We start from the raw sequence: 288,358 nt of genomic DNA, 5'->3' as shown, positions 1-288,358 counted from the left end.
AACCTGATTCCTAGAATTTTATGGGAAGGAGGTTGGCCAATAGAGCTACTGCACTATAAACACGTGCTGTCCTTCAAGAAAAGGGAAGAACAACACTGAGAGCAGTTCAGAGGCCAGCAGGGCTGCTGCTGCCAGCACAGGTCCAGGCTGAAGGACTGCCACCTTCTGGATAGCAGGAACCGGAGTCTTAATAAGCAGAAGGGAGAAAGTAGACTTGTGATGTCAGAACAAGAAAATTATCGAGTCTGAAGAGATGGTTTAGGTCAAAGAACAGCCAGAGAACCAAGTAGGTAAGCTGGGGGCACAACCTAGCAGCCAGAGAACCCATGAGAGGACAAACGGTAAGGCCTCAGGGTATCTGATCTAAGGGAAGAGTCCTGTATTCTGTTCTTGTCTCTTTCATGCTACATGATAAGAGTGGGTGAGCCTCATGCCAGATACCAGATGTAGCCATAAATATTTTAGAGGCCTACAGGTGACCTATCTTTCTGGCTAAGGTGGAAACAAAGGATTCCCTGTCTCAAGGTCTGGGTAATTAAGGGTTTTTCTTCAAGCCTTTCTATTTCAAAGTGCCGAGTGATATAGTGAAGAAATCAAGAACTCAGGAGTCAGACAGACCTTAATTCAAGCATTGGCCATTTTGCAATGTTGGACAAAGTAAATTCTTCTCTATAGTTCAGTTCATTCTCTTTATTCATTAAAAGCTGTCCATTCAGTCATTCTCAAACAACAGATAGGGAAGGAATGCTACATAGAAGTCCTTATTCTGCAAAATGTTGGGAACCAAGGCTTTACCATAACACATATGAAGACTATACTAATGCTGACAGAGAAATTAAATAAATGATGCCAACATATTTGGTTGAAATCCGGTGCTTCAATAACAGATCAATGCCTAGCCCTTCCTGTGCTTCTTCATGTCCGTCAACTCCATTCTTCGGATTAACTCCACCACCTGAAGAAGTCTGAGCACATCTCTGCTCCTGATAACCTGAGGCTGCAGGTCCAAACGAGCATCCAAAGCAATTTCGACATTACCAGACGCCACCTAGAGGAGGCCTCTCCCCAGCCATCACAAGCAGAGAAGCCCTCCACCCCCACAAGTCTCCCTGATCTCCCAGAAACAGCCTACTCACGTCCTTCCCTGAGCCTTTGCTCAAGTTTTCTCTTCACCTGCCCCCTTTACCTTTCAAAATCCCCCCAGTCCTCCAAGTCTAGCCCTTTATGAATCTATCTGACCTCTCCCGTTCCACAGTCTCACTTTGATTTCTTATGGCTCTTATGGCTATACCCTGCCACATAGCGTCATCTAACTATTTCATGTCCATTTTTCTCTGTAGACAGATTTTTGTAATAAATTATATTGCTTGTTCCTGAGGAAAAAAAAAATACACATCCATACTGTAAGCTTTGCAAGTAGAGAAGCAGACAAAAAGAAAATAAAAACAGTTCTGTCATCCAGAAGTAACTACTATTGATACTATGTTGTATTTTTTTCTGGCCTATATTCTGTGTTTTGAGGGTGCAGTATTCCAACCAATTCTCCAAATAAACTTTAAAAGTTCATTAAATAAACTTTAAATAAAAGTTTAAATAAACTTTAAATAAAACTTTGGTTTCTTTTTTATGCAGTCTTTAGGACCTAGCAGAGTGCTAGACGCCTAGAAAAAAATGCTAGTTACTATCAATATGAATAAAAAATAAGAGGCAAAAATAAGGTGGTAGAAAAAGGCTTTGGAATCAATCATATCTGGTGTCAAACATCAAAGCTTGGGTAAGGTTTGATTAACTTTTCTGAGCCAGAGTCCCTTCATTCATAAAATGAAAGTAACAATTTCTTCCTACTGTTTATTATGAGGTTTTAAAGAATAATAAAGTTATGCAGCTTGCTCTGTAACAGGTGATCAATAAATAGTTATCCTAATAATAGGAATTATTAAAAATAATTATTAATATTTGTAGGAACATTGAGAAAATGAGTGTTATGAGGGCTGGATAATAAAAACAGAAGAATCCTGTAAAAGGGAAACATGATATTCCAACAGCTTCATTGTAGAATTTAACCAAACACACACGCAGAAGCAAAAATATTCCTAACAAGGAGGAGGCATGATGATAACATAGCTGGTAGCACCATTGCATCCCTCTGCAGCAATGTCAGAAGCAGAGAACTAAGAAGTGATATAACAGAAGATCTCAGAACCCCAAACAGCAACTGAAAGAGTTGGAAAACCAAAAGGAAAGAAGAATCCAGAGGAAGGTAGAATAGATACCTTGGAAAAGCAGAGTTTGTCATATCAAACACACTTGACTTGGCAGCCCAGCTCATTAGGGCCATTTTGGGACAGAGTCAAAAGGCACAAGGAGGGAGTAACTTAAGAAAACATAGAGACAGAGAAATTAAGAAACCAGCCCTGGAACAGAAAGTCAATGTGGGCGGGGCTCATACAAGGACTAGGCAGAACTGGGAGAGAGTGGGGCTTGGGTGTAGCATAGTGTGATATCTCAGGAATCCCAGGGGCATGCTACCTGAGAAGAGTGGTGTGCACTGAATTCTAGAAAATCCCAGAGAAAAAACAGGAAAGCTGATAGTAGTGCCATGGGAAAAAGGTGCAGGGAAAGTGCTGTGTCACAGTCTGGGTTTGTGCTCCCCTAGCCTGGGGAATTCAACACAGTGTAATCACAGTGAATTGGTCCTTTAAACACACATTACCCAGGAAGCCCATCTGCTGGAGACAGCTGGGGGCACTCCTCAGCCCAGCCATCCATTGGAGGCTACCCTGGCCATTCATGATGTGAGGCACCCATAGTCTGAGCTTCCCTCCAGGAACCAACTGGCCTGAAAAGGTAATTCTACCTGGACATCCATGGAAGAAACACCTCCCAGGCAGCCAGCATCCAGCTCGGCCCATCCCCCAACATAAGCCCACGATAACCTCAGGTCATAAATACACCCAGGTAACCCCAACACTCCTAGAGCAACTGCTGTAACGCTGTGGACATGCCCACCCAAACTCCACATCACGGGAGCACATGACCAGCCCAGAAACCTGAAGCACCCAGTCACGACACCTTTGGCACTGCCGCTGGACCTGTAGTGCAACCACTGCCATACCCTGAGACCAGCAAAGAGCCCTAGTCACCTTTCTCAGTCCTACATGGAGCCTGGGACACTGCTCCCAGACAGGTGCCTGCACCCTACCCCTGTCCCAGTGCAACAACCTAGGCAGCACCACCTGACCAGTGCCTTACTAGCTGGCCCACCCAGCACTGCTACAACAGCTGTGTCTCATCTCAGTCCAGCACTGCTGACACCCCCACCCAAGCAGACATCACAATCACACACACCCCTCCCCAATGCTGGAAGAGTCCAGCCACAGAGGAGTGAGCTTGAAGTAATGCACCCAAAGTACCTGAGCAAGCTGTCCCTGGACAGGTCTAGCTAGAACAGAAGACCTTGCGGACCCCAGGAAATAAAAAGCAAGAAGAACACCATAGAAGGGTGTAGAACTGAAATGACAGGACCAGTAAATTCAAAGTCAGGGTCTTTGAGATTGCTGAGTCTGAAAAGCAAACAGAAATAAGAATGAAGAAAAATGAACTAAGTCTAAGAGATATGAGGAACTCCATTGAAATGGGAGTTTCAGAGCAAGAAGAGAGAGCTATAAGCTCAGAAAGAATTTTTGAACAAATAATCTTAGAAAATTTCCCAAACATCACAAAAAACAGGAATTTTTCCATTCAAGAAGCACAACAAACTCCATACAGAATGAATCTTACAAGAAACTCATGACAGCATGTCGTAATCAAACTCTTAAGAACCAAAGACAAAGAGAAAATCTTAAGAGCAGCACAAGAGAAATGAAGTATAACATAAAAGGGGACACCAGTAAGGTTAAGGACCAACTTCTCTTCAGAAACTATGCAAGCAAAAAGGCAAAGGGACAACACATTTAAAGTGCTAAAAGAAAAGAACTGTCGGTCAAGAATAATATATCCTACAAATTTATCATTCAGAAACAAGGGCTAATTTGTTTTATGATTCAATAACAAATTAAAAAATTCCTATTCTAAAGAAATACTGAAGGAAGTATTCTAGAAAGAAAAGTAATGACAACAGCCAACTGAACATACAGTAAAATAAATTTAAACTTACATTATAGGGAAAGTGTGGTACAAATTTGCAATTGTTGACAACATCAAAATAAAAAGGGGATGATTCGTACAGATATGGAATTTTTGCAAATTGGGGAAGTTAAGGTGGTTTCAGGATATAAGAGGTTGTTTTATATTTACATTTGAAATGTAAGATGTTAAATGTAATCCCCATGATAACCACAAAGAAAGTAAATAAAATACCAAAACAAAGACTGAGGGAAGCAAAAAGATTCATCAATCACAAAAACAAGAATATAATAAATAGAAGGAAAGAAAAATCTATATTTAAAAAGAACTCAGCACCAAAGGTAAAGAACAAAGAAGCCAATAATCTCTCACACACACAAAGTATAATAAAATGGCTGAATACTCACCTATTGATAATTATAGAGAGTGTAAATGGATCAAACACTCCAGTCAAGAGACAGACAGCTACAAGAAAGAAAACATGAATCATCTACATGTTGTTTACAAGAAACACACCTTAGTCACAAAGATATAAATAGGTTAAAAATTATATGATGGAAAAAAAAAATTCCAAGCAAACAGTAACAAAAAGAGTGCAGGAGTGGCAAAATTAATATCTGACAAAACAGATTTTAAGTCAAAAGCTACTATAAGAGGCAAAGAAGGACAGTATATAATGATAAAAGGACCATTTCACCAAGAAAATATAATTATTATAAATAGCTATGCACCTATTTGTAACTATGCACCTAACATCAGAGCCTCAGAATTTGTGAAGCAAGCTTTAACAGAATTAAAGAGAGAAATATACAGAACTACAATTATAATAGGAAACTTTGATACACCACTTTTGATGATGAATAAAACAACTGGAAAGAAAATCAATAAAGAATCAAGATTTGAATAATGTTTTTGGGTTTATTAATCAATTGGATCTAACAGGCATATATAGAACACTCTACCCAAGAGCAGCACAATATACATTCTTCTCCAATGCAGGTAAATAGACCATATATTAAGACATAGCAAACCTCTACAAGTTTAAAAAAGGTTAAAATTATACAAAGCATCTTATCTGACCACAATAGAATTAAGCTAGAAATCAATAAAAGGAAGAATAAAAAAATAAGTACATGGAAACTAAATAAAATATTAAAAACCAAGCAAGTTTCAGAATCTCTTCTGACATTCATTTTGGTCTTTTCCTATATTTTAATGACCTTTTGTTTTCTTCATGTGTGATGCCCTTGATGTCATCCCACAACCCTTCTGGTCTTTGGTCGTTAGTGTCCAGTGCATCAACTCTATTCTTAAGATGGTCTTTAATTTTAGGTGGGATATATTCAAGATTATACTTTGTCGCTCATGGGCTTGTTTTAATTTTCTTCAGCTTCTTGAACGGGCATATGAACAATTGGTATCTGTGCCACAGTCTGCCCCTGTCCTTGTTCTGACTGATGATGTTGAGCTTCTTCATCTCTTTCCACAGAGGTGGTCGATTTAATACCTGTGTATTGCTCTGGTGAACTCCACGTATATAGTCATCATTTACGTTGTTGAAAAAATGCATTTCTAATGAATAAGTCATTGGTCTTCCAGAATTCTATCATTTGACTACACAAAGACATTCAACTGTGTGAATCATAACAAATTGTGAATAACATTGGGAAGAATCAGAATTCCAAAACACTTAATTTTGCTCATTTGAAACTTGTTCATAGATCAAGAGGCAGTCATTCGGAAAGAACAAGGGGATAATGAGTGGCTTAAAATCATAAAACGTGTACATCACTGTTGTATCCTTTCACCATACTTATTCAATTTGTATGCCGAGCAAATAATCTGAGAAGCCATACTGTATGAAGAAAAATGTAGCATCAGGATTGGAGGAAGGCTCATTAACAACCTGCAATATGCAGATGACATAAACTTGATTGTTGAAAGAGAAGATAACTCGAAGCACTTACTGATGAAAATTAAAGACTACAGGCTTCACTATGCATTACACTTCAAGATAAAGAAAACAAAAATCATCACAACTGGATCAATAAGCAACATCATGATAAAGTCAGGAAACTTTGAAGTTGTCAAGGATTTTATTTTACTTCTATCAACAATCAACACCCATCACAGCCGCAGTCAAGAAATCAAATGATGTACTGCACGGGGAAAATCAGCTGCAAAAAGACTTCTTTAAAGTCTTAAAAAACAAACATGTCATTTTGATAACTAAGGTGCAGGTGACCCAAGCCATGGTCTTTTCACTTGCTGCATATGTATGTGAAAGCCGAACATTAAAAAAGGAGGGCCAAAGAAGAACTGATACATTTGAATTATGGTGTTGGCAAAGAATATGGGCATACCTCACTTCATTGTGCTTCACAGATAGTTTTTTTTTTTTTAACGAATTGAAGTTTTGTGGCAACCATGCATCGAACAATTTTATCAGCACAATTTTTCCAAGAGCATGTGCTCACTTCTTGTCTCTGTGTCACGTTTTGGTAATTCTCACAATATTTCAAATTTTTTCATTGTTTCTGTTATGGTGATCTTTGATGTTACTATTGTAATTGTTTTGGGGTGCCACGAACCACACCCATACAAGAAGACAAACTTGATAAAATGTTGTATGTGTTCTGACTGTTCCACCAACCGGCAGCTCCCCTGCCTCCCTCCTTCTCCTTGGACCTCCCTATTCCCTGAGACACAACAGTATGGAAATTAGGCCAATGGCTTCTAAGTGTTCAAGTGAAAGGGAGAGTCTCACATTTCTCACTTTAAATCAAAAGCTAGAAATGACCAAGCTTAGTGAGGAAGGCATCTCAAAAGCCAAGATAGGCAGAAAGATAGGCCTCTTGTGCCAAACAGCCAAATTGTGAATGCAAAGGAAAACTGCTTGAAGGAAATGGAAAGTGCTACTCCAGTGAACACATGAATGATAAGAAAGCTAAACAGCCTTGTTGCTGATATGGAGAAAGTTTTAGTGGTATGGATAGAAGATCAAACCAGCCACAACATTCCCTTAAGCCAAAGACTGATCCAGAGCAAGCCCTAACGCTCTCCAATTCTATGAAGGCCAAGAGATGTAAGGCAGCTGCAGGAGAAAAGTATGAAGCTAGCAGAGGCTGGTTCATGAGGTTTAAGGAAAGAAGCCATTTCCATAACATAAAAGTGCAAGGCGAAGCCCCAAGTGCTGAGGTAGAAGGTGCAGCAAATTATCGAGAAGATCTAGCTAAGATAATTGATGAAGGTGGCTACACTAAACGACAGGTTTTCAATATAGTGAAACAGCCATATATTGAAGAAGATGCCATCTAGAACTTTCATAGCTAGAGGGGAGAAGTCAGTGCCTAGCTTTGAAACTTTAAAGGACTGGCTGACTGTCTTGTTAGGGGCTAATTCAACTGAATGCAGAAATTATTAAACAATATCATTAATAGACATGCAAGTAAAATTTTACTGAAATCATTCAAAAGTGGCTGCAGCAAGCAGTGTGCTGACGGGTAACTGCCAGAAATTCAAGCCAGATTCAGAGGAGGATGTAGAATCAGGAATACCACTGCTGATGTCAGATGGATCCTGGTTGAAAGCAGAGAATACCGGAAAGATGTTTACTTGTGTTTTATTGACTATGCAAAGGCATTTGTCTGTGTGGATTCTAACAAATTATGGATAACATTGTGAAGAATGGGAATTGCCAAACACTTAATGATGCTCCTGAGGAACCTGAACTTGGACCAAGAGATAGTCATTGAACAGAACAGGGGGATGCTGCATGGTTTAAAGTCAGAAAAGATGTGTGTCAGGATTATATCCTTTTACCAAACTTATTCAATCTGTATGCTGAGCAGATAATTCAAGAAGTTGGACTATATGAAGAACAGAGCATCAGGATTGGAGGAAGACTCATTAACAGCCTGTGATATGCAGATTACACAACCTTGCTTTCTGAAAATGAAGAGGACTTGAAGCACTTACTGATGAAGATCAAAGACTACAGCCTTCAGTATGGATTATACCCCAACACAAAGAAAACAAAAATCCTCACAGCTGGACCAATAACCAACATCATGACAAATGGAGAAAGATCGAAGTCAATGGTTTCATTTTACTTGGATCCACAATCAACACCCATGGAAGCAGCAGTCAAGAAATCAAAAGATGCATTGCATTGTGCAAATCTGCTGCAAAAGACCTCTTTAAAATGTCAAAAAACAAAGACGTCACCTTGAAGACTAAGGTGTGCCTGTCCCAAGCCATAGTGTTTTCAGTGGCCTTATATGCATGTGAAAGCTGGATGATGAACAAAGAAGATTGAAGAAGAATTGACACCTTCGAATTGTGATGTTGGAGAAGAATATTGAATATGCCATGGACTGCAAAAGAATGAACAAATCTGTCTTGGAACAAGGAAGGCCAGAATGCTCCTTAGAAGCAAGGATGGCAAGACTATGTCTCACATACTTTGGACATGTTATCAGGAGGGATCGGTCCCTGGAGAAGGACACCATGCTTGGTAAAGTACAGGGTCAGTGAAAAAGAGGAAGACCCTCAATGAGATGGATTGACACAGTGGCTGCAACACTGGGCTTAAGTATGACAATAATCGTGAGAATGGTGCAGGACCAGGCAGTGTTTCATTCTATTGTGCATAGAGTTACTATGAGTGGGAACCAACTGTTTGGCACTTAACAACAACAACGACAATGGAGCTGGTGGTTTTAAGTTGAAGCCAATGCTCATTTACCATTCTGAAAATCCTAGGGCCCATATGAATTTTGCTAAATCTACTCTGTGCTCTATAAATGGAAAAACAAAGCCTGGATGACAGCACATCTGTTTACAACACGGTTTACTGAATATTTTAAGTCCAGTATTAAAATCTACTGCTCAGAAAAAAAAAAAAAATTCCTTTCAAAATATTACTGCTCATTGATAATGCACCTGGTCACCCAAGAGCTCTGATGGTGACGTACAAGGAGATTCACGTTGTTTTCATACTTGTTAACACAACAACCATTCTGCGGCCAGTGGATCAAGGAGTAATTTCTACTTCCAAGTCTTATATTTTGACGCTCAAGTTTTACTATTTAAGAAAACATTTTGTAAGGCTATAGCTGCCATTCGACGGCACTGGGTTTGGTTTTTGTGTTTTTTGATTTTTAGCTGTCATAGTGATTTCTCTGATGGACCTGAAAACCTTCTGAAAGGGATTCACCATTCTAGGTGCCATTAAAAACATTCATGATTCATAGCAGGAGATAAAAATATCAACATTAACAGGAGTTTGAAAGAAGTTGATGACTTTGAGGGGTTCAAGACTTCAGAACAGCAAGTAACTGCAGATGTGGTGGAAATTAGCAAGAGAATTAGAAGTGGAGTCTGAAGATGTCACTGAATTGCTGCAATCTCATGATACAAATTTAGTTGATGAGCAAAGAAAGTGATTTCTTGAGATGGAATCTACTCCTAGCGAAGATGTTGTGAACATTGTTGAAATGATAACAAAGGATTTAGAATATTACACAAACTCAGTTGATAAGCAGTGGCAGGGTTTGAAAGGACTGATTCTGGTTTTGAAATAAGTTCTACTGTGGGCAAAATGTTATTAAACAGCATTGTATGCTACAGAGAAATCTTTCATGAAAGGAAGAGTAATCAATGTGGCTGACTTTAGTGTTGTCTTATTTAAAGAAATTGCCACAGCCACCCCAGCCTTCAGCAACCACCACTCTGATCAGTCAGCAGCCATAACCATTGAGGCAAGACCCTGCACCAGCAAAAAGACTACGACTTGCTAAAGGCTCGGATGATGATTAGCAATTTTTTAGCAATAAAATGTTTTTAATTACGTATGTACATGTTATTTAGACATAATACTTTTGCACATTTAATAGACTACCAAGTAAGGTAAACATTTATATGTACTAGGAAACCAAAATATTCATGCGACCTGCTTTATTGTGATATTCACTTTATTGAAGTGGTCAAGAACTGAACCCACAATATCTGCAAGTAATGTCTGTATTGAATATACCATGGACTGCCAGAAGAACAAACAAATCTGTCTTGGAAAAGTAAGACCAGAATACTCTTTAGAAGCAAGGATGGTGAGACCTCATCTCACTTACTTTGGACAGGTTATCAGGAGGGACCAGTCTCTGGAGAAGGACATCATGCTTGGTAATGTAAAGTATCAGTAAAAAAGAGAAAGACCTTCAACGAATGGATTAACACAGTGGTTATAACAATGGCCTCAAACATACCTGCTATTGTGAGGATGGCACAGGACTGAGCAATGTTTCATTCTGTTATGCATAGGGTCGCTATGAGCCAGAACCAACATTGTATGGAAAGGAAAGAGACCTCACACCAAGAAATCTTGAAGAAGAACAAAGCAGGGGTTCTCATATTTCCCAACTTCAAAACATACTATACAGCTCCTGTAATCAACATAGCCTGATCCAGTTTCAATGACAGGCACATCAACTAATGGAATAGAATTGAGAACTCAGAAATTAATCCATCTATCTATGGACAACTGATTTTCAAAAAGGGGTTAAAATCTGTTCATTGGGGAAGAAACAGCCTGTTCAACAAATGGTGCTGGCAAAATTGGATATCCACACGCAGAAAAATTAAACGGGGCCCATACCTCACACCAGACACAAAAATTAATTGAAAATAGATCAAGGACCTAAAAGTTAACTGTAAAGTTCTTGGAAGAAAACATAGGGACAAACCTAGGGGACCTCATTTTTTTTTTTTAAATGATTATCAAACACAACCTCAAGCGCAGGAACAGCAGAAGACGAACTAGACCACTGTGACTTCATAAAAATTAAATACTTATGTTCATTAAGAGACTTTATCAAAAGAATAAAAACACAACTTGTTGTTGTTAGGTGCCATTGAGTCAGTTCCGACTGATAGCAACCCTATGTGTAATAGTCTCATAACAGTTTCATCATCCTTGCTTCTAGGGAGTATTTCAGCTGTACTTCTTCCAAGACAGATTTGTATGTTCTTGTGGCAGTCCATGGTATATCCAATACTCTTTGCCAACACCATAATTCAAATGCATCAATTTTTCTTTGGTCTTTCTTATTTATTGTCCAGCTTTCACATGCATATGAGGTGATCAAAAATGCTATGGCTTAGGTTAGGTACACCTTAGTTCTCAAAGTGACATCTTTGCTTTTGAACACTTAAAGAAAGTCTTTTAAAGAAGCCTTTTGCAGCAGCAGGTTTGCCCAGTGCAATACATCGTTTGATGTCTTGACTCTTGCTTCCATGGGCGTTGATTATGAATCCAAGTAAAATGAAATCCTTGTGAACTTGTCTTTTTTCTGTTTATCTGATGTTACTTATTGGTTCAGTTGTGAGGATTTTTGTTTTCTTTATATTGTGGGTATAGTCCATACTAAAGGCTATAGTCTTCGATCTTCATTAGTTAGTGCTTCAGGTCCTCTTCACTTTCAGCAAGGTTGTGCCATTTGCATACAGCTGGTTGTTAATGAGTCTTCCACCAATCCTGATGCTGGGTTCTTCTTCATATAGTCCAGCTTCTAGGAGTATTTGCTCAGCACACCAATTGATAAGTATGGTAAAAGGATAAAATCCTGACGTACACCTGATTTCAAACCAATCAGTGTCCACCTGTTCTGTTTGAACAGCTGCCCCCTGGTCTATGTACAGGTTTCACATGAGCACAGTTCAGGAATTCTCATTCTTCACAATGTTATCCATAATTTGTTATGATCCACACAGTTGAATACCTTTTCATAGTCGATACAACACGGGTAAACATCTTTCTGGTATTCTCTGTTTTCAGCCAAGATCCATCTGACAACAATAATGATATCCCTGGTTTCACATCCTCTTGTGAATCTGGCTTCAATTTCTGGAATTTCCCTGTCAATGCACTGCTGCAACTATTTTTTAATTATCGATAATTTCAGCATTCTGTTGGATCACCTTTCTTTGTAAAAGGCACAAATATGGATCTCTCCCAATTTGTTGGCTGTGTAGCTGTTTTTCAAATTTCTTGCCACAGATGAGTGAGCACTTCCAGCGTTGCATCTGTTTGAAACATTTCAATTGATAGTCCATCAATTCCTGGAATCTTGTGTTTCCCCAATGCCTTCAGTGCAGCTTGGATTTCTTCGGTACCATCAGTACCTGATTATATGCTACCTCCTGAAATGGCTGAATGCAGTCCAACTTTTTTTTTTTTTTTTGGTGCAGTGACTTATTCCTCCCATCTTCTTCTGATGCCTCCTGTGTTATTCAATATTTTCTGCATAGGATCCTTCAATATTGCAACTCAAAGCTTGAATTTTTTTTTTCAGTTCTTTCAGCTCGAGAAATGCCGAGTGTGTTCTTCCCTTTTGGTGTTCTATCTCCAGGTCTTTGCACATGTCATTATAATACTTTGTCTTCTCAAGCTACCCTTTGAAATCTTCCATTCAATTCTCTTACTTCATTTCTTCCTTTCACTTTAGCTACTCAACATTCAAAAGCAAGTTTCAGAGTCTCTTCTGACATCAATGTTGGTCTTTTCCTTTTTTTCCTGTCTTTTTAATGACCTCTTGCTTTCTTCATGGATGATGTCCTTGACGTCATTCCACAACTCATCTGGCTTTCGGTCGTTAGTGTTCAATGCATCAAATCTATTCTTGAGATAGCCTCTAAATTTAGACGGGATATTCTCAAGGTCATACTTTGGCTCTTGTCGGCTTCTAATTTTCTTCAGTTTCAACTTGAAATTGCATATGAGCAATTGATGGTCTGTTCAACACTTGGCCCCTGGCTTTGTTCTGACTGATGATATTGAGCTTTTCCATTGTCTCTTCCCACAGATGTAGTCGATTTGATTCCTGTGTGTTCCATCTGGCGAGGTCCACATATACAGTTGTTGCTTATACTGGTGAAAAAGGTATTTGCAATGAAGAAGACATTGGTCTTACAAAATTCTATAATGGGATCTCCAGCATCGTTTCTATCACCAAGGCCATATTTGCCTACTACCGATCCTTCTTTTTTGTTTCCAACTTTCACATTCTGATCTACAGTAATTATCAATGCATCCTGATTGCACGTTCGATTAATTTCAGACTGCAGAAGTTGGTAAAAATCTTCAATTTTTTCATCGTTGGCCTTAGTGGTTAGTGTGTAAATTCATATAATAGTCGTATTAACTGGTGGTCTTCCTTGTAGCCATATGGGTATTATCCTATCACTGACAGAGTTGTACTTCAGGATAGATCTCGAAATGTTCTTTTTGACAATGATTGTCTGATTCAAAATGGCCAATACCAGTCCATTTCAGCTCACTAATACCTAGGATATCAATGTTTATGCGTTCCATTTCATTTTCCTAGATTCATACTTCGTACATTCCATGTTCTGATTATTAATGGATGTTTGCAGCTGTTTCTTCTCATTTTGAGTTGTGCCACATCAGCAAATGAAGGTCCCTAAAGCTTGACTCCAGCCATGTCATTAAGGTCGACTCTTCTTAGAAGAGGCAGCTCTCCCCCAGTAGTCTTTTGAGTGTCTTTCAACCTGAGGGGCTCATCTTCTGGCACCATATCAAACAATATTCCACAGCTATTCATAAGATTTTCACTGGCTAATTATTTTCAAAATTAGACTGCTGGGTCCTTCTTCCTAGTCTGTCTTAGTCTGGAAGCTCAGTTGAAACCTGTCCACCATGGGTGACCCTACTGGTATTTGAATACCAGTGGCATAGCTTCCAGCATCACAGCAACACACAAGCCCCCACAGTACAACAAACTGACACACATGTGGAGGATACTTCTTAGACATAACCAAATACCTCATAAGATTAGCTTTCTCGGTTTGAAGACTTAGGGTCATAATCTCATAGGACAATTCAGTCAATTGGCATATTATAGTTCATAAAGTTTATGGTCTATAACCTAGTTTGATGAGTAGTGTCTGGGGGGGGTCTCACAAGCTTGTGAGTGGCCATCTAATATACAACTATTGATCTCTATTCATCTGGAGCAAAAGAGAAAAAAGGAAGCCTGAAAATCAGAGAAGGAACCAGACTACAGGACCTACTGTCTTCATACAATACAGCCTTGCCTATTTTGATACCAGAAGAACTGGATGGTGCCCAGCTACCACACTGAACTTTTTGATCAGGGTCACAATAGATGAATCCTGATAGAAAGAGAGAAACTTGCATTACAGAACTTAAAGCTTTCAGAAAATCCAGACTTACTGGACCCATTGAGACTAGAGGAATTCCCAAGAGGATTGCCCTGAGATTCTCTCTAATCCTTGAACCAAAACTATCCCCTGCCATTTTCTATGACCTTTTAACTAAATACCAGGTTAGCTCTAAAAGCAAAGAATGTCACCCTTGAGTACTGTACTCTTTTATAAAATTATTTATGTGAGCACAAATGGACAACAGTTACTCTAAAGCATGGATTAGATGGTTTGGGACAGTAAGACTAATTAACGGGAATAGAACAACTAGAATGTAAATAATAAGAATGTTGATATAATGTGAAGAATGCAACTACCATCACTGAATATTATGTGTAAAAATTGTTGAATAGGAACCTGTTTTGTTTGTATACTTTCACCAAAAATACAATAAAATATTTTTAAAATACCTAACAAAATATATATTTTATTTATTGCCATAAAACATCTCCTGGCTTTTAATTAGGAAGGACGGACATGTTAGCAAACTATACCCCTTAGAGGAAATATTTGTATAAATGTTTACAAAAGAAAACTGCACACATTTAGAATTTTATATTCAAGAGTTTTATATTCTAAAAATACTGGTGAACAAATTCTCATAAGACCAGACTTAATGGTCTGACTGAGACTAGAAGGACCCTGGTGGTCATGGCCCCCAGACCTTCTGTTGGCCCAGGACAGGAACCATTCCCGAAGCCGGCTCTTCAGACATGGATCGAACTGGACAATGTGTTGGAGAGGGATGCTGTTGAAGAGTGAGCTCTTTGATCAGGTGAACGCTTGAGACTATGTTGGCATCTCCTGCCTGGAGGGGAGATGAGAGGGTGGAGGGGGTTAGAAGCTGGTGAAATGGACACAGAAAGAGAGAGTGGAGGGAGAGAGCGGGCTGTCTCACTAGGGGGAGAGTCATTGGGAGTGTGTAGCAAGGTGTATATGGGTTTTTGTGTGAGAGACCGACTTGATTTGTAAACTTTCACTTACAGCACAATAAAAAATATATTAAAAAAAATATTGATGAAGTTGTAGTATGTTCCAGCTTAAGTCCCAGTGAATTTCTAGTCAATTCATTAACTCAAGCATTATAACTTCTTGCCCTCTCCCTGCACTTAGACCCATGCCAGATACAGTGGGTAACTGCAGAAAACACCATCCACATCAACCACAAAACAGATTGAGTTGATCAAGACAAGGTTTCCTGGAGAAAGTGGGACATAAAATTAGTCTTAACAGATAAATCAAATTTTACTACCAGCAATGGCAAAGAGAGGCACTGAAACATAGGCAAGAGGAAATAAACCTAATTCCTGGCACTGAGGAGGGACTGAAAACAGCTGAGGTGAAGAACTGACACCAACCCAACCCTCAGTGGCTGATGACTCTGAAGGCAGTGCTTCTCAACCTGGGCTGCCAGGAGAATTACCTGGGGAGTTTTAAAAATTTCAAATGTCTAGACCATATATCACAGACTTCTGAAAGTGGAACCTCAACACCAGTGTTTTTTAAATCTTCCCAGGTTATTGCATCTCTCCCTGTAGTGAAATGACTTCAGGCCACAGTTGGCTTATAATCACCATCGTCAACCACCAGCATCAGAAAATCTTGGCTGATGCATACTGCTTCTCATGTTGCCCACAAGGACACACACATACTTAGTTAAGCTGCAGTGCCCTAGCACTCCCTGCACTCCAGGGCTTACTACCATCTCTAATGGTCAGCATTGCTGAGCAAAATAGATACTTTCACACCACTGTCACCAGACCCTGTACCATCAACCAGGACAGCGGTGTGGCCAGCAATGTGTGAGTCTTCTATGGGTATACTATACCCATGAGTGTTCAACTCCCTCTATCAGGTATGCTGGAGGTAAACTAACAAATATCCTAACAGGTCTGCTTCAGATCGACAGTTATCAGTTACTTTGAAGTCTATTCTGACTCATGGTGACCCCTTGTGTGTCAGAATAGAACTGTGCTCCACAGAGTTTTCAATGGCTGATTTTTCATAAATAGATCACCAGGCCTTTCTCCCAAGGTGCCTCTGGGTAAACTCAAACCAACAACCTATTGGTTAGCAGCTGAGCACATTATCCTTTTGCACCACCCAGGGACTCTTAAGTCAATAGTATATAATAGTTAAAATGTAACGCCACCTTGGATATTACTGGAAATGATTCCAAGGCCTGCACTCATTTGGTGGACAAATCAATGACCAAAAGAGTTCCCACTAATATCCACCAGCTTCTCTTCAACCCCTAATGGTCTAAGAAACTAGGCCTTCTCTTCCCGTTGCTCCTCTTGGGGGGCTTTTTCTTGGCAACATTCATTGCCTTTCCCCTGCTGTCCACCCTGGAACTTGAGAAGGCCCTTCCTTCAGGATCCCCTGGTGAAGAAGTAGGCCATTATGGTGTAGACTATAGAAAGTGTCTCAGTGAACTCACCCAGGCCCTGCATGTCTCTGGAGAGTGTTGCTCTTCTCAGTCATCTGCCTCTAAAAGGAAGCGGCTACTTCTCCATAGAGAGAGAGGCCTTCCAGGCACACACCAAAGTAAGGCCAAGGCCAAGCCTGACAGGTACACTGGTGAAGACACAAGGAGCCCTTTTAGACTCAGACAGTTATTACTGGCAGAAGGCACAAGGAATGATAGCCCAAGACTCCAGCTCCCCGAATCCTTGTCCCTCATGCCAAAAAGGACAATGCGGAAACAAAAGGGACTGAATGACTCAACTAGAGTTGTGGGAGACGCCTTTGCCGAGGAGCCAGTGGAAACTGCAACTATTTTATAGTCTGCAGCTCTACCCTGAGGGAAGCAGGCAGAGAGAGCTTCATCAGCAGGCAAGGGGAGATGAGGAACTAACTATCCCTTGGCAGTCCACAGGGAAGATTGGGAGCCAGGGGCAGACTGCCACGGAGCAGGAGCTCACGGGCCTCCATCCTCTCAAGCTGTGGAAGGAGCATAGGCACCTTGCCAAGACTCAGATGAGCTGGGGCTCAGGATATGTAAGGTCTCTGGGTATACCATGGCAGAATTGATCCCCTGCAGGCCCACATGCTGTTGTGGTAGGGTGTGAAGGAGTCAGGGTGCCCCAGCCTGCTCCCCAGGAGCAGCGCTTACCTCCTCCAAGGAAGGCATCATGGCTATCTGCCCTATGAAGGAGGAACTGTACAAGAGAAGGAAGGGCTCTGAAGCCCTAAATGTCTGACATGCTGTCCTGGCTCCAGTGTGAGACTTAAAGAGGTGGGAACAGCATGGAGGAGGCTGTCACATTGGCCCAGAGAGATGAGGGGACAAGAACCAGAAAGGGCAGTGGGGGCAGAGAGAGAGGCATTGATTTTGGGATGAAGACAGGCCTATTTGCACTGGGTGGGAGCTGGGTGGCTGGTACATGGGCTCTTCTTCCCAAAAAAGGGAGCAGTGCACACCGTAGAGGAAGATGGACATGAGTGTCCAGGGTTGCGTGAGTCAGCACACCAGGAGAGAGATGGCCAGGCGCCATGGGGAGATTCAGCACAGGGATGTCTAGGGAGACCTGGGAAGGAATTCCGAGATTCAGAGGCTCAGATAAGGAACTGCCCCAGATATCCACAGTGCAGTGAGGTGAGAGTGCAGAGGGGAAGAAACAGACAAGAAGCATGATTGAAATGGGGATGCACAGGGCCTGCAGGAGAAGACAGGACATCACTTAAGCTAAGAGGCATAAAACTGATTTCATGAAAGGGACTGGGAAACAATGTTCAAAGGACAGGCAGCAACCTGTCAGGTCCCTAGGAGGCAGGAGCACCAGGTTGTGCTCAGCAACTCATGAGGGGCATGTAGGAGGGCAAAGCATCCACACTGAGCAAGGGTACAGAGCTGATGCTGACTTGCCGGAAGTTGGGCTCAGGGTTCTACCTGCGTAGCTGCTTCATCCTCAGGCCTTCTTTGCCCTAGGCAGACAGGTGACAGCCCTTTGGAGGGACATGACATGTTTGTGTCCCAACGCACTTGGAATAAATGTGGTATACCAGCCATGGGGAGTTTGGGCCTGAAAACAATCTTCGGCAGTTCGAATCCACCAGGAGCTCCTTGGAAACTCTATGGGGCAGTTCTACTCTGTCCTACAGGGTCGCTGTGGGTTTGATTTGGTTGGTTTGGGGAAGAAAATGGTTCTGCAAAGTGTGGTGTCTCTAGTGGCTGTGTGCTCCAGCTCACTGGCCTTGACATGGCTCTGGGTCCCAACTGCTGACCATTTGGTTAACAGCTGAGCACTTACCACTGTACTATCAAGTCTCCTTGAATAGTGGAGAGGCCCAGGGAAATTAACTTAATACCAGCTAAGCATTGACAGGCGATTTTTTTTTTTTTTTTTTAATATCTACTAAAGTGAATCAAGATCTTAGGAACAATTAAACTTAAGACATAAGAAAAGAAAATGATTCTCATTTATTTCAGTTATATTAAGTGAATCCAGATGACTTTCCCTTGCTTCTTATTCCACTTTAAATCACATCATGGTTTTAACATTTCGGCTTTCAAATGTCTGGGATAATATTTCTTCTGGACACAGGTGGGGCTTCTCCCTTTCCACAGAGCTTCTTGAGCAGACAGGATTTTCCACAGTTTCCACTCCTGGGGATCTGGTTCCTAAAATATGCTAAGATATTAGACTATCAGCAGCACCTCACATACTTTATGTTTGCATTTTAACCAATGGTTGCCTTATAGTTCATGTTCATGTGACTCCCTTCCTTGCTAAATACTTCAGGATTTCTCACTTCCACATGGTCAGTGATGTGCTTGTAAATTCACGCGTCTTTGTTACAAATCACATGCATGCTAAGAGATTTTGCTTGTCCTCCACGCAACCACCGATAATGCTTTTCTTAAATTTTTAAAAATTTTATTGTTTTTTATTGTTGAAAATATATTCAGCAAAACATACACCAGTTCAACAATTTCTACATGTATAATTTAGTGACATGGATTACATTATTCAAGTTGTGCAACCATTCTCACCCTCGTTTTCTGAGTTGTTCCTCCCCCATTAGCATAAACTCATAGCCTCCTAAGGTTCTTATCTAACCCTTTGAGTTCCTGTTGCCAATTTGATTCCATATAGATAATTCTTAAGAGCATAATGCTCTTGGCAGACATTTTTTCTAGTTAGCTAAATTATATGTTTGGTTTTGTCCTAGGGTAAAATCACCACAAAGATAGTAAACAAGATGAAAGGTTATATTTGATATGTGTTCTAAGAGGCAAAAAAGGGAATCGGAGAAGCATGTTGCCAGGGCCGTGTTTGTCCTAGTCTAAGGAATGTTAAACAGAATCATCAAAATATATTGTCATTATGAATGGCTAAAAACATTAAAATCTTCACCTTTTCACAGATTGGCTAAAAACTGCTAAATCACCAAGATTCTACATTTTGAATTGTCTTTCTTAATAAATCATTGGAACAGGTTTTAGTAATGACAGTCAGGAGAGTTCTCATTGGTCCAACAAATTTTACTGTTTACTAAATGCTAATAGAAAAGGAGGAAATTCTGGTGGCATAGTGGTTAAGTGCCATGGCTGCTAACCAAAGCGTCGTCAGTTCTAATCTGCCAGGTGCTTCTTGGAAGCTGTATGGGGCAGTTCTACTCTGTCCTACAGGGTCACTATGAGTCGGAATCGACTCTACAGCACTAGGTTTTGTTTTGTTTTTTTTAATAGAAAAGGATAAGAGTGAAAAATATGTGGGTCTTTTGTGCTCCAAGTATTTGTTTACATGAAATATTTCCTAAAAGATCTTTTCCAAGATGTCTTAGCTATTGTTCTTATACCTCAGAGCCCAGCTGATATTTCCTTGTGAGTCATTGTGAGCCCAGCTCCAGATGGATTTTACTCTTCATACTCAAAGACAAGGAACAATGGCTCCAATTTTAACTCCTAAGTCAGTTTTAAAAAGGCTTCAGGTGATATTTTTGGCTTAAGATTTAAAGATGATCTCAGGGCAATAGTTCAGGGGTTCTTTCAGCCTTCATATCTCCAGAAAGCCTAGAGTCCATAAAAATTTGAAATTCAGTTAAGGCATTTTCCCCCTTTTGATCAGGATTCTTCTATAGAACTGATGACAACCTATCAGTCTTACTTCGAATCATATATAAATGTGATGTTAAATGAATCCCAGTTTATCACTTTCCAATTCTATCACTGTGCCCTGGGTCTTGGTGCAGATCTTGCTGCAGTCTAAGCCCTGGCACAGCCCCTCTTGCAATGCAGTGCCTTCCTCCCAAAGCCTCCTCGACCTTTCCCAAGCTCCAGACCAACTTCCAGTCTGTCACAACACTGCTTTATTCCTCTTGCTATTCTTAACCCCCAGTGCACTTTTCTCTTATTCTTCCCAGCAGGAGGGATTCACTGCAAAGATCCTGCAAGTGAAACGGCTTACACAAAGGTCTAAGCAAGAGTGTGCATGAAGTGTGTCTAAGCAAATACCTCCTCTCCTTTCCCAGAAGCAGATGACCACTCCTTCTTTTTCAGCCTCATCAAAACCATGAACCTCTGTGAGCTAGTAAAGACCAAACCAAGGAAATGCAGACTGTCACGGCCCCCACTCATGTGCTTGACCATGTTTGAGAAAGTCTAACACATGGCATTTGTAAAGTAGAGAGGCAGTGCCAGAAAAAAATGTCTTTTTTCTTTACTTTCACTAAACTGTATCTTCCCAACACATCTGTCAGCTTGTCAAATGGTGGGGGCTTGCATGTTGCTGTGATGCAGAAGCTATACCAGCAGTGTTCAAATACCAGCAGGGTCACCCATAATGGACAGTTTTCAACTGAACTCCTGACTAAGACAGAATAGGAAGAGGGACCTAGCAGTTTACTTCTGAGAAAAATTAGCCAGTGAAAACCTCATGAATAGCAGCAGAGCAATCTCTGATATAGTGCCAGAAGAGAAGTCCCTCAGGTTGGAAGGCACTCAAAATACAACTGGGGAAGAGCTGCCTCCTCAAACTAGAGTCGACCTTAATGATATGGCTGGAGTCAAGCTTAGGGACCTTCATTTGCTGATGGGGCATGACTCAAAATGAGAAGGAATAGCTGCAAACAGCCATTAATAATCAGAATGTGGAATGTACAAAGGAAGAACCTAGAAAATTGGAAATCTTCAAAAATGAAATAGAACACATAAACATGGATACCCTAGTTATTAGTGAGCTGAAATGGGCTGGTATGGGCTATTTTAAATCTGGGAATTTCATATGGCATACTGTGCCAGGAATGACAACTTGAAGAGGAATCGTATTGCCTGCATGGTCAAAAAGAACATTTCAAGATCTATCCTGAAGTACAACACTGTCGGTGATAGGATAATATCCGTATGCCGACAAGGAAGACCAGTTAATACAACTATTATTCAAAATTATGCACCAATCACTAGGGTCAAAGATGAAGAAACTGAAGATTTTGCCAATTTCTACGGTCTGAAATTGATCAAACATGCAATCAGGATGCCTTAATAATTACTGGTGATTACAATGAGAAAGTTGGAAACAAAGAAGGATTGGAAGTTGGAAAATACGGCCTTGCTGACAGAAATTATGCCTGAGATCGCGTGATAGAATTTTGCAAGACCAATGACTCCTTCAGCGCAAATAACTTTTTTCAACAACATAAACGGTGACTATTAAAGTAGACCTCGCCAGATGGAATACACAGGAATCGCATCAAATATATCTGTGGAAAGAGACAGCGGAAAAGCTCAATATCATCAGTCAGAACAAGGTCAGGGGCTGACTGTGGAACAGACCATCAATTGCTCATATGCAAGTTCAAGTTAAAGCCAAAGAAAATTAAAACAAGTCCAGGAGAACCAAAGTACAACCTTAAGTATATCACACCTGAATTGAGAGACCATTTCATGAATAGATTTGGTGCATTGAACACTAATAACCAAGGACCAGATGGTTGTGGAATGACGTCAAGGACATCATATATGAAGAAAGCAAGAGGTCCTTAAAAAGACAAGAAAAGAAAGAAAAAACCAAAATGGATATCAAAAGAGACTCTGAAACTTGCTCTTGAGTATCGAATAGCTAAAGCAAAAGGAAAAAATGATGAAGTAAAAAAGCTGAACAGAAGATTTTAAAGGGTGGCTCAAGAAGACAAAGTAAAGTATGATAATGACGTGTGCAAAGACTTGGAGTTAGAAAACCAAAAAGGCAGAACATGCTCGACATTTCTCAAGCTGAAAGAGTTGTAGAAAAAATTAAAGCCTCAGGTTGCAATATTCAAGAATTCTATAGGGAAAATATTAAATGATGCATGAAGCACCAAAAGAAGATGGAAGGAATACACAGAGTCACTGTAACAAAAAGAATTGGTTCAACCAGCTCAGGAGGTAGCATATGATCGAGAACCAACTATATTGAAGGAAGAGGTCCAAGCTGTACTGAAGACATTGGTAAAATATGAAGCTGCAGGAATTGATGGAATACCAATTGAGATGTTTCATCAAACGGACACAGCACTGAAGTGCTTATTCATTTATGCCAAGAAATTTGGAAGACAGCTACGCGGCCAACCGACAGGAAGAGAACTATATTTATGCATATTCCAAAGAAAGATGATCTAACCAAATGCAGAAATTTTCAAATAATATCATTATCACACACAAGCAAAATTTTACTGAAAATCATTCAAAAGTGGCTGCATCAGAGAACTGCCAGAAATTGAAGCTGGATTCAGAAGAGGACATGAAACCAGGGATATCATTGCTGATGGCAGATGGATCTTGACTGAAAGCAGAGAATACAGAAGGATGTTTACTCGTGTTATGAAATATGCAAAGGCATTTGACTGTGTGGGTCATAACAAATTATGGATAATATTGAGAAGGATGGGAATTGCAGAACACTTAATTGTGCTCATGAGGAACCTGTACATAGATCAAGAGGTAGTTGCTGGAATAGAACAAGGGTATACTAAGTGGTTGAAAGTCAGGATTGTATTCTTTCACCATACTTATTCAATCTATATGTTGAGCAAATAATCCGAGAAGCTGTACTATCTGGAAAAGAATGGGGCATCAAAATTGGAGGAAGACTCATTAACAACCTGTATTATGCAGATGACAATCTTGCTTGCTGAAAATGAAGAGGACTTGAAGCACTCACTGGTGAAGATCAAAGACTATAGCCTTCTGTATGTTTTGTATCTCAACGTAACACAAAACAAAACAAAAAAAAATAGAAATAAAAATCCTCACAACTGGGTCAGTAAGCAACACCATGACAAACAGAGAAAAGCTTGAAGTTGTCAAGGATTTCATTTTACTTGAAACCACAATCAACACCCATGGAAGCAACAGTCAAGAAATCGAAGGATGGTACAGGTACAACAACAGATACATAAACCAATGGAAAAAAATTGAGAATCCAAACATAAATTCATCCACATATGAGCAGCTGATATTTGACAAAGGCCAGAAGTCTGTTAAATAGGGAAAAGAGAGTCTCTTTAACAAATGGTGTTGGCATATCTGGATATCCATCTGCAAAAAAATGAAACATGACCCATACTTCATACCATGCACAAAAACGAGCTCAAAATGGATCAAAGACCTAAATGTAAAGTCGAAAATGATAAAGATCATGGAAGAAAAAATAGGGACAATGCTAGGAACCCTAATACATGGCATAAACAGAATACAAAAAATTTCTAACAATGCACAAACACCAGAAGAGAAACTAAATAACTGGGAACTCCTAAAAATCCAAAACTTATGCTCATCCAAAGACTTCACTGAAAGAATAGAAAGATTACCTACAGACTAGGAAAAAGTTTTTGGCTACGACATTTTTCAATCAGCGTCTGATCTCTAAAATCTACATGATACTGCAAAAAAACTCAACAACAAAAAGACAAGTAACCCAATTAAAAAACGGGCAAAGGAGATGAACAGGCACTTCACCAAAGAAGACATTCAGGCAGTTAACAGATACATGAGGAAATGCTCATGATCATTAGCCGTTAGAGAAATGCAAATCAAAACTACAGTGAGATACCATCTCACCCTAATGAGGCTGGCATTAATCCAAAAAACACAAAATAATAACTGTTGAAAAGGTTGTGGAGATACTGGAACGCTTATACACTGCTGGTGGGAATGTAAAACGGTACCACTTTGGAAATCAATTTGGCGCTTCCTTAAAAAGCTAGAAATAGAACTACCATACCATCTGGCAATCCCACTCCTTGGAATAAATCCTAGAGAAATAAGAACCATCACAGGAACAGATATATGCACACCCATGTTCATTGCAGCACTGTTTATAATAGCAAAAAGATGGAAGCAACCAAAGTGCCCATCAATGGATGAATGGATAAATAAGTCATGGTATATCCACATAACGGAATACTAAGCAACGATTAAGAGCATTGATGCATCTGTGAAACATCTCATAACATGGAGGAACCTGGAAGGCATTATGCTGAGTGAAATTAATCAGTTGCAAAAGGACATATATTGTGTGAGACCACTATTATAAGAACTCGAGAAATAGTGTAAACAGAGAAGAAAATATTCTTTGATTGTTATGAGAGTGAGGAGGGAGAAAGAGGGGTACTCGCTAAATAGACAGTAGATAAGAACTATTTTAGGTGAAGGGAAAGGCAACACACAATATGGTGGCAGGGAGTCAGCACAACTGGACTAAACCAATAGCTAAGACGTTTCCTGAGTACAACCAAACTCTTCGAAGGCCAGAGCAGCAGGGACAGGGATCTGGGGCCCATGGTTTCAGGGGACATCTAGGTCAATTGGCATAACAAAATATATTAAGAAAAAGTTCTCCCCTGAGGGAGAAGGAGAGCAGTGGGATGCAGACCCCAAATTCTCGAAAAAGATCAGACTTAATGGTCTGACTGAGACTGGAAAGACCCAGGTGGTCATGGCCCCCAGACCTTCTGTTGCCCCAGGACAGGAACCATTCCCAAAGCCAACTCTTCAGACATGGATTGGACTGGACAATGGGTTGGAGAGGGATGCTGGTGAGGAGTGAGCTTCTTGGATCAAGTGGACACTTGAGACTATGTTGGCATCCCCTGTCTGGAGGGGAGATGAGAGGGTAGAGGGGGTTAGAAGCTGACAAAATGGACACGAGTAGAGTGGAGGGAGGGAGCGGGCTTCCTTATTAGGGGGAGAGCAACTGGGAGTATGTAGAAGGTGTATATAAGTTTTTGTGTGAGAGGCTGACTTGATTCGTAAACTTTCACTTAAAGCACAATAAAAATTAAAAAAAAAAGTCCTGCATCCCACTTTGGTGAGTGTCACCTGGGGTCTTAAACACTAGCAATCAGCCATCTAAGATGTATCAACTGGTCTCAACCCACCTGGAGCAAAAAAGGAGAATGAAAAACACCAAAGATACAAGGTAAATATGAGCCCAAGAGACAGGAAGGGCCACATAAACCAGAGTCTACATCAGCTGGAGATGAGAAGAACTGGATGGTGCTCAGCTATCATGATGACTGCCCTGACAGGGAACACAACACAGAATCCCTGTGGAGCAGGAGAACAGTGGGATGCAAACCTCAAATTCTCGTAAAAAGACCAGAGCGTGGAGGGACCCCAGAGGTCATGGTCATGGTTCCCGGACCCTCTATTAGCCCAAGACTGGAACCATTCCCAAAGCCAATTCTTCAGACAGGGATTGGACTGGACTATAAGACAGAAAATGATACTGGTGAGGAGTAAGCTTCTTGGCTCAAGTAGACACATGAGACTATGTGGACAGCTCCTATCTGGAGGTGAGATGAGAAGGCAGGTGGGACAGGAGCTGGCTGAATGGTCATGGGGAAAACAGGGTGGAGAGGAGGAGTGTGCTGTCTCATTAGAGGGAGAGTAGCTACGAATACATAGCAAGGCATGTATAAGTTTTCGTACGAGAGACTGACTTGATTTGTAAACTTTCATTTAAAGTACAATAAATAAGAAGAAAAAAATAGTCAAAGGATACATTCATTGGGCAAATCTGCTGCAAAACACTTCTTTAAAGTGTTAAAAAGCAACGATGTCACTTTAAAGACTATGGTGCACCTACCTAAGCCGTGGTGTTTTCAATTGCCTCATGTACATGTGAAAGCTGGACAATGAATAAGTAAGACCAAAAAAGAATTGATGCTTTTGAGTTATGGTATTGGTGAAGAATATCGAATATACCTTGAATTGCCAAAAGAATGAACAAATCTATCTGGAAAAAGTACAGCCAGGATGCTCCTTAGAAGCAAAGATAGCGAGACTTGGTCTCACATACTTTGAACATGTTATCAGGAGGGATCAGTCCTTGGGGGAGGTCATCATGCTTAGTAAAGTAGAAGGTCAGCAAAAAGGGGGAAGACCCTCAATGAGATGGATTGACGCATTGGTTGCAACAATGGGCTCAAGCAAAACAGAGATTGTGAAGAGGGCACAGGACCAGGAAATGTTTTGTTCTGTTATACGCAGGGTCATTATGAGTTGGAACCAATTCTACAGCACCTAACAACAACAAAGTGTATCTATTAATCATATTTAGAGTGAAATAGAGTGGCAAAGTAAGGTCATTATTCAGCTGACCTGTAGTAGAGATGAATAAAAAAAACTGCTATCGCTGACAAAGAAATGTTTGAAGCAGAGATTTCCCATGTGATCTCTGTTGATCTAATTCAGTAGATACATGGGACACCTTTAAAAGGATACAGCATTGTTCAATAGAAAAATTAGTCTTTAGTGTTCGAGGAAACTGGCCCAAACACTAGCTCCACCACTAACTGGCTATGTGATCTCAGGAAATTGCCTAATTTCATTAAACCTCAATGCTTTCATCCATAAATTGAAAATAAAAGGATTAAATAAGAGAAAACATATAAAGTACTTAGCACAGTACCTGGCATGCTATTGTTATTGTTAGGGGCCATAGAGTCAGTTTTGACTGGATGGCAATGGGTTTGATTTTTTGGTTTTATGAACTGGTAACAAAATATATAACTGCAGTTAAATTTATCATATAGTAACTATCCATAGTCTGATTAATATAAAATTGAGGGATTTATTGAAAATAAAGAGACAGCTCTAGCTGGGGATAGGCTAAATTCTCATGTGGTAAAACTCAGTAATCCAATATGGCAGCTCAGCAGTGACATTTTATAAAGGGGAAACAAAGGACAATACTTGATTGGTACTTATGAACTCAGATTATTGAGATATAACACTTGATTGGAAATTACAGGCTTAGATCATCCAAAGGCATTACTCCATTGGTAGTAGATCATTTTAAGGATGAACGTCCTGTGTCTGGAACTCATTAGGCAGAATTTCTATAGCAGAAGCTTATAAGGAAATTGGCTTAAAAGGATATACCTGTCTTTCTTAGATTGAATACAATGTGGTAATCATAATGGTATGTGATGAGTGGGGAGGATTGCAGGGTAGTTACATCATCATTACCAGACATTCTTCTCTCAGGGGAGTTGCAGCGTAGTTACATCATCACTGTTGGACATTTCTTAGTTTCATGATTATGTCTGTGCAGAAAATGGCTCTTGCTCGGGTAGAGATGGAACTAGCCAAAGTGTAGTGGCACCTGAACCTCAAATTGACCACTTCAGACCTTCTCAGGTACTTCAAATTTTAAAATTCTCTTACACGAACCAGATACCAGCTTATTCTATATACTAGTATGCACAAGCCAGAGGAAGGTAAATAAACCAAAAACATAAACTAACTTCTAATTAAGAAATCTGTTTATATATTCAGGTAGCTCAACCCCAGCTTTAAGCAAGAGCAACACTAACTCATCAATTGCAAACATCCCAGCTGGTGTGAAAAACTAATTAATGAAGTTTTTAATGATGTCAAAAACATACAATCCTGTCATTTAGCAGCAGCAGCCTTGCCTATGCTCTCTCTTCTTAACTATATGAGATGACTTTGTATCACTGACTATGGAGACATCTATGGTGGCATAGCTCCTCATTCTGACCCTCAGGAAGCGCCAGGCACTGCAGTGGCCCCAGCCTCTGAATGGACCATTGGGGCCGAAGTAAGTAGCTACCTATCTGAAAAAAAGGTGCTACTGTCATTAAAATGACTGTTCTACCCACCCCCTTCCGCTGGCATGCAATGCAGTTAACAGGGTCTGCAATGGAGCAATTGCTCAAGGAACCATCGGTATTATTTCTGACTAATGCTAGAAATTTGTATCTTGAGCTAAAGCTTTTATAGTAATAATAATTTCTGCAATAAAATAAAATCTGCTGGGAAAGACCTCTTTAAAGTGTTGAAAAGCAAAGATGTCACTTTGAGGACTAAGGTGTGCCTGACCCAAGCCACCATATTTTCAGTCACCTCATATGAAAGGAAGACTGAAGAATTGATGTCTTTGAATTACGGTGTTAGTGAAGAGTATTGACTACACCACAAACTGCCAGAGATAGAACAAATTTGTCTTGCTTCTTACATAGCCAGAGTGCTCCTTGGAAGCGAGAATGGTTAGACCACATATCACATACTTTGAAGAGGTTGCCAGGAGGTATCAGTCCCTGGAGAAGGATGTCATGCTTGGTAAGGTAGAGTGTCAGCGAAAAAGAGGAAGACCCTTGATGAGATGGATTGACACAGTGACTGCAACAATGGGCTCAAACATAACAAGGACTGTGAGGATAGCCAAAGTGTATCCTTCTGTTACCAAACCCTAGAAGGTGGGTCCTTGTCTGGAACGCTCAGATTTGCCAATAACCTGGACACCGGTCTTTGAGGAAGAGAAAGTAACTTAATTGCAATGGACAGAGCAAGGAGCCGGAGGACGTTCCTCAGATCCGACTCCTCAAGCGATGGGGAAGCCCGGCGTATATGTGATTTGGGCAGCAAGATGACAGATGCACAGCCATACTGAGGAGGGAAGATTCTAAAAGGTGGCCAGAAAACAGAAGGTGACGTGGTTCTTGTTGGGCCTCTAGCTTTGGAATAGGGTCTGGGTGATGATTTTCCTTTTGATTTGTACCTCCTGTTGCTGCGTCCTCTGTTGAAGTCAATTAGTGGTCACACCAAGCCCTTCTGCATATGTGGGGTGGGCCAAATCTGACTTGGGCTAGTTTAAGAACTAATGGAAATTTACTGACATTAGTAGGATCAGGTTACACCTCTGATCAGCATAGGGTCCCTGTAAGTCAGAACCAACTCGAAGGCACCTAACAACAACAAACATTCCTTACATTAAAACAAAACAAACAAAAAAACCCCGTTGCCATCGAGTCAATTCCTACTCATAGAGACCCTGCAGGACAGAGTAGAAGAGCCCCACAGAGTTTCTAAGGAGCACCTGGTGGATTTGAACTGCCAACCTTTTGGTTAGCAGCTGTAGAACTTAACCACTACACAACCAGGATTTCCTTTTCCCTACATATACAAGAATACAGTATCTTTAAATTATAAAAAGTAACAAAATTTACGCAGTGTATTTACTACTCAGCTTAATAAATAAACCAGTTCCTTTGATGCCTCCTGTTTGTCTAGGCCCAATAATATTTCTATCCTTTTTCTGAAGTTTCTGCTTATCATTACTTTTATTTTCGTTAAAGTTGAGCAATATGTCTCCCTGAATAACATACATATTTAATACTTAAGAATTTAATTTAATACTTAAAAATTTTGTATAAATAATATCCATATATATTCTTCAGGGGCTTGCGTTTTTCACCACCGGTATGTGTTTGAGAGTCCTTCACACTGATGCATGTGACAACAATTAATACCTTTTCTCTGCTGTGCACTATTTCAATGTATGCACATACAATTTACAGACGGACATTTGTGTCTTCCAGATTTTTGCTACCACGAACCCTTCTGCATTAACTTTTTCACACATTCATGTTTTCGGGTTGATGTGCGCAAGATTTTTTCTAGGATAAAAAGTTTTCTCATTAGAATAGGATTTCTTGATAAAAGTGCACGTGTAATTTCAATTTTCCAAGATAATGCCAATTTTTTCCAGAGCATTGTGCCAACTTCCACCGACAGTAGATAAAAGTACCATATGTTCCATATGGTCACCAAAATTTGGTACTGGCTTGTTATTTATTTGACAATCTAAAACCTGTTGCCATTGAGTCAGCTCTGACTCATAGCGACCCTACAGGACAGAATAGAACTGTTGCCTAGGGTTTCCAAGGAGTGCCTAGTGGATTCAAACTGCAGGCCTTTTTGTTATCAGCTGAGCTCTTAACCACTATGCCACCAGGGATTTATTTGACAATCTAGTGAGTTTTAATAGTTCCTTATTTTGTTTACATGTCCTTAATTAATAATAAGGTTGAGCTTTTTTTTTTAAATATGTCCTAGCCTTTAATGTTTTCTCAATGAAATGTCTGTTCATGATATTTTGTCCATTGACTTTTTAGGGTTCTTCTTAATAATGTTTAACTTTTTATATATTCTGGATTCCAACGCTTTGTTTTATGCATTATAAACGTATTCTTTCATTTTGTGGCTTGTCGTTTCACATTTTTTATGATTCCATTTAATGAAAAGAAGTTTACTTTTGTCTTTTTTTGTTTTACTTTTACTATGTTTAAATTTGTCAGTTTTTTTTTTCTTTACGGTCTGTGCTTTCCATGTCTTGTGGAAGAAATCCTCCTACCTAAATGTCATAACAACTTTTTCCTAGATTTGTTGTAAATTTTAAGTTTTGCTTTTCAATTTAAGTCACTAACCCAACTGGAATTAAATTTTGCGTATGGTGTGATGTAGGCAGGCAGGCAATTTCACTTTTTTTCCATAAGGATAACCATTGATTGAAATGTCATTCACGTCACATCAGGTCCGCATGAATGTATGGGTCTCTTTCTATCTGTTAAAACAATATTCCTGAGCCCCACTACTACATTCTGGATACTATACCTTATCAGGTATTGATTGCATTGGACAAGTCTGCTGAACAAAGATCTCTTAAAAATATTTTTTTAAAGCAAAGACATCACTTTGATGACTGAAGTGTGCCTGTCCCAAGCCACGGTCTTTTCAGTCACCTGATAAGCATGCAAAAGCTGGACAGTGAAAAAGGAAGACAGAAGAAGAATTGATGCATTCGAACTGTGGTTCTGGGGAAAAATGTTGAATATACTACGGACTTCCAGAAGAACAATGTTTTGTTCTGTTATAATTAAGGTCGCCATGAGCTGGAGCCAACTTGACTACAACTAACAACATACCCTTATCAGATGTATGATTCGAAAGTATGTTCTACCATTCTGTTGATTGTCTTTTCACTTTCTCATTAGTGTCCTTTGATGCGTAGATGTTTTTAAATTTGATGAAGCCCAACTTATCTGCTTTTCTTTTGTTGATTTCGTATTGTTGTTTTTGGTGTCATATTTAAGTATCCATTGCCAATCTAAGGCCATGAAGGTTTACTCTTAGGTTTTCTTCAAAGAATTTTATAGTTTTAGCACTTACATTTAGGTCTTTCATTTATTTTGAGTTTAATTTTGTATGTAGTGTGAAGTAGGAGTACAACTTCAATTTTTTGCCTTTGAAGATCCTATTGTCTCAGAACTATTTGTTGAAAAGATTATTCCTTCCCTGTTGAATGGTCTTGGCACCCATTTAGAAAATCAGTTGCCCCCTGATGTATAAATTTTTTTTGGACTCTCAGTTCTATTCTATTGATCTACGTGCCTGTCCTATGCTAGTACCACATTGTTTTACTGTTTTGATTATTGTAGTTTTATAATAAAGTTTGAGATATGGAAGTGTGAGTACTCCAAATTTTTCTGTAACAAGACTGTTTGGCTCTGCGGGGTCCCATACAATTCCATATAAATTTGAAGATCAGCTTTTCCATTTCCGCAAAAAAGCCGTTGAGACTTGACAGAGATTGCATTGAATCTATAGACTTGCATGGAATATCATTTTCCATCCTTTCATTATTACCATATTCTTGTCTTTAGACCGAAAGTTAGTCTCTTACAAACAGCACATAGTTGAATCATAAACACGACAACTCTTTTATATATTTTGCAAATCTCTACCTTTTATTGGAGATTTACACATTTACGTGGAGTCCCTAGGTAGTGTAGATGGTTAAACTGTGAGCTATTTACTGAAAGGTTGACGGTTTGAACCCACCCAGAGGTGCCTCAGAAGAAAGGCCTGGTTATCTGCTCCCAAAATGTCACAGTCATGAAAACCCCATGGAGCGCAGTTCTACTCTGCAACACATGGGGTCACCATGAATTGGAATCAACTTGACGGCACCTGGTTTGTTTTGTTTTGTGTGTATGTGTATGTGTTTTTAAATCCATTTACATTTAAAGTAAATATCGATAAGGAAGGACTTAGTTATAGCATTTTCCTATTTGTTTTCTATATATCTTATACCAGCTTCCGTTTCTCAGTTCCTCCATTACTGCCTTTTTGTGATTGTTTCTTTCTAGCATGCTTTTTTAAACTCTCATCTCATTTCTTTTTTTGCATATTTTGTCAGTTCTTTTTTTTTTAATGGTTACCTTGGAGATTAAATTGCCGCCTTACCCTTTAACAATCAAATTCGAGTTAATAGCAACTAAGTTTCAATACCATATAAAAACTCTGTTCCTCCACAGTTCCATTCTCTTTAAGCTGTTATTGTCACAAATTACGTCTTTTTACATTCTCTATTTTTTTATCCATTAACAGAGGTTTGTAATTATTGTTTCTGTATTCATTTTTTAAATGTTATAGAAAATAAATAAGGAGTTGCAAACCAAATATGCACTTCCACTGGCAGTGGTTGAGCTCTCAGCTGCTAATTGAAAGGTTGGCGGTTTGAACTCACCAGATGTTCCACAGTTGTGGTAGTCTGCTTCCATAAAGATTTACGGCCTTGGTAACCCTATGGAGGAAGTTCTACTCTGTCCTACAGGGTTGCTATGAGTCAGAGCAACTCTACAGCAGTGGGTTTTGTGTAGCTTAATAGCCTTTCCTTTCAGCCTGGAGGACTCCCTTCAGCATTCTTTGTAGGGAAGCTCTACTGGTGACAAACTCACTCAGTGTTTCTTTATCTGAGAAAATCTTAATCTCTCCTTAGTTTGTGAAGGATAATTTTACTGGATATGGTATTCTTGATTGATAGGTTTTTTTGTTTTGTTTGTTTTCCAGCACTTTAAATAAGTTATCCCTCTGCCACTGGCCTCTATAGTTTATGATGGTAAGCTAGCTGTTAATCTTACTGAGAATTCCTTGTATGTGCCAATTTGTTTTGTTTTGTTTTTGCTGTTTTAAAGTTTCTCTCTTTGTCTTTTGATTTCCACAATTTGATTATAATGTGTTTTAGCATGGATATCTTTGAGTTTATCTTGCTTAGAGTTTGTTGAGGGTCTTGGATGTGTAGGTTCATGTCTTTTATCATATTTGAGAAGTTTTCAGCCATTATTTCTTCAAATATTCTTTCCACCCCCACCTTTTTTGAGGGGTGACTCCCACTATGAATATGCTAGTATGCTTAATGGTGCATCACAGGCCTTTTAGTGTCTGTTCATCTTCATTATTTTCTTTCTGCTCCTTAAACTGGATTATCTCCATTGATCTATTTTAAATTCATTGATTCTTTCTTCTGCCTGCTGAAATATGCTGTTGAATCCCTCTAGCAAATTTTTTATTTCAGTTATTGTGCTTTTCATCTCCAGAATTTATAGATAGACATATAGATACATATATATGTATCTATATATTCCTTTTTATAATTTCTATCTCTTTATTGATAGTCTCTACCAGGACATCATTCTCTTGGTTTCCTTTAGTACTTTGTCCAACATTTCCTTTAAGTTTTTGAGTATATTTAATACAGTTTATTTGAAGTCTTTGTCTAGGAAGTCCAATGCCTGAGCTTCCTCATGTACACACACACACACAAACTAAACCAATTGCCATTGATTTGATTCCTACTCATAGTGACCCTATAGGATAGAGTAGAACTGCCCCACAGGGTTTCCAGGGAACGGCTGGTGGATTTGAAGCTCTTAACTCCTGTGTCACCAAGGCTTCCCCTCATGTACAATTATTATTAACTTCTCATTTTCCTGTGAATGACCCAATCAAAACCCACTGCTGTCGAGCCGAATCCGACTCATAGCGACCCTATAGAACAGAGCAGAACTGTCCCATAGAGTTTCCAAGGAGCACCTGGCGGATTTGAACTGCTGACCTCTTGGTTAGCAGCTGTAGCACTTAACCACTACACCACTAGGGTTTCTGCTTCCTGTGAATAGGCCAGGATTTTTTGTTTCTTCATATGCTTTCCATTTTTTGTTGAAAAATGGACATTGTAAATGTTATAATGTGGCCACTCTGTAAATCACATTTCTCTGCATCCTCAGATTTTGTTGTTGCTATTTGTTGTAGGATATCATCTTCTTCTAAGGACATCAGTCATTGGATTAGAGACCACATCTTAATTTGATTACATCTACAAAGACCCTATTTCCAAATAAGGTCACATTCACAGATGCTGCAGTTAGAATTTCAATATATCTTTTGGGCAACATAATCTAACCTCCAGTATGAGGTATGAGGGCTGGCAGATGGGCAATTTAAAATGCCACAGCCATCTTTTAACAAAAAGCAGTAGCTTCTTTCTTCACCATGCCTTCCCCTGATTGTTGTAAGTTTTTGACTAGATTCCTCAGTTCTGCAATAGTTAATTTTGACAATTTTTGCCAGCTTATTCGTTTGTTTTGTGGAAGGTTGTAACCTCGGAGTTCCCTATTCTGCTACTTTCAGCGACATCACTCTTGTCTTTTTTGTTTGTTTGTTTCAGGTGAGTGAAGAAATTCAGTCCCTGTTACTCCATATCCGCTGGTAGTATAATCCTCCTTGTGTATGGATATTAACCTTACTTTTTGCCACCTGGGAAACATCTTCATTGTTTCTAACATATGTGTGTAGATACTTGACATTTTTCAAAGCAGTCATCTCCTCTGCAAATAATGACAATATGATTATTTTTCTTTTCCCATCTGCATATATTTTATTTCCTGTTTTTTTTTTACTGCACATCCTAGAACTCAATACAGTGTTGTACAAAAATACTGGGAGTGTTCATTTTTGTCTTATTAGCAATTTTAAATGAAATTCTTCTACTGTTCCACTATTGAATATATTATTTATAGTAGGTTTTGTTTAAATAATGTTTATCAAGTAAATATCCTTTATTTTAGCAGTTTGCTAGACTTTTAATTTTTTTCTAGCTACTTTTTTTTTTTTATTGTACTTTAGATGAAGGTTCACAGAACAAACTAGTGTCTCATTAAACAACTAGTACACATATTGTTTTGTGACATTGGTTACCAAACCCATGTCATGTCGACACTCTCCTTTCTCAACCTTGGGTTCCCTGTTACCAGCTTTCCTGTCCCCACCTGCCTTCTAGTTCTTGCCCTCAGGCTAATAAGCCCCTTTAGTTTCATTTTGTTTTATGGGCCTCTTTAATCTTTGTCTGAAAGGTGAACCTCAGGAGTGACTTTATTACTGAGCTAAAAGGGTTTAGGGGCTATACTCTCGGGGTTATTTCAGTCTCTGTCAGGCTAGTAAGTCTAGTCTTTTTTTGTGAGTTAGAATTTTGTTCTACATTTTTCTCCAGCTCCGTCTGGGGCCCTCTATTTTGATCCCTGTCAGAGCAGTCAGTGGTGGTAGCTGAGCACCATGTCATTGTACTGGACTCAGCCTGGTGGAGGCCACAATAGATGCAGTCCATTAGTACTTCGAACTAATCTTTCCCTTGTGTCTTTGGTTTTCTTCATTCTCCCTTGCTCCCAACAGGGTGAGACCAGTGGAGTATCTTAGATGGCTGCTCACAAGCTTTCAAGATGCCAGACAATACTCACCAAAGTAGAAAGTAGAACATTTTCATTATAAACTATGTTATGCCTATTGAGACAGATGTTCCCCAAAACCATAGCCTTTACAGCCCTCAGCCCAGTGATTCGGTCCCTCGGGGACTTTGGATGTGTCCATGGAGCTTCCATGGCCTTGCCTTTGACAAGCTGTGCAGGTTTCCCCCCATATCGTGTACTGGCTTACCTGTCACCAAAGTTGCCACTTTATCTATTCCCTAGTGTTTTTCCACCCCACCCCTCCCATCAAAGATTGTTTCTTTTAGTGTGTAAACCTTTTCAAGAGTTTTTATAGTAGTGGTCACATACAATGTTTATACTTTTGTGTTGATTTATTTCACTCAGCATAATGCCCTCCAGATTCATCCATGTTGTGAGATGCCTCACAGATTCATCCTTGTTCTTTAAGGTTGCATAATACTCCATGGCGTGTACATACGTACCATAGTCTGTTTATCGAGTCGTCTGTTGATGGGCATCTAGGTTGTTCCCATTTTTTGCTATTGTGAACAATACTGCTGTGAATATGGATGTGCTGTGTCTATTCCTGTGATAACTCTTATTTCTCTAGGATATATTCCTAGGAGTGGGATTGTTGGATCATATGGTACTTCTATTTCTTGCTTTCTAAGGAAGTGCCATATAATTTTCCAAAATTGTTGTATCATTTTACATTCCCACCAGCAGTGCATAAGAGTTACAATCTCCCCAAAGCCTCTCCAACACATGTTATTTTCTGGTTTTTGATTCATGCCACTAATGCTGTGGTGAGATGGTATCTCATTGTGGTTTTGATTTGCATTTCTCTAATGGCTAGTGATCGTGAGCATTTCTTCACGTCTGTTAGCTACTTGAATGTGGCTGTTCTTTTCCTTTGGTGAAGTGTCTGTTCATTTCCTTTGACCATTTTTTAATTGGATTTGTCTTTTTTTTGTAGAGGTGTTGGACTTTCCCATAGATTTTAGAGATTAGAACTTTGTCTGATTTATAAAAGCCAAAAATTTTTTCCCAGTCCGTAGGTTCTCTTTGTACTCTTTTGGTGAAGTCTTTTGATGAACATAAGTGTTTAATTTTTAGAAGATCCCACTTATCCAGTTTGTCTTCTGGAGTTTGTGTGTTAGTTATGGTTTGTATCCTGTTAATGCCATGTATTAGGGCCTCTAGCAGTGATCCTATTTTTCTTCTGTATAGTTTTTGGCTTTATATTTACATCTTTGATCCATATTGAATTAGTTTTTGTGTGTGGTGTGAGGTATGGCTCCTGTTTCATTTTTTTTGTAGATGGGCATCCAGTTCAACCAGCACAATTGGTTAAAAAGACTGACTTTTCCCCTTTTGATGGCCTTTGGGCCCTTGCCTAAGATCAGGTGGATGGATTTACTTCTGGGTTCTCAATTCTGTTTCATTGGTGAACGCATCTGTCATTGTCCCAGTACCAGGCTGTTTTGACTTCCATAGCTGTGTAGTAGGTTCTCAGGTCAGGTAGTGTAAGTGCTCTTATTTTATTTTTCTTCTTCAATAGTGCTTTACTTATCCGGGGTCTCTTCTCTTTCCATGTAAAGTTAATGATTAAGTTTTCCATCTCTTTAAAGAATGTTGTAGGTATTTCATAGGGATTGCATTGTATTTATAGATTGTTTTGGGTAGAATTGTCATTTTCACAATGTTGAGTCTACCTATCCATGAGCATGGTATATTTTTCCATTTAAGTAGATCTCTTTTGGTTTCTTGCGGTAGTGTTTTGTAGTTTTCTTTGTATAGGTCTTTTACATCTCTGGTTAGATTTATTCCTAAGTACTTTTTTTTTTTTAGGGTCTATTAAAATGGTATTGCTTTCCTGATTAACTTTTTGTGAGTCTCTTTATTGATGTATAGGAATCCAACTGATTTTTGTATGTTTATCTTGTATCCTGATGCTCTGCTGAATCTTTCTGTTAGTTTCAGTAGTTTTCTTGTGGAGTCTAGGGTTTTCTAGGTATGGTATCATATCATCTGCAAATATGGACAGTTTTACTTCTTCCTTACCAATTTGGATGCCCATTATTTCTTTTTCTTGCCTTATTGCTCTAGCTAGGGCTTACAGCACAATGTTAAATAGGAATAGTGATAAAGGGCATCTTTGTCTTTTTCCTGTTCTCAAGAGGAATATTTTCAACCTCTCTCCATTGACTATGATGTTGGCTGTTGGTTTTGTGTACATGTCCTTTATTATATTGAGGAATTTCCCTTCTATACCTATTTTATTGAGAGTTTTTATCAGGAATGGGTGTTGGACTTTGTTGAATGCCTTTTCTGCATTGATTGAGATGATCATTTAATTCTTTTATTTTATTTATGTGGTGGATTATGGTGACTGATTTTCTAATGTTGAATCATTAGAAATGATTTTCTAATGTTGAATCCCACTTTGTGATGGTATATATTTTTTTGATATAATGCTGAATTCTATTGGCAAGAATTTTGTTGAGAATTTTTGCATCTATATTCATGAGAGATATTGGTCTTTAATTTTCTTTTTTTGTGGTGTCTTTGCCAAGTTTTGTTATCAGGGTTATGCTGACTTCATAGAATGAATTCAGAAGTATCGTTTCCTTTTCTATGTTCTGAAATAGTTTGAGTAGTACTGGTGTAAGCTTTTCTCTGAATGTTTGGTAGAATCCTCCAGTAAAGTCATCTGGGTCAGGGCTTTTTTTTTGTTGTTGGGAGTTTTTTTTTTTTACCTTTGCAATATCTTCTTTTCTTACGGGTCTGTTCAGATTTGGAACATTATTTTGTGTTAGTTTGGGTAGGTAGTGTGTTTCTAGAAATTTGTCCATTTCCTCTAATCTAGGTTTTCAAATTTGTTGGAATATATTTTTTCATAATACTCTGTTATGATCTCTTTTATTTCAGTTGGGTCTGTTGTAATGTTCCCCATTTCATGTCTTATTTGGGTTATTTGAATCATCTCCTGTTTTTCTTTTGTCAATTTGCCAGTGATTTGTCAATTTTGTTGATCCTTTCAAAGAAGCAACTTTTGGTTTTGTTGATTCTTTCTATTGTTTTTCTATTCTCTATTTCATTTATTTCTGCTTTGATCCTTATATTTCCTTTCTTCTGATGGCTGTGGGCTTCTTTTGCTGTTCTCTATTTCTTTGAGCTGTGTATCTAATGTTTTGATTTTGTCCCTTTCTTCTTTTTTGATGAGTGCATCTGTTGGTATAAATTGGCCTCTGAGGACTGCCTTTGCTGTGTCCCAAAGGTTTTGGTATGATGTGTTTTCATTCTCCTTTGATTCTAGGAATTTTTTGATTCCATCTTTTATTTCTTCTATTACCCAGTGGTTTTTAAGCAGGGTGTTATACAGTTTCCATGTACTTGACGTTTTTTTTCCTTACTCTTCCTGTTGTTAATTTCTATTTTGATGGCTTTGTGATCAGAGAAGATATTTTGTATTAGCTCAATGTTTTCAATTTTGTCTAGGGTTTTCTGTGGCCTAAGATGTGGTCCATTCTGGAGAATGTTCCATGTCCATTGGAAAAGAATATGTAATTTGTGGTTGTTTGGTGGAGTATTCTATATGTGCCTATGAGGCCAAGTTGGCTGATTGTGGTCTTTAGATCTTCTGTATCTTTGTTGAGTTTCTTTCTAGATGTTCTGTCCTTTATTTACCAAGTGTGGCGGGTTGAAGCCTCCTATTATTATTGTGGAACTGTCGATTTCTCTTTTCAGTGCTGTTAGAGTTGGTTTTATGTATTTTGGGGCCCCGTCATTAGGTGCATAGATGTTTATTATGCATATGTAGTCATGATGGATCATCCCTTTAATCATTATATAATGCCCTTCTTTGTTTTTTATGGTGAATTTTGTTTCAAAGCCTGTTTTACCTGAGATTAGTATTCCCACTCCTGTTCTTTTTGGGTAGCTCTTTGCTTGATATATTTTTTTCCATCCTTTGATTTTTTAATAAATTTATCTCTTTGTTTCTAAGGTGTGTCTCTTGTAGACAGCATCTTAATGAACCCTATTTTGTTATCCATTAGATAACTTTCTGTCTCTTTAATGTTTAGGCCATTTACTTTCAGTGTAATCAGTGATAGGTGTAAGTTTATTGCTGTCATTTTGCAGTGCTTTTTTTGTGGTGCAGATTGTTTTTGTTGTTCCTTTTACTCTCCTGTGTCAAATTCCTTTTGGTTGTGGAGTTTGTTTTGTGTAGATTTCGTGTTTACTGAGACTTTATGTTTTTTTATTTTGATGAGTAGGTTTGTTAACTTTCTTTGTGGTTACCTTGAAATTTACCTTTATCTCCCTAAGTTTGACCAGTCTTTTATTACTTGATATTGCCTTGCCTTCCTTTCCATTTGAAAGTTCTATATCTACAGCATTTATTCCCTCCTTTATTGTTTTGACGTTGTTGTCATTTACAGACTAACCTCTCTGGTTCCCTGTTGTGAATCTTTGAGTTTTGATTAATCCTTGAGAATTAATTACCTCAGTTGGTGTCTGGCTGATGCAGTCTTGCAGCCTAAATTGAAGCTGATGCCTGATGTTGTTTATTCTCAAACCTAAAGACTCCCTTTAATAATTCTTGTAAATTTCATTTGTTTTTTACTTATTCCCTTAATTTCTGTTTATCTGGAAATGTCCTAATTCCACCATCATATTTGAATGAAAGTTTTGCAGGGTATATTATTCTTGGTTGGCAATTTTTTTCTTTCAAGGTCTTATATATGGTATCCCATTGCCTTCATGCTGTATGCTTTCTGCTGAATAATCAGAGCTTAGACTTACTGTTTCCCCTCTGTATGTAACTTTTTGTTTTTCTCAAGCTGCTCTCAGGATTCTCTTCATCTTTGGTTTTAGTGAGTGTGATTATGATATGCCTTGGTGATTTTCTTTTGGGGTATATCCTATACGGGGTTTGTTGAGCTTCTTGGATGGTCAGCTTTTCCTCTTTCATGATATTAGGGAAGTTTTCTGTCAGCAGTTCTTCAATGATCCTCTGTGTGTTTTCCATTTTCTCCCCCTGTCCTGTAACTCCAATCACTCATAAATATTTGCTTTTGATTATATGCCACATCCTTCTCAAAGTTTCTTCATTTTTCTTCACTCTTCTTTCTGATTTTTCCCCCAAAGTGGTTTCCAAGTATTTGTCTTCAATTTCAGTGATCCTGTCTTCCATTGTTTCAAACCTGCTCCTCAGCCCTTGTATGACACTGTTCATTTCTGAAATCTTGTTGTTTACCTTTTGGATTTCTAATTGCGGTTTTTGTATGATTTCTAGTTGTGAATTTATTTTGAAACTTTGTTGCTGTATTATTTTCCTGAATTCTTCCATTTTTTGTCTGCTTTTCCATGAATTTGTCTGCATTTTCCATGATTTTGTCTATTTTTTTCCTTATTTTTGTCTGTCTTTTCCTCCAACTGTTGGATAGCTGTGAATATTAGAGTTTTGAGTTCCCCATAGGGTAGTTCCAGTAGGGGTCATTTGTGGCACATAGTGGGGCCGACAGGTCGGGGCTGGTGGTCAGTGCTAGGCAGGTTCTGGTAGACTATGCCTGTGCTGCTCGGGGTGCAGTGTTCAGCCCATGGTTCAGATAGGAAGAAAAGAAAAGAGAGATTGTGATGCATAGAGCTAAGTGGGTGTGGAAAAGAGAAAGAGAAGAGAGAAACAGGAGCCCCCCAAAAAATTTTGCTGAGGTAACCTGCCATTGGAGTGGCATAAACCCAGGAGAAGCTGTATGCCAATGTCTTTCTAGCCAGGTGGTGAGGCACAGCCAGTCAGGAAGGTAGAGATATGGCACTTGCAGTTAAATGGGCAGGAGAAAAGAAAGGAAGGAAGGGAAAAAGAGATAAGAAAATAGATTTTTTTTTTAAAAAGAAGAAAGGCACGTGTAACTAGATCTTCAGGAGAATGAATGGAAGGAATGTAGAGAAAGACAAGAAATTAAGAAACAAAGATGCCAGTAGTTGGGAGGAAAGAAAGGAAGAGAGGTAGAGACAGACAAGAAACCAATAAAAAAGAAAGAAAGAAAATGCCCCAAGGGAGCCCCCAGAAGCAGGCCCCCAGCCAAGTGGCACTGCACATCCCATTGAGAAGGAGCAGAGATGGCACATGGCACCAGGTGTTCAGGAGAAGTGTAAGGAAGGAAGGTAGAGGGAGACAAGAAATAGAGGGAAAAAATCCCCGAGGGAGCCCACTGGCTTGGTGGCTTAGATGGGGGAAGTGGTTCACAAGCTGCCAGGCACTGCACGGCCCATCTAAGGGTTGGAGATGGCACACAGCGCCGGGTACTCAGGAAACAGGAAAAGAAGGAATGTAGAGAAAGACAAGAAACAAAGAAAAAGAGAAAAAGAAAAAAATGCCCCCTGGGAATCCCACTGGTGTGGCAACGTGGACCAGGGAAGCTGGTCCCCAGTCAAGTGGTACTTCATACCCTGTCAGTAAGAACTGGAGATGGCACATGAAGCCAGGTGTTCAAGAGACAGGAAGGGAAGAAGGTGAGAGTTAGGGAAGAAGGTGAGAGGTAGAGAAGAAACTAAAAGAAGCCAAAAAAAGCCACAACAGCAACAAAAAAAATGGCACTGAAGGACTCAGATGGTGGGGGCAGGGCAAATCCAAGCAGCAGTGAACCAGTGCCTCCCTGGCCTAGTGATAGCAGCCTGCCAGGAAGTGGCAGAGGCCAAGCAGGGGGAAGAAGGGTGGGGGATGGAAAGCGTATATCCTTGGTCCCGGTGCTCTGTCTCCTGCTGGGAGCTCTGTGAAGCTGCCTTCTAGTACTCCCTGTCTGCCAGTCTTCATGGATGAGGAGCCCAAGATGGTCAATCTGTGCCCTGTTAGCTGATAGGGAACCTCCACTCCATATCTCTTCTAGTTCTCTGTTCTCTGTCAGTTTCATATTCTATTATCATTAAGGAAATGAGTTTCTTTGTGGTCAAGCTAAAGAATGTGAATACTTCATGGAAAACTTATCTCACTCTCCTCCTGTTTTCTGATGTACTGGGCAAAGTAATAAAAAAAAAAAAAAAATCTTAGAAACTCTTTGTTTCCACTCTCCTCCAGATATATAACGCCCTGAGCAAGGTAGTTGTTAATCAACCATTCCTGAAAATATCCCTTATGTCATTTCTTTGTGACCAACATGACCCCCCCTTGACCCGATGTCTTTCAATTATGTCTTTTAGCCACTCAATGTACTCATGTAACCAATGATGTTAAAGGTTTTGCTTTACTTTGCCCCACATTTGACTCACCTTAATTACTGTAAACAAATGAAAATATTGTAATTTTACTTTCCCCCTTCAGTTTTATAATTACTCGTGACTTGCATTTTTTCCTTAAGATCATTAAGCTTCAGCCTGAGATTTTGGGATGTACCATTGCAATGCTTGGCTTCAATAAATCTCTATTGATTTTACCTCAGTGGAGCTGGAGAGCCTTTTCTCTACACTAATACTCAGGGCTTTCTCTTAATTCTGGAATGAGTCTTACTAAGTTATATTTTTGTAAGATTTTGTCTAAGTTCTCAAATTTATTGACATATAGTTGTTCATAGTATTATCTTTAAAAAAAAAAAACATTTCTGCTTTATCTGTGTTCATGTTCCTCTTTTATCTTCATAACTCTTGCCAGGATTTTTTATTTTTTATTATTTTTTTTTTAAAGACCCAGCTTATAACATCATTCTATTACATCATTTCTATTTAAGAAATGCTTGATCTTATCTTTATGATTTTTCATCTTTCATTTTTATTCTTTCCTACTTTTTACTACTTTAGTAAGTTAAATGCTTAATTCATGTTATCACTTTTCAGCATTTCTTCATTTGTAATAAATTTATTTTATGCTACATATTTCCCTTAAACACTTTATAGCTGCATCACATTATAACAGCATTTTTATCATCAGATCAAACTATTATAATTTCCATTATTATTTCTTCTTTGAATTTTGACTTATTTAGAAGTTCGTGTTTTAAGTTCCAAAAACATTGAAGTGATGCTTATTTTTATATTGATTTCTAACTTAATTGCAAAAAATATTGTTTGTATGATGACTATTCCTTGAAATTTGTTGTGACCTGTTTTATGGCTTAGTGTTTTATCTTTTTTTAAATAATTTTCTGTGTGTGTAAGAATAATCTATAATTTTTTATAAGGTGGCACAGTGGTCAAAGTGATTGACTGCTAACTGAAAGGTCAGCAATTTGAAACCATCAGCAGCTTAGCAGGGGAAAGGTGTGGCAGATGTGGCAGTCTGCTTCCATAGAGATTTACAGCTTTGGAAACCCTATAGGGTCACTATGAGTCAGAATCAACTCTCCAGCAGTGTTTTTTTTTTCTTTTTTCTTTTGGTTGTATCGAGCTTGGAGCCCTGGTGGCACAGGGGTTAAGAGCTCAGCTGCTAACCAAAAGGTCAGCAGTTCAAATCCACCAGCTGCTCCTTGGAAACCTTATGGGGCAGTTCCACTCTGTTCTATAGGGTCACTATGAGTAGGAATCGACAGCAATAGGTTTGTTTTTTTTTTTTTTGTACGTTAAGCTTGTTTATTGTGTTGTTTAACTCTCTGAAATTTCTAGTGGTTATACTTTTTTTTTTTAACCAATTTCTGAGGGAGCATTAAAATCATCCACTATTTTATAGATTAGTTCATTTTTCACGTGGCCTGTCAATTTTTACTTTAAGCAGGTGCATACATGTTTAAAATTGGTATATAAACTGGAAAACTTAATATCTTATTCAGCTACCTATTTTATGCCTGATAATTCTATTTGTCTTAGTAACTTTTAAGTGTGTCTCTTATAATCTTATAGCTGGATTTTCAGTATTCAGTGTGGCAATCTTTAGATTTTAATTGAGATTTTAGAGACTATGCACTTTTTAAAAAATATTTTAATTTGTTTTTGGTGAAAATTTACACCGGAAATTGGGCTCTCATTTAACAATTTCTATACATATTATTCAGTGACATTGATTACATAATTCACAATATATTAGCATTCTCATTTTTTTCCATTTTGGTTGATCTATTTCCATTAATCTAGCTTCCCTTTCGCCCCCTTATCTTCTCATCTTTGATCGAGGGTAAATGTTAAACATTTGATTTCATCTGGACAATCATTTAAGAAGAACAGCACTCACAGGTAATATTATTTATTTATAGGCCAATCTGTCATTTGGCTGAAAGGTGACTTCTAGGAGTGGTTTGGGTTCCAAGTTTAAAGAGTATCTCAGGGTAATAGTCTTGGGGGTTGTAAACCTGGCTCTTTTTTTTTTTTTTTTTTAGGAATTTGAGTTTTGTTCTGCATTTTTGTCCCATTCTATCTGGAACCATTTATTGAGTTCCTGGTCAGAACAGTCCATAGTGGTAGATGGGAACCATCTAGTTCGACAAAGTAGGTGATGTCATTTTTTGTGTAGACTATTGGTTCTATAGACTAGTTTCTTCTTAGAGTTTTTGGTGTCCTTTCTCTTTAGCTCTGGACAAGTAGAGATCAATAGTTTATCTTAGATGGACATTCACAAGCTTTTAAGATCCCAGATACTACTCACCAAACTTAGATGTAGGACATTGTCTTTACGGACTATATTATGCCAATTGACTGAGTTCCCCCAGGAGACTATGGTCCTAAGCCCTCAAATCCAGTAGGTCAATCCTGTGAGGTGTTTGGCTGTGTCTAGAAAGTATCCGTAACTGTGCCCCCATGTGCTCTGTTTTATACTTGAAAATATATGCAGCACACATAAACATGTATATATATAAAAAAATATATTTTTTTTGTAGCCTACAGTTATTCATATATGACTTCCTGTACATATTTATGCATCCATGGAGGTGCAGTTGTTAAGCATCCGACTGCTAACCAAGAGATCATCAGTTTGAATCTACCAGCTGCTCCTTGGAAACCCTATGGTGAAGTTCTACTCTGTCCTATAGGGTCACTATGAGTCAGAATTGACTCAACGGCAATGAGTTTAGTGTTTTTTCTTTTTTTTTTTTTTAATATCTATGTAACCAAACACATATATTTTAGTTTTTATTACTGTTATTGCAAAATTGTGTTTCCTTCAATGATTTTTTTACAAAGTTCCACATAAATTATTCTTTGACATTAGTTATATTTATCACTATTTGCCAGTGTTAACTTTAATAGTGTCATTAACCTTCTATCTGTACTTAAACACTCATCTTTACTTTGGTTGTGCTGTGCTCACTACTTCCACATTTCCCATCACCAAAAGTAACAAGTCTCTAAGTTCTAAAGTGTACTTACCCCTCGTCCCCTCTTCTCCCAGGTAGCCATCAATGTATATTAGTCTTTCTATACTTATCTGTCCTTGTTTTCTTATAAAAGAGGGATCATACAGTATTTGTCCTTATTTGCTAGACTTATTTCACTTACCTTGATGCCCCTCAGGCCCATCCATGTTATGATATGCTTTGCAGACTCATCATTGTTCTTTATGGAAGCATAGTATTCCAGTACGTGTGTGCACCACTATTTGCTTATTCAGTCATCTGTCGATGGGCACCTTAGGTTGTTTCCATTGTTTTACTACTGTGAATTAAGCTGCAATGAACATAGGGTGCATATATCTAGTTGTGTCAGTAGTTTTAGATTTCTAGTGTATATTTCTGCAGGGTTGTTATGAGTTGAAATTGACTCAATGGCTACACTTGTTTTTTTTTTTTTTTTAGGGTATATTTCTAGGACTAGGATTCCTGGATCATAAGGTAGCTCTATTTCTTGTAGCTGTGCTTTATAATCCTTATGGTATGAGTCTTTTATGTCATTGGCTAGGTTAATCCTAGATATTTTATTGATTCGCTATTGCAAATGGTATTGTTGTCTTTATTTCTTTTTCAGAGTAGTCAAATGTTAGTGTAGAGAAACCCAACTGATTTTTGTATTGATCTTGAATCCTGCAACGTTGCTAAATTCTTCTTTTAGTTCCAGCAGTTTCCTTGTGAATTCTTTAGGGTCTTCTATATGTAGGATCATGTCATCTGCAAATAGTGATAATTTTACTTCTTCTTTTCCAATCTGGATACCTTTTGTTTGTCTTTATAGTCATATTGCTCTGGCAAGGACTTCCAATACAATGTTGAATTGGAGTGGTAATAATGGGCATCCTTGTCTCATTCTTATTCTCAAAGGGAAGGTTCTCAACCTTTCTCCATTAAGTATGGTTGGTTTTTCTTGTGTGCCCTTAATTATGTTGAGGAATTTCCCTTTTATTCCTATTTTGCTGAGAGTTATTATCAGGAAAGGGTGTTGAATTTTATCAAATACCTTTTCTGAATCCATTGATATGATCATATGGCTCCTTTCCTATGTTTTGTTTATGCAATGAATTATATTAATTGATTTTCTGATGCTGAACTACCCTTATAATCTTGATATGAATCCCACTTGATCATGGTGTATGATTTTTTTTAACATGTTGCTTAAGTCTGTTGGCTAGAATTTTGTTTAAAATTTTTGCATCTATGTTAAAAAGGGATACTGGGTTGTAGTTTTCAATTTTTTTGTGTGTGTGTGTGTGATGTCTTTGCCTGGTTTTGGTATCAGGGTTATGCTGGCTTCATAGAAGGAGTTCGGTAGCGCTTCTTCCTCTTCCAAGTTTTTGAAGAAATTGTATAGGATTGGTGTCAACTCTTCTCTGACAGTTCGGTAGAATTCTCCAGTTTAGCCATCTGGCCCTGGATTTTCGTTTTTGTTGTTGGTGGTAGTTTTTTTTTTTTTTTTTTTTTGGCGTGACACCATCAATCTCTTCTTTTGTGATGGGCCTGTTTAAATTTTCTACCTCTATTTGTGATAAAGGAGGAGCCCTGGTGGTTAAGTGCTTGACAGCTAACTGAAAGATTATTGGTTCTAACTCACCAGCCACTCCACAGGAGAAAGATGTGACAGACCAGTTCCTCAAAGATTTACAGCTTTGGAAACCCTGTGGGGCAATTTTACTCTGTCCTACAGGGTTGCTATGAGTCAGAATTGACTTGAAGGCAGTGGGTTTGGTTGGTTTGGATTTGTGGTAATTTGGATACATGTTGCAGTCAGGTTGATTCTGACTCATAGCAATCCTATAGGACAAAGTAGAACTGCCCCACAGGGTTTCCAAGGAACAGCTGATGGATTTGAACTGCTGACCTTTTAGTTAGTAGTCGTAACTCTTAACCACCGTGCCACTAGGATAATTTGGATAGGTAGTGTGTTTCTAGGAATTTGTCCATTTCCTGTAGGTTTTCAAATTTGTTGGAGTATAATTTTTCATAGTAATTTGTTATGATCTTCTTTATCTCTGATGGCTCGGTCATAATGATGCCAATGTCATTTCTTAAATTGATTATTTCCCTCTTCTAGATTTTCTCTTTGTCAGTGTAGCCAGTTGTTTGCCTATTTTGTTGACCCTTTCAAGGAACCAACTTCTGGTTTTGTTAATTCTTTCAACTGCTTTTCTAATTCATTTACGTATGCCCTGTTTTATTTTTTCTTTTTTTCTGGTTGATTTTGGCTTCTTTAGTCCTTCCTTTTCTATTTGTTCAAGTTGTTGTTTTAAGTCAGTGATTTTGGATCTTTCTTCTTTTTTAATGTAGGCATTTATCGCTATAAATTTCCCTCTGAGTACTGCTTTTGTTGTGTCCCAAACGGTTTTATATGCTCTCTTTTCCTTTTCATTTGGTTCTAGGAATTTTTTTATTCAATTTTTGATTTCTTGTATGACCCAATAATTTTTAGTAGTGTATTATTTAATTTCCATGTAATTTTTCCATCTTATTTATCCCACTGGTGATTTCTAGTTTCATTTTTTTTTTTTTTATCATCATGGTCCGAGAAGACGTTTTGTATGACTTCAATCTTCTTAAATTTGTTGAAACTTGTTTTGTGACCTAGCATATGGTCTATTTGGGAAAATGATCCATGTATGCTACAGAAGAATATGTGTTGTTCTGATATTGGGTGGAGTGTTCAATATATGTCCATTAGGCCCAATTGTTGTTGCTGTTAGGTGCCATAGAGTTGGTTCCAACTCATAGCAACACTATGTACACCAGAACATAAAACTGCCTGATCCTGCACCATCCTCACAATCGTTTTGCTTGAGCCCATTGTTGCAGCCAGTGTGTCGATACATCTCTTTGAAGAACTTCCTCTTTTTCGTTGACTCTCTAACAAGCATTATGTCCTTCAGGGACTCGTTCTTCTGATAACATGTCCAAAGTTATCTCTGCTTCTCAGGAGCATTCTGGCTGTACTTCTTCCAAGACAGATTTGCTCATTCTTCTGATAGTCTATGGTATATGCAATATTTTTCACCAACACCATAATTCAAAGGCATCAAATCTTTGGTCCTCCTTATTCATTGTCCAGCTTTCACATGCATATGAGGCCATTGAAAACACCATGGCACACCTTAGTCTTGCTTGCATGTGATATTAATGACATTGCTTCAAAAATTTTTGCATTCCGTTCGATCATGTTTCTTTGGAATGGGCAAAAGTATGGATCTCTTTCAGTCAGTTGGCCAGGTAGCTATCTTCAAAATTTCTTGGCATAGATGAGTGAGCACTTTCAGAGCTACCTCCATTTGCTGAAACGTCTCAATTGGTATTCCATAAATTCCTGGAGCCTTGTTTTTCACCAATGCCTTCGGTGCACTTTGGGCTTCTTGCTTCAGCAGCATGGGTTCTTGATCATATGTGAACTCCTGAAATGGTTGAATGTCAACCATTTTTTTTTGTACAATGACTGTGTGTATTCTTTTGATGCTTTCTATGTCATTTAATATTTTCCCCATAGTATCCCTCAATATTGCAATTCAAGGTTTGAATCTTTTCTTCAGTTCTTTCAGCTTGAGAAATGTTAAGAGTGTTCGTCCCTTTTGGTTTTCTATCTCTAGGCTTATGTGCATTTCATTACAATACTTTATCTTCTTTAGCTGTGCTATGTAATGTTCTGTTCAGCTCTTTTACTTCATCATTTCTTCCTTTTACTTTAGCTACTCTACATCCAAGAGCAACTTTAAGAGTCTCTTTTGACCTCCATTTTGGCCTTTTATTTCTTTCCTGTCTTTTTAACAACCTCTTGCTTTCCTCAGGTAGGATGTCCTTGATGTTATTCCACAGCTTGTCTGATCTTTGGTCATTAGTTCAATGAATCAAATCTATTCTTGAGATGATCTCTCAGTTTAGGTGGAATGTATTCAAGGTCATACTTTAGGTCTTGTGGAATTTTTCTAGTTTTCTCCAGTTTCAACTTGAACTTGCATACGAGCAACTGATGGACTGTTCCGCATTTGGCTCCTGTCTTTGTGTTGACTGATGATGTTGAGCATTTTCATCATCTCTTTCTCAGATGCAATCGATTTGATTCCTGCGTATTCCATCTGGCAAGGTCCATGTGTATAGTTGCCATTTATGTTGTTGAAAAAGGTGTTTGCAAGGAAGAAGTTGTCAGTCTTGCAAAACTCTATCATGCTATCTCCAACATTGGTTTTATCACCAAGACCATATTTTCCAACTACTTTTCCTTCTTTGTTTCCAACTTTTTTATTCCAATCACCAGTAATTATCCATGCGTCTTGATTGCACTGATCAATTTCACACTGCAGAAGTTGGTAAAGATCTTCAATTTCTTCATCTTTGGCCTTAGTAGTTGGTGCTTAAATTTGAATAATAGTCATATTAACTGGTCTTCCTTGTAGGCTCATGGATATTATCCTATTACTGACAGTACTGTACTTCATGATAGATCTTGAAATGTTCTTTTTGCTAATGAATGCAATACCATTCCTTTTCAATTTGTCATTCCCAGCCTAGTATGCCATATGCTTATCTGATTAAAAATGGTCAATACCAGATCATTTCAACTCACTAAAGCCTAGGATATTGATGTAAAGTTGTTCCATTTCACTTTTGACAATTTCCAATTTTCCTAGATTCATACCTTGTATATTCCACGTTCTTATTATTAATGGCTGTTTGCAGCTGTTTCTTCTCATTTTGAGTTTTGCCACATCAGCAAATGAAGATCCTGAAAGCTTGATTCCATCCACATTGTTAAGGTCAACTCTACTTTGAGGAAGCAGCTGTTCCCCAGAAGGGCTCTTCTTCCAGCACCGTATCAGACAATGTTCTACTGCTATTCATGAGCTTTTCACTGGGTAATTGTTTCAGAAGTAGACCCCCACATGTCTGTCAGTTTGTCATGCTGTGGTGGCTTGGGTGTTGCTGAGATTCTAGAAGCTATGCCACTGGTATGTCAAATACCAGCAGGGTCACCCATGGTGAACAGGTTTCAGCTAGGCTTCCAGACTAAGACAGACAAAGAAGAAGAACCTGGAGGTCTACTTTTGAAAAATTAGCCAGTGAAATTAGGCACAATTGACTTATGGTTTTATTTATGTTCTCAATGTCTTTAGTGATTTTCTTCTTAGGTGTTCTGTCTATAATTGGGAAATCCTGGTGGCGTGGTGGTTAAATGCTACGACTGTTAACCAAGAGGTCGGCAGTTTGAATCTGCCAGGTGCTCCTTGGAAACTCTATGGGGCAGTTCTACTCTGTCCTATAGGGTCACTATGAGTTGGAATCGACTCGATGGCAATGGGTTTGGTCTGGTGGGGTCTATAATTAAGACTGGTGTGCTGAAGTATCCCATTATTATTGTTGAGCTGTCTATTTCTCCTTTCATGTTAGTCAGAATTTGTTTCATGTGTTTTGGTACATTGCTGTTAGGTGGGTATGCATTTATAATTGTTACATCTTCTTGAGGAATTGACCTTTTTATAAATTATTAGGTAATGTCTTTATCTCTTCTAATAGATTTTAATTTAAAGTCTATTTTATCTGATAGCAGTATGGCCATCCCTGCTGTTTTTTATTTACAGGTTGCAAGGAATATTTTCTTCCATCCTTTTATTTTCAGTTTGTGTCCTTGTGTCTCAGGTGGGTTTCTTGTAAACAGCAAAAAAAAAAAAAGTGTGTTTTTTTATTTTTTAAATCCATTTTGCCACTGTCTACCTTTTGCACGGAACATTTAAAACATTCACATTTAAGGTTATTGTTGAAAACAAATTATCTACTTCACTTATTTTGCTATTTGTTCTTTGAGTGTTTCCTATCTTATTTGTTTATTATACTGATTTTTCTGTTTTTGTTTGTATTTGGGTTCTTTCTTGTGATGAGCCTTTTTGTCAACTTGCTTTTTTGCTCCTGAGTGTTTCTTCTTAGTGATTTCTTAGTGGTTACCACATATGTTACATTACATGATTTACAATTACTACAGCATCTAGCATAAGAATAATGGTTAACATACAACCTTAACATAATAAATCTATTCCTGATATGCTCCTCCGTCCCCTATTTCAGTTGGTGTGCCTCCATTAACATCAATATACAACCTATATTCAATAGGTCTAGTTTGTATTTATTTCTTAATATTCTTGCCTTTCCATTTGGAGTACTCTCGAGTAATACTTGCTATTAAATGCAGTCATTGTTTTTAATATTCTATTAGTATTATTTCATTTCTAGAGCTTTTTTCTTATATCTATCTGGAAATTTTTCATTGTCTCCTATTCCTTGCTCATTTTTTTTCTGTGTTTCATTTTTTAAAACATCAAATAGAGTAATTTTATACTCCTTAACTATACCTGAGGAGTCCCTGGGTGGCACAAAATGTTAAATGGTTGACTATTAGCTGAAAAGTTGGCAATTCAAACAAACCGAGAGATGCCTCAGAACACAAGCCTGGAGATCTGCTTCTGAAAGGTTACACTCTTAACATTCTGACACATATGAGGTTGCCATGAGATGGAATTGACTTGACGGCAACTAACAACAACAATTATATCTGAGGTCTTTCTGGTCAAATTTCCTTTTGTTATTTTTAATGTTGTTTTTATGTTGACTTTCACACACAAGATTGTTCTCTAATTTTTGGTAGATATCTTTGTGAGCTTGTATTTTGTTGAACTTTATATTTAGAGTTTCAGAGGACCTTGCATTTAGGCTGATTTCCTCCAGTGAGAGTTTCTGTTTGTTTCTGCAAGATGTCAGGGGACAAGCAGCCTAAGATCATTTGAATTTCCCAACTTTTAGGCAGACTTTTTCCATGGATTAAAAAAAAAAAACAGGCCTTTGGGTACAAATTCTCGAGGGAGATGATGATGAGGTTAATGATTATGATTACTACAGTGAAACCTGTGAGGACCAAAACTCAGTGGGACTTCCTTGTTTTTCCAGGTCTTACAAGTTTTCTGCCTTTGACAGGGTACAGTTTTACCACTTTTCTATTATTCATTTTAGTGGAAAATTTTCCTTCTCTGACAGGTTGCTGCCTTACATAGGTTCCCGCTTTTGTAGATTTTACAGTATTTATTATTTTTTTTTTATGCCAGTAGCCATTTGTCTCTTCATTGGTTCCCTTTGCCTCAGACAGATTCCTTCTTCACTGGTGGTACAGCCATATAAGCGTCCCAGCTTTACAGAGGGATCTTGGCTTCAGCTCCCAAACTACATTTGGGTCCAAGAGCCAGTCTTCAGTTCCTCTGCCGAGGCAGTTAGTCCTCACAGGTTCAGTTTCATATGACAGTTTGCACTCAGGTCAGCCCTATCTTGAGTTTGCTTATCTCTGTGTTTTCAGCTCATCTTTTAAGTTAAGTTCTTTAGGGCTCCTCCCTGCATTCTTGGAAGCTCAGCAAAGGATTAAAAATTTTGTATTGTTTTTCTTACATGTATTACCAAGGGAGAGTGGTCCAGAATATTTAATCTGCTGTACTTAAAGCATAAAATTAACTTAAGACTGTACACTCTGATAAAATGTGACTATCTTGAGAAGGAATATCCACTAGGAAGTAGATTCAGATTTGCCAAGCATGTCTCAAGGACCAGTTGAGTGGTCTGGTCAGATGTATTTCTTGAGTTCATCATGACAGAACCTCTAAGAGGGAAACAATGGCATTTGCACCTCCCCAGCAGGAGCATGGGGTGAACTTAAATACAGTGGAAGAAGTGGTGCCCATATTGTCATCAGGCCTCTTTTCACCACCACAATCTACTCACCCTTTATCAGTGAAGGGAACCCACTGATCTTTTTAAGAAACTAGTTTGTGTGTGTGGTGGGAGGAGGTCACTTTTTCTACAATATTAAGATGCCTAATGAAACCAAGGAAGGGCATCTTTGAGAGTGGCAGGAAAGAAGATCTTACAGGAGCAGTGGAGACCCTGCTCTGTGGTAGCTGGAAACAGGGCAAGGTGCCTGCATAAGTCTCCTGACTGCCCTCTCTGCACTCTTCTGGCCTCCTCTCATGTATTTCCTAAACTGACACCTGATCATGTTATTCCACCCTTACAGCCTGTCTATGAGTTCCTGTTGCTCCTCAGATGAAGTTCCTGTTGGTCTTCAGATGAAGATCAAACATCTCCACTTTGTTTTCCATGTACTGTGAGATAAGTCTCTGGTCCCTGTGTCTTGCTTTCTAAAGGAATATTCCCTGGACTATTACACTAAATCAAATCCATGTAACACACTCACATAACACTGGATTTTTCCTCATACCCCTTTCCACAATTGTAATCATTTATGGGGAGTTTTTCTATTAACATCTCCACCCCACACCCAACCAACCTCCTAACCAAATCAATGGGACAAAAAGGTGGAACATATGCTATCCCACCCACTTTTTCCAGTTCTTGGGTTTCTTGGGACTTCACTTTTCACACTAAAAATATTTGCTACCCTCCAGTGGGGACTTGTGTAACAGTGAAAAGCAAAAGAAACATTCATCAAAGCAAAATAGCTGGGGTATCAGCCTTGAATGTGAGGTCGTGCATCCAGAAATTGTGATTGGGTAAAAATTTTGTCTCTTTTGGCTTTTGTACAGCCTGATAAGCCTTGTAAACATATTCATGGTTTTCTTGTGATAGGGAGCCCTGGTGGGTTGAGTTTGTGTGTGCATGTGTGTGCGTGTGTGTGTGTGTGTGTGTGTGAATACATTCTGCCATCCATGATCAGTGGGATAGACGGGCACCCATTCTGGTGCCCAAGAACCCCCTGAGGTTTGTGGGACCAATGTATTCTCAGATAATATTTCTCAAAATCAAAATATTTCTCAAAAAAAGCTCAAACCTGTTGCCATTGAGTCAGTTCCATCTTGTAGTGACCCTATATTATGATCCAAAAAACCAAAACCAAACTGAGTGCTGTCGAGTCAATTCTGACTCAGAGCGACCCTATATATATTATGATACTAAAAAAAAAAAATTTTTTTTTAATTACCACCTAAAAATTTAAACACACTCCATGACTCAGCATACTTCCATTAATGAAAACACATGGTATAAAAAAAAATTCAAAGCAGAAAATAATAAGATCTTGAAAAGGTTAATGGCTACATTGTTCCAACTATTACACCCCTGGAGCCCTAAAATATGAAAATATTGAAAACTAAATGAATTTATTTGGGTCTATGTCAGGTGATATGGCTCTTTGTTGCCTGAGCCTAAATAATTCTTGGGAAACTTTCAGAATTGGCTTTACAATAGGATCATTGTGATGAGGAGACCCTGGGGGTGTTTTCTTATGAAAGCATCCTTAATGGTCTGATGAAACTTTCCCAATACATACTTCCTCCCAGTCAGATGTTTAGATGCTAATTCTTTTCTGAGTGCTTTGAAAAATCTAACAGGTTTTAAACCCAGGAGTAAAAAATTAAGTATCTTAAAAAATATTCAAGTGTGTTCCTGTATCTAGAGTAGCAAACAGGAAGGGACTGGAGGTACTGTAATGTATGGAGGGTGATGTCGTTCACTCTCTTGACTTAATTACCCCTCTTAGTTTCACTCCATTCTCCCGAGTAAGCTTTTACCTTTCTAACGCCATCAACATCCATTTCCAAATATGAATCTCAGTAAGCATAAATTCAAGAGTCAGTTCCTGCTCTTGGTTGAGCCATAGTTCTATTTGGGCACTGACTTCTGAATGTCTCAGTCACATTTTTCAGCAGTGCTCATCCCTCTGTGTGGGGAAAACAGCACCAAACTGTTTCAGTCATCAAAAGGACAATGTTTTGTTCTTACTGGGATAGACACTTACTTTGGATATGGATTTGCCTTTCCTACGTGCAGTTCTTCTGCCAAAACTACCATCTGTGGACATACAGAATGCCTTATCCACTGTGGTCGTATTCCACACAGCTTTGCTTCAGATTAGAAACTCACTTCTCAGCCGATGAAGTGTGGCAATGGGCCCCTGCTCATGGAATTCACTGATCTTACCATGTTCCCCATCATTTTGAAACTGCTTGCTTGATAGAACAATGGAATGGCCTTTTAAAGGCTGAATTACAATGCCAGCTAAGTGGCAATATCTTGCAGGTCTGTGACAGTGTTTTCCAGAAGGCTATTACCAAAAAACCAAACCCGCTGCTGTCGAGTCAATTCCAACTCATAGCGACCCTATAGGGCAGAGTAGAACTTCCCTATAGAGTTTCCAAGGAGCACCTGGCTTATTTGAACTGCTGACCTTTTGGTTAGCAGCCGTAGCACTTAACCACTATGTCACCATGGTTCCCCCAGAAGGCTATATATGCTATAAATCAGTGTTCAATATTTCTGTTTCTCCCATATCCAGGATTCATAGCTTCAGGAAACAAGAGGTGGAAATTGAACTGTTAGTACACAACGGAGGTAAAGAAGAGTATGCCTGAATCAGGAGATATCTTAGGAAATATTTTAGTACTGCCATGTCCTATGGCTAAAGTCAATGAAAAACTACAACAACCCAATTCGGGTAAGATGTCTAATGGCGCAGAGCCTTCAGGAATGAAGGTTTGAGTCACGGCATCAGGCAAAGAACCACAACTAGTTGAAGTGCTTGTTGAGGCCAAAAAGAATATACAATGGATGATGAACAGAGGTAGTTATAAATACCAGGTAGTTATAAATATATATGCCTTAGTTATCTAGTCCTTCTATAACAGAAATACCAGAAGTGGATGGCTTTAACAAACAGAAATTTATTTTCTAAAAATTTAGGAGGCTAGAACTTTGAATTCAGGGTCACAGCTCAGGGAAAGTCTCTCTGTCTGTCAGCATTGGGGGAAGGTCCTTGTCACCAATCTTCCCGTTATGTTGGGGTGTCTCAGTGCAGGGACCCCAGATCCAAAGTATGAGCTCCACTCCTGGCTCTTCTTTCTTGTTTGTCAGAGGTCTCTCTCTCTCTCCCTCTGCTCATTTCTCTCCTTTTATCTCTTGTAAAATAAAAGGTGATGAAGACCACACCAAAGGGAAACTCTCCTTACATCGAATCATGGCTGTGACCTGAGTAAGGGCGTTGCATCCCACACTAATCCTCTTTCACATAATCTTGCCTCATTAACCACAGGCAGAGATTAAGATTTACAACGCACATAAAAATTACCTCAGATCACAAAATGGAGAACAACACCACAATACTGGGAATCAAGACCTAGCCAAACTGACACATATTTTGGGGTGGGGGGACACAATTCAATCCATGAATATATATATAATATCTTTGTTTTAATTCCTGTCTTATTCCATTACTTATAAAAGACAAGATTTTGGGTTGTATGCACATTGGAAGTAAGATTTTGTTATTGTCTTTTTTGGAAATTACATGTGGTTTAAGGAGATGTGTATGGGTCCCAAGTTAGCCAGGGGTGGACCGTTATAATTTTATATGTCAACTTGGTTAGGCTATAGTTCCCAGTGGTTTTGCTAAACACCAGACTAGCTGCTATTCCATAATGTAATCTAGTGCAACATAATGTAATTATTTTCTATAATGTGGTCTAATGTAATGTAGTCAATCAGTTGAAAGGGTAGTTCCTTAATTGTGGTCTGCCTTCAGACTGTAAATAGATCTTTAGCAGAATTTGCTCTCTCTCTCTCAAGTCTGCACTCTTCCTGACATGTGGATCTTGGGACACAAGGCTGCAGAAGTCTCCAGCCTGCTGCCTGACCTACAGATTTTGGACTTGCCATTCCCCCACAATCTTGTGAGTCACAAGAAGTCTCTAATCTGTTGCCTGACCTACAGATTTTGGACTTTACAACCCCCACAATTCTGTGAGCCAATCCCTTAAGGTAAATTTCTCTCTCTCTCTCTCTCTGTTTACATATCTATCACTGGTTCTGTTTCTTTGGAAAACCCTGAAGAAGACAGCAGGCCTCTCTGATTCTCATTTGACAGGACAAAATAGAAATCATTCTAGACTAAATGGAGATAGCCTTAGGATGTCAGAACTCTGTGAATCCTAGGACAATTAGAGTCTTGCAGGTACAGAATAAAAAGAGTCAAGGAATGCAAGTGACCCCTAACCTGGGATATTTGCTTTTTGCTCAGTGGGAAAACTTGGGGGTTCTGTGATGTTTTTTTCAGGAGCACCTGCAGGGGCAGGGAGAAACCAAGCCTTCAGGGATCCAGCCTCCAGTAGGCAGCTCCATTTCTACCTGTATCATCTTGTGCAGTTCCCTGTAGCATTGTGTTTGAAGACCAGGTTTTGGGGGGAGTGGAAGGAGTGTGAACACTACTGATATAGACCAAACAAGAGGCTGCTATTCTTTATATTCATGATGAATTCTTCAAGCCTCCATAGTCTAAGGATGACACTGGAAGAGCAGAGAGAGGAAAGTGAGCCAGCGCAAGCTCAGAAGATGAAGGATTTCAAAAACTTTCTTAGGGCATCCACTCAACACCTGGCCACAGAATCAGAGATGAAGGGCTTTCAGTTGGATGGAGGGAAACAGAGAGCTTCCAGCCTGTTATGAAAGCAGAATCAGGGTCAATTGTGCAGCCTGGGAATTGAGAACATGCTTCCAAGAGGGATGGCCTATTGACTGATTTCTTGACGGCACTGTAGGTGTCTCTGTGGAGCCACATATGGCTTCAGGCAGAGGGATCAGAAAGACTAAAAACATAAGACATAGAAAGAGAATGTTGATAGGGCCAAGCAAGGTGGCATCTAACCTACTGAACAATGAATAAAAACAAGTACACCCTGAGATTTCAGAACTCTGGACAGCAGCTGAGGTGTTAGAAAGTTGGGGTGAGTCCAGAAGTGAGGGAGAGGGAGCATGTGGATGACACAGAAACTGGGAGAACCTACCTACAAACATTAGGAGCACTTGCTTATTGCAGCCATTTTGGGATGGTGCTGGAAAACACTCCAAACAGAAAGCATACAAAGGGAGCTAATCTGAGGAAGCTGTAGCCCAAATTTTTAAGGTAGTGCAGATTGGCTGTGGGAATTCACAGGCTGGGAACTGGAAGGGAATCAAGATGGTGATGCTGCAATAAAGTGCTTTTGAATCAGGCCAAAGCCCAAGATGGACAAGCCCTAGGACCAGGAGGAACTGCAAGGGCGGCAGGGTGAGGGGAATACTTCATAAAGACGGCAACACAGAGGGAAACAGCTGACTCCCTGATCATGGCAGGATATTGTGGGAGAGTCTGTGCAGGGGTGTTTGTGAGGGAAAGATATAAATGAGCCCCCCACCTTCACCACAGGAAAGTTGAGTCCCACTGCTTACATCAGCATCTGCAACCAGCTAAATCTCCCTCCCCCCGTGCACATACATATTGAATTTCAGAGATCAAGCATCCAGAACAACTGAATCAGCACTGAAGAAAACATAAGGATAAGAGTGCACTCTAGTGGTTCTCAGGAGACAATACCAAGCCCATTGTCACTGGGTCAATTCTGACTCATAATCTATGGGGCAAGTGGATCTGCCCTGTGGGGTTCCCAGAGCTGTGAGTCTTTGCAGAGGCAGGCTAATGCATCTTTCTCCAGCAGAGCAATTGGTGAGTGTGGGCCCTGGCCCTTCAGTTGGCAGCCGGGCACTTGGCCACTGCACAACCAGAGTTCCCAATAAGAAAATTTTCCCACAAAAAAAATGGAATAAAAATATTAAATTAAAAAAAAAGATACCCCTAAAACAAAATTAGACTAAATGGGTAGTACACCAGCTCAGGGCCAAGGACAAGAAGGCAGTAGGGCACAGGAAAATGTAATAGTGAACTCAAGGTCAAGAAGGGAAGAATGTTGACGCACTGTGGGGCTGGCAACTAATGCCACAAAAAAATATGTGCATTAATTGTTTAATGGGAAACTAATTTGATCTGTAAACCTTTATCTAAAACACAATAAAAAAGACAACAAAATGCTCAAAGTTCAACAAAAAATAGTAAAACACACAAAATAACAAGAAAAGAAAGGTAAATCAAAAGCAAAACATGAAAAAGAGGAAATTTCTCCTACAGAGTTCAAACTAATGCAAAGATTTGATAATTTTCAGACTATGGTCTTAAACATCTTTTAAAGAAAGCAAACAATACACAGAAAACAAACTAGCAGAGATCAGGAAACAAATGGAGAAACAAAATGAGAGACTCAACAAGGAAACTGAAAACATAAAAAACAAAACAAAGAGAACTACTGGAACTGAAGAATAAAGCAACTGAATTAGAAAAGGCAAGAGAAACACTCAACAATAGAGTCAAACAGACGAAATATAGAACAAATGAACTGGAAGACAAAATAACAACTTATCGAGTCTCAAGAGAAACAAAAGAATAAAGAAAAGCAAACAAATGCAAATGGAAATATGAAATTCATTTAATAAATCTAACAGAATTATTTGAATCCCAGAGCACCATGACAGCAATAAAGGCATAGAAACAATTTTTCAAGAGATAACCAGAGAGAATTTTCCAGACCTAAGCAGAGAACCACGTCCTGCAATTACAGGAAGCTACACAAACCCAGTCAGAAGAGACACAAAAAGATCAAATCCATGCCATATCCTAATAAAATTCTTCAAAACAAAAGACAAAGAGAGAATTCTGAAAGCAGAAAGAGAAAAAGGCAATATATAACACCAAGAGTCTTTCATAAGAATCTGTGCAAATTTCTCCCCCAGAAACTCTAGAGTCCACAAGACAATGGAGCAACGTATATAAAATACTGAACAACAACAATTGCCAACCAAGAATCCTTTACCCAGGAAAGTTATTCAAAAACAAGGGAGAAATCAAGACTTTCCCAGAAAAACAGAAGGTGTGCAAATTTGACACTCTCAGACCAGTTTTTCAAGGATTACTCAAGGGAGTAAGCCAAATGAAAAGGCAAGGGCATTAAATAAATACTCCTATCTATACAAGGGGAAAATAAATAATAAGAAAGGGGGAGTGATCTCAAAAAATGCAACAACATGAGCAATCATAAGGAACAAGTATATGATATTTTCAGAGAATAAACTCAACAATTAAATCCTGCAAGCAATACAACATCAAATTTGTAAGAAGTACGAAGTAAACTTATCAAATATAGGTTGTGTATTGATGACACACCAACAGAAACAAGGGAGAGAGCAGCATATCAGGAATAGATTCATTATGTTAAGGTTGTATGTTAACTGTTGTTCATATGATAATCGTTGCAATTGTAAGCTGTGTAATGCAATATATGTAGTAACCGCTAAGAAATCGCTAAGGAAAAAAATGCAGAAGCAAAGTAAGATGAAATAAAAAAAGGCTCACCACAAGAAAGCAGCAAAATACAAACAAAAACAGAAAAATCAGTATAACAAACAAGGTACAAAACATTAAAAAAAACAAATAACAAAATGAGTGAGGTAGACTTCTGGCCAACATGGTGCCATAGGCAGGAGTACCACAGCACGTGTCCACAGAAAGACCCGAGAAACTAAGTAAAACATGGACAAAAGTCATTCCCGGAACCTGAAGTGCCAAATGAAGAGATAGAAAACTCGGCCAAGCACAGAATGGAATAAGAAACTGACAGGACAGAGAGCCAGGAGAGATACTGCGGAGCGCTCCATCTGCTAACACAGAACAGATCCGCCATCTTGGACTCCAGTTGGGGATGGGCTGACAGGGAGCACAGGAAAGCAGCTTCAAGGAACTCCCAGCAGGAGGCAGAGCTCCCAGTAACCAGCAATACAAGCTTTCCCACACCCACTCTCTCCCTGCTTCCTGACTGGCTGCAGTGGCTCAGCCAGTGAGGAAGTGCACGCCCATGCCACCTGGATTTGCCCCACCCGTATCAGAGATCAGCGGACAGAGAGTATGAGAAAGCAGCTTCATGAAGCTCCCAGCAGGAGACAGAGCACCCGGCAAAGAGTGACATATGCTTTCCTAGCCGCCCCCACCCCCCCCCGTTTCCCCCAGCCTCGGGCTCCTCTGCTTCCCGCCAGCCACAGTCTCTTGGCTGGGAGGCAACTGCTTTGTCCTCAGGCTGCTTGGATTCGCCCTGCCCACACTGGCCAGGTCCCTGAGCTGTTATTGCTTCTTTCCATCTCTTTTGGTTTCTTCTGTCCCTCTTACCACCTCCCCCTCTTTTCTCTGGAACACCTGGTTCCATGTGCCATCTTTGCTTCTTCTTGAAAGGCTGTAAAGCCATGCTCAACTGGAGAACAACTACCCCAGCCCGTGACACCACACTGGTGGGAACCCTGGGGCTTTTTTTATCCCCCTTGTTTTGCTTTGTTCTCTTTTGCTTGTTTGTTTTCTTTATATTTTCGAAGCTTGGGAGCCCCTTCTAGCCAGCTTGCACTGCCCAGCTTAGGAGCCACTCCCCCAATCTGCACAGCCACGTAGGTGGGATCCCTGGGGGCATTTCTATTTTTCTTCTTTCTTTCTTTGCCTTTTCTCTCTTTTTCCCTTCCTGCCTGTCTTCATTTCTCAGTTCTCATCTCTCTACACTTGTGTTATTTTCCTGTCTCCTGAATACCTGATGCTGTGTGACATACACTTAGCCAGGCTATACTGTGCAGCCTGGGAGCCACTTCCCCAATCTTGGCAGCCTGGCCAGGACTCCAGGACTTCTGGGGGTTTTTCTTTTCCAAATTTTACCTAGTTTTTTTTTTTCTTTTTTCTTTTTTCTCTTTTCCTTTTTGCTTTTCTCCATTTCTTGGTTTCTCATCTCTCCACTCCAAGGGCAAGTTTCCTTAGCACTCTTTTCTTTCTCTCTCTCTTTCTTTCTTTTTTTTAATCTCTTTCTTGTTTCTTTTTGGCTCCTGTTTTTGTCTCCTCTCTCTTCTCTTTCCCATGCCCCTATTAGTGCACACATCAGAGCCACCCCCCTCTTTCCTGCCTACCTGTACCGTGCACTGAACATTCCACCTCTGAGCAGCACAGGCACGGCCTACTGGAACCTTCCAAGCAGCACAGGCAAGGCCTACTGAAACCTGCTCAACACTGATTCCTGACCCACCCTGTTAGTCTTAGTACTTGCCATAAACAACCCACCCAGCCACTCCCCTTCAGCTGGATGTGCCCTGCTGCACCATAGCCAAATGACTGGCCCTGCCCATTGGACAAGGAAGTGAAAAGTGTCATGACTACAGATGAGCAAACAACAAAGAACTCACAGCCCACCTGCTCAGACATAACCAAATAAAACAAAAAAGCAGGATGAAACAAACAAATCTACAATCAAAAAACGAAGAAAATAACTACGGAATGTCCCAAAGACAGCAGACAATATCAAAACATAAAAAAATAGGACAGGATGGGTCCAGTAGGCATCCAAAATAAAACATCAGATGACTTTTCAGTAGAAGACAAGACACTAGAACTACTTGACAGGGAATTCAAGCCTCTACTATTCAGAGCAATCCAAGAGTTGAAGCAAAAAGCAGACAAGAATGAGGAAAAATAGACAAATTTCTGGAAGAGGCAGACAAAAGGAACAATTCAGAAAAGTAATACAGGAACAAAATACCAAATTAAATTCACAACTAGAAATCATACAAAAACAACAATTAGAAATCCAAAAGATAAACAACAAGATTTCAGAAATGGACAGTGTCATAGAAGGGCTGAGGAGCAGGTTTTAAATGATAGAAGACAGAATCAGTGAAATTGAAGACAAACACTTGGATACAACTCTGAGGAATAGTCAGCAGAAAGAACAAAGAAAAATGAAGAAACCCTGAGAATTATGTGATACAATCAAAAACAAAAATTTGCTAGGGATCAGAGTTCCAGAACGGGGAGAGAAAACAGAAAACACAGAGAGGATCATTGAAGAATTGCTGACAGATAACTTCCCTAATATCAGGAAGGATGAAAAGCTGACCATCCAAGAACCTCAATGAACCCCATATAGGATAGGTCCCAAAAGAAAAGCATGAAGACATATCATAATCACACTCACTAAAGCTGAAGACAAAGACAAAGTCCTGCAAACAGCTCAAGAAAACCAAAAAGTCACATACAGAGGAGAAGCAATAAGACTAAGCTCTGATTGTTTGATAGAAACCATGCAGGCAAGAAGGCAATGGGATGACACATATAAAACCTTGAAAGAAAAAAATTGCCAACCAAGAATAATATTCTGCAAAACTTCCATTCAAATATGATGGTGAAATTAGGACATTTCCAGATAAAAAGAAATTAAGAGAATATGTAAAAACCAAACCGAACATACAAGAAATATTAAAGGGAGTGCTTCAGTCTGAGAACAAACAACATCAGACCACAGCCTGAATCTTAGACACAAGATTGTACCAGCCAGATACCTACCTAGGAAATGAACTCTCAAGGACTATCCAAAACAATTGCAACAGGGAACCAGAGAGGTTAATCTGTAAATGACAACAATGTTGGAATAATAAAAGAGTGAATAAATGGTATAGGTATAGAACTTTCTAATGGAGAGGATGACAAGGTGATACCAAGTAATCATAGGAATGTATTACCTAGGAAAACAAGGGTAAATTTCAAGGTAACCACAAAGAAAGTTAACAAACCTACTCATCAAAATAAAGAAGAAAAACATAAAGTCTCAATAAAAACAAAATCTACAAAAACAAAAGAAATGAAAAAGAAATCCATGAACAAAAGGAACTCAGCACAGGACAGTAAGAAGAATGAAGAAAACGTTAGCACCACAAAAAAAAGAAAAAGAAAAAAACACTACGGAATGACAGCAATAAACTCAATGATAAAGAACAATGGGTCTGTGAAACATCTCATAACATGGATGCATCTGGAGGACATTATGCTGAGTGAAATAAGTCAATCACAAGAGTACAAATATTGCATGAGACCACTACTGTCAAAACTCATGAAAAGGTTTACATACAAAAAGAAACAATATTTGATGGTTAAAAGGGAGGGGAGGGGCAGGAATGGAAAAACACTTAACAGACAAAAGATAAGCAGTAACTTTGGTGGAAGGTAAGACAGCACAGAATACTGGGGAAGCCAGACAACCTGTACAAGGCAAAGCCATGGTAGCTCCATAGACTCATCCAAACTCCCTGAGGGATCAAATTGCTGGGCCAGGGGCTGTGGGGACCATGGTCTCAGGGAACATCTAGCTCAATTGGCATAACAGAGTTCATAATGAAAACATTCTATATTCTACATCTGTGAATAGTGTCTGGGGTCTAAAAAGCCTGTGAGTGCCCATCTAGGATACTCCACTGGTCTCACCCCTTTGGGAGCAAGGAAGAATGAAGAAAACTAAAGACACAAGGGAAAGTTTAGCCCAAATGACTAATGCACCACATCTACCATGGCCTCCACCAGACTGAGTCCAGTACAACGAGATGGTGCCCAGCTACCACCACTGTCTGCTCTGATAGGGACACAATAGAGGATCCTGGACAGAGCTGGAGAAAAATGTAGTGCAAAATTCTAACTCAAAAAGAAAGACCAGACTTGCTGGCCTGACAGAGACTGAAAAACCCTGAGAGTATGGCCCCCAGGCACCTTTTCAGTTCAATAATGAAGCCACTCCTGAGGTGCACCCTTCAGCCAAAGATTGAACAGGCCCATGGAACAAAATAAGACTAGGGGGCACACCAGCCCTGGGGCAGGGACTGGAAGTCAGGAGGGAACAGGAAAGCTGGTAATAGGGAACCCAAGGCTGAGAAGGGAGAGTGTTGACATGTCATAGGGTTGTTGGCCAATGTCATACAATGATGTGCGTACTGTTTGATGAGAAAATACTTTTTTCTGTAAACCTTCATCTGAAGTTATATATATATATATATAGGGCTGGGTATATGAGTGTGGTAGGCATTTCATTTTCAGTAATAACCTTAAATGAAACAGTCTAAATGCCCCCATGCAAAAGGTAGACAGTGACAGAATGGATAAAAAAAAAAAAATCCATTCTTCTGTCTACAAGAAATGTACCTTAGACACGACGACACAAACTCACTGAAAATAAAAGGATGGAGAAAAATACTCCATGCAACTGGTAAATAAAAAAGAGCAGGGGTGGCCATACTCATATTAGATAAAATAGACTTTAAATCAAAATCTATTACAAGAGTTAAAGAAGGACATTACATAATAATAAAAGAGCCAATCCAGCATGAAGACATAACCATTATAAATATATATACACCTAACAGCAATGGGGGGTCCTGGTGGTGCAGTGGTTAAGTGTTTGGCTGCTAACCAAAAGGTCAGCAGTTTGAATCCACCAGCCACTCCTTGAAAACCTTATGGAGCAGTTCTACTCTTCCCTATAGGGACACTATCAGTCAGAATCAACTTGACAGCGATGGGTTTCTTTTTTTTCTTTATTCAGCAATGCACCAAAATACATGCAACAAATGCCAACTTATGAAAAGAGAAATAGACAACTCTGCAATAATAGTAGGGGACTTCAACACACCACTGTCAATTAAAGACAGAACATCTAAAAAGGAGATCACTAAAGAAATAGAGAACTTAAATAATATCATAAGCCAATTGAACTTAATGGACATATATAGAACACTCCTCCCAGTATCAAAATAATACACATTCTTTTCCACAGCATGTGGGTCATTTACTAGAATAGACTACATGCTAGAACACAAAACAAGTCTCAACAAATTAAAAAAATTGAAATCATACAAAGCAGCTTCTCTTACCATAACCACATGAAGCTAGAAATCAACTACAGGAAAAAAGTAATAAATACATGGAAACTAAATATTACACTACTAAAAAATATTGGATCATAGAAAATTCAAAAGTGATATTAAAAGTGTCCCAGAATCAAACAAAAATTAAAAAAAGTATATATCAAAGCCTTTGGGACACAGCAAAAGCAGTACTCAGAGGGAAATTCATAGCAATAAATGCCCACTTTAAAAAAAAAGAAAGATCCAGAATCATTAACTTAAACTAACAACTTGAAAAAATAGAAAAGGAAGAGCAAAAGAAGCAAAAAGCTACCCTCCCCCCAAAAAGGAAAAAATAAAGATCAGGGCAGAAATAACCAAAATAGAAAAACAATAGAAAGAATCAAGAAAACCAGAAGTCGTTTTTTTTGGAAAGGATCAATAAAATATACAAACCACTGGCTAGATTGGCAAAAAAAAAAAAAAAACAGAAGAGGCAAATAACCTAATTATGAAATGCAACTGTTGACATTACAACCAATCCAACAGAGATAAATATCATAACTGGGTACTACAAAAAATTGTAATCCAACAAACTTGAAAACCTAGATGAAATGAGCAAATTCCTAGAAACACGCTACCTACCCAAGCTAAGTCAAAGGAAGAAAATATAAATAGACCTATTACAAAATAAGAGATTGAAGATGTCATCAAAAAACAGCCAACGACAACAAACCAGGACAATATGGCTACACTGGAGAATTCTATCAAACATTCAGTGAAGAGTTGACACCAATCCTACTCAAATTCTTCGAAAAGATAGAAGAGGAAGGAACACTACTGAACTCTTTCTATGAAGCCATCTATCAGGCAAAGACATCACAAATACACACACACAAATTACAGACCAGCATCCCTTATGAGGAAACCCTAGTGGTGTAGTGGTTAAGTGCTACAGCTGCTAACCAAGAGGTCAGCAGTTTGAATCCACCAGGCGCTCCTTGGAAACTATGCGGCAGTTCTACTCTGTCCTATAGGGTAGCTGAGTGGGAATCAACTCGAAGGCAGTGGTTTTTTATCCATTATGAACACAGATGCAAAAATTTTAAACAAAATTCTAGCCAACAGAGTTCAGCAACATATCAAAAAAATCGTACACCAGGATCAAGTGGCATTCATGCCAGCATTACAACATAAGAAAATCAATGAATGTAAACGTACACCCAACATGGTGCTATAGACAGAAGCACCACACCCTCCCTCCATAACACAAACCTGAAAAACTAAGTAAAATAGAGAAAAACATCAATCGTGGAACCCTAAGAAATCAAATGAAGAGATAAAGAACTCAGCCAAGCACCAAATGGAATAAGAAACTGAAAGAGAACAGAGAATGAGAAGAGATACAGAGTGGAGGTCTCCTATGAGCTAACGCAGCATGGGTTCACCATCTTAAACTCCTGTCGGAGATCAGCAGGCAGGAAGTATGGGAAAGCAGCTTCACGGAACTCCCAGTAGGAGACAGAGGACCCACCGGACCTACCTACCTGCTGCATCACAGCTCTGCAACTGGCCCTGTCCATTAGACAAGGTGACGAGAAGTATCGTGCCCACAGTCAAGTAAACAACAAAGAACACACTTCCTGCCTGCTCAGACATAACCAAATAAAGCAAAAAAGCAGAAGGAAACAAATATACAATCAATAAATGAAGAAAATAACGACTGAATGCCCCAAAGACAGCAAGATATGTTTAAAAAACAGGACAGGATAGTTCCAGTAGGCTTCCAAAATAAAGCACCAGAAGACCTTCAGCAGAAGAAAAGGCACTGGAACTACCTGATAGGGAATTCAAATCTCTAGTATTTGGAGCTATCCAAGAGTTGAAGGAAAAAGCAGACAAAAATGAGGAAAAAAGAGACAAAATCATGAAAAAGGCAGAAAAAACACAGAAGAGGAAGATGAAACAATGGAGGAATTCAGGAAAATAATAAAGGAACAAATGTCAAAATAAATTCACAATTAGATATCATACAAAAACAACAATAAGAAATCCAGATGTTAAACAAGATTTCAAAAATGGACAGAGTCATAGAAGGTCTGAGGAGCAGGCTTGAAACAATGAAACACAAGATCAGCAAAATTGAAGACAAATCCTTGGCTACAACTTTGTTTGGGGAAAAATCAGAAAAAACAAACAAAAAATGAAGAAAGATGAAGAAACCTCGAGAATGATGTAGGATACAATCAAAAGCAAAAATTTAGGAGTGATCAGAGTTCCACAACAGGGTGAGAAAATGGAAAACACAAAGGATCATTGAAGAATTGCTGACAGAAAACTTTTCTAATATCAGGAAAGATAAAAAGCTGACCATCCAAGAAGCTCAACAAATCCCACATTGTATAGACCCCAAAAGAAAATCACCAAGGCATATCATAATTACACTCGCTAAAACCAAAGAGAAAGAAAGAATCCTCAGAGCAGCTTGAGGAAAACAAAAAGTCACATACAGAGGAGAAACAATAAGAGTAAGCTCTGATTACTTGGCAGAAACCATGCAGGCAAGACGGAAGTGGGATGACATACATAAAACATTGAAAGAAAAAAATTGCCAACCAAATGTAGTATTTCCTGCAAAACTCTTGTTCAAATATAGTGGTGAAAATAGGACTTTTCCAGATAAATAGAAATTATGGGACTACGTAAAAACCAAACCAAACCTACAAGAATTATTACAGGGAGTTCTTCAGTTTGAGACCAAACAACATCAAATGACAGCCTGAATCTAGGACACAAGACTGCACCAACCGGATACTGATCTAGGAAATGAACTCTCAGGGATTAATCAAAACTAATAGATTTACAGCAGGGAATCAGAGAGGTTAATGTGTAAATGACAACAATGCCAAAACAATAAAAGGTGGAGTAAATTGTGTAGGTATAGAACATTCAAATAGAGATGAAGGCAAGGTGATATCGAGTAATAAAAGACTGGTTCAAACTTAGGAAGATAAGGGTAAATTTCAAGGTAACCACAAAGAAAATTATTAAACCTGCTCATCAAAATAAGGAAAAAATAATAATAAAGTCTCAGTAAAAACAAAATCTACAAAAACAAAAGAAATGAAAAAAAAAGCCCACAAACAAAAGGAATTCAGCACGGGAGAGTAAGAAGAACAAAGAAAATGTCAGCATCACACACACACACAAAAAAAGCACTACAAAATGACAGCAATAAACTCACACCTGAATGTAAATGGCCTAAGTGTATCATAGAGACAGAGAGTGACAGAATGGATAAAAAAACAGAATCCATCAATATGCTATCTACAAAAGACACCCCTTAGAAACAAAGACATAAATTTATTAAAAATCAAAAGATGGAAAAAAATATATCAAGCAAACAGCTACCAAAAAAAAGCAGAAGTGGCAATACTAATCTCAGATAAAACAGGCTTTGAAACAAAATCCACCATAAAAGACAAAGAAAGAGCATTATATAATGACTAAAGGAAGAATTCATCATGAAGAGATAACCATAATAAATGTCTACACACCCAATGACAGGGCTACCCCACGAGTCTGTCAGATTGCCGTACTGCGGGAACTTGTGGGTTGCTGTAATGCTGGAAGCTATGCCATCAGTATTCAAATACCAGCAGCCTCACCCATGGCGGACAGGTTTCAGCTGAGCTTCCAGACTAAGACAGATTAGGAAGAAGGGCCTGGAAGTCTACTTCTAAAAGGAATTAGCCAGTGAAAATCTTATAAATAGCAGCAGAACATTGTCTGATAATACTGCCGGAAGACAAGCCTCTCAGGTTGGCAGGCACTCAAAATTCAATAGGGGAACGACTGCCTCCTCAAAGTAGAGTCGACCTTAATGACGTGGATGGAGTCAAGCTTTTGGGGTCTTCATTTGCTGATGTGGCATAACTAAAAGTGAGAAGAAACAGCCGCAAACATCCATTAATAGTCAGAACCTGGAATGTATAAAGTATGAATCTAGGAAAATCGGAAATCATCAAAAAAGAAATGGATCACATAAACACTGATATCCTAAGCATTAGTGAGCTGAAATGGACTGCTGTTTGTCATTTTGAATCGAACAATTATATGGTCTACTATGCCAGGAATGACAATTTGAAGAAGAATGGTGTTGCATTCAACAACAAAAAGAACATTTCAAGATCTATCCTGAAGTACAACACTGTCAGTAATAGGATAATATCCATATACCTACAAGAAAGACCAGTTAATGCCACTATTATTCAAATTTACCCACCTAACACTAAGGCGAAAGATGAAGGAATTGAAGATTTTTGCCAACTTCTGCAGTCTGAAATTGACTGAACATGCAATCAGGATGCGCTGGATATTGGAATGTGAAAGTTGGAAACAAAGAAGGATCAGTAATTGGGAAATATGCCCTTGGGGATAGAAACCATGCCAGAGTTTGCATGATTGAATTTTGCAAGAACAATGATTTCTTCATTGCAAATACCTTTTTTCACGAACACAAATGGCAACTATGGACCTCAACAGATGGAATACACAGGAATCAAATCAACTACATCTGTGGAAAGAGACGATGGAAAAGCTCATTATCATCAGTCATAACAAGGCCAGGGGTCAACTGTGGAACAGACCATCAATTGCTCTTATGCAAGTTCAAGCTGAAACTGAACAGAATTAGAACGAGCCCATGAGAACCAAAGTACGACCTTGAGTATATCCCACCTGAATATAGAGATCATCTCAAGAACACATCTGACTCCTTGAACACTAATGACTGAAGACCAGACGAGTGTGGAGTGACATCAAGGACATCATACATGAAGAAAGAAAAAGGTCATTAAAAAGACAGGAGAGAAAGAAAAGACATAAATGTTAGAAAGGAATAGAGTAGATGTTAGAAGAGGCTCTGAAACTTGCTCTTGAATGTCGAGTAGCTGAAGTAAAAGGAAAAAAATATTAAGCAAAAGAGCTGAAGAGATGATTTCAATGGGTGGCTCAAAAAAACAGAGCAAAGTATTATGATAACATGTGCAAAGACCTGGAGATGGAAAACCAAAAGGGAAGGAGAAGCTCAGAATTTCTCAAGCTGAAAGAACTGAAGACAAAATTCAAGCCTTGAGTTCCAACACTGAAGGATTCTGCGGGAAAATATTAAATGACTCAGGAAGCATCAAAACAAGATGGAAGGAATACACAGAGTCACTATACCAGAAAGAATTGGTTGATATGATCAGGAACTGACAGTACTGAAGAAAGAAGTCCAAGCTGCACTGAAGGCATTGGCAAAAAACAAGGCTCCATGAATTGACAGAATACCAATTGAGATGTTTCAATAACTGGATGCAGCACTAGAAGGGCTCACATGTCTATGCTAAGAAATTTGGAAGGCAGCTACCTGGCCAACTGACTGGAAGAGATTCATATTTATGCCTATTACCAAGAAAGGTGTTCCAACCTAATTATCGAACAATATCATTAATATCACATGCGAGTGAAATTTTGCTAAAGATCATTCAAAAGCCGCTGTAACAGTATATTGACAGGGAACTGCCAGAAATTCAAGCTGGATTCAGAAGAGAATGTGGAACCAGGGGTATCATTGTTGATGTTGGATGGATCCGAGCTGAAAGCAGAGAATACCAGAAAGATGTTTACCTGTGTTTTATTGACTGTGCTAAGGCATTTGACTGTGTGGACCATTACAAATTATGGATTACATTGTGGAGAATGTGAACTTTGGAACACTTAATTGTGCTCATGAGGAATCTGTACATGGATCAAGAGGCAGTTGTTTGACGAGAACAAGGGAATACTGCATGGTTTAAAGTCAGGGAATGTGTACGTCAGAGTTGTATCCTTTCTCCATACCTATTCAATCTGTATGCTAAGCAAATAATCCGATAAGCTAAACTATACGAAGAAGAACATAGCCATCTGGACTGGAGGAAAACTCATTAACAACCTGCATTATGCCGATGACACAACCTTGTTTGCTGAAAGTAAAGAGGACTTCAAGCACTTACTGATGAAGATCAAAGACCATAGCCTTCAATATGGATTGCACCTCAACATAAAGAAAACAGAATTCCTCACAACTGGACAAATAAACAACATCATCATGAACAGAGAAAAGATTGAGGCTGTGAAGGATTTCATTTTCCTTGGATCCACATCAATGCTCCTGGAAGCAGCAGTCAAGAAATCAAAAGATGTGTTGCATTGGGCAAACTGGCTGCAAAAGACCCCTTTAAAGTGTTGAAAAGCAAAGATGTCACCCTGAGGACTAAGACACACCTGACCCAGGCCATGGTGTTTTCAATCACCTCATTTGCGTGCAAAAGCTGGACAATGAATAAGGAACATGGAAGAAGAACTGACGCTTTAGAATTGTGTTGGCAAAGAGTATTGAATATATCATGGACTGCCAAAAGAATGAACAAATCTGTCTTGGAAAAAGTACAAACAGAATGCTCCTTTGAAGCAAGCATGGCAAGACTGTCTCACATACTTTGGACATGTATCAAGAGAGATCCGTCAGTGCAGAAAGACATTATGCTTGGTAAATTATAGGATAAGCAAAAAAGTGGAAGACCCTCAACAAGACAGATTGACACAGTGGCTGCAACAATGGGCACAAGCATAGCAGCAATTCTGAGGATGGCGCAGGACCAGGCAGAGTTTTGGGATGTTGTGCATAGGGTCACTATGAGTCAAAAGCAACTGGATGGCACATAACAGTAACAACAATGACAGGGCTCCAAAATACATAAAACAAACTCTAACAGTACTGAAAAATCAACAGTTCCACAATAATAGTAGGAGACATCAACACAACACTCTCAGTGAAGGAGAGAACATCTAGAAAGAAACGCAGCAAAGACACAGAAGATCTAAAGGCCACAGTCAGCCAACTTAATCTCATAGGCATATATAGAACACTCCACCCAACAGCTGCAAAGTACACATTCTTTTCCGATACACATGGAACGTTTTCCAGAATAGACCATATCTGAGTCCACAAAGCAACCCTCAGCAAAGTCGAAAACATTGAGATAATACAAAGTATCTTCTCTGACTACAATACCATCAAGGTAGAGATTAACAACAGGAGGAGCAAGGAAAAAAAAAATCAGTTACATGGAAACTGAATAACACCCCACTTAAAAACCACTGGGTAATAGAATAAATAAAAGATGGAATAAAAAAAATTCCTAGACTCAAATGAGAAAGAATACATCATACCAAAACCTTTGGGACACAGCAAAGGCAGTGCTCAGAGATTAATTTATACCAATGGATGTACACATCAAAAAAGAAGAAAAGGACAAAATTAAAACATTAGTTACACAACTCAAACAAATAGAAAGAGAACAGCAAAAGAAGCTCAAAGCCACCAGAAGAAAGGAAAGAATAAAGATCAGAGCAGAAATAAATGAAATAGAGAATAGAAAACAACAGAAAGTATCCAAAAAAAAAAAAGTTTCTTTGAAAGGATCAACAAAATCAACAAACCACTGGCCAAACTGACAAAAGAAAAAGATGACAGGACGCAAATAACCCCCCCAAAAAATGAAATGGGGGACATTACAATAGTCCAACTGAAATAAAAAGGATTGTAAGAGAGTACTGTTAAAAACTATACTCCAACAAACTTGACAATGTAGAGGAAATGGACAAATTTATAGAAACACACTATCTACCCAAACTAACACAAAATGATGTTGAAAATCTGAACAGACCCATAACAAGAGAAGAGATTGAAAAGGTAATAAAAAATCTCCCAACAAAAAAAAGCCCTGTCCCAGATGGCTTCACAGGAGAATTCTTCTACCAAACATTCAGAGAAGAACTTGTATCAGTACTACTCAAACTATTTCAGAACACAGAAAAGGAAGGGATGCTTCTAAATTCATTCTATGAAGCCAACATAACCCTGATACCAAAACCAAGCAAAAAAAAAAATTTTTTTTTTTTACCTTAAAAAAAGAAAGTTACAGACCAATATATCTCATGAATATAGATGAAAAATCCTCCACAAAATTTTAGCCACTGGATTTGGCACCATATCAAAAAAAAACAATACACCACGACCAAGTAGGATTCATACTAGGTATGCAAGGACGGTTTGACATTAGAAAACCAATCAACATAATCCACAGCATAAATAAAAGGAAAGAATCGCATGATCATTTCAATCGATGCAGAAAAGGCATTCAACAAAGTCCAATACCCATTCTTGATAAAAAAAAAAACTCTCTGTAAAATAGGTATAGAAAATTCTCAACATAAATATGCAAAACCAACAGCCAACATCATTCTTAATAGAGAGAGGCTGAGAACATTCCACTTAAGAATAGGAACAAAACAAGGATGCCCTTTATCACCACTCCTATTTAACATTGTGCTGGAAATCCTAGTTAGAGCAATAAGGCAAGACAAAGAAATGAAGGGCATCCAAATTGGTAATGAAGAAGTAAAACTGTCCCTATTTACTACAGGGCATTAACAGGATACAAACCATAATTAACAACACATAAACTCCAGAAGATAAGCTAGGTAACTGGGATCTTCTAAAAAATTAAACATTTATGCTCATCAAATATTTCACCAAGAGTGAAAAGAGAACCTGCAGGCTGGGAAAAAATATTGGGCTATGACAAATCCAACAAAAGTCTCTAAACTCTATAGGAAAATCCAACACCTCTACAACAAAAAGACAAATAATTCAATGAAAAAAATGGTCAAAGGAAATGAACAGGCACTTCATCAAAGTATACATTCAAGCTGCTAACAGACACATAAGGAAATGTTCACCATCACTAGCCATTGTTGTCATTGTTAGGTGCCGTCGAGTCCATTCTGACTCACAGCAACCCTATGTACAACAGAATAAAACACTGCCCAGTCCTTCACCATCCTCACAATAGTTCTTATGCTTAAGCCTATTGTTGCAGCCACTATATCAATCCACCTCGTTGAGGATCTTCCTGTTTTTCACTGACCTTCTACTTCACCAAGCATGATGTCCTTCTCCAGGGACTGATCCCTCCTGATAACATGTCCAAAGTATGTGAGACATAGTTTTGCCGTACTTTCTTCTAAGGAGCGTTATGGTTGTACTTCTTCCAAGACAGATTTGTTTGTCCTTTTGGCAGTCCATGGTATATTCAATATTCCTCTCCAACACCACAATTCAAAGGCGTCAATTCTTTGGTCTTCTTTATACATTGTTCAGCTTTCATATGCATAGGAGGTGATTGAAAACACCACAGTTTGAGTCAGGCGCACCTTAGTCTTTAAGGTGACATCTTTGCTCTTCAACACTTTGAAGAGGTCCTTTGCAGCAAATTTGCCCAATGCAATGCGTCTTTTGATTTCTTGACTGCTGCTGCTTCCATGGGTGTTGATTCTAGATCCAAGTAAAATGAAATCTTTGGCAACTTCAGTCTTTTCCCTGTTTATCGTGATGTTGCTTATTGGTCTAGTTGTGAGGATTTTTGTTTTCTTTACGTTGAGGTGTAATCCATACTGAAGGCTATGGTCTTTGATCTTCATCAGTAGGTGCTTCAAGTCCTCTTCACTTTCACCAAGCAAGGTTGTGTCTTCTGCATAACAAAGGCTGTTAATGAGCCTTCCTCCAATTCTGATGTCCCGTTCTTCTTCATATAGTCCAACTTCTTGGATTATTCGCTCAGCATACAGATTGAATAGGTATGGTGAAAGGATACAACCTTGACACACACCTTTCCTGACTTTAAACTGGGTAGTATCCCCTCGTTCTGTTTGAATGACTGTCACTTGGCCTAAGTACAGGTTCCTCATGAGCACAGTTAAGTGTTCCGGAATTCCCATTCTTTGCAATGTTATCCATAGTTTGTTATGATCCACACAGTCCAATGCCTTTGCATAGTCAATAAAACACAGGTAAACGTCTTTCTGGTATTCTCTACTTTCAGCCAGGATCCATCTGACTTCAGCAATTATACCCCTGGTCCTGTGTCCTCTTCCAAATCCAGTTTAAATTTCTGGCAGTTCCCTGTTGATAAGTTGCAGCCGCCTTTGAACGATCTTCAGCAAAATTTTACTTGGTGTGATATTAATGATATTGTTCTATAATTTCCACATTTGGTGGGATCACCTTTCTTGGGATTAAAAAAAAAAAAACCTTTGCCATAGAGAAGAGTCTGACTCACAGCGACCCTATAGGATAAAGTAGAACTGTCCCATACAGTTTCCAAGGAGCACCTGTGGATACGAACTACCTACATTTTGGTTAGCAGCTGTAGCTGCTAACCACTATGCCACCAGGGTTTCCTTATTGGGAATAGGCATAGATACAGATCTCTTCCAGTCAGTTGGCCAGGTAACTGTCTTCCAAATTTCTGGGCATAGACTAGTGAGTACTTTCAGGACTGCATCTGTTTTTGAAACATCTCAATTGGTATTCCATCAATTCCTGGAGCCTTGTTTTTCACCAATGCCTTCACTACAGCTTGGACTTCTTCCTTCAGTATCATTGGTTCCTGCTCATATGGTACCTCCTGAAATGGTTGAACATCAACCAATTCTTTTTGGTATAGTGTCTTTGTGTATTCCTTCCACCTTCTTTTGATGCTTCCTGGGTCGTTTCATATTTTTCCCTTAGACTCTTTCAATCTTGCAATTTTTCTTCAGTTCTTTCAGCCGAGTGTGTTCTTCCCTTTTAAGTTTCCATCTCCAGGTCTTTGCACACATCATTATAATACTTTACTTTGTCTTCTTGAGCCACCTTTTAAAATCATCTGTTCAACCCTTTTACTTCATCATTTCTTCATTTTTCTTTAACTACTCGACTTTCCAGAGCAAGTTTCAGAGTTTCTTTTGAAATCCATTTGGGTCTTTTCTTTCTTTCCTGTCTTTTTAATGACCTCTTGCTTTCTTCATGTCCTTGATGTCATTTCACAACTTGTCTGGTCTTCAGACATTAGTGTTCAGTGCATCAAATCTATTCTTGAGATGGTCTCTAAATTCAGGTGGGATATACTCAAGGTCATACTTTGGCTCTAGTCGACTTGTTCTAATTTTCTTCAGTTTCAACTTGAACTTGCATATGTGCAATTGATGGTCTGTCCCACAGTGGGCCCCTGGCCTTGTTCTGACTGATAATATTGAGCTTTTCCATCGTCTCTTTCCACAGATGTAGTCAATTTGGTTCTGTGTATTCCATCTGGTGAGGTCCACGTGTATAGTCACTGTTTTTGTTGGTGAAAAAAGGTATTTGCAATGAAGAAGTCGTTGATCTTGCAAAATTCTATCACGTGATCTCTGGCATTGTTTCTATTACCATGACCATATTTTCCAACTACTGATCCTAAGAAGGATTGGTAGCCATTAGAGAAATGCAAATCAAAACCACAATGAGCTACCATCTCACCCCAGCATTAATGGCATGAATAAAAAAAAAAAAATGGAAAACAACAAATGTTGTAAAGGCTGCAGGGAGATTGGAACTCTTACGCACTGCTGGTGGGAATGCAAAATGGTACAACCGTTTTGGAAAAAGATATGGTGCTTCCTTAGAAAGCTAGAAATAGAAATACCATATGATTCAGCAATCTCCTAGGAAAATATCCTAGAGAAACAAGAGCCGTCACACGAATAGACATATGCACACCCAGGTTCACTGCTGCATTGTTTACAATAGCCAAAAGATGGAAACAACCTTGATGCCATTCATCAACAGATGAATGGATAAACAAAGTATGGTACATAGACACAGTGGAGTACTACGCAACAATAAAGAACAATGATGAATCTGCGGAGCATCTCACAATATGGATGAATCTAGAGGACATCATGCGGAGTGAATTAAGTCAATCACAAAAGGACAAATATTGTATGAGATCAGTACTATAAAAACTCATGAAAAGGTTTACACACAAAATGAAACAATCTTTGATGGTTAAGAGGCAGGGGAGGGGTGGGAATGTAAAGAAAAACGAAAAATATAAATAAATAATACCTCAAATCCCACCCCCCCAAAAAGAAAAGCAATCAGTGTAATCCACCACATAAATAAAATAAAGGAAAAGAACCATATGATCGTATCAGCTGGTGCAGAAAGGCATTCAATAAAATTCAACATCCTTTCCGGATAAAAACTCTCAGCAAAATAGGAATAGAAAGGGAAATTTCTCAACATAATTAAGGTCATATACTCAAATCTAACATCCAGCATTATACTCAACAGAGAAAGGCTGAGAGCCTTCCCTTTGAGAATCAGAGCGAGACAAAGATGCCCAATATCATCACTGTTACTCAACATTGTACTGAAACTCCTAGCCAAAGCAAGAAGAGAAATAAAAGGAAAGGAAGACATAAAACTATCTCTATTTGCAGATGACGTAATCCTATACTTAAAAAAACTGTAAATAAATATTCCACAAGAAAACTGCTGAAACTAATGGAAGAATTTAGCAATGTTGCAGGATACAAGGTCAACACAAACAAAAATTATTTAGGCTCCTTTACACTAACAAAGACTACTCCTAAAAAGAAATCAAGAAAACAATACCATTTACAACAGCATCCTAATCAATAAGATACCTGGGAATTAACCTAGCTAGGGACATAAATGACTTATACAATGAAAGTTATAAAATGGTACTGCAAGAGACTAAAAGAGACCTACAAAAATGGAAAGACACCCCTTGCTCATGGATTGGAAGACTTAATATAGTGAAAATATCAATTCTACCTAAAGTCATCTACAGATACAATGCAATACTGAAACAAATCTGAATGAAATTCTTTATTGAAATGGAAAAACTAGAGGCCAATTTCATATGGAAAGGAAAGAAACCCTGAATAGCCAAAGCAGCATTGAAAACAAAGCAGCAGGCCTCACACTTTCTGATATCAAAACATACTATAAAGCCACAGTAATCAAAACAGGCTGGTATGGGTTCAAATGATAGACACATAGTGCGGTGGAATAGAATTGAGAATCCAGCCATCTATAAACAACTGACTTTCAACAAGGAGTCAAAATCCATTCAATGGGGTAGAAACAGTCTTTTTAATAAATGGTGCTGGCAAAACTGGGTATCCGCCTGCAGTAAAATGAAACAGGACTCAAACCTCACACCTTACACAAAAACTAACTCAAAATTGATCAGAGACCTAAAATATTAAATCAAAAACCATAAAATTCTTGGAAGAAAACATAGGGATAAAATTATGGGACCTAATCTTCTGCAAAAATAGGATAGCAAACATAAAAAGAAAATGTACAAATAGAAGAAGACAAAATAGATAAATGAGATGTCATCAAAATTAAAAATTTATTCCCATCAAAAGACTTTATTATAAGAATAAATAGATGACTGATGGACTGGGAAAAAATCTTTGGAAACAACTTACCCAATAAAGGTCTAACCTCTAAAACCTATAGAAAACTGCAGCAACTCAACAACAAAAAGACAAACACCCCAATCACAAAATGGGCAAAAGATATTAACAGAACCTTCACCAAAAGGGGCATCCAAGCAGCCAACAAACATATGAAAAGATGTTCATGATCACTGGCCATTAATCAAACAAAACCCAAACTCATTGCCATCAAGTTGATTCCGACCCATAGTGACCCTATAGGACAGAGTAGAACTGCCCCATAGGGTTTCCAAGGAGCAGTTGGTAGATTTGAACTGCTGACCTTTTGGTTAGCAGCCATATCACTTAACCACTGTGCCACCATGGCTCCTCCACAATTAGCCTTTAAAAAAGCCTTTAGAGGGATGCAGATCAAAACTACATTGAGATACCATCTTACTCCAGCTATAATGACATTCATTCAAAGCAAAACAAAAAAACAGATGACAACAAATGTTAGCAAGGTTGTGGGGAGTTTGGAACTCTTAAACATTGCTGGTGGGACTGTAAAATGGTACTACCACCATAGAAAATGGTATGGCACTTTCTCAAAAAACAAAAAATAGAATTACTTTATGATCCAGCAATCCCATTCCTAGGTGTATGTCCTATTGTTGTTAGGCGCCATTGAGTCAGTTCCTACTCGTAGTGACCCTATGTACAACAGAACTAAATAATGCCCGGTCCTGTACCTTTCTCACAATCGTTATGCTTGAGCCCCTTGTTGCAGCCACTGTGTCAATCCATCGCATTGGGGGTCTTCCTGTTTTTCACTGACCCTCTGCTTTACCAAGTATGATGTTCTTCTCCAGGGACTGGCTCCTCCTGATAATATGTCCAAAGTATGTGAGACAAAGTCTTGCCATCCTTGCTTCTAATGAGTATTCTGGCTATACTTCTTCCAAGACAGATTTGTTCCTTCTGCTGGCAGTTCATGGTATATTCAATACTCTTCAGCAACACCATAATTCAATGGCATCAATTCTTCTTTGGTCTTTCTTATTCATTGTCCAATTTTCACATGCATATGAAGAGGTTGAAAACACCATAGTTTGGGTCAGGAGCACCTTAGTTCCTAAAGTGACATCTATGCTTTTTAACACTTTAAAAGAGGTCTTTTGCAGCAGATTTTCCTAATGCAATGCATCATTTGATTTCTTGGCTGCTGCTTCCATGGGCATTGATCGTGGATCTAAGGAAAATGACATCCTTGACAACTTCAGTCTTTTCTCCGTTTATCATGATGTTACTTATTGGTCCAGTTGTGAGGGTTTTTTGTTTTGTTTATACTGAGGTGTAATCCATACTGAAGTCTGGTCTTTGATTTTCATTAGTAAGTGCTTCAAGTCCTCTTCACTTTCACCAAGCAAGGTTGTGTCATCTGCATATAGAAAGTTGTTAATGAGTCTTCCTCCAATCCTGATGCTCCATTCTTCTTCATATAGTCTGGCTTCTCACATTATCTGCCCAGCACACAGACTGAATAAGTATAGTGAAAAAATGCAACCCTGATGCACATGTTTCTTAACTTTAAACAATGCAGTGTCCCTTTGTTCCATTTGAATGACTGCCTCTTGTTCTAAGTACAGGTTCCACATGAGCACAATTAAGTGTTCTGGAATTCCCATTGCTGGCAATGTTATCCATAATTTGTTATGATCCACACAGTCAAATGCCTTTGCATAGTCAATAAAACACAGGTAAACATCTTTTTGGTATTCTCTGTTTTCAGCCAGGATTCATCTGACATCAGCAAAGATCGCATTGCTGTCAATTCCAACTCATAATGACACTACAGAGCAGAGTAGAACTGCCCCCATAGAGTTTCTAAGGAGCTCTTGGTGGATGTGAGCTGCCGATCTTTTGGTCAGCAGCTGTAGCACTTAACCGCTATGCATCGTCAATAAAACACAGGTAAATATCTTTCTTGTATTCTCTGCTTTCAGCCATGACCCATCTGACATCCGTAATGGTATCCCTTGTTCCATGTCCTCTTCTGAATCTGGCTTGAATTTCTGGCAGGTCCCTGTCAATGTACTGCTGCAACCACTTTTGAACAATCTTCAGCAAAACTGTATTTGTGTGTGATATTAATGATATTGTTCAATAATTTCCACATTCTGTTGGGTCACCTTTCTTTGGAATGGGTATTATATTGAGACCTAAAAATAATGACATGAAAAGACATATGCTCACCTATGTTTACTGCTGCTTTATTCACAATAGCAAATAAATGGAAACAACTGGAATACCCATCAATGAAGTGCCCAGCAGTCAATTAATGGATAAGCAAATTGTGGTAAACACACAATGGAATACTACAGTATACTGTAAGAACAATGATACGTCTGTGAAACATAACATGGATGGACCTGGAGGGCACAATGCTATGTGAAATAAATCTAGCATTTAAGGACAGATATTGTATGATCCCTATTTTGTAAAAAGACTATAATATATATTTAGAAAGAGAGAGATGAATGCTCACTGGTGGTTACCGGGGAGAGGAGGGGGCAAGGGTAAAGTACACTTTAAATTATTACAGACTTATTATTTTTGCTGATGAGAAAAGTGGCACTGGATGTGGATATAGTGAGCACAACACAACCAAAGTGAAAAAGAGTGTTTGAGCACATATGGATGGGTATAGGTGTATTGGAATATGGGTAGGTACAGGTGTATACATAGATGAGAACAGATAGAAGTATCTATAAACCAAAAAAAAAAACCAAAACCCACTGTCGTTGAGTCAATTCCGACTCGTAGCGACCCTATAGAACAGAGTTGAACTGCCCTATAGGGTTTGCAGGGAGCACATGGTGAATTCAAATCAACCTTTTGGTTAGCAGCCGTAGCTCTTAACCACTATGCCACCAGGGTTTCCGAAGTATCTGTAAGTATGTGTGAATACAAATATGTCGGTACAGACGCATATATTCATTGAAAACATAATCAAACACCTTCCAAGATTGGTTTTCTGTGTTTGAAACCTTAGGACCATAATCTCATGAGACTACTCAGTCAAATGGCATAACATAGTTCACAAAAATCACGATCTGCATCCTAGCGAAGAATATCATCTGTGGTCTTAAAAGCTTGCATCTAAGACACAAATATGGGTCCCTACTTGCCAGGAGCAAAACAGTAAGAAAGTAACCAAAAGCTCAAAGAAGAAACAAGTCTACAAGAGCCAAGACCTCATCTACCCTGAAACCAGAAGAACTAGATGGTTCCCGGCTACCAGCCCTGACAATTCTGACCAGCGCCACAATAGATGATCCCAGTTAGAACAGGAGAAAAATGTGGAGCAGAATTTAAATTCCTATTAAAAAAACAGACAGATTGGAACAGTAGACTATGGTGGTGGATACGTGAACCTTCACAGATGGTAACATTGTGTAGAGTTTACACACAAGCTATAGCAATAAATCTGGGATATCTGAAAAAGACAGCTGGATGGTGTCTGTCAGGGATTGAATTAACACACAGGAAAATTACAAAATGGAGGACCACCACACATGGCCTAACCAAGCTGATACATTTTTGGGGGGACATAATTCAATCCCTGACAGTATGTATGTATTGTTGTTGTTAGGTGCCGTCAAGTCAATATTGACTCACAGTGGCCCATGTAACAGAATTGAACTGCCCCACAGGGTTTTCTAGGCTGTAATCTCCCCACAATCTCCATAGGGGTAGATTTCCAGGTCTTTCTTCCACAGAGCTGCTAGGTGGATTCAAACTGCCAACCTTTCAGTTAGTAGCTGAATACTTAACCATTGCTCCACCAGAGTGTATGTGTGTGTGCGTATATATACATATATATATTCTAAAAATTCCTGTGTCCTATCTACCAGGGCTCAGGTATATATACATATACCAAACCAAAAACCAAATCCACTGTCATCGAGTCAATTCTGACTCATGGCAACCGTCCCTGTAGGACAGAGTAGAACAGCCCCATATGGTTTTCAAGGCTGTAATCATTACAGAAGCAGACTGCCACATCTTTCTCTCATGAGGCAGCTGGCGTGTTCAAACTGCTGCTCTTTCAGTTAGCAGCCAAGCACTTAACGTCAACACTATCTATAGTGTCTCTATGCGTCGGAATCAACTCGATGGCATTGGGTTTGTTTGTTTGGTATTTTTTATGAATATATATATATATATATATATAGTCTAAAAATGTCTGTGTCCTGCCCCCTGGCATCACCAGGTTCTGCCCATTCACACAGTCTTTGCTTTCATAGCCTCTATCTCTCAGAGATTCAGAGTGGTCTGGAGGGAAGGTATCACATCAATCTGCACTTTGCTTCCCCCCAAAAAAGTCAGGGTTCTGGCGTCTGGCCAGAAAGGAAGATGGCTGCTGGGCAGAAACCATCAGGTGTGCCCAGAGGACGTGAGGCAGAGTGGGGTGCTAAAAACCCTGAGGGAAAAGGGGCTCTTGGGAATCATCACTCCACCTCAAGTGCCCAAATCCTTCTCACGAGTACCTCCACTCCCATCTGTCTGATATTCGCACTACCTTTGTCAACTATCCCCATAACAGCAATCATGCATTCAAATACATCTGTCCCTACAGTCTCTTTATCAATAGTTGCTTAATCGGTGTTTTATATGAGGAAATAAATATAGCCCTGAGAATTCAGGGCTGTGCCATATGCTATTTGTTCATTCATTCATTCATTCATCAGACCCAATATGTGCTAGGGGAATACATGTATGTATGAGAGGTTATAGTGCCTTCAAGGAATTCACCATACTCAGAGCCCTGACAGCCCTCTCATGACAACAAATATGAAACTTCATTGCTACAGTTTGATCTCGTGAGGAGGTAGAGAAGTTTAACAACAACAACAGTAATAATAGTACTTAACATTTGTTGTGTGTTTTCCACATACCAGGATTTGTACTGAGCAGTTTGCAGCATTATCTTATTTGTTCTTCACAAAACCCCATCAGGCAGAATCCTCATTTCTCAGAAAGATACCACAGCAGAATAAGTAACTTGCCCCAGGTCAGACAAAGGGCTGCAAATGATGGAGTCTTGAAGGGGACCTGGGCAGATGTCTCCCAGAGCTTGCCCTCCCTATTAAACGATTGTCAAAGCTTGGAGTGAGAACACAGGGAAATTACAAGTTCTTGCCCAGATGTCCCTCAGTTCCAAGAGCTTGAGGAACCTCTTACCCAATGCTGTGTGTCATCACACTGTCTGCAAAACCAATCATATTATGAACATCTAAGAGGTTAAACAATGATTCTGTTACCCTTGTTTTTACTGTTGTTATCATTGTTCAACTTTCCATGTAGATTTACCCACAGAGTAATAAGGTACCTATCAGCAAGTGCAAGTACACATTCCTCTGTATGTAAAATGGCGGGTCAGTATTAGTTTCATTTGCTACCTATACCATACTTGTTGCCTGTGGAACACTGTTGTATAAAATACCTTTAACTATATGATGCATCTCATCCTAATTGCAGAGATGCTAAAATGTCAAAAAAAAAAAAAAAGTGTGTCTTAGATTTGGTGAATGATGAAGTAATATACAACCAGACAAGGCCATCTTTATCATTTGGTGAGGGCCTCATCCTGCCTGTGCTGGCTGGGTCCTCTTGAACCGCTTTTATCTTCCTTCTCCCACCTGCACAGTTTTTCATGATGACTTTCCATCAGTCTCTGTTTCCCGTCACGTTAGTGCATTGCAGGAGGCTAAGTCCCAATTGTGAGGTAAGTGGGTCTATTGGCATATTGCATCCATTCTGTCTGGAGACATCACCCTCTCTGCCAACATTCTAGCCATGCTGTAGCCCAGGCGTTGCCACTAGGACCCCTCAGTCCAGCCACCTACAACCGAAGGCAGTATGATGCCCAGATTGTGAGAGCTCCCTCTTCTGAGACAGGAGTGAAATGGGTGAAAATGGAAGCAGAGGGCAGATGGTGCCCCCACTCTCTTTGACCACCTCATCTAATCATCAGTAGCCTCTTCTGTTTTAGATGACCTCCATTAGGTCTCCTGCAGTCAGTCCCAGGGGAGTGATGGTGCATATGTAGGTAGTTCCCTTGACTTCCTTGATTACTGCCTCAGGGCCCTTGTACATACTCTTGCCTCAGCCTGTGGGCTGCCTCTACCTCCCCCACTCCTCTCATTTGGAGTGGCAGCACTGCCTAGTGGTCAACCACTGGGCTCTAGAGCCATCTGCAGGGCAAGAGCCCCCGTCCTTAATCAATAGGTTAAGCGTGTGAGCTATCCATGCTTAACACCTCACCTACTCCCCGCGGAGGATGCCCCTGAACTTAAGGAAGATGGTTTTCACTTTTTGCTGGGTCTGTTAGAGCTAAATCATGAGAAGAAAAAACAAGGGCACATCCAGCTCTCCTGTGCTACATGGGACTCAGTGCAACATGTGGAAGTACAAATCTGAAACTAAAACCCATAAATTCCACTGGTTTACCAGAACCTCAGGCTCTGTAATTGTCAATTTAGTCCCACAAACATTTGTCCTAAAGGACCAGTCCCACTCCTTCCTCTGAGGTCATGGACCCTGAGCTTGTGGGGAGGGAGGCCTAGGTAGAGGGGTTATGTGATCTCAAACAGCCCCCAAAGACTCACTTAGCAAACAAGCAAGGGCCTCCATGTGCATGACGGAATAGCCACTGGAAGCATAAACTGCAAGGAGGGAACTGATGTTTGTTGAGCACCTGCTATGTATAAGGTGCTCATCTGCATGTCTCCATGTATGGCCTGCATTGTTCTTGATCTTCCCACTAACAGACCAGGGATTAAATGACTGTCCCAGGCCACCCCAGTGAGCCACATGGAGGCATGAGGGAGTGTCCAGGAGCCCCTTTCCATCCCAAGAAGCCTGGCCTCTGACAGCCCTATGCCATTCTGCTCTTCCTCTGTCTTAGGCTGGATTCGGTAAAGAATTAAAACCAGTAAAGCATATAAACATATATATATATAGAGAGAGAGAGAGATTTATATCAAGGAAATGGCTCATGCAGCTGTAGAGGCTGGAATCTCCCAAGTCCATTGGTCAGGATAGAGGCTTCCCCTGATTCATGTAGCCACAGGTGCTGCTGAACCCAAGATCACCAGGTCTGAGAGCAGGGCTTTTGCTCACCAGCTGCAAAGATTTGTTGGGTCCCAAGATCGTCAGGTAAGACTGCAGGTAAGCTGCTAGCTCAAGTCCCAAGAACAGGATGTCAGACGAACAGGAGCCAGCTGTAGGCTACAAAACAATCAAAAGCCCCTGAACCTTGCCAGAATGTCTGCTTATATTCGGATGCAGGCCACAACCACATGCCCAAGGAAACTCCCTTTCATCTGATTGCCTACTCACAGCAGACCCCATCATGTGATCACATATCAAAATTCAACAGGGAAGTGATCACAACATTATACGATTGCCAAAACACTGAGAATCATGGCCCAGGCAAGGTGACATACATCCTCCAAGGGCTCCAGTCACCCAGGATCACAACTGCAAAGCACCTGAGAAGTGATTCGTTGCCGGACCAAGCACCAGTCAGATTCTCACGGGACAAAAGCACTCAACACCCCTGAACTGTCACATATCAGCTGGCCCAAAGTGTGGTGTCTGTGAGGCTGGACAGAGGTCCTGCATGGTACGGTGTCCTCCTCCCACAGGCTGTGAGTTTATGAGACTAATAAACCAGGCTCACCTATCTAGTGTCGGGTGTCACCCGCCCATCCAACTTGTTCTATTTGAGGTGGGGGATCCCCCCTTCAGAACAGGATGAATGGGAGGTGGTCAGAAAAAAGTGCAAAGTACTGCAGAAGCAGAGAGGAAAGTGCCCCACCCATCTTGGCTAGTCCCCAAAGGCACCATGGAGGAGCTGGCCTCTCAGCTTAGGAGTGAGGATTGAGTGGAGAGTTCCAGAAAGAGGGCCCAGCCCTGACTATGGGCTAAGGACGAAGAAAAGTGGGGAGCGTTTAGAGGTTCCAGGACATTCGCTGTGGAATCACGATGCCTGGACAGTCAGGCAGAGAATGTTGAGGGTGAGGCTGAAGGGAAGTGCCATGATGGATGCAGACCTCAGCCTGAGGGTGGTGGGGAGTTCTTGTGGGCCAGGGGTGCTAAGGAGGGCAGTGGTGTGCCCATATTGGCAAATTAGGAAGACCCCAGGCTCCTGGGTGGAGACCATATTCTGCACTGGGGACTTAGACAAGAACCAGATTTTGAGCCAGATTATGGTGGCAGGGTGGTGAGAGATGGTGGTTTTAAGAGAAACTTAGTGGGTAGCAGTAAGGGGCTTGGTACTTGAGTGGACTGAGGAGAGTCAGAGGGGGTCCAGGACATATCAGGATCTTGATCTGAACAATGGAGTGGTGGTGGTGCAATTTGCTGCCAGAGGAGTATACGGCCCCCAGGAAAGGATGGAGCCTGGATTGGGCCCCAGTGCCAGCAGAGGGTCCTGGGGTAAATTCTGCATTGGTCACACACACACTCCCTGAGTCTCATTCTTCACCTGTCAAGACACTGACACTGTGGGAATGCTACTTCTTGCTGGGTGATCATGATTGCCCTATTGACAGGACACTGAATTTAAAGAAACACTGCTCCCAGCTGCCCCACCAACCACCAGCACACACTTCCTCTGTGGGGCAAGCTGTTCACCATCCAATGTCAGCAGGATGGAGTTGCCAAGCCTGCTAAAGCCTCACATGCAAGGGGGGTCCACCTACCCTGCGTGCCCTTGTTTTAGCTAACCATCGGTAATGGGTTCTCATATGTTGTGATTTGAGTGCCATTCAAAACTCCACTGGAGAATGAGAAATAAGACATTAATAGCTGATGATGACTAAGGTCCACAAAGGGCTCTGTAGCCACTTATTATAGAACAAATCCTGACAAAAGCACTGAGAAGCATTGCCCTATTAGAGTCATTTACAAATGGGATAAAAGAAGTTCAAAAGAAGTGAGCTAATCACCTAGGTTGTTGGAAATAATACTGCCAGGAGAAGCCTTTTCAGCCCAAGCCTAGCATGTGTCGTTAGTCTGACAGAATAACTTCCAGATTAGTATGTGTCTAGTATGTTCAGCTGAGTCAGTGCACACACTGGGGACAATGGGGCCTGAGAGCCACTAGACAGCCCTGACAGCTAGGATGCTCTTAGTTCAGAGCACCTCGGTAGCAAAGCCTCTCTGACTCCAGTATTACATCTTTGATGGAGCCGCTTGTGACACTTTAATTGATAATCCTCCAAACAGAGTAGAAAGCACTAGATCCTAGTGATTACGTGATAGCTTGTGCGTGATGCCTCCCAGTAACTGGGATTCTCCATAATGTAATGGAATAAAAACATGAGTCAGTCAGGACTGGGAAAATTGGAGCATTTTAGCCTGAGGGCAAAGGTGATGAGATGGGGTCCCAATGGAGAGTGCAAGGTCTGCTCCTTAAAGGAGAGGAGCTGGTGTTGGCCCTGGGGTCAAAACTGATGAGGTTCAAGGTACCATTGGAAGGGGTGTGATGGCAGCAGGTCTGAGCAGGTGCTTCTGTGAATGTTCCTGTCAGTCTGATGAACTTCAGTAGAATGCAGCTCCCTGAACCCACTGCCTGAGCCAATAGTACTGAAGTAGGAAGTGGCCATGTGCCTGGCCCTTCTAGTCTGCTCCAGCTGCAACTCCCCACACAACCACCTTCCCTGTTTCCTGGTCTAGTGTGCCAAATTACTGACTACATTGTAAGTGCCCAGCATGCCACTGTCCCCGCTACCCCTGACCAGCACATAGCCTCCTAGCACTGCCCCTGGCCAGCCCCTTTATTATCCCCCCAAACTGCTAGGTTACAGCTTCCCCCTGAAACTTGCTGAGTCTGGGTGCCTTCTAAGTCCCCATGCTTTTCTGGATCTTGGCATGCACTTGTGTCTTTACTGGGCAGTCACTCATCCTAGCCTGAGAGGTCCTTGATGCAGGGACAAACTTTCTGCCTCTCTGTGCCCAGGGCCTGAGTAATACATTGGGGATATCAGATGCCTGGGGATTTTTAATGAAAGAAAAAGTGAGAGAGACAAGAGGTGAAGAAAAGAAAAGGGAGGGGAGGAGAGAAAATATATAGACCTAACTCTGAAGGGTGGATCCCTAGTGGCACAGTGGTTAAGAGTTCAGCTGCTAACCAAAAGGTTGGCAGTTCAAATCTACCAGCCACCCCTTTAAAACCCTGTGGGGCAGTTCTACTCTGTCCTGTAGAGTAACTATGAGTTGGGATTGACTTGATGGCAATGGGTTCGGTTTAACCCTGCAGAGCAGGAGCCTAACTGAAAGGCTGGTGGTTCGAACCCACTAGCTGCTCTGTGGGAAAAGGTGTGGCAGCCTGCTTCCATAAAAATTACAGCCTTGGAAACCCTATTGGCAGTTCTACTCTGTCCTTCAGGGTCACTATATATGACAGCTGTAGACAACTAGACAGCAATGGGTAACCCTGCAAGGCATGTTTCCAGCCCTTGGAGACCACCACCTGTGTGTTTCAGCTACTGCTGATGAGTTCTCTACCACGTAGGGTCTACAGAGTGAGGTGTCTCCCACTTGAAAAGGCCAAACACCAGAGGAACAGGCAGGCCACAGAGCCCAGAGACAGGAAAGGCCTCAACCCTTTCCAAGAACTTGAGATTCCCTCAAGGCCTCTGGGAGGTAGCAGAGGTTGAATTCTTCCATAGAAGGCTAGCTGAATGACCTTTCACCCCATCCAGGAGTAGCCTTGCCAGGACTTTCAGCACAAAACAAAACAAACCCACAGCAGCCCCTGGTGTGGGCAGGGTGGGGGTGGGCAGCTTTTGGGTACTGACTTCAGAAAAGCAGCTTGCAGTCATGACCCCTTTTACTCTTCAGGGAGGTGCAAAAAAGGACATAAATGAACACTGTATTTTTTTTTTAATGTATATTTCATTTTAGCGGAATATGTTTGGTTTTACTGATAACCTAAGGCTCTCAACAAGGAAGCCTCTGGAATATTGTTTCTGGTTGGGCAATTCTGAAAAAGAGGTTCTAGACATTCCCCCTGAAATACCCTTCAAGCTGGGTAAATCCAGGGGGGACAGGGTCACAACAGCACTGTACACAGAGCTAAGGAGCTGAAAGGATGACCACAGAGAGGGACAGCAAACCATCCTGCTTCTAGAAGACTCAAGGAGAGGGTCTGACTGAGGAGAGGTATGGGTTGGTGACTGTGGAGCCTTCCTTCACAGAGAAAGGAATGTGAGGTACCTTACAGCGCAGTTGAGAGGACACAGGACCCATGGGGCAGTGGGGATTCCTGGAGAGAGGGGGTCACAGGGCTGCCATGGCCACATGCTCACTCATAGAGGGGCGGGAGAATAAGCTAAGCATGTTCCTCTTTGCTCTCTCCTAGGTAAGTGGCTCTTTTCCCCACACCTCCTCTCAGGGAGGCTGGGCTGGCCAGATCCTAGGAAGGTCACGGCAGCCCTGGACTTTCCTGGTCAGAGGTCCTGTCCCTAATGGACTGAATCCTTCCTCTCGCCCCAGAGAGGAGGCTGAGCAGCAGTTTCCCTGGGAAACGTGACACAGAGGTTCCTCTGAGTAACAATGGCAGACAGCTAGCCTTCAGCATCTCTTATAGAAGCACGCTCTTGGGTCTGTATGATGAGATGCCAGGTGGGCAGCAAGGAAAGGTATAGGTGTGACCCACATCTCCACAGCTCCTTGCTGCATGAACAACTCAGTTAACCTTGCTGGGCCTCCATTTCCTCATCTGCAGTATGGGGATAGTAATACTAACCTAGAGACACACAGGGGACATAGAGTAGGTAATTAATTAGTGTTAGTTTCATCTACCCCAAAGAGAGGGAGGTGGGAGGCAGAGCGTTGGCAGAGCTTGCTGAGGAAGTTGGAGGAAGAGCTTCCCACAAGCACAACTTTCTCAGGCATGATCTGCTCCCAACCCCAACTCCCTAACTCTCCCACTTCATGTCCTCATACTCTCCATCACTTCCTTCCAGTCCAGAACATGTTGAGCCTGCTCCTGTCACAGGGCTTTTGCACTTGCTGTATGCTCTGCTGGAATACTCCCCAGATATCCCCGTGGATGTCTCCCTCACTTCCTTCTAGATTCTGCTCAAATTTTACTCTATTAGAGAGAACTTTCCTGGTATAAAATAGTACACACGTGCGCGCACATACACGTTCCTCTGTACCTCCTTTGTACCTGAAAAATATATATCAGAACACCACCAACTCCCAGTTTCATCCCAGGTCATTAATCCTCACAAACAAGACTGCTACTGGCCCAAACACTAGTTCTGGCTTACTCCAGAACACCATCCTTTGTGTGTCTCTAACAGAGACAATGCGCTTCCCAGAGCCTGCACCCAGCTGTGCTAACTAAAACACAGTCGTAAATAATTAAGGCTTACTTAATTATACAGGTTCCTCATCAGGAATCTCTTTCCTGGTGGAGGCTGGGATGGTTTCTGTCCTCCCTGCCACCCCCTGTTCCTACAAGACCCATGGTGCTGCCCCCATTGCAGGGTCATTAGCAGCACCTCCCCACCCCCCACCCCCCAGGGAAGACAGAGGAAATCCTGCATTCCCACACTCTGGGGCAATGTAACCATGAAGTACAAAGATTAACAGGCAAATAGGAAGGGAAAGTGGCAAGAGCTGTGAAATTTACATCAGGCCTGCCTTAATCACAGGATGCGGTTTAGTCATAAAGGCGGCCTGAGAAACACTGTGGTTGATGTGCTTCTTTAGCAGCCTGATGCTCGGGACCCTGGAAGTCCGGAGACTTGAGTAGATTCGAGACATATGGTTCCATCCTTAAGCGAAAACCGAGGGACGCTTGTCTCTGCCTCGGCGTCACCCCTCTTTTCCACGCCTGAGGCTGCATGAAGGAGTTGGTGCCATGCCCCATTACAGCGAATCCTCCTGTCAACACATTCACGCTCTCCGCGTGCCTTTTTCTTTATCAAATTGACCAGCTGTGGAACTCGAGTACTCCATGGCTCTGAGGGCCGAGAACCACAGAAGATATATACCGGACTGTTTGTTTGAGGGTCAATAATTAACCTGCTTTTTTTTTTTTCTTTCTTCTAACCATGAGTGGCTCCATGGGATATCTGGTGCTGTCAGGTCTCCAGGACCCATGGTGTGACGGAACATGTCCCCTCCAAGGGAAGCACAGGTCCAACTCAGTCCACTCATGCCTAACAGTCACGCCGCCTCCCGCTGCAGGCAGGTGCTTTGGCCCACAGGGTCCCGCCCACTCTCAGCCCAGACCCCTGCCCCTCGTGCTGTCCAGGCATGCCCACTCAGCTCCTTGACAGCCCCTCTCGGTGTCTTACAGATGCTCTGTTTCCGGCATCACCTGATGAAGAGTTCTGCTCAGGTGATTCTCTGTGTGGTAGGGCAAGCCATCCCAACACTTCAAAGATAGGTTGATGGTGCCCAGACCTAGCGATTGCCTCCACGGTCTTTTTGTGTGGGCATGAAGTGTCTATCAGGAGTGTGAGAGACCCTGGGCATTGGGAGGTGCCAGATTCTGAGGGCTAGTAGACAATTAGTACACTCCACAGGGAGGATGTCCACATCAGATAACCTACCAGGGCTGCATCCTTCCTTAACTGCCTGTGACTGATGCCTTCTCAGAAGATGCCAGGAGGACCCAAGCCTACATCCACTTCCCAACCAAACCCGAGATGCTCAGATTCTCCACCACAGGCACAAGTAAGGGGTCTGGAATCAGGTGAAACCTCCAAAATGTTCTAGTTCCTTTTTCCTCTAAGACGTGGCTGTCAAATAACGAGACTGCTAGCCTGTGAAGCTTGTGGAGTCTGTTCTTTTTTTTTTTTTTTTTTAAGAACACTCTCTTCCCTGCCCCTCACCATGTACCAGATCAAATGGAACAGCCATACCGCAGGAACTAAGAGAAGGGAGAGCTTTGTGAGGAGCATTTTAGCAGTGCTGCTGGGCAAGGCTGGATACAGGGTGCTCAGGATGTAGATGGGTAGGGAGTATGGAAAGGAGGTTCTTATCTTTCCAATTAACCAATTAATGTAAAGAAATTCAGTTAAAACTCCAAGGAGAATTTGCACTATCAGGATTAAGTTTGACTGCATGTAACAGAACTCTAACTACAGCAACTTAACCAAAAATGGATTTATTTGTGTCTTTCAGCAGGAAGTCAAAAGACAGGTAATCCAGGACTGGTATGGCAGTTGCATGGTGCCCAAGTGGGTCCTGTATGCCTTTATCTCTTGTTATCTTTATCTCTCCTGTTCTGAGGACTGTAACGTGTGCAAAGGTAGCTGCTGCTGCCCTAGGCATCTCAGCCACATTTAGGCATAATGAAAGGGAAAGGGCACATACTGGATGAGTGAGTACCTTCTATTCAGGAAAGCAAAGGTATTTCTGGAAGCCCCTCCAGAAAAAATTTAATTATACATCATTGGTAAGGGCTGGGTCATCAGCCACACATGGTGTGAGGGAGTCTAAGAAGAGGGGGAAAAAAGGGTGGAAATTAGGTAGACAGATAGCAGAGAGAGGTTTTAGAATTCAACAAAAGAATTCTAAATTTCATCTATGAACAAAGAAAGGAGGAAAATACAAAAAAGTATTGAGGGGAAATAGGTTCTGCCAGATATTAAAACATACCATAAAGCTAACATAATTGAAACATTTTGATGTTGATGCTGGGGAAAGCAGATCATTAAAGCCCAACAAAATTATGAAAATAAATCAAGTATATATAAAATGATTTAGAACATGAGAAAGAAAACATTTCAAATAAGTTAAGGAATAGCATCTGAACAGCTGGCTAATGATTTTGGAAAATGAATTAGGCTAAATCTCACCCTTGTACCATGCATACAAGTTACAGGATGACTAATGAATTAAATGTAAAACAATAGAGCTACTTGACAGAAATGTAGATGGCTATATAATATTGGGGTGGGGATAAGTTTTTTAAATATACCAGAAAAAGGAAAAGAATGATAAATTCAACTATTTTGAGAGTAAAAATTTTTGAGTAGCAAAAACAAAATTCTTTTTAATAAGTTTTAAAGATTTTTTGTCAAAAAAAGTCAACAAACATTAAAAGACAAACATCGGATATTTGCAGTCTTTATCAAATTGATATTCTTTTCTAATGCAAAGAGTTTTTGCAAATCAATAAGATAAGGAGCAAGTGTTTATAAAAGAAAAAATTTAAATGTACAATGGGGAAAAAAAAGCTTAAACTCCCTTACAGTCAAGGGAATGCAAATGAAAACAACAATTAATTGCTACTTTTCACTAGTATTCATACATACTATCTGAATCAGCAATTTGGGGAGACAGAAGACTGTGAAGGAGGATGTCATGGATTGAATTATGTCCCCCCAAAAATGTGTGTATTAACTTGGTTAGGCCATAATTCCCAGTATTCTGTGTTGTCCTCCATTTTGTGATTGTAATTTTATGTTAAAGAGGATTAGGATGAGACTGTAACACCCTTACCAGGTCACATCCCTGATCCAATGTAAAGGGAATTTCCCTGGAGTGTGGCCTGCATCACCTTTTATCTCTCAAGAGATAAAAGGAAAGGGAAGTAAGCAGAGAGTTGGGAACCTCGTACCACCAAGAAAGCAGGGCACAGGAGCAAAGCGGATACTTTGGACCTGAGATTCTTGCCCTGAGACGGTCCCCAACCAAGAGAAGAGTGATGACAAGAACTTTCCTCCAGAGCCAACAGAGAGAAAGCCTTCCCCTGGAGCTGGCATCTGAATTTAGACTTCTAGCCTATGGATTGTAAGAGAATAAACTTCTCTTTGTTAAAGTCATCCACTTGTGGTATTTCTATTATAGCAGTCCTAGAGATCGACTCGACGGCACAGGGTTTTTTTTTTTTTTTTTTCTTTTTTAGATGACTAAGACAGAGGGGAAGAAAGGGAGGGAGGGAAGGCAACATGAATGCTTGGTACCAAAAGCAAGTGCAGACAAGATGGGCTGTGGGAGCTCAGAGGAGGATGAGACCTTAGTGTGTGAGAGGTCACAGGCTTCTGAGAGATGTGAGGCCTGAACTGGAGTTATAAAAAGATTTTCATAAAGGGAAGAGAGGCCAGAGAAGGAGGCTCAGCATGGATGCATGTGAAAACAAGAGGTCCACCAGCATGAGCTCAGGGCCCCAGATGAGGCCAAGCAGCCCTGAGCTCGTGTCCGCATCTTAGCCATCTCCTGCCCAGCGCCTTAGCCTGTGTTTTCTCCCACCCATCAGCAGAGCCTCCCTGTCTTGCCTACGTAGAATGATGTTCCTGCCTGCCTGCAGAAACCAGCCCTGTGGGAGTGAGTCTCAGGCCAGCAGACACAGAGACATAGTCCCAATTAACTCAATACAGGAAAGCAATGAACATCTACATAGACACATCTTTAATCAGGACCAACAGCCCTCATGCGGAGCCAGCCACCTCACTACTGTATATACTGGCAAACTTGCACCAGACCCTGTGGCACAGGCCCCAGATACCTGGATAGGAGTGCAGGGTGGAAGACCAGGTCCACACTAAGGAGCTGGGCCTGATCCCTCTATCAGGCAAGCCTTCCAAGGGTCTTCAATGGGCAATGACATGGCAGATTTTTGCAAAGATCATTCTGAAAGCAGTGTGAAGAGTGGATTGGGGGGAGAAGGGGCTCCAGGAACTGTCAGTGAAGGATGTCTGGACACCAACCAGGTCAGACAGAAAGGTAGAGTAGAGGAAGTACCACTGAGGAGCAGAAGAGTGATTAGATAGGTGGACTACTGCAGAGAAAGAGGGGCCCTCTGGCTCATGGCTAGTACACGGAGTGGGTCTACAAGCCCAGGAGGGAAAAAGCAGGGGGTCCAGGTGTTGAGGAGGGAGAATGTCAGTACTGGCACTTCCGATGGCTCAGCAATGCCAAGAATCCTTGGAAGACACTGTGCTTTTTAGGATGACACCCTTTCTGTCAGAGGAAGCAGGACCCTGGATGCTTCCCCATGTGAGGCACGGGAGGTCTGTACATGCCTGGCCTAGGCTAGAAGGATGGTCTGTTGGTCACAAACGTGGCTACGATGACACATTTCCTGTGAGGAGAAGGAAATGCCATCTGTAGGGCAATTTCCATGAGTCAGGCTGCTGGGAAATCCCCACCTCCAGGCAGGACCCATAGAATCAAATAGGCAACTTGAAAATCCATTATGCAGCCCGTGTGCACTATATTCTGTGACTGCGAAAGGGAAGCAGTCCTGAGAGTAGTGATGCCCTGGCAACACTTGGAGCCCTGCAGTGTGGTGCTTGCATCCTGGGGCTGACTCTTGGTCCTGGCACCCACCCATCCTCTAGTCTGTCATTCTCAGATGGTCTGTCTGTGACCAAGGCTTCAGTCATCCTTCGGTGAGCCTAAAACCACAAGAGCTCCTTCTGTGCATCAACCAGGGGCTTTGCATGAATGCCAAGCAAGGAGTACAAGTCCCACAGACAAGATGGGCTGCACAAGAAGGAGGCTGGCTGGAGGCACTGGTCCCTGACATGTGCCATTGTAAGTTGTATCCCAGGACAGGGACCCTAATCACCTGTAGGAAAGGCAGGACCACCCGGCAGATTTGAGAAGCATTTGGCTTTCCATTTGGGGCTCCTGTCTCAATAAGAAACTCCCTGTTCCAGATGCAATTAATGGGAAGTTGGACATCAGCGTGGCATCCCCCAAAGCCCAAGGTCTCTTTAACCCTTGGCACCTGTTTTACAGAGTGCTGCTATAACAGAAATACCACAAATGGGTGTCTTTAACAAACAGAAATTTCTTTCTCACAGTTCAGGAGGCTAGAAGTCTGAATTCATCGCGCTGGCTCTAGGGGAAGGCTGGCTGTGGAAGAAGGTCCTTGTCTCTTTGAGCTTCTGCTCCTGGGCAACTTTCATGTGGCTTGGCATCTCTCCTCCCCCATTTGCTTAACTGACTTGCATGTTTAATCTCTTTTATGTCTCAAAAGAGATTAACTCAAGATACATCCTGCACTAAGCCTGGCTCATTAACATAACAAAGATAACCCTCTCCCAATGGGATTGTAACCACAGGAATAGAGGTTACTATTCACAACAAATATTTTGGGAGACACAATTCAATCCATAACAGCACCCTATCAGATGCAAATTAAATGCTTAAGGGGGTTCTAACATTGCCTGGCAATGCAGGAGGAAACATTTAGGGGCTCCATCAGGAGCGTCTGCAAAGGCCCACCCCTCTTTCCAGCACTGTCCCTGGTGTGGGTGAGGAAGGACGGGGATGGAGCCTCACTGCCATCTTCCTTATTTCAGAGGGCTCGGGCCCCTCCCTTGACAAGCCCAAGCTGCTGGCCTCCCATCCAGGATCCCTTTCCCAAATATCCATATTGCCACTGGCATCCTCTTTAGCCCTGCGCTCTGGGTCCTCTTGCAAGGTAGTAGTTTTCCCAGTGTTGCCACCTAGTCCTTTGACTGTTTTCTTTCTCACAGTTGTTCCAGCTTGTGGTTTATTTTCTCCCTGGTTAGTTCCTGCACTGCCATCTCCGTAGGTCTTTCTGGCATAAGTACCAGTCCAACTGCTGCCCTGCATCTCTTCCTTCAATGGCTTAAGATTGAGCAGTCCCTCCATTCCTCTGTCATTTTTCCTGAGAACTGTCAATGGTTCTGCACAAGGGAGCCTCCTCAAGGTGTCTACACTGACAAGCTCCATTCTGCACTTTCTGTCTGGAGTGGAGACCAGAGCCCCATAGCATCCCTGTCCCTGGGACAGAGCATTATCTGCCAAGCAGGGTGAGTAGGACTGCTCTGCCCTGCATAGGCCACTGAGGTACTGGGGTGCTTGACAACCCAGAGCTGTAAGCAGCCGCCGTATGATTCCATATTTCCTATTGCAGCAGCTCTCCCATCCCCCAAAAAGCTCCAGCCAATTGTGAATCTAGTTCCACATCGTGTGTAAAACATCCAAAAGGGCTTTCTCCTACCTCCAGGGTGGCCTTGTCACACCCATGGACTGCTCCACATGAGTGGCTGCTATCTGCTTGCTATGTTGAGCAAGGGGCAAGATCAGTCACTCACATAACTCTAGATATTAGCCAAAGTGCTACAGCAATCTGAAGAGCATTTATTCAAGAGAAATGGCTGGGTCTCAGTGAAAACAATGAGTTTTGTGGAATTTTTACTTGTTCTATCCCATTTCCCTCTCCCCAGCTCCACTGTAGCCTTGAAATCCAGCAGTCTTGCAATCACAGTAGCTGTGAAAACCACCACCCAATAGTCATTGAAGGAGACATACAGTGTATAAGGAACCTCGAAAAGCACCATACCAGAGAACTGTCATTATCTGAGCTTTCTGTCATCCCCCAGGAAAAGTTGCATTCAGAGGTCTTGTCATTATTTGACTTGTCTGAGATCTCACCTCTGTGAATAGCCCAACCGCCAGGGGATTTGTTAAAAACAGTCAGCAGCAATTGCTTATAAAGCTGCCTCAGTGACACCGCTGAGGAAAATAAGAGGCTGGCCAAAAACTTAAAAGGAAGATCTGGGGAAACAGATGTCCATAAACCAAAAACCAAACCTGTCACCATCAAGTCAATTCCAACTCACAGCAACCCTATAGGACAGAGTAGAACTACACTCTACAGTTTCCAAGGAGTGCCAGGTGGATTCAAACTGCCCATCTTTTGGTTTTCAGCCAAACTCTTAACCACTGCACCACTAGGGCACCATAGGAACATCAAAAGTAGAACATGTTTCTAAGGATCTAGAAGCACACACATGTTCATGTCTGTGTGCATACACAGTAAACACCTGAGAAGGCCCTAATCTCTCACATCTGGCTGACCTTGAGTTCTTGTATAAGCAGGAAGTGAAGTCTAGGACAGGGTTGTAAACTGTTGAAATGTGCTTAAACACAAACAAAAAGCCCCTCAGCAAAGGGTAAAGGACTTAACTGGTTCAAGGCAGTGAAGAAAAGTTTCATTATATCATTAGCTGACCACCAAGCTAACCTAACAGAGACTTCAGTATCCAAACATTACAAAGAATACACAGTTTATGTAATTAGTCAACAACAAACAGCAGCAACAACAAAGCCTGGGAAAGAGAGAGAGGAATATTATGTTCACAGTAGCCATACTACAGCATTTAAAAGACCCAGTTTTCAACAAAAAATTATGAGACACACAAATAAACAGGAAAGTATGACCCACATACAGGAGAAGAAGCAGTCAGAAGAAACTGTCCCTTAGAAAACCAACTTTAAATAATGGATAGAACAACTAGTCAGAAGATTAACAATGAAATGGAATAAATGAATGGCACCATAAGCTAACTAGACCAAACAGGCATCTACAGAACCACCCTCAATAAATTTAGAAGAACTGAAATCATAGAAAGTATGTTTTCTAATCACAATGGAATGAAATTAGAAATCAACAATGGAATGAAATTAGAAATCAGTAACAGAAGGAAATTTGAGAAATTCAAAATATGTAGAAATTAAATTACACACTTATAATCACCAATGGATTAAAGAAGGAATCACAAGGGGCTTAAACACATAATTAGAGAATACTTCGAGATTAATAAAAATGGGAACACAACATAACAAACATTATGGAATGCAGCTAAATCAATGCTGAGAAATAGTTATAACAGCAGATATATACACTGAAAGAAAAAAGAACAAATATTTCAAATCAGTAATCTAAGTTTCTACCTTAAGAAATGAGAAAAAGAAAAATTAAAGCCAAGGCAAGCAAAGGGAGAAAACAATAAAAATTACAGCAGAAATAAATAAAATAGAGAATAGAAAAACAATAAAAAAAAATCGACAAAAGCTGACTCTTTAAAAAATTTCAACGATATTGAGAAACTTTTAGCTAGACAAACTAGAGAGAGAGAAGACTCTTAAAATCAAGATTTTACAGAAATACAAAAGATTATAAGACAATATAATAAACAACTGTACACCAACAAATTATATGATCTACATGAAATAGATAATTTTAAAAAAAAAATGCAAACTACCAAAACCAAGAAGAAATTGATAGTCTTACTATAAGAAGTAAAAAAGATTGAATTAGTAACTTTAAAACTTCCCACAAAGAAAAGTCTATACCCAAACATTTAAAGCTGAAATCATACCAATACTTCACAAATGTTTCCAAAAAAAAAAGAAGAGGGAATGTTTCCCAACTCATTCTATGAGACCAGTGTTATTATAATGTTGAAACCAGACAAAAACATCATGAGAAAAGAAAACTACAGGCAACATCCCCTATGAAAAGAGATGCGAAAATCCCTAACAAAAGTAACAGGAAACGAAGCCTATCATCAAAAAAATCAAGTGGCACGTAACTCAGATATGCAAAAAAAAAAAAGTAATACTCCGTATTAATAGAATAAAGAACAAAAACCACATAATTATATCAATAGATGAAGAAAAGGCATTTAAGAAAAACTTCACATCTTTTTATGATAAAAACACTCACAGACTAGGAATAGAACTTCAACTTAGCAAAGGCTTTTTTTCTATAAAAAATCTATGTCTAACATCATACTTAATGTTTCCAGAGATCAGTAACAAGATAAAGATGTCTGCTCTTTCCATCTTTAAATATTTGGGCCTGGGCCTTTCTTTGTGGGGCACAACACATATTCACATCAACATAAAGGATGCACATTATCCCCCATGCACTACTAAGGAGCCCCAATTATGTGACCTCATGCCTTACCATAGGAAGGACCCTGCTCTTTCAATTATAAGCAATCAGCCAAAGGGAAATCTTAAGTGCTTAACACTACACACCACACATGTGTACTTGACTTTCCATACCCTCCAGTGAAGGGAAATCACAACTAACCAACTGGCAGCCCCAAAGACATATAACCTCAATAATATACAAAGTCAAACCCAAACCATTGCCGTTGAGTCTATTCAGGCTCATAGTGACCCTAGAGGACAGAGTAGAACTGACACATAGGGTTTCCAAGCAGCGGCTGGTGGATTTGAACTGCCGACCTTTGGTTAGCTCTTAATCACTACTCCACCACTACTCCTCAATAATAATAAAATAATAATAATAATAATAATTAAAGTAAAACAAAGGAAGGGAAACAACCCAAAGGAACAGGAAATAAAGTAAAATTCTGATATATCAAAACAAAATCAAATAAACAATAAAAAAAATTGTCTCAAAGACAACAGGCAATTGCAAAGCATATGAAGAGACAGGAAACAATGGCCTAATCTAATGAACAAAATAAAAGGACAGGAACAACCTCTGAGGATGAACAAACAATGGAACTACTTGACAAAGTCTTCAAAAGACTAGTACTAGTACTCAGACTGATAAAGGAAAACACAGGGAAAAAACTAGAAGAGCTCAGGAAAGCAATGCAACAAAATGACAAATTCAGCAAAGAGACAGAATCCCTAAAAATTCAACAACTAGAAATTCCAAAGCTCAATAATAAAATAACAGAAATAATTCCATGGAAGGACACAAAAGTAGAATTGAAACAATGGAAGAAAGAATCAGTGAAACAGAAGATGGAACCTTCAAGACTACTCAGTGTGAGGAAAAAACAAACAAAAAGAATGAAGAAGAGGCGGAGCCAAGATGGCGGACTAGGCAGACGCTACCTCGGATCCCTCTTACAACAAAGACACGGAAAAACAAGTGAATCGATCACATACATAACAATCTACGAACCCTGAACAACAAACACAGATTTAGAGACGGAGAACGAACTAATACGGGGAAGCAGTGATTGTTTCCAGAGCCTGGAGCCAGCGTACCAGTCAGGTACGGCACAAGCACAGAGACCTGCTCCACCCCCCTGAACTAACCCCGGGAGGGGGACTAGCCGGTTCCACGGGCGGCGTGGGACGCAGCCGTTAGGAGAAGTCCCCGGGAGGCAGTGACTGATCTTGGAGCAGAAAGAGCAGCATCCGAGCCGGGGAACCGTCCCACAGGGATTTGGACTGCACGCAGGTACGCCATAAACACGGAGAGTTGCTCCACCCCCTGAACTAACCCCGGGAAGGTGACCATCTGGGTCGCGCGGGCGGCGTGGGACGCAGCCGGTAGGAGAAGTCCCCGGGAGGCAGCGACTGGTATTGGAGCGGGGAGAACAGCGTTCCAGCCGGGACACTCGGTCGTGGCACAAGCACGGGGAGCTACTCCACCCATCTGAACTAACCCCGGGAGGGGGCCCACCTGGTTCACGGAGGCGGCACGGCCACGCGGCTGGAGGGACGAGAAGTCCCCGGGAGGCAGCGACTGATTTTGGAGTCGAGAGTGCACCGTCCCAGTAGGGGAGCCTTGACGCTGGGCGTGGGGCTGGAAGCGGAGGATCTGACCGTGACTCCAGCGGGCCAGACCCCCCGGGGGCAATCTCCACACAGACAGCACACATAGGCGACGCGCCCGCGGGAATCTCAGATATAATAGTCATTCCAAGCAAGACAAGCAACTCTGGCTATATTCTGAGGTGCTACTCTCCTATCTCTCTGTTCCCTCCCCCACCCTCCCCAGGCGGCTTCATTAACATCTGAATAGCCTGAGCCAGAGGGAGAACTCTGATAGGGATCTGACTGCAGTTTTTTTTTAGCGGATTTTCTGGAAAAACTAGTTTCCCAGTGATGGCTCGGAGACAACAATCCATATCAAACCACTTAAAGAAGCAGACCGTGACAGCTTCTCCAACCCCCCAAACAAAAGAATCAAAATCTTTCCCAAATGAAGATACAATTTTGGAATTATCAGATACAGAATATAAAAAACTAATTTACAGAATGCTTAATGATATCACAAATGAAATTAGGATATCTGCAGAAAAAGCCAAGGAACACACTGATAAAACTGTTGAAGAACTCAAAAAGATTATTCAAGAACATACTGGAAAAATTAATAAGTTGCAAGAATCCATAGAGAGACAACATGTAGAAATCCAAAAGATTAACAATAAAATAACAGAATTAGACAACACACTAGGAAGTCAGAGGAGCAGACTCGAGCAATTAGAATGCAGACTGGGACATCTGGAGGACCAGGGAATCAACACCAACATAGCTGAAAAAAAATCAGATAAAAGAATTAAAAAAAATGAAGAAACCCTAAGAATTATGTGGGACTCTATCAAGAAGGATAACCTGCGGGTGATTGGAGTCCCAGAACAGGGAGGGGGGACAGAAAACACAGAGAAAACAGTTGAAGAACTTCTGACAGAAAACTTCCCTGACATCATGAAAGACGAAAGGATATCTATCCAAGATGCTCATCGAACCCCATTTAAGATTGATCCAAAAAGAAAAACACCAAGACATATTATCATCAAACTCGCCAAAACCAAAGATAAACAGAAAATTTTAAAAGCAGCCAGGGAGAAAAGAAAGGTTTCCTTCAAGGGAGAATCAATAAGAATATGTTCTGACTACTCAGCAGAAACCATGCAGGCAAGAAGGGAATGGGACGACATATACAGAACACTGAAGGAGAAAAACTGCCAACCAAGGATCATATATCCAGCAAAACTCTCTCTGAAATATGAAGGCGAAATTAAGATATTTACAGACAAACACAAGTTTAGAGAATTTGCAAAAACCAAACCAAAGCTACAAGAAATACTAAAGGATATTGTTTGGTCAGAGAACCAATAATATCAGATATCAGCACAACACAAGGTCACAAAACAGAACGTCCTGATATCAACTCAAATAGGGAAATCACAAAAACAAACAAATTAAGATTAATTAAAAAAAAAATACACATAACAGGGAATCATGGAAGTCAATAGGTAAAAGATCACAATAATCAAAAAGAGGGACTAAATACAGGAGGCATTGAACTGCCATATGGAGAGTGATACAAGGCGATATAGAACAATACAAGTTAGGTTTTTACTTAGAAAAATAGGGGTATATAATGAGGTAACCACAAAAAGGTATAACAACTCTATAACTCAAGACAAAAACCAAGAAAAACGTAACGACTCAACTAACATAAAGTCAAACACTATGAAAGTGAGGATCTCACAATTTACTAAGAAAAACGCCTCAGCACAAAAAAGTATGTGGAAAAATGAAATTGTCAACAACACACATAAAAAGGCATCAAAATGACAGCACTAAAAACTTATTTATCTATAATTACCCTGAATGTAAATGGACTAAATGCACCAATAAAGAGACAGAGAGTCACAGACTGGATAAAGAAACACGATCCATCTATATGCTGCCTACAAGAGACACACCTTAGACTTAGAGACACAAACAAACTAAAACTCAAAGGATGGAAAAAAGTATATCAAGCAAACAATAAGCAAAAAAGAAGAGGAGTAGCAATACTAATTTCTGACAAAATAGACTTTAGACTTAAATCCACCACAAAGGATAAAGAAGGACACTATATAATGATAAAAGGGACAATTGATCAGGAAGACATAACCATATTAAATATTTACGCACCCAATGACAGGGCTGCAAGATATATAAATCAAATTTTAACAGAACTGAAAAGCGAGATAGATACCTCCACAATTATAGTAGGAGACTTCAACACACCCCTTTCGGAGAAGGACAGGACATCCAGTAAGAAGCTCAACAGAGACACGGAAGATCTAATTACAACAATCAACCAACTTGACCTCATTGACTTATACAGAACTCTCCACCCAACTGCTGCAAAATATACTTTTTTTTCTAGCGCACATGGAACATTCTCTAGAATAGACCACATATTAGGTCATAAAACAAACCTTTGCAGAGTCCAAAACATCGAAATATTACAAAGCATCTTCTCAGACCACAAGGCAATAAAACTAGAGATCAATAACAGAAGAACGAGGGAAAAGAAATCAAATACTTGGAAAATGAACAATACCCTCCTGAAAAAAGACTGGGTTATAGAAGACATCAAGGAGGGAATAAGGAAATTCATAGAAAGCAACGAGAATGAAAATACTTCCTATCAAAACCTCTGGGACACAGCAAAAGCAGTGCTCAGAGGTCAATTTATATCAATAAATGCACACATACAAAAAGAAGAAAGAGCCAAAATCAGAGAACTGTCCCTACAACTTGAACAAATAGAAAGTGAGCAACAAAAGAATCCATCAGGCACCAGAAGAAAACAAATAATAAAAATTAGAGCTGAACTAAATGAATTAGAGAACAGAAAAACAATTGAAAGAATTAACAAAGCCAAAAGCTGGTTCTTTGAAAAAATTAACAAAATTGATAAACCATTGGCTAGACTGACTAAAGAAATACAGGAAAGGAAACAAATAACCCGAATAAGAAATGAGAAGGACCACATCACAACAGAACCAAATGAAATTAAAAGAATCATTTCAGATTATTATGAAAAATTGTACTCTAACAAATTTGAAAACCTAGAAGAAATGGATGAATTCCTTGAAAAACACTACCTACCTAAACTAACACATTCAGAAGCAGAACAACTAAATAGACCCATAACAAAAAAAGAGATTGAAACGGTAATCAAAAAACTCCCAACAAAAAAAAGTCCTGGCCCGGACGGCTTCACTGCAGAGTTCTACCAAATTTTCAGAGAAGAGTTAACACCACTACTACTAAAGGTATTCCAAAGCATAGAAAATGACGGAATACTACCCAACTCATTCTATGAAGCCACCATCTCCCTGATACCAAAACCAGGTAAAGACATTACAAAAAAAGAAAATTATAGACCTATATCCCTCATGAACATTGATGCAAAAATCCTCAACAAAATTCTAGCCAATAGAATCCAACAACACATCAAAAAAATAATTCACCCTGATCAAGTGGGATTTATACCAGGTATGCAAGGCTGGTTTAATATCAGAAAAACCATTAATGTAATCCATCACATAAATAAAACAAAAGACAAAAACCACATGATCTTATCAATTGATGCAGAAAAGGCATTTGACAAAGTCCAACACCCATTTATGATAAAAACTCTTACCAAAATAGGAATTGAAGGAAAATTCCTCAACATAATAAAGGGCATCTATGCAAAGCCAACAGCCAATATCACTCTAAATGGAGAGAACCTGAAAGCATTTCCCTTGAGAACGGGAACCAGACAAGGATGCCCTTTATCACCGCTCTTATTCAACATCGTGTTGGAAGTCTTAGCCAGGGCAATCAGGCTAGACAAAGAAATAAAAGGTATCCGGATTGGCAAGGAAGAAGTAAAGTTATCACTATTTGCAGATGACATGATTATATACACAGAAAACCCTAAGGAATCCTCCAGAAAACTACTGAAACTAATAGAAGAGTTTGGCAGAGTCTCAGGTTATAAAATAAACATACAAAAATCACTTGGATTCCTCTACATCAACAAAAAGAACACCGAAGAGGAAATAACCAAATCAATACCATTCACAGTAGCCCCCAAGAAGATAAGATACTTAGGAATAAATCTTACCAAGGATGTAAAAGACCTATACAAAGAAAACTACAAAGCTCTACTACAAGAAATTCAAAAGGACATACTTAAGTGGAAAAACATACCTTGCTCATGGATAGGAAGACTTAACATAGTAAAAATGTCTATTCTACCAAAAGCCATCTATACATTTAACGCACTTCCGATCCAAATTCCAATGTCATATTTTAAGGGGATAGAGAAACAAATCACCAATTTCATATGGAAGGGAAAGAAGCCCCGGATAAGCAAAGCACTACTGAAAAAGAAGAAGAAAGTGGGAGGCCTCACCTTACCTGACTTCAGAACCTATTATACAGCCACAGTAGTCAAAACAGCCTGGTATTGGTACAACAACAGACACATAGACCAATGGAACAGAATTGAGAACCCAGACATAGATCCATCCACGTATGAGCAGCTGATATTTGACAAAGGACCAGTGTCAATTAACTGGGGAAAAGACAGCCTTTTTAACAAATGGTGCTGGCATAACTGGATATCCATTTGCAAAAAAATGAAACAGGACCCATACCTCACACCATGCACAAAAACTAACTCCAAGTGGATCAAAGACCTAAACATAAAGACTAAAACGATAAAGATCATGGAAGAAAAAATTGGGACAACCCTAGGAGCCCTAATACAAGGTATAAACAGAATACAAAACATTACCAAAAATGATGAAGAGAAACCCGATAACTGGGAGCTCCTAAAAATCAAACACCTATGCTCATCTAAAGACTTCACCAAAAGAGTAAAAAGACCACCTACAGATTGGGAAAGAATTTTCAGCTATGACATCTCCGACCAGCGCCTGATCTCTAAAATCAACATGATTCTGTCAAAACTCAACCACAAAAAGACAAACAACCCAATCAAGAAGTGGGCAAAGGATATGAACACACATTTCTCTAAAGAAGATATTCAGGCAGCCAACAGATACATGAGAAAATGCTCTCGATCATTAGCCATTAGAGAAATGCAAATTAAAACTACGATGAGATTCCATCTCACACCAACAAGGCTGGCATTAATCCAAAAAACACAAAATAATAAATGTTGGAGAGGCTGCGGAGAGATTGGAACTCTCATACACTGCTGGTGGGAATGTAAAATGGTACAACCACTTTGGAAATCTATCTGGCGTTATCTTAAACAGTTAGAAATAGAACTACCATACAACCCAGAAATCCCACTCCTCGGAATATACCCTAGAGATACAAGAGCCTTCATACAAACAGATATATGCACACCCATGTTTATTGCAGCTCTGTTTACAATAGCAAAAAGTTGGAAGCAACCAAGGTGTCCATCAACGGATGAATGGGTAAATAAATTGTGGTATATTCACACAATGGAATACTACGCATCGATAAAGAACAGTGACGAATCTCTGAAACATTTCATAACATGGAGGAACCTGGAAGGCATTATGCTGAGCGAAATGAGTCAGAGGCAAAAGGACAAATATTGTATAAGACCACTATTATAAGATCTTGAGAAATAGTAAAAACTGAGAAGAACACATACTTTTGTGGTTACGAGGGGGGGAGGGAGGGAGGGTGGGAGAGGGTTTTTTTATTGATTAATCAGTAGATAAGAACTGCTTTAGGTGAAGGGAAAGACAACACTCAATACATGGAAGGTCAGCTCAATTGGACTGGACCAAAAGCAAAGAAGTTTCCGGGATAAAATGAATGCTTCAAAGCTCAGCGGAGCAAGCGCGGGGGTCTGGGGAACATGGTTTGCGGGGACTTCTAAGTCAATTGGCAAAATAATTCTATTATGAAATCATTCTGCATCCCACTTTGAAATGTGGCGTCTGGGGTCTTAAATGCTAACAAGCAGCCATCTAAGATGCAGCAATTGGTCTCAACCCACCTGGAGCAAAGGAAAATGAAGAACACCAAGCCCACATGACAACTAAGAGCCCAAGAGACAGAAAGGGCCACATGAACCAGAGACCTACATCATCCTGAGACCAGAAGAACTAGTTGGTGCCCGGCCACAATCGATGACTGCCCTGACAGGGAGCTCAGCAGAGGACCCCTGAGGGAGCAGGAGAGCAGTGGGATGCAGACCCCAAATTCTCATAAGAAGACCAAACTTAATGGTCTGACTGAGACTGGAGGAATCCCGGCGGTCATGCTCTCCAGACCTTCTGTTGACACAGGTCAGGAACCATCCCTGAAGACAACTCATCAGACATGAAAGGGACTGGTCAGCGGGTGGGAGAGAGACGCTGATGAAGAGTGAGCTAATTATATCAGGTGTACACTTGAGATTGTGTTGGCAACTCTTGTCTGGAGGGGGGATGGGAGGATAGAGAGAGAGGGAAGCCGGCAAAATTGTCAAGAAAGGAGAGACTGAAAGGGCTGACTCAAGACGGGGAGAGTAAGTGGGAGTAGGGAGTGAGATGTATGTAAACTTATATGTGACAGACTGATTGGATTTGTAAACGTTCACTTGAAGCTTAATAAAAGTTATTATAAAAAAAAAAAAAAAAAGAATGAAGAAAAACAAAGCCAAATGGTTATATGGGATACCAGCTAAAGAAATAATACACAGATAACAGTAATTCCAGAAGAAAAAGGGAGAAAAAAGAAGTACAGAAAGAATATTTGAAGAATTAATTGCAGAGAATTTCCCAAATATCTTGAAAGATGAAATTTTCATCCAAGAAGATCAACACATTCCAAATAAGATAGAACTCAAGAAAAATTCACGAAGACATATTGTAATCAAACTTTCCAGATCCAAAGGCAAACATAGAATTTTGAGAGTAGCATGCAAAAAGTAAAATATCACCTATAAAGGGACCTCAGTAAGATTAAGTGCTGATTTCTCATCAGAAACTACACAGGCAAGATGGCAATAGGACTGCAAATACAAAGCTCTGAAATAAAATAACTATCTACCAAGAATTATATATCTAGCAAAACTGTCATTCAAAAACGAAGGCGTGATCAGGACATCCTCAGATAAGCAGAAATTGAGGAAATTTGTAACCGCCAGACTAGTCCTACAATAAATATTAAAGGGAGCTTTTCAGATAGAAAACCAATGGCATCAGACAACAACCTGAGCTAAAGACACATGACAGTATCACTCTGGCACCAAGCCAGATGAATACAGCACAACAGTAAAACAAAGTTAAAAAATAATTACAGAGTATGCAGATACAAAGATGGAATTGACAACAACATGAAAAAGGGGAAGGGGGATGATTGGTGTAATAATAGAATTACCATATGGTGAGGAATTAAAGCAACTTAAAGATATAACAAAGTGTTTTAAATATATGATGTCAAATGTAAACCCAATGGTAACCACAAAGAAAATTAATAAATCTACTCACCAAAAAAAAAAAAAGTTCAGTAAACACAAAACAACAATAATAAATTAAAGGAAAAGGAACCTCAAATACAAAAAATGCTCAGCACAGAAAGTAGAGAACAAAGAAATCATTAACAGCACACACACATACTGTAAATTCTTCCCTATTGATAATCACACTGTCAATGGATTAAATGCACCAGTAAAGAGACAAAGAGTAGTAAAATGGATTAAAAAAAAAAAGACTCATCGAAATGTTGCCTACAATCACACCTTAAGCACAAAGACATAAATAGGCTAAAATTCAAAGGTTGGGGGAAAAAATGCCAATCAAATAGTAACCAAAAGAAAAGAGGAGTGGCAATATTAATATCTGACAGAATAGAGTTTAAGTCAAAATAAGAGATAAAGAAGAGCATTATACAATGATAAAAGGGACAACACACCAAGAAGACACAACAGTTATAAATATTTATGTACACCAATTTTTTTTTTAATGACAAAGCCCCAAAATTTTAAAGCAAAGTCTAACTGAATTAAAGAGAAAAACAGACAGATCTACAATAATAATGACAGAGTAGAACTGTCCTATAGGGTTTCCAAGGAGTGACTGGTGGATTTGAACCGTTGACCTTCAGGTAAGTCACTGAACTTTTAACTGCTGTACCACCAGGGCTCCACAAAAATAGTAGAAGATATCAATACACTACTTTTGATGATAGGTAAAACAACATGCAAGAAAATCAATAAAGGTACATACAGCCGGAACAACACTATCAACCAATTGGACCCAACAGGCATGTATAAAACAGATCTCCCAACAGCAGCATGATACACATTCTTCTGTAATGTACACGGAACATCTCCAGAATACACCATATCTTAGACCACAAAACAAGCCTCAATAAATTTAAATATATTAAAAGTATGCAAAGTGTCTTCTCTGACCATGAAAATATGAAGCTAGAAATCAATAACAGCAAGAATAAGGGGAAAAAATAAATACATAGAAACTAAATAACACATTACTAAAAATCCATCAGGTTATAGAAGAAATCAAAAATGAAATAAAAAAAAAATACTTGGAGTGAAAAATGAAAACACATCACACTAAAACCTTTGGGATACAGCAAAATCAATCCTCAGAGGGAAATTCATAGCAATAAATGCCTACAGTGACCAAAAAGAAAAACAAAAAATCAATAACTTAACCCAAAAATATGAGCAAATAGAAAAGAAGACAAAAGCTACCATAAAAAGGAAATAATAAAGATCAGAGCAGAAATAAATGAAATAGAAAAGAGAAAAATTATAGAAAGCATCAACAAGACCAGAACTTGGTTCTTTGAAAGGATAATAAAATAGACAAGCCCTGAAAGAAAAGAACTGTCAACCAAGAGTTATATATCCAGCAAAATTGTCATTCGAAAACGAGGGAGAAATAAGGACATTCTCAGATAAGCAGAAATTAAGGTAATTTGCAATTGTCAGACCAGCCCTACAATATTAAAGGGAGTCCTTCAGAGAGAAAACCAATGACATGAGATAACAACCTGAGGTAAAGACACATGACAGCATTACTCTGATATAAAGCCAGATCTAGACTGACAAAAAAAATATATATATATATGCAAATATCCAAAATAGAAAATGAAATTGGAGATATTGCAACAGATCCAACTGAGATTAAGGCAATCACAAAAGAATATTATGAAAAATTTACTTCAACAAATTTGAAAACTTAGAAGAAATGAACAAATTCCTAAAAAACTACTTACCTAAACTAACACAAATACAGGTAGAAAATATAAAAATACACATAATAAAAGAACAGATTGAAGATGTCATAAAAAAAATGCCCAACAATAAACATTCCAGGACCAGGCAGCTTCACTGGGGAATTTTACCAAACATTCAGAGAAGAGTTGACACCAAGTCTACTCAAACTCTTGCAAAACATGGAAGAGAAAGAAATGCTCCCTAACTTATTCTATGAAGCCAGCATCCCCCTAATACCAAAGTCAGGTAAAGATCACAAAAAAAAAAAAAAAAGAAGAAAGAAAGAAAACTACAGTCAAATAACCCTCATGAATACAGACACCAAAATTCTAGGGAACGGAATTCAGCAACATATTAAGAAAATCACACATCATGATCAATTGAGACTTACACCAGAAATGCAAGGACGGCTCAACATTAGAAAATCAATAAACGTAATTCAGCACATAAATAAAACAAAGGAAAAACCTTGATTATCTCATCTGATGCAGAAAAAGCATTTGATAAAACCCAGCATTCTTTCCTGATAAAAACTCTCAGCAAATTAGGAGTAGAAGAGAAATTCCTCAACATAATTAAGAGTGTATATGCAAAACAAACAGCCAGCATTATCCTCAGTGGAGAAAGGCTGGGAGCCTTCCCCTTGAAAATGGGAATGGGGCAAAGATGCCCACCATCACCACTCTTATTCAGTATTGTACTCAAAGTCTTAGCCAGAGCAATAAGGCAAGAAATAGAAATTAAGTGTATCCATATCAGAAAGGAAGAAGCAAAACTATCCCTACTCGCAGATGGTATGATCCTATACATAGAAAACCACAAAGATTCCACAAGAATTTCTGGATCTAATAGATGAACTCCCCAATGTTGCAGGAAATAAGATCAACATACAAAAATCAGTTGCATTACTTTTCACTAACAGGGAGAAATTCGAAAAGGAAATTAAGAAACAATGCCATTTATAATAACACCCCAAATGATTAAAATATCTAGAATAAACCTAACTAGGGATGTAAAAGACATACAGGCAGTCCCCAGGTTATAAACAACTGATTTAAGTACCATCTGTGGTTACAAACCAACCCCGATAAAGCCTATCAGGAAAAAACTGACCCACTCAGGGTAGCTGCATAGCCACATCCAAACTCCCTGAAGGGTGGAATTGCCAGGCTGAGGGCTGTGGGGACCATGGTCTCGGAGAACATCTAGCTCAACTGGCATAACATAGTTTATAAAGAATATGTCCTACATTCTACTTTGATGAGTAGCATCTGGAGTCTTAAAAGCCTGTGAGTGGCCATCTAGGATTCTCCTCTGGTCTCACCCCTTTGGAGCAAGGAAAAATGAAGAAGGCTAAAGATTCAAGGGAAAGATTAGTCCAGAGGACTAATGGACCACATCTACCACGGCCTTCACAAGACTGAGCCCAGTACAACTAGATGGTGCCCAGCCACCGCCACTGACTGCTCTGACAGTGATCACAATAGAGGGTCCCAGACAGAGCTGAAGAAAAATGTAGAACAAAATTCTAACTCAAAAAGAAAGACCAGAATTGCTGGCCTGACAGGTTGCAGAAACCCTAAAAATATGGCCCCCAGAAACCCTTTCAGCTCGGTAATGGAGGTCACTCCTGGGGTTCACTCTTCAGCCAAAGATTGAACAGGCCCATGGAAGGAAACAAGGCTGAAGGGGCCACCAACCGTGGGGCAAGGACGGAACCCAAGGTTAAAAAGGGAGAATGTTGACTTGGCATAGAACCGTGTGTGTACTGTTTGATGAGAAAGTAGTTTGACCTTCATCTAAAGTACAATGAAAAAAAAATATGGCAAAAAAAGCTGACCCAGTATTAAGGCGGGCCTCCCACAATGGGCCACACTTCTCCCATGTGCGCAGATGCCTCAGCAGTCCTAGGGTGGCTGCTGGTGGCGGGCAGGCCCCTGTGACATGGTACGCCCAGCTGCGGCCTGTGGCAGGGAATGGAGAGCCTTCATGCACCCACCTTCCTTGAAGCTCAGAAGGGGTTGGTTCCACCATCCAGTTCGTTTGCCCCAAGCACCTCTGCTCTGCTCCACATGGCAGGCTTGCGTGTGGTGGCAGCCAGCAGCTGGAACGTGGACAGCTGCGTTCTTCGTGTTCTCCAAGTACAACCAGCCAGTGCTTTGTGCTAGGCACCCTGCCAGGCCTTAGTGTGGCCTTACCCCATCCCGCCAGACCCTCCGTGCTGTGCAGCCCCAGGGCCATAGCAGCACCTCTCTGGGCTTCTGTTTCCCCTACCTTACACATGTGGGATTTCACTATTGCAGTGGTTCTTGACCTTTTGGTGGCTGAAAGGGGGGACAGTCTTAGATTCCTGACCTCTGTATGTCCATATGATTTCTGGGGTTCTGGAGAACATTGGACTCAGGTTTCCCTAAGCATCCTCTCCCCAACCCTTGGCCCAGGCTTGCTCTTAGCACATCCTGAGCAGCACTTTGTTCCTTGCACCCAGAAGCAGGGCTTCATAGTTGGTGCATGGGGTTGACAGGTCTGGTGAGGAGGTGATGGGGAATGATCCACCTAGCTCCAGCATCATCTTACCCACACCCCCAACCCTCCCTGCGGGTTCAAAACCAAGCAGAAATGCGGTCCAGCGGTACAATGTAGATTTTTTAGTTCACTGTCTACAATAAAGTATCTAATTGGTCTCAAAGATTTTACAGAAGAATCTTCTGAGTATTTTGGGTAATGTTTACCCTCTAGGTATCTCTTAAACTGTGGAGAAGGTACATACAGTGGTTTGTAATAACAAGTGGGTATTACTTTGCCATGGGCATCAAAACATTAATATTATTATTACTGTGTTATTATGTTAAAGATGTTTTAGTGTATCTTGAAGTGTTTCTTTAATGTTTTTTTAATGCATGAGAAAGGTATACCATATATTATATACTAGCACAAACATTTGGCTAACTAATGTTAGATATGAACCATACCCAACTGTTCTGATTTAAGCACAAATTTGACTTAAAGACAGACTTAGGAATGGAATTTACTGATAATCCAGGTACTGCCTGTATAAAACAAAAACACTAATACAAGAGACTAAAAGAGACCTACATAAATGGAAGGAAATTACCTGCTTATGGATTGGAAGACTTAATATTGTGAAAATATCAATACTACCCAAAGAGATCTATAGATACAATGCAATCCTGATTCAAATTCCAACAACACTCTTTACTGAAATGAAAAAACAAATCACCAACTTTATATGGAAAGGAAAGAAGCCCTGAATAGCCAAAGCAATATTGAAGAAGAAGAACAAAGTAAGAGACCTCACACTCCCTGATCTCAAAACATACTATACAGCTTCAGTAATCAAAACAGCCTGATATTAGTTCAACAATAAATAGAATTGAGAACCCAGAAATAAATCCATCCATTTACCGACAACTGATTTTCAACAAGGGATAAAAGTCCATTCAATGGAACCATCTCCTCAATAAATGGTGCTGTCAAAATTGAATACTCATATGCAGAAATATGAAAGAGGACCCATACCTCACACCACACACAAAAACTAACTCAAAATGGATCAAGGCCCAAAATGTTAAAGCTAAAGCCATAAAGTCTGTGGAAGAAAACACAGAGGCAAAACTATGGACCTAATTTTATTAAATGTTATATTATCAAACCCAACTACAAGAGCAGCAGAAGACAAAATAGATAACTGGGACCTCATAAAAATTAATACTTATGTTCATCAAAAGATTTTATCAAAAGAATAAAAAGACAACCCCTACAAACTGGGAAAAAATCTTTGGGAATGACATATCTGATAAAGATCTAATCTCTACACTGTGTAAAAAACTTCATCAACTCAATAAAAATACAAACAATCCAATCTAAAAAATTGGGCAAGGGACATGAACAGACACTTCACCAAAGAGGACATTCAAGCAGCCAAAAAACACGTGAAAAGATGTTCATGATTATTAGCTGTCAGAGAGATGCAAATCAAAACTACAATGAGGTATTATCTCATCCCTGCTAAAACAGCACTGACCAAAAAAAAAAAAAAACAGAAAGTAACAAATTCTGGCTAGGATGTGGGGATATTCAAATCCTTATCCACTTCTGATTGGATTGTAAAATGGTATAACCACTATGCAGAAGGTTATGACACTTCCTCAAAAAACGAGAAATAGAACTACCTTATGATCCAGCAATCCCACTTCTAGGTATATACCCCAAAAATCTAATAGTAAAGACACAAACTGCCTATGTTCACTGCAGTATTTTTACAATAGCAAAAAATGGAAAAAAAACTCCAGTGTCCATCAATGGATGAATGGATAAACAAAACGTGGTATATACATGCAATGGAATACCATGCAGTCATAAAGAATAATGCTGAGTTCTCAAAACATATTATAACATGGATTAATTTGGAGGGAATTATGCTGAGTGGCTGTAACAAAGGGCTCAAGCATAGCAGCAATTGTGAGGATGCCACAGGGCCAGGCAGTGTTTTGTTCTGTTGTACATGGAATTGCTGTGAGTTAGAACTGACTCGATGGCACCTAACAGCAACATGCTGAGTGAAGTAAGTCAACAACAAAAGGACAATTATTGTATGGTCTAACTTTTATAAGAAGACAAGAATAGGTATATAAATAGAGACCAACGTTCACTAGCGGTTACCAGGGATGGGTGGGGAGGAGGGGAAGTCACTCTCTAGATAGTAGACATTGCTTTTTTTGCATGTGTTGGGAAAGTTAGCACTGAAGGTGGGTGAAGAGAGCACAGTTTGGCCAAGGTAAATAATGTCACTAAGAAGTACACAAGAGAAAAGGGCAACTTTGTTAAAGGAAATGGCACATATAATTTCTCAACACCAACCAACAAATATGTGTGTGGTTACATATGTATGCATATATGCATTTAGGAGTATCAGTATGTATGTTTATGTACACACGTGCACATATAGCTGTATTTATATGTATATATATATGCATGTATGTGTGTGTATGCACGTATATTTATATATATAATGAGCTTCATGAAAGCACAGTATGGATACCTCTTAGACATAACCAAACACCTTGCAAGATCGATTTTCTGGGTTTGAAGGCTAAGGACCATAGTCTTGTGGGAGAACTCAGCCAATGGGCATAATATAATTCACAAAGTTTATGATCTACAACCTAGTTCGGTGAGTAGTGTCTTAAAAGCTTGGGAGCAGCCATCTAAGATACAACTATCAGTCTCTACTTCTCTGGAGCAAAAGAGAAAGAAGGAAACCAAAGACTCTGAGAAGAAACTAGTCTACAATACTAACAGTCTACAGGAACTACAGGCTCATCTACCTTGAGATAAGAAGAACCAGATGGTGCCTAAAAAAAAAAACCATTAATGACTGTTTTGATCAGGGACACAATAGATGGATCCTGACAGAATGGGAGAAAAATATGGAACAGAATTCAAATTCTTAAAAAGTCCAGACTTACTGGACTGTTGAGACTAGAGGACTCCCCGAGATTATTGCCCTGAGATACACTTTAAACCTTGAACTGAAACTATCCTTTAAGGCCACCTTTCAGCTAAATAACGGGCTCGCTCATAAAATAAAGAACATTACCAATGGAGGAAAAAAAGAAAGAGGGAAAGAATTAAAATGCATCCAGATTGGAAAGAAAGAAGTAAAGCTGCCTCTATTCAGATATCATGATTTTGTATATAGGAAAACCTAAAAAAATGCACGCACGCACACACACACACACACACAAATAAACCCTTAAAATTATGGCCAATTGATTTTTTACAAGGATTCCAAGACAATATAATAGGAAAGATTAGTCTTTTCAACAAATGGTGCTAGGACAACTGCATGTCCACATGCAAAAGAATGAAGCTGGACACCTTCCTTACACCATATACAAGGATTAACTCAAATGAATCATAGATCTAAATGGAATAATTAAAGCTATAGAACTCTTGGAAGAAAACATGGAAGTAAATATTGCAGGCATTGGGTTAGGAAAGGAGTTCTTAGATATGACACCAAAAACACAACATGCACACACACACACAAAACAGACAAATTGGACTGCATCACATTACAACCTTTTATATATCAAAGGACAAAATCAAGAAAGTGAAAAGACAACCCAAAAAAATGGAAGAAAATACTTGCCAATCTTATATCTGATAAGGAACTTATATCTAGAATATGTAAAGAACTCTTACATCTAAACAATTAAAAGACAGACCAATAAAAAGAACAAGGAAAAAATTTGAAGAGGTATTTCTTTTAAAAAGATATACAAATGGTCAATAAACACATGAAAAAGATGCTCAGTATCGTTAGTCAAAAACCACAATGAGATGCCACTTTACACCCATTAAACCAAAAAACAAAAACAAACAAAAAATTTGCCATTGAGTAAACCCCCTGTGTTACACAGTAGAACTGTGAGTAGTTCTGTAGCGTAGCTCTAGGGAGTAGCACTGCTCCATAGTGTTCTCTTGGCTGTAACCTTTACAGAAGCAGATTCCCAGTCCTTTTTTTCACAGCACTGCTAGGTGGGTTCAAGCTGACAATCCTTAGGTTAGTAACTAGCTGCCACAGAGTCGATTCCGACTCATAGCTACCCTATAGGACAAACTAGAAATGCCCCCCCAGGGTTTCGAACTGCTGACCTTTTTGGTTAGCAGTTGTAGCTTGCCACAGCTCCTAACCACTGCGCCGGCAGGGCAAGGGCAAACTGTGCCACACAGGGACCTTCTCACACCCAGTCGGGTAGCTAATAACAGAAAGACAGACAATTGCAAGTGTGGACAAGGGTATGGAGAAACTGGAACCCTCGTACAGTCCTGATAGAAATGTAAAACTATGCAGTTGGTTTAGAAGCCAGTCTGGCAGGTTCTCAAAAAGTTAAACTTAGATTTCCCAGCTGACCCAGCAATTGCACTCCTAGATATATGGCCGAGAGACTTGAAAGCACAAGTTCACACAAAAAGTGTACACAAATGCTTATAGTAGTATTATTCATAATAGTCAAAAAGTGAAAACAACCCAACTGATGAAAAGATAAAGTGTGGCGTATCAATACAATTAAATATTATTTGCAATAAAAGGGAGTGACGTACTGGTACATGCTACAACACGAATGAATTTTGAAACATTATGCTAGGTAAAAAATGTCAGTCAAAAAGACCACACATCGTAGCATTTTATTTACATGAAATGTCCAGAATATGCAAATCCATAGAGATAGAAAGTAGATTAATGGTTGATAGGGGATGGAGTGAGGGGAAATGATAAGTGTTTATGAAGTGTCTTCTGGGAGGGGTAAAGATGCTCTAAAATTAGATAGCGGTGATGGTTGCACAAACTGTGAATATACAAAAAAAAATTTTAATTGTACACTTTCAAAGGGTGAATTTTATGTGAATTACATCTCAGTTAGGCTGTTATTTAAAAAAAAAAAAGACACACATTCTTCCCTGAAAATTTGGTAAAGTGTGAAAAAAATAGATATTAGTCACTCAGAATCCCACCACACAGAGACAAGAGTCAGTAACACAAAAAAAAAAACACAGTAGCCCTTTTACTCCATGTTTTGTTATTGTTATTACTATTAGCACTTAGAAAGAAAATTAAGCCTTATTTATAGAGCGCCTGCCACATGCCTGGTGCTGATCTTGGCCCTGGGGACTAACCACTGGACACAACAGATGAGAAAGCTATCCTCAGGAAGCTTTCATTTTACCAGAAAACAAACGTGAGAAGCCTGACTATGTGCATAATTAATTAAGTAAACTTGATTATGGACATGAGGAACGCTAAGAGAGAGACCTAGGGGGGTATGCCCTACCTGGGAGGTCAGGGAAGGCTTCTCTGAGAAAGTGGCCAGATGGTGTTCCTTGCTCTTTTTTCACTTCATATGATATTGCAAGCATCTCTCATCATAAAAACTCTTTTAAAATATAATTTTCATGTCTGCATGACATGCTGCTCATGGTGATGTCCCACCCTCAGCATAAGTGAAAAGGCTCTACTTGTGGCTCTCTGCCCAATGCAAGGACCCACCCAGCCCTCCTGACAGTCTTCCCATTCCCAGAAGAGTGGTTTGAAAGGCAAACCTCTATCTAGCTGTCACTAATGGGTCCAGTTCTGCCCCAGAGAGCAAGGAAGCATACATCAAAATGTTGTTCACCTCCCAGGTCTTCATTTCCCCATGCTTGGAACTCAATCCTACATCTCGATAAACCAGCGGTCTTCAGTAGGTATCTTCCTGCCCCGTTTATCGTCATCTCTGGTTTTGTTTGTTTGTTTATTGGTCACTTTATAAGTCATGCAGTGATTATTATTGGTTTTGAAGTATGAGATTTTCCCAAATTCTGTGGGAATTTGCATAAGGACTGACAAAATCGACAAGTAGGTGATTTGGCCTCAGAGATGACTAGCCTCATTTTTCTGTCCTCAAAGGATGAGATCAGACAGCCTGGCCTTCAAATCGCAGACCCTCTGCTCAGTTTTGAGACCTTGGGCTTTCCATTTTTTCTGCATCTCTGAGTTTCTGACCCCCCATTTAGAAAACAAGTGAAGATGAACTCAGTGCAGTGCCTTCAGCCATCAGCTCTCGGGACAAGCCAGGTCTTCTTCCAGTGTTCTTTCCCCTGGGCTCTACAGTCCATGAGATAGGGTACCCACATGTCTGCTGCAGGCAAAGAGCCCTGTGACTTGTGTGTAGATTAACAATCAGCCAGTCATCTTCCATGGGTTCCTACTGGGACACAAGGATCTTCTACTGCTTGTGGGACATATAAGCAAATCAGGACATAGTCCTTGAGGAACTGAAAATCTTCTGATGCTAATGAGGTACATGTGATATTATGAAAACACATTCAGAAAGAGAATCTTCAGAGGGGTTCTCACTGCCCTAGAAGGTGGTGGGGTAAGGCTTAGAATGCCCTGGGCTTGGGAATGATCAATTCTGGACAGGGGTAAGAGAGGTAGGAAGACAAGCCAAGTATGCCTTATTCTATTCTCTGCTTTATCTTGCTCCTTGGATCTTAGCATGAAAACATATGATAACTTCCTGATTTATTGTTTTTATTATCTCTTCCTCCACTAGAAGGTAAGCTCCATGAGGCAGAGAATGGGTCTGTTTCTCTGTCTGGTGCTGTCTTCCCAGTGTGTAGAGCATGACTGGAACTTTTTGACTCAGTTAATGTTAGCTTAAGGAAAAAATGACGGAAGGAAAGAAGGAATAATTGGCAGCTGGAGAAGGTGGAACAAAGACATGAACTTCCGGAGAGAAGTGGGGCCTGGAGGAGCAGAGAAGATCTGTTCCTTTGGGGTGCAGGATGGTACCGTCCCAGAGCCTCGTAGGGGCCAATGGGTCAGGGGCTTCTGGCCACACCCTGTTACCCCGCACCCATCCAAATAAACCAAGGCCCTGGTTAACTGACTCGTTAGTGGCAGCATCTTCTATAGCATGGCGTGGCCAAGCCAAATGATTCCTCCAGAGAGCAATAAATTGTTTACAGCAGGGTTGAGAGCAGAACATTGCTTTTCCTCTTTCATTAAGGGCATGGCCATGAACTTCTTAAATCACATGTCGCAAGCACATGCTGGGAATGGGGAGTTCTAGATAGAAGAGGGATACAGAAGGAGAGGCCATTGAAAGGTGTCAAGGGGGGGTACAGTAACACAGGTGTGATGTGTTTCTGATTTACTTCCTTCATGCTAGGTTCCCTGCAGGGCCTCTTTCCAACAGCAAGACTAGACATGCTAGGAAGGCAACAGGACATTTTATGCTGGAAGCTTCCTCTCTTTGGCCATGGAATGCTAAGGTTGTGATTACTTGTGAAAAAGCATTTGGGAAGCCCCTTCACTGGATAGTATCTGCTGATTCTGGAGAAACTGTAAGCTTTTTTTCTCACTGCTAATGGAGAAGATATGGGTAGGGAGACAGGAGGGGTCTAGCTTGGAGAGGCTGCTAAGTGCTCCGGCTGAGAAAAGATGCTTCACACTCTGAGACTGGCTTGTCTGTAAACTTGCTGCCTATACATGATGCCCTAGTAGCTGGGGCTGCACTAGTTCTCACAGGGATAAACCATGGGGCGCAGACAGGCCACAGAGGCCTGGGGGCTTGAGAACCTTGGCCCACTAAAGCTGGATGGGAGATTCTTGACCACATTTGAGCACCCTCCAGGGGAAGATGTCCTTGTGTGTTATCAGGTGACTCGTAGGTTGAGGCACACATGGCCCTCTAGGAGGGAAACCCCTGAACTCATCATTTGAGAGATACTGGTAGGGGTAGGGTCATGGTGTGCCCACCATCTGGCAGAAGTATCTTCCTGATCTGGCTTTGCCATCCTTTTGAAAAGGAAACTCCTGCAATCCAATCAGCCCTGACACCCTACCTCTGACACCACCTAACCCATAGGGCAGGACCTAAGGAGTGGTCAGGGCTACCAGGAAAACCCTTCAACCCCTCATCTACCCCAGCCTCCTCCCTGCCTGTCACTGGGGTCCTCCTGCCCCACCCCCCACAGAATTCCAGGGACATGATGCATCTTTCCTTCACTTCTTCATTTACCAACATACCCTTTCTTTTCCCAGGCTGGCTCACACCAACCTTTTCCTTCTCCCCCAGCCTTTTGCTTTGAAGAATGGCCACCTTCCAGGCCATCTCCCCACAGTTTACATGTTCCGTCACACCAGTAATTTTGTATCGGGTCTGTTTTCTCTCTCCCTCCCTGCCTCTGCTTCTTGAAGGCACACTCAGGCAATGGTGGCCTCACCCTCTCCTCTCCAGGGGGTGCGTGCACTCTAGCCCCCAGACAGAGGAGCTAAATCCTCCAGAGAAGGGGTTCAGAGTCATTAGAGATTGGCCTCACCTCAAAGGCCTCTCAGGCATTGTCACCTTCTCCATATTGACTCAGGGGGAGCTCTGTGCCCCTACTGCAGGGGGTGATCTTGTCTAGCATAGGTGGAAGGAAATGTCTGCCACCTTGTCGCAGGTTCGAGGCAGCAAGAGGCAACTTTGTAAGTTCAAAGTCATTCATTGCAGTTATTTATATAGTGAAAAATGGAAATAGCGTAAATATCCAAAAGTAGTAAAATGGTCTGATAATGACAAAACAATCATAAACAGAGGCCACTGAAATGCTGTGGTGGCAGAAGCCAATCAACAGGGAACAGGCCAGGTGTGAAGGATAGATGTTAAACACATCACTGCAGGTTATGCCTGCGACTGTATAAGTGAATGCAAGGAAGTACAAAATACTTACTACAGACGGTAGCCCACAGCTGGTAATGGGAGAAGCAGGACTGGATCAGGACCATGGCCTTCAGCCCAGAGCTCAGCCCTCTAGTCAGCATTGGCCCAGGAAGACTCAGAGCTTCCTTCTGTACAGGCTTGACATAATCTCTGTCCCTTTTGCCAAACCTCCTCCGAGCTGACAGACAAGGATTAATACCACTATTGGCATGATTGTTTGATATGTTGTCCTACCAGATGTTTGCAATGTAACATGGTTAATTCTTCCGCCCATTCCTTTTGAAGAACAAGTATAAATTTCCCCAACTGAGAATACTCTGCGTCACTGTTTGCCTGTTATTTACATGCCTCTTCTCTGATGGCACAAGTTCTGCAGATTTCTGGTCAACATCAGTCCTGGTTTTGTTTTTTCTTTTCTTTTTTTTTTCCTCTGAATGGGCCCTTTCTCCCATTATATTTCCTAACTGGTTTGGTTAGTGGATAGGAAAGCTTTGGATTGAAGGATAGTCATTGTGTAACGAACTGTTAATCTGTTCTTCATCTTCTGGCATCTAATCATCTTTGGTTCCCAAGCCCAGCAGCACCTCAGGGTCTCCTGGGAAGCTTGTCAGGAATAGAGAGATTACCGTTTCCATCCTTGGTGGATCTGCTACAATAGCCTGAGGCAGGGCTCTAAGGTTTTCACAAATGTGCTATGGGTAATGCCAATGGGCACAAACACTTCCCAAGCAGGCACTAGGGACCACTGAGACAGACTTTAATGTCGCTGTCACCTCTTCTCTTTGTCGGTAAATGTTCCCCCTAGTTTGATCCAGATACCACATTAAAATATATCTCAGTGTGAGTCTCTTTTTATTGATTTTGTTTGGTCCTAGGTGAGGCCTTTTGATCTCAACATCAACATCTTCATTTAGCTCAAGGGATTATTACTCAGTTACAAATTTGCCTAATTCTGTTTTTCCCTTTCCCTCTAGAATTCCTAGTGCCTTCATAATCTCCTAAATGGAGAATCTCCCCTTTTTAATCATCATAACCATCTTTTGACCTTTTCCTCTTAGTTCTGAAAGAATTCCAGTAATTGGTCTTCTAATTCACTTGCTTTGTTTCTCGTACCTAATTTATTGTGCAAATTCTCCAATGTATTTTCCACATTTTTCAATTGTGTTTTCATCTGAAAACAGTTGTATTTTCATAGTGCAGTGGCCTCTAAGATCTCACTGCATCTCCAGACTAGAGTATCCTACATGTTCTCCTGCACTTTGTTTTGTTTGGGATGGGGGTAGTACCTGAGCTTCTTAGGAGAACACAGTCTTTGACTCTTCAAATTGAAGTCTGGATTTTGAGATGGGATCTTTCCTGCTTCCAGTGATTTTCTCCATTTCTTCACTTTAGAGGTTCTTGGGGACTTTATGTTTATCTAGTACCAGGAGTTAATATTTGAGCTCTCTCAAAATGTTCGAGTGCTTTTCATATTTCTTGGGCTCATATGAAGAGAAGGAAAAAGTTAATATCTGTTGGATTTTAGACACAGTTGGCAAACTCTGGCACGTCTTAGTTGTATGACTTAGTATAAGTCACCTAACATCTTTACCCTCTGTTTCCTTCCTTTCCTGTATTATGGGTCAACATTCATGAGATAATGTCTGTGAAATGCATACGTGGCTCCTGACTCCTCGTGGATAATCCATAACTGATGTCCATTATAGTAATGGTGGTGATGTTGATATTGTCGCTATGATGTGCTTCCTGTGTCAGGTAGATTTCTGATTCACTCAGGAACTACCCTTTGTACAGGTACTTTCCAGATCAGAGCAGGTTTGCATTCTGCCCCTAGGCTTTCTGCAGCATTCAGCAAGCAACTAGGGTATGGGAGTGCACAATCCTGTGCATTTGGGAGCAGTGGCGGAGCATAGGGTTGGTGTAAGTGAGAGCAAACTGTGGTAACAAACAGTGACTATTAACACTTCTAGTAAATTTACGTTTCACAGCCACAGTCATTTCCTAAGTTTAGCAGCTTATACTGATGACAAAAGGTAGTGCAAATGGTTTGGAAATCAGCTGCTAATGTAAAGGTTGGGGGTTCAAACCCACCCAGTGGCACCAAGGAAAAAAGCTCTGCCAATCTGCTTCCATAAAGATTACAGCCAAAAAACCCTATGGAGCAGTTCTACCCTGTAACACATGAGGCCACTGAGAGTAGGAATTGACTCAATGGCAAGAGGTTTGATTTGGTTTGGTTTGGTTTACCAATGACAAAAAAGTACACTTTTATAAGAAGATTGTATCCTTCACCACCCGATACATGAAGGGCCTTTGTCTCTGTTTGAGGCCACATAAACCAGACTCTCCTCTTGCCCACAACTGCCCTACCAGGATAAGACCAAGGACCTTTGGGGTGGCTTCTTCTTTGGATCAGGCTCTGAATACGCACATGAGAAGAGCCTGTTGGTTGTCTCTCAGACTGAACCACTGCTCTGCACTGTTCATGTGATCAAAAGCAACCTTAATATTGTCCCTCCTAGTGTGAAAACTGATTTCCTAACTGCACTTTTATATAGCACAAAAGGAAGACACCTTGTCTCTGATCTTGCAAGAAAAAACACCAGCTCCTTGCCTGTGCAGGGAGTGTGATCTGATTGATATGCTAATGTGGAAGAAGGCACTCCTGGAGGATGCCAGGTGCTTCTAAATATGCACTGCACTTGGCCTAGTTCTGACTGCCATCGGCTTTAATGTTAAATAATGTTAAATTGAGTGAAGCCAAATCACAGATCTCCTTTTCTCCAGATCTAAGGAATAAACAGGAGAGGGCAAAACTCAGCAAAAATCTGACCAACTGCTTCCACACACGCAATCCATTCCATAGCTTGAAAAGAAGGGAACCATGTTTTCAAATTAGAACATTCTAGCTCAGCAGAGTGCTTACTGTCTCTGACCAACTGGAAGCCAAACTAGACAAAGAATTCTAAGAATTCTCCCAATTACCCCAAATTTAGAAAGAAGGTGACTATGGGATAAATAGGCCATCACAGAAAATATAAAGATCAATCCTAGAGGAGGGAAGGATATTCACCTGACCCCTTGGCTTGCTCAATCTCAGAGAAGCAGGGAGAATTGGGAGCTTGATTATCATTGAAGGCTTTTGCTGAATGGAGGCTTGATCCTGAAGCCCAAGGACATTCACCATGGGAATAAGATGTATAAAACCCAACATCCAGCCTTGGAACTGAGCCTCTGAGAGAAAGACAGTTTATATTAGAGAAGGCAGAAAGACTGTCAAGGAAAATTCACCCAGTGATACTAGAGCAAATGGAAGGTATAGACAAGGTTAAGGGTGAAACAGATAAACTGAAATGGCATAGCAAGTAGGGAAACATATTTCAGGGGAAATATAAAAATGGGGGGGACACACACAGCATGCAAAGGGATAAAGAAGAAACCAGTCTGAGTGAAACTATACCCCAAAGACAAAAGGAATGTTCCTTGTGAGTCCTTCATACCAGCGAAAGACTAGATAAAAGTACAAATAAAAAGTTAAACAATGAGATTAAAATCGAGAGAATAGGTTTTAATAATAGCTTTAAAAAACAAACAAAAACAAATTGATTACCAAAGCAACATTATTAACAGAACTAGTAAATTAACAAAAACAGCAAGGAATAAAATAGACAATCAGTTACTGACACAAGATAGGTTTATGATAATAGCTATGAATGCAGAAGAAAAGACTTAGAGATTAAAACAATCATGCAAAAAACAATAAAAATGGAAGATAAACAAAGGAGAGCCAAGGTACAACTAATTGGGGTCCCCGAAGTGGAAATTCCACAAAATGGTGACAAAAAATCTTTTGAAAGATATAGTAGAGGAAAAAATTATTGAACAAAGGGAAATGAACTGAAACAGATCTAAAGGATGCATCACATTAATACACAACAATTGACATTGTAATAAATCCTAGTTGAGTTAAAAAATGTAATGGATAAAGAAAGATTGCTTCAGGCAACCAGGCATATAAGACAAGGTGAGATTGCTTGCAGTAGGAGGAGGAACAATAGCATTCAGTGCCAAAAGACAATAGCGTTGAGAGGAAGTTTTGAGAGAAGTAAAATGCTACCCACAAGTATTATATCCAGTCATGCCAGCTCCAAGAATAAAGGTCACAAGTAAACATACCAAAAATAGGCTGCACCCATTAGACATTTTTGAAAAATCCTTCAACCCACTAACATGAACAGAGAGGGGTAAGTCTGGGGCAAGACTTAACACCAGAGGACAGTGCTGTGTGGATTCCAAAGTTCTGAAGGAAAGAAAATGTTGTTTACTCAGCTAAATTTTCTTTCGATTATAAAGGCAGCAGGCCATCTTGGGCTTGCAAAAATTTAAGAACACTATGAGACATGTTATCTATGAGACATGTTATGGGGTGGAGGGTAGGAGAGCTATTTAATGATAAATTCCAGAAAAGCATGCAAATAAAACAAAATAAAAACCCAGACAAGAAAATGAAAACTATTGTAAAAAGGACTCATCCATTTACATATTGAAAACAGCTAAGCAGTAGAATCACTGTTACATAATAAAATGCAAATGTTATTAACCTTGACAAAATAAACGTTAATAACTATCACCAACACAAACAAAAAGCAGAGGTAGAAGAAAGTATGTGAATGCTAATATCCTCATAATTTATGATAGAGTATAATTATAATATTCTGAAATTAAAACATGGAGATAAAAATATAAAGGCTACAACCTCTTAATGTTTTTCATATTCTTGTTCTTAATCTTCTTGTTATTGTCAGTTGACCCTATGTTTGCAGAGTTGGGTTGTGTCAAGGCTGTGACCTTTCAGAAGCACGCATTCAGGCCTGTTTTCCAAGGTAGTTCTCTGGGTGGGTTCAAATCACCAATCTTTCATCTAGTAGTAGAGCACTTAACCCTTTGCACCACCAGGAGTGTCCCTTCTGAATCTCAGAGGGATCTTTTACAAAATAATATCTTTTGTGGCAAGGAAACATTTAACTGAAGACCAGCAATTCCCTTAGTTTAAACACCAGCACGTTATCTTCTCTTAAGTTGCAGTAAAATTTAATGAAATACTCTTTACTGGAAATAGTAGGTATTGAGAGACCCCATATTTATTGAAAAAGTATTTCTCTGATTACCATACTTTCACTCTTGTAGGGCATCCTGATGGTAGTCACTACAGAGCAGTAGAAACTGGGCTAGTTTTTAAACTTTCATTTTCTGCATTATTTCCTTTCTTTACCCAAAAAAAGGTGTCATTGTTACAAACCAATACAATTTGATAAAAGTGAGCGAAAAGAAATAAAATGCTTAAACATAAAGACAGAGACAATTTTCTTTAACATTGTTTTTAGGTTTTTTTTTTTTTTTCTGGATTTCACCATTTGTCCTCGTGGATAAGGAGACCTTCCCCTCCTTAGACATTATCATCATTATGATTACCTCCTACCTAAAAAAAAACCTAAAACCCATTTCCACCAAGTCGATTCCAACTCATAGCAATCCTATAAGACAGAGTAGAACTGCCCCGTAGAGTTTCCAAGGAGCGCCTGGCGGATTTGAACTGCCGACCTCTCAATTAACAGCCGTAGCACCTAACCACTATGCCACCAGGATTCCCTCCTAGAAAGTAAAAAGGCAAACTCTCATAAATCGCTTATGGAAGCTGTAGGACTACTCTGTGAGACTGTATAGAGGAGGGAACTGAGGGCATAAGAGTGTAATGACAGAACCAGATTCAAGTAACTAAAAAGAGCTGGAGATAAAATTTGAGCCTTGTCTGGCCTCCAAAACTAATATCTTTAAAAGTTGATGCATCAGTTATTTTCATAATAATGCTGCATAACAATTACCAAATTCTCATTTACTTCTTACATGTCTGAAGTAATCAGGTGGGATGTGGCTGGGAGGCTCTGCTCACAGGTCAAGAGTCCTAGGCTGGTTTCCAGCTGGCTTAGATGGGTCTGGGCTGGGACCATTGGGGGTACTCTGCTCCACATTTGTCCCATCCTCCAAGGCACCCATCCCAGGCATTGTCTCATAACAGAGGCTGAACCCCAAGAACGAGAACACCTAACCACATAAGTTGCATCTATTTGTTGAAGCATCTCAGTTGGTATTCCATCAATTCCTGGAGCCTTGTTTTGCACCAATCCTTTCAGTGCAACTTGGGCTTCTTCCTTCTTGGACATATGTTGCCTCCTGAAAAGGTTGAACATCAACCAATTCTTTTTGGTAGAGTGACTTATATTCTTTTCATTTTCTTTTGATGCTTCCTGCATCATCCAACTTTTTGCCTGTAGAATCTTTCAACATTGCAACTCAAGACTTGAGTTTTCCTTTAGTTCTTTCAGCTGGAGAAATGCTGAGAGTATTCTTCTCTTTTTGTTTTCTGACTCCAGGTCTCTGCAAATTTCGATATAATAATTTACCTTGTCTTCTCAAGACACCCTTTGAAATCTTCAGTTCATTTATTTCATCACCTCTTTTGTTTGCTTTACCTAGCCTGCATGATATCCATTTTCGTCTTTTGTTCCGTCTTTTTAATGACCTTTTGCTTTCTTCATGTATGATGTTCTTGATGTTGTCCCACAACTCTTCTGGTCTTCTGTCTTTAGTGTTCAGTACATCAAATCTATTCTTCAGATGGCCTCTAAATTCAGGCAGAATATATTCAAGGTCATAATTTGTCTTGTGCACAATGCTAGAAGCATGCACTAGTCTGTGCCAAGAAACCTGGAAGACAGTTACTTGGCCAATTGCCTGGAAAGAGATCCATATTTGTGCCATTCCAAGGAAAGATGTTCAAACAGAATGCAGAAATTATCAAATATTACCACTAATATGAATACCAGCAAAATCTTGCTGAAAATAAGTAAAAAACAGCTTAAGCCCTACATGGAAAGGGAACTGCCAGAAATTCAAGCAGAATTCAGAAGAGGATGTAGAATGAGGGATATCATTGCTAATGTCAGATGAATCTTGGCCACAACCAGAGAATACCGGAAAGATCTTTGCCTGTGTTTTATTAACTACACAAACACATTCAACTGTCTGGATCATAAAAAATTATGGATAACAGTGCAAAGAATGGGAACTCCAGAAAGCTTAATTGTGCTCATGCAGAACCTGTGCATAGATCTGGAGTCAGTCATTGGAACAAAACATGGGAATACTGCCTGGTTCAAAATCAGAAAATGTATATGTCAGGGTTGTATCCTTTCACCATCCTTATTCAATCTGTATATCAAAAGAATAATTCAAGAAGCAATATTATATGAAGAAGAATAGAACATCGGGGTTGGAGGAATACTAATTAACAACTACGATAAAGAGATGACACAATCTTGCTTGCCAAAAATGAAGACAGCTTAAAGCACTTACTGATGAAGATCAAAGACTACAGCCTTCAGTAGAGACTACTTCTCAACATAAAAAAAGAAAAATCCTCACAACTAGACCAATAAGCAACATCATGACAAATGGAGAAAATATTGAAGTTATCAAGGATTTCTTTTTACTTGGATCAATACCCACAGAAGCAGCAGTCGAGAAATCAAATAACATATTGCATTGGGCAAACCTGCTGCAAAAGATCTCTTTAAAATCTTAAAAGGCAAAGATGCCACTTTGATGACTAAAGGTGAACCTCACCCAAGCCACGGTTTTTTCAAGTGCTTCACATGCATGGGAAACCTGAACAATGAAAAAGGAATAGCAAAGAAGAATTTACACATTTGATTTATGGTGTAGGTAAAGAATACCGAGTATATCATGGACTGCCAGAAGAACAAATAAATCTGTCTTGGAAGAAGGGCAATCAGAATGCTCCTTAGAAACAAGGGTGGAGAGATTTTTGTCTTACTTACTTTGAACACGTAATTAGAAGGGACCAATCCCTGGAGAAGGACATCATGCTTGGTAAAGTAGAGGGTCAGAGAAAAATAAGAAGACTCTCAACATGGATTGACACAGTAGCTGCAACAATGGGCTCAAACATACCTACTTTTGTGAACAATAGTGCAGAATCAGGTAATTTTTTCGTTCTGTTAAACTCAAGTTCACGATGAGTCAGAGCCAAGTAGATGGTAATTAACAACAACAATGTAAGTGTTTTTTCATACCACTGCTTGCATTATTTCCAATAACATTCCACTGACCAGTGAAAGACACATGCTTAAATCCACAGCTAGAAGGTGAGGAAATAGATTCTTCCTGTTTAGTTGAGAGGAACTGAAAAGTCACATGATAAATACCATGTATACAGGGTGTTGTGAAGAGTTGGTCTCTGTGCACCATGGCAGGGCGTTATGGATTGAATTGTGTCCCCCAAAAGTGTGTGTCAACTTGGGTAGGCCATGATTCCCAGTATGGTGTGGTTGCCCATTATTTTGTGATCTGATGCGATCATCCTATGTGTTGTAAATCCTACCTCTATAACGTTAATGAGGCAGGATTAGAGGCAGTTATACTAACGAAGCAGGACTCGATCTACAGGGTAAGATTGTGTCTTGAGTCAATCTTTTTGAGCTATAAAAGACAGAAGTGAGAAAAGAGGAGAGGGACCTCCAAGAATGAAGAACAAGAATGGTAGTGCATCCTTTGGACCTGGGATCCCTTAGCTGAGAAGCTCCTGGACCAGGGAAAGATTGATGACAAGGACCTTCCCCCAGAACCAACAAAGAGAAAAAGTCTTCCCCTGGTGCTGGCACCCTGAATTTGGGTTTCTAGCCTCCTAAACTGAGATAATAAATTTACCTTTGTTAAAGTCATCCACTTCTGGTATTTCTGTTACAGCAGCACTAGGTAACTAAGGAAAAAAGAGAGAGTGAAATTTTCTTGTTTTTATTTTCTAACAATTTGGCCTCTTGGATCAGGGTCCCCGGTCTGTCATATAATGGTTGTTTTTCTATTTATTATGTGATCTATGTGTGATATTGGGTAGATCTTTAACTTGCTTCCGGGGGTTAATCATTATTTAGTTTTTATATTCATGTTCACAGTCCATTAAACCCGTTAGAGCACTCTGTCCTACTCCTTTGATGTAGTTTCTTATTATTCGAAGTCCTATAGATTCTGGCAAACAAGTTGGCATTTTGTAGTTATGGCCTGCTGTGGTTAGGTTAACCCTTTGTCAGGCTACTGCTACCAAAACCAAAAACCAAACCCAGTGCCGTTGAGTCGATTCCGACTCATAGCGACCGTATAGGACAGGGTAGAACTGCCCCGCAGAGTTTCCAAGGAGCGCCTGGTGGATTTGAACTGCCAACACTTTGGTTAGCAGCCGTAGCACTTAACCACTATGCCACCAGGGTTTCCAGGTTACTGCTAATATATAGGAAAGTGATCAAGACTGTTTTTAATAATTTTTTTGTGTTTGGTTTTGGTGAAAGTTTACACAGAAAATGTAAATGTTCCCATTTTACAATTTCTATACATATTGTTCAGTGACACTGGTTACATTTTTCACAATATGCCAATATCCTGTTTATTTCCATCTGTTTTTTCCGTTTTCATTAATCTAGCTTCCCTGCCCCACCTTACCTTCTCACCTTTGTTCTAGAGAAAATGTTGACCGTTTGGTCTCATATAGATGATTTTTTAAAGGAGCATAGGGATATTGTTTATTTTATGAGCCAATCTGTTATTTAACCGTAATGTGACCTCCAGGAGCGGTTTCAGTTCAAAGTTTAAAGGGTATCTCAGGACGATAGTCTCTACTCCTCTGTCTCAGTCCTCTAGTCTCTACCAGTCCAATAAGTCTAGCCTTTTTTAAGAATTTGAGTTTTGTTCTACATTTTTCTCCATACCATCTGAGACAATCTATGGAGTCTCTGGTGAGAACGATTGATAGTAGTAGCCAGGTACCACCTAGTTTTTCTGGTTTCAGGATAGATAAGGTCGTGATTCATGTAGGCTATTAGTCCTTTGACTGTTTCTTCTTTGAGTATTTGGTTTCCTTCTTTCTCTTTTGCTCCAGATGAGTAATAATCGATACTTGTATCTTAGATGGCCACTCTCAAGCCTTTAAGGTCCCAGAAGCTACTCACCAAACTAGGATGTAGAACATCCTTTATCAACTATGTTATGCCAATTGACCAAGTTGCCCCAGGATTCTATGGTCCTAAGCCTCAAACCTAGTAAACCAATTCTGTAAGGTATTTGGTTATGTCTAGGAAGTATCTGTAACTGCGCCCCCTACGTGCTTTATCGCTTTATTACTAATATATGAATATATTTGCAGAACACACATACATGCACACATATATATATACATATATGCCTACAGATACACCTATAGATAGATGCACATGTATATACACACATATGCCTTCCTATACACATGTATGCATATGTATTTACTAATATAACCACGCACGTATTTTTTGGTTGTTATCAAAAACTTGTATAAAAACCAAACCAAACCGTTTTCCTTCTAATCGATTCTGACTCATAGTGACCCAATACAGCGTTTACCAAAATCGTCCCTTATTAATGTGTACTTCTTAGTGTTATCAGTTACCTTGGTTAAGTTCTGCACACTTCACCTACGTTTTGTATTGTCTTTCCCATCACCAAAAATAATAAGTGTTTACTATCTAGAGAGTTATTTCTCCTTCCTCCTCCTCCCATCCCTGGTAACCATCAATGAACGTTGCTTTCTGTATGTATACTTATTCTTCTTTTTTTTATAAAAGTGAGACCATACAATATTTGTCCTTTTGTGATTGACTTATTTCACTCTGCACAATGTCCTCCAGACTCACCCATGTTATAAGATGCTTCGAGAACTTATCACTATTCTTTACAGCCATATAGTATTCCACTATATATATATGTACCACATTTTGTTTATCCAGTCATTTGTTGACGGGCACTTAGGTTGTTTCCATCTTTTTGCTATTGTGAATAATACTGCAATGCACATAGGTATGCATATGTTTATTCTTATCATTGCTATTAAATCTCCAGGGTACACACCTAGAAGTGAAATTGCTGGATCATAAGGTATTTCTCTTTCTAGTTTTCTGAGGAAGCACCATGCTCTTTTTCTACACTGGTTGTACAATTTTACAATCCCAACAGCAGTGGATAAGGGTTCAAGTCTCCCTATAACCTCTCCAGCATTTGTTGCTTTTTATCAGTGTCATTTTTGCAGGAATGAGGTGGTATCTTGTTGTAGTTTTGATTTGGATCTCTTTAATAGCGTGAAAATGGCATGGGGGTGGGTCTGACCTCCTCTAACTTCACAAGGCAGAAGGAGAATCAAGGTCAACAGCATATGGCTTATTACTATGAGGAGGAGGTCAGGCACGCCTCCTGTTTCTGCCATCTTTACCAATTTTGAAACCAACTGTCCCTTTCACTGCACTCTCTGTTTCTCTGAGTTCAATAATTCATTTCAGTGGTCACACAGAACTCACAGACCATACTCGTGATTATGGGGTTTACTAGGGAAGTAACAGGTTACAATTCAGATTGAGGAATGCTCAGGATACAGTTCTTCCATCAGGACAGCTTCTTCTCAGCCATGCCCACAGGCAGGCCTCTCTCTCTGGCAGTTGGCCTCTCTGGCTGGCCTCTGCCCTGCTTGGGCAAGTGTTACAGAGGTCTTCACCATTTCCAATAACTGCCCAGAGGCTCTCCACTCCTCCAGGAAGCCACCTGCTCAAAGGCGCTCACCTCTTTTTCTCCATGGGTTAGCACTCGCACTGTAACTGCCTTGCTTTGTGGGCTGGGAAGCTTACTGCTCCGTCTTGTGCCAATCTCCTGGTTCTGCTGCCACCGTTTCTCTTCCACGACTTCATTATTAACAACCTCTCCAATCCCCTTGGTGGACCACAAGCACCTTATTTCCATTAAAAAAAAAAAAATTGCCATCTAGTCGATACTAACTTATATTGACTCTGTAGGACAGAGTAGAACTGTCCCATAGAGTTTCCCAGGAGCACCTGGTGAATTTGAACTGCCAACCTTTTCGTTAGCAGCCATAGCACTTAACCACTACACCACCAGGGTTTCCATAGTCCAGCCAATCATTTGGTGGGAGTTACAAAACCGTGGCAAGAAAGTCTATATAAAAGCCATCCATCCCACCCTTGGCCACCCCCCTGGCTTTTCTAGCCATGGTTCTTTCATATTTGGAGGATGATTTCCCCCTCCCAATTATTTTACTAGTCCAAAACAGTCATTAACAATTAGTCTTTCAGTAGGGCAAAGAGTCCTCAGGGTGAGGTTACTTCTGTACTAGCCATTAAAGTTTGCTGCAGGTCTTTATCTGATCTGGACAGGTTCTCTAAAAATCATCTCGGCTTCACCCTTTCTAGTGTCTGATAAGATTTAACTGAGAGAAGATCATTACTTTCTTTAAGCCTCACGAGGTATTAGTATAGTAAAACCTTTAAGAAATTTTAGGTTCACTCACTGTACTCTAGTATAGTAGTGCCTCCCCTCAGTCAATTTTTTCATAGTTACTGATTCTATAATCTCAGCTTCTATAATCACAATGAATCCTGCTAACAATTAATATTCACAACTGAATGATATGATCTTATCAGGATCTTCCCTCATCCTCTTTTCCACAGACTCATTAGGAAAAGAGGAATCTATTTAGTGGGAATCCTTCTTTGTCCCTTTCATTTTGAGGATAAACACACCTATGAAAATGTGTAAGTCAGTCATGTTACGCCTTTAACTCCCTCTATTTTACATACCAATATTTAAATTGCCTGCCCCTATTTTTTTTTTTTTTTATTAGATTAGTATTCTGAGGAGTCAAGCATGTTCTTTGTCTGAAGAATTTTCTATTCTGGTTGGAACATTGTGTATAAGTAAAGACCACTACAGAGCAAGCCACTAAATTGCAGTAATTTACACCAGTTCACAGTGTCAAACATCTCTCCCTCTCTTTTTTTTGGTTGGGATCTGGTCAGCTCATCCCTAGCCCCTGTGGGTTCGGTCCATGGGTACCAGTTGTAGGCTTGGGAGCTTACACATCTCCCTGCACTTCAGATTAGCCAGCCCTTTTTCTCTCTTTCTCATCCCTAGTCCCAGTGGGCTCTGTCAATGGGCATCACCTATAGGCTTAGGAGTCCACTCAATTCCTTGCATTTCAGACTAGTTAACCCCTTCTCTCTCTCTCTCTCTTTTTTCTAGCTCCTGTGGGCCAGGTTAATGGGTGCCAGTGGAACATGTCCAAACTAAGCCCATCTCAGCCCATCTCATTATTGCTGTACCTCCCTCACTTTCATTCATGTCATGGTTCCAGGGGGTCACATTAAGTGAGCATACCAGGCTGTCTACTCACAGGCTCCCTTTAACTTCTAGACCTGTAAGGGGGTTCTTCTGGTGGGCACTGACTTTTCCTGCCTCAATGTACTCAAAGGCAAACCACTTGCTCAAAATTCAAAAAGCAAAACAGTCATTGTTTTTCCTGAAAGTTCTTCTTTCAAATGCAAATTTACTGCTCTTTCAGCAGTTTTTGGTGGATATCTATATTTTTTCAAATGCAAATTTCCTGACTGGAAAGATTCTGGGTGAAGCTCAGGTTTTCGACCTAAACCCTCAATAACTGTACATACCGGGCTATTCGTTGAAACAAAAAACCTGTGTTTCTTTCTGGCAAGTCTTAGTTCCCTTTTAAGCATATCTAACAGTTTGTCCTTCTGTGGGATTTGCATGTTGCTGTGATGCTGGAAGGTATGCCACCAATATTCAAATACCAGCGGAGTCACCCATAGTGGACAGATTTCAGGTGAGCTTCAGACTAAGACAGCCTAGGAAGGAGGACCTGGCTGTCTACTTCTGAAAAGAATTAGCCAGTGAAAAGCTTATGAATAACAGTGGAACATTGTCTACGGATTGACACAGTGGCTGCAGCAATGGGCTCAAGCATAACAAGGATTGTGAGATTGGCACAGGACTGTGCAGTGTTTTGTTCTGTTGTACATAGAGTCACTATGAGTTGAAATCAACTTGATGGCACCTAAAAACAACAACACCTTGACTATCTTCTTTTTCATATGAATATGACCTTGGCCTCTGGCTGGGTGGAACCAGAAGGTTCTGGCTTCCTTTCAATCATTTTGTTTAACTGGCCTGGCTTTTGCTCCAAGACACTCCAAATGCGCCTTTTCTCTATGCAGTTGCAGTATAACATTTTTTATTTTCCTTTTAGACACGAAAACTAAAGTAATCATCTAAGGTTTAAAAATTTCATTTTCCATGCCCATTTCTTTCTTTCATTCTTTCTCTTACAAAATTCTATGGTTCTATAAATATGAAGCCATTGCAATGAATCCCACTTCTGACTGCATGGTAAAAATAGCGCGGCAGCATCAGAGGTCCTCTAACTTCATGAGAGGGAGAGAGAGTCACCATTAGCCCATTAGCATCATCCCAAAGCTGATTCTTATGAAGAAGAAGAGGTCAGACATATCTTCTCTCTCTAAACATTATACTAATTCTCACACTAGCCATCCCTCCCATGGTACTCTCTACTTCTCTTCTGGGTTCGATAATTTGTTCAATACCCATTCAGATATGGGGTTTATTAAGGAAGTCACAGTTTACAATTCAGGATCAGGTACAACTCAGGATACAGTTCTTTGATCAATAAAGCTTTTTCTCAGACATGCCCACAGGCAGGACTCTCTGGCACTCGGGCTCTCGGCCCAGCCTCTGCCCTGCTTAGGCAAGTGTTACAAAGCTCTTTTGCTTCCCCAGTAAGTGCCCAGAGGCACCCCACTCCACCAGGAAGCCTCCTGCCCAAAGACGCTCAGCACTCTCACTCCGTGGGTCAGCACACCCACTGTAACTGCCTTGTTCCATGGGCCAGGAAGCCCACTGTACCATCTCTTACCAGCATCCTGGTTCTGTTCCACTGTTTCTCTGCCACCACGTCTTGCTGTCTTGTGTCATCTGTAGTGTTACAGCTTTCTATCTCTGTCTTCTGGGTCTGGGAGGTTCTAAGCTCAGGGACTCTGGGTACAAAGGATGCACTCTGCACCCATCTCTTCTTCTGGATGGTAGCGAGGTCCCCCCTTTTCTCCTACGGGAGGCTCTTTTTAAGCCTAGAAAAAAGGGGAAACTGACCAATCCCCTGGTTAGAGTTCCATACAACTTATTTGCATGGTCCCACCCTCAAAAGGGTGCCATGCACATTCTTTGCATTATTAGCCAGCTCTCCAATACCCTTGTATTGGGCTACAAGAACCTTATTTGCATAGTCACACCAATCATTTGGTGGGAGTTGCAAGACCATGTCAAAAAAGGCCATATAAAAGTGATCCATTGCAGTGCACTTTTGTTTTATTTATTTGGTTAATTACATTGACTTATTTCCTAATGTCAAACCACACTTGCATTCCTGGTATGAACCCCACCTGATCATGATGTATGATTTTCCTAATGTGTTATTGAATTCTGTTCACTAGAATTTTGTTGAGAATTTTTACACCTATATTCATAAAGGATATTGGTCTGGAATTTTCCACCATGTGTTTGTCAGCTTGTCGTAGTGTGGGGACTTCTGTGTTGCTGGGATGCTGGAAGCTATGCCACTGATATTCAAACACCAGCAGGGTTACCCATGGCTGACAAGTTCCAGCTGAGCTTCCAGACTAAAACAGACTAGGAAGGACCCAGCAGTCTACTTCTGAAAAGAATTAGCCAGTGAAAACATTATGAACAGCAGTAGAACATAGTCTGATATAGTGCCAGAAGATGAGCCTCTCGAGTTGGAAGGCATTCAAAATATGACTAGGGAAAAGTTGCCTCCTCAAAGTAGAGTCGACCTTAATGACGTGGATGGAGTAAACCTTTCGGGACCTTCATTTGCTGATGTGGCACGACTTAAAATGAGAAGAAACAGCTGCAAATATCCATTAATAATCGGAACCTGGAATGTACAAAGTATGAATCTAGGAAAATTGGAAATCATCAAAAATGAAATGGAACACATAAACATCAATATCCTAGGCATTAGTGAGCTGAAATGGACTGGTATTGGCCATTTTGAGTCAGACAATCATATGGTCTACTATTCCAGGAATTAAAACTTGAAGGGGAATGGTGTTGCATTCATCGTCAAAAAGAACGTTTCAAGATCTATCCTGAAGTACAATGCTGTCAGTGATAGGATAATATCCATACACCTACAAGGAATACCAGTTAATGCTACTATTATTCAAATTTACCCACCTAACACTAAGGCCAAAGATGAAGAAATTGAAGATCTTTACCAACTTCTGCAGTCTGAAATTTATCAAACATGCAATCAGGATGCATTGATAATTACTGATGATTGGAAGGCAACAGCTGGAAACAAAGAAGAAGGATCGGTAGTTAGAAAACATGGACTTGATGATAGAAATGATGCCCAAGATCCCATGGTAGAATTTTGCAAAACCAACAACTTCTTCATTGCAAATACCTTTTTCACCAACATAAATGGTGACTATACACATGGACCTTATCAGATGGAATACACAGGAATCAAATTGACTACACCTGTGGGAAGATACAATGGAAAAGCTCAATATCTTCAGTCAGAACAAGGTCAGGGGCCAATTGCAGAACAGACCATCAATTGCTCCTATGCATGTTCAAGTTGAAACTGAAGAAAACTAGAACAAGTCAAAGAGAGCCAAAGTAGAACCTTGAGTATATCCCACCTGAATTTAGAGACCATCTCAAGAACAGATATGACACTTTGAACACTGATGACCAAAGACCAGACAAGTTGTGGAAAGACATCAAGGACATCATCAATGAAGAAAGCAAGAGGTCATTAAAAAGACAAGAAAGAAAGAAAAGATCAAGAGGGGTGTCAGAAGGGACTCTGAAACTTGCTCTTGAAAGTCAAGTAGCTAAAGCAAAATGAAGAAATGATGAAATAAAAGATCTGAACTGGAGATTTCAAAGGGTGCCTTGAGAAGAGAAAGTATTATAATGACATGTGCTAAAAGCTGGAGATAGAAAACCAAAAGGGAAGAACATGCTCGGCATTTCTCAAGCTGAAAGAACTGAAGAAAAAATTCAAGCCTTGAGTTGCAATGGTGAAGGATTCCATGGGGAAAATATTAAACGATGCAGGAAGAAGCATCAAAAGAAAATGGAAAGAATACACAGAGTCATTATACCAAAAAAAATTGGTTGAAGTTCAACCATTTCAAGAGGTAGCATATGATCAGGACTTGATGGTGCTGAACGAAGAAATCCAAGCTGCACTGAAGACATTGGCAAAAAACAAGAGACCTACATAAATGGAAAAACATACCATGCTCATAGACAGGTAGATTCAACATTGTTAAAACGTCAATTCTGCCCAAAGCAATCTACAAATACAATGGAAGCCTGATCCAAATACCACCACCATTCTTTAACAAGATGGAAAAATTAATCATTAGCTTTATATGGAAAGAAAAGAGGCCTTGGAAAAGTAAAGCATTATACAAGAAGAAGAACAAAGAAGGAGGGCTCACACTACCTGACCTCAGAAACTACTACACAGCTACAGTGGTCAAAACAGCCTGGTACTGGTACAATGATAGGTACATTGACCACTGGAACAGAATTTAGAACCAAAATATAAATCCTTCTACCTTTGAGTACCCCATCTTTGACAAAGGCCTGAAATCCATCAGAAAAGACAGTCCTTTTCACAAATGGTGCTGGCAAAACTGAATGTCCATCTGCAAAAAAATGAAACAGGACTCATGCCTCACACCTTACACAAAAACTAATTCAAAATGGATCAAAGACCTAAATATAAAACCCAATAACTGTAAAGATCATGGAAGAAAAAATAGGGTCAGTGCTAAATAGGATGCAAACTATAACAATATACAAACACCAGAAGATAAGCTACATAAATGGGATCTTCTAAAAATTAAACGCTTTTGGTCATCAAAAGAGTAAAAAGAGAATCTACCGATTGGGAAAAAAATTTTGGCTCTGACATATTTAACAAAGGTCTAATCTCTAAAATCTATAGGAAAATTCAACCCTCTATGACAAAAAGACAAAAAAAACAACTAAAAACTTAGCAAAGGAAATGAACAGACACTTCACCAAAGAAGACACTCAGGCAGCTAACAGACACATGAAGAAATGCTTGAGATCATTAGCCATTAGAGAAATGCAAATCAAAACTACAATGAGACACCATTTCACCCCAACATTACTGGCACTAATAAAAAAAAAAAATAGAAAATAACGAACGTTGGAGAGGTTGCGAGGAGAATGGAACCTTTATGCACTGCTGGTGGGAATGCAAAATGGCACAAGCATTTTGGAAAATTATATGGCACTTCCTTAAAAAGCTAGAAATAGAAATACCTTTCAATCCAGTAATTCCATTCCTAGGAATATATCCATCACACAAATAGACATACGCCTACCCAAGTGCATTGCAGCATTATTTGCAATAGCCGAAAGGTGGAAACAACCTAAGTGTCCATCGAGAGATGAATGGATAAACAAATTATGGTACATACACACTGTCTTAGTTATCTAGTGCAGCTACAACAGAAATACTGCAAGTGGATGGCTTTAACAAAGAGAAATTTATTTCTTCACAGTAAAATAGGCTAAAAGTCCAAATTCAGGGTTTCAGCTCCAGGTGAAATCTTTTTCTCTCTGAAGGCCTTCTCATCAATCTTCCCCCGGACTAGGAGCTTATCCATGAAGGAACCCCGGGTCCAAAGGACGGGCTCTGCTCCTGGCACCGCTTTCTTGGTGTTATGAGGTCCCCAAGTCTCTGCTTGCTTCCCTTTCCTTTTATCTCTTGCTAGATAAAAGGTGGTGCAGGCCACACCCCAGGGAAACTCCCTTTACATTGGATCAGGGATGTGACCTTAGTAAGAGTGTTACAATCCCATAAAATTACAATCACAAAATGGAGGACAACCCCACAATACTGGGAATCATGGCCTAACCAAGTTGACACATATTTTGGGGAGACACAATTCAATCCATGACACACACAATGGAATATTACACAAAAATAAAGAACAATGATGAATCAGTGAAATATCTCACAACACAGATGAATCTGGACGGCATGATGCCGAGTGAAAGAACTCAATCACAAAAGGGCAAATACTGTATGAGACCACTATTATAAAAACTCCTGAAATTGTTTACACACAGAAAGAATCTTTGATAGGAGGGAGGGGAGTGGTGGGGAGGGAAAAGTACTAATTAGACAATAGATAAGTCATAACTTTGGCAAAGGGTAAGACAGTATACAATACTGGGGAAGTCAGCACAACTTGAGCAAGGGAAAGTCGCAGAAGCCTCATAGACGTATCCAGACTCCCTGAGGGACCAAGTTACTGGGCTGAGGGCTGAGGACTATGGTCTCAGGGGACAGCTAGCTCAACTGGCATAACATAGTTTATAAAGAAAATGTTCTGCATCCTATTTTGGTGAGTAGTGAGCAGCCATCTAAGATACATCTATTGATCCAACCCCATCTGGAGCAAAGTGGAACAACTACACTGAGTCGAGAACAACTAGATGGTGCCCGGCCACCACCCCCCACTGCCCTAACAGGGATCACAATAGAGGGTCCCAGACAGAGTAGGAGAAAAATGTAGAACAAAATTCAAATTCACAAAAACTCACTGTAGTTCAAACTCATTGCCTAGGAGACCCTAAATGGCAGTTCTATTCTGTCATATGGAGTTGTTGGAAACACTGGTGGTGTAGTGGTTAAGAGCTATGGCTACTAACCAAAAGGTCAGCAGTTCGAATCCACCAGGTGCTCCTTGGAAACCCTATGGGACAGTTCTACTCTGTCCTGTAGGTTCACTATGAGTCGGAATCAACTCGACAACAACAGATTTGGTTTGGTTTCATACATACATACATATATATATATATATATTTAGTGGTTACCATGAGTATTACATTTAACAACTTGAGTTTATAACATTCTTGGGGAAGTTGGTACCAACTTAATTCAGTAGCATACAAGAAATCTCTATGTATACCATTCTTCTCCCTCCTTTTTTGTTGTTATCCCTAATTATGTCTTATATTACATGTGCCGTGTAACATAAATTTATCTTTGCTTTTCACATATTTGTTATTTTAAAAAATGAAGGACAAGACAATTAGAATTAAGAGGAAAATCCTCAATGAGATGGATTGACACAGTGGCTACAACAATGGGCTCAAGCATAACAATGATTGTGAGGATGTCACAGAACTGGGCAGTGTTTCTTTCTATCGTATATAGGGTCGCTATGAGTTGGAACCAACTCAACAGCAGCTAAGAACAACAACAGCCCTTATACTTGTCCATTCAGTTCCTTTTTTTAGGAATCTTGCTTTTTATGTATAGCTTTCAATTACTGTCTAGTGCCTTTTCGCTTCCATCTGTGAAACTCCCATTAGTATTTTTTCTACAGCTGGTCTGGTGGATATGAACTCTCAGCTTCTGTTTCTCTGGGAATTTTTTAGTTTCATCATTTTTCTTGAAGGATAGTTTCACTGGATATTGTATTCTTGGCTATAAGTTTTGTTATGTTTTGTTTTGTTTTTCTATCAGCACTTCCTGCTGGCAAAAGAGCTCAGGCTGTTAACCAAAAGGTCAGCAGTTCAAATCCACCAGCTGCTCCTTGGACACCCCATTTGGCAGTTCTACTCTGTCTTATCGGGTTTCTATGAATCAGAATCAATTCAACAGCAAGGTTTTTTGTTTTTTGGGGGGGCAGGGTAAATATATCATTCCATTGCCTTCTGGCCTCCAGTGTTTATGAGGAGAAATTGGCACTTAATCTTATTGGGGATCCTTTGTATGTGACTGTTTGCTTCTTTCTCACTGCTTTCAGGATTCTCTATCTTTACTTTTTGAGAACCTAAATATGTTATGTTTTAGTGCAGATCTTTTTGAGTTTATCCAGCTTGGAGTTCTCTGAATTTCTTAGATTTGTAGATTTATGTCCTTCATTCGATTGTGGAAATTTTCTGTCATTATTTCTTCAAATATACTTTCTGCCTTCCCCCTCCTGCAATTCCTTCTGCAATCTCATGATGTGTATATTAGGTCTCTTGTTATTGTCCCGTAATTCCATTCAACTGTGCTCAGCCTTCTTGACCCTCCATTCTTGCAGCTTTTCAGCCTCTGTAATTTTAACTCTCATCATCTAATTCTCTGATTTTTTCCTCTGCCTGATTAAATCTGTTGGTAAGTCACTCTATTGTTTTTCTTACTTCAGCTATTGTCCCTTTCAGTTGCAATATTACTATTTTTAAATCCCCGTTTTGTTCTTCCATTGTTTACCTTATTTCTTTTAGCTCTTTGTGTATATTTTCTTTAGGTCTTTAATTATGTTTAACATTGTTGTGTTATAATCTTCCTTTTTTAAAATTATTATTCAGTCTTGGCTAGACGGGCTTTCATTCTCTTTGTCATGTTCATTTGGATGGGCCATCATTTCTCCGTTCTTTGTGTGTCTTGTATTGCTTTGGTGGGGCATTGGGATTTTTGAGAATGATAATTTTCTCAGTTGTTCACAGTATTTGGTGTTTTTGTTCTCATTACTTTCTGCAGAAATCTCTTAGATGGACAGAGCCTTTTGTCTTTGCTTACCGTTTCATCTCCCTCCTTGTGATAGCTCCTTCTCCCTCCCTGGTTTTATTAGGTTTGGAACTTTCCAGATCTCAGTTTTCAACTTTCAAGATCTCCCAAACACACCAGAGAGCATGCTGTGGCCCCTCTGTCCACCAGCAGGCATCACCAGCCAAGAGCGATATTGTGCTATAATCAGTCCATCCACCAGTGGGCACAGTCCTCTCTCTCTTGTTATTACTCCCTTCCTTTCTCTGTTTCTGCAACCACATTTTCAGTCAGAAAACCCACACCCAACAAACTCACTTTGAGGCTGGGTGTTGCTCTCTGATTTTTCCCAGGGCTTTCTTCCCTGCTGTGTGGAGTCTGCTTATATCTTAGCTGACATCCAAGGAAAGCACAGGAAGACTTCCCTCGGTTTTAGGAGAAGGAAGGGCTGGCACTCCCAAAGGACCTCTGAGAGATCTCTCTTGGTTTCAGAGCCCCAGTGGCCTTGTGGTAGTTGGGGGAGAAGTCTCCACTTAGGTGACTTTCCTGGCTCCACTGTAGGGAACCTTCTGTAAGAGTTCTTATCAATCCAGCAGCTGAAAGTTTCTGGGTAGAGGAGGGATTGTAATGCTCCAAAAAGACCCCTAGGGAGGCCTTCCTTGTTACTACTTGTCATGGATTGAATTATGTTCCCCCAAAGTATCTGTCAACTTAGCTAGGTCATGATTGCCTTGTATGATTGTCTAAAATTTTATCTTCTGATGTGATCTCTATGTGTTGTAAATCCTATCACTTTGATGTAATAAAATGAATTAGCAACAGTTATATTGATGAGGTCTACAAGATTAGATAGTGTCTTAAGCCAATCTCTTTTGAAATATAAAAGAGAAGTGAGCAGAGAGACCGGGGGACCTCATACCACCAAGAAAACAGTGCTGGGAACAAAGTACTTCCTTTGGACCTGAGGTTCCTGAGCTGAGATCCTCCCAGACCAAGAGAAGACTGATGACAAGGACCTTCCTCCAGAGCTGACAGCTCTAATTTTTGGCTTACAGCCTACTGGACAGTGAGAGAATAAATTCATCTTTGTTAAAGCCATCCACTTGTGGCATTTCTGTTATAGCAGCACTAGATGACTAAGACACTATTAGAGCTAACCCCCATAGTGTGCTGGTTGTGGCTGTAGTCTCCACACTAGATGCCTAGTTCCTAGCATACAGCACCTTTAGTCAGCAATCCTCAGCTCCACCTGGAAAGTGGAGCAGACAGACCTAAAGTGACCCCCAGGGAGGTCTGTCCTGTTATTTTCAGAGGCCTGAGCTATGGAGCGCACAGAGAGGCACGTAGAGTTGTGACTATGGAAGCAGACTCCACTGAAGAGTCCTTTTGTAGCACTTTACAACAGCCTGGCAACCAACAGTTACCAGATAGGTCATTCTTCAGTCAAATACCCGCAGAGGTCTGCCTTGATGCTATCAGAGCCCCCAGTAGATAATTGGTTGTTAGTGAAGCCTTCACTCAAGACACCTGTTTCCTAACCCACAGCAGCCTCAATCAGCAGTCCTCAACGCCAACTAAAAGTAGGGGCAGACTAACTGTTACAGATTGAATTGTGTCCCCCCAAAATGTGAGTCAACTTGCCCAGGCCATGACTCCTGGTATTGTGTGATTGTCTGCCATTTTATCATCTGTTGTGATTTTCCTATGTGTTGTAAATCCTACCTCTATGATGTTAATGAGGCAGGACTCAGTCTACAAGATTAGGTTGTGTCGAGTCAGGGGGACTTCATACAACAAAGAAAGTAGCTCCAGGAGCAAAGCATGTCCTTGGACCCAGGGTTCCTGCAATGAGAAGCTCCTAGACCAGGAGAAGATTGATGAGGTGATGCCATGAATACAAACTTCTAACATCCTAGACTGTGAGAGAATAAACTTCTGTTTATTAAAGCCATTCACTTTTGGCATTTCTGTTATAGTAGCAGCAGATAACTAAGACACTAATCCAAATTGACCTCGAGGAAGGTTTGTCCTGTTGGTTTCAGAGGCCTGATCTATGGAGTACACAGGGAGGCGGAGATAGAGTGCTGACTATGGGAGCTGACTCCACTGTAGGGGCTTTTTGTAGTAATTCACAGCAGGCTTGCATGTGGGGGAGAGGTTGTCAGGCCCCAAACAGAACCCCAGGGAGGTCTGCCTTACTGCTCTCAGAGTTCCTCCTGTAGTATGTTGGCTGTGGATGTAGTCTCCACTCAAGTTGCCTGCTTCCTAACACACAGAAGCTCCAGTCAGCAGTCCTCAGTCCTAACCTTAATGGGGAGCAGACTGACCTGAAGTGACTTCCCAGGAGGCCTGCCCTGTTGGTTTCAGAGGCCTGAGCTATGGAATGTACAGGGAAGCAGGTAGGGTATTGACTATGACTACAGATTCCACCGCAGGGCACTTGTGTAACAATTCACAGTAGGCTTGCAGCTGAGGGTGTCCAGGTGGGGGAGATGCTGGTACACTCCAAACAGACCCCCGGAGTGGTATGCCTTGTTGATTTCAGAACAGAAGCTTAGGGTCTTGTCTCTTTGTACAGGCAAAGGATTTGGTGGTTAGGGAAGCAAGCCCTTTTGCTGGGGCCACTTCCCCAGTTCACAGCAGCCAGTGACCTGTGTGGCTGGGGGAAGGGACAGGGACAGTGGGGAAAGTGATTTTCCTACCATATATGACTCATTGTTGATTCATTGATTCTTTCCTGTCTGCAATTCCCTGCCGCTTTCCTCTGCTCTCTTATTCAGAGCCCTTCAAAGTTGAGCATTGTTTCTTTGTTGTATTTCTTGTATTTGTGGGAGAGGGTCAGAGCAATGGTCTGTTTATGCTGCCATCTTCCCAGGATCCTCCTTCTTCTTATCATTTTATGTAAGTGCATTCACGCAATATTTGTCTTTTTGCGATTGACTTATTTCGCTCAAGCATAATGTCCTCAAGCTCGACCCATGTTTATAGCATATGTTGCGACTACATTTCTCTTTGTGGGGGAGGTGTGGAATGATGGTCTGTTTACACAGTCATCTTCCCAGAATGTCCTCTGTACTTCTTTTAAAGTCTCATTTTCTGTGTTCTATTAATTGTTTTTCTTCTGGTGTTATCTCTTCTCTTGGTTGAGTATCATGGTTTGTGTTGAGAGACTAAGGCTGGAGTGGGGGTGGAAGGTGCTTCCTGATGGAATGTGTCAGTAACTCCTCTTCTGAGTTAGGGACTCCTCATTCTTTCTGAGTATCACTAGCCCTCTGGGGAATTTCCTGCCTCTTAACACCAAGGCCCACGCTCATTACCCTGTCCTAGGGACAAGTGATTGGGCTGTTAACCCTTGGTAAGAATTGATGGGAAAGTTATTGTCTCCCCCAGGTTCTTCTCTCATATTTTCTTAACCGTTCACCGTAATAGTTATCTCAGGCTCTCTTCTGAACCTTCTAACTTTTATGTTGAAATTAGGAGACTTCTAACATACCTTCCATCTTTTGCTGGAGATATTGTAAGTATACATTTTGGACTATCCCAGTCCCAGTAAGGACTATAGTCTTCTTTATTAATCTGGCTCCATCTACTTTCTGTGTTACAGTTATTCCTCAAACCTGTATGCATCGCTGATGACATTTTCTTGCTATTCAATAATCTCCTGAAAATATATTCATCCTCTAATTTTCAGGGATTGGGGCTAAGCAAAATGTTGGTACATATCCTTAGTCCATCACCTTGATCTAAATTTTCTACCTCAAGGAGAAAAAAAATGAAAAACAAAGAAATTATATGTTTTGCTCAAGATCACACCACCTGTCAGTCACAGTTGGGATTGAACATCAGTGTTTGAGACTTCAGAGCCTATGTCTTCTCCATTGATTATATGCAGGCTATTTTACTGGAGAGTATTTGGGGCCATAAAATATGGTGAGGTTTCAGTGTGGTAGTTATTCTTGGAAAGTATAGCTGATTAATGTTGTTTTTATTAGTTGTCATTTAGCAAGCCTCTGACTCATGGAGGTCCCATGCACAATGAAATGAAACATTGCATACTTCTGCACCATCCACGTGATGGGTTGATCATTCGACCATTGTGATCCAGAGGGTTTTCATTGCCTGATTTTTGGAAGTAAATTGCCAGACCTTTCTTCCCAGTCCATTTTAGTTTGGAAGCTCCACTGAAACCTGTTCAGCATCACAAAAACTCACAAGTCTCCACGAACAGATGAGTGGTGGCTGTGCTTGAGGTGCATTGGCTGGGAATTGAATCTGAGACTCCTGTATGGAAGGTCACAATTCTACTAAACAGCTACTGCCCCTTGAAGATTAATAGTTAATAATTATAAAACTGACTTCTGAGAAACTTCTCTTGGAACAGTGGAACAGGCATTAGGAGGAGGCTCCCAAGACTGCAAGTTGGAGGGATTGGATAGGGAACTAGAAGCAACCCAGTGAGTCAGGGTCAGGGAAGCTGCTCTGGGTGGATAAAGAGAGATTATGCCAATTTTTGATATACACACCACAGAGTTGTGGTTCTAGATCATCTCAGCTGATCACACACCTTAGAAAACAAGACCCCCATTGGAGTAACCTTCTCTATGAACACCCCTAGGCCCATTGTCATTCACCCTTCAAGACTAGACCCATAAAAGGTGCCACTAGGCAGAGCAAGGCAGCTTTCCTTTTGGTTAAATGGGAAAAGGTTCAAACTTCTAGTGAGACCACAAGCTTTTTGCTTAGGCTGATGGCCAACCTCATCCGTAATGCTGATAAGGCTGCTCGCCTAACTCCAAATTTCCTTTCTGTCCTTCTAGGTGATGCTCTGACATTTTCTTTTTTAAAAAATTCCTTGGTATCTCCTACCTACTCAGCCAAATTGATTTTCTCCAGTATTTATGAACGAGCTCATTGTCATCCTCACACATGAAAGCTTCTGGGATCAACTCATTACATCCTCACTTTTCTGAATCTCTGCTATATTCACAATAGTAAAAAATGCCTACCATGAGTTCACTTGCTTATCTGTTGTAATACTTGCTTGTCTGTTGTAAATCTCTGCAATTAAAGGGCAAGCTCCTTGAACACTAAGACCCTACCTAACATTTGTTTTCCATATTCCAGTGCCTGGCATGGCTCCTGGTGAAGAGTGGGCTTCAGTCTCTTTTACCTGACAATATGTGTGCTCTAATACCAAGAAAGTATGCAAAGTTAAACTTGAGCAGTTGTGGTAAAGGCATGGTCAGCAAGTCAAAGTCAAGAGTCCAATGCAGAATTCAGATCCCAGAGATACACAAGCCTAAGTAAAAGTGAGCCTGGCAGACAAAGGGAACAGTAATCTGAGAAAAATCCCTGAATGTTACCTCACCACACCTCCTTCTAAGTCCTTAAAATATGCCCAGATCTGCATTACTGGTCTTGCCAGCAGCCACCACCAAGTTAAGCTTCCACTCCTCTTTAGTTCCACTTACGTATTTAGTCGTAATATTTACCTGTCACGGCCCCCAGTTCTACCACATCCATATGAAATTGGTTTAACAAATGCATGCAGCTGGCACGCCTTCTTGGTTCTTGCAGCTCCATTCCCGAACATGATGAGGCTTTGTCTTCATCAACCCTGGATTGCAAATGCAACAGCACCTGCAGCATCTTCATCTGCACCTACACCGTCAAAGACTAATCACACTGTTTGATTCCCTCTAGTTTGTGAACTCTTTAATGCAATGGTTGACTGTCTTTTTCACCTTTGTGTTCCCAGGGCTTAGCACAGAGTGAAGTCCAATGACTGGGACAACACCTGGCACACTTGATTGGCACTAAGTAAATGTTTGTTAGATAGGTGGATAGATACGTGAATAGATCCTGACACAAAAGTAATTTTCAGAACAAATTTTGACTCTCCTATCCCACTTCCATGTCCAGAAATGCCTTCAATAAGCCCTTTACTAAGGCCCTCCTGACACTGGTCAGAATTCACAAACTTACTCCTCTCAAGGTCTCTTGCCCAAACTTGGAGATGAGTCCCTGAGGAGAACATCCATTCAGAGGACACAAGAAGAACACAATCCAGGGATAAAGACAGCAAGAGCATAGTCAGAAGAGCAAAGAGCTAGGAGAGCACAGCCATCCTGGAGTGCAGAAAGTGATATGACCACTACACCAGTGCAGGAGGATTATGAGTTTGGTAATGGGGAACCAAATAATATCCTTTACAAAAGCAGTTATTGGTAGAATTTGGAGACAGATTCCTGCTTACAAAGATGAAAAAACACAGTGGAGAGGACATTTTTAAGCATGGGATAAGCAAACAGAAAGAATTAGGGTGAAATCTTGAGGAGGAAATAAAATTTGTAATGAAATGAAATGGCATCCTTCAGATGGCCCAAACAGCTATAATTACTCCCTGTCCCCTCCCCTCACCTCCACTAGCATCTTTGGGCTTCAGAGCAAGCCATTGCACCTCCCTCTCTGAAGCCTAAGGGATTGCCTAAATAAGCAGCAAGGCAAATGAGATACAATTCCACACTTACAATTCTGGGCTGTCACCCTCATGTCTGACTACCCCCCTCTTTGGGTGATCAGGTGGAGAAAACTTGCATTGTACTCTGTGCAATGAATTATACAACCACTGGAATATAAAATTGGGTGGGGAAGGTCCTCGGGGTCCTTCATCCATGCTGCAAAGAGAGGTGGCATTATGGGAGTTTTCAATCCTGCCCAGATAGCTTTTGAGCCAAGAAGGACCCCTTGTAATGAAACTTTTCCTATTGTACACTATCTGTTGTCTGTGAGTAATTAAAATGACTCTCACTCTTGCCAACACCATGTATGTGCCTCATGTGTACAACTTGATCAGGATAAATGGCCATAACACCCATGCAGTGGCTGGTACCACTTGGTGGAACATTCATCCCTGTACTCTGGTGGGTGCTTGGGATCTGGAGATAGCGTTTAAGGCAACCCGCCTGTGCAACACAATTTAAGGCACAGTGAGGAGGGCCTGATCAAGCTGGACCACAGCATTTTGAAAGTGCAAGGGCAGAAATGCCCTAATCTTTGTCCCAGGATGGAAACGTAAGCAGGGAGCTAAAAGTTTGGAAACCCATCTGAAAGAGTTATTTGCAAGGTGTAATGGATTGAATTGTGTCCCCCAAAAATGTGTCAGTTTGGTTAGGCCATGTGTTGTTGTCCTCCATTTTGTGGCAATCTCTGGTTAAAGAGTATTAGGGTGGGATGTAAGACCCTTGCTCAGGCCACATCCCTGATCCAATGTAAAGGGAATTTCCCTGGAGTGCGGCCTGCAGCACCTTTTATCTTACAAAAATTAAAAGGAAAGGGAAGCAAGCAGAGAGTTGGGGACCTCACACCACCAAGAAGCAGTGCAGGGAGCAGACTGCGTCCTTTGGACCTGAGGTTCCTGCACTGAGATACTCCCACACCAAGGGAAGACTGATGACAAGGACCTTCCTCCAGAGCCGACAGAGAAAGAAAACCTTCCCCTGGAGCTGATGACTTGAATTTGGACTTGTAGCCTATTACACAGTAAGAGAATAAATATCTCTTTGTTAAAGCCATCCACTTGTGGTATTTCTGTTATAGCCGCACTAGATGACTAAGACAGGAAGTGTGGGGATACGTGGAGCAAGGAAATTATCCCTGGTAATCTGTCAGAGTTGGTTTCATGGGTTGCAGCTGAGTGCTGTGAATGCGGGGATTAGGTAGTTCATAACCCTGTCCTCTGGTTTATGGCTAGAGTTTGTTCAGACTGCATGCCTCCGTGCACCATGGGCACTACCTCTTGTTGTTACATGGGAGGTCAGCAAAAATGCTGCTGGTGAAGACGTTGTGGTGACTAAAGCTAGGGCTTTCACTGAGAAGGAAATGCTGTGTCTAAAGGTCTGGTACAGCCAAAAGCCAGAGGAGGACATGTTGCTGGTGTAGTTGACTCGTCTCTACAATGAGGGAGCAACAATACCATAAAGACCAGAAGGGAATAGCAAAGCTTGGGTAAATTGGCCAATAACCTGGTCCTACAATCCCAGATCTCCACTGCTGAGCAAATTATTGATGAGGCATGAGCTCCAGAAACACTCATTATGAACTGGGTAAGAGGTTCCATCTTGGAGGCCTATCTCATCCTGAAAGATCTCCCTCGTGTAAACCTAACTCCTTGGTCCACTGAGGAGGCTGGATCTCTTTGCAGCAGGTGACAAGGGCTCCTGAATATATGGGACCTCAGGGGGAAGGGGGAAAGACCTGATCCTAACCAAATGCCCCTGTCCACCAAAGACTTAGATGATGTCATGGAGGCAGGGCCCACAGTGTGGAAAGATAAGATGGTGTTACTCCTCACCGCAGGAATATACCCAGGGGAGGCCATAGAAAAAATTTACAGGGCCCTTCCTGCCTGGTGCCTAGGAGGGGGGCCTGCTCACAAAGTGGCCATGGTGTGGGTAGCCAAAGGGCCTCCAAAGCCCAGATCTCATGCTCCCATGGCTCCCTCGACGAAGTCTATGTGGTTATGATAGCTGCAGAGCGATGTCCCTAAGGAATTACTTCATGGATTCTGATGTATGATTTATGAAAGAGATACTGCTTAGAGGGAGGTCCTAAGAGTGGGCTAGCAATGAAGAAGAACCCTTAGATTCAGGCAGTAAATGACAAAATCTGGGGGAATGATAAGAAGCCATAAACTGCGTGCAGGAACCTCCCTTCACTTCTACCGCCCCACTTGCAGAAGAACCAGAATCTATTCCAGTAGCTGAGGCTGTGGACAACTTTTATCCTGACCTAACCAAATTCAAGTTAGCATAGGACCAAGGCCAATGTCTCTGCCAGTCCTCTGGGGACTAGAGGCCCCATGCCCCTGTCCGGGTTGAGATAGGTGGTGCCAAACTTACATGGCTCTTCTTGATACTGGATCCCAAGTTACTATCATTCAAGGTGAGCTAAAGGTGAGGGGTGAGTGATTCTCTTTGGGTGGATTTGGCAAAAGCCTTAGGCATTTTGCCAAGCAGGTTAGAACATGCCGTGGATGGGACCCTTTGGGCCCCTTGTCAGCCAGTGGTCGTGTTTCCCTCCTCTGAATGCATCATTAGTATTGGTATACCAAGGCACTGTCCAGCGATACAATTTTCGTTATGCTCCCCTCCTTAGGGGCAAATCCTCGCCATCGCCATTGGCAAAGTGTTGAGGGAGCCCACGTGGCTCTCCAAGCCAAAATGACAATATCAGATCCTTGGTGAGGAAAAGAAGGTTTCCCTCCTTATTCAGGATTTGGTTCAAGCTGGGGTGCCGAGGGCAGCAATTTCACACTACAACAGTTTTAAGTGGTGGGTAAAGAAAAGGCAAGTGGTGCCTGATGCCTTACTATTGACTATCAGGACGTCCATGTGGAAGTGGCCTTTCTTGCTCCTGCGGTGCGTTATATAATAAGAGTGACTGAACAAATTATGGAAACTCAGGGCAGTTGGTATGCTGTTGTGGATAACGCTAATACCTTTTTTAACACCCCATTGTGAGATGAGGTCAGAATAAGTTTCCTTCACATGGAAAGGCATTCAGTTTACATTTAATGTCCTCTTCCATGGGTACCTGAACTCCTCTGCTATTCACCATCAGTGGACAGGGCAACATCTGGAGCCCTGAACTTTCCAGGGGGAGCTAAAGCTGTTCATTATATTGACAAAATTAAACTAATTGCTCCAGATGAATCAAATGCAGCTCATGCCCTGGGCGTTCCAATAACTGGCCTGAGGTGTCAGGTTGGGAGCTCAATGAAGTTCAGAGACAAATCAGACAAGTCACCTTTTTTGATTCTGTCTGGGCAGAAGCGCAGTGCTCCATGCTAGAAAACTGTGAAGCTGCTAGCTCTCATTTGTCCAAGCACTAAAATGGAGACTTAGCAGTTGATTGGACTTTTGGGATATTGGAAACAAAATATACCCCATTTGGGTGTTTTGCTCACACCTCCTACAAAATGACTAGGCAATCAGGACTGTTCCAGAGGCAGAGGGGTGGAAGAGGAAGCTACACTTCAGTCTGTCCTGGAGATAGTGACCCAGGTGCTCCCTCTGGTACCATTACATCCTCTTTCCTCTTTTGAGCTTCAAGTATCTCTTTTAGGGGAATGTACAGATTGGAGCTTTTGGCAGGAAGAGAAAGCAACAGGGTAAAGCACACCCTAGGGTTTTGAGCTCACAAGCTGCCTGATGCTGCCACTGATTATATCCATTTAGAAAAGGAGTTGCTAGCCTGTTACTGGACTCTAATAGAAATGGAGTATCTGACACAAGACAGCGGGGGTCTTCTCTGCCCAGAGCTACCTATCCTTGTTTAGATTAACAACAGTGAGGACACCAAACCAGGTTCACCCAATAAAGCATCATTGTCAAACGGAAATGATACATACAGGACAAGGCAAAGCCTGGAGCTGGGGGAGCCACCCATCTCCACGAGCGAGTGGCTGCATTGCCAACTGGCACCTCTCTCTTGGTGACAGATGATCTGTCAACACTCATTGCACAATGGAGACCATGACTTGAAGTCGTGCCACTTGATGGTACCCACTAGTTCACCGATGGCTCAGCTAAGTTGAATCCAGAGAGTGTAAGGTGGTCAGCAGCTACAATCTGCCTCAATGCTGGTAATTGAGTGCCCTGTGTGCTGAGCTTCATGCAGTATGGCTTGCAGTGGTCCACTCCCCTGATGGGCCTGCATACATCTCTACTGATTCATGGGTTGTTGCCAATGGGCTGGCTGTGTGGTCTGGACTCTTGCAATTAAAGTCTCCCTGGTATGGTGTGCTGACATCTGGGTCAGGCTGACTGAGTGGTCTGAATTATATGTCACCCATGTCAATAGTCATGGCAAATGGTCTTAGAGGACTGAGCACTCACAGAATCTCACGGAATCAGGCAGCTGACGATGTCTGTCTGCAGGCTCTGTAACATGATGAAGAAGATAACATTGATGAGATGCTGGAAACTGGAGATGCCCCTGAGATAGAAGCAGTGGCACTCATGGCCTCCATAGCCACTTGGGTACCTCAACACACTGCCCATGGCAATATGCCCTCCATGGTTGCTGAGCACTCAGCTAAGGGATAGCACTGACCTACATCAAAGCAGCAGAGGCTGTCCAACTCTGTGATGCCTGTCAGGTGCAGAGCCAAGCAACAAAGGGACAACACCCTCATGTTTGGCAAGCAGATTTCATTGGCTTGCTTCTTTCTTCACAAGGTTACCAGTATGCCCTGACTCTAGTGGACACTTTCTCAAATATGGTCTGGCTTTCCTAGTTAATATGCGAATGGCAGTGATCACCATGTCTTTGGTCATCCTGATGCCATTCAATCTGACCAAGGAACTCCTTTCACTGCTGACATGACCCAAACATGGGCCTGATTGCATGGTATCAATTGGTTCTTCCATGTTCCATGTCTTAAGTTATCTAGTGCTGCACTAACAGAAATATCAAAAGTGGATGGCTTTAACAAAGAAAAATTTATTCTCTCACAGGCTAGGAGGCTAGAAGCCCAAATTCAGGGTGCCAGCTCCACAAGAAGCTTTTCTTTCTCTGTCGGCTCTGGAGGAAGGTTCTTGCACTCAATCTTTGCCTGGTCTAGGAGCTTCTCAAACCAGGGACCCCGGGTCCAAAGGATATGCTCCAATGCTGGCACTTTTTTATTGGTGGAATGAGGTGCCTCTCCTCTCTGCTCAATTCTCTCTTCCATATCTTAAAAGAGATTGACTCAAGATGCAACCTAATCCTATAGATTGAGTCCTGCCTCATTAATATAAGTGCCTCCAATCCTGCCTCATTAACATCATAGAGGTTAGGATTTACAACATATAAGATAATCATATCAGATCACAAAATGGTGGACAACCACATAATACTGGGAATCATGGCCTAGCCAAGTTGACACATATTTTTGGAGGACACAATTCAATCCATAACATTCCCTATCATGCTCAGGCTATTGGAATTGTGGGAAATTTCAACAGCTGACTAAAGGACAACCTTGTGGAAGTTACACCTTGCCAGTGGATTTCAAGGGTGGATAGTTTGTCTGTCCCTGCCCTATGGAGACTGAACTCTGCAGTAAGGTAGAAGGGAAGCATGGCCCTCGGCATACTGTTAAGGGGAACTCAAGGTGCTTCCTGGGGCACATCAGATTGATGGTACAGTGGTAAATAAGTTGCTGCAGCCATATCTCCAGGCCCAGGAGGATTAAATTGGTAGGGATCCTCCAGGGGATGAATGTCTCTCCACTCACCCTGAGACTTTATGGTCTTTTCCTCTCTTCAAGCTTCCCATAGGTTTCCTGGTTGGTGGGAGGTACTGGCAGCATGGACCTGCGCTGATCATAGCAATTCCAGTCTGGAGGTCCTTGTTCTTTGAGGGTGCCTAGTCTAGTGAGCAGGACCTGCTGGTCTGAGAGACTCTGTTGAGCAATTTTCAGGACACTGCATTCAACTTATTGGGCTCCCTGCCCCTACTGGCCATATATTAGGATAAGTGAGAGGTGTTTCAGTTGTCTTCATTGAAGCCCCCATGGAAGAAAATGGCAGGAAGGTGTGGGCACACACCACAGAGGGCAGAAGAAGGGGTAGGCATTGGCAACAGGAAAAATTCAGACTGATTGGGTAGCTGTGGTGGAAAACCCACTCCTTACCATGTCAGGAAGGAGCATCTCTTTCCCTGTGACAACAGTGGGGTGGGGAGTGGGGAGGGTCATTGATGATATTTTTGTTTGGTTTGGCAGGAGCAGGATAGCAGCCTTGCAGAACAATGCCCAGGTAGTAACATCAGCAAGAAAACATGACTGTGGGATTTGCCATCCAGAACCCCACTCCACTTCCACATCTGGTGATCTTTTGGCTCTTCTGGTCCCAAACCACACTGGCACACCTATCATCATGGCCCACAACTCCACCCGTGTAAGAAGAGGCAGAGCCAAGTGTTACAGTGGCAATTTGACCATGGAACATGCCTGGACCAAACAAAGCCACCTGCGTAGGGGATACCAGGACTTACGTAATTATACCGGGGCACAATCCTGGTCAGACTGGGCCTTTAAGTATTTAAAAAAATGGCTGGAGTCTATAGGGTGCTGTTGACTCTGGCAAGGAGAAAAAACATGGCTTACTGGACCAGCATGTTAAAAATGTTCCAATGATATATGTGACAGGTCTTTGTTCCCTTGGCTAGGGATAAATGCAAATGAGGGAATAATCAGAAACTCGTCCACAATGGTTGAGATGATAGTTAGGTCCACTGCTGATCCTATTCAACAACAGCAGAAGTCTCTTAACTTTTTAGCAAAGGTTGTCTCGACAATCACTTTGTACTAGACTTCCTACTGGCACAAGGTGACATTTGCATTGTAGCCAACGCCTCCTGCTGTGCTTGAATTAATACTTCTGGCCAAGTAGAACTACAGATTTATAAGATACAAGAACAAGCTTAATGGCTGCAGACAGTGAACCCACATGACTCTTCCTTGTTTGACCTGTTTAGTACTTGGTGACCCACTGGATTGGGACCCTGGCTAAAGTCAATACTACAGGCAGGCTAAAGCAAATACTATAGGCAGGCTTGATCACCCTAATTGTGGTAATCATAAATATAGTGTCCAGCTGTTTTATAGACACCCTTTTCATTCAGATGTTACCAAATCTATAAAGACAAACTTTAGTCCCTCTATCTGAGGGGGGTAATGGGCTAATAAAATTGACTACACTTGAGCTTAATGGGCAAGATAATAGCTGAGGGGTGCACTGAGAGTATGCAATTTCTTTTGAGATATAAAAAAGAAAAGAGAGTAGAGAAATGGGGGAACCTCATACCACCAAGAAAGGAGCACTGGGAGCAGAGTGTGTCTTGTAGACACAAGTTTCCTGCACTGAGAAGCCCCTAGACAAGGGGAAGGTTGATGACAAGGACCTTCCCCTAGAACTGACACAGAGAGAAGGCCTTCCCCTAGAGCTGGCACCTTGAACTTGGACTTCTAGCCTCCTAAACTGTGAGAGTATAAATTTCTCTTTGTTAAAGCAGTCCACTTGTGATATTTCTGTTATAGCAGCACTAGATGAGTAAGACAGTACCACTGGATGGAATTCTCATTCCAGTATTCTGGTGGGTACTTGGGATTTGGAGACAGACTGTAACGAAACTTGCCTGTGCAATGCACCAACTCCATCCTTAACTCCACACATAAGACACTGAACTGACCCTGTTATATTCTGATATGACTGCTGCATATGATATGGGAGGAGAATGGCTTCCCAAAGGGGGAGTCAACCAGACCATCAGTAATCTGGGGAGGAGATACAACTCAGGGGATCTAAAATTTCCTTTATTTAAAGGATAAACAACTCCTTAAGCCAGGGCCATCAGCTGAATCCAGTCCACAGAGGTGTTTGGCTGGCACAATGATTATAAAAATGTCAACGCCTTTTAGACAGGATATGAACATTCTTATTGGGCACAGGCCTCATTACTCTGTATAGTATGACAGTGTCTGCACAATTTACATATGTATGTTACCTATCTGACCATCCTGGAAGGCATTTGAGCTTCTGGCTTCTACTTCATAGGATTTAGGGGGAAATCGTAATTAGTAAATATGAATGTACTACCTTAAAGCATTCAAGGCACTGGGGAGTCAGGATGGGAGGAAAGGTAAGAAATGTAGAAAATTTATTTACTCTCATAACCAAAAGGAAAAAATTGGGGCTTGAGAGGAAAGAGAAGTCCGTGTCTTCTCCCTGGTCCTGGTCTCAGGGGACATAGTCAGCAAGGTGACTGTAGAAGAGGACACTGCTCTTTTAGCTGCATCCCTTCCAGCCACCCCTTCCAGACACAACTTGAGATGTGAATAAAGTGTGGTGAGCCCCGAAGAATTCCCAAGTTTTCCTGAAGGGGACAGGGATGGGAGAACAGAGTAGGTGGCTGATGTTTGGAAGGTCCCTGCAGCCATCAGAAATGGCTCGCAGATGCAGCAAGTAAGGCATACAGAGACAGTATCCATTCCCAGGCTTCACTGAACAAGCAGAATCATGGTCAGCCAGATCTCTGACTACTAAAGGACATCTGGTCCAACACTCTGCAACCTGAACCACACCAGCGTACGTCAGGATTCCTGAGGAGTCTTAGGAAAGGCTAGAAATGTTCAAGCTCAAAGTTTTGAAGAAACAGAGAGTCCGTCTACATTCTGGTGTGACGTGGGCATGGTTTCTGCTGCAATCCAGCTAAAGCAGTGCTTTCAAAGAGACCTACCCTTCACAGCACTGTCACTCCTCCAAGGTGTCCAAATCTCCCACCCTCTGTTCTGGCTTATGGGTTTCTTGTCTGGGCAGAGAGTATTAACATGGGTGGTCCAACAGATGGCGGCTAGGGACAATGTGGGGTTGGGTATTATCTCCAGAGGGGGGAAGAGAATCACTCCAGTTTGGACAAATGGCAGGCAGTAGGCTGACCACCAAAAAAGAACAATCCTGGCTCTGTATTTTTTGGAAAGTGCCCCAGCCTTTTTTCCTGGAGGCATGCTGTCAACATACACAGAACACATGAAGCACACACACACAGAGCAAAGAAATTAATCCAAACATTAAAGTCAATGTTTAGAAATCACACTAACAAATTCTAGGAAAGAGAACCTGAGGTCAGTGGAGGAGTGCAAGGCATGCCTGTGGTGTTCAGAAGGTGGTGAATGAATCCCACACTTATTGCTCCAAGGCTTAGGGTCTTTCTGTTCTGGGTTCATGAGCCATAAAATAATACAGAATGCCCAGGTTCAAGTAGAAGGGTCCAGCTAGAAGCCAGAGGCATGAGAAAAATCCAATGTCTTCTGAGCATCTATGTGTATGAGGACCAGACCGGGCATTTTATCTTCACATCTATGGTCTCACTTAAATATTATTCTCATTTAGCTGCTGAGGAAACAGAAGCCCAAAAGGTAGTAAAGGAGATTAGCTTGTCTGCACCAGCCTCTAAATAGGTAGTGGAGGGTGGAGAGAAGAAGGCATGGATTCTCAAGTACAGGGGAGCACAGTGGGCACACATCTAACTGCTCATATTTTTATGCAGCCAAAGGGGCACAGAAACACAAACATGGGTTTTGGAGCCTCCACTCTCAACTCAAGCTCTGGTTTAATGGGACATTTATTAGAGAAATATTGGCTTTTCAATAATGAAATGAAGTTTTATGAAAGTAGCACAATTGATTGTCCTCAGAATGAAATTAATTTACTTTTAATTACAAAGGCAGTGCTCAGAATGAAAGCCATGAAAATTAGGCTACCTCTTCTCTTTTGCTACATCTCAGAGCTGTGCAGCACAAAGGAATTGGGTTTTGAAAAATGTGCATCATCATGGTGAAGTTAAACAACGCCCAGCATCTGCTTTTATCAGCTACTAAACGCATATCATATCTGGAGAACTGAGTTTCCAGGGGTCCAAGAGAAGCACAAGACACATTGCAACCCCACCTCCACCCCAGAGTCTGCCATATTTCCTCGGAGGAAGCAACAGGGACAAAGATAAATGTTACCATAACCCAGTATGCCCGGCACAGATAAATAATGAATAGTCAGGGAGGAAGGGGACAGCATGGACTGAGGTTTGCAGGCAGGGTCTGCAAAGGACCTGAGACTGACAGAATGATCTATTTAAAATAGAAATCTGATCATGACCCCACCACCAGTTAAAACCCCTCTACTACCCACAGGCTTCAGTGTAAACTTCTTAGCATGCATTCAAGTCTTCCCCATACTGTGTACTCTGTCAAGCTCAATGATTTGTCCCTCTTCACCCACCATACATCACACTCCGGCAACACCAAGCTGGCTTAAATTTTCTGCCCACATAGTAATGCTGCTTCCCCAGATCTTCCCTCATGCTTGCCCCTTAGTTTACCCATTGCTTTTACACCCTACTCAAGCCTGGCTAATTCCTGGCCATCCTCTACAACTCGGCTAAGTGCATTAACCCATGGCCACATCTGTATTGTCCTTACCTTGTGCCTTAGTGCACTCCTCAGAAACACCTGTGATGGATGTGTCATGTCCCAAGGGGATGACTGGTGTTCTTTAGCACTACTCTATGAACAAGACCCCCAGGCAGCTCCACAATGACAGTGAGTGATTACATACTGAGCCTCACCTCCCATGGAAACTCTGCATAGCCACCTGGAGACCAGTGGTATCTTAGTTTGGATTCTATAGAGGAGTGAAATCAGTGAAGCATGTATATAAATACATAGAGAGAGATTTACTCCAAAGAAATGACTCATACGTTGTGGGGACTGGCAAGTCCGTAATCTATAGCTCAGGCTGCAGTCCGAAGGTTTCTGCTGGCTCATATAGTTGCAGGGGGTGATGAGCACAAAGCCCATAGGTTAGTCAGCAGGATGAAGTCTTCTGCTGGCTCATGTGGTTACAGGAGCTGATGAACCCAAAATCTGCAGGAAAAGAGGCAGGCTGAAGGCTTCTACTGACTCATGTCCCAAGGACTGGAGGTCGAGCAACAAAAAGAGTTGCAGGCTCAAGAGAGAGAACAAGCTTTGCCAAAACATCCATTTATATACTGGAGGTAGGTCACACTCCCAAGGAAACTCCCATTTATATAGTGTCTGCCAAACCATAGCCTAGTCAGGTTGACACATAGCATTAGCAATCGCAGTTCACCCTTTCTCAACTTAGCAGTCATTCACATCTCCTGTGGTGGTTAAGGTTGTGTGCCAACTTGGCTGAGCCAAGATTCTCAGTGGTTTGGCAGTTATGACGTAGTCTGGAAGCTATGTAATGATGCAATTACCTCCATAATGACATAATGTAATCACCTCCATGATGAGACCTATTATGAGCAGCCAATCAGTTGAAAGGGAGCTTCCTTTGAGATGTGGCTTGCATCCAATATATGTGGACTTTCTGACAAAGCTCGCTGCCTTTTGCTTGGTTTGGATCCTGCAGCTAGCTCCTGTTCATCTGACCATCAGTTCTTGTTTCTTGAACTAGCAGCTTCCCTAATCTTGGAATTCATCAGCCTCTGCAACCTGTGAGCCAGGCACCTGCCATCTTACTTGCTGATTTTGAGATTTGCTGGCCTCCGAAGCCTGTAAGCCAGAGGCCTTCTGTCTGACCAGTCAATCTTAGGTTCACCAGCCCCTACAGCTACATGAATCAGAAGAAGCCTCTACCCTGACCGAAAGACTTGGAATTTTCCAGGGTCTACAAAAGTGTGAGCCATCTCTTCGTTATAAATAAACATATATATGAGTACATAATATATATGTACGTATCTGCAGATGACACAACCTTGCACACTGAAAGTGAAGAGAACTTGAAGCACTTACTGATGAAACACCTACACCCCCACATAAAGAAAACAAAATTACAACTGGATCAATAAGCAACATCATGATAAATGCAGAAAAGATCGAATTTGTCAAGGATTTCATTTTAATTGGTTCCACAATCAACTCGCACGGAAACAACAGTCAGGAAATCAAACCATGTATTGCATTGGGCAAATTTACTCTAAAAGAACTCTTTAAAGTGCTATAAAGCAAAAATGTCACTTTCAGGGCTAAGGTGTGCCTGACCCAAACCATGGTGTTTTCAGTTGACTCATATGCATGCAAAATCTGGATAATGAATAAGGAAGACCAAAGAAGAATTGATGCCTTCGAACTGTGGTGTTGGCAAAGAATATTGAATATACCATGGCCTGCTGAAAGAACAAACAAATCTGTCTTGTAAGACGTACAACCAGAATGCTCCTTAGAAGGAAGAATAGTGAAACTACCTCTCACATTCTTTGGAAATGTTATCAGGAAGGATCAGCTCCTGGATAAGGACATCATGCTTGGGTAAAGTAGAGGATCAGTGAAAAAGAGAAAGACTCTCAAAGAGATGGATTGAGGCAGTGGCTGCAATAGGCTCAAGCATAACAATAATTGTGAGAATGGAGCAGGGCTGAACAGTGTTTCATTCTGTTGTATGTAGTGTCCCTATGAGCAGGAGCAAACTCGACAGCACCTAACAACAACAACGTATATATATCGATATATCTATCTCTATCTATATATCATCTAAATCTATATCTGTATCATCTATCTATATCTGTCTCTGTCTCTATATCTATACCTACATCTGTATCTATACATGGCTGCTTACCAAAAGGTTGTTGTTGTTAGTTGCCGTCAAGTCAGTTCCAATTCATAGCAACACTATGCACAATAGAACGAAAGACTGCCCAGTCCTGAGCCATCCTTACAATCGTTGTTATGCTTGAGCTGATTGTTGCAGCCACTGTGTCAACCCACCTCTTTGAGGGTCTTTCTATTTTCTGCTGACCCTGTACTCTGCCAAGCATGATGTCCTTCTCCAGGGACTGATCCCTCCTGACAACATGTCCAAAGTATGTAAGACACAGTCTCGCCATCCTTGCTTCTAAAGAGCATTCTGGCTGTACTTTTCTTCCAGGACAGATTTGTTTGTTCTTTTGGCAGTCCATGGTATATTCAACATTTTTCTCCAACACCACAATTCAAAGGCAGCAATTCTTCTTCGGTCTTCCTTATTCATTGTCCAGCTTTCACATGCACATGATGTGATTGAAAATACCATGGCTAGGGTCAGGCACATCTTAGTCTTCAAGGTGACATCTTTGCTCTTCAACACTTTAAAGAGGTCCTTTGCAGCAGATTTACCCAGTGCAATGCGTCTTTTGATTTCTTGACTGCTGCTTCCATGGCTGTTGATTATGGACCCAAGTAAAATGAAATCCTTGACAACTTCAATCTTTTCTCCAGTTATTATGATGGTGCTCATTGGTCCAGTTTTGAGGATTTTTGTTTTCTTTATGTTGAGGTGTAATCCATACTGAAGGCTGTGGTCTTTGATCTTCATTAGTAAGTGCTTCAAGTCCTCTTCACTTTCAGCAAGCAAGGTTGTGTCATCTGCATAACGCAGGTTGTTAACGAGTCTTCCTCCAATCCTGATGTCCCATCCTTCTTCATATAGTCCAGTTTCTTGGATTATTTGCTCAGCATACAGATTGAATAGGTATGATGAAATAATACAACACTTATGCACACCTTTCCTGACTTTAAACCAATCTGTACCCCTTGTTCTGTCCAAACAACTGCCTCTTGATCTACGAACAGGTTTCTCATGAGCACAATTAAGTGTTCTGGAATTCCCATTCTTCACAATGTTATCCATAATTTGTTATAATACACACAGTCGAATGCCTTTGCATAGTCAGTAAAACACAGGTAAACATCCTTCTGGTATTCTCTGCCTTCAGCCAGGATCCATCTGACATCAGCAATGATATCACTGGTTCCACGTCCTCTTCTGAAACCAGCCTGAATTTCTGGCAGTTCCCCGTTGATATATTGCTGCAGCCATTTTTCAATGACCTGCACCAAAATTTTGCTTGTGTGTGATATTAGTGATATTGTTCTATAATTTCCACATTCGGTTGGATCACCTTTCTTGGGAATAGGCTTAAATATGGATCTCTTCCAGTATGTTGGCCAGGAAGCTCTCTTCCATATTTCTTGGCATAGATGAGTGAGCACCTCCAGTGCTGCATCTGTTTGTTGAAACATCACACGATATCTTAGGCATTAGTGAGCTGAAATGAACTGGTATTGGCTGCTTTGAAATGGACAATCATATAGTCTACTATGTTGGGAATGACAACTTGAAGAGGAATGGTGTTGCATTCATAGTCAAAAAGAACATTTCAAGATCTATCCTGAAGTACAACGCTGTCAGTGATAGGATAATATCCATACGCCTACAAGAAAGACCAGTTAATAAGACTATTATTCAAATTTACACACCAACCACTAGGGCCAAAGATGAAGAAATAGAAGATTTTTATCAGCTGCTGCAGTCCGAAATTGATCAAACATGCAATCAAGATGCATTGATAATTACTGGCGATTGGAATGCGAAAGCTGGATACAAAGAAGAAGGATCAGTAGTTGGAAAATATGGCCTTGGTGAAAGAAACAATGCCAAAGATCAAATGATAGAATTTTCCAAGACCAATGACTTCTTCATTGCAAATACTTTCTTTCACCAACATAAACGGCAACTATACACATGGACCTCGTCAGATGGAATGCACTGAAATCAAATTGACTGTATCTGTGGAAAGAGACGAAGGAAAAGCTCAATATCATCTGTCAGAACAAGGCCAGGGGCCAACTGTGGAACAGACCATCAATTGCTCATATACAAGTTCAAGCTGAAACTGAAGAAAATCCGAGCAAGTCCACGAGAGATGAAATATGACTTTGAGTATATCCCATCTGAATTTAGAGGCCATCTGAAGAATGGATTTGATGCATTGAACACTAGTGACCGAAGACCAAGTGAGTTGTGGAAAGACATCAAGGACATCACCAAAGAAGAAACCAAGAGGTCAATGAAAAGGCAGAAAAGAAAGAAAAGACCAAGATGGATGTCAGAGGAGACTCTGAAACTTGCTCTCAGACGTCGAGCAGCTAAAGCAAAAGGAAGAAATGATGAAGTAAAAGAACTGAACAGAAGATTTCAAAGGGCGGCTCAGGAAGACAAAGTAAAGTATTATAATGACATGTGTGAAGAGCTGGAGATGGAAAACCAAAAGGGAAGAGCACGCTCGGCGTTTCTGAAGCTGAAAGAACTGAAGAAAAAATTCAAGCCACGAGTTGCAATAGTGAAGGATTCCATGGGGAAAATATTAAATGACGCAGGAAGCATCAAAAGAAGATGGAAAGAATACACAGAGTCATTATACCAAAAAGAATTAGTCGATGTTCAACCATTTCAAGAGGTGGCATATGATCAGGAACTGATGGTACTGAAGGAAGAAGTCCAAGCTGCTCTGAAGGCATTGGCAAAAAACAAGGCTCCAGGAATTGATGGAATATCAATTGAGATGTTTCAACCAAAAGGTAGGCGGTTTGAATCCACCAGCACTCCTTGGAAACCGTATGGAGCAGTTCTACTCTGTCCTATAGGGCTCCTATGAGTCCGAATAGGCTTGACAGCAATGGGTTTGGGGTTTTTTTTTGGTATATATATATATATATATATTTTATATATATATATGTGTGTGTGTGTGTGTGTGTGTGTATATATATACATATATTGTTTTTAGCTGCCCAACTACACCTAATAAATAACACCTAACAACAACATATATATATATATATGTACACATGTACACATGTATATACACACATTTGTATGTATATAAACAGGCTAAATCAAGTTGAAGTGCCTTGGTATACTGTAGACGAAGGACTCCTAAGGCTTCGGGAAACTGACATGTTAGAGTGGATTTATCAGGTTAGACCAACAGACACATACATGGAGTGCCCAGAGAACATACCTTTTACCACAATGATGTGGAACAAATTTGTGAAGGGAGCCCCAGCATCCTGGAAGACTGCTGCAATTGCTATTTCAAGTAAGTCAGATTTGACAGCAGGAACTGCCTTAACTTCAGTGGGGCCTATTGGACCCGTTTTGTTAGGGATCAAGTGGTGGCACACAATCAACAAAGACAAGGTGGACATGGTTACCATAAAGGACAGCAGAGTCAAAGCAGTAATCAGAATAGTCTGACTTGTATGGACTTATGATATTTGCTACTTAGTTATGGTGTTCCTAGGAGTAAAACAGATGGAAAATCTACTGAATACTTAATCTGTACAAGCGGAAGAATTCTAAGTCGAGAGAATAGCAGCCCAACTCGAATCACCAAGACAGAGAGTCACAGCCCCTCATAAAATTCCAGACTTGATCCAGCTTACCAAACCACAATCCCTTGAACGAAGGGGAGGCTGGGCCACCTTGAGGAAGGACGCCACTACACTACCAAAAATTTATACTGTTATTCTTTCTCCCAGCCTTTCTCAGAGGGGTCTACAGCCTTTTATGAGAATGACTGTTCATTGGGGGAAAGTAAATAATCAGACTTTTCAGGGATTACTAGCTACTGGCTCCGAACTGACCCTAATTCAAGGAGACAGAAAACACCACCTCGGCCTGCCAGAGTTGGGTTGTATGGAGCTCAGGTTATTAATGGAGTCTTATTAGCTTTGGCTCACAGTGGGTCCAGTGGGTCCCTGAGCTCATGATGTAGTGTTTTCCCTAGTTCAAGAATGCATAATAGGAATTGACATACTCAGCAAGTGGCAGAGCCCCCACATTGGATCCCTGACAAGTGGAGTAAGGTTTATTATGGTAGGAAAAGGCAGGTAGAAGTAATTAGAACTGCTCTTATCTAGGAAAAGAATAAAGCAAAACCCATACCAAATTCTTGGAGTCATTGCAGAGATTAGTGCCACCATCAATGACTTGAAGGATACAGGGGTGTTGATTCCCACCACATCCGCATTCAATTTACCTTATTTGGCCTGTGCATAAAACAGCTAGATCTTGGAGAATGGCAGTGGATTACCAAAAACTTAACCAGGTGATGACTCCAGTTGCAGCTGCTGTTCTAAATATCGTTTCATTGCTTGAGCAAATAAATACATCTGTTACTGATCTGGGCAAGCCCTTCTTCTCCATACCTGTTTTGCAGGACCACCAGAAGCACTTTGCCTTCAGCTGGCAAGGCCATCAATACACCTGCACTGTCCTATCCCAGAGGTATATCAATTCTCCAGCCCTATGTCAATAATTTAGTCCGCAGAGACCTTGATCATCTTTCTCTCCCACAAGACATCACACTGGTTCATTGCATTGGTGACATTGTGCTAATTGGACCTAGTAAGCAAAAATATCGAGGACTCTGCACTTCTTGGTAAAACATTTGCATGCTAGAGGGTGGGAAATTAATCCAACAAAAATTCAGGCACCTTCCACCTCAGTGAAATTTCTAGGGGTCCAGTGATGTGGGGCATATGGAGATATTCCTTGTAATATCAAGGATAGTTACTGCATCTGGCTCCTGCAACAGCTAAAAAGCAGGCACAACACGTGGTGATCCTCTTTGGATTTTGGAGGCAACATATCCCTCATTTGGGTGTGTTATTCTGACCTATTAATCAAGTGACTCCAAAAGCTGCTAGTTTTGGGTGAGGCAAAAGGTTTGAGCTGCCATGCCAGCTGCTCTGACTCTTGGATGATATGATCTGGCTGATCCAACATTGCTTGAAGTATCAGTGGCAGATAGATATGCCCTTTGAAGTCTTTGGCAAGCTCCTGTTGGTGAATCACAGTGCAGACCCTTAAGATTTGGGAGCAAAACCCTACCATCCTCTTTTGATAAACAGATTTTGGCTTTTTACTGGGCTTTAGAAGAGACTGAACACTTAACCATGAGCCACCAACCCACCATGCACCCCAAGCTCCTTATCATGAACTGGGTGTTGTCTGATCCGTAGAATCATAAATTTGGACATGCATTGAAACACTCCATTGTTAAATAGAAATAGTATATACAAGATCAGGCCCGAACAAGACCTGAAGGCACAAGTAAATTCAGTGAGGAAGTGGCCCAAATGCTCATGATCTCCATTCCTGTCAAGTTGTCTACCTTCTCTCATTCTGAACCTATGCTCTCATGGGGAGTTCCTTATGACCAGTTGACTGTGAATGAGAAAATGTATGCCTGGTTTAGACAGGATTTTGCGTGATATACAGGCAACAGTCAAAAGTGGACGACAGCTGCACTACAGCCCCTTTCTGGGACCTCCCTGTAGGACAGTGGTGAAAGAAAATGATCTCAATGGTCAGAACTTCAAGTAGTGCACCTGGCTGTTCACTTTGCTTGGAAATAGAAATGACCAGATGTGTGATTGTATACTGATTCATGGGCTGTGGTCAATGGTTTGGCTGGATGGTCAGGCACTCGGAAAGACTATAATTGGAAAATTAGTGACAAGGATATATGAGGAAGAGGCACACCTCTAAATGGGCCATAAACCAAAGAAAAACCAAACCCAGTGCCGTCAAGTTGATTCTGACTCATAGTAACCCTATAGGACAGAGTAGACCTGCCCCATAGAGTTTCCAAGGAGCGCCTGGTAGATTTGAACTGCCGACCCTTTGGTTTGCAGCCATAGCACTTAACCACTATGCCACCAGGGTTTCCAAATGGGCCATAGAAGTGAAAATATTTGTATATCAGGTGAATGCTCACCAAAGGGTGATGTCAGCAAAGGAGGATTTTAACAATCAAATGGATAAGATGACAGGTTCTGTGGAAACCAGTCATTTCTTTCCCAAGCCACTCCATCACTGTCCAATAGGCTCATGAACAAAGTGGCTATGGTGGCAGGGATGGAGGTTATGCATGGGCTCAGCAACATGGCTAACTTAGCCACAGCCATTGCTGAGTGCCCATTCTGCCAGCAACAGAGACCAACATTAAGTCCCCAATATGGCTCCATTCCTTGAGGTGATCAGCCAGCAACCTGGTGGCAGGTTGATTACATTAGACCATTTTCATCATGGAAAGGGCAGCATTTTGTTCTTACTGGAATAGACACTGTAGATACAGATTTGCCTTCCCTGCATAATGCTTCTGCCAAAACTATTGCCTAAGAACTTACAGAATGCCTTATCCACCATTACAGTATTCCACACAGCATCACCTCAGATCAAGGGTCTCACTTCACAGCAAATGAAATGGAGCAATGGGCCCATGCTCATCAAATTCACTGGTATTACCATGTTCCCCATCATTCTGAAGCCGCTGGCTTGATAGAAAAATGGAATGACCTTCTAAAGACACAAATACAGTGCAATCTAAGTGACAATACCTTGTAGGGTTGGGGAATGTTCTCCAGGAGGCTATATATCTTCTAAACTGGTATCCAATATATGGTCCTATTTCTCCCATAGCCAGGGCTCATGGGTCCAGGAATCAAGGGGTAGAAATGGGAATGGCACCACTCACTTTTAGTCCCAGTGGTCCATTCACAAAATTTTGCTTCCTGTCCCCATGACCCTGTGCTCTGCAGGTCTAGATGTTTAGTTCCAAAGGTAAGAATGCTCCCACCTGGAGACACACCACTGGTTCCATTGAACTGGAAGTTAAGAATGTCACCCAGCCACTTAGGGTTCCAAGTAGCAGTCAAGAAATCAAAAGATGCATTGCATTGGACACATTTGCTGACAAAGATCTCTTTAAAGTGCTGAAAAGCAAAGATGTCACCCTGAAGACTAAGGTGCACCTGACCCAAGGCTTGGTGTTTTCAATCACTTCGTACACACGTGAAAACTGACAATGAATAAAGAAGCCCAAAGAAGAATCCTTTGAACTGTGCCGCTGGGAAAGAATGCTGAATATACCATGGGCTGCCAAAAGAACAAACAAATCTGTCTTGGACGAAGCACAATCAGAATGCTCCTTAGAAGCAAGGATGGTAAGACTACTTCTCACATACTTTGGACATGTTATCAGGAGGGATCAGTCCCTGGAGAAGGACACCATGCTTGATAAAGTAGAGGGTCAGTAAAAAGGAGATAGACACTCAATGAGATGGATTGACACAGTGACTGCAACAATGGGCTTAAGCACACAAACTACTGTGAGGATGGCACAGGACAGGAAAGTGTTTTCATTCTGTTGTACATAGGGTTGCTGTGAGTCAGAACCAACTGGAAGGCATCTAACAACAACAATGCCTCTGAATCAAAAGGCAAAGAATGGAATTACTATATTGTCTGAGCTGCTTGAACCTGATTACCAAGAGGAAATTGGATTGTTATTATATAATGGAGGTAAAGAAGAGCATGTCTGGAACACAGGAGATCCCTCAGGGCATCTCTTAGTACTACTGTGCCCTGTGATTAAATTCAGTGAAAAACTATAGCAACTCAATTTTGACATGATTACTATGGCCCAGGCCCTCCAGGAATGAAGGTTTGGGTAACCTCATCAGGCAAAGAACCACAATCAGTTGAGGTGCTTGCTGAGGGTAAAAGGAATACGGAATAGGTAGTGAAAGTAGGTGTTCTAAATATCAGCTACAAGGGCCTGACCAGTTGCAGAAACGAGGATTGTAATTGTTATGAGTATTTCTTCCTTGTATGTGTGCATCAAATATTTTCATTTTCTTCACTTATAAAATACAAGATGTAAACAGTGTCTTAGTTATCTAGTGCTGCTGTAACAGAAACACCACAAGTGGATGGCTTCAACAAAGAGAAATTTATTTTTCTCACATTCTAGTAGGCTAGAAGTTCAAATTCAGGATGCCAGTTCAAATTCAGGGGAAGGCTTTCTGTCTTTGTGGGCTCTGGAGGAAGGTCCTTGTTGTCAATCTTTCCCTGGACGAGGAGCTTCTCTGTGCAGGAACCTGGGGTCCAAACAATGGGCTCTACTCCCGATGCTGCTTTCTTGGTAGTATGAGGTCCCCGCTCTCAGTTTGCTTCTCTTTCCTTCTATCTCTTGTAAGACAAAAGGTAGTGCAGGACACACCACAGGGAAACTCCCTTTACATTGAATCAGGGATGTGACTTTACTCTCTAATTATCTGGTTATTCTAAAATACAGTTCAAGGCAGTATAAATGTCCTCTGCCTACTTTAAGTGTAATGAGTTAATGTCCTAACAAACTAAAAATTTCACCAATGAATTCTTTTCTAAGCATGATTACAAACTAAGATTTTACCTAATTGATGTGACTCAATATATTTCAATAATTATTCTTTTTGATGCTCTAATCACCGCAGGTTTGGTTGGGGAAATTCTTTTCATTGGGCTCTGTCCTTTTGACTAAACCCATTAATCTTGAATCACTTCCTTGGTTGCCAATACAATAAGGGGCCCAGGAAATTCCCTTCCCCAGACCTAGAACAGCCATTTCTTCTCGTAGTTCTTGTTTCTCATAGTGGGATTTGGTATTCAGAGGCTACAATGCGTACACTAGGCATGTTCGTTGCCAATGAGCTGTCACTGCATCTAGACCTTTTCAGTGGACAGAGTTGGAAAACATTTTCAGAAAAAGAAATAATAAGTTCAAATGGGGAAGTGAGGCCAAGACGGCAGAGTAGCCAGAAGCTTCCAGTGGTCCCTCTTACAACAAAGACCTGAAAAAACAAGTGAATCGATTATATACATGATAAGCCAAGAGCTCTGAACATCAAAGGCAAAGTTTAGTAATCAGACTGAGTTGAAGGGGGAGGGAGAGACGGTTCAGAAGCAGCAAGGAGTTGCCAGACCTGACTTGGCAGGAACCAAGTGCCTTTCAGCCCCGATCCCCTGGCATGACCACAGCGGGGCTGGCTGTAGTCCTCGGGATGCATTTTCCACAGTTGGTGAGAGCAACCAGCACAGTCTACTTACACCTCCAGAAACAGTGAAGAACAGCACTCTCGGCGTCTAAATTACCCAGTTGACCAAAAAGCACCCCTTTCAAAAGAACTCTTTCCCATTTATCTGATCCCTCTTCCCTCTTCTCCAGCCCCAGAGCTGGCTTCAGTGGTGGTCCCTTTCCCTGGGCCAAAGATAGGTCCTCCTGCACACACTGAGCCGTTCTCCTAGCCTAGAAGAAGGAATAAATTAACAAGTGGGAAACAATAATCTGCTGGCTCCCCTAATCTGGGAACTAAGGGAGAAGCTGCTCTTTTGCTGGGGCACAAGCACAAGCAGTCCACAGACTTTGAATGCCTTTCACCCCTGCTTGGACCTGTATGGGCCCATTTCAGCAGCTTAGTCCTTTCTTGGCACAGTGCAACAGTGTATGTGCCTGAGTTCTGGCTTCAACTGCTTCAGCTGTGTGGTGGGGAAAAGGGTTTTTGATGTTGACACCACTCTGCCTATTAAACAGAGTTCTCACCTACCCACATCAGGGTCCTGAGGACTGGTAGCTCCACCCATGCCACCCAGCTACCTGCAACAGGGGTCCAAGGATAAGTGGTGCCTCCCAGTCCTTACAGCCAAAAGAATCACATGCCTATGGTCTGGCTGCAGAGCCCACCACCTCTGTGCTGTAGGGAACAGGGACACGTTTTACTCACAGACACTTGGGGGACAGTTGTCAGCCCCCTGCCTTGCTCAGAGCATGACCCCCTGCTGCAGACAGATGCCTGTGCCTACTCCAATCACCCCTGCTCCTCTAAGACCATAGGTGAGAGAAAGCACCACACACTAGGTGATTGACTACCTGGACACCTGAGCTGAATCCATACAAGAAAAGTGAAAGGACTCCTGGGCTCATAAACCTGGTAACAGCTCTAGTCATCTAATGACAGGATTTTAGAGCTTCAAAGAGGTCAATAACAAACTAGATCACTAGAGCAGCCTATCTGGGCATTTCAAAACAAAACAAAGAAAAAAGCTAAGGCACAGTAAGCAAATATAAAATAAATTACCACAATAACTTATAGATGGCTTGGAAACAAAAATCAATATCAAATCACAAAAAGAAGTAGACCATGAATGCTTCAAAAAGTTCCCAAAGCAAAAAAATCAAGGAAATGTTCCAAATTACCAGAGGTAGAATACAAAAGATTAATATACAGAACTCTTCAGGATATCAGGCGAAATGCAGAAAAAGCCAAGAAAAACACAAATAAAGCAGTGGAGGAAATTAAGAAGGTTATTCAAGACGATAATGACAAATTTAATAGGCTGCAGGAATCCATAGAGAGATGGAAAAATAAAATTTCAGAAGATTAACAATAAAATTACAAAATTACACAATTCAATAGACAGAGGAGCAGAATCAAGGTAATGGAGGTCAGAATTAGTGAGACTGAAGGTAAAGCACTTGGCACCAACATATATGAGGAAAAATCAGATTAAAGAATTTTAAAATATGAAGAAACCCTAAGAATTATGTGGGGTTATATAAAGAGAAACAACCTTCAAGTGACTGGAGTACCAGAACAGGGAAGAAGAACAGAAAATACAGAGAGAATTGTTGATGACTGGTTAGCACAAAATGTCCCTCATATTGTGAAAGATGAGAAGATATCTGTCCAAGGTGCTCATCAAAGCCCACACAAGGTAGATCCCAAAAGAAAGTCATGAAGACATATTATAAGCAAACTTGCCAACACCAAGGGTAAAGAGAGAATTTTAAGAGCAGCTAGGGATAAATGAAAAGTCGCTTACAAAGGACAGTCAATTAGAATAAGCTCAGACTACTTGGCTGAAGCCATGCAGGCAAGAAGGCAATGGGATGATGTATAAAAACACTTGAAGGAAAAAAAAAATGCCAGCCAAGAGTCATATATCTGGCAAAGCTGTCTCTCAAATATGAAGGTGAAATTAGGACATTTCCAGATAAACAGAAGTTTAAGGAATTTGCAAAAACCAAACCAAACTACAAGGAATACTAAAGGGAGTCCTCTGTTTAGAAAATCAATAACATCGGATATCAACACAAAACTAGAACACTGGACAGAGCAATGAGATATCAATCCAGGTAGGGAAATCACAAAAATTAATCAAGATAAAAAACTCTCAAAACAGGGAAACAGAGATGTCATTATATAAAAGATGACAACATTAAATCAAAAAAGAGGGATTAAAAATGCAGTCATAGATCTTTCATATGTAGAGGAAGTCAAAGAAATATGAAGCAATAAAAGTATGGTTTAAACTTACAAAAGCAGGGGTAAATGTTAAGGTAACCACAAAGGAAACTAAAAATCACACATCAAATAAGCTACACGAAAACTATAAAGACTCAGCAAAAACAAAATCAACAACAATGAAAAAGAGGAAAAGACAATAATAAAGATAAACTACTCAGCACAAAAAATTAAGTGGATAAAAGAAACTGTCAACAACACACAAAAAAAGACATCAAAATGATAGCACTAGACTCTCACATATCCATAATTTCGCTGAATATAAGTGAACTAAATACACCAATAAAGAAACAGAGAGGGGCAGAATGTATTTATAAAACACGACCCATCTATATGACGCCTACAAGAGAGACATCTTAAAGACACAAAAAAAACTAAAACTCAAAGGATGGAAAAAAATACATCTACAAACAACATTCAAAAAAAGAGCAGAAGTGGCAATATTAATTTCTGACAAAATAGACTTTCAAGTAAAATCCACCATAAAAGATGAGGAAAGAAACTGTATAAAGATTAAAGGGTCAATATACCAGTAGGATATAACCATAATAAATATTTACACACTCAACAACAGGGTTTCAATATACACAAAACAAACTAACAGCATTGAAAAGTGAGAAATTCAGCTCCACAGTAATATTTGGAGACTTCAACACATCACTTTCAGTGAAGGACAGAACTTTCAGAAAGAAGCTCAATAAAGACACAGAAGAGCTAAATGCCACAATCAACCAACTTCATTTCATGGGAATATACAAAATATACCACCCAACAGCAGTCAAGTACACTTTCTTATCCAATGTACATAGAATATTCTCTAGAGTAGACCACATATTAGGTCATAAAGTGAGCCTTAATAGAATTCAAAACATCAAAATATTACAAAGCATCTTTTCTGATTATAAAGCCATAAAAGTAGAAATCAAATACAGAAAAAGAAAATCAAACACATGGAAACTGAATGATACCTTGGTCAAAAACTATTGGGTTATAGAAGAAATGAAGGACAGGTTAAAGAAATTCATAGAATCCAATGAGAATGAAAACACATCCTATCAGAGCCTTTGGGACACAGCTAAAGCAGTGCTCAGAAGTCAATTTATAGCAAGAAATGCACAAACAGAAAAGAAAAAAGGGCCCAAATCAAAGAATTATCCCTACAACTTGAACAAATAGAAAGAGAGCAACAAAAGAAACCCTCAGGCACCAGATGAAAGCAAATAATAAAAGTTAGAGCAGAATTAAATGAAATAGAGAATAGAAAACAATTAAGTTAACAGACCAAAAGCCAGTTCTCTGAAAACAGCAACAAAATTGATAAGCCATTGGCCAAACTGACAAAACAAAAATAGGAGAGGAAGCAAATAACCCAAATAAGAAATGATATCACAACAGACCCAACTGAAATTAAAAGAATCATATCAGATTACTATGAAAAATTATACTCTGACAAATGTGAAAACCTAGAGGAAATGGACACATTTCTGGAAACACACTACCTACCTAAACTAACACAAACAGGGGTAGACAGCTAAATAAACCCATAACACAAGAAGAGATTGAAAAGGTAATTTAAAAAACTCCCAAGAAAAAAAAGCCCTGGCCCTGATGGCTTCACTGGGGAATTTTACCAAACTTTCAGAGAAGAGTTAACACCACAGCTGCTAAAGGTATTTCAGAGCATAGAAAAGGATGGAATACTCCCAAACTCATTTTAAGAAGCCAGCATATCCCCGATAATAAAACCAGGTAACCCAGAAAACCAGGTTAAGGCACCATAAAAAAAAGAAAATTAGAGACCTATATTCCTCGTGAACATAGATACAAAAATCCTCAACAAAATTCTAGGCAATAGAATTCACCACTATATCAAAAAAATAATTCACCATGACCAAGTGGGATTCATACCAGGTATGCAGAGATGGTTTAATGTTAGAAAAAAATCAATGTCATATAAATGAAACAAAAGACAAGAACCACATGATCTTAACAAATGTTGAAGAAAGGCTTTTGACAATGTCCAACACCCATTCATGATTAAAACTTTCAGCAAAATAGAAATAGAATGGAGATTTGTCAACATGATAAAGGGCATTTATACAAAGTCAACAGCCAACATCATCCTAAATGGAGAGAGTCTGAAAGAATTTCCCTTGAGAAAGGGAACCAGACATGGATGCCCTTTATCACCACTCTTATTCAACACTGTGCTGGAGGTCCCAGCCAGACAAATTAGGCTAGAAAAAGAAATAAAGGGCATCTAGATTGTTAAGGAAGAAGTAGAAGTATCTTTATTTGCAGATGACATGATCTTATACACAAAAAACTCTAAAGGATCCACAAGAAAGCTACTGAAACTAATAGAACAGTTCAGGAAAGTATCAGGATACAAGATAAACATACAAAAATGGGTTGGATTCCTCTACACCAACAAAGACAACGTCAAAGAGGAAACCACCAAACCAATACTATTTACAATAGCCCCCAAGAAGATAAAACAGTTAGGAATAAATCTAACCAGAGATGTAAAAGACCTATACGAAGAAAACTACAAGACGCTACTGCAAGAATCCAAAAGAGATCTACCTAAGTCAAAAAACACATCTTGCTCATGAATAGGAAGGCTCAACATTGTAAAAATGTGTATTCTACCCAAAACTATCTATAGATAGAATGCAATCACGATCCAAAATCCAATGACATTTTTGTAATGAGTTGGAGAAGAAAACCACCAACTTCATATGGAATGGGAAGAGGCCCAGGACAAGTAAAGAATTATTGAAAAGAACAAAGTGGGAGGCCTCACATTACCTGAATTAAAATCTGTTATACCTCCACAGTAGTCAAAACAGCCTGGTACTGGTACAACAACTGATACATAGACCAGTGGAACAGAATTGAGAATACAGACGTTAATCCATCCACACATGAGCAGCTGATACTTGACAAAGGCCCAAAGTCAGTTAAATGGGGAAAAGACAGTCAGTTTAACAAATGTTGCTGGCATAACTGGATATCCATCTGCAAAAAAAAAAAAAATGAAACAAGACCCATACCTCATACCATGTACAAAAACTAACTCAAAATGGATCAAAGACCTAAATATAAAATCTAAAACAATAGAGATCATGGGAGAAAAAACTAGCACAACACTAAGAGCCCTAATACATGGCATAAACAGTACACGAAACATTACTAGCAATGCACAAACACCAGAAGAGAAACTAGATAACTAAAAAAAAAACTAGGACCTCCTAAAAATTAAACACTAATGCTCAAAGACTTCACCAAAAGATTACCGACAGACTAGGAAAAAGTTTTTGGTTATGACAAATCTGATCAGCATCTGATCTCTAAAATCTACATGATACTGCAAAAACTCAACAACAAAAAGACAACTAACACAATTAAAAAATGGCCAAAGGATATAGACAGGTGCTTCACCAAAGAAGACATTCATGTGGCTAACAAATACACAAGGAAATGCTCATGATCATTAGCTATCAGAGAAATGCAAATCAAAGCTATAGTGAGATACCATCTCACCCCAACAAGGCTGGCATTATTCCAAAAAACACAAAATAATAAATGTTGGAGAGGTTGTGGAGAGACTGGAACACTGCCAGTGGGAAAGTAAAATGGTACAACTACTTTGGAAATCGATTTGGCACTTCCTTAAAAAGCTAGAAATAGAACTACCATATGATCCAGCAATTCCACTACTTGGAATATATCCTAGAGACATAAAAGCCCTCATGCAAACAGATACATGCACACCTGTGTTCATTGCAGCACTGTTTACAATAATAAAAAGATAGATGTATCCAAGGTACCCATCAAGGAATGAATGGATAAATTATGGTGTATTCACATAATGGAATACTACACAGTTATTAAGAACAACGATGAATCCATGAAACATCTCATAACATGGAGGAATCTGGAAGGCATTATGCTGAGTGAAATTAGTCAGATGCAAAAGGACAAATATTGTATAAGACCACTATTATAAGATCTTGAGAAACAGTATAAACTGAGAACACATATTTTTGTGGTTATGAGGGGCGGAGGGAGGGAGAGTGGGAGAGGGTTATTTACTGATTAGTTAGTAGATAAGAACTACTTTAGGTGAAGGGAAGGACAATACTCAATACAGGGAAGGTCAGCTCAACTGGACTGGACCAAAAGCAAAAAAGCTTCCTGGATAAACTGAATGCTTCAAAGGTCAGCGGAGCAAGGGCAGGGGTTTGGGGACTATGGCTTAAGGGGACTTCTAAGTCAATTGGCGTAATAAATCCTATTATGAAAACATTCTGCATCCCACTTTGAAGTGTGCCGTCTGGGGTCTTAAATGCTAACAAGCGGCCATCTAAGATGCATCAATTGGTCTCAACCCACCTGGGTCAAAGGAGAATGAAGAACACCAAAGTCACACGATTACTATGAGCCCAAGAGACAGAAAGGGCCACATGAACCAGAGACTTACATCATCTTGAGACGAGAAGAACTAGATGGTGCCCGGCCACAACCAATGACTGCCCTGACAGGGAGCACAATAAAGAACCCCTTAGGGAGCAGGAGAACAGTGGGATGCAGACCCCAAATTCTCATAAAAAGACCAGACTTAATGGTCTCACTGAGACTAGAAGAATCCTGGTAGTCATGGTCCCCAAACCTCCTGTCGGCCCAGGACAGGAACCATTCCCGAAGACAACTCACCAAACATGGACGGGACTGGACAATAGGTTGGAGAGAGATGCTGATGAAGAGTGAGCTACTTGTATCAGGTGGACACTTGAGACTGTGTTGGCATCTCCTGTCTGGAGGGGAGATGGGAGGGTAGAAAGGGTTAGAAACTGGCAAAATGGTCACGAAAGGGGAGACTGGAAGGAGGAAGCAGGCTGACTCATTAGGGGGAGAGTAAATGGGAGTATGGAGTAAGGTGTATATAAGCTTATATGTGACAGGCTGACTTGATTTGTAAACTTTCACTTAAAGCACAATAAAAAATATTAATAATAATAAAAAAAAAAAACCTTAGCCAGGGAGGCGTCACTGCAGAGTTCTACCAAACTTTCAGAGAAGAGTTAACACTGCTAGTACTAAGGGTATTTCGGAGCATAGAAAAGGATGGAATACTCCCAAACTCATTCTATGAAGCCAGCATATCCCTGATAAAAACCAGGGAAAGACACCACAAAAAAGAATATTACAGACCTGTATCCCTTATGAACTTATGAACTTAGATGCAAAAATCCTCAACAAAATTCTAGCCGATAGAATTCAACAATATATCAAAAAAATAATTAATCATGACCAAGTGGGATTCATACCAGGTATGCAGGGATGGTTCAACATTGGGTAAACAATTAATGTAATCCATCATATAAGTAAAACAAAAGACAAAAATTATATGATTTTATCAGTTGTTGCAGAAAAGGCATTTGACAAAGTTCAACACCCATTCATGATAAAAACTTTTAGCAAAATAGGAATACAAGGAAAATTCCTCAACATAATAAAGGGCATTTATACAAAGCCAATAGCCAATATCATCCTAAATGGGTAGAGCCTGAAAGCATTTCCGTTGAGATCGGGAACCAGACAAGGATGCCCTTTATCACAAAACAATAAATGTTGGAGAGGCTGTGGAAAGATCAGAACATTTATACACTGCTCGTGGGAATGTAAAACGGTACAACCACTTTGGAAATCAACTTGGTCCTTCCTTAAAAAGCTAGAAATAGAACTACCATAAAATTCAGCAATCCTACTCCTTGGAATATATCCTATAGAAATAAGAGCCTTTACACCAACAGATATATGCACACCCGTATTCATTGTAGCACTGTTTACAATAGCAAAAAGATGGAAGCAACCAAAGTGCCCATCAATGGAAGAATGGATAAGTAAATTACAGTATATTCACACAATGGAATACTATGCATCAGTAAAGAACAGTGATGAATCTGTGAAACATTTCATAACATGGAGGAACCTGGAAGGCATTATGCTAAGTGAAATTAGTCAGTTGCAAAAGGATAAATATATAAGACCACTATTATAAGAACTCGAGAAATAGTTTAAACAGAGAAGAAAATATTCTTTGATGGTTATGGGGTGGGGGAGGGAAAGTGGGAGAGGGGTGTTCACTAATTAGATAGTAGATGAGAACTACTTTAGGTGACAGGAAACACCACACACAATACAGGTGAGGTCAGCACAACTGGACTAAACCAAAAGCAGTTTCCTGAATAAACTGAATGTTTCAAAGGCCAGCATAGCGAGGGGGTGGAGGGGTGGGGGGTGGTTTGGAGACCATGGTTTCAGGGGACATCTAAGTCAATTGGCATAATAAAATCTATTAAGAAAACATTCTACATCCCACTTTGGGGAGTGACGTCTGGGGTCTTAAACGCTAGCCATCTAAGATGCATCAATTGGTCTCAACCCACGTGGACCAAAGAAGAATGAAGAACACCAAGGACACAAGGTTATTACAAGCCCAAGAGACAGAAAGGGCCACATAAACCAAAGACTACATCAGCGTGAGAACAGAAGAACTAGATGGTGCCTGGCTACAACCGATGACTGCCCTGACAAGGAACACAACAGAGAACCCCTGAAGGAGCAGGAAAGCAGTGGGATGCAGACCCCAAATTCTTATAAGACCAGACTTAATGGTCTAACTGAGACTAGAAGGACCCTGGTGGTCATGGCCCCCAGACCTTCTATTAACCCAGGACATGAACCATTCCCAAAGCCAACTCTTCAGACAGGGATTGGACTGGACGGTGGTTTGGAGAGGGATGCTGGTGAGGAGTGAGCTTCTTGGATCAGGTGGACACTTGAGACTATGTTGGTCTCTCCTGTCTGGAGGGGAGATGAGAGGGTAGAGGGGGTTAGAAGCTGGGGAAATGGACATGAAAAGAGAGAGTGGAAGGAGGGAGCGGGCTGTCTTATTAGGGGGGAGAGCAATTGGGAGTATGTAGTGAGGTGTATATAAGTTTTGTTGTGAGAGACTGGCTTGGTTTATAAACTTTCACTTAAAGCACAATATAAATTAAAATTAAATAATTTCATAAATGTTCACCTGCTAAAATGTGGAGATTAACTGAGATCTCAGTTGTAGGCACTAATAAATATTTTTGGAAACAAAAACAATGAGAAATATTTTTTAAAAAATTAATTTTTGTTTTGTTTTCCCTTTCTAAAAGTTTTAGTATCTTTTCTTTGTCCCCAGCATTCTGAAATGCCTTGAGTTTCAATTTTCATCTATTGTGCAGGGCGCTCAGTGGGCCTTTTCAGTTTGGAAACTTGTGCCGCCTAGCTTGGGAAAATTTAATGGATTATTTGACTGTTTCCTTCCCACTGGTTTTGTTTTTGCTTTTGCTTTTTTTCTGAAAGTTTCACTATTCTTAACTTGTACCTCCACATTGATCCTCTAATGTGCTTATCTTGTCTTTCATATTCCCCATCTTCTAGTGTATGTCTTGAAAGATGTTCTCAGATTAACCTTCTAACATGTCCACTGAGTTTTTTTTTTAATTTTTGCTATCATTTTTATAATGTAGTGTTCTTTTCATCCTCTGTATATTCCTTTTTGAAATAGTGTCTTCTTGTTTCCTGGATGCAATACCTTTCCTTTCCTCTCTAGTGATATTGATACTTTTATTTACTTATTTATTTTTCTTCTCCCTGCGTAGTCTGTTTCTTTCCGGCTGAGTTCCCCTCACCCCCACCCCCAGCCCAGGTCTTCCGTTGTTTGCCTTGGTCTCTGTCTTTCATATTGCATGCTGTCCTCAAGTATCTCTAGGCCCTGGATTAGCAGTGGGTAGTGAGTGAAAAGCAGGTGAGCACTCTGTGTCCAGAGGCTTGTGGAGTGTGTTCTCTGCAAAGGCTCTGACCTAGGCCAATACCTTTAGATGTATATTTCTCTTGGGCAGGTCAAATTCTGCAGAGGGTATTTTTCCATCACCTGCCTGGACGGAAGAAGCCTGGCTATCACTACAGTAGGAACCCTGGAGGGCAGAAGCTGTAAACTTCTCTCACGTTCCTTATAACCTCTTCAGTCTCCTGCTAGGGAGGGGTGAGCAGATGCTCCGTGGCGGGGACTCTGAGGGAATCTGAATGTCTAGCTGCTTCTTAAGTAGCTGTGCAGCTGGCTTTACAAATCTCTGGAGGTGCCTTGTGTTGAAGATTCTTCAGCCTTTTGAGGGACCTATATGTATTTTTTTTTTGTATACCAGGTTGCTTTTTGGCTTTTACTTCTGCCAGCAAGAAAAAAGTTCGTGTTCTAGGACATCCAGTAAGAAGCTCAACAGAGACACGGAAGATCTAATTACAACAATCAACCAACTTGACCTCATTGACTTATACAGAACTCTCCACCCAACTGCTGCAAAATATACTTTTTTTTCTAGCGCACATGGAACATTCTCTAGAATAGACCACATATTAGGTCATAAAACAAACCTTTGCAGAATCCAAAACATCGAAATATTACAAAGCATCTTCTCAGACCACAAGGCAATAAAACTAGAGATCAATAACAGAAGAACGAGGGAAAAGAAATCAAATACTTGGAAAATGAACAATACCCTCCTGAAAAAAGACTGGGTTATAGAAGACATCAAGGAGGGATTAAGGAAATTCATAGAAAGCAACGAGAATGAAAATACTTCCTATCAAAACCTCTGGGACACAGCAAAAGCAGTGCTCAGAGGTCAATTTATATCAATAAATGCACACATACAAAAAGAAGAAAGAGCCAAAATCAGAGAACTGTCCCTACAACTTGAACAATTAGAAACTGAGCAACAAAAGAATCCATCAGGCACCAGAAGAAAACAAATAATAAAAATTAGAGCTGAACTAAATGAATTAGAGAACAGAAAAACAATTGAAAGAATTAACAAAGCCAAAAGCTGGTTCTTTGAAAAAATTAACAAAATTGATAAACCATTGGCTAGACTGACTAAAGAAATACAGGAAAGGAAACAAATAACCCGAATAAGAAATGAGAAGGACCACATCACAACAGAACCAAATGAAATTAAAAGAATCATTTCAGATTATTATGAAAAATTGTACTCTAACAAATTTGAAAACCTAGAAGAAATGGATGAATTCCTTGAAAAACACTACCTACCTAAACTAACACATTCAGAAGCAGAACAACTAAATAGACCCATAACAAAAAAAGAGATTGAAACGGTAATCAAAAAACTCCCAACAAAAAAAAGTCCTGGCCCGGACGGCTTCACTGCAGAGTTCTACCAAATTTTCAGAGAAGAGTTAACACCACTACTACTAAAGGTATTCCAAAGCATAGAAAATGACGGAATACTACCCAACTCATTCTATGAAGCCACCATCTCCCTGATACCAAAACCAGGTAAAGACATTACAAAAAAAGAAAATTATAGACCTATATCCCTCATGAACATTGATGCAAAAATCCTCAACAAAATTCTAGCCAATAGAATCCAACAACACATCAAAAAAATAATTCACCCTGATCAAGTGGGATTTATACCAGGTATGCAAGGCTGGTTTAATATCAGAAAAACCATTAATGTAATCCATCACATAAATAAAACAAAAGACAAAAACCACATGATCTTATCAATTGATGCAGAAAAGGCATTTGACAAAGTCCAACACCCATTTATGATAAAAACTCTTACCAAAATAGGAATTGAAGGAAAATTCCTCAACATAATAAAGGGCATCTATGCAAAGCCAACAGCCAATATCACTCTAAATGGAGAGAACCTGAAAGCATTTCCCTTGAGAACGGGAACCAGACAAGGATGCCCTTTATCACCGCTCTTATTCAACATCGTGTTGGAAGTCTTAGCCAGGGCAATCAGGCTAGACAAAGAAATAAAAGGTATCCGGATTGGCAAGGAAGAAGTAAAGTTATCACTATTTGCAGATGACATGATTATATACACAGAAAACCCTAAGGAATCCTCCAGAAAACTACTGAAACTAATAGAAGAGTTTGGCAGAGTCTCAGGTTATAAAATAAACATACAAAAATCACTTGGATTCCTCTACATCAACAAAAAGAACACCGAAGAGGAAATAACCAAATCAATACCATTCACAGTAGCCCCCAAGAAGATAAGATACTTAGGAATAAATCTTACCAAGGACGTAAAAGACCTATACAAAGAAAACTACAAAGCTCTACTACAAGAAATTCAAAAGGACATACTTAAGTGGAAAAACATACCTTGCTCATGGATAGGAAGACTTAACATAGTAAAAATGTCTATTCTACCAAAAGCCATCTATACATTTAACGCACTTCCGATCCAAATTCCAATGTCATATTTTAAGGGGATAGAGAAACAAATCACCAATTTCATATGGAAGGGAAAGAAGCCCCGGATAAGCAAAGCACTACTGAAAAAGAAGAAGAAAGTGGGAGGCCTCACCTTACCTGACTTCAGAACCTATTATACAGCCACAGTAGTCAAAACAGCCTGGTATTGGTACAACAACAGACACATAGACCAATGGAACAGAATTGAGAACCCAGACATAGATCCATCCACGTATGAGCAGCTGATATTTGACAAAGGACCAGTGTCAATTAACTGGGGAAAAGACAGCCTTTTTAACAAATGGTGCTGGCATAACTGGATATCCATTTGCAAAAAAATGAAACAGGACCCATACCTCACACCATGCACAAAAACTAACTCCAAGTGGATCAAAGACCTAAACATAAAGACTAAAACGATAAAGATCATGGAAGAAAAAATTGGGACAACCCTAGGAGCCCTAATACAAGGTATAAACAGAATACAAAACATTACCAAAAATGATGAAGAGAAACCCGATAACTGGGAGCTCCTAAAAATCAAACACCTATGCTCATCTAAAGACTTCACCAAAAGAGTAAAAAGACCACCTACAGATTGGGAAAGAATTTTCAGCTATGACATCTCCGACCAGCGCCTGATCTCTAAAATCTACATGATTCTGTCAAAACTCAACCACAAAAAGACAAACAACCCAATCAAGAAGTGGGCAAAGGATATGAACACACATTTCTCTAAAGAAGATATTCAGGCAGCCAACAGATACATGAGAAAATGCTCTCGATCATTAGCCATTAGAGAAATGCAAATTAAAACTACGATGAGATTCCATCTCACACCAGCAAGGCTGGCATTAATCCAAAAAACACAAAATAATAAATGTTGGAGAGGCTGCGGAGAGATTGGAACTCTCATACACTGCTGGTGGGAATGTAAAATGGTACAACCACTTTGGAAATCTATCTGGCGTTATCTTAAACAGTTAGAAATAGAACTACCATACAACCCAGAAATCCCACTCCTCGGAATATACCCTAGAGATACAAGAGCCTTCATACAAACAGATATATGCACATCCATGTTTATTGCAGCTCTGTTTACAATAGCAAAAAGTTGGAAGCAACCAAGGTGTCCATCAACGGATGAATGGGTAAATAAATTGTGGTATATTCACACAATGGAATACTACGCATCGATAAAGAACAGTGACGAATCTCTGAAACATTTCATAACATGGAGGAACCTGGAAGGCATTATGCTGAGCGAAATGAGTCAGAGGCAAAAGGACAAATATTGTATAAGACCACTATTATAAGATCTTGAGAAATAGTAAACCTGAGAAGAACACATACTTTTGTGGTTACGAGGGGGGGAGGGAGGGAGGGTGGGAGAGGGTTTTTTTATTGATTAATCAGTAGATAAGAACTGCTTTAGGTGAAGGGAAAGACAACACTCAATACATGGAAGGTCAGCTCAATTGGACTGGACCAAAAGCAAAGAAGTTTCCGGGATAAAATGAATGCTTCAAAGCTCAGCGGAGCAAGCGCGGGGGTCTGGGGAACATGGTTTGCGGGGACTTCTAAGTCAATTGGCAAAATAATTCTATTATGAAATCATTCTGCATCCCACTTTGAAATGTGGCGTCTGGGGTCTTAAATGCTAACAAGCAGCCATCTAAGATGCAGCAATTGGTCTCAACCCACCTGGAGCAAAGGAAAATGAAGAACACCAAGCCCACATGACAACTAAGAGCCCAAGAGACAGAAAGGGCCACATGAACCAGAGACCTACATCATCCTGAGACCAGAAGAACTAGTTGGTGCCCGGCCACAATCGATGACTGCCCTGACAGGGAGCTCAGCAGAGGACCCCTGAGGGAGCAGGAGAGCAGTGGGATGCAGACCCCAAATTCTCATAAGAAGACCAAACTTAATGGTCTGACTGAGACTGGAGGAATCCCGGCGGTCATGCTCTCCAGACCTTCTGTTGACACAGGACAGGAACCATCCCTGAAGACAACTCATCAGACATGAAAGGGACTGGTCAGCGGGTGGGAGAGAGACGCTGATGAAGAGTGAGCTAATTATATCAGGTGGACACTTGAGATTGTGTTGGCAACTCTTGTCTGGAGGGGGGATGGGAGGATAGAGAGAGAGGGAAGCCGGCAAAATTGTCAAGAAAGGAGAGACTGAAAGGGCTGACTCAAGAGGGGGAGAGCAAGTGGGAGTAGGGAGTGAGATGTATGTAAACTTATACGTGACAGACTGATTGGATTTGTAAACGTTCACTTGAAGCTTAATAAAAGTTATTATAAAAAAAAAAAAAAAAGTTCGTGTTCTCAGATATGCTTCATCAACTTGCCATTCACCATCTGCTTTCCAGCTCCTCAGATTTTGTCATTTTTGTCTTTGTGGGTATATGCCTCTCTAAATTTTTCTTATTGAAATGTAATATACAGACAAAAAATTGCATATATTATAAGGGTAGATCTCCTTGAATGTTCACAAACTGAACACACTCATGTAACCATGGTTCCACCTCACAAAACAGAACACTACCAGGACCCAAGAACCCCTTCCAGTCACTACGCCCTCCCCACAGGAGAGATCTGCCTGGTTTTGAACTTTATATAAATGGAAGTATACAGTATGTATTCTTTCCTGTCTAGCTTTTTTGCCCAACATTCTGTCTGTGATATCTATAATGTTGCATGTCATTGTTGATGGATCATTGTCTCTGCTACAAAGTTTTGCCATAGTGTGAATACACCCAAATTTATGTATCCACTCCTGGTGGACATTTGGAAATCCTGGTGGCATAGTGGTTAAGAGCTATGGCTGCTAACCAAAAGGTTAGCAGTTCGAATCCACCAGGTGCTCCTTGGAAACCCTAGGGGGCAGCTCTACTCTGTCCTGTAAGGTCACTAGGAGTCTGAATCAACTTGATAGCAACGAGTGTTTTGTTTTTGTTTTCGATGAACATTTGGTAGTTTCCAGACTCGAGGCTATTGTGAATCATACTGATAGAAATATTCCTGTACATGTCTTTTGGTGAACACTCAAGTGTGCATTTTTGTTCAGTATGTGCCTAAGAGTAGAATTGTTGTGTGATGGGGCACACAAATGTTGAGCTTTAGCAGATACCAGCATACTTGTTTTTCAAATTGCTTGTATCAATTTACATTCTTACCAGCTGTACATGAGGCTTTTGGTAGCTCTATTTTATTGCCAACTCTTGATATTTTTCATCTTTTTTGTTTTAACCTTTCTGGTGGTGTGAGCTTGTACATTTAAAATATCTTTCAGCTTTTTTCAGCTTTGTTTTAGTGGACACAGGAAAGGAAGGTCTGCGTCTGATAGCTTGATCTGCGTCTGACAGCTTGATCTGTCTGTGATAGCTCCCCCACATCTTTTTCCTCCATATGACTATAACCATATATAACACTGTGTAATTTACCAAACACATGGTGCTCCTTTAGACGTTGATGTGACTGTACTGTTACCTTTTTTTTTAATTGCTTTTCTCAGCCCTCTCTAAGTTACTCCTCTGCCCACATCGAGGATCACTCCTTCCCAGGTGCCCTTAAATGCCCTTCATTCTATTCCTCCATCACCCTTTGCTTCTTTCTCTCATGCCACTTAACATGGGATGTTCACTTGTCTCTCTTCCCTGATGCCTGGGAAGCTCAGTGAGAGAAAAGACTGTGTCTTATTTCATTTTGTAGCAACAATGTGCATTAGAGTGCCCAGGACAGAGCACTGAAAAATTGATTATGGAATTCATTCATTTTTTCATTCTAGTATTCAATCATTCGACAAATACTTAGTAAGTACCTCTCATGTGCCAAGCTCTGTTCCAAGCACAGGGAATGCTATGCTGAAGCACAAGGCAAAATCCTTCTCTCAGGCTTGCATTCTAGTGAGTAAGACAGTAAGCAAATAAACAAGAAACAGAATGATGAAGAGTGTGCAGATAACTTCCTCATCCAGTCCTCCACCCTCCTCTGTGACACCCTCCTCTGCCTTCCCTCCTCTAGGTACACTGACTCTCCTCTGTCTCTCTGTCTTGGGGGTCTTCTCTGGCTCCCTCTTGGCCTGAAATGCAGCACCCCTCAATTGATGTGCAGCTGACTCCAGGTTATCACTCAGATCTCAGCTTAACTCTTGCCATCTCCAAGGGGCTTTCCTGGACAGCACCTTCAATTGCTCTGTTTCAGCATGCTATTTTAATGCTGTACATAAGAGTCACAACCACCTGGTATCTTCATGGTTAGTGTGTTTGAGTGTGTTCTATGTCTCCCAAGCTGAACATAAACTCCATGAGGGCAGGTGTTTTTTATTATTGTTGTTGTTTGTGCTAACAACTGATTCCCTTTTCCCAGAGGGCAGTGCCTGACAAAGAGTAGGTGCTCAGGATATTTACTAATGGAGTGAATAAATAAGTGGATTGTAGAAAAATTAGAAATGGAAGAATTTTAAATAAGAAAACTTGGCATTCACTCACCACACACCTAGCAATTGCACTTCTAGTTATACACCCAAGAGAAATGAAAACATGTTCACAAAAATACTTTCACATCCATGTTCATAGCAAGTGTATTAATAGTAAGTAAAAACTAAAAGCAATTCCAATAGCCATCAGTAAGAAAATAATAAAAAAGTTGTGGTATAACCAACAGTGGGACATTCAGTGGCAATAAAAAGGAACAAACCACTGAATGGAGCAAGTGGATCATGGGTTGGATTGACTGGAAGGGGCACAAGGACCTTTTCAGAATGCTGTGATTGTGATTACGACTGTGATTGTGTTTACACAGTGTGTACATTGGTCAAAATTCATTGAGTTATACCCTTAAAACAGGAGCATTGTATGGATTTTAAAAAATTTAAAAACTTAATAAAATTAATTTAAAATGATTTTAACAGACCTTTTGTTAAGGGTAATAAAAAATTTGCAAATGAATAGCGGTGATAGTTGCACAACATAATGTCATTGAATTATACACATAAAAATGTTGAAATGTAGACTGTTTTGTTATATATATATTTACCACAATAAATTTTTCCCTGTTGATGTATGGCTACAGCCATTTTTTTAAATTATCTTCTGGGAAATTTTGCTAACATGTGAAATTAATGTTATTGATCTCTAATTTCTGCTTTCTGTTTGATTGCCTTTCTTTGGAATGGGCACAGATATGGATCTCTTCCAGTCAGTTCGCCAAGTAGCTGGCTTCCAAATTTCTTGACATAGAAAAGTAAATGCTTCCAGTGTTTCATCTGTTTGTTGAAACATCTCAGTTGGTATGCCGACGATTCTCGGAAAGTTGCTTTTTGTCAATGCCTTCAGAGTGGCTTGTGCTTCATTGTTCGGTACCATTGATTCTTGATCATATACTAACTCTTGAAATGGCTAAATGTCTACCAATTCTTTTTGGTAAAGTGACTCTGTGTATTTCTTTCCATCTTCTTTTGATGCTTCCTGTGTCGTTTAATATTTTCTTCATAGACTCTTTCAACACTGCAACTCAAAGCGTGAATTTTTTCTTCAGTTCTTTCAGCTTGAGAAATGTCGAATGTGTTCTTCTCTTCTGGTTTTCTAACTCCAAATCAGCACATTTCATTATAATACTTTACCATGTCTTCTTGAGCCACCCTTTGACATCTTCTTTTCAGCTCTTTTACTTCATCATTTCTTCTGTTAGTTTTAAGTAGGTACTCTACACTCAAGAGCAATTTTTGGAGTCTCTTCTGACATCCATTTTGGTCTTTTCTTTCTTTCCTGACTTAATGACCTTTTACTTTCTTCAAGTACAATTTCCTTGATGTCATTCCACAACTCTTCTGCCAAAAGTTCAAGCAGAATTCAGAAAAGGATGTGGAATGAGGGATATCATTGCTGATGTAAGATGAATCTCGGCCAAAAGCAAAGAATAGCGAAAAGATGCTTACCTGTGTTTTATTGACTAAGTGAAGACATTTGGCTGTGTGAATCATAACAAATTATGGCTAATATTGTGAAGAATGGGAATTCCAGAACACTTAATTGTGCTCATGCGAAACCTGTACACATATCAAGAGGTAGTTGTTAGAACAGATATTGTGTGGTTTAAAATTGAAAAAGGTGTGTGGAGGGTTGCATTCTTTCACCGTACTTATTCAATCTATATGCTGAACAAATAATCCAAAAAGCTGGGCTATATGAAGAAGAATGTGGCATCAGGATTAGAGGAAGGCTAATTAACAACTTGTAATACGCATATGACACAATCTTACTTACCAAAAATGAAGACAACTTGAAGTACTTACTGATGAAGGTCAAAGACTACAACCTTCAGTATGGACAAACAAAAATCTTTACAACTGGACCAATAAACCACATCCTGATAAATAGTGAAGAAATTGAAGTTGTCAAGGATTTCATTGTTCTCAGATTAATAATCAATCTCCATGGAAGCAGTCAAGAAATCAAATAACATATTGCATTGGGCAAGTCTGCGGCAAAAGAGATCTTTAAAGTGTTAAAAATCAATGATGTCACTTTAATAACTAAGGTGGGCCTGACCCAAGCCCTGGGCTTTTCGTACACATGTAAAAGTTGGACAATAAAAAAGGAAGACAGAAGAAAAACTGATGCATTTGAATTGTAGTTTTGGTGCAGAATATTGAATATACCATGCTAGAAGAACGAACAAATCTGTCCTGGGGAAAATCCAGCTAAAATGCTCCTTAGAAGCAAGGATGGGAGATTTCATCGCACTTACTTTGGGTGCATCATCTGGAGAGACCAATCTCTGGAAGACATCATGCTTGGCAAAGCAGAGGGTCAGCAGAAAAGAGAGAGGCCCTCAATGAGCAGGATTGACACAGTAGCTACAACAGTGGGCTCAAACATTGCAACAATTGTGAGGATGGCACAGGCCCAGGCAATATTTTGTTCTGTTATACATCGGGTTGCTATGAGTCAGAGCCAACTTTAGGGCACCTAACAACAACCACAATGAAAAAAATTTTTTTTTTTTTTTTTAGTAAAGCACATCTCACCTCCACTCTCACACCACTGTCCTTGTCTGCCTGAGAAGTCTCCCTGTGCATGACCGTGCTGGTGCTCCCATCCCATGTGTCAGGACCCAAAGTTCCAGGGATAGGTTTCCTCACCAGTCAAGTCCTGGCTCAACAGTTCCCTGGGGCCAATCTACCCATGGGCCAATGGCCAGTGTTTCAGCCAGACACACCTGGGCTGCCACAGCTGACTCTGTCTCCTTCCCAATGCCAACAAGCCCCAATCCCTCCCAGCCCTGCTGTGAGTAACTGTGTGACCAGGCATGCCACACAATGCCTTCTCTCATTTCAGCAGCCTATGCACTCACCACCTGAACACTGGTTAGAGACACAGTGTCTCAGGTCCTGACCCAGATCACTGATTCAGAACCTATGTGTTAACATAGCCCTCAGGTGACTGTTTGAGGAGAACTGAGCTAACCTTTCTGAGCTTCAAGTTTCCCATCTGCAGAGGGTAATAAGTGTGCCCGCCTTTCTGGTTTCTGTGAGAATTGAGTAAGGTAACACCACAAAGTGGCCGGCACAATGGCAGTGCATAGTAAGCTTCAATAGTGTCCCCTCTGTCCTCCTCACCCAGGTGCCCCACCGCTCCTGGTAGCCACAGGCCTGTTGATGAGCCTGGGTGGTATAGAGACTCAATAGTACATCAGAACAGCCCTCCAGACAGCTGGAGAGCAGAGCTCACAGACCACAGAGCCAGTTGGAATCACTAGCGTAGGCGCCTAGCATAGAGGTCACCCTCCGCTGTTTGTCAACACCTCACCATCCACTCCTCCGTTCCCAGGGTGCTAATAATAGTGAACATATTTCCACATTCATCAAAACATGCTAATTCCAATTGGGTCATTGTCCCCAATGTGTCACCTCTCTCTGAAAATGAAAGTTAGATCTTGGTTATTATTCATCTGCCTGCCAACACTAAGAAGGACACACCTCAGGTGGAGGGCAGCAATGTACATGATAGAGGAAAACATTCTCACTTCCTCCCTCTTACAGTCTCTCCCAATTCTTCCTCCTTCTCTCCTCTCTTCTTGTTGTCCTCCTCCTCCTCCTCCATCTTTCTGGACTGCATTTCCCTTCAATCTGTGCAAGGCTCGTTCCTTATCACCATTCAGATGTCAGTTTAAATGCTCCTTCCTCCAAGAGGCATTCCTGGACCACAACAGCAATCACTCTCTACAAGCCCTTTGCTGTCGATTCAGTTCCTACTCATAGCCACCCTATAGGACAGAGTAGAACTGTCCCATAGGGCTTCCAAGGAGTGGCTGATGGATTCAAGCTGCTGACCTTTTGATCAGCAGCAGAGCTCTTAACAGCAAGTGCTCTAATCACTCTATATAGCATTCAATTGTCATCACAGAATGGGTGTGAGGATAGACTCAGTTAATGGCCAGTCCTCCACCAGGGCCTCCTTGTCTCTCACAGGTCACCCCAGCCCAGGGGATGCCTCATATGGTAACAGAGAACAAGAGCAGAGAAATAACTGGAATGGCTGCCACTATCATGACTGTCACTCCTGCCACTGCCCACAGGACTTATGGGTAGCTCCTTTGTGTCAGATGATTCACTAGGTACCTTAGGTAACTGGTTGCCTTCTAGGGGATTCCAACTCATAGCACCCCTAGAGGACAGAGTAGAACTGCCCACATAGGGTTTCCAAGAAGTGGCTGGTAGATTTGAACTGCTGACCTTTTGGTTAGCAGCCGAGCTCTTAATCACTGTGCTACCTTAGTTTCTACTTAATCCTGAAACCCACCCTAAGGAAAAGTCAACTATCCCCACTTCACAGGTGGGGGACCAATGACAAGAGAGGGTAATCACTTGGCCCAACTTTACACATTGGTAAGAGGTGAGTTCAGTGTGTCACACCACATTTCCCTGCCCCATCCCACCAGGAGCTCTAGGCTGATGGAGGGGCTTTTCCAGGTTGAGCTAATGGCTTGTCCTCTTCCTCACTTCAGGCCCACCTTCAGGCAGCCTCCTCCATGGGGGAAGTGGAAATGGGTAGCAAGTCTGGACTGATTGGTGGTGAGGGGGGTATTGTTTGGGAAGAATTGAGAGGCTGTGGTAGGGTTGGGATGCCCTGGGGCTCTCATCATCCATGTGTGGATTATCTCCCTCTCTTCCCAAGTACCTTGGGGTCAGTTTTGGGTGTCAGTACCTCAGTGCTGTGGGACTCCAGTGAGCCCTCCCCTGGGCAAGCTACTCTGAGAGAGAGAACCCTGCCTCCTTGTATACACGTGTGAGGGAACAGGATTAACAAAAGACCTCAGCTGCTCTCCCCAGGAAGTGGAGCCAGATGGAGAACATAAGAGCAAGTAACCACTTAGAAACCCAGCCTCGAATGACAGTGTTGCCCCCACTCCAAGCAGTAATTGGCGTTAAGAGAGGCTTAGAACTGCAAACCCATGATTTTCAATTGGTATGAAAAAAGGAATTGACATTAAGTGCTGTTTGGAGAGCAAACTAGTGATTTGCAAATGACATTCAATAAGAAATCATTTATGTCTATTGATATTAAATAAGCACGAGCTCACAGTTAAGCACAGGGGGCAGGGAAAGGTGGGCAGGGTTCCCAGTAAAAAAAGTGTACCCATATTCTTGTTATTATTCAAACCTCTTCTGAAAGTCTAAGGACCCTGGTGGCCTAGTGGTTTAGCATTTAGCTGCTAACCAAAAGGTCAACAGTTCAAACCCACCAGCCACTTCACAGAAGAAAGATATGGCAGTCTACTTTGACAAAGATTACAGCGTTGGAAACACTATGTGTCAGTTCCATTTTGTCCTATAGGGTCACTATAGGAAAGTACCTAGCGATACAACTGGAAAATTGAATGAAGAAAGAGGTACATGTGTTGGGGGAAAAAAATTATCATTGATTGCAAATGTTGGGCTTTTATACACAGAAACTCAAAGGGAATCAACAGAAAATTATTAGACACAATGCGATACTTCAACTGAGAGACTGGTTAAAAAATAAACATACAAATTTTTAGTCTTCTTATAGACCGAGAGTACAGAGAAAATACATTGAAAAACGGAAGCCATTCAAAATAACAACACAACTCATAACACGTCTAGAGATATCTTAAAAATATTGTGTACAGCCTGTATGAGGAATGCCATAACACTCTGCTGAGGGGCTTAACAGATGGAGAAACTCACCTTGTTCCAGAACTGGAAAATTCAATATTACAAACGTTCTTTTTTTTCTAATTAACAAATTCAATAAAATTCTAATTAAAACCCCTACAGGTTGTTTTCTGTTTGGTTTTTTTTTGGTTGTTGTTTTTTTGCTTGTTTCATATGATTGGGAGGGGTGGAATTTTACTCTCTATATGGCTTGGCACATTTTTAACCTCATGACTATTTCCCTGTGCCACTAGAAAATCTATTTTAAAAATACCAGTAGCTGCATAATCATAGGAGGATGCTATTATAGAAAGATGTTATGAAAGTTTGATGTTGTCCCTCCATGTTTCCTATTCCATTACACAAAGGTAGGCAAATCCTTTGAACATTCTTGTCTCAGGCATATTTTTGGGTCTGAAAGATGCACTGCTTGAAGACAACTCCTCCTTCCACCTTTTATAATAGCTCGGGGGCATTGAAAAGATTTTGCTGGCTATCGTACAAGCCTTGAGGCCCAAGGAGGAGAGGGAGAGAGAAAGCTCCCCCAGACTGGAGAGACCTAGGCCAGTGAATGCCAAGTCCTAAAAATATCAAAAACTTATGGATGGAACAGGCTTTCTGAGGGAAGTCCTGTATGATGCCCTAGAGAAACTGGACCCTAAGTAGAGTCCTCAGCCCTCCACAAAAAATTCACTTGTTCTCTGCATGGCAGAAAATCAGATAACCATTACAGTTTATGGAACCCTTTAGTGTTGGCAAAAGTAAATCACTGATAACCACATGTGCGGAGAACTGGAGGGTTTTTCTGGTTACCCTACATAACCTAAGAGGACAAGGCCTAAGAAAGACTGAGGTTGAATTTCCTGTCTTCCTGGCAGGAAAAGGACTGAGTACAATTGAATTTGAATTAAGGCAAATAAAGAATTGTAACATCGCTTTTCATGCCCCAGAAACTGGGGAGTATGATTCTTCACTGCTATAGATGTACCTCAATTTATTTAACCACTATTACTATTGATATCTTTGGGTTGTTTTCAATTTTCTCTCTTAAAATCAATAATTTTATAATTTATTAATAAACATTTGAATTTATGTTAATTTATTTAGTGTAAGCTCCTAGAAGTGTAATTACTGGGACAAAAGGCATGGACTTCATTCAGGCTCCTGACATACATTGTCAAGCCATATTCTCAATTTTACCAACAGGATTTAAAACTACTAACCCCAGAAACCCACTTCTGGAATGGATAAATGAGGAGCTACACAGACCCATTCCATGGGGAAACAACCATAAATGGCTATATATATATATATATATATGTATATATATAACCAAACACACTGTTATCAAGTTGATTCCACCTCATAGCAACCATATAGGACAGAGCAGAACTGCCCCATAGAGTTTCCAAGGAGTGCCTGGTAGACTTGAACTATTGACCTTTTGGTTAGCAGCTGTAGCTCTTAACCACTACTCCACCAGGTTTTCCATGCACATATGTATATATAATTTTCAAAAATTAAGTCTTGATAATTGTCCTAAGGGATTACAGAAAACGAAAAAAACTAAATCTTGAAAAACAATAGCAAAAGTCTGTGGCACTGGACATGGCCCACTCCCTTCATGTCACCCCTCCCTGCACTCCACCAGTTCATCATGACAGAAGCTCTTTTCTGGGTAGATAAGACCAAGAAGATGGTGCTCCCTCTCCTCCAAGCTCCTAGTCCAGGGATACAGTATTTTCCTGGGGGATACTGGCCACCAGCATTTCTCATCCTCACCATCTCAGTATTGCAGGGCCTGAAATTCCAAGCAAGTGCAGCCAAGAAGCTTGGGGCTCTCTTCCTCCACCTAACCTTTACTTGTTGAGCAGAGGCTCTACTTCAAGAGGGCAGGTCATGAATACTGGGGTCCTAATTATCCTAACCTTGGCTCACTCATAGGGCAGAAGCTCCATGCCCTATAGGAGAGGCAAGCCAAGAAGACCAGAAGCTAACAATCCCACCAATGCCCTGCATGTAAAACAAATGTGTCACTCCAAGACAAGTGGACAGCAGTGGACCCCAAGCTCTGGAGCAGTGGCTCAAAAGTTTTGCCCAGGGGGAGAGGCAGGCCATAGAACAAAGAACTCTAAAGCTCTCCCCACAAAGGACTGACTGTATTTATAGAGTTTGGGGAAGTTCAAGTTTTAGGGCACTCTCTCAAACAATGGAGATTTTGGTGGTAAGCAATCAAGAGGAGGCTTCATGAGAGGAGAGAGAGAAATGAGCAGGAAAAAAAAAAATGGCTGAAATCTTCCCCAGTTTGACAGAAAAAAGTTAATCTGCACATCCAAGAAGTTCAGTGAAGTCCAAGTAAAATAAATGAAGAGATCCAAACCAGACAAATGATGGTCAAAATATTGTAAGACAAAGAAAAAGAGAAAATACTGAAAATAGCAAAAGAAAAATGATCTATCACGTAAGAAAGGAATCACAATAAAATTAAAAACTGACTGTCATCAGAAAAAAATGGAGACCAGAAGGCAGTGAGATAACATATTCAAAGTAAAGGGGAAAAAAGTCAAAGAAGAATCTTACATGAGGCAAAACCACTTTCAAAGATAAAGGTGAAATAAAGACATTCCCAAATAAAAATCGAGGGAATTTGTTGCTAGCAGACCTGCCTTGTAAGAAATACTAAAGTTCTTCATATATATATATACACACACACATATAATTAAACATATTACACTTCTATATTTATAGGTCCAACAATTCAATTATATACATATTGCTTTACAAATGCTTTTAAAATTAGTTAAGAGAAGAAAGAAGAAATGTGCATTTACACTATTATAATTAGATCATCACTGCTGCTCTTTGATATATATCTTAACTAATTTTAAAAACATTTGTAGAAAGCAATATGTATATAATTGAATTGTTGGACCTATAAATATAGAAGTGTAATTTGTTTAACAATATCAGAACAAAAGAATTGAATGCAAGCAAAGCTTTATTGGAGTAAGAAAATGACACTGTGTGGTAACTAGAATCCACAGGAATAAAGGAAGAGAACCAGAAATATAACAAACTCTATTTTTTTTATAAATACATGCTAGCTACCCTTTCTTCTCTCAACTTCTTTAAAAGGTATAAAATCATATAAACTAATAAATATAGGACTGTTAGATTTAACATACATTGATTTAATATATAAAAATAATAACATAAAAAAAGAAAGTTATATAGAAGCAATGTTTTTATGTCTCACTGGGATTAGTTAGAATAAATACGAACTAGGTTTTGATAAACTAAGGTGTATATGCTAATCCCTAGAGCAACCAGAAGGAAAATACTAAAAAAAAGAAGTAAAAAAAAAATAAAGGAATTAAAATGGCATGCTAGAAAATATATGCTTAAGACAAAAGAAAACAATAAAGAAGGAATGTCTGTTGTTAGGTGCCGGCAGGTGGATTTCAACTCATAGTGGCCCCATGTGATAGAGTAGAACTGCCCTATAGGGTTCTATAGGCTGTAATCTTTCCAGGAACAGATCTCTAGGTCTTTCTCTCACAGATAAACTGGGTGGGTTCAAACTGCCAACCTCTCAGTTAGAAGCTGAGTGCTTAACCATTGTGCCACCAGGGCTCCTTAAAGGAAGAATGTTTTTGTTGTTGGGTGCCATCAAACTAATTCCAGCTCATAGCAACCCCACATGAGAGAATAGAACTGTCCCATAGAGCTTTCTTGTCTGTAATCTTGATGAAAGGAGATTGGCAGGTCTAGGATAGAAGAACAAAAAAAGACATGAAACATATATTTAAAAAAAGCAAAATGACAGATGTGCATCTAAGTATATCAGTAATAATATTAAATGAGAAAAGATTAAACAATCCAAACAAAATAGAGAGATTTTCAGACTGGATACAGAAACAAGATTCAACCATATGCTGTCTATAAGAAACACATTTTATATTCAAGGACACAAACGGAATGAAAGTAAAAGGATGAAAAAAGATAAACTACTATAGACAAAATAGACTTTAAAACCCTTGAGAAACAAGAAAACAATAAGGTTACAGGACTCACACTTCCTGGTTTCAAAACTTGGTACACAGCCAATTACGATAGTGTGGTATTGGGATAAAGGTAGCGTATAGATTAATGGAATAGAATTGAAAGTCTGGAAATAAACCCTCACATTTACACTCAATTGGGTTTTGACAAGGGTGTCAATTCAAAGGAGAAAGAGTAAACTTTTCAACAAATAGTTCTGGGTTCACAAAAAAATTAAGTTGGACCCATTTTTCAGACCATACATAAAAATTAACTGAAAAAGATTATAGACCTACAGGAAATAGCTAAAACTATGAAACTCCAAGAAGAATTTATAGGAGTAAATCTTCACAGCCTCAGGTTCAGCAAAAACTTCTTAGATGAGACACCAAAAGCACAAGTGGCAAATAAAATATAAATAAATTGGACTTCATCAAAATTAAAAACTTCCATGTTTCAAAGAAACATCAAGAAAGTAAAAAGACAACCCACATAACGGGAAAAAAATATTTGCAAATCATGTACATGATAAAGGACTTCTATCTAGAATATACAAATAACTGTTACGATTCAATAACATGAGACATATGACGCAATTTTTAAAAAGGGCAAAATAAAAAGATTTTGGAAGTAGCTAGTGGTGATGGTTGCACATTGTGAATGTATTTAATGTTATTGAATTGTGCCTTTAAATGGTTAAAATGGAAAACTTTGTATTTTAAAAAACAGGGTAGTAAGGGGAGTTAATTCCTATTATTAACTAAAAGGAGCATTTCTCTATATTAAATTAAAAAAAATAGAAAAATCTTTTCAGGGAGAGTTGTATATGGGAATGCTGTATTGTTTATCTGTAAACCTAAAAGTGTTCTAATAGTCTTATTATTTTTTAAATAGGCAAATGATCTCAAATAGACATTTCTCTAAAGAAGATATACAAATGGTCAATAAGCACATGAAAAGATGTTCGATATCTAGTCATCAGGCAAATGCAAATCAAAACCACAATGAGATATCACTTCATACCCTAAAATGACTAATTGAAAGATAGTAGCTGCTATTAGAAATGTGAAATGGTACAACCACTTTGGAAATCAATTTGGCAGTTCCTTAAAAAGCTAGAAATAGAAGTACCATATGATCCAGCAATCCTTCTCCTTGGAATATGTCCTAGAAAAATAAGAGGTGTCACAAGAATAGATATATGCACACCCATGTTCATTGCAGCACTGTTCACAGTAGCAAAAAGATGGAAACAACCTAGGTGCCCATCAACAGATGAATGGATAAACAAATTATGGTATAGTCACACAATGGACTACTACACAATGATAAAGAACGGCAATAAATCCATGAAACATAACATGGATGAATCTAGAAGGCATTACGTGCTCAGTGAAATTAGTCATTCACAAAAAGACTAATATTGTATGAGACCACTATTATAAGAACTCAAGAAAAGGTTTAAACACAGAAGAAAATATTCTTTGATGGTTATGAGGGTAGGGAGGGAAGGAGAGGGAAATTCACTAACTAGATACCACAAACATAGTAGACAAGAATTATCTTAGGTGAAGGGAATGACAGCACACAATACAGGGGAAGTCAGCACAAATGGACTAAACCAAAAGCTAAGAGGTCTCCTGAACACAACCAAACACTTCAAGGGATGGAGTAGCAGGTTCGGGGTCTGGGAACCATGGTTTCTGGAGACATCTAGGTCAATTGGCATAACAAAGTTTATTAAGAAAATGTTCTGCAACCCACTTTAGTGAGTGGCATCTGGGGTCTTGCAAGCTGATGAGTGCCATCTAAGGTGCATTAGTTGGTCCCAATCTACCTGGAGCAAAGGAGAATGAAGACCACCCAAGACAGAAGGAAAATATTAGCCCAAGAGAAAAAAAGGGCCACATAAACCAGAGACTCCATCAGCCTGAGACCAGAAGAGCTAGATGGTGCCATACTACCGTCAATGACCTCCTTGACAGGGAACACAGTAGAGAAGCCCTGACAGGGCAGGAGAAAAGTAGGTGCAGATCTCAAATTCTGGTAAAAAGACCAGACTTAATGATCTGACTGAGACTAGGGGAACCCCAGAAGACATGGTCCTCGGACTCTCTGTTAACCCAGAACTAAAACCATTCCCGAAACCAACTCTTCAGACAAAGATCAGACTGGATTATAAAACATAAAAAGATACTCGTGAAAACTGTGCTTCTTAGTTCAAGTAGACACAGGAAGCTAAATGGGCAGTTCCCGTCTGCAGGTGAGATAAGAAGGCAGGAAGGGATAGGAGCTGATTGAATAGACATGGGAAATCCAAGGTGGAAAGTGGGAGTGTGCATCAAGTTATAAGGACAGCAACTAGAGTCACATAACAATGTGTGTATAAATTTTTATATGAGAAACTAACTTGAACTGTAAACTTTCACTTAAAGTACAATTTAAAAAAAAATAAAAGACAGTAGCAAGTGTTTCTAAGAATGCGTAGAAACTTGAAGTCTCACTCATTGCTCATGGGAGTGTAAACTGGTATAGCCACTTTGCAAAACGGTTCAGCAGTTCCCAAAATTGTTAAACATGGAGTTACTGTATGATCTAGCAAATCCACTCCTGAAAGAAATTAAAACATCTGTGCATGTAAAAACTTGTACCTGGAATTTCATAGCAGCATGTGGAAACAACTGAAATGTCCATCAATTGGTGAATTGATAAATTAAAAGTGGTATATCCATGCAATGGAATATTATCCAATAATAAAGCAGAATAAAGTACTGATACGTTCTACAATGTGTATGGTTCTTAAAAACACTTTGCTAAGTGAAAGAAGCCAGGCACAGAGGAGCACCTATTGTAAGATTCCATTTATATGAAATGTCCAGGAATGCATAGACAGAAAGTAAATCAGTGGTTTCCTAGGTTCAGAGACAGCTCAGGATGACTACTAATGGGAACAGGGTTTATCTTGGGAGGATAAAAATATTTTAATGTTGATTATGGTGATGGTTGTAGAACTGTGTGAAACACTAAAAACATGAAATTGTAAACTTCGACTGAATGAATTGTATGGTATGAAAATTTGATCTAAATAAATCTGTTATATATTTTTTTAAAAGATGAAATAAGCATACAGAGACTAGCTGCACAAATATTGACCCATCTACTTATAGGATAATTTTCTTTTATCATGCAATATCTCTTCTGCTTACATTATGCAGCTGAATTAATTTGTCTTGATACGTTCAAAATTATTCAGATATAATGTGTATATAGATAGCAGTTACCAAAACCAACACCAAACCAAACCCAGTGCCGTCGAGTCAATTCCAACTCATAGCAACCCTATAGGACAGAGTAGAACTGCCCCCACAGAGTTTCCAAGGAGCACCTGGCAGATTTGAACTGCCAAGCCTTTGATTAGCAGCAGTAGCACTTAACCACTACAGCCACCAGGGTTTCCTAGACAGCAGTTAAGCTTTAAAATCAAGGAAAAAGACTTCATATGTAAAAAAAAAAAACACCAACAACAAAACAAAAACACTGGCCTCACCGGCACCGAGTATATTTTTTTTTATTGTTTTCTAAATTTAAAAACTATTCGTTCAAAAAAACTATATCATCCATTATTAATGAACTAGAACATTCTTTCTCAAATGCCTATTAATAGGCTATCTGAATGTCTTTTTAGATGCTGAAATGCCATATAGTTATAGATTTTGTTAGTATCTTTGAGTTGTGTTCCTATCATATATTTAATTTTGCATCTTGTTTTTTAAAACTTGTTTATTATTGTTGTTGGGTGTCAAATCGATTCTGACTCGTGATCCTAGATGAAACAGTAGAACTTCCCCATTGTTGTTGTTGTTGTTCGATGCTGTTGAGTCGGTTCCAACTCATAGCAACCCTATTCACAACAGAAAGAAACACTGCCAGGCCCTGCGTCACCCTCACAGCTGTTGCTATGCTTGAGCCCATTGTTGCAGCCACTGTGTCAATTCATCTCCTTGTGGGTCTTCCTCTTTTTTGCTGGCCCTCTACTTTACCAAGCATGATGTCCTTCTCCAAGGATTGATCCCTCCTGGTAACATGTCCAAAGTGTGTGAGATGAAGGCTTTCCATTCTTTCTTCTAAGGAGCATTCTGGTTGTACTTTTCTTCTAAGACAGATTTGTTCATTCTTTTGGCAGTCCATGGTATATTCAATATTCTTCACCAACACCACAATTCAAAAGTGTCAGTTCTTCTTTGGTCTTCCTCATTCATTGTCCAGCTTTCATGTGCATATGTGGCTATTGAAAACATCATAGCTTGGGTTAGGCGCACCTTAGTCCTCAAGGTGACATCTTTGCTTTTTAACACTCTAAGGAGATCTCTTGCAGCTGATTTGCCCAATGCAATGCCTCTTTTGATTTCTTGACTGCTGTTTCCATGGGTGTTGATTGTGAAAACAAATAAAATGAAATCCTCCACAACCTCAATCTTTTCTCTGTTTATCATGGTGTTGCCTATTGGTCCAGTTGTGAGGATTTTTGTTTCTTTATGTAGAGGTGTAATCCATACTGAAGGCTGTGGTCTTTGATCTTCATCAGTAAGTATTTCAAGTCCTCTTCATTTTCAGCAAGCAAGGCTGTGTCAACTGCATATTGTAGATTGTTAATGAGTATTCCTCCTATCCTGATGCCCCATACTTCTTCATATAGTCCAGTTTCTTGGATTATTTGTTCAGCATACAGATTGAATAGGTATGCTGAGAGGATACAACCCTGATGCACACCTTTCCTGACTTTAAACCACGCAGTATTCCCTTGTTCTCTTTGAGCGACTGCCTCTTGATCCACATACAGATTTCTTATGAACACAAATAAGTGTTTCGGGATTCCCATTTTCCGAAATGTTGTCCATAATTTGTTATGATCCAGAGAGCCGAATGCCTTAGCATAGTCAATAAAACACAGATAAACATCTTTCTGGTATTCTCTGCTTTCAGCCAGAATCCGTCTGACATCAGCAATGATATTCCTGGTTCCTCATCCTCTTCTAAATCCAGCTAGAATTTCTGGCAGTCCCTGTTGATATACTGCTACAGCCACTTTTGAATGATCTTCAACAAAATTTTGCTTGTATGTGATGTTAATGATATTGTTCAATAATTTCCACATTCAGTTGGATCACCTTTCTTGGGAATAGGCATAAGTATGGATCTCTTCTAGTCAGTTGGCCCCATAGCTGTCTTCCAAATTTCTTGGCATAGATGAGTGAGCACCTTCAGTGCTGCATCCATTTGTTGAAACATCTCAACTGGTATTCCATCAATTCCTGGAGCCTTGTTCTTCGACAATGCCTTAAGTGCAGCTTGAACTTCTTCCTTTCAGTACCATCGGTTCCTGATCATATGTCACCTCTTGAAATGGTTGAACGTTGACCAATTCTTTTTGGTACGATGACTCTGTGTATTCCTCCCATCTTCTTTTGATGTTTCCTGCACTGTTTAATATTTCTCTGTAGAATCCTTCAGTATTGCAACTCAAGGCTTGAATTTTTTTCTTCCGTTCTTTCAGCTTGAGAAGTGCAGAGCATGCTCTGCCCTTTTGGTCTTATATCTCCAGCTCTTTGCATATGTCGTCATAATACTTTACTTTGTCTTCTTGACCTGCCCTTTTAAATTTCTGTTCAGCTCTTTTACTTCACCATTTTTTCCTTTTGTTTTAGCTGCTCTACTTTAAAGAGAAAGTTTCAGGGTCTCTTCTGACATCAATTTAAATCTTTTCTTTCTCTCCTGTCTTTTTAATGACCTCTTGCTTTCTTCATGGAAGAGGTCCTTGATGTCATCTCATAACTCGTCTGGTCTTCAATCAGTAGTGTTCAATATGTCAAATCTATTCTTGAGATAGTCTCTAAATTCAGGGAGGATATACTCAAGTTTGTACTTTGGCTCTTGTGGACTTGTTCTAATTTTCTTCAGTTTCAACTTGAACTTGCAAGTGAGTAATTCATGGTTTGATCCAAAGTTGGTCCTGAAACAGGCTGCTCAGCCATATCTTGAACAGTACCTGAGCCAATTTTTTTTCCTTCTTCTTTCTCTCCTTTCCCTCTCCTAGCCCATCCTTGCCTCCAAGTAAGATCCTGATGTTAGCTCCCCAAATGGTTAAGTGTTAACCAATGTTTCCTCTAAGACTGTGGAAAACAAGTGATATTGATCTAAGCCTGTCAAATAAGATGAAGGATGGCACCAGCTACCCCCTGAGCTGATGGGATAATGGCAGGAAAAGATCAACATGTTTGAAATAGGACCACCAAAACCAAACAGAAGAAAGAGAGCACACATTCCACAAGTCCCTAAAACTTACGGCCCCTTTTCCCTTAAAAACCCTAATCCATCAGTAGTCTGGTGAGACAGATGACTTTAGGAGGAGATCATTCCCCTCTGTCTCCATATGCTGGTATATCTAATAAAGCTCTTGCTACCCACCTCACCCCTGTCTCAAGAATTGGCTATTTGCGGCAGGTGGCTCTAACTCGCAAAATTGTGGTAACAGTCCCTGGCCTTGTTCTGAGTGATGATATCGAGCTTTTCCATCATCTCTTTCCACAGATGTAGTCAATTCGATTCCATCTGGCAAAGTCCATGTGTACAGTTGTCATTTATTTTGGTGAGAAAAGGTACTTGCAATGAAGAAGTCTTCAGTCTTGCAAAATTTGATCATGTGATCTCCGGCATCGTTTCTATCACCAAGGCCACATTTTGCAACTACCAATCCTTCTTCTTTGTTTCCAACTTTCACATTATAATCACTAGTAATTATCAGTGCATCCTGATTGCATGTTCAATCAATTTCAGACTGCAGAAGTTGGTAAAAATCTTCAATTTCTTCATCTTTGGCCTTAGTGGTTAGTGCATAAAATTGAATAATAGTTGTATTAACTGGTCTTCCTTGTAGGTGTATGGAGATTATTCTATCACTGACAGCATTGTACTTCAGGATAGGTCTTGAAATGTTCTTTTTGATGATGAATGCAACACAATTCCTCTTCAAGTTGTCATTCCTAGCATAGTAGACCGTATAATTGTCCAATTCAAAATGACCAACGCCAGTCCATTTCAGCTCAGTAATGCCTAGGATATCAATGTTTATGCATTCCATTTCATTTTTGACAATTTCCAATTTTCCTAGATTCATGCTTGGCACATTCCAGATTCTGATTATTAATGAATGCTTGCAGCTGTTTCTTCTCATTTTGAGTCACGCCACAATAAACTGCTCCATGGGGGCTGTAAGCTTGCCAGGTCTTTCTCCTGAGGAGCCACTGGGTGGATTTGAACCACCAGCCTTTCATTAACAGTTCAGCACTTAATTGTTTGTGCCACCAGGGCTCCTTAGTTGTTTAGCATAAGAACCATTTTGTGTGCAATTTCGGTAAACTTAAATTTAAAAGCTAAATAATAGTCTTTGCATGGCTGTATAATAGCTTACTGAGTGGTTTGCCTGATACTGAATATTTAGATTATCTCTTTGTTGTCTTTTCATCACATACACACATATATATGAGCAGCAATATCAGTAACATCCTTGGCATGGAGCCATGACCATATTTAGGTTATTTATGAGGAAAGCATACCAGAAATGGAAATGCTAATGCTAAGAGGTGAGCTGTTATTTGGTGCTTGACGCAACTAACTTTTCGAAAGTGTTCTTTTAATTTTCATTCCTCCAAACATTGTATGAGTCCCCACTTCTCCAAAACTACTTTGGTGTTATCCATTAAAAAGGGAAATCTTGTCTGCCCTTAATGCCCAAGAAAACCAGCTCTTCTAAGGAGCCCTTCTGTTAAGAGGTCAGCACCATCCACCTCAACTTAACCATTGGGTTGTTTTTGTCTTCACCTCCTGCCTTTGCTTTATGCGGAGTCCATCCACAGCTGCTCACGTTGCATGACACTGACACCATGTTAACCTGCACTGGCATCTGCAAAACAGTCCACCCCAGACACGGTGAGCTTTCTGTGGGAGCTGGCTCTGGACACTTGTTCCCACGGGGGATATCCTAAATAAGGAACACTTTCTCCCAGTTCTCTGGTGGCTGAGGCTGCACGCAGAGTACATCTTGGTTTTGGGGGCTCCAAGACATGCACATAGAAACTGAATGTTAGAGACACAGCTTCGTTCTTATGCACTATGTTTCAATCTGTTCTTGGAGGTTCATGCCCCATCCCCCACAGGAAGCTTATTCACAAAAGAGCCCTGAGCCTGGGGCAGGAGAGTGCTAATCAAAGGGAAAGCTCCTTTCCCCCAGTGCCATTTTATGCAAGGTGGAGTGGTGCTGCCTCACTGAGTGCTGGAGAGCCTCTTCAGATGAGAGAGCTGCCTGGCTGAACTGTGTGCACAGCTTAATTGAAAGAGTATTTCTGGACGAGTGCACAGAATGTTTTACATTTGCATCCAACCTATAAATATCCTGTAACAACTTGACTCCATAAATACTTTATTCAGAATGCTTTGCTGGAAACATTTTTCATCACTCAACATCACCATTTACCCGTTGTACACAATGAGTCCCAGGACTGGGGTCATGTAGGGAAAGGAGAGAGTGTTCCACAGCTCCAGGAATTCAAGACAACCTGTCCTCTGTGTCCTGTGCTCTGGTCTCCGCTCCCCCCCACTCCCCCGCCTCCACCCCACAGCTCAAGTGGCTGCCAGAAGGTGAAGATGTTTCTTTGCAAAGGTCTGGAAAGGAAGATGTGAAATCTTTAATAAAACTGCTAAAAAGCTTGCAGTAAAGGAAGTGTCCTTTGCATTTGCAGAGCTAAACTTTATCCAGGCTATTCCATGTGCCAGGAACTATGCTGGGAGCTTTGTTATTCCACATCTTCATAGGAATCCCTGCTGTCATCGTTGTTCCACAAATGAGAAAACTGAGGCTTAGGGAAATAAAGCTCAGTCTGTGAACAAGCCAGGGTTCCATCCTGGAGTTTACTAATGCCCATCCACACTGCAGCATGAGGCAAATGGGCAAACCAAAGCACTGTCATCTTGACACAGTAATTTCATATCCATATTTTTTTTTTCTATTTAGTGTCCTCCTGAAAGATCTGTCAAGAAGATGAGCATCTCCAGTTTTCAGATGACAAAGGTGCACCCCCAACCCTTTTCCCAGTCTCCTCCTGCCTTGCTTGATTGTTCTTTAACAGTCTTGTTGGAGACTTTGTACTCTGAAAGAAAATCAGTTCTCCTTATGCCCAACCCAGCTACTCCCATGGTCTGTGTCTGGAAGAATCCAGAATGTCCAGGGTTCAGTTCAAAAGCAGACAAGGGGAAGCCAGCACACCAAAAGGATTGTAAGTGCTCACTGATGTCTGTATAAATCTGGGGAATGTGGATGAGAATGGATCAGAGAGGGAAATGTGTAATGTTGGGTCTGACGAGTTTACTCCTTTAGGCCACTGGTCCGGCATCCGGGGTCCAGGATGTTGGCACCTCGCTGGGAGCAGCTTTACTGGCTGAGATGGTCAGCGTGCACATTGGCCCAGTGATGGTTCATACAAAGTGAGGTGGAAAGGCAGAGATATCTGTAGGAGATTATAGGAGAGAGAAATGTTGAAGCTGGCCAATCCTGTGTGACTGTCAGGAAAGACCGTCCGTGTGACTTGAGCAGCCCTGGATGATCCTGCTGAGGATTCCAGAGTGCAGGGCAGGCCAGAAGTCTTTGGCACTGGGGCAGGTCAGGTAACTGTGACACGGCTTTGATAACGTGCACCACGGCTTTTCAGGGAAGGGGCCGCTTGTCTGCCACTTGCTGTACTGTTTGCTACTTGCTCCAAAGTGATGGACCCTTGGCCCTGGGTTCCTTAGCTGCAACATAGAGTCACTGCATTTATAGCATGTATCTGGGTCATTGTGTCACTTCCATGGGACTTGAGAGCAGGTGAACAAAGCTATTCTGGCATTCTGGTACTGCTTCACTGTGAGTAATAAAATTGTTCATCTCTGACCCAGGAGTCTGGTTTTTTCTGCCAACATCCATGACACTAGCTTGTTAGCCTACAAGTAGAGTAAGCTCCCAGGCCTTCCCACTTCTTGGCAGAGACCCTCTCAATTACACTGACCTACATCTTTTGGAAGACACCAGAAGACACCAATCATGATGGCAAATTGGAGAGGAGAACTTCACTCTCTGAGAAGCACATTCTAGCTGTTCTTGGCAGGATACAAGAGGGAGGAGGTATAGGGGAAATGAGGCCCCTGTTTAAACAGAGATGCCAAGATGCAGGCATGGTAAAGCAAGATCAGGCACTGATCTGTCATGGGTGAGGTAGCCATGAGGATATAATAAGTATCAGGACCAGAATAAGTATTCTGTGTGGACATCAGGAAGGCCTGACTCTGAGAAACTGTTGCCAAATTAATCATGGGGACTCAAGGACTGAAATAGGTGGGTTAGCCCAATAAGGTTGTACCTGTATAAAACAAACAAAAAATTACAAATAAAAACACCATCCAGGTCTGGTTAAAAAGAGCCTCAATTAAGCCCCCAAACTAGAGAGTGCTACTTACCCACATCCCAGACCTGTCTACTGCTCCCCCATCCCAAACCTGAGTCCACTGCTCTCCCACATCCCAGATGCAAATCCACTGCTCACCTCCATCTTAGACCTGAGTCTACTCCTCCTCCACCTCCCAGACCCTAGTCCACTACTCCCCCATATCCGAGACACAAATCTACTGCTTCCCCACATCTCAGACCCCAGTCCACTGCTCCCCCATCCCAGACCCAAATCTTCTGCTCCCCCATTCCAGGTCCTAGTCTATGCTTCTCCTACATCCCACACCTGAGTCTACTGCTCCTCATCTCAGGTTTGAGTCTACTGCTCCCCCACACCCGAGCCTCCTGCTCCCCAATCCCAGGCCTAAATCCACTCCACATGCACATCTCAGACCTGAGTCTATGGCTGTCTCACATCGTATTACTAAGTCTTTTCTAAATGGACATTTATAAAACAATGTGGTAATCACCAGGAGTCAGTGAGAGGTCAGTATATACTTTATGGCAATCTCTTCTATTATCCCTCTTTGTAGACTTACCAAGCTGGTGGATATGTATTCATTCATTCAAAAATACTACTGTATGCCAGCCATTGTTCTGGTTACTAGAAATATGGAGCAGAACAATACAATCCCCTGTCCTTAGTGAACTCATATTCTAGTGGGAAATTAAAATGTAGCATTATTTGCAACGAGCCTAATCCTGGTGTTTCAGAACATTGACAAAACCTTCAGCTTGAGACTAGTGGGTGATAAGTATCGCAGCATTTCACAGTTAAGCATTATACAGACCTGGTCCTAGTACTCTAGACCCATCCCTACCCCTAACCTATGTGGGAGAAGCCTAGAGAATCCATGTAGGCTAAGATATCTTTAAAGATTATAGAAATAGAGAATTCTGTGGCTTTTTCCTACCTCAAGCCAGGCCAAATTAGAGAGCAGGTTCCTAGGGAATCATTATTAGGGTTTGGGATTGTCTGGTATCAGGGAAACTGCACCTCTGGCTCGAAAATGTCTTGAGTTTCAAGTATTGTCATAGGGAAAAAGCACCCAACAGTTCTTGGAAGAGTCTGACAAGTGGCCCCCAGACTGAAGCCTGCTCAATATGGCCTTTGTTTTTGTTAGGGACCCCCGAGTTGATTTGACTGATAGTGACCCCATGTGACAGAGTAAAACTGCCCCATAGGGCTTTCTAGGCTGTAATATTTATGGGAGCAGTTCACTGGGTCTTTCTCCTGCAGAGTCACTGGAAGAGTTCCAACCTTTCAGTTAGCAGCCAAGCAGCCAAGCACTTAACAATTGTGTTACTAGGGCTTCTTCCTGAAAGATAACTGTAACCTTTGCCTTCGAGTCAATTCTGACTCATAGCAACCCTATAGAACAGAGTAGAACTGGCCCATACATTTTCCAAGGAGTGCCTGGGGGACTCGAACCACCAACCTTTTGGTTAGCAGCCATAGCTCTTAACCACTATGCCACCAGGGTTTCCTCCTGAAAGATAGCCCTTGGAATTCTCCAGCAAGGTAGGTGTCCTTATTATGTAAAATATTGGGGCAGCATCTGAGAATGTGTGCAAATGAGTGCAGGGCCAAAAACACCACACCTAGCAACCAACCTCAGAAAGGGAGAGGGCATGGCTTTGATCATGCATATTCAATGATTCGATCAATCATGACTATGCAATGAAGCCAATAAAAGGCTTTGAACATGGAAGTTTGGGGGCTTCCCGGACTGTGCTTTTGGGAGGGTGACATGTCCACAGGGGAAGCCTCTTTCCAGGACACCTCCCAGATCTAGCCCCATGCATTTCTATGTTTGTACCCTTTCTGGTTATAATAAATGGGTAACTGTAAGGATAGATACAAAAAAAAAAAAAACATTGCCATAGAGTAGATTCTGACTCCTAGCAACCATATAGGACAGAATAGAACTGCACCATAGGATTTCTAAGGAGCAGCTGGTATTACCGAGTGGAAACCCCAGGTTCTTGCTTGGCATGACTCCTATCGGCCAATAAACGAGAGACCAAGGTGGGTGAACAGGAAAGGCACATTTATTTAGTTTCACTAGAAAAAGGAGTCCGTAGAAGCTCCTGCTGCCAAGACTGCTCCCCAAGGGTGGGCAGGCAAAGTACTTATAAGGAGTTTACAAGTAGGGAGTTCGTACAAGTTATTTCAGCAACATTTTTAATCATACTATGCAGGCGCAATGGGGTTTACATATAACCTCCAAGCAAAAGCAGGATTCAAATGCAAAGTTGGGGGTGGAGGAAGCCCAGCAAAGGAAACAAGATTTTTAATACAACACTGTGCAGGCTCTGATTCACTGGTGAATTCGAACTGCCAACCTTTTGGTTAGCGGCTGAGTTCTTAACTACTGCACCACCAGGGCTCAGTCTCTGTGAATTCTTTGAGCTGTTCTAGAGAATTAACAAACTGACAGGGAACAATGAGAGCCAGCAGGGGCTGGCATCTGCCAATTTGACGATCGAAAGAACTGAGTCCTTCTAACTTGTGTGCTCTGACTTAGTTCAGGGTGGCCAATTTGGAGAAGGACTACTCATGCAATCAATCTGCAAAACTATGTTCTTTCAGCTTTAAGGTCTGACCTAAATCTGGTTGGTTAGGGTTAAAGAGACTCAGTACCGTTGTTAAGGAAAAAGAAATGGGAGGGTGAGGACTGGATCCATTTCCAGGAAGGAACTGAATTGAATTCATATTGATCCTTACAGTGCAGTTAGCAATAAAAGTGAGATTTACCCACTGTGCCCCTTCTTTGTTGGTGTACTTTTTCTCACCTGGAACTACCAGAAGGCAGGAGGGCATTGGGGATGGTTATCATTCTGCAGTCTGGTGAAGCAAGAATGTAGGAATTTCCTGACAGGTAGTTCCTTGATGAAGTTTTTGAGGCCTTCAATGGTCTGGGCTCCAGTCATGGGAAAAGCCACTACCCTCAAGAAAAAGCAAAAACAAAACTTGTTGCTGTTGAGTTGATTCTGACTCATAAAGTGAAAAGGCCCTGGGTTGGGGTTCATGAAAGGTCAGCATGCTTTGGGACACGGGGAAGTGCAGAGGACCTGTGATGGGTAATTTCATGTGTCCATTTTGCTGGGCCGTTATGTTACCGCTGAGGGCATGGAGGCCTTCGGAGCTCAATGGGTCCTTGTCTTTTCTCTTATAGGAATAAACAGAGGAGACAATTTTAGATTTAACTCTAACAGGTTTATTTTACTTGTGAAAAGTAAAAGGAGTCAGGGAGGGCTCATACCACTCCAAAAGCCTGACTCGGAAAGGGGGGGGGCAAGGCTAGGGCTTATATGAGTTTGGAGGAGACAATAAAGTAATGAATATTTAGTAGGTTTCTTTCAAGGGGTGGGTACTTCTCTGAATGGTGGTGCATACTAATTAGGTTGCATGCCCATTTGGAACCCTGCTGATATTCAAGATGGGATCCTCTCAGCAGCCCTTGGCATCACTTATGGGGTATAGCACAGTTGCACTTATCTCCGACACTACATCGTCCTCTTTGGCAGGCTAAGGAAGGTCAAACAGCAGTCACATTTTGTTTCTCTGCACATGTGGAGCCTGTAAAAAGGGGAAGGAACTAGAAAAACACTAAGGAGGGGGTAGTAATTCACGAGTTTTTTAACACTAAGAAGAAGGAAGTGATTCACGAGTTGTTTTAACCTTATTTCATGTTGGCAGAGTGTGGTTCCTGTTTACTTAACTTTTAGGTGGTAATTTTTATCAGCTGTTTTGTTTCGCCAGCACAGTTAACCCTATCTGTCTCAATTATACCCAGTTGTTTGGTCAAACTAGTCTAGTGGCTGTTATGGAATAGTTAAAAAAAAGGACTAATTACAAGTGATTAAATCAGTTGGCCTCAAGTAAAGCTAATTACCCTCCAAAGTGTAGGTAGGCCTTGCTTCATTCAGTCAGTGGAAGGCGTTAAGAGAAAAATTGGAGGTTCCCCGCAGGACGATTCTGTCTACAGACTGTACATAGACATCCTGCTAGATCTCTTCTCTCCCCCACCACCTGCACTATGAATTTTGGGACATAGGACTGCTGGAATTTCTAACTTCTTGTCCAACCTATAGATTTTGGACTTGCCTGTCCCCATGATTGTATGATCCAATACATCAAAATAAATCTATAGCAATGTTGTTATTGTTGGTTCCTATTGAGTCGATTTCAACTTATAGTGACCTCATATGACAGAGTAGAACTGTTCCATAGAATTTTCTTGTCTGTAATTTTGTAATCTTTATGGAAGCAGATCATCAGGTCTCTCCCCTGCAGAGCCATCGGGTGGATTCAAAACACCTTTTGATTAGGAGCCAAGCACCTAATTGTTTGCACCACCAGGTCTCCTTTCTATATCTATGTCTATATATATGCATTTATATCAGTATAGATATATATCTTACTGGCTCTGGTTCTCTAGAGAACCATGACTGAGACAGGGCCCTTCCAAGCAAGGATCTATTCATGAGCCCCAGCAAAGGAACAAAGATGCTTCCTATGACCAAGCAATTTGAGAGAGAGAGAGAACTTCTCAGAGAACCAGCCAAGTAAAAAAGCCCTTTGGTCTCTTTCCTTCCTTTTCGTCTTCTACCCCTAATCCTGAAAAAAAATTACAAGGTGAAGCAAGAAAAGTAGACAGATGGTGCATCTACTCTGCACTGCTGGACATGAACCCAGGTGATCCTGGGGATAGGGAGAGAGGGCTTAAGTTTGTGGTATGATCAACATTTCTATTTAAACTGTACCACAAGTTTTACTTCCTGAAAATGAACAGAAGGTTATGGGATGTGACTTGGATGCTGGTGAGTGGTGAGGAAGGAAGATGTGATGTGTTAGAGGGCAGCAGTGAGAAAGAATAAAGCTTTTCAGGTTGTACCCTAGCTAATGCACTCCATTGAGTAAACCAGTTTCACAGAAAACACGATGTAATATGATATGATAATATTAACATGACATATGTCAGGTAGTGCTTAGGGCTATAAAACAAATGAAAGCAGTTTAAGGAGGAGTGGAGCATGATGAAGGGAAGGGAGTGGATAGAACAGCCATGCAAAGTCTCTCTGCAGACATGAATGAAGGAGTGAATCATTAGGGAGATGTGGGAAGAGTTCTACATAATGAACATCTCCTGAATCTACACCCTTTCCATGTCCTTGGCATCACTCTCCTCTAAACCATCTTCACACTGCATGGACCACTGCAAGACCTCCTAAACTGGCTTCCCTGGCTCTCACCTTGCAATCCATTTCCTACACAGATGTGACATTCAGAAACACAAATCTGCACACGAGATTCCTCTACTTAAAGTCTTCCAAAGCCTCCTTTAAATCTTAGGATAGAATCTCCAAGACCTTGGTGAGGTTTATTGGGTCCTCAATGATCTGAACTCAACGGACCCCTCTGATTTCCTCCTTATTTCTCTCACCTTGACTTGTGCATATTCTGTTTAAATGCCCTTCAGTTTCTTGGAAAAGCCAAGATCTCTCTTACCTTCATGCCTTCACACATGCTTCTGCAATGCATAGCACATTCTTTCCAGCTTCTTCACATAGCCAACTCTTTCTGATCCTTCAAAATTACTTGGAAAAATCAATACATCAGGGAAGTCTTTCTGGGTCACTGGAAAATTTTATTGGTTTCTGTGGTACCATGAGCTTCATCTAGCAAATCTTCATCATCTTTTATTGCAATTATGTGTCTAGTCCTCTGCATCATCAATTCTATTAAGCTAGGGATAGTGTCTTTCTTGCCCCCACTCAGTCTCTAGTGGCTAGTTCATAGCAAACACTCAATGAATAGTTGATCCATGAATGACTGAATGAATAGATGGATTTAGACAATCAGCAGAAAGAAACTTGTCCAAGTGAAGGCAAAGTTAGAAGACTCATGGGCTGAGGACAAAGTCTTAGGAAAAGTGGATATTTACCTGGTAGGCAAGAAGTGTCCCTCTCTTTGAGGTTAACCCAGTAAATGGTGGCCAGGATACCTGCACTGCCAATGGCACCTTCCCCTCACAGTAGCTCTTGAGCTCTGTCTCAGCGTGATATGGAGGGTGAATGTCATTCCCCAGCCATCTTTGAAAAGGTCCAGAGCAGAGCCACATTAGTAGAGATAGGCATGTTCAGGGGAATGCCCTGGGCCAAGATGAGGAGCAGTAAGGGGGCTGCTGAGAGGGCCTGGACCTCAAGGCAGAAGTTTGAAGGTGGAGATTTTCACTGGATTGGCCTCTTCTGTAATTTCTGAGCTGATTTTTACATTACTTTTGAGAACTAAGAGGCCTAGGTATCTTCATGCATATGCAGCATTCATTAGAAGTCAAATCTTGAGGGAGGCAGGGATCAAAAGTCAGCTCATGCCCTGGCTTAGAACATGAACAAAACTGTTCTTTGATCTCAAAGCACTGGCCCCCAACCTCACAGCCTCAACTGCCCACCTTCACCTCAGATTTTCAAAGAAAAAACTCTAAGCTCTCTGTCAGACCATGAGAAGTCCAATTCAAGGCAGAAAGAACCAGGGACTTTTGGTTTCAGGTCCAACACTGAAAGGGCTTGAAAGTCATCACACCTGTCCTATAACAAGAGAAAGTTGGAAAAACTGGAAATCAATAATTTTCTTGAGCCCGTCACAGAACTGAGGTGACAGCCACCCTGATACATGTAGAGACAGATGTATCCAGAGAGACAAAGCTGAGATCTGCTCACCTGAAACAGAAGCAATGGCACCACAAACCGGTAGGAGCATAAATGGTAAATTTGACATATTGCTGGAGGATGAATGTGTACTAGCTTGAGAGTAAGAAACTTCTAGGTGCCACAGTCTTAGCAGGGCTCCAACAGTTTCATGGGCTTTACATTCAGAGAACCTACCAGGTCCTCATGGTGAAGATCCTAGAAAGATCTCTTCCTGGCTCTGGAAAAGGGAGAAGAATAATCATTGTAAAATATTCCAAGAGCCTTATCCATAAGACTGATTTTCAAGGGGAAAAAGACTTTTCCAGAGACTTATACTAGCTACAGAAAGGGAATTCCTCCCACTCCAGTCCCTCCAGCCTTCCCATATCACCCAAGGGTGTGGGGGGAGTGAACATAGTCTACAGGAGTCAGGGCTTCAAGGATATATATTGGAAATGTTGCAGCCAGGAAAGGAAGTAGGGACAAGGGAGAAAAAACTATACCAGTGGAGAAACATTTGTGAAGGTCACATCCCTGAAATAAAAACCCACTAAAAGATTGAGGTTGAATAAAAAGATGAAAGAATGCTCTCTCTCCAACTCACACTTTACAATACCAACTGGGCTCCAGTCTAGAAAAAGTGAATTACAACTAAAAGAGCTGTAAGATACAGACTGTACTTAGGGAAGCTAAAGTTAAGAGGAGAGACAAAAACAAAGACACTAGAGGAATGTTAAGTTTATGGCACCTTTAGCTACAGCAAACATTAAACACAGCTCAACTCTTAGCCAGATTAACATAAACCCTCATATTATAGTACTGTTTATCCCAGTTCCTATTACCCAACAAAACATGTTCAGATTTCAACAAAAAACTGCAAGGCATGCAAAAGGGTGAGAAAAAACACAGTTTGAAGAAACAAAGCTATCATCATAACCATACTCAGATGTGACACAGATGTTGGAATTATCAGACAGGAAATTTAAAGTAAGTATGAACTTCCCCTCGAACACAGAGTAGCTAAGCAAATGGAAGAAATGATGAAGTAAAAGAGCTGAAAAGAAGATTTAAAAGGGCAGCTCAAGAAGACAAAGTAAAATGTTATAATGAAATATGCAAAGACCTGGAGTTAGAAAACCAAAAGGAAAGAACATCCTCAACATTTCTCAAGCTGAAAGAATTAAAGAAAAAATTCAAGCCTCAAGTTGCAATTTTGAAGTATTCTATGGGCAAACCCCAGCTGCACACTGGTTAAGTATTACAGCTGCTAACCAAAACATCAGCAGTTCAAATCCACCAGGTGCTCCTTGGAAACTCCACGGGGGCAGTTCTACTCTGTCCTATACGGTTGCTATGAGTAGGAATGGACTTTGAGAACTAAGGTGCACCTAACACAAGCCGAGATATTTTCAGTTGCCTTATATGCATGTGAAAGCTGGGCAATGAATAAGGAAGACCAAAGAAAAATGGATCCCTTTGAATTACGGTGTTGGCAAAGAATATTGAATATACTATGGACTGCCAGAAGAATGAACAAGTCTGTCTTAGAAGAAATACAGCCAGAGTGCTCCTTGGGAGCAAGGATGGCAAGACTTCATCTCATGTACTTTGGACATGTTATAAGAAGGGACCAGTCTCTGGAGAAGGACATCATGCTTGGTAAAGTTGAGGGCCAGGGAAAAAGAGGGAGACCCTTGGCACGATGGATTGACGTAATGGCCACAACAATGGGCTCAAGCATAACAACGATTGTGAGGATGATGCAAGACCAGATAGTGTTTCATTCTGTTGTCCATAGGGTCACTATGAGTTGGAACCAACTCGACAGCACCTAACAACAACAACAATGATTAATATAACGTAATTAATACTTAGGGTTGCTATGAGGAATTGACAGCACTTTTTTTTTTTTTTTTTTAACAACAACATGGTTGGTATATTAAAGATTCTAATGGAACAGGTAGACCACAAGTAAGGACAGAAAAATAATTATACAGATAAAAATTTTAATAAAGAATCAAAAAGAAATGCCAGAATTCAAAAACACTGTAACAGAAATAAAGAAATCTTCCAGGGCTCCTTAGTAGACTGAATATCACCAATAAAAGAATTAGAGAACTTGGAAATATGCCAATAAACCCTTCCAAAACAGAAAGGCAAAGATGCAAAATAATGAAAAGGCAGAGCAAGTCATCCAGGAACTGTGGGACAATATCATAAGGTATAACATGTGTGTAATTTAAATATTAGAAAGGAGAAGAAGAAAGAGAGAGCAGAGCAGAAGAAATATTTAAAGTAATAATGAAAGAACATTCCAAAATTTATGATAGAGACCCAACCAACAGACCTGGGAAGCTCCAAAAACACCAAACAGAGTAAATACCAAATAAACCACATCTAGACATAGATGGAAACCCTGGTGGAGTAACCAAAGGGTCAGCAGTTCGAATCCGCCAGGCGCTCCTTGCAAACTCTATGGGGCAGTCCTACTCTGTCCTATAGGGTCGCCATGAGTCAGAATCAACTCAAAGGGACTGGGTTTGGTTTTTTTTTTTTTTAGACATAGCATATTCAAACTACAGAAACAAAGGCAAAGAGAGTATCTTGAAAGAAGTCAGAAAACAGGATAAGAATAACAGGATACTTCTTGAAAGAAACTGCACAAGCAAAAAGAGAGTGAAGTGAAATATTCTAAGCATTGAGAGGAAAAAAAAAACAGTCCAGAATTCTATATTTAGTGAAATTATTCTTCCTAAGTATAGAAGAAAGACTTTCTCAGACAAATAAAAACAATCAGATGTGAACGAGCAACAAACCCCTCTGCCCACAGACCCAGGATCCAGCAGGTAGAAGGAATTTGTAGTCAAATTAGCTCTGTTCAAGAATCACAGTTAGAACTGCAGATATCTGACCATCCAGACTCATCCTCCCCCTTGCCCAAGGAGGAAGCTACTGGCTTGGCACCCAAAGGGGCCCAGCATGGATTTGGGAGGCATGCCAGGGAAAGCCAAGCTGAACAGGATCTGTCAGAGGCTTTAATACATCCTGGTTTGTTAGGATCTTTCCAGACTTCAATGATCAGAGAACACTTTGTTCATCATTATTAGTACACTTATTTATGAAGACCCCCAGGAACACAGTTCGGGAGGTAGCAATACATGGAAGTTTTGTTCTAAAACAACAGAAGGATGAATTGAGAGCAACCCTGGAATGAGTCCTATATCCAATTTACAAGTGATTCATTCCCTTCATTAAGGCCTTGTGACAGCTTTTAGCCAGGTGGGACTAAGTGAGACCTTCCTTTGTTCTGTGACAGACAGAATTTGCTATATGTGAAAAAAAAGAAAAAAAAAAGTTTTTTCTAGGCTGCCTCTGGGCAGGCCCTGCCCTTAGCTCCTTCTGCAGAAACCCTCCTCTCTACTTATGCACTTGCTCAAGGTTCCCTTTACACACTGAGTTTTGGCAGTTCTCCTGCTGAAAGGGCTGCACCCTCTTGGAACTCTGGAACCTGGCAGCTTCCTATAGCACTCAGCAATGCAGCTGTCAGGGGAGGTGGGCTTATCTTTTTTTTTTTTTTTTTTTGCAAAAAAGAAATATCAAGAAACTTTCTGGGCCAAAACCAATTGTCTGCAAAGGGTAGGAATAGAGACTCCTTGACACTTATACACGATCCTAATCATGATAACAGCTCACTTAACGTTGAGCCTCTGTTATGCGTCAGGTGCCCCACCATGCACTCCATATCCATTCATTACCCCAGTTAGTCCTCATAGTGGCTCTGTGAGGGGGAACTCAAATCTCTACTTCACTGATGGGCAGAATGAGATTCAAAGACGTTGAGTGATTTGTCCAAGGCCAAGTCCTCTAGTAAATAGTGGAGAACTCATTTCTCTCTGTCCCTAGCCCACTTTATTTATTTATTTAATTTCTTAAAATTATTTAATTGGTGAAAATATACACAACAAAATATATACCACTTCAATAATCTCTACAGGTACAATTCAGTGACAATGGTTACATTCTTCAAGTCGTGCCACCTTTCTCCATAGCCTTTTCCAAACTATTTCACTATTATTAGTACAAACTCACTGCCCCTCTAAGCTTCTCATCTATCTTTTGAGTTCCTGTTGTCAATTTGATCACATATAGATAATTCTTTAAAAGGGTATTATGCTTAATGCAGACATTCTTTTCTAAATAGGCTAAACAATTATTTGGTTCAAATATGACTTCAGGAGATAATTTGGCTTGAAAGATTCAAGATTTTCTCGGAATAATATTTTTGGGGGTCATCCAGCCTAAGTGGCTCCAGAAACTCAAGTCCATGAGAATTTGAAATTCTGTTCTGCATTTTCCTTCTTTTGATCAGGATTCTTCTATAGAGTCCTTGATCTAAATGTTTAGTATTGGTAGTCAGGTACCATTCAGTTCTTCTGGTCTCATGGCAAAGGAGGCAGTTGTTCATGGAGGCAATTAGACATATGTTCCATTTTCCCCACCAATTTCTGACCCTCCTTCTTTCTCTGGTGCTCCCAGTGGATAGAAACCAATTGATGTACTTTGGATGACTCCTTATAAGCTTTTAAGACCCCAGGCACTACGCAATGAACTAAAAGGTAGAACAGAAGCACCAAAATTAATATTAGGTTAATTGACTGTAATATCCCATGAAACCATGACCCTAAATCTCTGAACTGAGAAAATAAATATCATGAGGTACTAGGTTGTACATAGGCAGTATCAGGAGCTGCATTTTTTTCTTTTGCAGAAATATATTTATTGCACCTTTTCTAGCTCAAACTTTTTCAGGTGTATAAACTTCTTGTTGTTGTTAGGTGCTGTCGAGTTGGTTCCAGCTCATACTGACCCTATGTACAACAGAATGAAACAGTGTCCAGTCCTGTGACATCCTCACTATCATAACTATGTTTGAGCACATTGTTGCAGCCACTGTGTCGATACATCTCCTTGAGGGTCTTTTGTCTTTTTTGCTGACCCTTTACTTTACCAAGCATGACATCCTTTTCCAGGGACTGATCCCTCCTGATAACGTGTCAAAGTACATAAGATCAAACCTCACCATCCTCTCTTCTAAGGAGCATTTTGGCTGTACTTCTTCCAAGACAGATTTGTTCATGTATAGCTTAAACCCAAAACCCATCAAGTCATTTCAGACCTATAGAGACACTACAGGACAGAGTATAACTGCCGTATAAGGTTTTCAAGGAGTGGCTGGCAAATTTCAACTGCTGACTTTTTGGTTGGCAGCCATAGCTCTTAACCACTGCCCCACCAGAGCTCCTGTGTACAGCTTAGTGGTATCAATTACATTAGGTATATTGTGCAATCATCACCCACAATCAATGCCATATTTTCCTTCACCATAAACAGAAATTTACTACTTCTCAAATACTGGCTCCTCCTCTCTCTGTCCCTCTGATCTCCAGTAATCACCAACAGACGTTGGTCTCGATACTTTGCCTATTCATGTATTTCATATAGGTGAGATCATAGAGTGTTCACTCAGCATAAAGTCTTCAAGGTTCAAATACTTTGGGTATATACCTAGGAGTGGAATTGCTATTCTATTCTATAGAGCTGAATATTCTATTTTTAATTTTTTGAGTAACTGACGTAACATCTTCCGCAACAGCTATACCATTTTACATCCCTACCAGCAATAGCTAAGGGCTCCAATTTCCCCACATCCTCACCAACATTTGTTATTTTCTGTTTTTCATTTGCTTGATTTTATGTTTTGTTTTATCTTAGCCACCCAAGTGAGAATGAGGTGGTAACTCATTGTGGTTTTGATTTGCATGTCTTTTGCTGTGAGTCAGAATTGACTCAACAGCAATAGGTCTGGTTTTTGTTTTTGTTTTTTTTTAATGGCTAAAGACATTGAGCATATTTTCATGTGCTTGTTGGCCATTTGGATAACCTCCTTGGTGAAATGTCCACCCAAGTCCTTTGCCTATTTTTTGATTGGATTATTTGCCTTTCTGTTGTTAAGTTGTAAAAGTTTTATATTTTTTTATATTAAATTCTTATTGGACATGTAGTTCCCAAAAATGTTCTCCTAATCTGCAGATTGCCTTCTTTTTTTTGATAAATTCCTTTGATGAGCAGAAGTATTTCTTTTTTATGAGGTCCCGTTTATCTATTTTGTCTTTTGCCATTCATGCTTTTGTTATTGTATCAGATAACCCATCGTTAAAAGCTAGGCCTGACACCCACTCCGCTCTATTTTCTTCTAAGAACTTTATGTTTTTAGTTTTCAAAATTAGGTCCTTAAACCATTTTTAACTGGCTTTTGTGTATGGTGTAACACATGAATCCTGCTTCATTTTTCTGTATGTGAAAACCCAATTTTCTCAGCACTATTATTGAAGAGACTCTTCCTTTCCCTTTGAATGGTCTTAGCACCTTTGTCAAAAATGAGGTGATCATAACTGCATGGGTTTATTTCTGGACTCTTAATTCTATACCATTAGCCTATGTGTCTACTGTTATACCAGCACCAGGCTATATTAATTACTGTATCTGTACTGTATGTTTTGAAACCAGGAAGTGTGAGTCCTCCTACTTTCTTCTTCTTCAGAATTGCTTTAGTTATTCATGGCCCAAGGCCACTTTACACCACTCCACAGCACGCTCACTAAACTCAGTGCATCATTCTCCTCAGCTGCTCTGGTACCTCACACTAGGAGCCCAACCCAGCACAGGGCTCTAAATGTGCCAGCCAGTGGGAGCCCTGGTCTTCTGTTGGTTAAAAGCTCAGCTGCTAACCAAAAGGTCAGCAGTTCGAATTCACAGGCCGCTCCTTGGAAACCCTATGGGGCAGTTCTGCTCTGTCCTGTAAGGTCACTATGAGTCAGCACCTAACTCGATGGCACCTAACAACAACAGCAGACAGGCAGTGGTAGACAGAGTTTAATTTGTCCACTCGCCACTCAGAAGCCAAGCACTGAAGACAGGCTATTACTTTTCTACAATACGAACAGCTGGGGTCCACAGAGAGGCAACAAATTCAGTTGACATCTGACATCCCCAGAGAGCCTCAGAGCCTCCCTTGGGGCTTGGAATAACCTCTCTGCCCTGGGCAGGCTCTAACCTAGCCTCTGTGCTCTGTCATTCCCTTGGCAGTGGGAGAAGCTCTGTGCCTGGAACTATCTGGGACACGAGGTCCTGTTATGTACCCCAGCCCCCTCAAAGGGAAAGACTGTCACCTACTAGCTTTGCCTGGGAGGCCCAGCTGGCCAAGAGAAAGCCATGTGACAGGTTTGGCCTGATATTAATGATTGCAGTGGGGTGGGCCAGCTGTGGGCATCTAGGAAGTGGCTACAACATTCTAGTTGCCACTTAATACAATTCTAACAACTTCCTTATTTCTTTTTTTCCCCCCTCCATTTCACTCGAGCATTTTCATCCTGAACAAGGATGAATATTCTTTTTATCCAGTCACTAAACTTTTCTAATTATACCACATAGGAAACAAACCACATGCCACAGCTGGGGACACGTTTTGCTTATAATTAATCAGAACTAATTAATTGCATACCTTTCTTAATGTGTGATTTTATGGTCAGATTGAAATATCAACCTACCCCACCCCAGCGAGCCTCTCTGAGTTCAGAGGAGATATTGCTTACAGTGAGCTTATCAATACAACAGCTACAGGGCAGCAACCAAGCCCGCAGCAAGTGATCTATCTTGAGCCTGGCCTGATTCACATGGCCTGACCATCCTCCAGGGTGGGGGCAGGAGAACTGGGGCAGGGGTCTGAAACCTCAGTTCCACCCCATCACTCAAACCGACCTTTTCTGTCCCAGACATTCTTCACTGCTGGAATGGCAGCAGTGACTATGTCCTCAGCAGGGTCAGAGTCTGATCAAGCAGAGAGAGAAGTTAGCAAATAGTCAAGCATAAAAATATGCCACAGGGCTGTGTGAAGGTGGGAGCTCCTACTGAACCCTGAGAGACCAGGGATCCTTCTCTTCCCTGGCAGCTCCAGCCGTGCCCCAACACTGACAAGATAGTCACTCTTGTTAGTAGATGCTGCTTCTTCCATCATCTCTCTCTTCTTTGCTAAACAGGCCTTTAATGAATCTCTTTAACACAGTTTTGGAAAATCAAAAATGATGCCCCCTCCCACAATGGGTGACTCTCTGGGTGGTGCAAATGGTTAAGTGCTCAACTACTAGCCAAATGTTGGCTGTTTGAACCCACTTAGAGTCACCTCAGAAGATAGTCTTAGTGGTCTGCTTCCAAAAGTTCACAGCCTTGAAAACTCAGTGGAGTGGTTCTGCTCTGCACACAAGAGGATGCTATGAGTCAGAGTTGACTCAATGGCAACTAACAACAACAACCCCATCTGCTGCACAGAGCAGCTTAGAGCTTTGGCTTCCAAATGCTGCTGGGTTGATTTGGTTTCGTTTTCACCAAACAAAACTGTATTGTCTTTAATAGTAAATTCAGCTTTTGTTCTTTTTCTAACCTCTTCATTTTAGAAATGAGGAAACTGAGTCAAAGAGAGAGGAAAGTCCTTGCCTAAGGTACCACAACTGATTAGTGTGAAATGTTGGACTCATGTTTTCTGGTCCCAGTCCAGTCTCCTTTCTGTCCTGGTGGGCTGTCTCTTCTCAAAGTGTCCCTTTGCAGAGGTCCAAAGATCTTCATGGAGGAAGCAGCCACCCCTCTTCTTTCCATTCTCGGTAAATTCATCCCACCAGCAGAAGAGTCTCTTTTTTCTATTTAAATCTCAGGCCAGTTCTGTACTCGAATATGTCAGAGTATGTAGTTGTGTAAGGGGGATGGGGAGAGCTTGCACTCTGGAAGAGGAAAAGGCAGGCAGTAATGACATTCCTCAATAAGACGGTCCCTACATAGTTAAACTTTAAGCCAAGGAAATGACCTTGCAGGGGTCTTCAATTTGATAAAGTCCTTAACTTGATAAAGCCCCTAACTTGGTATTTAAACCTTAAGCGAAGGAAATAGTTTTCATAGGGGATCCTGTCCTGGATTTTAAATGTTAACAGAGACAGATAAGAGACAAAAAGGTTATAAAACCCTAAAAAAACTACTATCAAGGCACTCAAGATTCTTTCTCTACCTGAGTAGCCTGCTTGACACTTCCTGGTCAAGTGTACTTTTACTATTAACCCTCTAAAAAAAAAAAACAAAAAACCCTCTACTTGCTAATAAACCTCTGCTCACTTGGCACTATTTGTCTCAGTGTTTGAATTCTTTCCTACACCGAATATAAGAACCGAGAACATTCTCCAGGTAACAGTTGTGGTACCCAAATAAATGACTATTTGCATCTAAATCAGTTAATAGAAAAAGCAATTCAAAAAGATTCGTTGTCTCTTGCATGGCCACTGAATGACACCTCCCTCAGCCACCAAGCCCAAGTCCTGATCTCCACCTGGTTGGTCACTCTGGTGACAAAGAAACACTGTGTGTGTCCTGGCTCAGGCCTGGAAGAGGACACTGGTAGATTCAGGTTACCCCACAGTGGGGAGAGGAGGTTTGGTTATGAAGACAGCCCCCAAATCTACCCCACCACTGCCTTCACTGGTTTTGCATGATTGTATGAAGCTCTATTTATTTTTCTGATTATACTGAAAAATGCAAAGCAGAAAATAAAAACCAATCAATCCCACATTAAGAGGTTACTTTATAAATATATACTTGTAATTTCTTTCTTTTCTCATTTTAATTTTGTCTCTAGAATTCTTTCTCCCTTTTTCCAACAGCAGCCCAGGTTTTATTAGGAGACATACCTGCCCTACTTACTCCTGGTCCACATGGGTGGAGTTTCACCCAGCCCTGGAGGAGAAGCCCTCATCACAGACAAGGCCCAGGGTGCAGACAGCACCCTCCTGAGTACAGTGCTCATCTGGGATGGTCCAACAGGAGGGATGTTCTTCATTACATGACTGGAACAAAGATCTTCACTCTCCTTTGTACTGTGGGATCCAGAAACTGCTCTCAATCATGAGAAGAAGCCCTTCCTTGGATCCAAGTTGAAAGGTGCACACATAGGAACAGACTCAGATGCCTTTGCAGGAGCCCGTATTCATCCTTTCCTGAAGTCCAACCCAACCTGGAAGGCCCAGGACTGAGTCTTTTCTCCTGAGCTCATTTTGAGGGGGGTTTTCTAAACATGTGCATGAATTCTGAGACTACTTTGTCAACACTGAGGGTGTAGGATTCTACATTGCTAAGGTAAATCTATCTCCTCACCCCCAGTTATTTCCTTATGCCATATTCCCACACATTTAATCACTAAGTCAAGGGCTTTATTTTCAAGGCTTTTTGATATATATGGTAAACTGCCCTCCAGAAATGTTGGATCAACACATTCTCCTCACACCATGAGAGAGCTTTTCTCACCACGCAAACAATAGCTTAACTATAATGTTTTAAAAGTTTTTTTAATTTGATAGGTAAATTAATTCTGCATTCAAATACACACAATGTGTATACTTAACAATGTAAAATCAGGTGCAGAGCTGTTGTTAAGCTGCCTTCTGAACTGTTCCCACAAAAGCACCAGGTGGGACCCAGAAAGAGCCTTGAGCTGTACACCTGGCCCCGCATCACTCAGTTGCCACTTAATGCAAATACGAGTGTGTTGTCTGGGGTGGGGGCTGCCCAGCAGCACCTAAACCCTTCTCAAATTGCAGGAATCCCCACCTTTGAGATTGGCTGAGAGGCAGAGTTCTCATTGTACCCCAGGGCTTGGCATGGTAGCACAGGAGTTGTGGGGTGTGGAGGGAGGATCTCTTTCAGGCTGGTTCCGTGGCCTGGTCTTGGCTGTATTGCTGTGTGCCAAGCCTCCCTTGTCCTAGGTGGTCTCCAAACCTAGCTCTCCATCCACCCTCCTAGTAGTTTTGGGAAACCCTCATGTCTGTGAAATAAATTCCTTCCTGAGGCAGCCTGTTTCTGTTGCCTTCACTCAATACCCCTGCCTCACATAGTTGTATGACCTCACTGCCAGTTTCTACTTCTGAAAGTGGGGCCACTAAGACTGTTTGAGAGGGCAGACAAGGGGAAAGTTCAGACTGACAGGCCATCTGGTGAGGGAGGCAGGACCGAAGGGCAGTGACAGTCCCTCCCTCCAGTGTCAGCATTGATGCCTCCTCCACATGGAAGCCTCCCCAGCCCCAAGCAAGTCATGTCCCTAGGATTTTCCTTCATAACTATTTTTAAAAACTTAAATTCAACTATTTACTTGTTAATATCTTTGTTTCTGCCTACCTTCTGCACTAGAGCATCATGTCCCTGAGGGTGGGAACCATGTTGCATGTGTTTACCATCCTATACCAGCAACTAGTGTGGCGTTTGGCACAGAGAGGCACTCAGTCTCGATCTGTGGAGTGAATAAGCAAACCTCAAAACTGAACCTGCTTGGCATAATTGAAATGGTTAATTCCAGACCGAAATCAAAATTCTGTTTTAAAATAAGCTGCAGGTAGGTTTGAAGCCTGCTGCTGCCTTCTACAAAAGACAAGTTGGATTCCTGTGAAAGTTTTAATTGCATGAGACACAAAATGTGTAAAGACATGGGACCTTAGCTCATGTAAATAATTGTGTTATCTTAACTGCTCTCAGGCAATTCATCCCGGAAATACCTAAACCCTAACTCACTCCCTTCTAGCCTGATAGGCAATGTTTACATTTCAAAAGTTGGAGCTGATTTAATCTCCTTCTTAACAAAATTGTGGACTTTTACACTTCAAGGACTCCAACTAGGGTTGAATGGGCTGGTCTACAATCAATCACTAAACCTCCACATCAAGAATGTTTATACGGCTTGCTTTAGAAATATTGCTTTAGTCAATTTGTATCCGGAAATAAGAGATTGGTGTTCGGCTAGAAATTGATGTTAGAAAAATTTGTAGTTTGACAACCCTTTGTACATTTTTCCTTCCTTTCCCTGCAGTTCTTTAGCTGTAAGACCATTTGTCTTTGTTTGATCTGCCTGATAAATACCTCACTGCTCTCCCTACAAGCCAGAACACACACTGCCTCTTGTTTGAGAGCCTGGGTGATTCTCCATTTCATGAAATGATCTTGTCTTTTTCCTTCAATAAAATTCTTAGTTACACTTTCTAGTGGAGCATCAGTCTAGTGTTTCACCAGGACAGGAGTGAATAACTGAATAAACAATAATATCATGTTCAAATCTCTTCCTTTGAGAAGGCTTTGCATTATGTATTGATCAGTGTGTGGTGACTGCCCTGCTTACATGTCCAGGTCTTTCTTCAAGTTTTGGGTCCCCTGTCACCACCCACAATTTTTTACCTGAGAGGTAGACTTCATTATTTCACCCCGGGATATATTACCTTGAGTTTATTTATATTAATTCTTCCTTCTCTTAGTGTAACCTAGCTCCCCCACCTTCTCATTCCCTTTAGTTATCATCTTTAAATGCAGATAATTCCTCTGACTTTTTATTAAAAGAAATATAGCATTCTCCTATTACTCCCCTACTTGGTGTGGCTCCCTAGTGTTGAGAGGGAAGCCGGAAAGTGTTTGAAGTCAAAAGATAAGTACCCCAACATGTCAAGGCCAGAGTTATGCTTTGCATTTTACGACCAAGGCTCAAAGTCAAATAGCATCACTTCTGCTGAACTCACAGGCCTATCCAGGTTCAAGGAAACAGAGCCCCCTCTCAGTGGAGGAACATCAACGTCATATTGTAAGAAGAGTTGTAAGCATTGAGGGAGCCATCTTTGGAAAATCCATCTGCCCAGAAATATCACCCTTAGGTGGAAACAGCCTTGGATGCCCTAGTGAGGCTCAGCAGATGTGCTTATTGTCACAAAGTTAGCATTTGGTTATTTGATTATATGTGTAATTTTCTAGTCGCATCATATAAAAGTCTTAAGATCTGTATCATTTAACTATCGCTACATAATAAACCACATCAAAACTTAGCGGGTTAAAACAAAATATTTACTACCTCATAGTTTCTGTGGGTCAGAAATCTGGGCACAGCTTAGTTGTATCCTTTGGCTCCAGGGGGCTGTAATCAAGATACCCATCCCCCAGGGCTGTGGTCATCTCCAGGCTGGACTGGAGGAGGGTCTGTTTCAAAGCTCAGTCACATGACTGCTGGCAAATGTCAGGCCCTCTTGGGCTGGGACTGAGGATCTTGATTTCTTGCTGGCTCTTGACCAGAGGTTTCAGCTCTTTTCCCTTGGGTCCTTTCACACAGAAGCACGCTTTCTCAAAGTGAGAAAGCCCAGAAGGCAATGGAGAGAGAATATCAGCAAGATGGAGTCATTTGTTGCCGAATCTCAGACGCGGCAGATGATCATCTTCTATTCATCAGAAGTGAGTGGTCATGTAACCGGACTGTTCCAGCTCTACTCAGCATGGCTACAAAGATACGAAGCAGGTGAAAGCAAAAGAAGCAGCTTTATTTAGTTGGCCAAGCAAAGGAGCACACTGGGACTCCTGTAGGTAAGATAACTCCCTGAATAATAGCTCAGGGGCTTTATATGGGTAAAGTAAATTGGGTCTGGGGTCTTTAGAAATGCCTCAAGGTGGGGTCAGGTTGCTGATTTGCCTGGGCCACAAAGGCATTCCCTAGGAGGTGCAGTTTTCTGTGCCTGCTCAGTCTGAAAGGAGGGCCACCCAGACAGTGTTTTGCCCAAGTCTGGGGCATAGACAGGAGTGTGTTTTTCGGCCTCAGACGTTAATAGGTCATCTAGAGGACACAATTGCTGGTACTGCACATGTCAGGTGGACCAGAACTGGTTCTTGCCAGTTTAAGCTGGTCCTGTGACCCCGACTTGTGTTTTTTCCAACTGAGCCAGAAACCAGAAACATACTGTAATGGATTGAATTTTGTCCCCCCAATTTATGTGTCCATTTGGTGGGGCCATGTGTGGTTGTCCTCTATTTTTTTACTTTCCTATGTATTATAAGGAAACTCTGGTGGTGTAGTGGTTAAGTGCTACGGCTGCTAACCAAAGGGTCAGCAGTTTGAATCAGCCAGGTACTCCTTGGAAACTCTGTGGAGCAGTTCTACTCTGTCCTATAGGGTTACTATGAGTTGGAATCAACTCAATGGCACTGGGTTTGTTTTTGTTTTTTTATGTATTAAAAATCATGATCTCTGCCTGTAGTTAAAGAGGATTAGGGTGGGGATCCAACACCCTTCCTCAGGCCAGATCCCTGAGCCAATGTAAAGGGATTTCCCCTGGGGTATGGCCTGCACCACCTTTTCTCTCAAGAGATAAAAGAAAGAGAAGCAAGCAGAGAGTTGGGTATCTCGTACCACCAAGAAAGCAGCACCAGGAGCAGAGCATATCTTTTGGACCCGGGGTCCCTGTGCCTGAGAAGCATCTCAAGCAGGGGAAGATTGAGGACAAGGACCTTCCTCCAGAGCGAACAGAGAGCGAAAGCATTCCCCTGGAGCTGACACCCTGAATTCAGACTTCTAGCCTACTGGACTGTGAGAAAATAAATTTCCCTTTGTTAAAGCCATCCACCTGTGCTATTTCTGTTACAGCAGCACTAGATAACTAAGACACATACCTAATAAGGAGATAGCTGAAAGACAGGGAGTTAGTTCTTATATCACAGAGAATGGTAGGCACAGCCCCTTGTCTAATCAAGATTGTGGGCTAGCAGCTGGCCTCATCCAGGCCCAACCCACACTCAGGGGATGCCAGTAGAAGCCAGGTCAGAGGCTGCCACCACAGGGTCTCAGTAAGACCACTCACTCTCAGGCAGGGGCCCCATGCTACCTTGTGTGATATGTTGTCGTTGTTGTTATTTGCCATCGAGTGGATTCCAACTCATGGCAACCCCATGTATGCAGAGTAGAACTGCTGGTAGGGTTTTCAGGTGCAAATTATCAGGCCTGTCTTCCAGGGATCCTCTGGGTAGATTTGAACCACCAACTTTTCAGCTAGTAGTCAAGCACTTAACGGTTTGTGCCACCCATGATAGATGTGGATAAATGGTTCGTGCACTTTAAACACTCAGCAAGTTAGGTTGTCATGGAGGTTAGTGTATGTAAGAGTAAGGTCTTGTGAAGTTTTGCAGCATTTGGTCTGTGATGCTCCTGAAAAGCCAGTGCACTCATATCACCTCAAGCCAATGTGACTTAACCCTAACCTCTTTCTCGTCAACACTTTAAATTTGTACTAGGCATATTAAGACATAAACGGGGTCAATATGGGAATGTGTAACTTGTTTGTGGCTGTAACTCTTTTAGAAATATTGTGATAGATGGATTTCTTATAAACCATCTTATCTTTTAAGTTAAATCTCCTTGCACATCCATTACCATCTCCCTTTATTGGGGTTTCTGTGAGCCTTTTGTATGTAACTTTTTTCTCCAAAGGACAAATTGCCTTGTTATAAACATAGTCCATTGTCCAGAGTATTCATGATGGAGCCTGATCTTTCTTCGGTGATTCCGACGAATGAGGCTTCATGAGATGTCAGTTCTGTTCCACAAAAGTGAGGGCATCGAAATTAGCAGTGTTTTGTGGGTCACAGGATGGGACCAAGCCTTGGGCAGCAGCTCCTGGAAGCCTCCACTTTTGGACTCAGATTCTCCCTGCAGCTTCTCTGCTCTCTGCTCCTCCCATTCCCTGTGGATTTTCACCTTCCATCAAATTTATCTTTAGGAGCCCTGGTGGCACAGTGATTAGGAGCTTGTCTGCTAACCAAAATGTTGGCAGTTCAAATCCACCAGCGGCTCCTTGGAAACCCTATGGGGCAGTTCTACTCTGTCCTATAGGGTTGCTATGAGTCAGAATTGACTCTACGGCAATAGGTTTGGTTTTGTTTGGTTATATGCACAGTATAATATCAAACCAGGAACTCAACATTGGAGCAATGTGTTGGTATAGTAAAAAAAAAAAAAAAGTATGCCTTTTATCACATGTGTAGGTTCAAATAACCACCACCATAGTCAAAACACAGAACTATCTCCTCACTCCAAAGATATCCCTTGCGCTACCTCTTTGTACTCACACCCACCACCCTCCCCACCCCATCATCTCTAGTCTAGTAACAGCTAGTCTGTTTTCCATCTCTATGATTTTATCATTTCAAGAATGTTTTATACATGGAATCTTACAGCATGTAACTTTTTGAGTTTGCTTTCTCCACTCAGCCAAATGTCCTTAAGATCCATTCAAGTTATTGAGTGCATTCAATAGTTTGTTTCTTGGTATTGCTGAGAGGTATTTCCTGGTCAGGATGTACCATAGTTTGTTTCATCCTTCACCTACTGAGAGACATTTTTGTCATTTCCAGGCTTTGGCTATTACCAATAAAGCTACTGTGTATAGATTTTTGGTGTGGACAAAAATGTTCACTTATCTGGGATAAATGCCCATAAACGTGATTTCTGAGCAAGCATGTTTGTTTTTGTTTGTTTGTTTTGTTTTGTTTTTTAAAGAAACTGCAAACTTTTCCAGAGTAACATTACCATTTTACATTTTCATCAGCTAAAAATCGTCACTGTCATAGCTGGTGGGCATGATAGGGTATCAGTTAAGCAGTAAGGTGGAGGCAGAAGTCCCAGGGGCTGGCTGCCTTCCTCAGTTAAATAACAACAGTGACAAAGACAAAGGCTCCCTAGAAGAAAGTGTTTTGCCCCTCTCACTCACTTATCTTCCTTCCTGGAACTCAGATATGAGGCCTGGAGGAATGTGACCATCTTGTGATTTTAAGGCAACATACATGAGATCAAAGGACAAAAAATAAAAAGGAAGGGAAGATACCGCCTCCCCAGTAATTTTGCTAAGCTCTCAGACAGGCCAAGGTTTGCCTGCTCTCAGGTCTCCTGTTACCTGAAACCAGTAAACCCTTCTTGATTCAGCCACTCTCATTGGCTCCTTGACATTTGGCATCTAAGGCATCTCTCACAAGCAGGCTTCTCATGACTGCTTGCTTTTTTGAAGGGCCTTGAGCACACTTTATTCTGTGATGCTCCCATTGCCTTCTCACACCCTGACTGCTCTTCACTCTCCTACCTCTCATCTCCCTGGTTTGCCCTTGGAATCTTTAATTCCTCAAAAGTGTCACGTTCTTTCCTGTTCAGGCCCTTTGAATGTGCTAGTCCCTCTGCTTAGACTCCCCTCTTCCTTATTTTTTTTAACTAACTATGACTCACCTTCAGACTTTCAGAGATCCCCTTCGTGGGCTCCCAGGTTGAGGCCCCCATCACATACCCACACACATCTGTCCTCTATAGTCCATCATGACTGTGTCCCTAAGGATTGGAACTTCTCTGGACATAAGGACTAGATCTTTGTGTCCCCTGCTGTACCTCCAGCATTAAGTACAGTTCCAGGCACACAGTACGGGCTCAATGAATTATCATTTAACTAATTGTCACATGTATATGTACACACTGTGAAAAATGTTATGAAGGAAAGAAGATGCCCCATGCTGTGAGAGCCCAAGCTTAGGCTCACCTGATCTGGCAGATCCAGAAGGGCTCAGGCTTGAAAAAAATGTGCCTGCAACAAGGCCAGTGGGGCTGGAGTGGGGAGAAAGATTTCCTGGCCAATAGGGCAGAACAGCAAGCCTGAAGGCCCTATGGAAAGGCAGCTCTGCTGAAAAGTAGTGCATGTGAAGTGGGTGGTTGAGAGAGTTGATCAGAGGCCCAGCCACACAGACCTTGGGGGCCCAGCCTGCTTGGTAGGCAGCCATTTAACTTCCTAAACAAGCTTGTTCGAGCCACAGGACTGGTGAGCCTGGGTTGAATGGCTCATGGCTGCTCCTCAGAGGGGTCTCTAAAGTCAGGGTTGGTGGGAGCAGTGGAGGGAGGAGAATAGCCTCTGCAGGAGATTGTGGAGAGAAATGACTAGACACGAGCTGAGGAAAGGGCAGATCAAGAATTCTAAAAGAAAATCTGAAGCGAATAAAGTTAATGTTTGCTGAAACTAGGTGATGCAGTCACGTATGTTTTCTATGCTTAAAACATTATATATGTATATACATATATTTATACAGCTATATGTGTATATGTCTTTGTATGTCTACACACACACACATATCACATTTTTGCTGTCTGTTGGATTTAGTGACCTGGAGGTCATCAGATGTCTTGATGACAGCCATGTCCATGCCTTGACAGGACAGATACCAGACACCAGATGAGACCAGGTGTGCAAGATTTAGAACATGGAGACAGAAAGTCTAGACAATTCTTCATAAGAACTTGACTGCAAAGGGAAGGAGAGAGAAAGGCAGTAGCTGGGGATGTGTACAAAGTCAAGAGCAAGATTTTCTTTCAATTAAAAAAAAAAGTAGTCATTACAAGTATAATTGAAGTCTCCTGTATACCTCTCTTCAATTCCATTCCCTTTCCTCCTTATCCAAAGATAATCACTATCATGAACTTAATATCTGTCACTGTCATGCATGTTTTTATGTTTTTACTACATACTTCTTCATCCAGAAACATTTTGAAGTATCATGTTATTCGTTTTTAATTTTATGTGAATGATATACTGTCCATATCTTGCTTCTTTTTGCAACATTATGATTATATGATTTATCATAAGTATAAACCCATTTTAACTGCAATATAGCCTTCTACTGTATGTACATTATCCCATCTATTTATCCATTTTATTGCTCATGTAAGAGGTTTTGCTTGTAGAATAATGTTGTAGTAGTGTTCGCTGTTGCCCAGTGCCTGCACTGGAATTTCTCCAAGGTGGAGATCTGTTGGTGGAGTTGATGAGCCATGAGCATGCTCCCAATATCATGCTATTTTACACCCCCCAGCAGTGTGGGGAAGTCCTCTGTCCCCATCTCCTTCTGCCTTTGGTATTGTAAAATTTGAGATTATTGGACCACCAACTGAAAGTCATCTGTTGAGAGAGAGATTAAATATAAAGGAGCCAGAAGTGTATGTTGGAGTATAGGAAGTGGGGAAACAGAGCCCAGAGAATGGGGTGCAGGGGAGATATACATCCTTGGAGAATAGTCAACAGCATCAATGAAAAGATTCAGCTAGAGTGTTTCTATTTCTCCTTGACACTGTAACCCTATCTTGGACTTGTCAAGTGTGCATCACAGTCTCCCTGACCTCCTCACTGGCAGACCTGCTCTGCATTCCAGCCCATCTTCATCCCTGCTCCCTGTGTGCCAGGTCCATACCCCTTTCAGAACGCTGACCATAGTGCAAAACTACTTGGTGTTACTGGCCATTTTCCCCACAGGATTCTGAGCTTCTTGAAGCAGGGGCTATGTCTTACTCACCTCTTCAATCTCCAGAACCTTACAAGGGCCTGGCACATAGTTGATGCTCAATAAATAATCTTTGAGTTTCTTTGAAGTACACTAGTGTAGCTCCTCTCTACATATATCTCTTAAATGAGCTGGGAAAAAAAAAAGAAAGAAAAGATGCCCCGATTTCAGACATGCACAATTTAAGGGAAAGGAAGCAAGTGGGTGTCAGGCAGAAGTGACCCCAGCAGAGTAGCATTGAATGACTGGCTGGCTTCCAGCTAATTTAGAACCCCACTGCCTTCTCTTACTCTCAGTTATTGTCTCCTCTCTAGAAAATTCAATCGTTAATTTACACTACTCCAAATTTTGTTCTATGCCGCTCAGATACAAACAATGCTCTTCAGGCCAGAAAAGGGAAAAAAGTAGAATTTCATACTTGGCAGGCAAGTGGACATGACTGCATTAAGCAAGTTCAAATGTCAAAACCACAAGAATAGGTATTGGGGAAGTCACATTTACAGCAAATGTTCAAGAATAAAATGTGGGGCTGATGATATAATATTGATGAATAAAGAAAGCAGAGTTCCCCAAAAGTAAAATTCTATTTTACTTTTGTCTTGTAGGGTCGCTATGAGTCAGAATCGACTTGATGGCAACGGTTTTAACGGGTTCTTGTCTTTCAAGGAAAATGGTCTTCAGGAGTAAAAGGATAGAAGGAAAGCCTAAAATAAATCAGGAGAGTTGGGACACCTTAAAGGAATCACTCAACGTCAGCCTGCAGGGAGTTCTGGTGGAGTTTTGCCATGCTCCACCTTTTCTTCTATTCTCTTAACCAGTGAGCCACTGATAATATATGAAGTCCTGCAGAACCTGCTGTGGAGAACTATGTAAGAGGTGCAGTGGGACATGAGCTGGGGCTGGAGTTTGGAGTATGTAAGGACTAAGGGGAGAGGGTGGCAGCTATATATATTTTTAAAAAATAGGAGTTATAAGACTAGAACTTAGAACTCTGGAGGACTGATGAACTGAATGGCTAAAAGTCAGACATATGGGATTAGGAGGCCATCAATAACACAATTTAGGGAAAGTCTTGGTAGTAGGCCCCCTTTGAAAAAGCCCCTGCCACTGTGGTGGTGGTGATTCAAAGAGAACAGCAAGAAAGAATATGTTAGGTGTTCTTAGGGAGAAGCTGACATCAAAAGGAAAACCCTGCAGAGCACTCACGCAAAGAGTGAAATGCTAGGAATGTAAAACTAGAAGTGCACTTGGCAGGCTAGCAAAGAGCTGGGGGCAGAGACAGGCTTCCTCCAACTACTGAGGTCTCAACAGGGGCAGTAAAGTGATTGAGTGAACTTTAAGCTGCTTCTCTCCAGGTCCTCCTTACTCTGATCTTTGCTAGAGGATGGAAGGTTTGGCCAACCTCATTAGATCCATAGATGTACTGAAGCTCTTGGGAGTAAAGCATGTAATGAAGGACAGAATTTAGACCCAAAATGACTGAGACATTCTAGAGAGATAGGCTAAATCCAGATAAGATAGCAGTCAATAAGGACAAATATTATATTGTTCTTGGGGCTAAAATCCAACTGCATGAGTAAAAGATGGGAAAGATAGTTTAGCAACAGCATGTTCAACACTTAGCGGTTTTATTGACAGTAGGTTCAAAAAGTAAGCAGAAAAATTGACTCCTGAAAGGTTAACAAAAACTTGGGCAGCATTCTGGAAGGTTAGTATCTGACACAAGAGAGTGATGGTCTTCGTAGTTTCAGTACTGTTCAGCCCTCACCTGGGGTGTTAGACTCAGCTTGTGGAGCCCCATTTGTACAGCTGAATGAGACACCATGGGACCTGAGCAGAGGAAACTCATCAGCATGTAACTGTAGGTCTACAAATCCTGTTACATGAGGAAACGTTAAAAAAAAAAAAAAAACTAGGGAGGTTTCACCCACCAGAGAAATGAGACTCAGAAGAGATGTAAAAGCTATTATTACATGAGTAAAAGGCTCCATGGCAGTAAGGATTCAAACAAGCAAGTCCTATCCCAAGAATTAGCATCAGTACCAAAGAGTGGGAGCCATAGGGAGACAACATTCAGCTCAGAGAAAGACATCCCTAGGAGCCCTCAGAGAGCTGCTTGAAAGGGAAAGGGTAGACAAAGTGTCCTCTGGCATTATGCAGCATCGTTTCAAATGATGCTACAAAGGAACTCGGATGGGGTCTGGGCCAGAAAAGCAATCAATTCCCTTCCAATTCCAAGGGCACATTCCAGTTTTCTGGAAAATTTTCTGCAAATATATGGGTTTGATATTCATTCCCTGATGATGACACACAAATGAGGTCACATTGTCTGTACTGATGGGTTAACACAAGTGCTACTTAAAAGGATTTCCATTTGTAAAACACCGTTACTTCACTCCATTAGGTGTCAGAAAGCAGAAGAGAATTAAAATGTCCTGTTTCATGGTAGATGCTGTGCTATACATGTTTTTTTAATCTTTAATCCTAAACAACAACTCTCTGAGCTAAGTATTTCTATTTGAATTTAATAGATCAGAAAACAGTGGTTTAGAGAGATAGTGTAATTTGCATGAGATGAAATAGACCATAAGTTAGAGATTAATGACTCAAAACAAGCTTTCTGGGATGTCAAGCTTCTGATTAGGATATAGAAAACTGGAAAGAGCAGTACTCTCATCTTACAACCAAAAAAAGAAAAAAAACCTGGGTAATTTGCAATATCACAACTTTTCTTGACTCAGTCAGAAAGCTAAAATTCCAAGACAGACAACTAACCCAAAATGTAAGAAAAGACAGATGTCTCCAAGGAGAAATGGGACATAAGCCCTTGCTTACCTGCAACAGACAATGAAACCATAGAAAATGGTAAGAATTCATCTTAAATTTTTGATGAATTGCTAAAGATGATTGTGCATTAATGTGAAAATCCCACTTTAAAAGCAATATACAAGTCTACAGTGTCCTACAGAAGATGTACAGCTTTCAAACATAAAGTACAAGACACGCAAAGAAGTGAGGGAAAAAAAAAAAAACAATATTAACAAGATCAAATTTAGATATAACACAGGTGTTAAAACTACCAAACAGGGAATTTAAAATAACTAAAAAGCACTGGGTTTTTTAATTAGTATGTTAGAGTCTAGTGGAAAAGGTAAATTGCATCATTAGATGAGGAACAGAAGCATGAAAATTAGAAGAAAAAAACTATGGAAACTTTAGAAGTGGTAAAAATATAACAGAGTTGAAAAATGCCTTCAGTGGGTTCGATAACAGAATTGACACAGCTGAGAAAAGAATCAATGAACTTGGAGAAAGGCTGATATAAATTACCCAAACTAAAATACAAAAAGAAAAAAAGTAGGAGAGTATTAGTAAGTTGTAGAATAATATCAAACGGTCTGACATACATGTAACTGGAAGCCCAGAAGAAGAGAAAGAAAACAGGGCAGAAAAAATATTTGAAAAGGTAATGGCCAAGAATTTTTCCAAATTAATGACAAACACCAAACTACAGGTCCAAAATCTCAGAGAACACCAAAAAGAATAAATACACCCACTCACTTGCTCCCTAAAAAATCTAGATGTATCATATTAAAACATCTGAAAACCAAAGGTAAAATCTTGACAGCAGCTACAGAAAAAAAGACATACTACATACAGAAGAACAAACAAGAATTTTAGAAGGCTTCTTATCCAAAACTATATGAGTCAGAAGACAATACAGTGAAATATTTAAAGCATTGAAAGAAAAAATCTCAACCCAGAATCCTCCAGCCAATAAAATATTTTTCAAAAGTAAAGGAGAAATAGAAATGTTTTAGTCAAACAAGTCAAAGAAAATTTATTTCCAGCACACTTACCCTAAAAGAGATGTAAAAGTAAGTTCTTCAGGTAGAATAAATAAGATGCCAGGAAAAAGAAAAAAAAAAAAACCTGGATTTGTGCAAAATGTCATTAATAAAATGTCATAAAAATTATTTTTTTCTTATTTGTAATTGCTCTAAAAGATAACTGATGTCTAATCCAGAGGTCACTGCAGTCGGAATCGACTCAGTGGCACTGAGTTTCTTGGGTAAACCAGAGGTCAGCAATATTTTTTCTGTGAAGGCCCAAATAGTAAATATTTTGAGCTTTATGAGCCACATTTGGTCTCTGTCACATGACCTTCTTTGCTTTGTTGTTTTATATTTTGTTTCATTTTTTAAAATGAAAAAAATAAAAATGTAAAACCCATTTTTAGCTCATGGACCATACAAAAACAAGCTTTAGGTGCTTCCACTCATGGAAAGAAGTAGTAGACAAACTTTTCCCTATACCTCATCTTCAATACAAATAAAACAAACATTAGAAGACTTTGAAAGGTCCTAGGCTATCTAAGAACCTCAGGACCCAAGGAAAGACACCGTGGTGAGTCTTTGAGTTTGCCTCTTATGTAGTACACTTGTAACAGAAAAAGTTGACAACCAGAAACACTAAGAAGCCTTCATCTCTAGTCAAAGGAACAGGAAAGGGCAACCAACAAAATCGACTCAATTCCAGCCAAACACCACAGAAAAATCTATGGTCCCACTCCCACAAATGCTAGCAAAAACCAATGTGGAGACTGGACTTCTATCCTCATGTCTTAGTCATCTAGTGTTGTTATAACAGAAATACCACGTGGATAGATTCAACAAAGAGAAATTTATTCTCTCATACTCTAGTAGGCGAGAACTCCAAATTCAGGGCATCAGTTCCAGGGGAAGCCCTTCTCTGTCGGCTCTGGAGGAAGGTCCTTGTCATCAATCTTCCCTTTCACTAGGTGCTTCTCTGCATAGGAACTTCAGGTTCAAAGGATGCACTCTGCTCCCAGCACTGCTTTCTTGGTGATGTGAGGTCCTCAACTCTCTGCTTGCTTCCCTTTCCTTTTATCCTCGTAAGACACAAGGTGGTGCAGGCCACACCCCAGGGAAACTCCCTTTACATTGGATCAGGGATGTGACCTGAGCAAGGGTATTACATCCCACCTTAATCCTCTTTAACCACAGGCAGAGATTATGATTTATAACACATAGGAAAATCACAAAATGGAGGACAACCACACAACACTGGGAATCATGGCCTAATCAAGTTGACACATATTTTTGGGGGACACAATTCAATCAACGACACCTTACCAGGCTGTAGCAAGTTGTCCCAACCCCCCCTGTTGTGGTGGAGTCAGAGAAGGTGCACATAGTTAAAGGGCTGAATCAGCAGAGTCTAAAGCCAGGAGTTTGATCACGACTCCCTGCTGCAGTGTCAGTGGAGACCACTTGGAAGGCCTATACTTCTAGCTCCATTTGACAGTAACTAGGTGCCCTTTCTCCAAGGGTGGTACCCGAGAAAGCCTAGTGAAGAGTCAGGACTTCCTCCACTGCCCAGTGATTACAAGGCCAACCCATGAGATTTCACCAAAGACCAGGTGGGGAGCAGTAATAAGACACTCCTACCCCTCCCTGGTGGTGTAGTGATTAAGAGCTATGGCTGCTAACCAAAAGGTCGGCAGTTCAAATCCACCAGGTGCTCCTTGGAAACTCTATGGGGCAGTTCTACTCTGTCCTATAGAGTCACTGTGAGTTAGAATCAACTTGACAGCAACAGGTTTGTTTGTTTGTTTGTTTACCCCTCCCAGTCAGAGCTGTACCAGCAAAAGCCTTGTGGGAAGACAGAACTATGACTCCCCATGAGAATTAAAGGGCCCCTTTCTACCCACAGGTGTCTTATGAGGGCAGTGGTGAACCTAGACCTCTACCCTCACTCGTTAGTACGGAAACTGCACCGCTCCTCTTCTCCCTGCTGGAGTAGTGTCATAAGAAGGTGCCTTAGTTACCTAGTGCTACAAAAAAAAATACCACAAATGGGTGGCTTTAGAGAATAGAGATTTATTTCCTCACAGTTATGGAGAAAGTCCAAATTCAGAGCACCAGTTCTAGGGAAAGATCCTTCTTTGTCTCTTTCAACTTCTAGTAGCTGCTAGCAATCCTTGGTATTTTTAGGTATGCAGGTTCATCTGCTTCCATCTTCACATGGTATTTTCCACCTGTGTGTGTCTGTGTCTATTCTGCTCTTTTAATAAGACACCACTCAGAAGGGAATAGGTTTAGGACCCAGCCTACCCTGGAATGACCTCATAAACATAACAAGAGAAAAACCGTTATTTCCAAACAGGTTCATATTTGTAGGTACAGGGGCTAGGACTTCAACATAATTTTGGGGGGAAAAAACAATTAAACCCATAACAGAAGCCAAAAAACAAAATGTTTAAATAAGATTCAGAGTCTTAAAATAGTACCAAAAATTTCCAGATTTCAACTGAAAATAATCTAATTATATGCTGTCTATAAGTAACTCACATCAAATACGATGTTATAGGAAGGTTGAAATTAAAAGGCTAGGAAAATTATATCATGCAAACATTAATCAAAAGAACGTTTGAGTGGCTTTATTAATCAGATAAAATAAAATTCAGAGCAAAGAAATTTTCCAGAGACACAAGGGACATTGTTGTTGTTAGATGCTGTTTAGTCGGTTCCAACTCATAGCAACCCTGTGTACAACAGAACAAAACATTCCCCAGTCCTGCACCATCCTCACAATCTTTATGCTTGTATTCATCGTTGCAGCCACTGTGTCAATCCATCTTGTTGAGGGACTTCCTCTCTTTCTCTGACCCCCTATTTTACCAAGCATGATGTCTTTCTCCAGGGACTGTTCCCTCCTGATAACGTGACCAAAGTACATGAAAAGAAGTCTTGCCATTCTCTCTTCTAAGGAGCATTCTGCCTGTACTTCTTCCAAATCAGACTTGTTCGCTCTTCTGGCAGTCCATGGTATATTCAATATTCTTCATCAACACCATAATTCTAAGGCATCAATTCTTCTTCTGTCTTCATTGTTCATTGTCCAGTTTTCACACGGATTGAGGTGGTTGAAAATATCAAAATGTTAGCCCTTAAAATGTTATCTTTCCTGTTTAACACTGTAAAGAGGTCTTTTGTAGCAGATTTTCCCAGTGCAATACTTGGTTCCACGGGCATTGATTATGGATCCAAGTAAGATGAGATCCTTGACAATTTCAGTGTTTTCTCCATTTATCATGATGTTGCACACTGATCTAGTTGTGAGAATTTCTGTTTTCTTTATGTTGAGGTACAATCCATACTGAAGGCTGTGGTCTTTGATCTTCATCAGTAAGTGTTTCAAGTCCTCTTCACTTTCAGCAAGGAAGGTTGTGTAATTTGCATATCACAAATCGTTAATGTGTCTTCCTCCAATTCTGATGCCTTATTCTTCATATAGGCCAGTTCCTTGCATTATTTGCTCAGCATACAGATTGAATAAGTATGGTGAAAGGATTCAACCCTGATGCACACATTTACTGATTTTAAACCACGCAGTATCCCCCTTGTTCTGTTCAAACGACTGTCTCTTGGTCTATGTACAGATTCTGCATGAAGATAATTAAGTGTTCTGAAATTCCCATTCTTTGCAATGTTATCCATAATTTGTTATGATCGACACAGTTGAATGCCTTTGCATAGTCAATAAAACACAGATGAACATCTTTCTGCTATTGTATAATGACTAAACAGTCCACTCAGCAAGAATGCATAGTAATCCTTAATGTGCCTTCATTAAATAACAGAACTGCAAAATATGTGAAGAAAAGTTTATAAAACTAAAAGGAGAAATACACAAACTGTTAGTTACAGTGGTAAAATTCAACAATATCCCCCCTCAACAATTAATAGAACAACTGGACATAAAATCAGCAGAGATAAAGAAGAACTTAAAAAAAAGAGAGAAAGGGAGGAAGGAAGAAAGAAAGAAAAGAAACCCACCAACCAAAAGGATCTAATCAAAATTTATAGGAAACTCCACCTAAAAAGAGTAGAATGCACATTCTTTTCAAGCATCTGTGGAAAATATACCAAGATAGATCAAATTCTGGGCCATAAAACAAACTTCAGCAGATTTCAAAGGTTGAAATCCCACAAAGCAAGTTCTATATCTACAGTAGAATCAAAATAGATATGAATAACAGAAGGATAACAGGAAAATTTCCAAATGCTTGGAAGCTAAGCAACACCCTTCTAAATAATTCATGGGTCAAAGTCTCAAGGAAATAAAAAAAAAAAAAAATACACTGAACTGAATAAAAATGAATATACATTTGGAAATTTGTGGGACGCAGCTAAAGCAGTGGTTATAGGGAAATTTATAGTACTAAATGCTTACATTAAAAAACAGATGTCACAAATAAATTATCTAATTTCTCAGCATCAGAACCTAGGAAAAGAAGAGCAAAATAAACCTATAATGGCCAGAATGAAATAAATATTAAAATAAGAGCAAAAATCAATGAACTTGAAAACAGGAACCCAACAGAGAAACAAAAAGCTCATTCAATAAAAAGACCAATAAAATTGACAAACTTCTCCCAAAACTGATGGAGAAAAAGGAGAGAAGACACAAATTATCCATATCATAAATGAAACAGAAAATATCACTAAAGAGTTGGCAAGCATCAAAAGATAATAAGGGAATACTACAAATAACTCCATGCACATAAATTTTACAACTTGGATGAAATTGACCAATTTCTCAAAAAGTACAAAGTATAGGGGACCTCATACCACCAAGAAAGCAGCACCGGAAGCAGAGCACATCCTTTGGACCTGGGGTCCCTGAGCCTGAGAAGCTCCTTCCTTCAGAGCCAACAGAGAGAGAAAGCCTTCCCCTGCAGCTGACACCTTGATCTGGACTTGTAACCTGCTAGACCGTGAGAGAATAAACTTCTCTTTGTTAAAGCCATCCACTTGTGGTATTTCTGTTACGGCAGCACTAGATGACTAAGACAGAATTTGGTACCGAGAGAGTAGGGTGCTGTTCTGACAGATACCTAAAATGTGGAAGCAGTTTTGAAACTGTGAATGGAGAGAGTTGCAACAGCGGCAGAGGACCAATGCAGCAGAGAAACTGCAGTGGCAGAGAAGAGGCAATAGCAGAGAAGCCGCAGCAGCAGAACCAGGAGACCAGCATGAAACAGTGCTAGAGCCGACCCACAGAGCGAGAGAGCTGAGTGCCTGTGTGCAGGAGGCTTCCTAGTGGAGTGGGGTGCCTCCAGGCACTCACTGGTGAAGCTACTGAGCTTTGGAACACTTGCCCCAGCAGGGCAGATGCAGATGTGAGGCCCAAGGAGCTGAGAGGCCAAGAGGCCAGGAAACAAGCTGAGGAGATGAGGAACACAAGAAGTTGAGCTGCTGCAGTCTCAAAAGGTATGGCCATGACCTCAGGGATTTCAGAGGGTGGAGCCATGGCCTCTGGTGTTTCTAAGGCTGGAATCACCACTCAGATGGACTAGGAGAATGGTGCGTCTAAAGCTGAGGGAGCAGAGTTGCTGTCCCTGTGGGCCTCGAAGGCGGAGCTGAAATCCAAGGCCAAGGTGCCTCCACTCAGATTCCAGAGAGTGTGGCCAATGCCTAGAGGCTGGAGGGGAGGGCTATTGGTAAATTGTCTCAGAGAACAGTGGATTATTTTCAAAGCCTTGCGAGCTAATGTAATGTGTTCTGCTGACTTGCTTGGTGCCTGTTATCCCTTCTTTCCCTCCAGTTTCTCCCATTTATAATGGAAATGTCTAGCTTGTGCCTGTTCTGCCATTGTACCTTTGGAAGCAGATAGCTTGTATTCTAGATTTCACAGATGAAGAGGAATTTTTGGATTTTGGACTTGGAGTTAAGATTTTTGCTATGATATGATGGCATGAATATGTTTTGCGCATTGCAAGGATATGATTTTTGGGGGGCCAAAGGGTGGAATGTCATGCAATGAATTATGTCCCCCCAAAAAAATGTGTATCAACTTGGTTAGGCCATGATTCCCAGTATTGTGTGGTTGTCCTCCATTTTGTGATTGTAATTTTATGTTGAGAGGATTAGGGTGAGATTGTAATACCACCCTTACTCAGGTCACCTCCCCGATCCAAGGTAAAGGGAGCTTCCCTGGGATGTGGCCTGTACCACATTTTATCTATCACTTTTATCACCTGAGAAGCTCCTCGAGCATGGGAAGATTGAGGACAAGAGCCTTCCTCCAGGGCCGACAGAGAGAGAAAGTCTTCCCCCGGAGCCAATGCCCTGATGTGGACTTGTAATCTGCTAGACCATGAGAGAATAAACTTCTCTTTGTTAAAGCCAAAAAAAAATGTACAAACTACCACAACTCACCACACATGAAATAATTCATTTGAGTAGCCCTATAAGAGCCCTGGTAGTGCAGTGGTTAAGAGCTACTGCTGCTAACCAATAGGTCAGCAGTTCGAATCCACCAGCCTTTCCTTGGAAACCCTATGGGGAAGCTCTCTGTCCTATAGGGTCGCTATGAGTTGGAATCAACTCATCGCACACAACAACAACGTGCCTATTCAGAAAATTGAATTCATAGTTAAAAACTGTCTCAGAAAAATCTTTAGGTTCAGATGGTTTCACTGGAGAATTCTATGAAATGTTTAAAAAGAATTAACACCGATTCTACACAATGTTATCCAGAAAATAGAATAGGAGGGAAGACTTTGTCTGGTATTTCTATCAAGGCAATATTAGACAATGATAGTACACACACACACATACAAAAGACGGCAATAACCCTAATGAATATAGATAGAAAAAAATTTAACAACATATTAGCAAAGAAAATGCAATAATATATAAAAAGAATTGTAAACCATGATACAAGTAAGATATATTCCAGAGATGCAAGGCTGGTCAGTAATCAATACTAACAAGCTAAGGAAGAAAAATCACATGATCATAACAATTGCTACACAAAAATATTTACCAAGATTCAACACCAATTCACAACAAAACTCTCAATTAAGAATAGAGAAGAACTTCCTCAACATGTGGCCACTCTCACTGAACTTTGTTGAATAGCAAAGTACTGGTAGTTCTGTCCACTATAAGGTAAAGAAAAAGAAATAAAAGACACACAGATAAAAAAGAAAGAATTAATATGTCACTATAAAGAGATGACATCATGATTTAAACAGTAAATCCCAATGAATATATAAAGAAAAAAGGTTACAGAATACAAGATCAGAAAGGTTACAGGATACAAGATCAACATACAAAAATCAATTGTATTTCTATATTCTTACATGAACACTTGGACAATTTTTTTTTAAAAATACTACTTATAATCAAGCCCAAATTGAAATACTTAGTTACAAATCTAACAAAACATGTACAGATGCTTTAAAAACTACAAAGTACTGAGGGAAAAATCAAAGATTTAAATACATAGAGAGAAATACCATGTTCATAGATTGGAAATCTCACAATAGTAAATATGCCAAGTCTCCCCAATTTGATATACAGGCTTAATGCAATTCCTATAAAAATCCCAGCAAGATTTTTTTCACATAGAGGCAAATTGATATGAAAATGAAAAAGAACAAAAGTAGCTAAAGTTTTTGGAAAACAATAAATTGGGAGGAATCAGTGTACCTGATTTCAAGATGTTATATAGTTCCTTCCATTAATCAAGATTGTGTCGTGTTGATGAAGGAATGAACACATAGCAACAAAATAGAATATAGAATTCAGAAATAGACCCACGCAAAAATGCTCAAATGTTTTTTGACAAAGATGCAAAAAGCAATTCACGCAAGAGAGCTTTTCGAAAAATGATATCAGCAAAAATAGGAATCTTAATCTAAACTAATATGTATAAGGTATGACACCTGATAGAAAACTTAACTCAAATTTGAACAGAGTCTTTTGCATGCAAAACATAAAACAATAGAACTTTAAAGAAAATGTGAGAAAATCTTTAAAATCTAAGAGTTCTCAGACTTGACACAAAAAGCATAATCCATAAAAGAAAAATATTGATAAACTAAACTTCATTAAAATTAAAAATTTTGGTTTGAGAAAGACCCTGTTAAGGGGATGAAAAGATAAACTATGAACTGGTAGGATATATTTGCAACCTAGATATCTGATAAAGAACTAGTATCTAGAACATATAGAGAACTCTCAAAACTCGACAATAAAATAAACTAAGAACGGGACGCAATCTCCAATTAGGAAATGAACAAAAACCTGAACAAACATTTCACAGAAAAAGGATAAATGGATGGAAAATAAGCACAAAAAAGAATGTTCAACATCACCAGCCATTAGGAAAATGTAAAATAAAACCACAATGAGATATCACTACCCACCTATTAAAATGGCAAAAATAAAAAATAGTGATAACACCAAATCTGGTGAGGATGCAAACACTCTTGAGCACACACATATTGTTGGCAAGAGTGTAAAATGGTACAGCAACTTTAGAAAACATTTTGACAATTTCTTTAAAAAAAATTAAACATGCAAATACCATACAACCCACTAGTCATCATAGTGGTGGGCATGAGACAGACAAGGGCTACTCGCAACAGAACCAGAACTTTTATATGGCCAAAGATAATCTCCAAAGACATGCCTATAAAAGTAGAATAAAGAGAGGGTTGACTCAAGGATATTAGCATCTGAAAAATTACTCTCATTAATAATAAAAAGATAAGTAGGATTTTTTCAAATTATTGAGTGTGTCCTGAAATGTCTACTGAATTCAATAGGCCATAGCCACCAGGAAATTTCTAAAGTCAAATCCTTAAAAGAAATACTTCCAAGAAACACTGAGCAGACTCCACCTATCCCTTCTTCTTCTTCCTTTTGCTGTCATGTTGATTCTGATTAACAGCAACCCTATAGAACAGAGTAGAACTGGCCCATCGGGTTTTCAAAGCTGTAAACTTTACGGAAGCATACCACCACATCTTTCTCCTGGTGGGCTCCAACTGCCCACCTTTCGGTTAACAGCTCCTCCAGCCATCTCCAAAAAACAAAACAAAAAATTTCTACTCATAGTGACCCTATAGGACAGAGTAGAACTGCCTATAGGGTTTCCCAAGTAGTGGCTAGTGGATTTGAACTGCCAACCTTTTGGTTAGCAGCCAAGTTCTTAACCACTTCACCATGAGGGCTCCAAAGTCTTTGCTGACAGAAGCAACAGTCCCAATCATGCCAGAACCATTTTTCAAAAGGACGTTTTGTATAGGAAAGAAATATGCTTCAATTCTGTAAAATGTAGTTCTCAGCTTAAATTCCAGAATTGTCTTTTCACTCTGTCTAGCTGCTCTGGAAATCAAAAGGAGTAAATCCTACTCCTTGAAGGGGAAGAAGCATAGTCATACCTGGAGGGAGGGGTGCATCAGCTCACCCTCGGATAGCCACTCAGTCCAGAGTCCTAGAACCAGAGGTTAAGGTAGCTGCAGGGATCAATCAATTCTGACTCCATCGGCTGATTGACAGGGAAATTTTAGCCCAGAGTGTTTGCCTTTCTTGCCCTATGTCACTCATCCAAAACATGCATCTGTGAATCTCTTCCTAAACTTGTGCTCTCCCACTGTCATAGATTGAATTGTGTCCCCCCCAAAATGTGTGCATCAAATAGGCTGGGCCAAGATTCCAGGTATTTTGTGACTTTCCTAACATGTTGTAAATCCTGCCTCTATGATGTTAATAAGGAAGGATGGGTGGCAGTTGTGTTAGTCAGGCAGGACTCAACCTACAGGATTGGATTGTGTCCTGAGGCAATCTCTTGAGATACAAAAGATAGAAGCAAGCAGAGAAACGGGGGACCTCATACCACCAAGAAAGCAGCACCAGGAGCAGAGCATGTCCTCTGGACATGGGATCACTGTGCCTGAGAAGCTCCTCGACCAGGGAAAGATTGAGGACAAGGACCTTCCTCCAGGGCCAACAGAGAGAGAAAGCCTTCCCCTGGAGCCAACGCCCAGAATTTGGACTGGTAACTTACTAGACTGTGAGAAAATAAATTTCTATTTGTTAAAGCCATCCACTTGTGGTATTTCTGATATGGCATCACTGGATAACTAGGACACCCACTTTCTCCTCTCTGTGTGTCACGCTGGACATCTCCAAGTGATGATGCCCTTATCACCTCCACTGTAAGGTTCAGACTCTGCTAAGCCTTGTAGGAGATAGTGAAGAGGATGCAAGCCTGCCTCTGCTCTCACAGAGCTGGCATCTGAGATGAAAGTGGAGCACCTAGTCTAACAGAAAATCTACATGTAAGGCCAGGTGCTGGAAGTGGCCCCAGAGGGCAGGAGCTCTGGGAAGCCGACCGAGCAAAAGCTCACAGCAATGGCTGGACGGGATAGGTGGGGTGAGCACTGATCCCAAGTGTGGGAGAGTCAAATTCACCCCGGGCACAGCCAGGTGGTGTGGTATTACACAGTTGACAGCCAGACCTACTGAATCCCAGTACCATCAAGTACTAGCTGGAAGATACTGTGCTGTAAATCTCTTTGCTTCAGTTTCCCTACCTCTCTGCTTGTGGTTAGATTAACAAAAATCTTGTCAGCATCATACAATGAATAGAAAGCAGGATAGTCAGGCAGAAGACCCACCTGCCCAATTCTGGCGACTCTCAGCCTTCTCACAAGGCCTGAAATTTCTGTCAGCCTCACCTCTTAAGGGCCTTCTAGAGCCATAGGCATTTTAATTCCCAAGATTAGTGTCCTTTGCGAAGGGAAGCAAATAAGATAATCACTCCTACATTTTATGAGTTAGCTCAAAACTCCTCACTGGTACTGCCAAAATCATGGGCTCCCAGAATAAAGATGTCTGGCTTCAATGAAGACTAAGGCTAGTCAGAATAGTCCCAATGGCAGGCACCTCTCAATGTGGGCCACAGGAGACCTGGGTGGGGACTGAGGAGCCACAAAACCACGGAATTTAGTGATTTTGCCTTCAGTGGGGGAGGATGCCTGCATTCATTCATTCCAATTCTCCAGCAAACATTTACTAAGAATGGAATGCAGTACAATGGAAAATGCAATTTTCTATGCAGTCCATGGACTTCGGAAGAAAAAAAAAAAAAAAACTACCTGGATTTCCTTGTTTTCTGCCACTCACTAGCTGTCATATCTTGTGCAGGTTTTTCTCAATATCTGCAAGCTTCAGTTTCTTCATCTTTAAAATGGGGATAAGAGTCCCCTTCCCATTCTCATGTGTTGGAAGTGTTCTAAGTAAGGGGGTCCCAAGCAGGGATTGCCACAGAAGTTCCAAAAATATACTTCCATCCCTCCTGGCACCCAACTGCCTCAACTACCACTGACCTCTTTGCCATCTCCCCCCTGAACCTGCCCCTTACAGCTGGCTCCTCTCTCAGTCTGGTCTCCTTCAAGTCCCTCTTCCACATGACCACCAAATCTAACCACAGCTTTCCTTGGTTCAAAACCATCAACGGCTTCCTAGTACCATTAAGGCAAGGCCCAGGTGCCTTATTATGAACTATAATGCCCTGGACCCTGCCAAACTACCGAGTCTCACCCCATACCCTCCTTCATCTGAGCCGCTTCCCAGACTCTACACCCCACACTGTAGGCGCTCTGCTCTCTCCTCAGAAGAACTTCTCTTCTAGTCAACTTAGTGAAAAGTCACTCACATCCCAGGCTCAATTCATGGGTACCTTCTGACCTTACCTCAGGTGGATTTGGCCCTTCCCACTTTGGGTCCCACAGCAGCCAGGCAAATACCCACCTTCATCATAGCACTGTAGTTTCTTATTTTAAACTTATCTTTGTCATGTATATACCACACTCCAATTTACGAGCAGTTTGGACTCAAGGCTAATGTCTTATTTAGTTATCTCCATAACCCCAGCCAGAACAGGGCTTAGCACAGAGGTTCCCAGTGGATGTTTGAGGAAGGAAAGAAAGAAGGAAGGAAGGGAAGGAGGGAAGGAAGGATGGAAGGGAGGGAACGAGGGCAGGGAGGGAAGGAGGGAGGGGAAATTGAGAGAATGAGGGAGGAGAAAGAAGAAAGGAAGGAAGGAAGGAAGGAAGGAAGGAAGGAAGGAAGGAAGGAAGGAAGGAAGGAAGGAAGGAAGGAAGGAAGGAAGGAAGGAAGGAAGGAAGGAAGGAAGGAAGGAAGGAAGGAAGGAAGGAAGGAAGGAAGGAAGGAAGGAAGGAAGGAAGGAAGGAAGGAAGGAAGGAAGGAAGGAAGGAAAACAAGTGAAAGCGGAAGGAGGAATTAATCAGGGAAGGAGAGGAGAAAGCTCTCGTTAGTCAGTCAGTCAATTGCTAAAATGAAACCAATCAAGGAGAGCCATTTGGCCTGCAGGAGTAGAATTAAGCCTGGCTTTTTGTGAGCTTACTGTCCAGCAAGTGAATCACAGCCTGAGAAGCAAGTTCACTCTCCGGACACGATGCCAAGACATGGGGTGGCCCCATCTATCTTGTGCCCCCCTGTTGTTATCCCAACCATCACATGAAAGACAGCAGCAGCCTAAGGAGGCCCTGTGCATTCTTCTGAGAAGGAAGCAGGGACAAAGACCTCCATCTACCAGGAAGGGGTCCCCTCATTTTTCTCCTCAGCAGTCCCAGCTTCCTTTGAAAGCAAGAAGAGCACACAAATCTACTGCCATGACAACCACTCCTCAGCTGTCCTGGGGCTATAGCTGCCTCAGAGGCCAGAGTTCCCTTTTTCCAGGCCACAGGGGAATGGGGTCCTTTAAAAAGAATGACAAATTACATCTTTTATGATCTGGTCCATGCATGGTAATAGATGGGGAAGCCCCCATCCTCCCCCCATCTGCTGTGTAACAAGAATGTCATTTCCCCATCCTAAACACGGACTTGAAAGCTGCCTGTAACTATAACCCAAAAAGCTGTTCACAAAGGCCTATGCATAAATAGACAAAGGAGCCAGCCCCTCTTTGCTTCTTGTGGCTGTTAGATGGAGGCAGCAGATGCAGGCACATTCACCAGAAAGTCACTGGGGACCCACCGGGGCCGGGTTCAGTGGAGACGTTGGGCACATATGTGACTGTGGGGAGGTTCCTCGTATATCAGGCATTGTGCTAAGAACCTTATATACATTCTCATTGACTCACTGCCACTACTTTACAAGGAAGATATCATAAGGGACTTATCCAAATTCACAAAGCTAATGTGGCAGAGATGGTTATGGGTCACCAGATCCAGTCTTCCCTTCCTCTTTAGTAATAGAACTCTAGCCTGGCACATGACTGGAGTTACACGCATACCTCAGCCTCCCCAAAGCCAGGCAAGGCCAGCAGGAACACGTGCCTCGTTCTATAAGCCTGACTATGAAAGGATTCAGCCTTGATCATGCAGATGAAGGCAGTGCCTAAGGAGATGGGGAAGAAGCAAAATGGAAGGAACCTGGGCCCCTGAATAAACATATAGAGTCGAGCCGTCTTCTGGGCTGGAACTTGAGCTGTTATGTGAGAGACGAATGAACTCTATCTTATTTGAGCCTTTCCATTCTGGGGTCTAGTTGTTATTGCAGCAAATGTTAGAGCTAATAAGTACCAGAGGCCAGACTTAGACCCAATTCTATCTAACTTCAAGCCCATGGTTTATACTGGTTATGTCACTCAGTGTCCATCCAGATGAACAAAAACAAGATACTTCATAGAGCAGGAATTTAATGTGCAGAAACAGTTGCAAAGGGTTGGGAGGTTGGAGAATTAGAAAGGTGAAGCTGAGGTAACCCAGATACTATTGCCAGTACAAAGCTACTAATGCCCCTAGAGCTGGAGAAGCAAAAGTGAACACGGTGCCCAGAGCTCACGATCTATGTGCCACTGGGGCTTTGAGCACCCACTGCTTCTGCTGCTGCTGTCAGAACCACCGTCACCACCACTTAGCGATCAATAAGGCACCCTCACTCTGAATGACAACGCATGTGCCAGAGCCCATAAGTGATGCACTGGAGCACTTGCTGATTCTGTTGTGGCTCCTGCTGCTCCTGGAATCAGTTGACCTGGGGAGGAGCTCAGGAGCCTAGTACAGCCACAAGAGGCAGCAGCAGGAACAGGAGCGGGGAGAGAAAAATGGCTCTCTCATCCTCTGCCTCCCAGTCTCTTGCCAGGACCTCCCATTGCTGAATTGAACTGGAAGCCTGCTGTGAAGTCAGTGTGTGCTTTGTAGGCTTTCAGCCCCCATGACACAGAGGAGAACAAGAAAGGCTAGGAATGGACCTAGAAGCCCAGAGACATATAACCAGTATATTGGTCCAGCAAAAGGTGTAGTGTTGGGCTGGTGAGAGGGCCTTGAGCAATACAAGGGAGATAGTACCCTCAAAAGACTCTAGGAGAGACCAGAGTATTTACTGAGCAGTAACCTGGACCAGGAAAAAACACATCAAACACCTGACTTCATGGTGTCTTCAACTGAAACCCATTAACTAGCACAAAACAACCTGATCCATCATAGATTAGACATGTTTTTTCCTGGGTCCTTTGCACATATCCTTGCATGCAAGCACTAAGTATATAAACCTCCACCCCCACCCCCCGCAGTACAGTGTGCAGACCTCTAACCTGGTGACACTCGAGGCTTCACTGTCCATCGCTAGAATCTTGATATGTAAGTTCCTTAATAAAGCCTTGTCTGATCAAAACAGCTTTTACCAGCTCTTTTTACAAAACCCGACCTGTGCCCCTCAGAGCCACTCCTGCCTCTGGCCCAGTGGGGTGCAACAGCTCCCAAATGTCCCACGTTCCAAATCTCAGTGATTTTCTAGGGCGCTGGGATGAGACGGCTTCTGCCCAGGCCTTAGCTCAGTAGGAAAGTGACGCTCAGTGACTAGCAATGTCTGGGAAGTGAGATTGGCAGTGTGTGTCATCCCCATTCCGTGATGAAAAGTTTTGAATGCATGGATCCACTCATTGAAGATGAAATAATCTGATAAGATTTTCATGATACAAAATAAAAGTGTTTGAATCTGTGTAGTAACATGAGCCCCCATCTACTGAGCAGCTGCTGAGAGCCAGACACCATCCCCCATCCCAGTGCCTGCCCCCTTTATATATGCTTTCCTTGGTTGATTCTCTTTACAGTCCAATGAAAGAGACATTATATCCCCAGTTTACAATTGAGGACATGGAAAATTGTTTTGCATAAATTCACTTAAGAATTAAGAAGTAGCAGAGGTGAAATTTTAACCCTAATTTGTCTCAAAGCTTCTTGACTTTGCCTCGGAACATCCCTCTCTCTTCAACTCTCACTGCAGCCTCTCCAGTTCAGGTCCGGCCCCTAATGACTCTTCTGCCTCACACCATACAACTCTCTAAGCCAGGCCCATGCTTTTCTAGAAGGATCCTTCTGCACCCAAGTCTTAATGTCATTCCCCCACTTAAACCACCCCCAAGTTCTTCCTGGCATGCTCCAGAGATTCTGATTCAGCAGGGCTTGGGGAACCTAGACCTTTGCCATTTGCAAAGTCCCTAACCCATTCAGACTCTCTGACTGCTCTGCTCTCCAACCCAGCCTCTACTCACCCTTCATCAAAAAGTGTTTCAAGTCCTCTTCATGTTCAGCAAGTAAGGTTGTGTCATCTGTATATCATAGGTTGCTAATGAGTCTTCCTCCAATCCTGATGCCCTATTCTTCTTTGTATAGTCCAGTTTGTTGGATTCTTTGTTCAGCATACAGATCCTGATTTTAAACCACTCAGTATCTCCTTGTTCTGTTCAAATGACTTTCTCTTGGTCTATGTACAGGTTCCTCATGAGCACAACTAAGTGTTTTGGAATTCCAACTCTTCATAATGTTATTCATAATTTGTTATGATCCACACAGTCAAATGCCTTTGCATAGTCAATAAAACACAGGTAAACATCTTTCCGGTATTCTCTGCTTTCAGCCAAGATCCATCTGACATCGGCAATGACAGCCCTCATTTCACATCCTCTTCTGAATCAGACTTAAACTTCTGGCAGTTCCCTGTCGATGTACTGCTGCAACAGCTTTTGAGAGATCTTGAGCAAAGATTTTACTTGTGTGTGATTTTAAAGATATTGTTAGATAATTTGTGCATTCGTTGGATCACACTTCTTTGGAACAGGCGTAAATATGGATCTCCACCAGTTGGTTGGTTGGTTTTCCAAATTTTCTGGCATAGATAAGTGAGCTTTCAGCAGTGCATTCACTTGCTGAAACATGTCAGTTGGTATTTCATCAATTCCTGCCTTCAGTGCAGCTTGGACTTCTTCCTTCAGTACCATGGGTTCTTGATCATATGCTGCCTCATGAAATGACTGAATGTCAACTCATTCTTTTTGGTACAGTGACTCTGTGTAGTTTTTCCATCTTCTTTTGATGCTTCCTGTGTCATTTAATATTTTCCCTGTAGAATCCTTCAACACTGCAACTTGAGGCTTGAAGTTTCTCTTCAGTTCCTCCAGCTTGAGAAATGCTGAATGTGCTCTTCCCTTTCGGTTTTCTAACTCTGGGTCTTTGCACATATCATTATAATACTTCACTTTGTCCTCTCGAGGTGCCCCTTGAAATTTTCTGTTCAATTTTACTTCATCATTTCTTTATTTCATCATTAGTGGCTTAAAACAACACAAATGTATTATTTTATAGTTCTGGAGGTCAGAAATCCAAAATGGGTCTCACTGGGCTAAAATCAAGGTATTGGCAGGGCTGGTCCCTTCTGAAAGTCCTAAGGGGTAATCTTTTCTTACCTTTTCCAGCTTCTAGACGCCACCTCATCTTACTCTGACTCTGAACATCTGCCGCTCTCTTCCACATTTAAAGGACCCTTGTGATTATACTGTACCCACCTGGATAATCCAGGATAATCTCCCTATTTTAAGATCAGCTGATTAGCAAACTCAATTCCATTTGCAAACTTAATTGCCTTTTGCCAAGTAACCTAACATATTCACAGGTTCCAAGGATTAGGACATGTACATCTTTGGGGGCCGTTGTTCTGCTTTCCACAGAAATGAATGAGAATGCTTGGCCTGGAAATACTTTTAGGCGCTACTTGATTTAACCATCCTGTAAACCCAGTACTCCCTTCCCAGTATTTCTGGTGGGTGTTAACTAACCCTCTGCTTGATCACATCCAGGGACAGCAGGGTTACTACTAAAGGCCAACACTACAGCCCCCTTTGCACCTAAATTCAAGCCTGCCTCCTGTAACCAGATCAAGCTGTGCAATTTGGAAATACACAAAGCAAGTACGGTCACCGGATCAAGTGTCAGCATTTCACATGTTTGAATACAGCTGTGTTGTCACTCTCTACTCCTTTCTGCAGCTGCACGCAGCAGACCATGGCTCTCCCACTTTCACCAATCCAGGGATCCCTTTGTAGCACAGCTCCCACTGGCAACGTCCCTAAATGTGACAGCCAGATGAAACAAAATATTACAGATGTCATTGAGATTCTACTGTGTGCCTATATTGAGCCATAAAATTTCAAGTAATATCCATTTGAACCTATGAGGTTGACATTATCATCCCATTTTACAGACAGGTAAACTGAGGCAGAAATGTTAAGTCACTCATGCAAGCTCACATAGCTTCTATGTGGCAGAGGTGAAAGTTGCCTCTATATTTGCTCTGGCCACAAAGTCAGTGCTCTGTCCACTTTACCTTGTTCCCCCTACCTTGAAGCCCCATGTTTGGTGTTTGGCGGTAGAAAAAGTACTAAACTAGGAGGCTGGGGCTTTTATTCCCAGTGAACTAATTAACAGCTGTGTGATTTGGGTAACTCACATAAACTCCAAGTTTCTTTACCTCTAAATGGGGCTACAGGGCTGTTGGGAGGATCAGACCGACCAGCATGGAGACAGCTTAGAAAACTGTAAAGTGCCTTGGGAAAATGATGGGTCCTCCTTTGGTTATAACTATATTCACATCCTGTGCTCCATCTGCCAGCCCCATCTTTCTATTGGCCTCTATGGAGCTAGCTGTTCCTGAACACATCCAAGCACTTTTCCAAATACCCAAACCAGTGCTTATCAGGGAGGTCCAGGAGTGTACTGGATTTCCACCAGAGAGGCATTCAGAGTCTGGGAAACCCAACCAGCCAAGTTTCTGGTATTTTGAGACCTTGAATGGCCTATTACCTTCCAGCAAACTTGACTGAATAGCTGCCTTATACCCAGTGCTGTGGATGCACCAAGAATCCAGAGATGATGGAGCCAATCCTTCCTCCCAGGAGTGTAGAGGTGTGTCAGCAGTCTATTTTATCAGAGTGCTGGCCACAGGGGAATCTGGGATTACAGATGAGGGGTATCTTGCTCTGCTGGGGCCCCAGCAAGGCTGTTCAAGGGTTATGTTTGAGCAGAACCTTAAGGGTCAGAAGGAGTCAGTTGCACCAGGAAGATGACAGCTGGAAGTCACACAAGGCAGGGGAAAGAGCCTGAGCAAAAGTGTAGAGATGAGTGTAGCACATGTCTGAGACCCAAAGCTCTGAAATTACAGAAGAGAACAGTACAAAGGAAAGGCTATAATAGGTGCTCTGGAAAGAGGCTGTGCCCTTCATGAGGAGGCTCCACCACTGAGATGCCTTCTGCTCAGGGTCACCACTTATACATGTGGTTTGTCTGGCTATTGCTTATTCCTGCAGTTGCTGGGTTTTACTGCAAATCTCAAAAAATCCTGAACATGACAAAAACTTTTGTCTTCATAACAAACCCATTAAAGTCAGTCTCAAAATGGAGTTTTCTCTTGTCCCAAACCAAATAAAAGAAATCAATCTAGATCTCACTCAATAATCTAAAGCACTCTTTCTCCACAGAATCTTTAGGAAGTTCTCCAGAGGTAGGCCTGAGTCCAGTGACTGATGATGCTGTCATTGCTATTGTTTTGACTTCCTTCTGACATTCTGCATCATTAAGACCGAGTCTGACAGATAATGCTACAGCCCCTTCCAGGTTAGAGTGGAGTTAGAAAAGGGTTCTGCATCTCCCTGTCATTTAACTATTGCAAGCAGGGTCTCCTTAAATCCTTTCAAATGAAAATCTTGAAAGAAAAAAAAAAAATTACACATATTAAAAACAATCAAAATTCTCTGAAATTTGAATATAAGGTATATTCTGAGTAATTATTCTATATGCATACAGGGAGTCCATTTTGATTCCAGAAAAAGCAAATGGCTCCAAGAAGCTAGGTATGAAGAAGCTTATAAAAAAAAAAAAAGACGAGGGAGAAATACAGAAGATTAACCATTGGCTCATCTTAACATGACTGATTGAACTCTGCCCTCTCCCTTTTACTGAGATCACTGAACATCATTTCACAAGATAGTCTCTGTCCCTCCATCCAGCCGTATCTTTTGAGATTCAAATTTAGTAAGCTTGGCTTCGAACAGGAAAGAAAGGATTTGCAACTTTGGGTAAAAGTTCTGGTGGAGTGATTTTAGTCAGGGTTTTCTTTAAAGTGAAATATTTGGCTTCATGGGTAAGAAAACCCCAAAATCAAAGCAAGACATCTTCTATCAATTTCTCTGTTTGACATCTCCTCCCTCCTGATTGTGATTCACTTAGAATCTTTGATCACTAAGCATTGGCCAGGCACCAATCTAGGTTCTTCCGGTTTCGTAGGTACTGTTTTGTAGGGTAACTTTTTGTGAAACATATGCTATTTTTGTTGGTTCTTTAGCTTCTTCTTCTCTTCATTGTTCCTCTCGTCAGAATGAGACCATTTGCCGTACATCAGATGGCCACTCACAAGCTTTTAAGACCCCAGATGCCAAGCAGCTTAGTAGCTTGATAATAATATAAAAGATCAGAATGAGGAAAATATACAAGCCAATGGTGTGAAAGGCTTATCTGGACCACGAAGCCAAATTTTTTAATTATGACCACAAATCACAAGAAGATGCAAGAGGAGCATCTGCAGCATGCATTGCATCTAACATGAACTTCTGTTAAAACTGTGTCTCAATATAGAGACTTCCCCTGACATGTCATTAATTTGTCTATAACAGCTTGCTTTACCACAGTACGAACTCCTCCTTGGGAAGCAGGTAAATAATCAAGAGCTAAAATCTATTGTATACTGTAATAATCTTTATCTGTACTATTTCAGGAAACCCTGGTGGCATAGTGGTTAAGCGCTACAGCTGCTAACCAAAGGGTTTGCAGTTCGAATCCACCAGGCACTCCTTGGAAACCCGATGGAGCATTCTACTTGGTCCTATAGGGTTGCTATGAGTCGGAATCGACTCGATGGCAATGGCTTTGTTTTTTTGTTTTGTTTTGTTTTGTTTTTTTGGTACTATTTCAGAGAGAGGATATATAGCATGGTCTACATTATTAACAGAGACACACACATATATATATAATTTTTTACATAGTTTAAGCTAATTCCAGTAACTAAGGGTATTATGGGTGCTATAGAACAGCCAATTTATGCTGTCTTTGTGATTTGATAGTTTAGTCAATTGTTTGATGGCCTTCAGTCTTAATCTCTCTCATATTTCCAAATTTTCTTTTTGGATTATTGATTATGTGTAGATACATAAAGAACAACATAAACTATGTAAGAAGAACAACTGTAACCTATAGAAAATAAATTCACTAGTTGTCTGTGGCTTCTCAAAGACAGTGAACATAAAACAGAATTCTATAGCCCACGAGAGCTTGCAATAATTTCCTATCGAAACATAAAATTTCTCTCTACAGTCACGCTCCTGTCAATGAAAAGACAATCTCAAAGCAAAATTTTTCTTGATTTTAAATATGGCAATTCATTATTTTTATATGTTGTGAGGTGCCATCGAGTCAGTTTCAACTCGTAGTGACCCAATGTACAACAGAACAAAACACTGCTCAGTCCTGTACCATCCTCACAATCACTGTTATGCTTGAGCCCATTGTTGCAGCCACTGTGTCAATCCATCTTGGTTAGGGTCTTCTTTTTCACTGACCCTCCACCTTACCACCTTATCTATACATAATCTATTTCCCAAAAAGAAAATTTGGAAATATGAGAGAGATTAAGACTGAAGGCCATCAAATAATTGACTAAACTACTATCAAATCAAGAACAGATTGGCTATGTTTTATTTATATAACCAAAAAAACCAAATCCACTGCCGTCGAATCGATTCCAACTCATAGCAACCCTATAGGACAAAGTAGAACTGCCCAGTAGAGTTTCCAAGAAGCACCTGGCAGATTCGAACTGCCAACATTTTGGTTAGCAGCTGTAGCACTTAACCACTACGTCACCAGGGTTTCCTTTATTATTTATATAGGTGCAGCAAAATTGGTTAATTCATCATATAAACTGACTTCATGGAAGTTATGGTCGTACCTGGTTCTCTGAGCATCATTCCCAAATATGACATTCTAGTCAAAGCTTCGTTATATACCTTAGATTTCCAATTACGCCCTGATAACAAGAGGGACAGATTCTTATTCAATTTATGCAAATAACTATATTGCCATAAAAATAAGAAGACTCATTAATAGCTTTCCAATTCTGGAAGGATTAAATGATGTTTCATCTTTGTTTGCATAAATATAGTCGGTTAAATTATTATGTGACAGTTTAAGAGAAAAGAGAAAATGATATATCCAGAAAACAGAACACTAAAACATCAGTAATAACCCCCCACATAAGACCCCAAATGATCTTTTAGTCCACTCAATCCCGTAATTAATTTCTATTCCATTTATCCTGGATCAGCAGTCATGAATTTATCAACTTCTCCATAAGAAATCTGGAAGTCTTGATTCATTCCAGTGGTGTAACAGTGCCATTTAAAGAAGTCCATGTCCAAATACTTGGCATAGTACTTTTTATGGGTCCGTTTTTGTGAAACGGAGCCCTGGTGGTGCAGTGGTTAAAAGACGCTAATCAAAAGGTCTGCCATTCAAATCCACCAGCTACTCCTTGAAAACCTTATGGGGTAGTCCTACTCTGTCCTATAGGGTCACTATGAGTAGGAATTGACTCAGTGGCAACGGGTTTGTTTGTTTTGTTTTGTTTTGTGGTGAAAAGGAGCCCTGGTGGCTCAGTGGTTGAGAGCTTGGCTACTGACCAAGGGGTTGGCAATTTGAATTCATCAGCCGTTCCCTGAAAATCCTATAGGGCAGTTCTACTCTGTCTTATAGGGTCTCTATGAGTTGGAATCAGCTTGGCAGCAATAGGTTTGGTTTTGGGTTTTGTTTTTTTTGTGAAAAACTCTGGCATGTGGTTTATTGAAGGCATCTTTCAGGACATTAAATAAGAATTATCTGCAGATAATAAATACTAAAAATTAAAAATAGCCATGGTTAATTTATTACTAATAATAATTCATACAAATGAAAAGACCTGATGAGAATTCATTACAAAAATAATGCAAAGCAAAGATCAGCCCAAAATAAAACTTTAGACAAAATATCTCTAAACAGTGATCAACCTTACTTTCTAATTTTTGAAAATGGATGACTATAATCCTTAATGATAAAAAACTTTATATGTAACTTATAGTAATCCTGAGACATAACATAACATGACTATAAAGCACATAGTTAGCGTATACCAAGAATATAACAGAATCAAGTTTCTAAACATCTTAATATTAATGAATCTCCTAGAGATAATCAGAGTAAACCCTCAGTTGAAACTCCTTTGACATTGATGCCACTAGATTTAAATTTAAGTATAAAGTTGCAACCAAGTTAATAATAAAAAAAAACTAATTTATGACTGATGATATTATGCTCTTGCTGTCTTATAGGCAAAATATAAGAGAAGATGCTGACACCTAAAATTCTAACCTCCCCCCAAAAAAATGGACACTTCCCCTAATTTCACCACGTTTCATGCAACTCATAACACTTTAAATCAGCCTCATTATTGTATTTTTTCTAGCACTTTTTTCTTTCAAAGCAAGAACAAATCCTTTTGTGGCTTTTCATGAAGTTTCAAAGTTGTCAGGAGTTCATAGGTCATCATTAATCAATAGTTATTTAACCAAAGATTTTAAAAGAAAAAGAAAAAACAGATTTTTTCAAAGCCATGTGGCTTGGTTTCTTAGTCAAGGGCATAAAAGTTAACATAAACTCAGAGACACAGAAACTTTGCCTCCTAGACAGATGACACAGGAGGGGAAAAAAAAAAAAGAAAAAACTCCTCATATTATAGGTGAAGGTATTAAACAGTAAACCAAGTAAGCAAGACCATCAAAACCGAGCAGATTTTGTTAAGATTTTAAAGTATTTCATAGCTTTTCAGACTCAGGTGTTATAAACCAAGGCAAATAAAAATTTTCCATGTTTTGTCTTTGGGTATGTTCTTACATTCAGGAAGAAGCACATAGTTTACTTTAGGTCTGACCTCGGAAAGTCTGCGAGGTCAGAACTAATTTCACAATATCAAGAGGTTATCAGCAGGCAATGTATTCACTCTTGCAATCTCCAAATCATGTAGTAAATGAGCATTTTAATTAAACACTCCTCAATTTTAATTTCTTTTTTTTTCTTTGTTTTTAATTGTGGTTTAGATGAAGTTTTACAGAGCAAATGAGTTTCTCATTAAACAATACACATATTGTTTTGTGACATTGGTTGCTGACCCCACACAATACTCTCCCTTTCCCAACCTTGGGTTCCCAATTACCAGCTTTCCTGTCTCCCTCAGCCTTCTCAACTTTGCCCCTGGGCTGGTGTGCCCATTTAGTCTCTCTTTTTTTTTTTTACCGGCCTGTCTAATCTTTAGCTGAAGAGAGACCTCAAGATTGACTTCAGTACTGAGTTAAAAGGGTGTCCAGGAGTCATACTCTCAGGGTTTCTCCAGTCTCTGTCAAGCCAGTAAGTCTGGTCTTTTTTTGTGAGTTTGAATTTTGTTCTCCATTTTTCTCCAGCTCTGTCCAGGACCCTGTATTGTGATCCCTGTCAGAGCAGTCAGTGGTGGTAGCTGGGCATCATCTAATTGTTCTGAACTCAGTCTGGTGGAGGCTGTGGTAGTAGTAGCCCATTAGTCCTTTGGACTAATCTTTCCCTTGTGCCTTTGCTTTTCTTCATTCTTCCTTGCATCAGGTGGGGTAGAACCAGTGGAATATCTTAGATGGCTGCTCACAGCCTTTTAAGATGCCAGACACTACTCAACAAAGTAAGATATGGAACATTTTCTTTAGAAACTATGTTATGCCAATTGAGCTTGATGTCCCCCTACACCATGGTCCCCAGCCTTCAGCCCAGTACCTCGGTCCCTCAGGGAGTTTGGATGTGTCTATGAAGCTTCCATGACTTTGCCTTGGTCAAGTTGTGCTGCCTTCCCCAGTATTGTGTACTTCTTACCCCTCACCAAAGTTACCACCCATCTATTGTCAATTCTAATTTCTAATATGGTTAGTATGGATAGTTATCCCTCAAGCCAATTCTCTCACAAACTCTTCTATGTCCCAATGTTTGAGGAGTGCAAAGGTGTTTGGAGAAAACAAATAAATAAAATAAAGCAAACATTGCTTTTGGGAAACAAAACTAACCCTTTTTCCTTAAAAAAAAAAAAAGAAGAAGAAGAAGAAGCATGCACACATTTGTATTTCTCTGAAACTGTTTCTTCTCAGTAGTCTCAGTCCCTAACTAATACCATAACTTTTAAGAAATGTAATTTAGTTCTATTACACAGAGAAAACTGAGGGAGGTGATGGATTTTTTTTAATCGTGATTTTAATTTTTTTAGGATCTGGACCTGGTTGGGAGGGGTCCTTTCTTCAAAAACTCTCCAGGGGCTGCAAAGCTGCAGTCCTGAGGGCGGGGACAAGGAGGCCGGATTCTGCCACCCCCACCTTCTGCCCAGTCAAGAAGATTTCCTGCAATCTCAGTTCATTTACATATGTTCAGTTTGGCCTAGGTATTTTGAAAGACAAAGACATTTAAATTGTTTAGGCTATTTTCAAATAAATCAATTTTTTTTCTTTATTTCATTTCAAGACAAAATTGCTATTTTTCTAAATACAACACATTTCATATAATATCTAGGTTAAGTTACTTAGGAAGATTTTGCTTTTTAAGAAACTGCTTTTAGAGACATAGAAGCACCATATGATTCAGCAATCCCACTCCTTGGAATATATCCTAGAGAAATAAGAGCCTTTACATGAACAGATATATGCACTCCCTTGTTTATTGCAGCACTGTTTACAATAGCAAAAAGATGGAAGCGACCAAGGTGTCCATCAATGGATGCAGGGATAAATAAATTATGGTATATTCACACAATGGAATACTACGCAGCGATAAAGAACAGTGAGGAATCTGTGAAACATTTCATAACGTGGAGGAACCTGGAAGGCATTATGCTGAGTGAAATTAGTCAGTTGCAAAAGAACAAATATTGTATAAAACCACTATTATAAGAACTTGAGAAATAGTTTAAACTGAGAAAAAAACATTCTTTTGTGGTTACGAGAGGGGGCAGGGAGGGAGGGTGGGAGGGGGCATTCACTAATTAGATAGTAGATAAGAACTACTTTAGGTGAGGGAAAGACAGCACACAATACAGGGGAGTCAGCACAACTGGACTAAACCAAAAGCAAAGAAGTTTCCAGAATAAACTGAATGCTTCGAAGGCCAGTGTAGCAGGGGCAGGGATCTGGGGACCATGGTTTCAGGGACATCTAAGTCAATTGGCGTAATAAAATCTATTATGAAAACATTCTGCTTCCCACTTTGAAGACGGGGTGTCTGGGGTCTTAAACGCTAGCAAGCAGCCATCTAAGATTTAACAATTGGTCTCAACTCACCTGGATCAAAGGAGAATAAAGAACAACAAGGACACAAGGCAATATTACAAGCCCAAGAGACAGAAAGGGCCACATGAACCAGAGACTACATCTTGAGACCAGAAGAACTAGATGGTGCCCGGCTACAACTGATGACTGCCCTGACAGGGAACACAACAGAGAACCCCTGAGGGAGCAGGAGACCAGTGGGATGCAGACCCCAAATTCTCATAAGACCAGACTTAATGGTCTGACTGAAACTAGAAGGACCCGGTGGTCATGGCCCCCAGACCTTCTGTTGGCCCAGGACAGGAACCACTCCTGAAGCCAACTCTTCAGACATGGATTGGACTAGACAGTGGGTTGGAAAGGGATGCTGGTGAGGAGTGAGCTTCTTGGATCAGGTGGACACTTGAGATTATGTTGGCATCTCCTGCCTGGGGGGGAGATGAGAGTGTGGAGAGGCTTAGAAGCTGGCGAAATGGACATGAAAAGTGAGAGTGGAGGGAGAGAACGGGCTGTCTCATTAGGGGGAGAGTAATTGGGAGTGTGTAGCAAGGTGTATATGGGTTTTTGTGTGAGAGACTGACTTGATTTGTAAACTTTCACTTAAAGCACAATAAAAAATTATAAAAAAAAAAGAGAGAAAGAAATTGCTTTTAAGGTTGACATAGAACAAAACGTAAAAATCTTTGTCAGAAGAAATTCATTTTTATTAATTGCTAGGATTATTAAAAAGAAATACTAGGACTGCTAAATTTATATAAGAACTTATTTATCATTAAACCAGTCAGAATAAAGCTCTATGAAGGAATATTATTATCTAATTTGATAATACCATCCAGAGCCAGAAAATATTCCATTTTCATAACCCTTTCTTCTGCACATTTAAAAAAACTTTTTAGACAAGTAAATTTAGAACAATTTTTATCTTTTGAGGCCTTGTTATACCAGTCAAAATAAATGATCCATCCTTTTTTTTCGGTGTACTTTTCAAATGAACTAATCTGTATCAAAATTTCTCTGAGTAGCTACTGAAAGTCCCAATCATAAGACAAACATAAAAAGCAGTTTTTCTTGGAACTAAGGCTTAGAGCAACCTCATGACAGTTCACAGAGAAAAAAACACCACAGACTGTAGGTCAAAACTGAAGTCCTCAAGACAAAATTCCAACCACCTTTTTTAGGTGACCCATCACAAATTTCATCCAAGTGGAAGTCATCTTGGGTAAGAATCACATATTCACTAGGTCTCTGGAGTCAGCTCAAACAACAGGCTCACAGGGTCTAGCCTGTGTTCTACGTTAAGATTTTCCATTTTATGACAATCAACAACAATATGACACTCTTAAAACAGAACAAAACAAGGCAACACACAGACGCAAAAGTAGCTATGCAATTCCAAGCTGTTTCTGTCAGGTTGATCCATTTTACAATTACCAGCGATAGCCCTTGGATCCAGTCTGAGAACTCTTACCCAAAACTAGGGCAAATAACCCTGTGTCCAAACTGGCACACATAACCCTTGCATCCAATCAGAAGCAAGTATTATTTTCTTTGTGTTCACACCAGAACAAATATTTTCTGAGGCTTCTCCCAGATGAAATCTGACATTTTTTATTGAACTCAGTTCAATATCTTTTGAAACCAGTCCAAGGAAAGTATTCAGATAACGCAAGTGGAAAAACTCCCTACAAAGCCCAAGTGCCAAACAGAAATTCCCCAAAGTGGAAAGAAAAGGACAGAGCAGGTGGGAACTCAGTGGCCCAAACAGACAACATGAAAGGGTTACTTACCAAGGAAAAGGACTTCCATAACTGCTCAGATATAAACTCAAGGGCTTCAACACAAAAGGGCCAGAACCCAAGCCCAGCAGATTTTTACCATGTTCTCCAGTCATAATGAGGAAGCAAATAAATGCAAGAGGCCCACGTTTGGTACCGCATGTTTGATCTCTCACCACAAAATGGGGCAGTCAGCATTTTTCCTCTGATTCCCACTTCTGACTCCAAACTCTTAAAAATAATCAAAACTCACAGAAATTTGAACATAAGGTGTATTCTGAGTAGTTATTGTATATGCATACAGGGAAGTCATTTTGATTCCAGAAAAAGCAAATAGCTTGAAGAAGCTAGGTACAATGAGGCTTATAAAGAAAAGAGGAGGGATAAATACAGATCAATCATTGGCTAATCTTAACACAATGATTGAACCTTGCCTTCCCCTTTACTGAGATCAAAGTGTATCAGTTCATAAGATAGTCTCTGCCCCTCTACCTACTCGTATCTTTTGAGGTTCAAAGTTAGTAAGCCTGGCTTTGAATAGGAAAGAAAGAATTTGCAAATTTGTGTAAAAGAAAAGTGGCTGGTGTGATTTTATCAGAGTTTTCTTTAAACTGAATATTTGTTTTCACTGGTAAGAAAACCCCCAAATTAAAGCAAGATATCTGCTGTCAACTTCTCTATTTGACACACAGACTGATACCAGAAAAGTTTTCTAATCACCCTTCCAAGGAACAAGAATGGAGTATCATTCACCCTTGTAAAGGACCAGAGAGAAGGTACCTTCGGTGAATGAGAAGATGAAAAGACAGCTGGAGTTGAGGGACACCTCAACTGCATTTCCAGAAACTAGCAACAAACAATTGGAAATTGAATGTTAAAAAAAAAATTACTATATAAAAAAAATTGCCATCTAGTTGATTCCGACTCATAATGACTCTATAGGACAGAATAGAACTGCCCCATAAGGTTTCCAAGGCTGTAATCTTTATGAGAGTAGACTGTCATTAAATATCATATTATTTTAATGCAAATAACACATGCCTTCTACATTTGCTTCCCAACTATGCCCTCCCCCCTTCAGGTATTTTTGTAACCACGTTTAACTAATATTTTACAGCAACATGTAAAACAAATTGGCATAGTGGCACTTACGAAAACACCTCAAGAAGAGAGGATGCAGTTGGCACACAAACATAGAAGGTGTGTATTATTTGAATAAAACTGTCTTATTTAGGTATAGTTCAAACAAATACGTGCAAAATATATGATGAAAGTTCCCAAAGATAAGTTAAAGAAAGCATAAAGGTATGGATAAATATAACATGCTCATGGATTAGAAAACTCAATTTCGTAAGTTTCTTCCCAAATTTATCTATAGATTTAATGCAAACTCAATAAGAATCTTTGTAGACTTTTGTGGGGAGATTAACAAACTAATTCTAATATTTACACAAAAAAGCAAAAGACCTTAGAATAACCAAAACAATTTTGAAGAAAAAGAATAAAGTTGGAGGAATCTCACAGCTAACCTTAATACTTACTATAAAGCGAAATAATCCAGAAAGTTTGTTATTGGCTTAAGGACAGACAAAGGATCAACAGAATAAAATTTAGAATCCAGAAATACGCCCACACATGCATGACCAATTGATTTTTAACCAACAAGTCACACAATTCAATGAGGTAAAATATAGTCCAACAAATGATGCTGGAACAATTGGACAACCTTATGGGGAAAAAAAATGCACCACAACCCTTATCTTGTACCACACACCAAAAAGATTAAATAAAATAGATCATAAGCCTAAATACAAATATAAATCAAACTCTAAAATCCATAAAAGAAAACATAGAAGAAACAACTCTATGCGCTTGGAATAGGCAAAAGTGGGATACAAAAAGCATAAACCACAAGGAAAAAAAAAAAGATAAATTCAGCTTCCTCAAAATTAAAAGCTTTAGTTTTTTGAAAAACACATTACAAAAAAAAAGTGAAAACTCAAGCCACAGACTGGGAGAAAACATTTGCAAAGTATATACATGATAATCTTTTTTTTTTTTTTAATTTTTACTGTGCTTTAAGTGAAAGTTTACAAATTTTTTAAGTGAAAGTTTACAAATCAAGTCAGTCTGTCACATATAAGCTTATATACACTTTACTCCATACTCCCACTTACTCTCCCCCTAATGAGTCAGCCTGCTCACTCCTTCCAGTCTCTCCTGACGATTTTGCCAGTTTCTAACCCTCTCTACCCTCCCATCTCCCCTCCAGACAGGAGATGCCAACACAGTCTCAAGTGTCCACATGATACAAGCAGCTCACTCTTCATCAGCATCTCTCTCTAACCCATTGACCAGTCCCTTCCATGTCTGATGAGTTATCCTCGGTAATGGTTATTGTCCTGGGCCAACAGAAGGTCTGGGGACCATGACCACCGGGATTCTTCTAGTCTCAGTCAGACCATAAAGTCTGGTCTTTTTATGAGAATTTGGGGTCTGCATCCCACTGCTCTCCTGCTCCCTCAGGGGTTCTCTGTTGTGCTCCCTGTCAGGGCAGTCATCGGTTGTGGCCCGGCACCATCTAGTTCTTCTGGTAACAAGATGATGTAAGTCTCTGGTTCATGTGGCCCTTTCTGTCTCTTGGGCTCATAGTTATCCTGTGACCTTGGTGATTTTCATTCTCCTTTGGGTGGGTTGAGACCAATTGATGCATCTTAGATGGCTGCTTGTTAACATTTAAGACCCCAGACGCCACACTTCAAAGTGGGGTGCAGAATGTTTTCATAATAGAATTATTTTGCCAATTGACTTAGAAGTTCCCTTAACCCATAGTCCCCAAACCCCCGCCTTTGCTCCGCTGACCTTTGAAGCATTCAGTTTATCCAGGAAACTTCTTTGCTTTTGGTCCAGTCCAGTTGAGCTGACCTTCTGTGTATTGAGTATTGTCCTTCCCTTCACCTAAAGTAGTTCTTATCTACTAACTAATCAGTAAATAACCCTCTCCCACCCTCCCTCCCTCCCCCCCCATAACCACAAAAGTATGTGTTCTTCTCAGTTTATACTATTTCTCAAATTCTTATAATAGTGGTCTTATACAATATTGTCCTTTTTCATCTGACTAATTTCACTCAGCATAATGCCTTCCAGGTTCCTCCATGTTATGAAATGTTTCACAGATTCCTCACTGTTCTTTATTGATGTGTAGTATTCCATTGTGTGAGTATATCATAATTTATTTACCCATTCATCCGTTGATGGACACCTTGGTTGCTTCCAGCTTTTTGCTATTGTAAACAGAGCTGCAATAAATATGGGTGTGCATATATCTGTTCATGTAAAGGCTCTTATTTCTCTAGGATATATTCCAAGGAGTGGGATTTCTGGGTTGTATGGTAGTTCTATTTCTAACTTTTTAGGAAAACGCCAGATAGATTTCCAAAGTGGTTGTACCATTTTACATTCCCACCAGCAGTGTATAAAAGTTCCAATCTCTCCGCAGCCTCTCCAACCTTCATTATTTTGTGTTTTTTGGATTAATGCCAGCCTTGTTGGAGTGAGATGTAATCTCATCTTAGTTTTTTTTTTGTCCCTGATATGGAATATTTATTTATTTTATTTTTTTATTAATTTTTATTAAGCTTCAAGTGAACATTTACCATTCCAATCAGTCTGTCACATGTAAGTTTACATACATCTTACTCCCTTCTCCCACTTGCTCTCCCCCTATTGAGTGAGCCCTTTCAGTCTCTCGTTTCATGCCAATTTTGCTGTCTTCCCTCTCTCTCTATCTTCCCATCCCACCTCCAGTCAAGAGTTGCCAACACACTCTCCAGTGTCCACCTGATTTAATTAGCTCACTCTTCATCAGCGTCTCCCCCCCCCCCCCCCACTGCTGACCAGTCCTTTTCATGCCTGATGATTTGTCTTCGGGGATGGTTCCTGTCCTGTGCCATCAGAAGGTCTGGGGAGAATTGCCTCCGGGATACCTCTAGTCGCAGTCATACCATTAAGTATGGTCTTTTTATGAGAATTTGGGGTCTGTATCCCATTGTCATCTTAGTTTTAATTTACATTTCTCTAATGGCTAATGATCGAGAGCATTTTCTCACGTATCTGTTAGCTGCCTGAATATCTTCTTTAGTGAAGTGCGTGTTCATATCCTTTCCCCACTTCTTGACTGGGTTGTTTGTCTTTTTATGGTTGAGTTTTGACAGAATCATATGGATTTTAGAGATCAGGCGCTGGTCGGAGATGTCATAGCTGAAAATTTTTTCCCAATCTGTAGGTGGACTTTTTACTGTTTTGGTGAAGTCTTTAGATGAGCATAGGTGTTTGGTTTTTAGGAGCTCCCAGTTATCTGGTTTCTCTTCATCATTTTTGGTAATATTTTATATTCTCTTTATGCCTTGCATTAGGGCTCCTAAAGTTGTCCCTATTTTTTCTTCCATGATCTTTATCGTTTTAGTCTTTCTGTTTAGGTCTTTGAGCCACTTGGAGTTAGTTTTTGTGCATGGTGTGAGGTATGGGTCCTGTTTCATGTCTTTGCAAACGGATATCCAGTTATGCCAGCACCATTTGTTCAAAAGACTATCTTTTCCCCAATTAACTGTTGCTGGGCCTTTGTCAAATATCAGCTGCTCATATGTGGATGGATTTATATCTGGGTTCTCAATTCTGTTCCACTGGTCTATGTGCCTGTTGTTGTACCAGTACCAGGCTGTTTTGACTACTGTGGCTGTATAATAGGTTCTAAAATCAGGTAGAGTGAGGCCTCCCACTTTTCTTCTTCTGTCTCGGTGATGTTTTACTTATCCGGGGCTTCTTTCCCTTCCATACGAAGTTGGTGATTGGTTTCTCCATCACATTAAAAAATGTCATTGGAATTTGAATCGGAAGTGCATTGTATGTATAGATGGCTTTCGGTAGAATAAACATTTTTATTATGTTAAGTCTTCCTATCCATGAGCAAGGTATGTTTTTCCACTTAAGTAGGTCCTTTTTAGTTTCTTGCACTAGTACTTTGTAGTTTTCTTTGTATAGGTCTTTTACATCTTTGGTAAGATTTATTCCTAAGTATTTTATCTTCTTGGGGGCTACTGTGAATGGTATTGATTTGGTGATTTCCTCTTCGATGTTCTTTTTGTTGATGTAGAGGAATCCAAGTGATTTTTGTATGTTTATCTTATAACCTGAGATTCTGCTGAACTCTTCTATTAGTTTCAGTAGTTCTCTGGAGGATTCCTTAGGGTTTTCTGTGTATAAGATCATGTCATCTGCAAATAGAGAAAATTTGACTTCTTCCTTGCCAATCCGGATGCCCTTTATTTCTTTGTCTAGCCTAATTGCTCTGGCTAGGACCTCTAGCACAATGTTGAATAAGAGTGGTGATAAAGGGCATCCTTGTCTGGTTCCCGGAAATGCTTTCAGGCTCTCTCCATTTAGGGTGATGCTGGTTGTTGGCTTTGTATAGATGCCCTTTATTATGTTGAGGAATTTTCCTTCAATTCCCATTTTGCTGAGAGTTTTTATCATAAATGGGTGTTGGACTTTGTCAAATGCCTTTTCTGCAACAGTTGATAAGATGATGTGGTTTTTGTCTTTTGTTTTATTTATATGGTGGATTACATTAATGGTTTTTCTAATATTAAACCAGCCTTGCATACCTGGTATAAATTGCACTTGGTCGTGGTGGATTATTTTTTTGATATGTTGTTAAATTCTATTGGCTAGAATTTTGTTGAGGATTTTTGCATCTATATTTATGAGGGATATAGGCCTGTAATTTTCTTTTTTTGTGGTGTCTTTTTTTTTTTTTTTACCTGGTTTTGGTATCAGGGATATGGTGGCTTCATACAATGAGTTAGGTAGTAGTCCATTATTTTCTATGCTTTGAAATACCTTTAGTAGTAGTGGTGTTAACTCTTCCCTGAAAGTTTGGTTGTATCTGAAGTAAAACCATCCGGGCCAGGGCTTTTTTTTTGTTGGGACTTTTTTGATTACCTTTTCCATCTCTTTATTTGTTATGGGTCTATTTAGTTGTTCTACTTCTGATTGTGTTAGTTTAGGTAGGTAGTGTTTTTCTAGGAATTCATCCATTTCTTCTAGGTTTGCAAATTTGTTAGAGTACAATTTTTAGTAATAATCTGATATGATTCTTTTAATTTTAGTTGGGTCTGTTGCGATATGGCCCATCTTGTTTCTTATTTGGGTTATTTGTTTCCTTTCCCGTATTTCTTTTGTCAGTCTGGCCAATGGTTTATCAATTTTGTTAATTTTTTCAAAGTACCAGCTTTTGGCTTTGTTAATTCTTTCAATTGTTTTTCTGTTCTCTAATTCATTTAGTTCAGCTCTAATTTTTATTATTTGTTTTCTTCTGGTGCCTGATGGATTCTTTTTTTGCTTGCTTTCTATTTGTTCAAGTTGTAGGGACAGTTCTCTGATTTTGGCTCTTTCTTCTTTATGTATGTGTGCATTTATCGATATAAATTGACCTCTGAGCACTGCTTTTGCTGTGTCCCAGAGGTTTTCATAGGAAGTGTTTTCATTCTCGTTACATTCTATGAATTTCTTTATTCCCTCCTTAATGTCTTCTATAACCCAGTCTTTTTTGAGCAGGGTATTGTTCATTTTCCAAGTATTTGATTTCTTTTCCCTGATTTTTCTGTTGTTGATTTCCACTTTACGGCCTTGTGGTCTGAGAAGATGCTTTGTAATATTTTGATGTTTTGGATTCTGCAAAGGTTTGTTTTATGACTTAATATGTGGTCTATTCTAGAGAATGTTCCATGTGCACTAGAAAAAAGTATAATTTACAGCTTTTGGGTGGAGTGTTCTGTATAAGTCTATGAGGTCAAGTTGGTTGATTGTAGCAGTTAGGTCTTCCGTGTCTCTATTGAGCTTCTTACTGGAAGTCCTATCCTTCTCTGAAAGTGGTATGTTGAAGTCTCCTAGTATAATTGTGGAGGCATCTATCTCACTTTTCAGTTCTGTTTAAAGTTTGTTTTATGTATCTCACAGCCCTGTCATTGGGTGCATAAATATTTAATACGGTTGTTTGTATCTTCCTGGTCAATTGTCCCTTTAATCATTATGTAGTGTCCTTCTATATCCTTTGTGGTGGATTTAACTTTAAAGTCTATTTTGTCAGAAATTAATATTGCTACTCCTCTTCTTTTTTGATTGTTGTTTCCTTGATATATTTTTTTCCATCCTTTGAGTTTTAGTTTGTTTGTGTCTCTAAGTCTAAGGTGTGTCTCTTGTAGGCAGCATATAGACGGATCGTGTTTCTTTATCCAGTCTGAGACTCTCTGTCTCTTTATTGGTGCATTTAGTCCATTTACATTCAGCATAATTATGGATAAGTATGTGTTTAGTGCTGTCATTTTGATGCCTTTTTGTGTGTGTTGTTAACAATTTCATTTTTCCACTTACTTTTTTGTGCTGAGATGTTTTTCTTTGTAAATTGTGTGTTCCTCATTTTCATAGTAGTTGAATTTATGTTTGCTGAGTCATTATGTTTTTCTTGGTTTTTATTTTGAGTTATGGAATTGTTAGACCTCTTTGTGGTTACCTTATTATTTACCCCTATTTTTCTAAGTAAAAACCTAACTTGTATCGTCCTATATCACCTAAGGTGATATAGGACGATACAAGTTAGGTTTTTACTTAGAAAAATAGGGGTAAATATTTTCTCTCCATATGACAGTTCTATGCCTCCTGTATTTAGTCCCTCTTTTTGATTATTGTGAACTTTTACATAATGACTTCAATGATTCCCTGTTTTGAGCATTGTTTTCCTTTTTAAATTAATCTTAATTTGTTTTTGTGATTTCCCCATTTGAGTTGATATCAGGATGTTCTGTTCTGTGACCTTGTGTTTTGCTGGTATCTGATGTTATTGATTTTCTGACCAATTTCCTTTTGTATTTCTTGTAGCTTTGGTTTGCTTTTTGCAAATTCTCTAAGCTTGTGTTTATCTGTAAATGTTTTAATTTCACCTCCATATTTGAGAGAGAGTTTTGCTGGATATATGATCCTTAGCTGGCAGTTTTTCTCCTTCAGTGCTCTATATATGTCATCCCATTGCCTTCTTGACTGCATGGTTTCTGCTGAGTAGTCTGAACTTATTCTTATCGATTCTCCTTTGTCGGAGACCTTTCTTTTATCTCTGGCTGCTTTTAAAATTTTCTCTTTATCTTTGGTTTTGGCAAGTTTGATGATAATATGTCTTGGTGATTTTCAAAAAGAAATCTTATATGGGGTCCAGTGAGCATCTTGGATAGATATCCTTTTGTCTTTCATGATGTCAGGGAAGTTTTCTGCCAACAGATCTTCAACTATTCTCTCTGTATTTTCTGTTATCCCTCCCTGTTCTGGAACTCCAATCATACGCGAGTTATTCTTCTTGATAGAGTCCCACATGATTCTTAGGGTTTCCTCATTTTTTTTAATTCTTTTATCTGATTTTTTTTCAGCTATATTGGTGTCAATTCCCTGGTCCTCCAGATCCCCCACCCTGCATCCCAATTGCTCGAGTCTGCTCCTCTGACTTCCTGTTGAGTTGTCTAATTCTGTAATTTTACTCTTAATCTTTTGGATTTCTGAATGCTGTCTCTCTATGGATTCTTGCAGCTTATTAATTTTTCCACTATGTTCTTGAATAATCTTTTTGATTTCTTCAACTGCTTTATCAGTGTGTTCCTTGGCTTTTTCTGTAAATTGCCTTATTTCATTTCTGAGGTCACCCCTGATGTCTTGAAGCATTCTGTAAATTAGTTTTTTATATTCTGCATCTGGCAATTCCAGGATTGTATCTTCATTTGGGAAAGATTTTGATTCTTAATTTGGGGAGTTGTAGAAGCAATCATGGTCTGCTTCTTTACATGGTTTGATATCGACTGCTGTCTCCAAGTCATCTATAAGATATTGTAAGGATTTATTTTATATTTGCTCACTGAGTCTTATCTTGTTTTGTTTTCTTTCAGTATACATAGATGGGCTACTAGATTGCGCTGCCTTGATTGTTGTAGCCCTTGAATCACATATGTCCTATTACCAGCTGGTTTGGGCTGTTACCAGATATATAAGCCTAAGAGTCCATTCACTGTTCTTGAGTAGAATCTGATTTTGGGTCACCAAGTGTGTAGTGCAGACTGTCACCTATCCACCTAGAGGAGTAGTGGTGATAGTTGTGTGTACTAGATTCTGGTAGCAGCAGAGGGTCACACTCCAGGGGGGGCAGGATGCTGACAGCCTTCCCCCAAGTGCCAGTGAGGTAGGTGTGTCTCTATTCCTAAAGTATTTTGGTGGGTGGGCTCTGCAGCTGTACCTTAGGCACCCAATGCATGTACTTCTACAGATTGGTAGGTGTCACCATCCTCAGACCCCTAAGGCAGGAGGATAGGTGGTCTGGGGGGAGCTTCAGCCCTCAGTTCCCCTTTGTGGGTCAGTGAGGGCTCTGTTGAATATGCAGAGATATCAGACCTGGGAAACTTGTCTTTCCAGTAATCCGCTAAAACACTTTCAGTCAGATCCCTATCAGAATTGCCTTTGCATTATAATAGCCACCTTGTTCCCTGTAGGGATAAAAGCCCAAGACTGTGGATCTCATATGCTTGGCTGGAGCTGGTTCTGTATTTTTAGTCCAATTTCAGGAAGTCAAGGGAAGGATTTTTGGTCCCTGGGTTTTTTTGTAGCTGCTTCTCTCAGGCCAGGAGAAAGGGTTAGGAAAAGACCAAGAGAAAAAAAAAACAAAAACTGCAGAGCACTTTACTCTCTGCCTCAGGAAATTCCAAAGTTAATGAAGCTGCCTGGGAAAGGGAGGGGAGGGTCCAGATAAATAGGAGACAGTAGCACCCCAGAATATAGACAAAGTTACTTATCTTGCTTGGTGATGACTGTTTTATCTGAGATTCCCGAGGGGTATGTAGCCTGTGTGCACTGGCTGGGTTGAGATTGCCCCCGAGGGTCAGGCCCATGTCCCATGCTTGTACTGTCTCAGAAGCCATGGTCAGTTCCTCCGCTCCCAGTCCAAAGCCCAGGGCCAAGGTTCCCTGGCTGGGACTCTGCACCCCAGGCTCCAAAACCAGTCGCTGCCTTCTGGTGACTTCTCCTGTCAGCCGCGTCGCTGCGCTGCCTGCGTGCACTGGCTGGCCTTCCCCCGAGGTCACTTCTGGGGCCTAGGGCTGTGTTCTGTGTTTGCGCCATCTCAGGATGCCATGCTCAGCTAGCCTGTGCTGAGTCCAAAGCCCGGCGTCAAGGTTTTCTGACTGGGACGCTGGCTCCAGGCTCCAAAAACAGTCGTTGCTTCCCCGTGGTTGCTCGTTCTCAGTCTCTGTCACTCAGATCAACTCTTAAATCTGTGTTTGATGGTCAGCATTCCTAGATGGTTGTGTATGTGATCGATTCACTTGTTTTTCCGAGTCTTTGTTGCAAGAGGGATCCAAGGTAGCTTCTACCTAGTCAGCCATCTTGGCCCCCAACATCCATTATAATCTTTTCAGTATAAATAAAGAATGCTGTGATGATTAAGGTTGTATGTCAATTTGGCTAGGCCATGATTCTCGGTGGTTTGACAGTATGATGTAGTTTTGCAATTATGTAATGATGTGATCACCTCGGTGACAAGATCTGATATAATCTCCTCCATGGTGAGATCTGCTATGAGCAGCTAATCAGTTGAAAGGGAGTTTCCTCAGGGGTATGGCCTTCATCCAATATCTACAGACTTTCTGGCAGAGCTGGATGGCTTTTTCTCTGCTCTGGATCCTGAATTTGGCTCAGCAGCACCTGAACTCCAGTTCTTCATACTTCAGCAAGCAGTCTGACATCTGACCTGCTGATCTTGGATTCATGAGCCCAAGTGAGTCAGGAGGTGCCTCCAGCATGATGCCCGACACAAGGACTAGGGACTCTTCAGCCTCTGCAATAGTGTGACCATTTCCTTGATATAATGCTCTCTCTCTCCTTGTATGTGCATGTGTGTATATAAATATACACACACACTTCACTGGTTTTGCTTCTCTGGAAAACCCAGCCTAAGACATTTGGTACCGAGAGTGGTTCTAGAGAAACAAAATAGTCAGAATGAGTTTTCTAAATTGGTTCTCAAGTCTGGCTAATCTTAAAGATGTTGATGATTCTTCTTTGAGTAGTAAAGATGGCACAATAGATCAAGTACTGGTGAGAGGCAAAGCTCTGGGTGATTGTATTTGTTTTCTACAATTTTGTTAGAATGAAAAGTATTGAGAAGCTGGCTGTTTAGTCCTACTTTTGCTAGATGAAGTGCTGAAAGAAAAAGATGAGCTCAGGGCTTCAGAGTCAAAGCTCAAGTGCCACATAAACGACCTCAAAGTTCCCACTTGTGCCCTGAAGGAAAGTCTTCATTGTAGCAATAGAGCTGATATTGCTGAAAACCAAACCCAGAGTCTTATCATAAAAGAGGCTGAATTGCAATGTCAATTGAATTCCTAAACTCAAATGATGTCTGAAGTTAAAGTGGGGGCATTGACTGGGAAAAAATGGGATCCTGAAACTTGGGATGGGGATATGGACAGATAATCAGGAAACTGGAGACACTGAGCCCTAACTTCCATTACATAGCTCCTACCAACAAAATCATTAGCCCTTCCACCCCCATCTGATGAGATTAACCCAGCTGTGCCTGAGGAGGCTTTGTCTGAGATATCACCTGGGGTAGCGACTGAGTCATCACCTGAGGCAGAGGTCTTACTAAACATTGCTGAATTTTCTCCAAACACTCCCCCACTCCCCATTTTGGCTTCTAGACCTATAAGTAGACTTAAGTACCAGTGAGCCCCAAAAAGTGCAGTACAAAGCGTGACCCAGGGGGAGATAAGCTACACTTAAAAAAAAGCTTCTTGAATTTTCTAATATGTACAAAAACTTGAGAAATACGTGTGGAAATGACTATTAAGGGCTTGGGATAATGGTGCAAGGAACATAAAGTTGAATCGGTCTGAGTTTATTGATATGGGCCCACTAAGCACAGATTCTTCATTCAGTGTTTCAGCTCGAGAAGTTAGGAAAGGATCAAATAGTTTATTTGGTTGGATCTCTGAAGCATGAATTAGGTGGTGGTCCACAATAAATCGAGTTAAAGTACCAGACCTTCCTTGGTATACTGTAGAAGAAGGTATCCAAAGACTTAGGGAAATTGGCATGCTAGAGTGGGTTATCAGGTTTGAACCACAGACCCACACATGGATTGCCCAGAGAAGACACCTTTTACCACAACAATGGAGAACAAATTTGTGAAGGGAGCCCCAGCATCCTTGAAGACTGCATGACTGTTATTTTATGTAAATCATATTTGACAGTGAGAACTGCCCTAACTGAATTAAGACACCTAACTACAAAACCAAAAAACCAAACTCAGTGCCATCGAGTCCATTCCAACTCATAGTGACCCTATAGAACAGAGTAGAACTGTCCCATAGAGTTTCCAAGGAGCACCTGGCGGATTCCAACTGCTGACCCTTTGGTTCACAGCCATAGCACTTAACCACTATGCCACCAGGACTACAATGGGGCTTATTTGTCCCTGTGATGGTAGGGGCCAGGTGGCAGCACTCAATTGACAAAGACAAGGTGGGCATGGTTACAGTAATGGACAGCAGAGTCAAAGCAGTAATTAGGATAGTCTGACTTGTATGGACTTGTAGCATTGGCTACTTAGTTATGGTGTCCCTAACAGTGAAACAGGCAGGAAATCTACTACTAACTACTTGATCTGTATAAATGGATGAATTCTAGGTCAAGTGAACAGCAGTCTAACTCAAGTCACCAGAATAGAGTCATGGCCCCTCAATTGATTCCTAGATTTGAGCCTGTTTACAGTACCACAAGCCCTTGAATGAAGGGGGAACCAGATCTCCTTGAGGAAGGACTCCAATATTCTTCTAAAAATTTATACTATTAATGTATCTCTCAGAATTCCCCAAAGGGATCTACAGTCTTTTATGACAGTGTCTGTTCATTGGGAAAAAAGGAATAATAAAAGTTTTTCGGATTACTGGATACTAGTTCTGAACTGATGCTAATTTCAGGAGACCCAAAATGTCACTATGGCCCATCAATGACAGTTGGGGCATTAATTAATAGAGTCTTAGTTCATGTCCATCTCACAGTAGGTCCCTGAACCCAACCTGTAGTATTTACCACAGTTCCAGAATGCATACTTGGAATAGACATACTCAGCAACTGGCAGAACCTCCACATTGCATCACTGACATGTGGAGTAAGGGCTATTAAGGTAAGAAAGGGCAAATAGAACCCCTACCTCGGAAAATATTAAACAATAAGCAATACTGCATTAATGGAGGGATTACAGAGATTACTGCCACTATCAAGGAATTGAAGGATGCAGGGGTGATGATTCCTACCACATCCCCACTCAATTTGCCTATTTAGCCTGTACAAAAAAAAAAAAAAAGGAAGATGGATCTTGGAGAATGACAGTGGATTATCAAAAAACTCCAGTTGCAGCTGTCATTCCAGATATGGTTTCATTGTTTGAGAAAATTAACATATCTCCTGGTACCTGGTATGTAGCTATTGATCTGGCTAATGCCTTTGTCTCCATACCTGCTTTTAAGGACCACTAGAAGCAGTTTTCCTTCAGCTGGCAAGGTCAGCAATTCATATTCACTGGTCTACTTCAGGGGTATATCGACTCTCCAGCCCTATGTCATAACTTAGTTCACAGGGAATTTGACCCCCTGTTCTTTCCACAAGACATCACACTGGCCATTACATTAATGACATTAAGCTGATTGGACCTAGCATGGAAGTCAATGACTCTTGACTTACTGGTAAAACATTTGCATGCTAGAGGTCAGGAAATTAATCTGACAAAATTTCAGAATCAAAATTTCACAGCAAATGAAGTATATCGATGGGCCCATGGTCAAGGAATTCACTGGTCTTATCATGTTCCCCATCATCCTGAAGCAGCTGGCTTTATAGAACAATGGAATGGCCTTATAAAGACACAATTGCAATGTCAGCTAGGTGGCAATACCTTGAAGTGTTGGAGCAATGTTCTCCAGGAAGCTGTATACCCTCTAAACCAGCATCTAATATATGGTGCTTTTTCTCTCATAGCCAGGATTCATGGGTACAGGAATCAAGCAGCAGAAATGGGAATGGAACTATTACCCTTAGTGATCCTCACAAAAGGTTTGCTCTCTGTCCCCATGACCCTATGCTCTGAAGTCAAGAGGTCTTAGTTACAAAGGGAGGAATTCCATCACCTGGAGACACATCACTAATTCCATTGAACTGGACAATAATAATGCCACCCAGCTACTTTGAGCTGCTTATGACTCTTGATCAACAGGTAAAGAAGGGAGTTACCATATTGCCTGTTGTGATTCATCCTGATTAAAAAGAGGAATTGGATTGGTATTGCATATTGGGGGTAAAGAAAAGTATTTCTAGAATACAGGAAATCCCTTCAAAAACCTCTTAATATTACCATACACTGTGATTAAAGTCAATGGAAAAGTATAGCAACCCAATTCCAACATGACTACTAATAGCCCAGACCCTTCAGGAATGAAGATTTGGGTCACCCCATCAGGCAAAGAACCACGGCTGGGTGAGATGCTTGCTGAGGGTAAAGGGAATAAGAAATGGGTGATGAAAGAAGGTAGTTCTAAATATCAAAGAAGGTAGTTCTAAATATCAAAGAAGGTAGTTCTAAACATCAGCTACGACCACATGACAGGTTGCAGAAATGAGGATTGTAATTGTTGTAAGCATTTCTTCCTTGTATGTGTGCATCAAATTTTTTTTTTCACTTATAAAATATAAGATGTAAACAGGGCTAGTGCATTTTCAGTTGTACATGTAATAATTGTATCATGTTAGGTGCAAGTATGGCTTCATTATTGTCTTTATTTAGAGATTATGTATGGTTTAAGGAGATGTATACAAGTGCCAAATTGACAATGTGTGGACTGTGATGGTTAAGGTTGTGTGTCAACTTGGCTAGTCCATGATTCTCAGTGGTTTGTCAGTTAAGATGTAGTTTTGCAGTTATTTAATGATGTAATCACCTCTATGACGAGAACTGATGTAATATAATCTACTCCATGATGAGATCTGCTATGAACAGCCAATCAGTTGAAAGGAAGTTTCTTTGGGAGTATGGCCTGCATCCAATATAAATGGGCTTTCTGGCAAAATTTTCTGGCTTTTACCCTGCTCTGGATCCTGCGCTTGCTCATCATCTAAACTCCAATTCCTGGGACTTGATCCAGTAGCCTGCTGTCTGATCTGCTGAACTTGGGTTCAGCAGCCCCTTCAGATACATGAGTCAGGTGAAGCCTCCAGCATGACAGCTGACCCACTGACTTGGGACTTTTCAGCCTCTACAACCATGTGAGCTATTTCTTTATTATAAATATATCTCTCTCTGTGTGTGCATATATATATATATATATATATATATATATATATATATATATATATATATATATATATATATATATGCTTCAGTGGTTTTGCTTCTCTTCAGAATCCAGCCTAAGACAAACACTTATAACTCAATAATAAGAAAATAAACAACTCAATTTTGAAACAAGGGCAGGAGGTGGGGCCAAGATGGTGGAATAGTCAGGTGCTTTCTGTGGTCCCTCTTAAAACAAACACCTGAAAAAACAAGTGAATCAATTATACATGACAATCTAGTACTCCTGAACATCAAAGGCAAAGTTGAGGAGTTGGACTGAGCAGCATGGGAAGGGAGAGACAGTTCAGAAGCACCAAAGATTTGCCAGATCCAACCTGACCAGGACCCTGCAGGCTGGATCAGCTGGTGCACGCGAGCTGAGGCAAGCAGTAGTGTTCAGGAAGCTTTTTCCACTCCTTGAGAAACCAAGAGGCAGAGTCTACACAAGGCTCTGGAGCCAGGGAGAAGGGACGGTGAGTCTGCAAAAGTTAAGTGCAAGCATCTAACCTACAACATGGGATCAAAAAATCCCTTCCATCCTCTGGGAAATACCTGTCTCCCATCTACACCCCCCCTCATTCTGCTCCAGTCCCAGTCTGGCTTCAGTGATTTCTGTGCCTCCTGGGCTGGAAGTGGAACCCTCATGCACCCCGAGCTATTCTCCCAGCTTTGGAAAGGAGACAAATTAAAGAATGGGAAAAAATAATCTGCCAGCTCCACTAAAACAGGAACTCAGGACAGGCTCAGCCCCTTTGCCTAGTCACAGACATAAAGGGTCCACAGACTTTGAATGCCTTTCACCCTTGCATAGATCTGTATGGGCCCTCGTTAACACAGCACAATAGAGTATATACCTGAAGCCTATTTTCGACTGCAAGAGTTGAGGAGCGGCAGATTTGTGACACTTAACACCGCTCTGCCCATTAAGCAGGGTCCTCACCAACACACATCAGGGGCCTGAGGACTGGTGAGTACACCCACTCCATCTAGCCACCCATGACAGGGGTTTGAGAATAAGTGGCTCCTCCCAGTCCTTACAGCCAACAGCATTGAGGGCCAGAGCCTGGTTGCAAAACCCACCTACCTATGCACTCTAGGAAACAGGGACATGCTTTCTACCCAGGCACTCACGGCAGCCATCAGCCCTCCTACCTGGCTCAGTACATAACCCCCTACTGCAGCTAAATACCTGAGCCTACACCAATCACCTCTACATAGCCCTGTCTGTCTAGGACTGTAGGTGAGAGCCTGCACTACACACTTGGTGACTGATGACCTGGATACCTGAGCTGAATTGACACAAGTAAACAGACTCCTGGGCTCACAAGCCTAGTAACAGTTCTAACCACCTGGTGATAGAACATGAGAGCTTCAAAGATGCCAATAATCAAAGTACGTCACAAGATCAGTCTGTTTGGGTGTATCAAAACAAAACAAGAAGTAAGGACACAGTAAGCAAACATTAAAAAACTAAATTATTCATGTCTCAGAGACAACAGTCATTATCAAGTCACATAAACAGGCAGACCCATGATGGCTTCAGCAAGCCACCAAAGAACCAAGAAACTTCCTGGAGGAAGATAAGACCTTGGAATTACCAGAAGTAGAAATCAAAAGATTAATATACAGAACTCTTCAAGAGATCAGACAAGATGCAGAACAAGACAAGGAACACACAGACAAAGCAACAGAGGAACTTAAGAAGATTATATAAGAGCATAATGACAAATACAAATTAACAGGTTGCAAGAAATCACAAAGAGACAGCAAACTGAAATCCAAAATATTAACAATAAAATTTCAGAATTAGACAACTCTACAGTTTGTTTTTTTTAATAGTAAGTCATAGGAGCAGAATTGAGGCAATGAAAGTCAGAATCAGTGAGATTGAAGATAAAGCACTTGACACCAAATTATTTGAGAAAACTCAGATAAATGAATTTTTTTTAAATGAAGAAAACCTAAGAATTATGTGGGACTCTATCAAGCAATAGCCTACGAGTGATTAGAGTGCCAGGACAGGAGGGATAACAAAAAATACAGAGAAAATTGAAGACTTGTTTGTAGAAATCTTCCCTGATATCGTGAAAGATGAGAAGATATCTACCGAAGATGCTCATTGAATCCCACACAAGGTAGATCCCAAAAGTCGCCAAGACACATAGTAATCAAATTTGCCAAAACCAAAGATAAAGAGAGAATTTTAAGAGCAGCTAGAGATAAATCTTGGCTGGCAATTTTTTTTGGATAAATGAAAAATCATCTACAAAGAAGAGTCAATAAGACTAAATTCTGACTGCTCAGTAGAAATCATGCAGGCAAGAAGGCAATGGGATGACATATATAAAGACTTGAAGGAAAAAAAAAAATGCCAGCCAAGAATTATATATCCAGCAAAACTGTCTCTCAAATATGGTGGCAAAATTAGGGCATTTCTAGATAAACAGAAGTTAAGGAAATTTGTAAAAACCAAACCAAAATTATAAGAAATACTAAAGGGAGTCCTTCAGTTAGAAAATCAGTAACATCAGATAATAACCCAAGACTAGAACACAGGACAGAGCAACCAGATATCAATCCAGAAAGGGAAGTCACAAAAATAAGTCAACGTTAAAACACTGAAAATAGGGAAACAGAAATGTCAATATGTAAAAGACAACAACATGAAAACAAAAAAAGAGGGGCTAAATAAAGTACTTATAGAACTTTCAGATGCAGAGGAAGTCAAGGCCATATCAAGAAATAAAAGATTGGTTTAAACTTGGAAAAATAGATGTAAACATTAAGGTAACCATAAAGGAAACTAACAACCCTACACATCAAAATAAAAAAGAAGAAAAGCATAAAGATTCAGCAAATATAAAATCAATAACAATGAAAAAGAAGAAAAGAAAATACATAAAGAAAAACGGCTCAGCACAGAAAATTAAGTGGGACAAAGAAACTGTCAACAACACAAACACACAGAAAAGACATCAAAATGACAGCACTAAACTCATACCTATCCATAATTATGCTGAATGTAAATGGACTAAATGCACCAATAAAGAGACAGAGAGTGGCAGAATGGTTTAAAAAAAAAATGATCCATCTATACGCTGCCTGCAAGAGATACACCTTATACTTAAAGACACAAACAAACTAAAATTCAAAGGATAGAAAAAATATATCAAGCAAACAATGATCAAAAAAGAGCAGTTGTGGCAATATTAATCTCTGACGCATTAGACTTTAAAGCACAATCCACCACAAAGGATAAGGAAGGACACTATACAATGATGAAAGGGTCAGTACACCCCAAGGTCATAACTCAAATAAATATTTATGCACCCAATGACAGGGCTCCAAAATACATAAAATAAACTCTAACAGCATTGAGAAGAGAGATAGACTGCTCCACAATAATAGTAGGAGACGTCAACATGCTGCTTTCAGTGAAGGACAGAACATTCAGAAATAAAAGATGGAAGATCTAAATGCCACAATCAACCAACTTTACCTCATAGACATAGACAGAACACTCCACCCAACAGGAGCCAAATATGCTTTATTTTCAAATGCATATGGAAATTCTCTAAAATAGACCTCATATTAGGCTGCAAAGCAATCCTTAACAGAATCCGAAACATCGAAATATTACAAAGCATTTTTTTCTGACCATAAAGCCATAAAAGTAGAAATTGATAACAGAATAAGAAGGAAAAAAAAATCAAATACACAGAAACTGAAAAACACCTTGCTCAAAAATGACTAGGTTATAGAAGAAATCAAGGATGGAATAAAGAAATTCATATAATCAAATGAGAATGAAAACAAATCCTACCAGAACCTTCGGGACACAGCAAAAGCAGTGCTCAGAGGTCAATTTAGAACAATAAATGCACACATCCAAAAAGACGAAAGGGCTGAAATCAAAACATTA

Source organism: Elephas maximus, chromosome 6 (genome assembly GCF_024166365.1).
Source record: "Elephas maximus indicus isolate mEleMax1 chromosome 6, mEleMax1 primary haplotype, whole genome shotgun sequence".
Lineage (NCBI taxonomy): Eukaryota > Metazoa > Chordata > Mammalia > Proboscidea > Elephantidae > Elephas > Elephas maximus.
Note: the sequence above shows the minus strand (reverse complement) of the source record.